This window comes from Lytechinus variegatus, chromosome 11 (genome assembly GCF_018143015.1).
Source record: "Lytechinus variegatus isolate NC3 chromosome 11, Lvar_3.0, whole genome shotgun sequence".
Classification (NCBI taxonomy): Eukaryota; Metazoa; Echinodermata; class Echinoidea; order Temnopleuroida; family Toxopneustidae; genus Lytechinus; species Lytechinus variegatus.
In genome coordinates this window covers 2,743,271-3,031,628 of record NC_054750.1, presented here as the reverse complement: position 1 = coordinate 3,031,628, position 288,358 = coordinate 2,743,271, and the positions used below count along the sequence as shown (strand labels likewise).

Sequence of the window (288,358 nt, the reverse complement as noted above, 5' to 3'; positions counted from 1 at the left end):
GATATGATCCAAGAAGGCGGAGTGTGTTGAACAGGTGAACAAAGCCAAACACTGGATATCTACATGTTTATCTCATCTGATTCCCTCCCACTTATCCCGCCCTTTACCTCGCTACATTTCTTCCTGAGCGAGCTTTTGCTCTGATTTCATTTAATAATCGCCCGAGAATCATTTTTTTTAATGACATTCGATAAATCTGGATGAAAGGTGAAACAGAAAAGAGGCCTGGCTATCAATTACAGGAGCTTCACAGCTCAGCTAATCTGCATTTACAGCCATCAGCTGAAGCGTACTCTAATTTGAACTAATATCACCTTTACTCACAAAACCACAACTATAATTTTTCCCCTCCATGATCAAACGGCACTGCCGCCGTCAATTGCGAACAGGGAACCTGTTAATTTTCTCCCCTATTCCATAAAGCTGGCTTTGAAATGATTTTTCTTTTCGTGCGATTGTGTCTGTGTGTGTGTATGTGAGGTGATGAATAGGAAAGTCACGGGCATCAAAGACAGCTCATCACGCTTTAGCTGGCGAAATAAAGCCATCTCCCTTTGTTAACCAATCAAATTAAGTCGCTCTTTGGACCAAAGCAAAAGGACCGCATTAGTTCCAGTTCCCTGGTCTCCCACTGTAGTCTATACAAGATCATCAAATATCCTGAAGGACTATGCCCTTTTCGCAATCCTAACACAATTTTTTTTTTCTGCCTCTTTCCTTTCTTTTCCTTCTTTCTTTCTTTTTTGATGAGACCTGGACAAGATATTCAGCAAATTGAAAGCAAAATTAGTTCTAATCGCAGTCACATGACCTGCTAATTTCCATATCTGGAGGGAAAGAAGATCATTCAAAGTCAGCCGCAGACTAAAAAGTACATTAAACTTCTTCCACAATTTCTAGCGAGATAGCTTCCAGAATATTTCAGATTAAAATGAAGGGAAGAGTGAGAAGGGGCAGAAATGGAATCAAATATTCCTTTAAATTCCATTAATTATATCAACCAAAATCAATATGGACACATGATATCAGTAATAAACCTCTTTTTTTGGGGGGGGGGGAATCAAGTCTTGATTCAGATTAGTTTGTGCATATATGTGAAAAAACAAACTTTGGTAAATTTGTAATTTTAATACAATATCACGGAATACTACATCTGTCCTTCCTAAAAACACATAACTGAATATGTTGCAGGGCTTGTGTCTGTAAAAAGTTTCCTAAATTCAGCTTAATATCTGACCAAATCTGTAAAAAGGGATCATGATTTACACTCTCCAAATATTTATAAGACAAGTAATACTAAAGTCATTTCAAAAGTCTTGTATTTATAGAAATGGGCATCATGAACTCCATAAACTAGTCTGATCTAAAATAATTTGATACGTATGAAAAGGAAATTCATAGCAATTTATTTCTGTATCAAGTATAATGTAACTGCACTGATGAATAGAATCCTTCGATCAAAATTAAATCAGAATTTGAAATGCCTATGTAACAATATTTCAGATCTTTTTTGGTTTTCTAACGAACAAAACAAATGGTGAAGTATCAATAAATCAATGCATTACCTTGAACGTCCATTTAATATAAAAAGTGCAGATTTAAAAGTTCTTCCACAAATATCAAAGAAAATGATAAAGACATAAAGGCGTTAATGGATTGAGAAAATGATAAAATCGCATCAGCTGCAAAGATTTTAACTTTCCATATATTGGCATTGTTGCTGGCCCAGATTTCTTAATAAAAGATAATGGACTATGCAACAAATATTTAATACATAGAGAATATGAATTGAATACTTAAAGAAATTATTGCAAGTTTATCAATAATCTAAGAAACCATAATCAGAATAAACGCATATATATTGTGATAAGAAAAGGGATGACCTTAAACTTCAAATATTGGACAATCTCTAAATGATATATAAACTTTATAGACTAATATTATTACTGATAAATATCTTTAATTTTTGAATGTGCTAACAATTACTATGATCCAAATTTCAATTGTCATTTTCTATAGAAGCAATTATAGTAATCCTCTCTTTACAATATGTAGGCCTACGAGAGATGAGTGACCAATTGCTAATCTCCAGTTCTGTAATAACACATATTTGTTCTTCTCAAAGGTGGTAAAGAGGTTAATGCTAATGGCTGCAGGATGAAACAGATGTAAAAGAGATACCAAAAACAAAATAAAAATGGTTTTGATCAGCAAACAAGTAAGAAGTAGTGGTGCTTAAAATAGAAAAATAAGTTCTGCTAATAGCACATCCGACAAGAATCTAGATATAAAGGACCTGAAGGAAAGAAATGAAAGATGATTACTTTTATCACCCGGGAACCATCTTCATCTTTAGAATACTGATGACACCCTAACGAGCATCGGGTATCAGCACAAGACATCTTATGACCCGTCAGCCACTCCTGCATTAACCTGAATGCTATCAGCGAGTGTTATCTACATACCCTGGCATCGATTACTGCGATGTAAAGCAACATGAATAGATCCTGAAGTCTATCATCCATTGTGTGTATTATTCAGTTGATCTCACTGTTCGAAACAGTTCATGGCGTATTAAGACGAGTTCGGTCGATTAATCCATGCCGTTGCCAAGCCCTTTTTAACGAATTAAAAAAAGAACTGAAAAATATATCCCTAATTACATTTGCACTGTTGTATTCTTTCAAGTAAAGTGTAGATATATATATTCCCAAATTCTATTCGTAAGGATGCGCAGGGAAGATTTGAACAGCTCGTTGGTGCAAGCACAGTCGGTCCATGGTACAAGGTAATGTGACTGATGGTAAAACCGTTTCTATAATTTATTCGATTCTTCAAACCGTAATGGAGGCGTGCCTGTTCCCTAAATTTTTGGGAGAATTATGCTAAGACACGTCTGGAAAATTATTGGGGTATCTAATTAGCTTCATGAATGGAAACAATAAGTAAACCATTTGTTGGAAATTCGTTTCCCGATTCAATCGTGCTGATCCACCTCTGTGTCGACGAAAATAATGGAAATTCCGCAACAGAACATGCACGGTGTTTTATCTCTTGCACGTTGTCCTCACTCCATTTTACAATAAACATTTGAAAATCGCATCTCACTTGACCTAAATGTAACGAACATCGATCGAAACCACACGCAAAGTTGTTATTTATTTGATTCACGTAAATATCTCATCAACCTGTATGTAACACACAAAACAAATGGGACAAAACACTCATACCTTTGACATGCATTTACATAGCTACCTCAGGCAAAAGCGTTGTCAATTTTTCAATCAAATTATCACTCGCAAATTCAAATAAATAATAGCAAAACTGTAAAAAAGAAGAAAATATTTAAAAAATAAAATTTGTAAAAGAGGAATGAATGGTCAGTTCACATAAACCCCATAGACTATCAGTTTGCATAAATTCACTCAAAAATTTGCACTGACTGGCATTTTTCCACACAATATTTTCATTTGGATCATTCAGACTGCAATAAATGTAGCTTATCTAAGCTAGTGAGAACCCTCCCCCTTGTCAGACGCCATTTTAACCATCAATTAGGCAATTACTCATCGTTTTCAACTCCTTCATTCGCTCAATGCAAGTCTATCCATCTCATCTGGGAATAGATAATGCTATGAATGAAACACCATTCATCACATTATTACATTTTTATCCGTTTTCAGGGCATTCCCCCTTGGGTCGACGAGGAACAATAGCATTGCATACTTTCATTCATAGGCGGATTAACAATTCTGTTTATCAACATTTCTCTTACACAAACCCTAGTCAAATAGCTACAATTTTGTTCAATGAGTCCTATCTATGTTACAGATCTACAATGCTGATTGAGTAGGCTGAGCCGGTGAAAAGTAACATTTGACTGAGACGATATTTAGCTTTAGGGAGAAAGATACAATATGCCAAAAGACAAGGTCCTGAATAACTCCTGTAGCATATTCTTGATACCGTATAGTCATAAAGATATGTATCAAACTCCAGTAATGGATGATTAGGATCAACATGTTAGCTTCTCCACGCAGTACCATCCTTTCTATAGAAGACGTCATAATACTCATAAAACCAAATCGTGACGTTGGATCATTTCAACAAAAGTACATTATGATTTACTCGTTTCCATGGTTTCTGTAGACATAATTATCACAAGTGCGTTTTCGACACCACTGAATCATGCTCATCCTTGCCATTTAATCTTGGAACAAAATGTTTCCCTCAACGGTTAAGGCCTGGGCTCCATCTTAAGGCATGGTCACACCGCCCGAGCATTGTTGGAGCGGAGAGAAGAAAATCATCACTGCTCGCTACCGTTCACCATTTTCGATTTTGGTTGTTTTTTGTTTTTTTTCGATTTTTTCCCCCAATTTTGTGAGCGAAAATTGACCCTCTTTCCCTACCGCTCCACGACCTAACAATGCTTGGGCGGTGTGACCTTGCCTTTACAAAGAGTTATGATTGATCTTATCACCCTCAACTATAAGGAAATCCACTATTGTGCTATAATTTTATTTCTACAGGAAAGGAAATTTGCGCAATATTTCTTTTATAAACAAAGGGAAGCACACTGACAATGAAAGTATGAGTATTCATCATCAACATCTAAGAAACATTTTGAACAGTCCTTTTATATGTTGCATTGCTGGCTTTCCATAGTTGTAGTTGATCCAAGGGGGAGGGGGGCCTGATATCAAATCAATCGGATATCAATAAACAGCTGGGACTTTTCTCTGGAACGATTTGATGTTCTCACCTACATGTAGTCTCCTGTGTGAACCTGTCAGTCGATATGGGTCTGAATGTGCAGCCTATAATCTGTTTTATACTCAAGGCCCTTGGTACTGAAACAGCAAGTTTAATAACTTAAGTGCTAGTCTTTGCATGAAGACCAAATTTTTTATCAAAGTTTCAATCAGGGTCTGTGCCTGCAGGCTAGTTCTCACCTGGAAGACATGCCACACCTTTTTTAACAAGAAAATTCAGCGATATTTTTGTAATATTTACCAGGATCTAACATGGCTGACTGTACCTTGGGATGTGCACCTCTCCATCAATCAAAGTCACATCAACACTGAGGCAACCAAGAACGCCTCAAGTTCAAGAAGAATGCAACCAAATTCCCTGAAAGGTTTCAGAGATAAGAACCCGATCTCTACGATTATCAAGAAAGATGCGAAACCTGCAAGGTCCCCATTTTGTGTTTCTTTTTTTTGTGGCTGGATTTTCATGTTCTGCCCCATTGCTGATGATTGATCCCTATTTTCGTCTCAATCAATCAACATCTTGACTCAAGGTTTGACTTCATTATGGATATTTCACAAAGTTTTGAAAAAAAATGGAGTACAATATCAATATTTTAAATTGATATGAATAATATTTGTGCAAGGAAAAAAAATATCATCATCATCTTTATTAATCAATTAATTTAACTCTATCATTTAATCGCTTCCAATGGAATTAGAGGTACATGTATACTCTATAATAATACTCAATCTTTTATAAAGGCAAAAGTAAAGTGAGGTTCGCCATTCACCATGCCAGACAGCACTCAACAGCCAGAACAGATGCCTAGAAATGTTTTCACAAGTTAAGGATTTAATTGTTAGTAATCTAGCTAATAGTGAAAATGTCTATTTTCAGTCATTTTGATGGATTCAGGGGGCACTCAGGTCAGAATGATGTGTCACATGACTCTATCATTAAAAACAATAAAAAATGGAAAAAAAAATTATGAATAAATACATGTAGCAAATACTTTCAAATATAGATTATTTTACATGTATTACATACAAAAAAGAAAGTCAATAAGCTGTAGAAAATGATAACAAAGTACATCAAGCTAACATGAGACAGTTGAAAAGATAACGAGAAACGGAAAGTTGAGAGAAATGACTGGCTGAAAAATGACCTTGAAATAAGGGATCGAAAAGGATTTCTGAAGATCAGAAGGAATGAAATTGGATATGTTCAAAAACTCCTCCAGTATTATATCGGCCCACACATCCTAAACCAACACCATCAGAGTAATGAAATTCATTCTTTGCACTACATTATTCAAATCATGGAGACATGAACATTTCTATATATTCAAATTAAATCACCAATAGTCAATACACAATAAGCAAAGATCTAAATTTTCTTCCAGTTCGTCAATTAATTTATAGCAGAATTACTTTTGAAACTAAACTGCCAACACAGTCAATTTAATTGCTCAATATCTTTACTGCTTTTAAATAATTTTCAAGATTAAAAAAAAAATTTGTTCAAAACATTTTTTATTGTTTTAGATACAATCTCATTTGCAAATATTTGAATTTATTTTCTTGTTGAACAAGTAAGATTTTCGCCAATTTGGCAGCCTCAAAAATAATTGTTCTGCAAACAGGTATCAAAACCACATACAAACTTTGAGGAGGGGGTTTCTCTTTTGCAATACTGATTTCTGTTAAAAAAATATATTAATTGACAAGTCAAGCAGAACCTGTTCTGATGGTAAAGAAGTGATAAAAGATGATTTATGTTGATTTATAATATTTCTGTTTAAAACAAGGAATAAAGCTATTTCATGGCTCGTGTATTGTTGGAAAACAAAACCTGAACCTGCTCTACACGATTCATCAGAAGACCAATGCATTTGTAACATGAAAGCAAAGATTCTGATTAAAATCAGGTACTGATTATCATCGTGATTATCGCAGACTTAATCAACTGAATATCTGCAGCATGATGTATGGATAGAATGCTAATCAATTTTCTTTTTGGTGAAAATCAATAAAGAAAACTTACAACAATAAACTTTAAAAAGAAATCCTTATTTATGGAAAATTAATCAATAATGACTGTGAAACAGAAAAACTACCATCGTTTCAACAACAAACAAATGGAAGGAAAGACAAAACTGAAAGTTAGCATTTTTAGGTTTTAAAGTTCGTAAAGGGAAGAAAAATCAATCCTTATCTCGTTTCATCTGTAGTGCATGAGTGAAAATACAAACACGTCTTTTTATAAATTTTAATAAATTCTAACAAAAAGCGACAAATAAGCAAATTTCAATACAATTTATGACTAATAATTTCTAACAAGCAACATGATGAATGTACTTTCAACTTCAAACTAAATCATTGTATTTCTTTATTGAAATTTCCTGGCTTTTTTATAAGCCACTCTTTGAATGATTTTTAGGCTAATCAAACAAAACATTAAACATTGTAGAATAAAAATGAAATGAAAATGAAACCATGATACAGGCAGTGTAAGAAATCCTCTCTATATCCTTTCTCCATCATCATTTAAGATACGCACACACGTGATTTATCTTTTTTACTCTGGTCATGGAGTTAGCAAGCAGAAAGAAAATCTTCCCAGTTTCTACAGAAAAAAAATCTCTGAAAAAGTTTTGATGACGTAGATGCGCAAAGAGTTGATTGTTTGCCGAGATTGTCGAGCAGACTGTGCCCTAGGGCATGACAGCGTTTGATTGATAGTATTCTACAATGTGTAGTCCCACTCAATACAAAATTCATTTGGTGAACGGGAACAATAGAGACAATAATGAATGAATATACAAAAAAAAAAACGGTGTTATTGCATTGAAGTTGGGTATCAATGACTTTAATGAAATACCCATCTTTTCGCAATGATGTGTTTGTGTTTGCTCATGCCTCGCGACGCTGCTCACAAATTGAAACTGGGCTGGAAGAATCGGCAAGCACTGTCCCAGTGAAGTACGCTGTAGATTTAAAAAAAAAAAGAAGATCCACCACAAAACAACCCATTGGGATCAACGAAGTGAGACGCAAACTCTTTGAATCTTTATGATTTCTCTTTATGCAATCAAACAATTTTCTTCTGCCTTCCATATAGAATGGCCCAGATAATGTCTGAGGCCCCCTTATCTGATCTTAGACTGCGGCGGTGCGAGACAAGACTTAAATCTAAAAGGCTTTTAGGAGGATGATGAGGGATTTCTAGCAACAAATTACCTGTTCTCCCAATCTTCCAAAGAATAATAGCGAACAAAGGGAAGAACTGGTGTTGTATTGAAAGTCGAGAATCTGCATTCTCTCCCCTGATTCTCTCCGAACACACATCCGCCCAAAGAGAAATGACAGATGAAAGGATTTCTTTAATGGCGGTAGATTTCACAACTTCAGATCCATGACCAGATAACCAAACGGTTCTTTCAAATCACCCCCAAACAATGGCAAGTGTGAATCTTATCTCCCCTGACATCAACAAATATTTATGTCAATTATCATAATTCCCAGTTATCCTTTTTTCGTGTGAAACCAGAGACAAAACGCCCAAACTATGGACACTCCGCAGTCCACCTGATCTGAATAAAACACTCCTAATGATACAGAAATTCTCAATTATTGATCAAGAGATAACAATGAGACAGAGGAGATTGCTAATTTAAAATCCAATCAGTAAACCGATGCCTTGACTGAATGGGAAAGAAAGCTCCCTGAAATTAGTCTCTGATCTCCTTTGGAAAAGTGCCGGGATAGTGCACCTCGATAGGGTTTCACCCTGTTAGCTTTAAATGAACAAGAGAATTCAAAATTGTTAATTTTGCTTCTTGCTTTTCTCTTTAATTTAAGGTCATAGTCATCTGTAACAGCAATATCAGGGGCAAATAAAAATTCAATTGAAAGAGGTGTACTATGTAATTTTCAGGCAAGGTCACAACAGTCCAAGGGCCTATATGAAACATATAGAGTTGCACTTTATTTTAGAACAGAATATTACCCTAATTTTTTCTGAAAGGTCAGAATTTTCCTTGATCTTCAGCTGGAAGAAATCAATCATTTTTAGTGATTAATAATAATAGTGGTTACTTACAGTGTTAAGGTTCACATTTCAGCTCCAAGAGTGCTTCAAGAAAGTAAACATCCTTAAAAACCCTGGAATAACTAACAGGTAGTAGACCATATTTCTACAGTATTTATTTCTGTTTATATTTCTAAGAAAGAACTCAATAAAATACAAAGTTGTAAGTAACGGCCTATAATTTTCAAATTCTGCAATTACTCTTTCCTTTTATAGTTACATCAATAGTTTCAAAGACTCCTATAAAACGAGTACCTTGACAAAAACAAATTTATTAGCTGCTCCAAAGTGGCAAGGTCTTGTTTCAAAGCACACCTCTGCAGAACAAAAGAGGATGGAATACATTATCTAAAGGTACTAAAGAGATAATAGGCAGAAGATACATGGGTGCCCATCGTGAAGGGTAGATTTATGGCCTCGCCCTCAGAGATCGACAGCAGCAATTGTTGGTCCAGGAGCCAATTCTGGGCCAAAATTTAAATGTAACTGACTGCCTTTTTTCACTCCCTCGAGATCAAAACTGGTGATAAGTATCTCTATGGGTGTCAGGATGGAAATTGGGTGAAGGGGGAGGGAGGGAGGGCAGACGTCAGGGCGCATTTACCAGGAGATAATATCATCAAATAAATATTGTGATATACTTCCATGGTGAATGGATGCAATTTTGATGAACTGCTAATGACTTGAACCTGTTAATCCTCTATGCTATTGTCAAGCACTGCCTTCTTTACAAATCTTCACAAAGCTTGACACATCAATTTCGAAACCCTGTGAGGGGTTTTTCCTAAATGTTACATCGTTGGCCCTACATTATGAAGCATTCTTTTCAGATTTTTCTTGATCATTTCTACTATAGCATTCATACCCACTGCCTGAGGAATGAAAAGTGGGGCCTCATTTTGAGAGGTGATCACTGGGATAACAGACAAGGGGATGGATAAAAATGCAAAATGTCTGCTCCTAATGTATTTCATGGCTTGACTCTGGTAATGAATGAGCAAGGATGGTAACCCCCCCCCCCCCAGATTCTGAGAAATACTCTTTTCTCTGTATTTCTCTATTTAAAGGCCCTTTTGACCCTTTTTCCAAATACTTTCCACTTTCTAAGCCTTTTCACCCCCCCCCCTCTCACATCGATTAAAATTGTTGGTGAGTAGTATGGAAATATATTTACTTGTGTGATATCATGACACGTGCACTTAATAGATATATTCAGCCTAAAGCCAGATATGAAGAAGAGCCATCATATTAGAAATTAATAATAACACACCAAGATGTACAGTACCCACACTCCCTCACCTTTGCTTTTTGTATGATTCTCCCCGCTGTAACCACCATCGTCATCGTTGCCCCCTTCCTGTCCCCCTGCCTTGAGGGTCTCCGGCGGCTTCCCGTTGTTGACTGCGCAGCTGTACGATGACAGGGCAGGCAGGACCTCCCTCTCGCTGTAGCCATTCTCCTGCTCGGTCCCGTTCTCCTGTTTGATGGCCCGCTGCGAGGCCGAGGGAACGGGCGTCTGGGCCGCCGACGGGGGGCACGGGGTCTCGCTCTGCACCCGGATAGGCGGAATGGGACGGTGCTGGGGCCCGTGTGTGATTTCGATGAAGCCGGGCGGGGAGCCATTTTGCGGACTGTTGTTGATCACATGGTGGCCATTGGTTAGCCTGCCCTCTTTGCTGCCTGGAGGAGAATGCGAGTCAATTTGTTGTGGTTGGTTGCTCATCTTTTCATGAAAATGTCTGAGAGAAAAAAGAAAAATTATATGATCAGTGTGTTTCCATATATACTGTATAAATTAAAAATAGATTATTTAATTTTGAAAAAAATTGGGGACAGACTTACCATATGCAAAATCCTCCTTTCAAACACAACAACAAATCTGTTATAGTTATTTGCTGCACTCAACCCAGGTGAGGTAAATGGGTACCGTAGGAAGTAATTCCAAAAAAAGCTGTGTGCGCTATGAATGCCTAGCTTAGCCGGGTAATATAGGAGCGCCTTGAGCACCTAAGAAGGTGGATATGTGCGCAATATAAATACCCTATATTATTATTATTATAGAATAAATGGTTCAACATTTTCAAAATCATATATCAAAATCAAAATTAAAGGAAATTAAATGAAACGTGAGGGCTTCCTTTTCATTTACAAGTGTAAAAAACTGAACTTTTTTAGTCCAATAGCCAGTACATCAATTAAAAAAAAAAATCTTCAGAAACAAGTACAGGCACATAATTTCTTCTGATTCTGATTCTTGTTCAACAGCAAAAGAAAAGAAACACTCGGGGCAATTTATTATGCACATTCTTACTCTCAAGGCGATTACATATTCCCATTTTGAAAAACATGAAAAAAATCATAATGATCACATGTTATGTATGCTACTTTTTTCAAGTAGATTTGATGCATCACATTCACAATCATATTTCATATCAGTTGAAGCAAGTATTTTGATCTTTGTGACCTCTGACCTCAATCCTAACCCAACAGGAGTGGTCAAAGGAATTCCCGCCTACATGTTGGATCCAACTCTACCTGCCATTACAAGTCAGTGTTGTGAGATGACTGCACCATATATTTTACACCAGCGCTAGATGCATGGACTTAGTTCTTAACCCATTGGTCTTAATCTGCTGGTGTTCAAATCAAAATTCCATGGTGCATTTTAACACCTAAGCAAGCAGTCATACTGTCTCAAGATACCAACGAGTGTATTTTTTTACATGTTTCTTACATTATTTAGTGTTATAAATAACGCTAAATAATAACATTTTGTTATAAACACTGCATACTGAGTTGTATTTAAAAACCTGAGTGTGCAGTGTCTTCGGATGCCAACAAGTGTATTTTTTTTAATTCAACAACATATCTCTTACAGTGTAGAGGCACATATTCATTTGGTGTTATAACATTCAAACTCCATGGTGTACATTTTAACACCCGGTTGAGCAGTCATACAGTCTCACAAACACCAACAAGTGTAGTTTTGACACCATATTTCTTACAGTTTAGAGGCATATTCTCAAAATGACCCAAATAATTGACCAATTCACACCTGTCAGGATCACAAAGTTCTTGTATTTATAAGCTAGTCTGCAGGCACAGACCCTGATTGATATTCTGATCAACAACTGGGTCTTCACTCAAGACTATCACATGTAAAAACTTGCTGTTTCAAATGGCCTTCCAGGTGGACACAAGTCAAGGTAGTCTGCATATTCAGACCACTTAACTCGAGTGAAGGGTTTGCACAGCAGACTAATTCTAAGCCTCCATTCAGACTTGCATTTTTTTATTAATTTCTTCTGCATTTATAAGTCACATTTTGCCTCATATTATAATACATATCGGTAACTTGAAAAAAATGTCATAACTTACATCCAATTTAGATGTTTTTAACATGCCATTTTGATTTTTTCTATCTTAATCTTCTCAACTTTAAGTTGAGGCGGACTCGAACTTCCAGTGATTTTCGTTCAGATAAAACAGGCTAAAACCACAAAAGCACTGATCAATGAATTCTAATTCGTGTGGAAAAAATACAATTTATCAAAAGACTAAAGTACTGTTCAACTAATGTTGTTTTCTTCCCTGATTGAGATTTAATACGGAACAACCTCAACTGAAAAAAAAAACACTAAAATTTGGAAAGGCATAATTAATTTTTATTACCAAAATTAATTTTACAGCTTCATAAAATTATTACTTCAAAATTAGTGTTTGAATAAAAGAGCATTTCATTTACGATAGATACAAGTTCAAAGATGCAAGTAATATATTTGTATAATCATGGTTGAGTTGTTTTTATTGACAGAATACAGAGGTTAAACATATGAACAATCAAAACTTGTGAATTCACAAGTCCATGCTTTTCAATACCTAGAGTGGCCATCAAGCACGTTCTTGAAAAGTTTCCAAAACTAGAACGACAAACCCTTTGACCATGAAACAACAGAATGGGTGAATCGATAGATGGCGAGAGGTGATAGCGACGGATGAAATCATCACCAAAAACAAGTGGAATGACCCTTGCAAAATAGTCCTAATAAAAAATAGAACAAAACATAAAAGGAAGCCTAAACGTATATTTTGCCAAATATATCAAAAGAAATGCAAACAGGGATTAATCCAGCAGGACTGTACTTGGATCAATCCAATTAACATGCAGCGGAAAATGGATGACCAGCCACTGCTGACTGCTCGGTTGATGACGTTTGATGACGTCATGGTCAAAACATTGGACCTGCGTCAATGGAGGGCTAACAATGGATCTATAAAGATGCATGGGCAGCGGGGAAAGGACAATAGGGGATTAGAAGAAGAAGAAACAAGTTTTAGGAAAGGTGCACTAGGTCTGCACTTTAAGAAGGACAATAATGACAACTGCGCAAAGTCCCCTGAAGTTTTAAAGAACTGGTCATGGTTTAAGAGAAAAAAAATTAAAACACACCCCAATCAATTGGCTTACTCTACTTCAAGTAGATATTGGAAGACACTGTAGCAGAATCATAAATGTATTGTATGAATTTTAATGTGCAAATCTATTTAATACAATTACTTCTTACAAGTCACTTCACACAAGTTAACCACTCAGTGTGGTAAAAGGGAAAAAATGTATAAAGCGATTCCAGTCACCATCAAAATATTTTCACTCAAATTTTTGTTAATCCTCATATTTTTCTTGAGAAAATGAACTGCTTCAATTTTTATCTTTTTATTTGGGGAGGGTGAAGCAAGAATGAAAACAGAAATGCACAATCCTTTATAAAATCGAATCAGTTGAGTCCCTTTAATGTGTAAAAGCACATCCAATTAAAAGTAGTACATTTCAATACAGACAATAAGGTATTGATTAAGTTTTCGGCATAAAACCCTGCTTTATTTCATTCGACATACTGTTGACGAAAAGTAAGGGCAGCTAATGAGCAACTATCTGCAGATAAATATCATTAGCGAGAATAAATGAACGAGACAATCTCTCCGTTTCTAGAGTAAAGAAATCAATGAATCATTTTCAAACATATTCTTGTCTTTAAAATTGTAATGTTTATGTCAACTAACAGATAGACTCCAAATGGGCATTTTACTGATGACATGTGAAAAATATAAACCCAAGAGCTGTATTCTGAATATTGTATTAAGACAAAATATATTCTACATGTATTCTGAAAATTCTTGTATCTTATCTTTCAAATTCCGCTGAGCACGCATGATGTCAATACTTTTTTTATGTCTAAGTTGCATGGTTTATAAAATCTCTTTTCCTGGGACCTAACCTTGCTCGGCCAGAATGTCTATTTTCCCTGATCTATTTTTCCAGATAGCACATTAGACTACAAATGCAATATTGATTATCTCCTCCTCTTTACATGTAAGGCATTGTATTGTTGTGATCTTGTGTTTTTGTAACCGCATAATAGTACCATATACATACAGAAGTCTGCTAACCGTATACACTGTACACATAGGCCTATAGACAAAATGTAGTGGTAGTGCACTAGGATTAGGAAGGCCATGCATGTCATGTATCATGTTGCAAGGTTTAGGGTTCCAATCCCTACCAAGACCCTATTTTTGAATAATGAATGTAGATGGAGTAGAGAGAACCAAATTGTATAAACTGTGTTTTGTAACATTGGTTTAAATTGATTGTAATCATTTCTTTATTTCAAAGAAAAGCAGAATACAAATAAACAAAGTCAAACAATGAAGAGTAACAATCGAAACCAGGTCCATGAACCTGTACTGGTTCAAGGCAGGTTAACATGTACATAAAAAGTAAATTACAAAGGCATAACATATTGATTGCGAACAAAAAGCAATCATAAAAGAATCAGAATCAGTAGCAGTAGTAGTAGTAGTAGTAGTAGTAGTAGTAGTAGTGGTGGTAGTAGTAGTATCACAATTATCATCATCATCATCATCTCTAATATGATGATGATGATCATCATCATTATTATTACTAACTGGAGTTGTTCATAACAATAGTAATGATATGCAAAGTTATAAGAATATATGGAGGCCTACCCTTGAGAAAAGTTTCCCTAACAATAAAATGCCATGAGAACTATAATTTTTCTTAATTCCTACACAAATTCAGTCTTTATCCATGAACAAAACAAAATTGAATTTTGAATGATAAGAAATATTTTTCCCAAGATTAAATAATGGACAAGATATTTCACTTCCCACAAAACTCACAAAAAGATAGATTCTTGGGTTAAAAATTGCTAAGCTCGGGTGGTTCGTAGTATGGGCATACATTCTTCTAAGCAGCGCTGAATTAAAGATCACACTTTGTTTATGATTATGGGAATTCCAGGCCGGTGGAGTTCACATCAAGAACGCAGAGAAGTCGTCGTCGTCGGGTCTGAAGCGTTGCATTTAATAATTCTTATCACAGCCCACGATCTTATATCTGACAGATTGTTTGAAAGATGGCAGGAGATAGCGGGTTGTCTCTGATCAATGGCATCCCTCCCATTAATGAATGCAGGATTTACCACAACCATGTAATCAGGAGATAGATCTTACAAAAGGGTCCAGGAAGATTGATTTTCGGCACCGAATTCTTTAAAAACCCAGTGGACGAGGATATATTTTGGAAAATTATGATCTCACCTCGTAGCAACTGAGCAGAGTTTACATTTTTCATCCAGATATATCTTTATTGCATCAGAAATAGAAAAATGTGTAACCCCAGACTTTGTACTATTGCACACTGTAGGCTTACTTTGTGGAGGCGCCTTAGTATTTGTTTCCTGCTCCCTTGTAATTTATTTCTACAGGTCGGCCCCTCAATTTTTGTATAATATCGGGGGCTAATTTTCACAACTTACTGCAAAATCTGCAATATTGGATGAGCTTTAAATATGTTTTATTTACCCAGGGTAGCCACTTCAGTTAGAAAACTGCTCTACCAGTGGGCCCTGCATAACATTATATGTTATTATTACCCTTCTCAAATCTAAATGCTGAGTGCCTAGCAAGAAGGCAAAAGGTACCATTTTTCTAATAAGTCTTTGGTATGACTCGGCCGGGGATCGAACCCACGACCTCCCGTTCATGAGGCGGACACTCTACCACTGAGCCACCATGTCCGGTTAACATTGCAATAGTTTCCAGTGTTCCTTTGAGTAATGGGGGGGGGGGGCAAAATCGGCAAAGCCCCCATTTATTTTTTACCTGGGCCATCTAATAGGCATAATTAGAATACACTTTTTATGAATTCAAGTTCCTACATTGTAGTTTATTTGGAAGTCAAGATAAAAATATCAAATGAATTATGATATATCGTCGCACGCACCACGAACCGTCCTCTATGCGCTCTTCGATGCGAAAGTTAGTTTGGCAGAAAACGCATTTAAAGAAAAGCTTTTCTAAAACCAGCAATAAGTGCACCTACAAGGAGAGCAAATTATTACCGGCATCTTCTTTTGACAGTGCAGATTCCAAAGTTTCATCCCGTATCTTTATATTTTCTTGAGGTGAATTATTTACGCCACAGTGGGCATCGTAACAGAGAGGACGGTTCGTGGAAAAGATACAGTGCGCTATCAAAGTGCGCAGAGAGGATGGTTCGTGGTGCGTGCGACGATATGCATATCCCCAAGTATGCATATAATATATATAATTTGATATATTTCATTGTAATCACTGCTGGGCATGAGTATGGCACTATTAGCACAGGCACATACCATATACAAAAACATTCTTTTGTTTTAATATTTATGACTGTGCCTCTATGGATCAAGGCTATGGGGGTGATACAAGAGAAACTTTACAATAAATTGCGAATCTACATTACAATTTACAATTGATGTATCAATTGTAACTTTAGTAAAATTGATTTTTATGTGTTGTCGCAAGAGCCAGATAAGCAATCAAGTGAGTATTTTCAAATAATTGCCACACTTATTGATTTAGGACACAAAATGACTTACAACTGATTAATCAAGTTTCTTGAAATGGCCCTTACATATTAAGTATGATATACATGTACATTCTGTCATACTTTGGAAAAAGGAAGCAAGTTACAATCTGAGTATCATTTGTTGTAAATGAGCAATGTGTGTTTGCAATTTACACAGGCATCAATGCAATTCAACAGCATATTTTCTTCAATATCTTTCCATGGAACGATAATTTCTTCCCCAAATTTTGCCTGAACACGCAACATACATGATTGAGTTAGGACACAAAACTGACTTACAAATGATTGCAAGTTTCTTGAAATGCCCCTTTCTGCCGTACTTTGGCAAAAGGAGGCAAGTTACGATTTCATATGTTATAAATGAGAAATGTGTGTTCGTCATTTACATAGGCATCAATGAAATTCAACAACATACTGTATTTTCTTCAATGTCTTTCCATGGAGCAATAATTTCTTCCCCAAATTTTACCTGAACGTGCAACATACGAAGATTGCTTCAGAAACAACAATAACTAGTTCAAATTCGAGTGATGTGTCACTTGCTTCATTTTGCCAAAGTTGGACAGCATTGTCCAATCATGTAAGATAAAGTCTCAGGGTCATTAAAATGCATGAAATTGACAGTAAAAATAAACAGACTGCACATACTTGTTGATGGTAAACCAACAAATTTTGCAAAATTCTTTTGAATATCGCATAATGAATGCCTTTTATAATTGGCTAGTTCACCAGTCAATTCAAAGCGCCACTTTTAAAGGTCAAGTCCACCCAAGAAAAATGTTGATTTGAATAAAAAGAGAAAAATCAAACAAGCATATGCTGAAAACTTCATCCAAATCAGATGTAAAATAAAAAAGTTATGGTATTTTCAATTTTTGCTTATTTTTTTGCAAAACAGTAATATGCACAATAATTTATAATAATAAGTAGGATCACGAAATCGGGGTAGACAGAAATCGAGATGGAGTGACGAGCTCACAAAATTCATTGGTATAAATTGGATTGCGTCAGCACAAGACAAGCACCTTTGGCACCAACTTGAGGAGGCCTTCGCCCTGCAGTGGGCTGACCATGGCTGATATGATGATGATGATGAATATGCACTACTCAGTGACATGCAAATAAGTCAGTTGATGATGTCCATCACTATTTGTTTTGTTTTTTGTTTTAATTATACAATATTTCATTTTTTACAAATTTGACAATAAGGTCCTACTTGACTGAACCATATAGTATTAAACAATGCTAATTCCAACTGTTCAGGGAGGAATTAATCATTGTTTCACTTGACATTGAGGAGAAAATTAGAATTCAGATTTCACATAATAAATTACAAAAGAAATAGTGAGTGGATGACGTCATCAGTCTCCTTATTTGCATACCAACCAGGGTGTGCATATAACTGTTCTCTTAAATTAAGCAAAACTTTAAAATGTCAAAACCTTCTTATTTTACATCCAATTTTGATGAAATTTTCAGGGTTATGCTTGTTGGATTTTTCTCTTTTAATTCAAATCAACTTTTTGTTTAGGTGGACTTGTCCTTTGAAAAGCATATGCAAGTATGTAAAAAAACAATCAATAGGCCTACACTCCTTTATGAATAGGTCTAATATCAAATGTACATATGCATTCCCAAGGGTACCGAGGGTTAGTACCAATGCATTATTCTTGAAGTCAATTGGTGGTATCAATGGTTCTCCAGAGACTAAATATATTTCTTCATCATGTCCCTTGTTACAAAACAATGGAAGGGAAGGGGAATAGGAAATCAATATACTGCATGAAGCACATCCCCATTATTGAAAACAAACACAGAACAAAGGAATATGAAGCCGTTTGTGACACAAGCCGACATTTTAGAATAACCTGTCCTTTAATGACATAGACATATCCACCTTCCTACATACATGGACAATAGTGTTAGTGTAGTTTACCTCCCTCCCTTAACCCCCCTTCCATAACACGTACATGTAGTCATGTGCATGCCTTATGTAGATCTCTGTGACTATATATTGGTGCACAGTACATGGCACAAGTTTGTCAAAATACCTGAAAGGACAAGTCCACCCCAACAAAAACTTGATTTGAATAATAAGAGAAAGATTCAACAAGCATAACACTGAAAATTTCATCAAAATCGGATGTAAAATAAGAAAGTTATGGCATTTTAAAGTTTCGCTTATTTTCAACAAAATAGTTATATGAACGAGCCAGTTACATCCAAATGAGAGAGTTGATGACATCACTCACTCACTATTTCTTTTGTATTTTATTATATGAAATATGAAATATTGTTATTTTCTCCTCATTGTCATGAGAAATGAAGTTTAATTCCTCCCTGAACATGTGGAATTCCATGATTTTAACATTTTGTGCTTCAGGCAAGGAGGTCCTAATCGTCAAATACGTAAAAATTGAAATATTGTATAATTCAAACAATAAAAAACAAAAGAAATAGTGAGTGAGTGACATCATCGACTCTCTCATTTGGATGTAACTGGCTCGTTCATATAACTATTTTTTTGAAAATAAGCGAAACTTTGAAATGTCATAACTTTCTTATTTAACATCCGATTTTAATGAAATTTTCAGCACTGTGCTTGTCTGATTTTTCTCTATTGATTCAAGTCAACATTTTTCTGAGGTGGACTTGACCTTTAATAAAGAACAAAACAACCATTTTCTCTCTGTCCCTCTTTTCTCTCTTCCACTCCATGTACCTTTTCCTCTAACGAAACTATACATAGGTACCAAGATAGGTGAATAAAAACATGTGTTGACAGTGAAAACCTTAACTCAACATGTGATATCATTGCATCTCCTTAAATGATTTGTCACCATGCAAAATAAATATCAAGTTACGAGATGCGGACCCAATACCTCAAAATAAACTCCTTCTTATAAAGGCTTCTACAGTCATTTCCATGATAATTTGGGCATTTTGTACAAAACAGAAGCACGGACTGGTGTCGCACTTGTACCCGCTTGTCACTTGATGTTTCCCCAACTCCTCCATAACACCACCGTTCTAGCATGTCTACCAAAGGGCCATTCACACTTTACAAAACTGACTTCGAAAATTTTGCTCAGTTTTCTAAACTTCTCACTTATAGTGTAGGCTTGTATGCTTAAAAACATTGGAAAGTTTTGAACTACCATTCATGAAGGGAAGGAACAAGGTTAATATATACAAGAATCTAAAGTGGAGTGTTGTGGCCCAGTGGATTAGTCAGTGGACTTTGAAAAAATGAGGGTTATGAGTTCAAATCCCAGCCATGGCGTAGTTTCTCCTTCAGCAAGAAATTGATCCACATTTGTGCTGCACCCAACTCAACCAAGGTGAGGTAAATGGGTATCTGGCGGAAGTTCATCCCTTGAAATACATGTTCCCTATAAATAATTACGGGCCACTGAGCTAAATCCAGGGTTTATAATCCAACAGGGAACGCTTTATCAAAGTGGGGGGGGGGCTGACCATGCAAAAATCACAATGGTCATTTTTGTTCTTTTTACACGATTAGGAGAAAAGTGGGAGGGCTGAAGCCCCCCCCCCCCCCCGATTCCCCGCTTCCAAGGCCTTTGGAATCGCATAGAGATTATATTCATAATGTGATATGCGCTGTACATGTACTAGAACTGTTTAATATAGTACTATTAAAGCAAGCCGACCTGCAGATTCAAAGCCAATTTGAAAAGCATCATTTCAAGACATAAATTAACTCTTTAGTTCTTGGAACCTTACCGTGCAGTTCCACGGTTTTATGTTCTATGTCCATGCCTATCCACTAGAATAATAAATGATCTCCTGTGACTCTTAATCACCTTGTAAACCTCAATATTTGCCCAGAAATGAAATGTTGAATGCATGCTTGGAAACATTTCTGTTTTGGCTTTTCAGTGGCTTATATTTTTTTAATTCATAATTTCATTTTGTTGAGTAAAGTTCCAACGATTTAAAAGTTTTTGATGGGTACACAACATTATCAATGGTAAAATTATACAATGAGGTTTGTTTTATAACTTTGGGAATAAACTTTGCACATCATCTTGCAGAAAACTCGGAATTGTCAGAAAACTATGGATTCAACTTCCAGTGTAAATGAACCTACCGTTGAACTCACAAACGGAAGTGTAAACGACCCACCAACGCAGAAAATGATGGGTTTCTGTTTGCAGTGTAAATGAAGCGACTGACTTTGGCATTCTTACAGGTGACCTCTCCTCATAGCTCTGACTTTGGAGGATCCATCATCGGTAGATACCGCTCATATACAGCCTGCATCTGTCTGCACCGCATACTATCATCAAAGAATCAGGAGGCCCTCACAACCACGGCAGAAAACAAATGAATGCCCTGATGAGAGCCGAGGCGATATAGGGGGAACGTTAGAGGGACCACGCTCCTCCGCCCGCCCGACCCATTTGATATCCAACCCCCAAACTCCATAAAGTTGTTTGTGACAAGGGGCATGTAATGGATTGGAACTGTCTCCGTCGCCACTCGGTGATCTTGAGCGTGAACCCAATTTCAATTTGCAAATAACATTGGTATGATATCATAAAATGTTGCTATATATGGGGGTTTGGGCGAAGAGGATAAAAACAGCTGAATTTGATCACAGATGGATGTCGTCAAGGGGCTGGGTTGACCTTGGACATGTAGGCCTACCATATAATGTTCAGCTTGGGACTATATGAATGTCTACATATGGAATGCAAATAAGAGATAACATGTATATATTCACATTCATATCCGATATATTCATAAATCTTGGGACATCAGTGTGGTATAGCCGGATGCATTTTTATAGCCTCTAATTGTAAGATGATGATTCAACAGCTGTATATAAACATATACTACTTGTTTTTATAAATGTAATTGATAATTAATAGAAATATTCCTACCTAAATACATTGTTAAAAGACAAAAATGTTAATGGTATTATAATCATGCATAATTGGCAAGACATCCACCCCCCCCCCCTCCCACCCCACACACACATACACATTTCCTATCAAATTTGACACAGATTAACTTGAGTGGTCAAATCAGGGCAAATTTCAAGATAAAACATCCCAAAATAGCAATCACTCAACTCAACATATCATATCTTCTTGCATATATATCGCAAAGAGGAGACCCATTAGCAATCTAATTGCATACCGAAAATAGATAGAGAATATATCACTCATGAACACTATTTGTATTTCTTCTTTTGAGTTGAGAAACACGTGTTTGAAGATAAGATTTGGAAAGAAATGCAAATACAGCATTGGTCATTGTCTGATCAATTAAACTGGTTATGTACATGTACATGCTATCCACAACAAATTGTAAAACTTTTCAAAAGATGTCCTCTTGCATTACTCCTGCAGATAACTCTCTCTTGGCAAATTTTACAACACTGAAATCAAGCATTTTCTAAACTGAACTCAAATTTTTAACAGCCCAGTAGCGATTAGACAGCTGAAATCTGTCTGTTTGGAGAAGTTTTAAACAATTCTTTTTCTTTTAATTTTTAGTTTCTCCTCCTACGGCCAGTGGAAAAAGATGTAGTCCAGTGCGACATCCGATGAACAGAGAATGAAGCTTTCGGTCTAAGCGGTGATATTTGCCTTGCACCGAGACTAGTTGTCTGTGATTCCCAAACCCATTCCATTTCTAAGGTTACATATCAAGAAGGGTGTGTCTACCAAGAATGATAAACATCTGGCATTCTTGTGGATCCTCTCAACTTTAACCTCTGTTCTTTTGAATCAAAGAATATCTCCCATCATCAAATTCAGATAAAACTGAAGAACACTCTTCCATGGAGTACATGTAACATCAATATTGCATCGATTCTTAGAAAGTTGTATTATCAAAGGAGGGAAATAGTACATTTCTATGATAAAAATAATTGCACATGTAGCAAAACACCTTCAGCATATATATAAAAGAAATTTATTGTCTTTAAATAATCTTCTAAATTATCATCATCATCATAAAATCTCCTGCATAATCTTGGCCTCCAAAGCTAATAACAAATTACATGTAGTTAGTACCATTTGATATCTTCTCTTCGTTCTTCCAGTCTAAAAGTGCAAAGAGGAATTTTCTGTGTGTCAATGGCTATCTGTGAAAGTTAAGTGTTCCATGCAATACAATGAATGGGCTTGAAATAATTCAATTTTGATTCTAAAGCATCAGGTTGCTATAACAATGTTGTGCAGGCAAAAGATATATATGGTAAGTGGACAAGTTGGCAGTAGACGAATTAGCAACTGAGCTTATGTATGCCCTACACTTTTAGAAGTCTGTTTGTCCTGCTTGAACTTGAAGGAGTACACATCATTGGATTGTCACTCACAAAAATAAATAGGGCCTACATGTAAGTAAGGTCATCAGGATGATTCTAAGGACATGGACCATTTTTAGACAAAACCCTTGAACATCACCACCCATCGATCAATAAGCCAGTTCGTAGTTCCTTTCTGCGCATGATCAAAATATTCTGTAAAAGATCAGAGGAAGGTCATTTGTACTAAAGTGACATGGTGGTTTAAAAAATCTAATGAGATAAGCACCTACTTTGATGTCTTGCTTTTTCATATATTCTTTTGAATTGTGGTTTTCATTTACATCCACAAAAAACAACAATGCGTCCACGAACGACTGGTATTCCACAGTTTGCCAAGTACATTGTACAACATGCTATGATATACATTCAAAGTAGGAATGCAACAAATACCTTCATAAAGTGTTCATTGGTGTGCACCTGGTCTATTCAATTTCTTCATCCTGCTATGTAAGGCAAGCTTACATAATATCTTGCTTTGAAATCTGCCTATCATAATGAAAGAAATGAAAGGTCATTTGACCAAAATTGTCCATGAAGTAACTACGAACTGGTCTATTGCTCCATCTACTGTAGATGTATAGGCTTCACCGGTAAACTAAAAAAAAGAATAAACTGCCCCAAGACAGTGCTATCACTCCTCCATTTGTCTCTCCAGAATCAGTAGACTCCTGAATTCCTGGCATTGTTTGGAAGTCACTAACTGTGTCACTGTGTCCCAGATTCACTTCCAAAGAAGTAAAAAAGAACCTCCACTGGCTGTGTGTTGTGATAATGTTGACTTTCTGATCTCTGTTTATCCCCAATTGGCCATATCCAAACTACTAGCAGGAGTTCGTCTTCTCCAGTCATCAAAAACTAAAAGGCAGCATGGACGAACCACCATGTGGAGTCAGGTATCTACAAATTCTTTAGAATGCTAACCTATGTACAAACCAGAGATATCACACAGTCTACATGTGACAAAATCACTTGTCTGATTTTTAAAGTCTGAAAATCATTATCATCATTACCTGCCGGTTTCGTCATCTTCAACCCCCGTTTCAAAAAAGATTATTCTCACAGGAACCGTGATCCAGGCGGTCAAGTCTAGATGAAAACTCAATTTCTTGAAATCGAATTGGAAATTATCAAATATTTTCTTTCCATTACTGTACAGTTTATTTACTACCTATTTCTTACATTCAAGCTTTGGACCCAATGCAGGAATAGATAGGGTGACACAAAGTCTAATACATTCATGTTTTAATTCATGTTTGATATATTTTGGTCTGGGTATCCAAACGGCCTTATTAGAATTTTACAGATAAAATAATTGTGTAAAAACTGGGTAAAATTCCTCTGTTTGGCAGTAACCAGGAAGAAAAATCTTAGACATCATTGAAATAAACATGAGGGTATTGTACTTCAGACAATACAAACAAATTTCATTGTATATAAACTGAATATATCCTGCTATTTGTAAGAGAAGAGAGCACATCCCTTGTACATGGTGCTGCAAACACCCCAAGAATACAAGCCACAAGAAAATCAAGATGTATTTATAGATAATTGTGCTCAAGTTACCCAGCCCGTCACTCAGGCAAACCAAAAAACAGCTCCGCGTTACACAAAAACAATGCAAATTCCTTGAAACTTGACTCACACCATGCACACAAATCCAATCCCTTCTCTCCTGAACAAACAGCGTAAAACAAGTTAACTTTTGTTCACCCATCTCGGTGTCTACTTAGTACCAGTTGCTCCTGGTAGTATATCGGCACTAGAATATATGATGTCATACGTTGCCATGGAGTTAAATATCAAATATGTTTGATTGCTTCAATGAAAAAGCAACAGTATTTGGTGGATCCAGGATTTTGTAACAGAGGGGGAGCAAAGAGCAAATTTGAAAAGAGAGGGGGCACAGAGATTGATACCCCTTTCATAAACCCAATTAAAATGAATTAGGCGGCTAATAGCAGCATAATTTGGTCGTAAAATTGGAGGAGGACAAGAGTTATCCGCATTACTCTGATGCTGCTATTTTCCGCATAATAGCGGCATCGGGATAAGATTTTGAGTTTTTGAACGCATTTCCAAATAATGTGGATAATTGCCATGGTGCGGTCACAAGGTCACCCTTTTCCAACACAACCGCATCGGAGGGGGCGTGTCCAGTTGTCATGGCGATTATCCGCCTTTTTCAGGACGGGCACTCGTAAAAATAATGCGGCTTATTTTCGGAGTTTATGAACGCAATTTTTATTGAATTATCCGCATTACTCTTAGGCGGCTAATTGGAGGATAGGTTTATGAAAAGGGTATTAGCTATGTCAGTATAAACGTGTTCAATGAGAGAATCACAAAATAGAGGGTTTATTTCCAACTTGTCTAATGCCCATTCGTCCAATTGCCAACTCATCTATTATTCCGTCTATCATCAGTTCGTCTACTCACCACATGGTCTACTTTTATTTAGTCTAATGCCATTCCATCTAATAACCAGTTGGTCCAATAGCCATTTCGTCAATATACCATTTGGTCTAACTGAATTAAAGTGTTAATTATGCAAAATGGATGAAAAGAAAATGGGTATAAGACCAACTGGTTATTAGACGAAATGGTAATAGACCAAATGGTGATTAGACAAAGTGATGATTGGACCAAATGGTAATTGGAACAAATGGTTGTTAGACAAAATGTTGATGGACAGAATGGCATTAGACTAAATGAAGGTGGACCATGTAGTGAGTGGACGAGTTAGCAGTGGACGAATTGGTGCACCCCTTGGTCCTTGATCCACTGCTGTATGATAGCTAGGACTTCTGCAGGATTACTGGTAATGAAACATTTTAAGTGATCCAGATTTATCACCTGCTATCAATTAAATTATAAAGTAATATAAAATACAGATATCACTGAAAAGTTAATTAGCAGAGATGAAGAAAGATTTAAGGATTGTCTATCAGGCCTGGGCCCCGTCTTACAAAGAGTTACGATTGATCCAATCATCTGGCACTACTCTAAACACCACGACTACATTTTATAAGAACTGCAAGACACTGTATCATCAAACATCACAAAGGGAAATGTAATGCTTCCCAGCATCATATACACATTGAATGTGTCAACATTACCAAGGGTTCACAAGTTAGGCATATGACTGAAATATCATACTGTGTGTTTACAAAGATTTTGATAAGATACATGTAAATGTAGCAAGCACATCATGAACTTTGTAGAATATGAAACTCAAAATAACTTTACGTAGGCTACAATCTAACTGTACATGTATGTCCTATACAAAATAACAACGTACATGTATAGGCCTACATTATACATGTATCTCCATTTTTAGGTAAACTTGCTAAATCTAAGTTTTTTCATTTTTTATTCTATGTTTTGTTTAATAATTCAAAGGCTGGAGCATTGCAAGAATATTTTGATAGGGGCATAATGACCAAATATATACATGTAATCCTTCAAAGTCCCAAAATAGAAGGTATCACCCATGTAAAATGTATGTAGGCCTATAGTTTCACAATAGAGTGATCACCTTTGCCATGTTCCCTTCCTGTCTTTTGTTTTATTCCTTTCACTTTTCTATCTTTTCTCTTTTTTTTTTTATTTTGATTCAAACATCCCCTTGGGTAACGCCCTTGCCTATTAATTTAGCCTGACCTCACTCATTCATTTCCTTTGCATCATAAACTTTCTCCACCCCGTTTTCTTACTTGTTTTAGCTGTCTTTCCTTATTTTATTTTACTTTGTTTTGTTTTGTTTTTGCTATATTTTGGTATGTTACCCCCCCCCCCATTCTCAGTTTCTCCCACTCCCTCTCCCCCTATCTCTCTTTCAAAAACACCCACACACAAAGGTATACGTACCATACATGTACACAGTATTTTGAAATAGAGTGGGCAAATAGCAAATTTGAAACATAGGGGTGCAGATGACAAAATTCTTAGATTCAGCTATATCAATATATGTTCAATGAGAAATTTTCATAACATACAATGTAGAGAATGTGTGCAGCCCTTAGACCCCTCCCCCCACCTGGATCTGTCACTGAAACCTCAAACCCATCATTACTCCTATAAGTTCCTCCATGCTCATACTCATACTCAAAAAGGTTTCTGAAGGGGCAGCAACCGAGGCTGGTATCGCGACGCTTGCCTCAGGATCATAAGATAGTCTCGATAACATGGGTTGGGTAGGGATACCGCAATCACAAATAGCAAAGACAAGAACGATGGAAAATAATACTTGTTGACTCCAGATTATGATCAGGGCAAAAATGTCCAGGCTCGTGCATACATGGACCTGATGGTTCAAGGGGATGCCATAAATAGATCTTGTCAACTGATTTCTGACCTTTTTCAAAGTCCTTCTAAGGGTCGCATTCCATGATCGGAAAGAAAACAATTTTTTTTTTAAATGAGATTGCTGCAATGGGAAGATCCCCAAAAGCCGTGTTTATGCTTCCACTTTTCAGGCCAGAATCAGTGTTTCCAAACGTGATTAGTCCAAAACACTGTTGCGTCCATGCTTACTTTCATTTAAACGCTGTTTCAAAACGCCGATCGTAAACTCACAAAAAGGTGCGTTTGTAAACGTCGTTTGACCAGAATCAGGCTTTCTGGGGAAGTATAAACAGAACCACGATCATAAACGTGTTTAAATGACGTCATTTGGTACATGCTTCCGGTGAGATGAAGATCCGAGGGCATATACCGTCGTATTGCTCCATGTTATCTCCACGTAATAACAACAATCAGAAAAAAAAACTTTCAAAAAAAGGTGCGCCCAATTTGACCTCGCTTTACGAATACGATGCGAAGCCAGCTGGAGATCATGATTTGCTCTGAAAAGTTAAGCATAAACAGCACTCCCAGAACCACGTTTACGATCGGCGTTTTGAATCAACGTTTGAAATCGCTGATTCTGTCCTCGCAATGGAAGCATAAACACACTCAAAGATTTTTCAAATACTAGCTTGTACATGAATAGATAAGATGCAGAGAGATTGTTGTACACTACATGTACTTGTCATTTACATTCATAATTAATTGGTCTAAACTTGGAGAAAATAAAGTTGAATATAGGTCTGAAGGATGAGGACCTGATTAACTGACCAAATAAATGAATTAAATCAATTAATAAATGAACACCAACAATGGGTTTAAATACACGAATCTATATGCCTACATGTAGATGCTTTTTTTCAGAAGGGATAATACTCATTATAATGCATTCATACATTTACATGTATATATTTCAGGACCTGCATACCCGCAATAAGACTACATGGTGTATCAAATTAAATAGTCTTCACATCGAGTCACTCTTTACCATGGAAACCTTCAGAAGTTCATTTTCCAAAATATACATTCTCCCCAAAACAACCACCCCCTCCACCCCACCTGAGACACACAAATCATATTGACAATGGAAGGAAAACAATATACATTCCTATTCTTAAATTTTGTAGACATGAACATTTTTATAAAATATTCATCTTCCTCATTCTCCACTGATTTGGAACAATGCAAGGCAAGATGGATGAATGGTATATATTATGTGCTCGATCAATCATGGGAGGGGGGGGTACTCAAATATACTGCTTAACATGCATAAGACAAAGATAGCGCATAAAGAGGGGACTTTTTGCCACATTTTTAAGGTTTTAAAACAGTCAAAATCAGGGAAAAGGGGTAGAACTGTGGAGTAAAAAAGGGCGTTTTAGATATATATCTTCTTTTCTCTCCAAATGTGTTTTCTGGACTTGTCTGGAGTTTCATGGGGATTGCAAGCCACTGTGATCCCTGTTTCTCTATTAGACCTTGCTTATGGTTAAGTAAGGTGGTTACATAATACTTCCAGCATTTTTAGAGGTTTAAATTGATTTTTTACAAAACTTGTTTAGGGGTAAGCCTATCTTTTAGGGGTTATATTCTTTCAGGGGTGATGAAACGGATAACAAGTTTTAGGGGTGGGTTTGCAAAACTTGTGTACGTGTACATCAACATCGAACCAGGGGATGGGGCACTTAAACTATTCCATAATTGAGTGCCCCCCCCCCTCACATCATGCATAGGCCCTACATGTAAAAGATGCATAGTATCATGCATTTGAAATCTTAAGAATCGATAGGTCTATATAATTTCCATATACATGTATTGACAAAAAATACATCATAAATAATCTTCAAAAAAAAGTTTGGTAAAAAGGAGAACCTGGGGAGCATTTCATCAATATTTTCATCTGACAAGTTGTCAGATGTGACATCTTTCCATGATTTTGATTGGCTGAGAGGCACTGTTCCTATGGTAACTGTCTGATAAAATGGGACTTGTCAGATAAAACGTCCGACAAGTCCTTTCATGAAACGCCCCCCTGAAATCATATGATGAATCCAACTATACATTCACTCTACAGCAAAATATTTTAGGCTTTAAACTTGATGGCACTAAAAGTTTGATCATAAATAGTTATTAATCAAAAGTTCAAAACATAATTTCAAAAACAATGTCAATTTCATTTTTAAAGGCTTAAGTTTGTTTCATTTTGAAGTTGTCAATGCAGGCCTATTAAAGTGAGATGTGTAGTATATTCACAAATTTTGTATCATTTTTAAACACTTTTTGAGAGAGAGAAAAAAACATTTTACTTCTTTATGATTCTAAAAACCATTACAACACATCTAGTTTTTACAATTTTTTTTTCAAAGATGACAGATTAATTTATTCTCCCTCCCACAACAGTTTCATTAAATTCAGCTTCAGTACCATGTAACAATGTAGCATTACCAAAATGCTATGATTTATGTATGTAAGAAAACAAATAGATCTTGACTAGAGGGCCTAATTACTTTTTGTAATAACCCAGTTAATGACAATGTCAATAGAATAGCCAACATTATTCCTTCAATTATGTAGTGAATCTATTTTGAAAAGACACATAGACTTAGTAGAGATCGGGCCACAGAGAAGAAAAGTAATGACAGGACAAGAAACAACTTGAAAAGGTCGGGTAACTTTTCATCCACTGGTATTGCCATCGAACACTTGTTGCACATTACCCCCACAGTTCAGGGGCCCACAGTGACAAACATACCGCTAAAATCCCCGAGAGAGGTAAGAACCATTTCCGTAAACTCGTTTTATTAGTTAAAATTTAGGAGAAATAAATTAAGCGTTACTTACTCTCAACACCTATTCCCTATCACAAGATTGCGTCGAACCATATCAGATGAACCTGGTTCAGACATTAATTCTTCTACTCGATGACGATGTCTTGTAAATTTCTTCAATATCAAAACTCATATATCCGTGAAATTTCCTCTTCGGAACCAAAAAAGTTTTTGAACGGCCGACACTGGACTGTCGGTGAATAAGATACACACACACAATTACACAGTACACGAAGCAAGTGCACACACACAAAGGCCACACGACAGTGCAGAAGAGAAATGTGCAATAGGCAGGTGCGCTGAGTTACTGGTAGGCAAAGAAAAAGGGGCCGACGCCAAATTTAGTTTCCATGGATATCTAGAGCGCGGGGAATTTTTAGACGTAGATCGTGACACGGAACTCTGTCGTGTCATGAATAGCGGGAAATCTTCTCGAGATATGATGCCTTACATATATTTCTTCCGACTCTTCGTTCTTTTTGAGAATATGACATTCGGTAGGCCTTTTGGCCTATCAATCCTCATTTTTTTATAAGGTGATACTGGTGAGTGAACCGAAAGATGAGAGGGGTAAGAGCTGATACCGAAATCATTCTTACTTGATTAAAAACAACAACAATAAAGTAACATATAGCCAGTGAGTCATTTCATTTTCTTCTGTTTAAACTTATTGTAATTATTATGAAATCACTGTCCTGGGGCCTGTTGCATAAAACTTTTAACCTGAGAAAACTCTGGTAAAAACCGAAAACTAAGGTTAGTCTGAATTTCTGACTTTAACACAAGGCAAAAAAGTTTTCTCAGGTAAAAAAAAAATTATGCAACGGGCCCAGATATGCCGAAATCAATGGTAAATTATTTCTCGGTATCTTTTTTATTCACTCCAAACCCCTCCAAACGAACAGTAGGCCTACTTATTCTGAAAAGTACCTGAACTTGCGGTGGCGGGACCAAAGACTCCTGAATTGGTAGATATTGGCTTCACGTAACCGTTAGGTGGCGCTCTACTCGCAGTTGACTTCATAGAACAGAGAAAATGTTCTCGATGTGCCTTACATTACAGACATTTTAGATAATTTTCATTCTTTGCATATAATAAATTCTTTACTAATTCTTGAAGGTTCTCCATTGATGAATCAAAGGGGAAGTTCACCCTGGATAAATGTTTTATCGTAAAAATAGCAAAAAAATAATAAAAACTCTTGGCGAAGGCTTCAGGAATGTCCCTCATAAAGTTATTGGAATTTTAATTATTTCATTTGTGACGTCTTGTGCGAGCTGTTTTCTGATATAACAAATTGAAAATGGTTTTTATTGTACTTTCAGTACATCAACACACGAATCATTTCACGCGCGCTCTTAAAAAGAAATGATATATGTCATCACGAATCATTAAAAAAATTATTTTTTAAATCTTATTTTTCATGGGGCAGCTGCTCGTTTATGACGTCATAAATAAAAAAAAAAAACCTTGAAAATTTTAAAATTTTTCTTCATATTTGATAAATTTTCCTTAAACCTTCACCCAGATTTTTTTAATCACTTTTCCTGCTATTTTTACAAACTTTTCGTCAGGGTGAACTATTCCCTTTTAAAGAGCGCTGGTATGGGATTGGTATAATATGTCTAGTCACATTTCTGACTTATGTTATAATCAGAAATATCTCAGTTTTATTAGATTACGACAAGAAAATATTTAAATATGAATAGAACAACAGTTGCACCCAGCTGACCCTATTAACTGCAAGTAGTAATTTTGACTGATTTGAAGCGCTCACTTGCAAAAGGGGTTAGGTCCCGATCTTCTTCACCAAATTTGATTTTAATGTCTTAACGTATAGATTTTTAGTAGCTCTATAAGATGATACCGAAGAAAAGTTGAAATTCCTATTTAAAAGTGAACTAAAATGGCAGAGAAAATCTTTTTTTTCAAAATGGGTTATGTCCATTTCAGTTTAGTTGCAAAAGGGGTTGGGTCCACACAGAATTTTTTTTTAAAAAGAATATCTTAAGAATTATGAAGACAGGTAGATTTCTCCATACCAAATTCTATGTTCTCATGGTAGGGTATCACAAAAAAATCAGTTTCGCATAAGAATGTTGCCTTATGGCTAACTCAACCGTATAACATATAATTTGCATCTTCTCTTTGACTCTCTTAAAATGCAAAAAGTTTCCTATTTCCTTTATATCATTGGTTTTTTATGTACTTAAACATCTATTAATATCTATTATTTAAGAATTTATGCTTGCTATTTATACTTTATAGTCTACGTGTGTAATGGTTGTTCAACTTAGTTATGTAAGTTAAGTTATCAAAGTTTTGTAACATAACGGATTTGTGGAAATAAAACCTAAATGAAATGAAAAAATATCATTGGAAAGAGAATTCCAATGTTTTATAGCATTGAAATAAAAGGAGTTACCAATACTACTTTCTGGTAAGCAAAAGTTGAAATGGCTGTTTCTTGTATTATAGTTATGTAATTCGGTAACTAGATAAAAGTTTGATCCAATATAATGATTCGATCTATTGTGATAGATTTTATGCACGTGGTGCAAAATAAGCTGTTTTGATCTTTTGTTGACTTCAAGAAAACCTGCTCCGGCCAGAGAGTTCGGTGTAGCCAACATGGGTTCTGGGACCAGAACAGTTAATGAATCTAACCATTTTATTCTGTATAATTTTCAACTTCTTTTTATCAAGTTCGCTTATAAACCAAGTAGGATTAGCATACTCAAATAAACTCTGAATAAGATAACAAAGATGATAGAAGGGGAAACGAAATGGAGACAAAACTTTCCTCAATTCAATTTTACTCACAATTTCAGCTGGTGCTATATACCTGTGTAGCATAGTGAAGATTAATGTAGAGTGTGAACACACCAAAATGCACTTGAATTCCAGAAAACATGGCAATTTGAGGGTAGAGGATTCCTAAGGGATATAGGACCGAAAAAAAATTCTTCACAGTTTTAAATCGTTTTGGAGAATGAATGGCAGAGCAAATGGAGAGATGGGTCGAGAATATTGTCCTGGACAGAGAATTTTTTGTCAATTTTTAGCTATATATTTGTTGATATTTTGAATAAGGGCAGGTGTCGATCTGTCACTAGTTAATTGACTCCGTAGAGCTTAAGCTGTCAGTAGGTTCTCGATAGCAGGGGATAGAGAGAGTCCAGTGTACCCACGCTGAATGGAGTAAGTCCTGCCCCTCTAATTGACCAATTAGGAGGTAAGAATGACTTTGGAATTTAAAATAAGAAATTTTGATATTTGAATTAAATATTTTGTCCAATGGAAATAAGTTTTGCCCTGTCCATCAAAAAGAGTGACAGTGGAGTTAGATTATGTGACCAAAAGATTATTATGGGATGGAAAACTAATAGCAAATAATACGATATTTTCTGGAATAGAGGTGTGAGCTAGGTAGATTGACTGAGTGTGAATACAGTATAAAACCCCATGCACGTTTTCCCTTTGCACTTGCACCCGCATAGATTTTATCCACGTCCCAGAACATTTGTCACCCCTCTTCTTCTTCTTCTTTCTTTTCTTTCTTCGTCTTCGTAACCAAATGGACTCCTGAAGAACCTGTTATTAAAGTTAAATCAAAGTTTTTCCTGCTACAGAAAGAAACTTTTAAAATTTTGTCGTCTGTGTCTTCGATTTGCCGAGTGTTGAGAGCAAGGAAGGACTGTGATTTGGCGAAACAAAAATCTTCAGTTCAGAAGGCTCCAATTTTGTTCTTGAAATTCAAACAACTGGACATGATTTATTTTCTTTACTAATAAGTTCAGCAACGAACTGCAACTAGCTAAAGTATTCCAAGTGATAGAGAGGAAAGAACACATTTTTGTTGATCCTGGTGGAAACCTGTGGGAAAGGAGCTAGTGAACCGACCATGGATTGATTGAGATGGAGGATACATCCGTCACGTCGTAGCGAGTAACGTCGATCCAGAAATCAGCTAAGTAGACAAGTTTCTTCATTATAAATGCCTATATAAATTAGAACTATAAACGTTTAATCATATAATACTACGAAGGACATTAAAAACTTAGGGCCCATGGACTATAAAAACTTTTTCTTTTCCCCTTATCCCTTTACCTTTCCCTTACTAACAGTTTGAGTGATGGTGTGAATGTACATGTATGTTGAGCTCATAATTATTTACAGTGTATTTTGAGTAATACTAGAAAGTAAACCATGGTAATAGGTTTTGGGGAAACCAACTATTGAGAGAACCAAGGATCGAAGTATAAGCATGAGATTAAGATATAATAAGTGAACAAGCGACCAAGTTAGACATTTAAATCTTTTATTTGTCTTTTGCGTTTATTTTACGGTGGTCTTTGTGTTAACATATCTCCTCCAGCTCGGCAGTGTTGAGGCGGTGTTCACTAATAGGTCCATGGCTAAACAGACCGTACCATTTCCCCGCCCGCCGGGATTAAGACGCTGTCGAGGAGGGGTGGGGGAGCGTTACACCTAAAAACTTTCATCATCATTATGGTTATAGCTCTGGAATCACAATTCTAGTCCCGGTAGTCCCGATTAACTCACTATTAATTCGATGTTTCGCCTGCATAATTTTTATCAACCATTTCGACTGATGTTTTTCGACGGGCAATTAAATTCTCGTTTTCATTCAAAGATGAAAGATAATAGATTTCTGCAAATTTCAATACAATAAACAAATATAGCTGAATTAAATGGTTATTGGAAATCAATTCAATATTGATAATTAACAGGAGCAACATAGAAAAAACAGCAATAAGCAACATGACTTTGATGTTGTTGTAACGCTATTGTTATCATATGGTTATATTGATTGTAAGACATTCTTCTCGATCTTTCCCTACTACCATTATTACTTTCCCTCCTTTTCTTTTTATTTTCTTCTCCTTTCCTTCTTCTTTTTATTATTTTTTCTTCTTTCTCCTTCTTCTTCAGATAGGAACAATTTGATGTGAGAGTGATCACATTCATTTGTTTTCTCAATTACATAACATAGATGAGTGATATCTTCTTTATACACTCTTTTTCCACCGGCCTTTCCTTTTACCTCTCGAAAAATCTAAGGGGGTGCTCGCCAGCTGCCCCCCCCCCCATGTGCACGGAGCCGCCCTGCATCTATTATACGATTAGCGACATGATCTGCCCTGTTTCCTCACTGAACTCTCCATTTGTGAACGGATCATTTCAGAAGATTACGAAGGCATGTTTTCGCAACCCAATTAAGATTAAAGTTGCACTGCAAAAGTACTGGTGTTGATTTAACACCAGCCCGGTATCTATATCGGTCCGCACCAGAGTGGTGTTGAAATAACACCAATTAAGAATCAAAATTGGTTTAACACTAATCTGTGCTGCTTAAATGCCAAATTGGTGTTAGCCTAACGCCAAACCGGTCTTGTTTCAACACCTCTCTGGTGTGGACCGATATCGATACCAGGCTGGTGTAAATCTAACACCGGCGTTTTTGCAGTGTGGTTCTATTTTATTTCGTGTTAAGGAGCGTGTATGTCGATAGGTATTTTTCCCTTCCCATTGTATGCCAATTGGTCTACAAATTATCAACTAAGTCCAATCATTATTAAACCAGATTGGTTGAATAAAGGAAGGATTACCAATAAAAACAAGTCCCTTGCTCATTTCTAAAGACGTGGAAGAGTATAAAGAATAGATGAATGAAGATCTTCGGTGGGGGGTATTTGGAATACGGACATAGAATAATATTTTGTTTATTTGTAACAATGGGTCGCTTTTGAATTTGATTTGGCCCGTTATGACACGAGAGACAAGAGCAGTGAAGAATGAAATTATTCTCCAGTCGTGTGCTAAAATACGAGTATTATATTCGCCAGTATTACAATAGTACATAAAAATATTTTGCTGATGTGGGATAAGTGTATTCATCCAGGGTAACCCTGTCATCAATCAAACAATTTTTTATCGATAGTTGCGATTTACATCATGTATTGTTTATAGTAGTCATGGTAACCATGTGTTTCTGCAAAACGAATCGAATAAAATTGACGGAGCACTTTGAGAAATTTTGGAACTTTTTTTCAGAACTGTATATTTGGAACCTTTGAACTGAGGTTCTTAAAAGAAACAGAAAGGGTTCTAAATTAATCCTTCAGAGCCACCTTTTCTTCCACAAGGAACATCATAATATTGTCAACATGACCTCTTTCTTTATTTGTTATGAATGTCGACCTTTTTCCTTGATCCTCAAGAAACTCACTTGCTAGCACTTTCATGCGATTTTTTTTTTGGGGGGGTTATATATATATATATATATATATATATATATATGTATATATATATATATATATATATATATATGTATATATATATATGTGTGTGTGTGTGGGGGGGGGTGTGTATGTATGTATATATATATATATATATATATATATATATATATATATATATATATATATATATATATATATATATAGATATATATATATATATATGTGTGTATGTGTGTGTGTGTGTGTATACTCCCAGGTAGCCCCCAATATTTATTTATTTTTTTAGATAAAAATTTCAGTGCTTGTGAATATTTTTCAAACTCTTCTTAAACAAGCATTGGTTATCAAGCATCAAAGTTCCGTGAGGGATTTTCTCTCTAAATTATCTTTTCAACGTTAAATATTAGAAGATTATGCCAATGATTCTACTCTGCGTGTTGCAAGTCCCGCTTGAGAATAAACCGCTCCATACATTCTTATCATTCAATCCTTACCAAGATTTAAAAAAGGTAATTAAAAAAGGAGAACAAATGGTTGATTGCTACTGTATCACGACTCATTTTAAAAGCATCAAGAACCGAAAAAGTTGAATGAACATCATGATCATTGTAAATTGATAAAAACACATTTGCTGATCATGAATACTGTCATCACACATAATAAGTAATATGGGTTAAACTTTTTTTTCATGTTTTATTGAAATAAATCAACATAATTACATATTTACAAGATTGGGATAATAATAATAATAATAACGTTTTATTTACCCAGGGTAGCCACTTCAATTATAAGACTGCTCTTCCAGCGGGCCCTGCATAACATAATATGTTATTATTACCCTTCTCCAGTCTAAATGCTGAGCGCCAAGCAAGAAGGCAGAAGGTCCCATTTTTAAAAGTCTTTGGTATGACTCGGCCAGGGATCGAACCCACGACCTCCCGTTCATGAGGCGGATGCTCTACCACTGAGCCAACATGACCTGAGTCAGATAATTCGAAATAAGTACATAATGTATAAGGTAATAAGAAAAAAGGGAAGGCAAGGCAAATTTATCGTGATTATTTTATTAAATGTAATCTCCCTTATTTTAATGTCCATTTATGCCCCATAGAGCGAGATTGCCCTAAACTTGTGATTGTTTAAAACATCGTGATTTTAACGCATGTCTCAATGTTATAGTCGATTTTGGAGGGAAAATTTGCACGTGAAAGATTTTAAATTCACTATGACAGTAGAACAAATCCTTTTTCGATGTTGTTAAAGTGCACGTACGCCACTACCTTTTCAATGTCAAGCATTGAACAGAATAGAAAATAAGAAAGAAAACTGCAAACTTCATTGGCTTTATCGGCTTTATTCGCACGGATGATGCACGTGCAAAGAGGGAATGACGCGATTGATAATTTGATGCGAAAAGAATGAGATGAATGAGTCAACGGGGAAGGTCATGAAAAATTAACGTGATCATTATGTCGTCATAATGTTCGGAATCACGCATCCATCGACATTCATCTTCCATTAAAAAGCTCAATTTTACGACTTCGAAACGCAATCACGTGGGCTTGACGTTACGAGCAAGGTATTGATTAGCATGAGCCGTGTCTTGCATGTGAGAATTATGTTGTTGTTTTTTGTTACAATAAGAAATTATAAGAAATAATAAACACGGAAAACATCGTAGTCATGCAAGGGAACATAATGTGATTGGTATGTTGCCAATCCGTTGCTTGGTATAATCGAACAAAAAAAACACAGTGATAATACCAACAACGATTGTAAAAAGTAAAAAGGAGTTGTCCCCCCCCCCCACAACAACCCCAATAAAGTTGGTATGGTTAATTAACTCATATATAAACTTTCAAATTTCAACAAATTGAAGTGTAATACCTCTATAGTGCTGTATCTTTCTGCCTCATTGCCCCCAGCAACACGTCCCCAGATCACCAAGAGCGCATGACAAATCTAGGGTAATATGGTGGTGTGGGGGTACACAAATTATACACACTTTTTTTCTAAACTTCGTTCGTTGCTCGTTTACCAGTCCTTTCCTAATATTTGGGCGCGAAATCATCCTCTTATCAGAAAAAAAATCATCCGTTTTCTTGTCGCATTGACATTGTCAAGTGCTCGGGAAAAGGGAAGATACAAATCTTGAGTTATATCCTTCGTGGATAATTTGACGTTATATCAAATCACTCTTCTTAGGCAACTTCCTTTTACTGCCTTTGCACTACCCACGAGCTTATACACGATTGCAGTGGTGTACCGTGGGTAGCGGCATTGGGTTACCAGCAAATATTTTGAGTCACTTAGTAGGCGTGCGAAGCGCGCTCAATAGCCGGGAATACTGGCCTGAATTTCGCCTCAAATTCGACTCTGGAAAAGGACATTTCAAGAACTGTGTTTTCTTTAGAAACTCACGAAGAGCAGAAATGTATCACCAATCCACTAATGCAAACTTAAGCAAGGACTGGAAATATTCAGACCTTAAAAGGGGACAACCACTTAAAGTAGTTATGAAAACGAAGCATATAACTACATACAAAACATTTTTTTTTAAATCGAAGTGCGAGGAAATGTATTTTGGGTATACTGACTTGAAAACGGGATGCTTTAGTACCATTTGACCCCCTTGAACAGAATTATTATTCTCCTTAAACAAGACATTGCGAGCACCAGGAGTGATGACGAAATAGACCCTATAAAGCAAATTATGTTTTTTAAAGTTATTCAAAAATGTTTCTTACGTAAAATATAACATATATATACAAAATAATATAATATTATATACAGTAATTTCTTCTTCCCCCACTATACATTCATCTCTACCTCTTTTTTTTTGCTGCCAGCCGATGGGGGAGGGGATACGTGCCCCCCCCCCGTATTTACGCCAGTGGACTATTGTTATACGATCTGTTTCCGAAATCACCTTAAAAGCTAACTCAAAAGAAAGTCGATTTGAAAACATGATGGGTTAAAGTACCACTTTGACCAAACTAATGAAAAAATTAAAAGATCATTGAGATTTAAACAAATATATTTTCCTCAAAAACCATTTAAAATAATACCTTACAAGTTGAAAACATGAAGATGAATTATCAACACAATCAGACTTTTCTCGCGCACACTTTGCAGTAGTGTTTGAACACTTATAATCATTACTTTGGGTACTCCAGCATAATAGAACGGTGATAATTTGTGGTCATTATAATGGCGTCTGTATTACGGTCGATATGGTTGAGTAGTCTCCCGAGATCCCAGCCTCAGATAAAATAGATAAAATGATGGGTATGAATCTTATCATCACTGATCATCTTGATAATCTTCCTTTAGATAACAATGTTCCAATATCCTGACGTATTATAGCTGCAAACGGCGCCAGAAAGTTTTCCTGGTCGCATCGATAACGACAAAATTGATGATGTACGAATAGGAGTTGTGATAATTGCTATGCCTGTAACGATTATGAAGTTATGGAACGGAACGAATAATGGCACCTGTTTTCCATCAGATTTTGAAAAGAATCCATAAGAGATTCTACAAATCAGATTTTATTTCACTTTAATGTAAAGGATCTTATATTAATATATTGGTCAAGGTCGAAGGAATACGACATCAATGAACAAAATGAGACTTTATTGTGGGTCTGTAGTTATCCTAGAGCAAATGATTTTCCTTTATTTATTTATTTATTTATTTATTTATTCATTTATTTATTTATTTATTTATTTATTCATTCATTCATTCACTTATTTATCCATCCATTCGCCATTCGTTTATTCATTCGTTCATTCATTCATTCATTTATTCATTTATTCATTCATTCATTTATTTATCTATCTATTTATTTATTCATTCATATATTCGTTCATTTATTCATTTAATCATTCACAACTCAAATTTATAAAAACTATTTCAATTATTTATACATCTTTTCATTCAATTATCATTTATTCATTTTTTAAAATTCATTTATCATTCTTTATTCAACTATTTGTTTATTTATTTGTTGATGAGTTCATGGAAATCAGTTCACTTAGTTATGTGCTAAAATTGTGTATATCTCTAGCACAACAACTAATTACAAGAGTATATATATATTTGGCAATATTGCATTTGATTATATCGAGAAATATCTCACACTACACGTTTCCTTCATGGTCGGGATTAATTCCATTATGCTGTGCAATTAAGCAATCCAAAATCAAATAGAAAACATGGAAACTGACCATTTCATTCTATAAGAATAAGATCATCTATATTATACTGGCCATTCGTTTCAACCTAAAGATATAGAGTATGTAATACTTGGAATAAAGAAAAAAAATAATTTTTTTCTTGAAACTCCAAAACTTCATTTAAACTGTAATTCCCCATATTATGCAAACGCAGTATACAAAATACATTTTTACTATCAAGATCATTTCATCAATTTCAAAGACCAAATGCATATAAGATGGGTTATTAGAAAGTGAAAGTTTATAAAACAACAGGTGATAGTGAGAGGGAACGTTCTCCGTTCCCTAAAATATTTGTGCCGAAGACGCAGTCGCAATAAAATTATGACACGATGATAATGGTGACTTTACTTATTTATGTTTTTATTATACTAGTAAATCTTAAAGAATCAATTGATTGACATGATCACAATATCGATACCGAATAAAGTGTGATCAATTATCAAATGAGGCTTCTTTCTTTCTATCTATCTTTCTTTCTATTTTTGATAACCAATGATAATTGTTTATATTGAGAGGAAAATGGACGGCGCCAATGTACTTATTAAAGTATCAGACAAAGATGCGTCTTGAAATGGAAAGGGTTATTGCAATGGCGCCATAATTTAATTTTCCCTGGTCTTCTTTTGTGTGCCTAATTTAAATAATTTATTGAAAAATAGAGAATTCATACAAAAACTGTGTTCATCATTCAAAGTAAAATAATTCTAAATTCATTTGTGGTTTACGAACATTGTGTGGTAACAAAATCTCCATATTACGGTCGAGTTATCAAACTGATCAAGTCAACATATATCTCGATGAATGTTATCGATATTCCAATCTAGATGATATCGTCCCGCTGTCGTCTGCAATATATTGTTAGAAAGACTCCCATGGTCAAAATATATTGGGGACGCCATAATGAACGCGTGTCCTTTTTTTTCTGAGGGGGGGGGGTGGGGTTGGGGTTGAAGGTCAGTTTGCTTCCATTTGTTTTGTTAGAGGGATTAGTTAATGAAAATGTTTAGATGAAGCTCCATTATAATGATATTTGCATTATCGCATGATGAAGTTTATTTATCACTATTTTGTTCTTTTTTATATGGTCTGTGATCAGGGTAAATATTTGCTCCATCGGCCAATTAGGATTTGTCTGTGTTAATTTATACTCTTTAGGAAAGGAGTTAAACCTGGCACCTTCAAATGATGCAACCCAAATGCCGCATTTTAAAAAGTGCAACTTTGGATCTTGTGCACCTCTAGTGCCGCGCACTTTCAATTCTTTCAGAAAACAAAAGTTTATTGAAGCTGGCTTCACATAGCAACAGGTGTGGCGTCTCTCCCGTTACAACATAACCAAATTATAGATATGCACATTTTGTTGAGGTTTATTGAAGCAGATTAATTCTGAAGTTAAGATTTTTACACATATAAGAAATAGTATATTATTTACTTGCCAGACGTAGCAACAAAAATGGAGACATAATTTCAAGTTCATGCGAAGTTAATGTAGTTCTTTGTCACCAGTCTTAGTGTAACAAGTGTCATGAATAGGCCTACTGGTAAAAGTTGCTACATGTAATACGTTGGGTAAAACTCGATCAAAGTGTTGGCAGATTTCAACAATTTTATTTTTATAATTTTTTACGTAATTTTCTTGGACACATAATACCAACACCTAACTAATTTTGGCCAAACATTTGTTAAAAATTGCAGGCTACAATAACATGAATAAAAAACGATTAGAAATATATTCATGTTTTTATTACAAATCATGAAGAACTTGATCATTTTCAGTAGATTGGCATAATAACAATGTAACAACAACAAAACCATAAAAAGAGTAAAATTAATGTTAAGAATAAAAAGGGGAAAATGTTTAGATGGGGTCTTCCACGAGGCCGATTTTCTCATCTTTTCAATGAACTATCCAGCTTCCTATATTTCACATGAAGTTCCCTACATCCCGTGCCGGGGGACACCTGCGATTATAGAGGAGCAGATATAACCCGAGGCCTCAGTGGAACATCCGGCCCGTGCCTCCCCCTTTTTGAGGAGCCATAAAAAATATGAAAGGGAAAACATCGTGAATAAATCCGCAAATGAATCTTGAATACCTCTATCTTTGTTTTTGCTTGCCAAAATTTTGAACAAAAATGCCCCCCCCCCTTTGGAGCAAATGGACGCATTTGCAAGTCGGCATGCAATCTTGATCAAAAAAACTTCTCGTCTCGTGTCTATTCTTCGCCCAAATCACAGCGAACCTCCATTAACTTTAACTCGGCACGTCCGCAGGCTTAACCCGCTACATGGTCCACAAGTCAAGCCTGATCGGCACATCGATAAAACGAAGATGTCATCAATGTTATCAGTCCAAAAGATCTTGATCAAATTGTGATAGCAATGACAATAGATATAACTTCCCCCGTTACGCCCAACTTCCACCGACCCTTTGCCTATAAATTCTGGGATGACTTCGAAGTGCGTCTATCTCTGTTTATGGCAATCTCTTATCATTTCCTTAATTGCAAAAGGACTTTAGTGTGTGGGTGACGATTGAAGTGTACTTTTGGTTTCATTTCTTTTAAAAGTTAAACTAGGATTACGAAATTATATGTGGATATATTTGTTAGCTTTTTTGTTTAATACAAGAATTGCTAAAATTTATCAAAAAAGAACCTTTCCTGTAATCGTTTTGTTTTCTTAACCATGGGAATCAATTAAGGTGACCTTTGTCGCAGGTTTCTTAACACTTATTCCTTTGAAATGTACAGGATACAATATTGGGCCATTAAATAGAGGATATGTGGCCGCTAAGACAGGTCTAGTTATTTTTCAGGGAACAGACCGAAGGGTATTTTTCTTCGTAATATTTTTCCCTCTCTTACAATTTCTATCACTTCATACTTTTCCTTCAAAATTCCAACTTACACTTGCAAATCTAGAAATACAAATGTTTCGCTCGATCTATTCGCTCCCTTACTTATACATGTTACCTCGCCTTGAACAGTTGATCCGCTCAAAGAATTGAAAATTAAAATTTCCCTTCTCGAACATCAATTATGATGATGGTGATGATGATGACGATTATGACGACAATGATGATGATGGTGGTGGTGGTGGTGGCGATGATGATGATGATGATGACGATGATTATGACAATGATGATGATAATGGCGGTGGTGGTGGTGATGATGACGACGACCATGATGATGATGATGATGTTGTTGACGATGATGATGTTGATGTAGATAATGATATAAATAATTACAAAGATACTATATAACTATTACAACATAAAAGAAATGAAAAAAGAACAGCAGTAATCATTATTATCATTGCAGCAACACTTATAATATAACAAAACAATAACATACACATAATAAATATTAACAGTATAATACAACTCCTCCGGGACGATGATGATAAAACATAATTCTTTAATATCATTATACAATAATTTTCAGGCAATAAATCAATCAACCCTGTTACCAGTACATGAGTTTACAACGAGAGAGTGATTTATCAGCCCTTCTGCAACTCACCCACTGTAAACTCGATGCCTTAGGCGCTAAAATGGCGCGTTCCAATACACAAGTAATCACGATATAAGAAAGGAAATGTTGACAGAGGACTAGATCTATATCTTCATGGTCATTGATCAGGGGTTAAAAAGACATGAATAAAACGACAAAAGAAAAATAAAAACGAAAGAGTAGACACGTTTTCATCGCGAGCTGAACACAGAGTACGTTTATTATATAGGGTAATGAAGATTTGAAAACTAAGCAAGTTTTTGTTGTTTTATTAGTTTCGATAGAAAAATAACAGGACATAAACTGTGGGAAAGGGTTGACTGATATGATACCATTAAGTGAACAAATCACCACCCCCCAAAAAAAACCCTTTTTTCGATGAGCATGGCCATATCGATATGGTCTTCATCCACTACCGGTAAAAATCCAGGGACCCTTTCATAAAATTTGTTATTTTTTGGTTATGATAACAAATTTGCAATAGCAGATGAAAGCTACTGAAATAATAAGATGATTTGCTATTATAACAAGTCTTAATGACATGAAACCCATCATTTTAAACTGATAACATGTTTTGCGATGAAGGGGGCTATCACCTTGCAATTATATTTGTGAGGGAATGAAGTGATCGAACACAAATATGTTGCGATATGAATAAAAATATATTTTATTTACACAACATGCATTAAAATTGTACTCATTATATTTATGATCGTTTATACTTCCACAAGCATGACAAGGGCGTCTTGTAATAAAAAAAAATTGTGCAGGCCTACCAGTGCATATTTTGTCACTCCTCTTTTCTTGCTGAAATGTGCATCATAATTAATGACATCCATAATTGCATATAATGCGCTGTATATGCTATAAAGATGTATGATTATTATCATAATCATCATTATCGCCATGATTCATATAAAAAAGAATTACGGATATAGATACCAGTACGAGAAGAGGCAAGAGGCAAGGCAGGGTGGATTAGCGAACCATTAGAAATGTACTGATACCTCTTCAAATATTAATTTATAATAGGAAAATATAAGCACTTGTCAATATCAACTTGCTTAATTTACTCTGCGGCATCGCCACAGAAATATTGAGTTCCGAGGGCATCACCACAGAAATCACATGCGCTCTTCAAATTTGACGGTTTTGTGACAAGAGATGGCAGTATTCACGAAGAGTTTGCAGAGCGAGCCCTAATATTCGTAAAGGGGAATACAGCCTTGGCCATAAAATATTCTGTTGGGAGGGAGAAAAATAAATTAAACAGAATGGTGAAAGTTTGAAAGAAATCGGACAAGTAATAAGTAAGTTAGAGCTGTTTTAAAATTGAGATCACTAATACCATGTAGATTTCAAATTGGCAATTGGGTGAGTAAATTATGACAAGGGGCAAGGACAACTTTCCCATAGGCCATGTACAGGGATTTGTGGTTTTCTCCTAAGTACCAATTCCCCTGGGGCAGTAATCTAAATATAACCCAGGTAGTATATTGTTTTATGTCCTCATGAAAGAAAAATATAATTTGAAATACTACTTTTGGGAAAAATGACATTTTAGCCATAATATGTATTGGAGTACATGGAAGAATAGTCCTTGCCTAACATCACTATGACATCACACATGCGGCCAATTTGACGTCTCCATGGGTATAGTGATTACCAATATTTACAACTTTAAAAAATTCATAACTTTCTTTTTGTTTATCCAATATTGTTCAAACTTTCACCTATCACTTTGTCTGATATTTCTTTTCATGACAAAAACAAGTTTTTATTTGGGTTGGATTCCCCTTTAATTCGATTCATGTATTGAATTTTATATCAAGATAAGTCTACAAATGTTCATTATCATGATTATCCAAACTGGTTGTTGAAATGCATTTACTTTTAGTTTTTCATTCAAACACAGAAGTAGCATGAGTGGCATATTAAACCAATAAAATATGGAGGGGGAGGAGGCCAGGGCCCTGGGAACGATTTTTAAGTGGGGGGGGGGAGGCTGATGTAAATTTGAAAAAAAAGGGTTTTCACTACAAAATGGAAGTCAAATTGGACCCCCAGCAAGGTTATTTAAAATACCGTTATATTGAGAACACATTATGACGTCACCTTCAGGCTGCCCCCCCCATCACCCCCAACACAATACCCTGGCTCCGCCCCCAGTGAGATATTATTTTTTTGTCGCTGATATAATGTGTGATCTCAAGTCCGGTGTTGGCGTTGGTGTTGGTGTTGAAATTGGATTGCTTCCCCTAGTTCCAAAACTTATTCAGAGTTTGTAAAACTGATCCAGATCACATCATTGACATCTCAACAACTAGTCAACCGCGTAGCCAGGATTTCATTTTGGAGGGGGCGGTAAATGCACGCGAAGCGTGCCAACACTTACAGAGCGTGCGAAGCGCGCTCCCTAGGGGGTGGGTGCAGGGAGGGGGAGTTTCCCCCTCCCGCGCGAAGCGCGAAGCTTTTGGTGTTTCATAAATTAAAATGAAAAGGAGCTGTCTCTCTTGTCTCTAGTGCCTATTTCAGCTCCAATTCAGTTGGCTCATTGTGATTTTGAACATTGTTTTCATGAACCTTAATTTGTTTTCAAAAAGTGATTGTGAACGCACAAAAAAGGAATACATTGGAGGAAATTAAAATAATAATACCCTCGCTCGAAGCGCGGAAGCTAAAGCGTTTTATCAGTTTTTTGCCATGAAAAAGGTCCCGACTAAAGGGTCTTCTCAAAGATATATTGAATACTTCGCTTGGAAAGATCAGATTTGATTACAAACAATTTAGCGACAGTGCATATCTTTAACTCGCAAAACAGAGGAGAAGAAGTGTATATATGCCGGGAGAAAGATATTCAGCCCCGCGCAGAGCAATGAAACTCTGAAATTTCAAAGGGCGGCCGTTTCATCAAAATAATGCAGATACGTCTAATACCACCATTGGCTCTAATTAAAATGATTTTCTAAGATTATTGAACTTCTTTATGGGGAAATAGTGCGCAAAAAGTTGAAACTTCTGTGATTTATTGAAATTAAATTTAAAAAAATAGGATTCCTAATTTCTTTGACTTATCCTGAAGTGCTTCATTTTGAATAATAAAGAAACTTAAGTGTCATTCAAAATTTCAAACTGAGGGCGCAAAACAGGGCAGGAGATGAATGTGAAGGGAAATGACATGAAGTTTAATAGAATTTGATAAAAAAAAATTGTACTTCTTTATTTAATACGACGCGAATTTTAGGAACCTGTTTGCCCCAGAATTATGGTTGTTTGGTAATGAGCTGAAAAGCAGGAGAAGTTGACTTTATGGAGGTGGCGGCAGAAATTGATATAAAATTTTACCCGCCCGGAGCCGACCCGACCAGAAGTTGCGCGATCAATTTAAAAAAAGATAACTTCATATACTTTGGCTAGCCTTACTCTAATTCCATGCCCTAATGGATATACATTTGAACTTTAACCGGTAAGAAACACATATACCGGAGGTGGAAAAACAGGGTTAGAGAAAGGGTGGGGGAAACAATGGAGAATTGCAATATTGTCATTTAACCGCGCACAGCGCGGAAGAAAAATTCATATATAAATTTAGAGCAAGAGTGATGGAGTTTCTCTTTTAAGAAAAAAAAAAGAAAAAGAAAAAAAAAACAAAGCTACCTTTCTTCCCTTTCCTCCCTTCCCTTTTTCTTTTCTCCTCTCTTTTTTCCCTTCTTTTTTTTTCTTTTTGGGGACGTTTTGGGGGGGGGGGCGACCGCCCCCCCCTGGCTACGCGCCTGGACTAGTGGGTGACTTTTCGGAACCATCTTCATTCTATGTTTGATGTTATGATAGTGTGAAAACTGACCTAACACCCACACCAAAAGGTCAACACTGAACTTGAAATCACCCAATGTTACATATAAGAATGCATTCAAAGATCCATATTTTGTCTAAAACAGGCTATCAATGATGAAAGGTATTCAAATAAATTATTTATAATTTTAATTTATATATCTTTATTTTATGTTATATCGGTAGTTTGGCCCAAATTTCTTTTTTTTTACAATTATGAAATTTTCAAATACATGTTTTCTTTTTTATAATAATTAATTTTTGTTCAGCATTATTCAACTTCAAATTCAATTTGTTTTATTTCATTTCAACAGAACAGAGTAAAGTGGGCGTATATAATTAAAATGACAATTGCAAATGAAACTGATACAAACAATATAAATTTTCCTTGCAACAAAATATGTTGAAATAATTATGATCTTTGATCCTTATAAACTTATAATTGGTCAATCTTATTTGTATTTGGAACATAAATTTGAAAGATTGTATCCTATAAAATCAGGAAAAGTGGCCATGACATTGATGACATCAGCTAAATCATTCATGACGTCGCGCGAGCAAAGAACTGTCTCGAGGGGCACTCTGATTTGGAAAGGTTGTGAGGGAGGGGGGGGGGGGTGACCCCACAAATCTGAAACGATAATGTTAAGAACTGAAGTTGCTTACAAAATGAGGGGATTAAACTAGATGGCCCTTTGCAAATGGGATGCTATGGGAACTGTCATTTAACATGAAACTGTGGTCTTGAGAACAGACGCCTGAAAGAGGGGCGTTAGAACTTATGAAATGAAATCGAGTGACCTTTCTAACCAAAGTTGGTCAATGAAAAGGAATAAAAATGATATGCTTGGAAATGGCTGGCAAGACATGAAATGGGGGGGGGGTGAATTAGGGCCGGGCAAAAGGTGATTGCCCCCCCCCGCCGGACGGACGGACCCCGGTTGTGCTATTACTTTGTTTTTTCCCACCTAATTTCGATGAACTTGCTAATTTTCTATTCATTAAACCATGGACCTAACCTTGTCTGACAGAGGTCAATGATTTAACCGAATAGCGATTCAGCCTAGGGTGTATCCTTTTAAAGGGATGGTCTAGGCTGGAAATATTTATATCTCAATAAATAGAGTAAAATTCACAAAGCAAAATGCTGAAAATTTGATCAAAATTGGATAAAAAATAACCAAGTTATTGAATTTTAAAGATTTGCATTATTCTGGTGAAACAGTGCTAGGCATATCTTTATGAATATTCATTAGGTTGGTTGATGATGTCATATCTCCACTTGTTCTTTTGTATTTTATTATATAAAATTAGGTTTATTCAAATTTTTTCTACCAAGAAATAAAACAATTAGATTGAAAACGGATAAAGTGCATTAGTTTTTTATTGCCGCAACTTATTTCATCATAATGGAGACACATCATTTACACATGTATGAAAAAATGAAACATTTATGATTTCATGTAATACCATGAAAAAAAAAGAAAGTGGGGATGTGACATCATCAGCCTACCTAATGAATATACATGACGATGTGCGTATAACTGTTTTTCACAAAATATTGAAAAACTTTAAAATTCAATAACTTTGTTATTTGTTATCTGATTTTGATGAAATTTTCTGCATTTTGCTCTGTGAATTTTATTCTTTTTATTTAGATATAAATATTTTCAGCCCGGACCATCCCTTTAACGCCTTCTGACTTTTTTTTTAATTACCCTGTTATGTGGACTTTTCTATCTACGGATTTGTATGTGTGCATGTGTGTATTTGAGTTTTGTCAGACGTGTATCGATCAAATATGATTATCATGCCGTGGCCGAATGGTCTAAGGCGCTTGGTTATACATGGAAAAGTCCGGGGTTCGATCCCCGGCGCGGCAGCCAATGCCCGTGAGCAGGGCGTTTAATCTACAATGCTCTTTTAGCTTGCTTTCAAATAAATGGAAATGCTATATGCATTATTGGTAACTAGGTGTGAACATGTTAAAAAAAAATACGTCTGGGATCGACCTTTAACGTCACCATCCGAAAGGGGTGACCAGGACTCGAACCTTGAACCTCTGCATCAATTTGCAACTTCCCCCACATAGCTTGGACGGATTACAGGCGCACGCTCAACGCCCAGTTGTATCATGCTGCTGTTTTATGGACGTAGAGGGAGTATGGAGTCTCGTTTCATTTTTTAGCTTGCGCGTGATTTATAATACAATTATCGCGAGATTCGATGCGAGAGCTTCAGTTTTCATGAAAAGTGACAGGAAACACTGCCGAAAATTGATAAAACGACCTGATATAAAAGGTCAGATATGTCAGAGCTAGAGCAGGATGGTAGTAAAGGTATTATGCTATATTTATCTTTATTAATTCAATGGATTTTGTCCTCCATATATTGTGTGTGAAGTTGGAAGTGTGATCGTGATGTGTCGGATTTGACAGTCTAATTTGTCCTTGTAGTAATAGTAATATGCATGTTAATTGTGTGTGCTCTGCTTCTGTGCTGCATCTGCATGCACTGACAAAGCCAGTGCCAGTGGACAGGTAGGATGTACTGTAGGCCTAGTCTTGAGAGTTGAGGAAAAAAGAACTAAAGAAGGAAAGGAAGGAAGGAATAATGAAGGAAGAAAGAAAGAAAGAAATGAAGCAGAGGAACATGAGGGCCTGTCCACCAAAGACAAAGGTGTTACTTTACAAGACTCTGATACTCCCTGTCTTGGAGTATGCTGCGGTAGTTTGGGACCCATCCACACAGGAGAACATCAGAAAGTTAGAAATGGTACATAGGCGTTCTGCCCGTTTTGTCCTAGATGACTACCGCCGCACAAGCAGCGTAACATCTATGCTTCATCAGCTTCAGTGGCCAAGTCTTCAAGAGAGGAGAGCTCAGCAGAAAGTTTATATGATATACAGCATACTCCATGGCTTGGTTGATCTTCCGTCCGCCAATCTCATTCCAGTAACAGCCCCACGCACTCGGGGAAACCCACAAAAACTCCTGGTTCCCTATGCAAGGACACGATTTCTCCAAACATCTTTTTATCCAGACGCTATCAGGCTGTGGAATTCATTACCACCTGTAGCTGTCAACTGCACTTCATTGGAGCCTTTCAAGCTGGAGGTGCAGTGTGTCAAGCTTCGTTAAGCTTCAGTCTGGTTTTTTAGCTGCACATAGAGTCCATTGTAGAAATTTTTTACTTGCACTGTACACTCAACACTTGACAAGCACAAGGTACGATAATACGCCAGTGGCGGACTGTACCAGCCTGGAAGAAGAAGAAGAAGAAGAAAGCAAGAAAGAAAGAAAGAACAAATCCAGAATTTAAAGTAGTAAAGGAAAGAAAGAAGAAGCAATAAAAAAGAAGGTAAAAGGAGACATGGAAAGAAGGATGAAAGAAAGAGGAAGGATTGAAAGAAGGAAGAAATAAAGGAAATGTAAAATGATAGATAGATAGAAAGAAATGAAGGAAGGAAAGATGCAAGCAATATAAAAAAGGTAAGATAAAAGAATAGATGAAAGGAAAACAAGACAGAAGAAAGGAATGAATGTAAGAAAGAGAGAAAGGGCTGAAAGAAGAAAAAAAGAAAGTAAATAAATGATGCATGGAAGGAAGAAAGTAACAAAGAATGAAGGAAAGAAAAGGGTAAAAAGAAGGAAGGAAAGAAAGGAAGGAAGAAGAGAAGAGATGAATATAGGATGGATGGACTCAAGAATTAAAGAAAGAAAAATATCAAAAAAAGAAAGGAAGAAAGAAAAAAGAAATAGAGAAAATATTTTTAAAAGGATAGAAAGAATGAAAGAACAAATTAAAGAAAAAGAGGGAAATTAAAAAAGAAAGACAGTACAAAAAAATGAAAGAAAAGAGGGAAGAAACAAAGAAATATTGAAAAGAAAGAAGGAAAGAAAAATAGGAAGAAAGCTTAAACTATCAAATAATTTATCAGTTTCTTTTTTGGCTCAATTAAAATAGCTACGAAAGAAAGTGAGAAACCAAGTGTATCAACACACACATAAATGCATATGTGGGGCTATTATGTATTCAAACGATATCACCCGAAACCCGATCTGTTTGAACCAAAACAGAAGTGAAAATTTCTCCTTTTACTGCTTACAAATGACAGAGTAACTCCAATTTTTAGGAAATATGGACATTATAAGAGCCTTTCATGAGTGAGAGCCGTGAATTTTGACAGTTCTGTGAGAGATTTCTGCCAGTTTAGCCAAGCTTCGTTCGCACAGCCAGTAGTGAATTTACCACGTGGGTTGTGTGGCTGGCTACATGTACACTGTATGCTAATCTAGTAACACTTACGTGCGATCCATTCCGTGTGTGAATGACAGAATTTAACGGGGGGAAATGGTTTGTAGTGAAATTGACTATTTCTGGAAAAGTTATTGGCCCAACAATGGTTTTATTACTGGTCATGTCGGACCCTTAAATCTTGCTATTTTTGGAAAAATTACTGGCCCGACAATGATATTTTTTACTGGTCATGTCGGACCAGTAAATCTTCCTATTTCTTAAAGGGGAAGTTCACCCTGATAAAAACTTTGTTGTAAAAATAGCAGAAAAAATAGTAAAAATTATTGGTGAAGGTTTGAGGAAAATCCGTTAAAGAATAAGAAAGTTATTAGAGTTCAAAGTTTTGGATTTGTGACGTCATAAACGAGCAGCTGCCCCATGTGTTATGTAATATAAAATGCATGAATTTCAATTTTTTATGGTTCCTGATGACTTAATTATGTTTTCTATTCATGATCGGGTGTGAAATGATTTGTCTATTGATATACAAAAGGTACAGTGAAAACCATTTTGAATTTTCTGAGAAAATGACATTTCATTGATTTTTTACCATTTGCTATGTAGGAATGCTGCTCGCATATGACGTCACAAATCAAATAATTGAAATTCTAATAACTTTTTAATTATTTGATGAATTTTTCTCAAACCTTCGTCAATATTTTTTATTATTTTTTCTGCTATTTTTACAATAAACTTTTTGTCAGGGTGAACTTCCCCTTTAAAATCTACTGGCCCGACAGCGATTTTTAACGGTCTGGGACCGTCGGACCGCTGCTAGTGTCGAGCCCTGTGTATGACGTAGTTCCAGAAAGCAATGCCGTCTTAACGAACAATTTAGAGAGAAAAATTATTATTTAACAAATATTAAAATTTATTTTGTTATAAATAATTAATAATAATATATATTAATTATTATTATTATTTTTTTAGGAGTGCGATTTTTTGCTCTCCCTCGGTCATAGACTGAGGCAGACTCATTTGCTTGATGTTAACAATCACATGTACATGTATGTCACCAGATTTTTTTATGGTATAGCAATTTCAAATGCCATAATAATCAACACTTTGACTGTGGGCATCCACGACAAGACAAGACAAAACTATGCCTATCAAATGAGTATATAGTGTGCTGAAAAAAGTCATGAAAATTGTTACCATTTATACATTACAAAGTTGATAAATTTTCCAGACCCTCTCCCGTGAAATGTCTGAATAAAGTATATAACTCAGGTCTAGTTGACCAAACATTTGATCTTTACTTGGATTATTATGGAGCCATGATGTGATATTCTGACAAAATCTCCTCTCTGGATGTGCATCTTGATATTAATTCCACATTTGATAAGTTTTATTGAGACCTTTTATACCCCTTTCATAAACCTATCCTCCAATTAGCTGCCTAATAGTAATGCGGATAATTCAATAAAAATTGCGTTCACAAACTCTGAAAATTATCCGCATTATTTTTACGAGCGCCCGTCCTGAAAAGGCGGATAATCGTCATGACAACTGGACACGCCCCCTCCGATGCGGTTGTGTTGGAAAAGGGTGACCTTGTGACCGCACCATGGCAATTATCCGTGTTATTTGGAAATGCATTCATAAACTCAAAATCTTGTCCCGATTCTGCTATTATGCGGATAATTGCAGCATCAAAATAATGCGGATAACTCTGGTCCTCCTCTGATTTTACAACCAAATTATGCTGCTATTAGCTGCATAATTGGGTTTATGAAAGGGGTATTAAATGATTAAACTTGATTTTCATCTCTGTCATGTTTACTAGGAGGCGAAGATGTAGTGAATGTTCTGACAGATATTATGGCACCGGTGGATGATGACTTTGATGAAGAAGTAAAGACCACTACACCTGCCAAGAAAGTTGGTAAGTTCCTCTTTGATACCCTGTCCTATAAAGGAGAAGTTCACCCCAACAAAAAGTTTGCTGTAAAAAAAAAAATAATCTTGGAGAAGGTTTGAGGAACATGCCTTAAAGGAAACCAAAAGCAAAGAAGAGAAGCAATCTTCTTGGAAAGAGTAAAATGAGAGGAACAATTTAAAAAAAAGTTTCATCAAAATCGGTTATGAAATAAGCAAGTTATGGACGTTTAAAAGTCTTGTTGTACTTTCTATGGGGATCCTCAAATTGGCAAACGTGCTTCAAAATGGCTGATTTTGTGGACAACTCTCCATTTGTTTTGTACACAAATTTTCAGATTTTCCCCATTATTTTACATATTTCACATTATCTCCTCCTGACCTTGACATATGTGGTGTGAATTATATGTCCCCATGACATATGTTGTGCTCAGAAGGAGGCAAGATGCAATTTGAAAGATAATGAGGAAAATCTGTGTACAAAACAAATGGAGAGTTGTCCACAAAATCAGCCATTTTGAAGCACGTTTGCAATTTGAGGATCCCCATAGAAAGTACAACAAGAGTTTTCAAACTCCCTCAACTTGCTTATTTCTTAACCAATTTTGATGAAACTTTTTTAAATTGTTCCCCTCATTTTCTCTTTCCAATAAGATTGCTTCTCGTCTTGGGTTTTGTTTTCCTTTAAAGATTAAAGTTATTTGAATTTTTTTTTAATTTGTGACGTCATATATGAGCAGCTGCCCCATGTGTTGCATATATGTAATTTAAAATGCATGTAGATGTAGATGCAATGAAACCCATTTTCAGTTTTCTGAGAACGTGACAGTTCACTGATATTCTTTATTTCATGGGAAGCTGCTTGCATATGACGTCAGAAATTAAAAATTGAAATTCTGGAGACTTTATCTTTGATGCATTTTCCTTGAACCTTCAATATTTTTCATTATTTTTCTGCTATTTTTACAACTTTTTGTCAGGGCGAACTTCCCCTTTAAAGGGCATACAAACCAGCAGCTGTACTGATATCCACATATCATGTTCTCAACTACATATACTCCAATCTGGCTAGGTTCATACTTCATTTCCCATAATGCAACATTCTTAGTAGTTTAGTCTTGTAAAATAGTCCCAGTGGAAAAATAGCAGATGAATTCGCTACCCAGTACATTCATGTCACAGGGAGTATGTTTCCAATTAGTAAACAGGTGCATTTCCTCTCAAAAACATTTTAGTTTCTCCACAGAAATAAAATCATAGGCCATTTTATTCTCTGTATTACTAATAGCTACATGTATCTCAAATGATATGTTTCAAGACTATCCATTTATAACACCATACAAATGTTGGTTAGTTCACTTCCCCTCTAAGATATCTGAATATGATTCAGATCGTTGACCCAACAATAACTTGCGTCTTCATTCTGTTGAGGCAAGGGTTTAAGGTCTTGATAGGGACAGGTCTGTTGAATAATTTGAGGGTAAGAATTAGATCTAGTGGTTTAGGTTTTGTTTTGGGCTTAAAAAGCAGGTGGTACCATTTTTTATGGAACAAAAGGTTCCAGTCATGATAAAGAGAATCCAAGCTGAGATCATATACAAAATTACCAGTAGTATTTATTTTTGATACTGCATATTTTTAGAAAATGAAAGATTTAGTAACTTTTCATTAAATTGAGCTAGACCAGGAGATTTATAGCCATTTATTGTATATATTTTTATCTTGTCATGGAAAACAGATTTGGGTCTTCAGTTTGGTAGCATGAAAACCAAAGTCCAAAATAACATAATATAGCAAAAAAAAAATCTTTGTTGGGCAAATTCTTGCAGGGCTGTGTTGTGTAGTTACTGTTATAATGTGCTTGGAATGAATACGTTTGTGTAGCTTCTAGTTTAATAATGAACTTTCCTGTTTATATGCTTTCTGTAAACCAAACATTTTCAGTTCATTGCTTGAACAGACCTCTGTCAATTACTAGACGCAATTCTCTCCATTTCTTCAGCAGTAAAGAAAGTCACCAAAACCACAAAATCCACAGCACAGACAAAGACTGTTAAAAAACCAGCAAGTCCAGCTACGGCCAAAGCCACAAAGCAGACCACCTCAACTCCTGCTGCCAGTGAGGAATCAACCCCAAAGACTGAAACCATAAGTGAACAACCTCCTAAAACCAAGCAACCCACCACAGCCTCCTCAACAGCTGCTTCTACAACTCCTGCAAAGGCAACATCAACTGGCACAACACCGGCCAACAAGACCAAGAAGGTTGTGAAGAAGACCCCCGTAGCTGCCAAGTCAGGAGCAGCAACAAAACAAACTACCGCCAAGCCTACGGCAGGAAAGACTCCTGCATCAGCGGCTAAAAAGAAGCCAGTGAAGGTGGTGAAGAAGACGACACCAGCCTCTGTGAAAGCCAAAACCGCTGCATCCGCCAAGGAGAGTGCTGGGGATTCGGGGGCTAAAGCTAAAGCAGATCCTGTTGAAAGTGCTAAAGTAGAGACAGAGACTGTTCTTGCAGAGACAGAAGAGACAAAGGTACCTGTAGTTTTGATAAGGGCGGAGGTGTAACACGCCAAGCCAGCTTACGATTTCTTTGAATATTGTTTGGAAATCAAACACAACAAAATAATTCATTAGTGTATCATATATTTAAAGACTGTTCCTCAACTGACTTTTACAGTGAGAATTAACAGAAAATTGCACATGTCGAAATAACAAAGAGGCAATATGAGTAAAGCAGAAAGGCCTTTGGTTTGGTATGTGATCAATCTGGATAATAGCTCCTTGGATGGGGGAACCCTGTGATGGGAAAATAATTCAGAGGGAATTACAAGCCACCTTTGCGATACATGTACCGCCTGGATACAAAAAAAAATATATAAATAAATTCTTTAGTTCTATTTGAAGTTTAATACTTTTAATATAACTAAAGAATTAAAATTGTTTAGAGCATTAAAATCATTGGCCCGTATTTTGAAGTCGGGTTTAACTTAAACTCAGGTTTAAAGTTGTGGTTTAAGTATGGCCAGCCAATCGTTACATAATCACTAAACAGTAGAGATATCATATTTCAGCTCATTCGGCTCTCAAATCATAATTGTGTAGGAAGTATAAATAGATGATTGTCTTCACCATCGATGAATCAGGAAAGAGCACAGTAAACATAAGAAACATACAACTTAATAAAAATTTTGATACTTTTGGCTTCTCATACTTAAACCACAACTTTAAACCTGACTTCAGAATACAGGCCAGTGACTTTTTGTTGTGTTAAAATTTTTGGCATCCATCTATCAAAATACCAGTTTTCTACCAATACAACAGAGTTGGAAATTGGAAATAAAAATTCTAACATTACTCAGCCCTAGCCTGAGGATTATAGGAATATTTGTAAATTCAAATTGTTCTATCAACTGCAATAGGAGTAAGTGGGTATTCACAGTCACATCATTCATGTGTCACATGTTAAGCTACAAATATTTGCATTTAAAGCACATCCTAATAGATTGAAAATCATTCAGTTAATTACATTTTTTTATTAAATGTAAACAAAATGAGCTTTTGTATAATCATATGTAATGACTACATGAATCACATATCCAAGTCACTTTGTATATTAACTTGGTGATAGTGAGGAATAATATGGGGGATTTTATTTTCATGAATATTGAGCAGGCTTTTTTGTGTGCAAAATTCTTATATGTATTTTCTTTGCTACATGTACTCCAGAACACATGAAAGTAAAACCCAAATATTTGATTTATGCATGATAAGAGTGGAGTGAGAGATGACCTGGGCCCCGTCTTACAAAGAGTTGCGATTGATCCGATCAATTGCAACCATGGACGGCCAGCAACATCATTATCTGTCATGCATATTTGTTCAAAATATTTTCTAGCTATGATATATATTCATGCATTCATCGTTTTCTTGAAAATTCACTGTGCTTCTCTTTGGTTACAAAGGACATTGTGCAGATTTCCTGTAGAAAAAAATTGTGACCTTGGTGGATTTCAATAGAGTCACGATTGATTGGATCAATCGTAACTCTTTGTAAGACGGGGCCCAGTAAATATCTTTACAAGGAAATATTGCTTTGATACTTGATTACATTCAGCAGATGTCCAGTTGTTACAGATCTAAATGTCCAATCTTTAGAGAATGTGCATTATGGCTCTCATGAATTTGTTCTATTTTTTTTTTACAAAGGCCCCAGAAGATTCTGAGACTCCTATGGAAGTAACTGAAGGTAAGTGAATCTCTTAAAGAACTCTATTACTAATTAAAAAAAAAATCGAAATGACAAAACAAGAGAAAACATGCCTATAATATTACATCACATTTCAAGGAGTATTAGTCATTTTTTCCATTTCTTAGTTTTTGACACTTTGTAAAGCTTTGTAAATTGCTTGCCGGATGCTTCTAGTACTCTTCATCCAAAATATTGCCCAGCCCCAACAAATGTTTGATTGGAGTTATGAAATGTGTAGTGGATTAAGGCATGCAAAGGGACAATAGGTGGATTAGAACTCCTCAGAGTTATGGTAAGGTAACAACAGCTGGATTTGTATGCAGGAAAGATCTAAGAGGGGATTATTTGGTTGTCTTGAAACTATGCATTTGTCATGTACATCCTGTTCATTATATGATAATTGATTTTTGCAAGAAGAAAAGATGTAAAAAGGCTGGAAAACCTTGTGTATACTGTACAGTTAGTCAAATTGCCATTCCTTAACAAGTGTAAAAAGAATCTAACCACTCCTCATCTTCTTTGATTCAGACGACCCAATAAAAGACGTTGACAATTCTGCAGAGATATCCACTGAAGCTATACCAGACGTCGAGATCAGCAAGGAAGGTGTTGACGGGCAGGACGAAGAACAAGAGGAAGAAGAGGAGAACGAAGAGGAAGCTATCGAAGAAGAGGACGAGAGCAACATTGTTGAAGGAGAGGCTAACGGAGACGGAGAAATGGAGCCACCCGATTTCAGCGACACCTTTGATGTCAGGAGCGAAGCAAGCTCTACTTCTTCAGGCAGTCAGATTGGTGAGTTGATGATAAGGGCCAGTATTTATTAGTGAGATAAGAGTATTGATGGAGAAAGTATTTTACTTAACTTAGCAAAATGCTTGAACTCATTTTCAAATCACTTCTAAGTATTTTATTTTATCAAGACAACTTAATTCAAAATAATTACTAAAAACCATCGTGACGTCATATCGTCTAAGCCAAATAATGCGTGTTGCGCAATTTATGTATCTACCAGTGCGCAGGATGTATGAATGCACGCTTGTATGTTTGTAAAGTACACACAAGCCAGTCTTAGGCCAGGTGCGGGACTGACCTAGATTTCAGCAAATTACTTATCAAAAAAAGACAATTGTATACCAAAGATGGATAAGTTTATTACTTATGCAGAATACTGAGTAAAATACTTAAAATAATGGCTTAAGTATTGAATTGAATACCAGCCCAGGTTCTTTATAATTTTTATAGGTTTGTTTGGTGATTTATTTCAAAGTTGCAGAGTGTGACTTTGATAAAAATTTCCCTAATTAAGTGAATTTTGCTTAATAATAATAATAGGCATTTATATAGGGCCATCTATCTAGAAACATTCTATTCCGAGGCGCGTTTTTTATTATTATTATTACCCCGGCTTTAGGTCGAGCTGCCTCTCAGCGCTCATGCATTCAAGGAATTAATCCTGCGGGTACCCATTCACCTCACCTGGGTCGAGTGCAGCACAGTGTGGATAAATTTCTTGCTGAAGGAAATTACGCCTTGGCTGGGATTCGAACCCACGACCCTCTGTTTCAAAGGCAGAAGACTTATCCACTGGGCCACAATTCAATGTTGATTCTTATCCAGAAAAGGGGTTTCTGATCCCTAATTACAATGTATGCTTGTTATTCTAGGCTGCATTGGTTATCAAGTCATACAGTAATTATGAATTTTTACATATTTATTCATGCTTTTTCAAGGGAATCACCTAAAAGGTGATTTTCGTTGGGATTGATTTTTCATGAGTCAAATCTTTCTTTGTTTCCAGATGACGTAGACAGTGACCATGACAACAGACAACAGTCTAGAAGGGACAGAAAACGACAGTTCTCTCCAATTGTGTATGAAGGACAGGAGGTTTCAGATTCTGATGGTAAGTCCATTTCTTCATGTGGAACATAACAAATGATCTGGAGAAGTTCTTATCAAATTGATAATAATACAAATCAATGGTCCATTTTGCTGTAATTTGAAACTGGTCTAAAATAGTGGTTCAATTTAGGATGCCATAATTTGGCACAATTTTCTTAGAGTAGAGGTTCGATGTATTAGCCTTTATGGTATTTTAACAAGTAATAAATGTTTTGGAATGATGACAGAAAAGGGTTTTTATCATTAATACAGAAAGCATAAGAAATATACAGTGTAAACCAAGATTTGTGAAGTCACAGAAGTACAGCTCTTCCCATTGTAACACTGAAAATATACCCCAAAACATCTTTTTTTCTTATTCTATAATAGTACAAACTCTTTGTCCATGATTCATTTTATTGAACATCTATTACATGTCCTTCCATGAACCCCCCCCCCCCCCCCGATCTGTAGATGAACATTAAAAAAGTGACAATTTAAGTAAAATATGTATAAAAGTAATTGATGAGTTGTACAAGTGACATACACATGTTTGTCTCATTGCCAATGGATAGATGTCTACATCATTAATGAACAAATCAACATTCAAATACGTGTTTCCTATCGTTTTGTTCAATTTTCTCAAATGTTCACTATTCTTTTCTTTGATTTTTTTCTGTTTTCACACAAGTTTAATCTTTTACCCTGAGTTTCATTCTCCTTTAATTACATTACATGTAAGACATTTTTAAAACATAGATGAGTATACAATTTCTAAAATGGTAAAATTTCATGCCAATATTCTGAAATAATTGAAAATACTTTTATGATCATGTGAAGCTGTTTAAATCAATCACCAAAGAATATATTTATCATCCAAACTATTATTAACAATACTTTAATTAACAGGTTGGTAATTCATCATTCTTTTCCTTTTTTTATGTTTAATATTTGTCAGTTTTGAATCTTATCACAAATGGTGAAAATTGAAAAGTAAAAACTTTAAAATTCTCTGTGGTCATGGCGTTTCACCAACTGCCGTTGACTCAGGGCTAATTAATAGTGTTCAAGATTACTGGATGTTGATATTCTTGGAATTTTTCCTTTGTTTTTTCCAGACGAGAACAGCAAGAAAGCCAAGCTGTCCTCATCCGTTAACGAAGTGAAACCAGGTAATATCATGTTTGATTTTGATATAGGAGTTGGGAGCTCTTGTTTGGGTCGGATTTCAAGTAATTGGAGTGTACTTCAGGCAAAAAATTATTTGTTTATTTTTGGGGGCTTCTGTTTACAACTTACTGCCTAAATCTGCAACATTGGATAAGATGTTGTTTGAAGGTTTGCATGGTGGCATGTACAATTGCTGATGTGGTTTACGGTACACCATGTGGAGTGTTATAGAAACAGTGGATAGAAGAAGAGAAGAAGTGGATAGGCGAGAAAGTGGAGATTTGAGAGTAGAGTATTCTTTCTTGAAAATAGTCCTGAAAAGGACTGTAAACCAGAAGGAATGTTGAGTGAGAACAGCTTGAGTAGTAGAGCTGATGAGGAGATGCTGGAGACGGACAGTCAACCTGTCCGAAACGTCGAGTCTCTCTACTACTCATCATCTCTACTCGCCGACTCAGCCAGCATCTCCTCATCAGCTCTACTACTCAAGCTGTTCTCACTCAACGTTCCTTCTGGGGCCTATTTCATAAAGAGTTGCTATCATAGCAAGTTGCTATGATAGCAACTCTGGTAGAATAGCAGCTTTTACTTGCTATACTAGCAACTTGCTATGCTAGCAACTTTGCATTTCATAAAAGCACATTCGCTGGAAAGTCAGCTTGACTTTCCAGCGAATTATTTGAATAGTCATGTACGAGGCTGATTAGGGGGAAATCCCCTTTCTCTCCAGTTTTTTGTTTTCAATTCAAGTCCCAAGTTAAGGTAGAAAGTACTGGCGGATCAGGGGGGGGGGGGGGTACAGCCGGGCTGTGCCACCCCCACCTTTGAGAAGCAAAATTAGAAGAAAAACATTTAAAAAGAATATATATATTTTGTTTGCTTGTTAACTTTTTCGGGAGCGACATTATTATTTAGCAACTGCAAACAGGGTCTGCAGCATAAGACTAACCATTGAAGCAGAGTGACGGTTCTATGGTGCATGGTGATGGCTTGCAATTCTAGTAGAGAGTAGAAGAAAATGCTAATTTTCCTTGTGATCACATAGCATAGTTTCTCCAGTGGGTATGTTTTATGAAAGAGCATTTATTTATATTAGCCCTGTGGCAGGGAAAAGATTATTTTGAAAAAGATGAGGTCTCATTATTACCCGTCGAAATTTCACCTTAAAAAGTTTCCTACCGTACAAATTTAATCCCAGTCCCACACTTGACTATTTGTGTTAGTAATGCAAGGTTGTATCAACATCAACTTGAAGGCAGGCGCAGGCCACTGCTGGTGCAGTGCCCAGTGCTGTTAAAAATCACCTGAAGCAAGTAAATTTGTACGCTCTAATTATGCATGAAACATCGAAAATGACCTTAAAAGATTATTTTTGTTCATAATGGAAATTATTTTTAAGTTATCAGTTTCAACGGCGAATAACCATTCACTTCAGTAAATCAATGGATTCAACAATCATGACAGTGCCAACACAACAGCCACAACTTTTTTTGAGAAAGTCACAAACGGGGAAAAAAAGCAATTTATCATTTTTTATGGCCATAGGGCTTTTTTTCAGGCCTTAAATTAAACACTTCCACATAATACATCCACCTTCCTCTATTTTCATGATTTTTTCCCACAAAAAAAAAATCCTCTCCATTTGTCATTTTCTTTTAAAGTCTGTCTATAGTCATGATAGTATAACCTTCCTTTTTTTACCTGCCCTGGGATAAACTGAAAGATATGCTGTCTCGGAGGAATTTCTCAGCATTTTATTTTTTTCGGTAGGCAGGACAAAAAAAAAGCATTTCTATTAGAAAGCATTACCTTAATATATTCTTTATTAGGCCTACTATTGGCATTATTATCATCAGACATTGCTCTAAATATTCGTTCTCTTGTAAGAGCCCTGTGGGCATGCCTGAGCACAACATACACCATTCTTAACAATGAAAAACCCGTTACAGTGTCAACTTGACGCTCCCCCATGACCAGCGTCAAATATTTAACCCTATTTGACGCTCCAGTAACCATACTTGACGCTCCAGTAAAAAGTTGACGCTCTTACTGGAGCGTCAACTTTTTATGAAATGCGCTGCAGCGTCAAATATTGAACTTGACGTTGCAAGTGAAAATTTGACGCTGTTTTGGGACTTGACGCTGACGCTCTACCTTTATGAAATGGGCCCCAGGTTTACAGTCCTTTTCAGGACTATTTTCACGAAAGAATACTCTACTCTCAAATCTCCACTTTCTCGCCTATCCACTTCTCTTCTATCCACTGTTTCTATAATACTCCACATGGTGTACCGTAAACCACATCAGCGACATTGGATAAGTTTGACATTGCGATGAATAGGGATTTCCCGGGCTCCTTTTTTTTTAGCATATCTGGGGATAAATCTCTCTGCTCAAGTTGACTACCAGTGCGGGCGTACTTATGTTGATTTTGTTTGACCAGCCATATGAACAAAAGAAATGAAGCTTATTTCAATGGTATTGAATATATTTGTTAAATCTACTCGATTGTTCATTTTTATAATGCATAGATATTGTTTCATAGCATAGATATCATTGTTTGAATTTTAAGATGCAGGGTTTTGACAGCCCAACAACAATCTAAAACTGGGTGCATTTATTAGTGTGTCAATAATTAATATATTTTTAAAAATATGCATATCCAGTTATCCATTTCTATATTCTGGTTGAGCAAATCATACATTGTAACACACCCAGGTACAGTCATTCTTGATGATCAATTTTCTCTCAAGGTATGCAATGGATTGCACAAATGTAAGGCCAAAAATGCAAAAGCTTCCTAACCTGGAAGGTGGAACCTCCCCCCCCCCCCTACCTCGCTCTGCTCCCTTACAATAATTGGGTCAGGTTTCTGCATTTTAAATGTTGGCAAGTCTGCAATTAATACCCATATGCTTGTGACTCATTGTAGGAGATCAGACAGCTAAGATGAAGTACCTGTTCCGGGATGCTCGATACTTCCTCATCAAGAGCAACAACCACGAGAACATTTCCCTTGCCAAAGCTAAGGTAAGGGTTTGTTGGTGTGTGCATCTGTTGATGCGATGGTGGTACAAGTGTACAGGAGGAAGCTGGATGTTGAAGGAGGGTAGGAGGGAGAAAGAGAGAGTAAACCAGAGAGAAGGGGGAGAGCTTGTAGAAAAAGAAACAGAGAGGCCAACAGAGACTGACATAGAAAGAGAGATGATCGGACAGAGAAAAAGAGGGAGAGACCTGCTACTGGTATGCAGATCGATGTATACAGGTTGAGCAAGAAATAAAAAATGGAGAAGCGATTATCAGGTGATTAGAAGTTCCTTGCAATGTAGTCAATTCTTCAGTTCTTGCATCATAATCGATATGACGCAAGAAATGAAGTACCCCAACACGTTTGTACCCCAACAATTCCCTTTGTCCCAAAGTTGTTGTTGTGGATCACTTGAAAAAATGGAAGAAAAGAATGTATCAAAAGGCAGAGTCTGTATTCTTTCAATGAAGTGCACTTGATTCTCCTATTCTAAAGAGTTCCATGACATTTGCTGCAGCTACAATTGCGCCGATGGAAATCCGTACGTTAAGCCAAAGATGTAGCCTAATCTTCAAAACTAAATGAATCCTAATCCTTATCATTACATTATTCTGAACCAAAAACTCTATTACATTCCTAACTCTATTAAATCCTGTGCCTCTGAGATATTAGGACCGGAGAAATTGTAGTAGGAGCAAATGTTGTGTTACCATTCTAAAGAGACCAATCATATTAAAAAAAAGGGGGGAAGAAAACCCAACAAAAGGTTACTTGCTCACATTCAATTTTTATATGGTCTACAGCTGCAATGATGCAGCCAAGGATTTGAAAGAAAATGTGACTTATGGAATTGCTTTAGAGTGGTTGAGTTTTGGGTTGAATGAAGGGAGGAGAGTGAAGGAGGAGGTGATATTCAGAGGTATGGTAAATTTGATTCATACTGTGACAATAAAACATCAGGAAAATTAGTGTAAATAGATGTATGTTATTAGTGAATGAAATTTGAATTGTAAATCATGTAAACTTGAAAATTGTGATATTTGATTTGTAAAGATTACCACACTTCTATCAATAATTTTGTAAACAAAATCCTTTGTCACGCTCTTAAAATGTCTATCGATAGTCATCATGCATGAATATATACATGTAATATGCCTGTGATATGCAAAATTTAAAGTTAGTACTGGACAGGTGAAATTTGTTGGAAGCCGATGACATTTGCCATATGGAAGTCAGATTTGGATATGGTGGAAATCCAGTGTTTGTGCATTGGATGAAGGGTCAGCCACTGCCGGCAATCTTCTGTACAAAAGTGTGCTGCTGGATATCGTCAATCATCAAAGTCTACAATGTCCTGGAGGACCATTGAAGTGCTTTATGATGCAGGTTATGCAATGGAGAGATGTATGATTAGCCATGTGAGTATCAGTGCTGTTGTGCTGATGTGGGAGCAACCTTCATATGTCTTCCAATGTGGAAGTGTACGCTGAGATCATCAATAAGTGCATCTGTAGGTGTGACAACATCCTTCTTGCTCTGAAATTGGATCCTGTGATTTCAGCCACACGGGAGGAACTCTGAAATTTGGAGATTGTGCCAAGGAAAGCCATTTATGGAAAGGACGTGAGTGTGACTAGCATTTAGTGGAAACCCATTTAAAGTGAACTTTTTGAGAAAAATGCTCTTGGTACCAACACAGATTATAAACTGTTTAAAGAACTGTATCAAAGAACATTCAAATCTTTCATACCCAAGAGCTCAAATGAACTATACTACCATTACCCTTGCAAATGTCTCATCATTTGCTTGCTTTGAACACTTAAAAAAAAGAATTAAAAGTGAATGTGAAATTGCCCTGGACTATTTTCAAATAGAAAATAAACAATTTGTTTTTGCACAATTCTTGCCATGGACCTGTGTAGTCTGGCCTTGGAATCAATCCACTTTCTGACGTTATGTTTTGTTGATGGAAGTGCATCATGGACTTGATTTATCAGAATGAAACTTTCTACCTGTACATTAATCCTCAGCATTTAGAATGGTTTCTTCTTCTTTTAATGTTATCTTCTGACAATTTGTAACTCTTCTCTCTGTCTTCTAACCAAAATGTTCATATGCATCTGCAGTACACAGGCTGAATGGGAGCTGGAATTTAACTTTCAGTTGCTTTTTCTTCAAAACTTTACTTGATTTTCTGAATTGGTTTATTGGGAAGGATTCGAATACATACATGTGCAATGTCCATTGTACATACTGTACATGTATCACCTAACCTTAAAAAAAGAAAATGTAATATGGAGTTTATGCAGGATCTTAAACCGGAATCTCCCAAGTTGAGGGTTTACAGAAGTCTTCTCTTCAGAACTGTATTCTATTTATTTTTAGAACTGTAGTATACTGCAAATATTTTCTCAACTTTATTGAAAATCTTTTCCAAACTACTATTTATTGAAGATCATTTCCAAACTTAATTCTTCTCTTGTATACTGGTATTCAAAATCTTTACCGAATTTCTGTTTACCGAAGAAAGATCTTTTCAAAATGTAATTGGAAATATTTTGCAAATCCTGGATACCTTAAATCTGTTTAGAGCTACCCTTAATCTTTCTCTTTGAACTGAAGTCTTTTTAGAATTGATTTGAAATATATATATATTTTTTCTCAGGATTCCAATTATTTGTTTTTGCATACCTTATATTTTAGAAAACTTAATTTTAAATATATTTTTTGCCTGGTTCTCAAGAGGAAGGATTAAGTTATAATTCACAAATAATTCTATTCAATTCAGTGATATTAATTATTGCAAAATCAAAATTCCAAAATAGATCAACCCAAGAAAATTAACAGATATTAGAATGATGGAGACGGGCCAAAGACGTTGAAGCTTGGCATGAATGAGGGGAAAAAAATCCTTATACTTTTTCAAAGATATAACAAATAAATCATGAAATTATCTTTAGATAAATTTGATTTCGTAAAAAAAAGAACCCTAGTGAATTTCGATCCCTGATCCTACACTTGACAGTTTACTTAAAGCACTAGTTTTTGTTTGGCTGGGAGAATTCTTGAAAAATAATTTTTATGTTTTGCTCTCAGGGAAAATTTATTCTCAATATATTCTAAATATTTATATTTTCATTCAAGTTTTTATAAGAAATGGCTGTAAGGATTACTTGCTCACATAATGTTAGCATGGGGTTGGTGGATTTGTTTTGGAATATTTTTCAAGGGGTAAATGCATATGTATGATGATTTTTGAAGAAACAAAGTAGAAATGATGGAATGAAGAAAAGAATATCTCGTCAGTACTGCATTCTAAATTCCTCACTCCTGCCTGTGTGCTGTACATGTAGTTTCTTCCCAATTTTTTTTTTCCTTAAAGTTTGCCTTAATCACCTTTATTAACATTTCCCTTTTCATCACTTTCACAGGGTTCTGGAAAGGCCCAGAATGGACACCCGGCATGCCTCCACAAACCCCAGGGGTTGGGATCATCTTCCAAGTGGGAAGGCCGCGTTTGTGTTTCTCAAGGTGCCCCGTTCCAGAGACCTTCCAAAAAGAAACGTAGTAACTCTTACTCTGCTGCTATTATGCATCCATCTAAAAGAAAACATTTTGTTGTATCAGCCACAGCAACCTCAGAAATGTCACCGGATTGTAGGACCACATTTTCTCTTGGTCGGGAGAGTGACCATACAGCCGATGAAGAAGTGCCTGTGCAGAATCACCTGCAGAGGAACAGTTCATCCAATGAAGGTGGTCCAAGTGTTCACCTTCAAGCTAAAAAGGCTGTTTGGGCACCTAGAAGTTGCGAGACTGTGCAGGGGAACTTACGTGATAAACATGAAAGAATACCACATAGATACATTTATCGGAGACAGAAAGCACGTTTTCATGATGGTAATAGGGATCCGTGTTTCTCTGACAAGGGGCATCCTGACATTTTTAACAATTCTATTGACTTGAATGGGCATGACTTTGATGATTTGAGTTTTGAATATGATGATGAGGAGGAAGAAGAGGAAGAGGAGGATGATACATTTTACCCATCTCAAAATCAAAACCAAAGATGGAGGAAGAGAGAAAGATTTTCCGATAATCGCTCAAACTTTGGATCCTTTGGTGGACATGACATTCCAACTTCCTTTGAACACCCAACAGAGAACACAATGAGAAGTGATACTGCTGATCTGGAAAGGTTGCTTCAGGATGCATCAGCTAAATTGCATGATCAGGTAATTGATGTCTTGGAATTTTTTTTTTCATTTTCATGCCCTTACCAAAAATAAAGGAACCCAAGCTAAGAATAGATCTGACTTTAACAGATTTGAAAGTTTATCACGGCAAAGTAAACGATCAGTATTTGGCAACCCTCCTGCCCCCCCCCCAGAAAAAAAAAGTTTGACTGTTAGAAGTCTATCACAACACAATGATAAAGATCAGTGTTTCGGGGGCAACAATTGAAAGAAACATCGATGTCAATCTCGATTGTACAAATTTAGCAAAGAGCCAGATTGTTTGCATGAGCGCCAGTATGAAACTTCACATTGTATTGCCAAACACGGGGGGGGGAGAACTGTGTCAGCAACAAATTTGACACAGAATGAGTTGTGCCACTTTCAAAATCAATAAGCCAGTTCGTAGTTCCTTTCTGCGCATGATCAAAAGATTCTACGCATGATCAGAAGAAGGTCATTTGTACTAAAGTGACATGGTGGTTTAAAATCTAATGAGATAAGCACCAACTTTGATATCTTGATTATTCATATATTCTTTTGAATTTTCATTTACATCCACAAAAAACAACAATGCTTCCACGAACGACTGGTATTTCACAGTTTGTCAAGTACATTGTGCAACATGCTAAGATATGCATTCAAAGTAGGAATGCAACAAATACCTTCATTAAGTGTTCATTGGTGTGCTATTCTAGTCACCTGGTCTATTCAATTTCTTCATCCTGCTATGTAAGGCAAGCTTACGTAATATCGTGCTTTGAAATCTGCCTATCATGATGAAAGAAATGAAAGGTCATTTGACCAAAATAGCCCATGAAGTAACTACGAACTGGTCTATTTCCAAGTTCTGTCTCAGTTTTTAAATTCCCTGCAGAGAAATAGAAGATGTATTTTTCCAAAGCAAGCGTAAACCCAGTACATGTAAAAACTGTAAAGACTAAAAACTCTGGGTCGCCAAAAAAACGTGCCAAAAAAAAATCTCAGGTTTCATTCCACTTCACTTCTCTCACTCATTATACTCATGATATCAGTGTGATCAGCGATCGTTAAAAAGCAATGAAATTGGTGCATTAACATGTTTTCTGGACTTTCTATTAGAGCAATTCTACATGTATATGAATGCAAGCAAGATAATTTACTATGGTTTGAACATAACTATTTAGTCTATTCTCTTTAGCTAAATGTAGGTCTACACATTTTTGAGCATGTGTAGTCTACCTTTTCTGTAGTTGTTGAAAGTTGCTATGGTGTCTATGCCAACTTTGGAATGTGCCTGTTTGTACTGGATAAAACTATAGAATTGCCATGGTGCCCTTCATTTTATAACAAATTCTGAGATTTCTACTCGTCTGTCAAAGATTGCCTTGTCCTCGAAATGGAAGACCTTTTTTTTCATGAGAGGGGGGGGGGGTGTTACAGGATTTTAGATGGAATCGTTGATATTAAGGTTGTTACAATTTTTCTGTATTTTTCCCCAGAGTTCTTTGCACCTCCGCATTCAGCAACTAGAAGGTTGTTTGGGAAATGTGATCACAGTTTTGCACAAAGTGGTCAAGATGTCCAGCTCATCCCTGCAAAAACCGACCCCTAGGCCCAGGAGGAAAAGAATTCAACCATTTGGAGGACCCTCTAGAATGGACCGTGACAGCTTCAGAAGATGGAAGAGCAACCAAGGAGACCCCAATGAAAGAAGGATTGAAGGAGAAAGTGAATTGGATGAAGGACTGATGGAGCGTCAAGGTCATCTGGATGGAACAAGTGATGGCCAACCGACACTTGATAACTGTGACACCAGAAGTGACCGCTGTCAAAGTCCAGAACAACCTGATAATGGTGAAAATCCAGAGGAGCGTCTTTCTGCTTCCGATTTTCAGCCGGATTCTAGGTGCCCAGACAGCGGTGCAGATAACTGTGGTGATCTCGGTGACCGTGATGTAATTTCCAGCCATGGCCATACTTCTGTGCAAAATGACAGAGTTGATAATGATGGTGAACAAAACAGTGATACTGCTAGTCCACCAACCAATTCAGAACAGGAACAAGAGTTAAAGCATGATGGGCAAGTTAGTTGTAATGTTGCAAATGGGGAAGAAGGTGATCTGTCTCCGTTAAAGACATCACCAGATTCATGTGAACTTGGGACAGCTGAGAAAGAGAATTCTGAGAGTATTGTGCAAGGAACAAGTAAGTTTGATGGATCTGATGTCATTCAAGAAGAGGCCAATGAATCTTCCGCTTTGGGTGAAAACTCTTCACCTGTAACCTTTCCTGGTGAGAATGAGAGGGATGGCCAGGTGGATCTTGTTGGGCCTGTCATCATTCGGATCAAATCTGAGTTCAGTTGCGACGATGGTATAGACACCTGGCCGGATAGTTCCCAACCCATCACTTCATACAATCATCCAGGAGTGGCTCCCCATGACCCAAACCTTGTTGTGCTCTCTGATGATTCGTGTGTAAATGATAATCCAGTTGCAGTGCATTCAAGCAAGGTTATGGACACTGCTCAAAGCTCGCTAAATGAACAGGCAGGAAATCATTTAGGTTATGAACATGATGCAGATATACAGTCTCTACAAGAAATACTCGCTACATCTGCTGGGTCTGATGATGAGGATGTCAAGTTTCTTTATGAAAATGTCCCTTTGGGTGATCAAAAGAGAGGGCTGAAAACAAAAAATTCACAAGACTTATTTCATGTAGATCAGAGTGAAAATGAGAGAGGAAACACTGAGCTTATCTGTGTAGAGGATAGTGATTCTAGGTGGCATGCCCAAAACTCTGGTCGTAGAACAGGGGCACAATCGGTCAGATCGGTTCCAGTAAGGCTGAGGCTGAATCGAACTGATGCCAGTTCACGTAGAGTTCAGAACAACATTCCTCAAGTTTTAAGCCAGAATGGCAATGCACAGTACATGGGCATACCCTGTCAGTCACAGCACTACAATATGAACCTTCCTGGACCTCACCAGGCTCATGCCCAAAAGCTGCAACAGAGTGGTAGTTCTCCAAGATTCCATTCTCAATCACAAACCATTAATTCTCAAAGTACTGTTGGAAGAAGAAATGCTGCCATGAGGAGCGCTTCAAGGATACATACAGCTTGTAGGCTGCCCGTAGCTCCCCCAAACCCTCGGAATAACAGTGCCATGAACTTTGGAAACGCAAATCAAAGGAGAGATATCTACATAGACAGAAACAACGTGCAATCAGTTTCCCAGAATAATGGTTCAAACATTGCTCAGTTTGGACACCATTACCGTGGTAGCTCTCAGGAACGGTCTCATTCCTTGAATCACAGTCCGTACACACAACCGAACATGGCACATCCTTATCAGGCTGGCAATGAGTCAAGTTCCTATGGTGGTAGAGAGGAAAGAGTAGGATCTGCACAAGCTGACGGTAAGTATTCGAATCTTGTCTTATTTTCAACCAGTTTTTTTTGCTAATACTTATGTTCTACATGTATATATATATATGTGTGTCTAGCTGCAACACTGCATCAAACAATGTGGAGTTGGTTGTCTCGGCTGCAGAGCCAGAATATAGGTGACAGCGGCTTGGTCAACATTTGAAATCTTTTATAGCCAAGGTTAAGTTTTTGAAATGTCTACAGAAGAGTATTTAAGTGATCACTGACAAAGGTCATTTGAGGTCATTGAACTTGGGGATTATACTGTTGAATACACTGTAAATGTCTTATTTTTTTACTCTCTCTCGTTTTGAAAAAAATATTCATTGTACTTGTACTTTTCAATGTTCGCTCTGTGGCTACATTGAACTGCCTAATGCAGGCAATACCCCCATGGCGTTTCAATATGTAACTTATTTCATAACCCAAGCCTTAGAAACGGATTCTAAATATATGAGCTATGGCATCTTGTTCTCTGAAGTCCTCTCAACACACCCCTATTGAGACAGAATGCATGTGCTTGCAATTAGAAATGGTAATGTGAAATCCAGTCTAAGTATTTCACTACTCTAAAGGAAAAAGAAATTAATGTAAACATTTCGTCTTTGTCTGTTAGGTATTATTGCGGATGTACTTGGCGAACGAGATTGGATTAATGCCTGCTCTGAGGTGGATGGTGCTACGTCCCTCACTAGGGCATTGGCCCAGGCCCTCTTTGGCGACAGTATCCTGATCAAAAGCACTCTTCGGACTTCGGGCAAATACAAAGACTATGAACTACTGGATCCAAACTTAGTCAAGAAAATTGAAGGTATGTATCACTCAATACCGTATACAATGTGTCCTAGAAAAAATGAAACTGAGAATTGTAAGTGATAATGCAATGTTCAACATAGAGCGCAGTGATACTACATGATGTCCTGAAGTAAGTCACACTTCTATGATCACACTGATTGTATGAAGTGAAGCCATAATAACTGATCGTGACAAGGGAAATGATTTGCTCAATCACTTATTTATTTATTTTTTTGGGGGGGTTAGATAATGATTGTATTGGATTTGTTGAAATACCAGAAATATTCTACACATCAGGGTCAATATTGCACTCATCCTTGATTCCTTATTCTAACTCTTGGAATATCTCTGTTATTCCATTCTGAACCACGCAATGTATCATGAACGCTTGATCATTCCCTTTCTCTCTTTATCAAAATACAGATACGGTGATGAAAATATTTTGCCATGGGAAGAACGAGAAGTACCAGAAACATGTCTGGTCCCTCTGCAAGCAGTCTATGGGCCAGAGAATGAAATACTTGCGCAATCGCTACAGTTTGTCCTGATACTCCTTGGATTGTAGACCATCCGGGGAGCATTTCATGAAAGGACTTGTCTGACGTTTTATCCGACAAGTCCTGTTTTATCCGACAGTTACTTTAGTAACAGTGCTTCTCAACCAATCGGAATCTAGGAAAAGTTGTCAGATCTGACAACTTGTCGGACGAAAATATTGATGAAACACCCCCCTGGTCCGACATTACATTGTATATTGTGCACATGTTGAAATCAAATACTGATTAGTCTTCGACCGTGTGGTTTCGTGATGCCATTGTGGTTTCTTGTTGCATGTTGCAAAAAAAAAGCACTAGGTTTATGGGAATTGTGACCTGCTTTCCTCCAACCAACGATAACTTGCCAGGGAAGGTTTCCTGTAAATATAATTCATAGACTAAAAGTCAAGGAATTAGCATATCTGAAAGAGGATAGTGATATTATTTAAAAGACAAGAGTTTGCTCACACTCATTGGGGACTGCTTGGAAGTGTGAACATCTCATGCTTGAATGAAACTCAGCACTTTGTTTTCTTTTTGAAGCTCTCGCTGAATTTCTACATTCAATCAAGTACTTGTGTGTGTGTTTATATCGTTGATCAATTTTGACAAATCATTTTATGCACAGGATGTTCTTTTTCAAGCTGTCAAAAAAACCCCTCAAAATTCATTTCTGGCAGTTTATTCTTGGTTTTGTACAGTATTGCAAGCACATTGATGGCATTGTGTGAAGCTGGCCAAGCTGGGTCCCCAAATTTTAAATCATATTCCAATTTTGAACAAGGTATGTATGTGTATCTCAAGCAGTGTTACAAAAAAGATATCTCACTCGTTCAGCATCAGCAGGAATCAAGCAGAATTGGCTGGAATTGGAAAAAAATTGGAAGGGAATTTGAATTCACCCAACTGGAGTTCAAATTGCCATGACGACGCTTCACACGAGAGCCAATATGATCCGCAATGAAAATGTCATTGAAAATGTGTGTATTCAGGCACATTCTATAGTGTACCAAAGTGTGACGTTATCAATTTTCACTTTTTGCATATCAGCATTTCTGACGCCATATTTTGGTAGAGAAATTATGAAAAACCACCACAACCCAAATTTGGTGGGAATCGGTCCATGGGAGCCTTAGATATGACCTCATTAATACATAATTAGTCCCATTGAAGTCAATTTATTATTGGCTATAATAATAATACTCTGACTGCAATGGAGCTAATTCTGTATTCATGAGGTCATATTTAAGGCCCCCATGGACCAATTCCCACCAAATTCTGGTAGTGGGGGTTTTTCATCGTTCTCTACTAAAATATGGTACCAAAAATGCTGAAATGCTAAAAAAGTTTTTTGTGACGTCATCACTTCGGTACTCCTTTAAAAATTCTAAATATTTTGGTCAATTCTTTTGGTCATCCTAAAAGTTTTGGTCATGTTCAAAACTTTCCAGGTGCAATTGAAGTTGAGAAAATATCAAACTGTGTTCTAAGTACATTCTAACTTCACTCTTTTTATTTTTATTATTTTATTTTTAGTATGAATGCATTTGAAGTATTTTTTACAATATTCCAGCATCATTCAAAATATATTGAATGCATTGAGAGATCAAAACTTGGGCAAGGTCTGCCTAGAATGCAAATTTACCTGTATATCTCATCTTATTTTCAAGTTTATTGCTGGTTAATTATTCAAAACAATGCTGTCTGAGATTATGTTGATGTATGTTATTTTGCAATGATATATAATTGATGTACAATGTATGTGGAGTGTGTGACCCGATAGAGCTCAAGACCTTAAAACATAGGGTCATGGGTTCAAATCCCATCCATGGTGTAATTTTTTTCAGTAAGAAACTGGTTATGATTGTGCTGCACTCAAGCCAGCCGAGGTGAATGGGTACCCGGCAGGGTTAATTTCTGAAAACGGTTGCCCAAACTAAAGCCATGGTAATGAGAATAGGTAATTTCTACATGTATACAAATTTTCATTTGACACACATTTCAAGGTACAATTAATTTGTACTACACATGACAACTTAACTGAAATTTCGACATGTGAAATTACAAAAACTGTATATCTCAAGTAATTTCATTCATATTAAAAGAAAAAGAGTATTTTGTTCTAGGATTTATCTCTACAGTTAAGATGTCAATTAAAATCTGCATGATTCGACTGGGCCCAATTAAATTGCAATAGAAATTTAGCTTGCCAATTTACTATTTTCGATCAGGAACACTCATCACTGATCAACTATGAAATCTGACAAGTCCGACAAATTCATCACATCATATTATGCCTTAATTTACTTGAAAATTGAATTTGTCTTAATTCTCCATTCTTATGTTTTCTTTTATCTCATTGATTGTGTACTTTCTTAAGGTGACAGGGTTTGCTTTTGCAGATTTGTGATACCCTCTCACAACAGTTTATCTCTTTTTCAGTTGATAGCTTCAATAAGATTTATTTACACTTATTTATTCAGCGCCTTGAGCATAAATTAATATGGAAAGTGCGCTCTACAAATTCTATGTATTAGTATTACCTTCAATAAACAATCATAATGATGTTATGTGGACTTTCATTATTTGAGTTTTGTACGAGTCTTTTTACTCGAGCCGTGCTGATGAAAATCCTTTTTGTATCATTCTTTGTTTCCTGTATTCAATTCCTCACATAAAAAATTCTGTGATAGAATGACAGGAAACATCCTCATGATTATAGCAGCTCTAGCTTATCCTACCACGTGTTACTTTGGTACATGTATTAGGAAATGATTAACATTTTCAATGATTGTTGGATACTAGAAAGAGAGAGAGAGTGAGAGAGAAGTGGGAGAGGGACTGTTGATAGAATGAGAGGGGGGGGGGGGGGGGTAAGAAAGGAGAGAAAGAAGTTGGATGGAAAGAGATAGAGAACATGAGTGGAGATGAGGAGCTTATGACCATGAAATAAATATTCATGTAAACTTGGAAGAACAAGTGAATGGTGTATAACATGGATAATGGACTCTTGCCGACATCAACCTCATCACATGATATATGTATATTATAAGTATCTTGCCTTATACATCATTATTTTGTATATGATGTGTTATGTTAACTTCTGTTATAGAATAGGCATCATCATGACCTAGCATAACGTTGTGCTTTCAGATTAAAAAAGTTGTTGCTATTAAATCACAAGGCATTCGGTATTTTTGCTAAATATTTTTCACTTAATTGTAATATTTGATTCAACCTTTTCCACGAGTTAAATAAGCCGATAAAAACAATAGAAAGAAAGCAATATAAATGTGTGTGATGTTTTATATTCTGCATTTTTTTAGGGTTAGGTTATGAATATTGTTTCCTCAATATTTATTGTAAATTGTCATTCTACTTAATTACCTTTTACAGATTTAATGCAGATATAATTTGAATCTAATTGCAGGGCGTATGGTCCACATTACCCTACAATGAGCAGCGTTTGAACCAGGCATTCCGAGAATCCAGGAACGTGCTTCTTATCTTCTCGGTTAAAGAAAGTGGCAAGTTCCAAGGTAAGACAGGGCCCCTAATTCAGAAAACTTGTTAAAATGAGAATTTTGTAATACCATGTAAAAGCTATTGAAATCCATCATTCTGATTGGCTGATGGTAATTTTGTTATAGAAATTGTGCATTGTTCTTCAACTCTTATGAAACCACACCTTGATCCAATTTTGAAGTGGAACAATCACACAATTGTGGTAACTACAGAATAATATCACTTTATCAGAACAAGCCGGGGCTTTAATCGTGGCTTGAGACATAACCGGCCCGTGTCATGGAGACCTACAACTAAGGTGTCGTGTCATTATTGGAAATACCATGGAGACTTCAATTACGATTGGCTGCTGAGCCATGTTATGATTGAATTTGACTCTTTATAAAACGAGCAAAAGAATTTCTCTACCTCGTAAATTGTGGTCCCATGTGAAATCTATTGATTCGAAGTTACTAGTACATTAAAAGGTGTGAATATAAGATCATTACTGATGTCCTGGTAGATGTTTCATAAAGCTGTTCTTAAGTTAAGAGCAACTTATAGAAAGACTGGTGATCTTTTCTTGTGGTAATTGGTAGATTCATTGGCGATGGTTTAGAGCGAAAAAAATGATCACCGGTCGTTCTTAAAGTCGCTCGTAACTTACGAACAGCTTTATGAAACGGCCCCCTGGTGTGTTTCTCGTGTAGGATTTGCGCGTATGCGGTGCGAGTCCCGTAGAGACGGCCAACCTATCAACTGGGTGCTTCCCAACGGGATGAACCGCTCCATCCTGGGTGGAGTCTTCAAGGTTGATTGGATTACCAGAAACGAGCTACCCTTCACCAAGACCACTCATCTATATAACCCATGGAATGATAGCAAACCAGTCAAGATCGGGAGAGACGGACAGGTAGGATACTCTAGTTTATAGGTAGTCCTTCAGTGGGTGATGTTAATCTTCATACAAGCTTCTGTATCATCCTGTCTTGCAAAGGGTTGCGATTAATGTTTTCTAGATATTATACATTCTTCTTTTCTTGACAATTTAGTATGCTCCTCTTTATTTGCAAAAGGACGTTGGATAAATTATGACATTGTTAGATAAACTTTTTTTTTTAAATTTATTTCGGTATAAAAAAACATTGCACATAGCAGCCTTACGGCTGAATTGTGTACAATTTACAAAGATACAAAACACAAACAATAGTTGATAAAAATATAAGATAATGAAATAAGACATACATAATTAAACTCTGATCTATAATCAATGAATCTATGATTTAAAAAATGAATTTACTAATGAATATTTTATGATATAATTCGTAATGGTTGCTTTGGGATGTCAAATAAATATGCCATCTTTGATATAATACATGTACCCATTATTGCAAACCAATCACATCTGTTGCAATAATTATATTATATGAAGCCAACTGGTCTGCGTGTGTTATACGGCCATTTTTCGGTGCAAGTATAGGATTTTGGGATACAAAGTTTAAGGTAATATAATTCATAATTTATAATTATGACATTGGTGGATTTCCTGAAAGTTAAGGTTGATCGAATCAATCACAACTCTTTGAAACTCTTGTAAGACAGGACCCAGGATAATCCAGTTCAGTGACATGATAGAAAAGCAGTCAAGGTTTGTAAAGACAGACTGGTAGGACACTCTAGTTATAGTAAACACTTCAATAGAAACTTTGAAAAAAAAGTTAAATGTATGTTTTTGTTCCAGAGTTATAAAGGTAGTACTTGTAGATGTTTGGTAGCTTTGTTAATATTGCAGATTAGAGTGATTAATATAAATTATGAATATTGACAAGTGAAATTTATGAAAATTTCAAGATATAATGACCAGATATAGACTATTCTCAGACCAGATTCTAGTTCAAGCATGATTCTTTACCCTACTACAGGAAATCGAGCCCAAGTGTGGTGAAAGTGTCTGTCGGCTTTTCCCGCGTGATGAAAACATAGATGTGGTGGAGATCCTCCGTGCTGCTCGCCGGCGGAGAGAGGAGGCCGGTCACCATCCTCGACCCGTGCCGAAAGTCAGAATGGAGTGAGTATCACATTGAAACTTGATGGGTCTCCATCGATGTATCATTTGGAATAATTTCTGAGTTTATTTCTAGTTCCTTCAGAATCTTAGTATTAGGTGTTCTGGGGTGTTTTACAAATAGTTAAGTGCGACTTATGGGGTGTTGCAAGAAACTTGCGATCAATTGGAAGTCTATATTTGGTCCCTAAATCAATCATACATGTATGTCTTGCAGTTGATTGCAAATTAGTGTGTGCTTGCTAATCTGCTCCTTGAAACAAGTTCAATCTGATGTGCTCTAACTAACGTTGATCTATCAGTTGTAAAATTGCAACAGAGTATTTGCAATTGATCACAAATATTTTCTTGCAACACCCCCACAAGAGTTTGGTTTCAAACTGTTCACCACATTGGTCTAATCATGCCAAGAGGACACATACTACTGCTTTTAAATCAATAAGATTGCGCGTGACATATGTGCATATCAGCATATCTGACTCTTGAATCACACTTCGTTCTTTGTGGAATACCTCCCTCCCCTGGTATATTATTATTTTGGTCATAAGGACCTTATTGTACTGAGTTTCCACTCCTGTCTATTCTAATAAATGGATGTACAATACCATGCATCTTAATGGAGAGTACCAGCTCAAAGCACCATGATAGTGTTTGGTATCTCAACAATTTCTAAACTTTAAAAGAGAACTTAACAGATCTGGGTCCGGTTGCAGAAAGAGTCGCAATCAATCGCAACTCTAAAAATTTATACGCAACTTGACTTTCAACCAACCAACAGCGCGCAATTTGGACTTGCGATTGATTTTTTGGCTTGCGATTGATTTTTTGGCCTGCGTTTAAACGCAACTCTTTCTGCAACGGGCTCCTGGGGTTTCACAAGGAATTACGTGTGAATGAAAGTTATGCTTAATATCATGCGCACAATATTCAGCTGGTGGATGTAAAGCAGTTGCACACATGATTGCAGTATGTGTTTCATATCATGCAAATCTAGGATTTTGTTTTATGAAGGTTTTAAGATTTGTGAGTTTCTAAGGTATCCTGGGATGGGGATTTATCTGTAGAACAAGGGCCCCATGACACAGCGATCAATCCTGGGTCTGGTGGGTGTTTCACAAAAACTGTAAGTTACAAGCGACTTTATGAATGATTGGTGACCCTTTCATGGGGATTAGATGAAATGAAAATCTGGTGTGTACCATTGACCACAAGAAAGGATAACGTTTGTTTGTGAAGCCGTTCATTACCTACGAACAGCTTTATGAAACACCTACCAGATTCCTACGATTGATTATTATGTATGATTGATCGTTTAGCTTTATGTTTTGAGGCCACGGAAGATTTTCTTCAGCATAGCAAGTGTTTGTACTTTACAGTTTAGAATTGCAGGGACTAATTTACATTTCAAATTTGTTTAACAGGTATATCTTTGGAGAAAAGATTACTTCAACCTTTTGAACAGTCCTGTATGAATATTTGATACACAAAATGATTGTTTTTAGGAATCATTAAAAAAAATGGAGAGCAATTTGCGATGAAATGAAATACAGGGAAAATTATTTTGTAGAATTGTAATTGAGGTCAATCTTTTAATCTTTTTTTTTCAGAAGGTCAAAAGGTCAATTAGGCAACCAATTGGTAATCTGTATTTGAGTTTGTTATAGATGATCAAACTATGGTGTTTGTTAGATAAAACTTTTCCATTGATAGCCAACGAGGTTGATCCAATAATGATGCAAATCAGGAGCTATATAATCACATTGGAGTTATCATCTGTGGAGTAACTGGCCCTTGATATGGACAAGCAATACCGACACGCAATGGTTGTCACTAAATTTAGTATTATGTAGAATCTATTTAATTTTGTGGCATTACATCACTCATTTCCTTCCTTCCTGTCATGGTGCTGAAAAATTACAACATTCAATACTTACAAAGTGTGTCTTGAAAATATCAAACATGTTTATGCCTTAGGTTTCCAACAGCATCCCTAATTTATGGTTTGTACCCATACCCTATCGCATATCGCATATCGCAAGGAGAATACTGAAATGAAACTTGCTTGGGAATATTTCTGAATAGTTTTGTTGTTGCTTTCCAGAGTGAAATTCATTCCTTGACAGTCAGAAGTAAAAAAAAAGGATTTTGGTAAATTAAAACAATTTGATTCTTTGACAAAGAGCTGCATAAAATGTTCCCACGTGTGATATTCATTTGACTTCTTCATGTGCCTCAACATCTTGCATAAATGTAATATAGAAGAAAATGTTTTTGAAATTTAAGCTTCTCTTTTGAGTGATCAGTAGGGTTATACACAAAAATATTGTCCTTGGAGATATCGATTTCTCTTTGTGATGTAGTGATATTCGATATCCCATCATATTCTCTATCTAAAATCCATCTTTAATTGTCTGCCTTCTTGATAAACTAGGGATTAAAATCTTCTTTATCTTTGTATTGTGTAGGCAATGTCTTTACTGAATGGTAGGAAGGGGAGTTGGCGTTTGTAAATTTTCACTGTAGATCAAAAGATATCCAGTTAAAAAACCCAACTACCGTAAGTCATTAAAACAATTTTTGGTGTTTCCATTGTTGACATAAATATGTTATTATTATATATTTTGTCACGGTGGAATATACATACATGTACATGTAGGGCTTTTTATACCATTGCAGTTTTCCTTGGAAAAAACATTTTTGAGCTTTTATCATGATGATTATATACACTAACCTCTCCCAACTCCCAATTTCTCTGTAAAAGTTTCAGCCTCCGACCAGTACTTTGTGGAGCTAGTAGCCGGGGTAGCTGATAGCATCTCAGTGTGCGGCTAGGCTTCAGTGCTCTAACCTAAATCTGGGACTTAACCCCCTCATAAACATTTTCTTCACCCTACCCTAGGACAATCCTTTAATGTTTACTTCTTTGAGAGAGTGCATGCTCTGTTTAGAAAGGGTAGCAGGAGAAAAGAGAAGGACTGTTACCACTTCTCTCCTAAGCATTTGGATGTTACCCGTGATTATGTGCCAGGAAAAAATGAGGACCAATCTCATAGGATCATGCAGGATCTTTACCTGATGCGATGCAAGGGAAATATTTGGAAATGCCTCTGTGCTGCGTTACGTGCCATCATATTCTCTCGTAGGACTGCTTGGAATTCAGATGTTAGTTAGTGGCGTGGCTTGCATTTTACCTTTGCCAACAAATCATTTGGACCATCTGTTCTTGTGGCGTGTGTAGCAAATGATGCTATGCAATGGAGAAATCAGAAAAATGGGTGGAGTGTAGCATATTGCATATTCATGAGATATGTTAATGAACTGTTTATTGTCATGTGACTGCAATGCATATTTACGGTGGAGCTTGTGCCCACCCCATATGCAAATGAACTGTATGGTATCATGCTTATAAGGACTGATCTTTTTTGTAATGTTTTTGTGTGATACCGTTGATACATGGACGTTATTGCATGTGTTACCAGAGGGATAATTGCGGCATAAATGATGTGCCCTCACCCCGGGGGCATTTTGGTGAAAAGCAGGTAGGGAAAATTTTAGTCGGTTGACGAAAGAAAAACATCTGAGTGAACATTCTAAAGATGAAAAGAGAATGAATTTACACTAATTGCATGGACTGTTGATAAGTGTAAATCAAAATGAAAGGACTAAAACCCTAGCCTGTGATCTTCATTAGTCAGCTGAATACCATGAGCAACTAAAATACTTCAAATGGGACTGATATTAAAGGTATTAGATGTTGGTGGTATTCCCTCCATGAACTCCACAACACAAGCACGTCATCTGGTATAGTATGTGACATATTTGCAGTGTGAGTGGGGACCTTTTTTATTCCAAGGTCTTGTTGGATTTATCTTACACAAGGAAACTCAATTTAAAAACAAAAATTCTGAACAACTTAATCATCTTAAAAATCGCTCATCTCAATTTTTTTATTTTTTTGAAGAGAAGAAAAAAAGAATGCCATTGGTAATAACCAACAGAAGTGAAATAGAAGGAGACCAATAGAGAATCCTTGTCACACACCTTTGAAATTCAAAGCAAATAATATGATTTATAAGGAAAAAACATGCTATTGGGCAGATACTCCTAAACCATTTTTGCAAAGTTTTTAAAAAAAATGCAAATTTATGAAAGAAGTCAGGTATCTACATGTATACTCACATGTAATTCTTTTTTTTTCCTCAGTGTTGAGCAGGGAAATTAGATATGTAGAAGTTACAAAAAACAAAGATTTTTAAAAAGAAATTACTTTGTCATGATTTAGACCAGTGGAATGTCAATATAGAGTGTCATCAGTTTTAGCAGCAAACTAGACTTCGATTGTGCCTATTGCAAAATTTGATTTGATATTCTATCGTGTGCATCAAATTTTATATCAAATTTCAGACTTTGTTCTTTTTAGTTTATTAGGCTACAGTTGTAAAAAATTTGAAGATTTCTCAATTAATTTGTCAAACCCCATTATGCTTCAACCATTTTTTTTTCTTGGGAGTCTCAATTCAATTGCAATCATATTAAAAAAAAAGTCTTTTATAGGTATGTCAAAAGGAAACCTTTGGATAAATTTCTATTAGGGTAGTCATGTGATTGCTAAAAACAGGACCTGAGTAGTTTTTTACAGGAATAGTCTATGGCAAGACATTTCCCTGATTAGAAGTCAAATTGTAGTCTCTTTTCTTGAGCTGCTCAAGAACGTTTTGTGGTATTGATGTTATTCAGTAGTAACACATCTCTTTTGAGTGGTCCTTCTCATTTTCCGAGGTTAAGTTAAAAAAAGTTTGAATTGACTAATAGATCTGTTTAAGAGTCTGTGGATGACAGTGTTCTGTGTTTGGTCTCTGTAATGAATGACAAATATAGTACAATAAAAAATTGAAATATCTCTATCTACAAACAGACACTAACCCATGTGTTTTACTTTGTTATCCCCTCCTCTTCTATGCGACAGTACCCGACGCAGACGCCCAGACAGTCACAGTCATCGTGATTACAGACCTCGAGGGGGAATGAAGCGACGTATGCAGTCCAGTAGGGATGGTAAGACATTTAAGCAAGATCAAATTGACCAGATGCGGATTGAGGTGGGGGCACATCTGGCCTATGCCCCCCCTCCCCCCCCCCCCCCCCCTTTGACAGGCAAAAAAAACCCAGACATTTTTAGTGGAAAATCCCTGCATAATCAAGTGAAGACTTAAATTTTTGCTTGTCAAATTTCTTGCTACATGAGCCACCTCATTTTTTTTCAGGTGTGAAGTCCTTGGATTTTGTTTTGCTTGTAAAAATTGTTTAGGACAAAAATCCCCCCCCCCCCTCTACTTTGGAAACTCCTGGATCTGCCCGTGAATTGAACAACTGTGTGGTCTATCATTGGCTGTAATAGAAACATACCATTTGAGTTAAGTATTCATTGTAAAGAGAATAAATTAAACTGATTTTTTTAATAATTATAAGGAATCTTAGAGATATTTCAGGGAAAAAGTACTTCTCTTTTGGTACATTGAATTATTACAGTATGTATATTTATATTCAGTAGGGAGTTGGTGTTGTAAGTGGATCACTGTTTAGCAAGCCATTGGCTTTTGTTGTGATTCCCATACACATTTTATTGTATATATCTGCTTTGCATTTTATGAATTATTAATAAATTGAATTGAAGTGTGTTCTCATTCGAGTGGGTGTACATGTATGTTCTAATACTACACTGCTGAGAATGTTGCATTGTGGGTAAGGATTCAGGAACTTGATATATGTATCACTGTCAAGTCGTGTTCATGTAGTACATGCTACTTTAAAGGGATGGTCCGGGCTGAAAATATTTATATCTTAATAGTAGAATTCACTGAGCAAAATGCCGAAAATTTCATCAAAATCGGATAACAAATAACAAAGTTATTGAAGTTTAAAGTTAAGCAATATTTCATGAAAACAGTCGTCATGAATATTCATCAGGTGGGCTGATGATGTCACATCTCCACTTTCCGCTTTCTTATGTTATTAAATAAAATCATTATTTCAGACTTGTGTGAATAATATGTCTCCCTTATAATGAAATAAGTTTCAGCAATAAATATCTAATACACTAAATCAGTTGTCCCAATTTTTCTAGTTCTTGGAGGAAAAAATCTGAATAAATCTTATTTCATATAATAAAATACAAAAGAACAAGTGGAGATGTGACATCATCGGCCCACCTAATGAATATTCATGATGACTGTTTTCACAAAATATTGCTTAACTTTAAAATTCAATAACTTTGTTATTTATTTATTTATTTATTTATTTATTGATATATTCATATTCCACAATCATCAAAGTACATTTCGTAATCATGTTTACAATGAAAAAAAATGCATAACATATGCAGGATTGAAACGTAGCAATGAAATTAAAAAAGTGGAGGGGCCTACTAAAAAGCAGAGCTTGTAAAATGTAGACCCCCTATCAAAACTTTATACAAGGGTAATATGATACAAATAGAGTAAAATAATCAGCAAAATTTTATAAAATTATATAGATATAAACACTGTAACACAAATGTATTTACACTATATACAAAATTAAATATTGACTTTAAAAAATAATCAATACTACCGTGGATAAGTATGACGTTCACAAATATTAGATTGAATCAATAAGAATTCAGGAGAAATTTTTTGATGAGTAATTTAAATCGTATAAGACTAGCTGCCTCTTTCATTTCTCTGTCCAGAGAATTCCAGAGTTTTGGTCCTGTGAAAAATACAGTTTTGCTAGAAAATACTGTTTTACTTTTAGGTAAGTGATAGTCATTTGATTGTCTCGTATTATATGAATGTAAAGTATTGTTTCTCATAAATTTCTTTTGTAGGACATTAGGTACACTATTTCTATCTAGCTGATACATGAATTGGAATAGTTGCAAGCGGTACAGGTCATTGATTTTAAGGATACGTTTTTGACGAAACAATTCATCCGTATGAGCTCTAAAGGACATATTGCATATTATTCTCAGTACTTTTTTCTGAAGTAGCAAGACTTTATTTAGTCTCGTTTGAGAGGCATTACCCCATGCCAGAATTCCATAATTAAGATATGGTAGAATTAATGCACAATACAACATGGATAGCGCCTGTGCTGGTAGAACGTATTTAAGCTTATTGATGACTCCAATATTTCTTGACACAGTTTTGCAAGTATTGTTGATATGAGCATTCCACGTAAGCTTGTTATCAATAGTAAGACCTAAAAATTTTGTTGTTTGCACTTCTTTGATTTCAGTATTATCTAAAAGTATTTGATGCGGTAGATGTTTCAATGAATGACTAAAAAGCATATAATTAGTTTTTTGCAGATTCAGTGACAATTTGTTGGCTTTAATCCAGTTTGTTACTTTTTTAAATTCTGTATTCATAGTGCTCACAAGTACATGTGGATCATGGTGTGTATAGAAAATATTGGAATCATCAGCAAAGAGAATAAATGAAAGAACATGAGATGAATTTTTCATATCATTAACATAAAGTATAAATAACAAGGGGCCAAGAATACTACCTTGTGGAATTCCACAGGAAACTGGCCTTGTTGGAGATTCTGATTCATTTACTGTAACAAACTGAATTCTATCAGTAAGATAACTCCTAAACCATTGTAAAGCTGTCCCTCTGATACCGTAATTTGATAGCTTACATAACAGTATTTCATGATCTATTGTGTCAAACGCTTTTGAGAAGTCAAGGAATAATCCTACAGTATGATCAGAATTATCAAAAGAAGTAGATATTTTATTTATTAATGTCAATATAGCATGAGTTGTATTATGTTTTTCTCTAAAACCAAATTGATTATCACATATAATACTATATTTCTTAAGGAAAGCAACTGTCCTTTTATAAATGATCCTTTCAAGAATTTTTGAGAACGAAGTTAACAAAGATATTGGGCGATAATTACTAGTAATTAATTGGTCCCCCTTCTTGAAAATGGTATAACTTTAGCTATTTTCATCTTCTTTGGGACCTGGCCAAGCTGCAATGATAAATTAAATATATGAAGCAGGGGATCAGCAAGAGAATGTATAATGTTTTTCAATAATTTATTTGTAATGCCATCATATCCGGGTGTCTTTCCTGCTTTCAAATTAAATACAATCTCAAGTAATTCTTCTCTATGAACTGGAGTAAGAAATATTGAATTATCATTTTGTTTGTCCAAAAAGTCCTTAAACAAATTTTCTACAGGGATAATATTTCCAGCTAACTTTGGTCCAATTTGAGAGAAATATGAATTAAATTCATTTGCTATAGAATGAGTATCTTCAACCATATTTGCATCTACACATAATTTATTAACAGCACTAGATTTGTTAATTTTGTTTAGAGCCCCATTTATTGTTTTCTATGTATTTTTAAGGTCGTTTTTATATGATTGTAATTTTTCTGAATAAAACCTCTTTTTTGCTATTCGGAGAGTAGTTGTTAAGGTATTTTTATAAGACGTGTATCTATTCCGTGAAACATCATTTGGATTTGATATATAAGAAACATACAGATTATTTTTCCGATTGATAGACCTTAATATCATTTTTGAAACCCATGTAGTTTTGGAACACGTTTATAGTCGTAATTTCGATATTTCTTTAAAGGAACACAAGAATCTAAGCAATCATTGAAATATTTCAAAAATATGTCAAATGAGTCATCGACATTCTCTTTCGAGTTATAAACGTCAGACCAATCAACAGAGCTTAAATCTTCTTGGAGGCGTTCAATATTTTTGTCACTAAAGTTGCGACAGATCCTATATTTCTTTTCCATTTTTGCGAGTGATTGCATTGTTTGGATATGGGTAAAAATAAGAAAATGATCGGATATGTCTGTCGTTACAATGCCAGCTTTCGGAAGAGGGTGAGAGTTACAGAATATATTATCTATAAGCGTAGCAGAATGATCAGTAATACGGTTGGTCTAGAAATAATCGGCAAAAAAGTAGAAGTTAACATTAATTCAAGGAAATCGTTTGTTGCAGAGTGATTACTGGTCAAGAGATTAATATTGAAATCACCAGTGATGATACAATTGTTATTTATCAATTCTCCGTTTTGCAAAAGTTCATTAGTAGCAAGTAAAAAATCTTCTATACAAGAAGTTTGAGGAGGTCTGTAGATGACACCTATTAGAGTTTTCTTATCTTTTTGAAGTTTTACTTCTACAAATAAGGATTCGATGATATCATTCATATGTTCAAATTCATGTCTAATTGCATAATCAAATGAAGACGGAATATATAATGCTAGTCCACCTCCAATTTTATTTTTCCTATTGTTTATAACAATATCATAATTCGGGATGGTGCATAAGGAATTCGGTGTTTCCGTGAACCAAGTTTCAGTAAGAGCAATGATTGGGGGATTGGCAAACTGTGTATTTTCTAATAATAATCGTAATTTCTCGAAGTTTTGGTTAGCGCTTCTTATATTCAAATGCAAAATAAAAACATCATCTTCTCCAATCAATTTAGCATAGTCTTTGAATGAATTTTCTGTATAATATGGAGAAGAGGAAAGATTGTATGCTTTATCATGAATATCGAATTCAACTTGAAGTTCATCAAAATTATTTGTAAGAATATCAGTAGAAAATCTATCAAATGGAGTATGATGATTTGAGATAGTGTTGCTTTTATCCTGACTTGGATGATTTAGTAATAAGAAATCATCATTATTCAGATGATAAAATGGGAAATCACGCATATTATCCACCATTATGAAATAGAATATATTGCCATTCTAAATCAAAATCTTTGTAAGCTGAGCATATAATGCATATTTTAGATTTGATACCGTCATGACCCCAAATTCGAGTTTGAAAAATACTGCAGTTGTAATAGTTAACAAAATAAAGATTATTTGATACAATTATTAACGGTCGATGGAGAATATTTGCACACAAAAATAAGTAAAATGACCTCCATGAAATGTCTGGTATTGAAACATTATTGAAAGGGCAGTGAAAGAATGCAAAATATACCACGGAAAATAACACAAATATTGATCGATGCGAAAAGTTTTGTGACGTGAATTTCATAAGAAATAAAAAAGAATACTGGAAAATGGAAAAACATGGATAGTCCTTCTACAGCTTAGAAAAGTCCTCTCTGGAATGAATGATGATGGGTTGACACTTCTCATCCTTCCTTACATAGATTCGGCCATTCTGGGTCCACAGGAACTTGTATCCGGCATCTCGGCGGGCCTTGTTGACATCTTTCATTAGCTCCTTAGTGGAAGCGATCAGGTTTTCATTGAGGTAGATCTTGCCATCGCTGTTGTATCCAAGATCCTTTGTGGAGAGAGTCTTCAGCTTCCTTCTCCCATCATACATGATGTTCCGAGCTCGTCTTGTGGTGAATCGCACGATGATTGGGCGGGCTTTGTTATCAGCTTGGCGTTTGGAACCCAGCCGATGAACCACATCGAAGTCGGATGCTGCAAGCTCAGGGCTGATGTGTTTCGCGATATTAAGTACGATCCTTTCAGGAACCTCGCCCTGTCGTTCTGGTACACCTGCCACCTCCAAGTTGACTCTTCTGTGGTACTGGTCAAGTTCGTTAAGCTGGAAGGTCAACTCACTGAATCTCTTCTGAAGACAGATGTTTTGTTCCTTCAGTTCTCTGTTTTCCTTTTCTATCTTCTCGGCCTTCAACTTCATTTCCTCAAATTTCTCGTTGAGGAACGACAGCGAGTTGACAATGCTACTTTGTCCCTCTCGTATACTGTCGATTGACTGCTCCAAGACGGTCAACTTAGCATTCAAGGAATTGGAAAGTTTCCCTAGCTCATTCTTGATCAGTGATAGAAGATAGTTTTCATTCGTCTCTTCATTATCACCAGAGTTGTTTTTCGACGACTTTCTCTTCCCAGACATCGTGACGTCACAATTACATGAAACAATCAGAATTAAGCGCACAAAGAATGGTTGCGCAAAGAGATACCAGTGATGCGTTCGATCCAAGCCAGTATGCGTTTAATGATGAGTTGCTAGGCAATGACGCGTAAATGATGCTAGTTTTAGAAGTCTATTGACACTTTCTTCTCCAAAATGATCAAAATTTCAAGTTAAAAATGTTTGATAGTATCCAAATAAATAATCCAAATGAAAAATGTTATCCGATTTTGATGAATTTTTTGGCATTTTGCTCAGTGAATTCTACTCTATGTATTTAACTATATATACTTCAGACCGGACCATCCCATTAATAATATGTTTGTATGATTAACCCTTCTCACCTCTTCTCTTTCTCTCACAGACCGACGTCGTATGAGACCCCCTCCACCACCCCCACCCCCGCCCCTGCTAGACCCTCCTAGGGATCTGTTACTTGGACCAGTAAGTACTGCCTGTCCCTGTGATTTCTTCCTCCCAAAATAATTGATAGAGGCTGTAAACTTTAACTACTTGGAGTGGTACTTTGAAAGCCATGGTTTAGTTAAAGGAGAATGAAACCATTAGAACAAGAAAGCTTGTGTGAAAACAGAAAAATCAAAGAAACAGATCATCAAAAGTTTGAGAAAAATCGGGACAAATAATGAGAAAGTTATGAGCATTTGAATATTGCGATCACTATTAATGCTATGGAGATAGCAAATTGGCAATGCGACAAAGATGTGTGATGTCACTTGTGAACAACTCTCCCCATTACTTTAGTATATATTTCACTTGAATTGCCTCTTTTATCACATCTATCCATAGATCATGTGTTCTTTCTACATGAGGGCAAGTAATACATATTTTTTAAGAATACATCATGGATAAAGAGTTTGTATCATCATAAGAAAAAGCAAAAAGAGACATTTTGAGGGTATTTTATAGTCCACCAAAGGGAAAGTTGTTCATCAGTGACATCACACATCCTTGTTGCATTGCCAATGGGAGGATCTCCATAGCATTAGTGATTGCAATATTCAAATGCTCATAACTTTCTCATTATTTGTCCGATTTTTCTCAAACTTTCTTTATTCTTATTCTATGAATTTTCTGTTTCTACACAAGCCTATTTGTTCCAAAGGTTTCATTCCCCTTTAAACCTGGGTTAACTTAGATCACTCTTTTATAGAATGCAACTTGTCCACTTATTTGCCAATTAAAACTTGATCTTATCCTGCTGCAAAAAGTTGTCAAAAATTTATTGAGTCTTGTAATACGTAGAAAAAGGAAATACAAAAGTATAATGACTTTTAATGAAGTAAGTAATTGCATTATAATTGCCAAGAATATGGAGGAAATATTTTTAAGCCAGCATTCCATAGGAGTGAGGTTTAAAATTCCTGTTTAGACGAGGGTTAAACAGAGGTTTTAATTTCAGAATACCCCCTTTAAGGTGTATCTGATTTGTCTGTTTTCTTTGTTCCAGTAGCCAAAATTTTTGAAAAAAATGTATCCTCTTTCATCAAACATGAATTGTGAATAGTATGGAATTGATTCCTTTAGTTAGAGCAAGCCTAAAAGATCTATAAAAAAAAAATCATGTCCATGGGTTTTGCTTTCATAAATGTCTGTCTTATTTTTTTTCAGCTATGATAACCGACACATGAAAATTTCCTAATATATTCTAATACTCCTAATTAGATACATCTTAGAATAACTCCATGCTCACAAACAGTGACCGGCAAATCATAATCTATATTTACTTACGGTGGTGGAAATAGGTGGAAGATCTTAAATTTCAGCTGTTGTTTTGTGATCTCTCCAACTAATATTTTCTACCCTCATTTATGAATGTAACTGGTACTTACACATACAATAAGTACAGTTTTCATGCAGTCCAATTAATTTCTACATTATATGATTTATCTTGCAGTCCTACTCTGACTACCTTCGTGATTACTCCAGTCGTTCCATGGGCATGCCGATGCCTCCCTACCCATCACAGGTAAACTACACTACTAGGTTACAGTCACACCATACAAGTGTAGTCCCAAACTGATAATAGCTTGTATATTATTTTGAATGACAACTAGTCTGTCAGTTTGGGTACGGTTTCTTGGTGTGACTGAGACGCCACCTTTATTTATAATACATTGACCTTGGTCCATAAGACAAAGGTTTTGATAAGTCGTGCACTTGATTTTCAGGATTAATTGTACATTGTAGTCAATGCAATCAAGCATAATAAAGAGTGATCTGCGCTGATTGCTAATCTTTGTGTTACGGGCGCAAGTGGACAGATTGATTCTTCAATTCGTGTGGGGGTTTGCCAGTGAAAGAATGGGTTCATGTATGCTAGGTATATGTCAAAGACTAGTCAAAGATCAGCGGTGTATGGTCATGAAATCATCTGTTTGGTTGCCATTATGGCATGGAAGAGCAAGTCTTATTCACAAATGTTAACTGCTAACATTGGAGTCCTCTTATTAATGCGTTCAAAAGTTTTGTGGGATCCATTGATTTCTCTGTTTCAGTTCATAGGAATAAGGTTGAACAAAAATGTGGATGACTCTATGTACAACTATTTATATGAATCTCTTGATATGTGGGGGTGTCGTGGTCTAGTGGTTATGACTATAGTCTTGCAATTTGAGGGGTGTGGGTTCAATTCCAAACCGTGGCAGGTTTTCCTTCAGAAAGAAATTTACCCTCATTGTGCACCACTCGACCCAGGTGAGGTGAAAAGGGTACGTGGTAAGAAAGTTATTCCCAGAAATGCAGTTTGCATAAAAGCTGCTCTCCTAAAGCTAGGGTAATTGTGCTGCATTGCTGTAGAGTGCTTAGAGATTTCTGATAAAGTAATGGTTAAGTGCTATGTAAGCAAGTATAATTATTATATTTACATATCAGGTAAGATTTTGCAGTGGTACCCAGAGTCAGTGGGTTGAACTAGTATTCATTTTAATTTTGAATTGGTTCCAGTTGGTAGCAGATAATTTCAAAATTTTCAGCAACAAATATATTAGGTGAAAGCAAAAATGTCAATGTAATTATCTTTGTGTAAACAATGCTATTTTGTTTCAGAATTATTACGACCCTTTGATGCCTTTTCCACCGTCGTACCCGCCCGCTCCGCCCCTCTCATCTCACCGTCTGGGTGACTACCCGCCACCTCTATCCCCGCCTTCCTCGCGACGTGACAAGGACCGGGATCATCGTGATCGAGATCGCGGGGACCGCGGAGACCGCAGGATGCGACGTAGTGATCACGGGAGAGAGCGGTCCAAAAGGGACCACAAGGATCGCAGGGGACGAACGGTGAGTTGATGATTTCACAAGGGGAGGGTTTCATGGAAAGTTTGGTAGTGGTTTTCACTGACTGATATGCCCTCAGCCAATCAGATGCAAGGATTAATAGTAGCTTGTAACATCTGTCTGGGAAAATCACTGGTTATCACTTTTCTTGAACCCCCCCCCATAGAAGTTATTAGCAAAGCTTTTTTTTGTTCTAAATAATTGTAATAATAATAATACCCTGTCCCATATGTACTTATCCTTGTTTGATGTCCTACAGTGTAATTGTATTTCAGCTTAGATTTCACAAAGTTTAGTTTTATTTGACTGTACCAGATTAATCGCTGATGTGGTTTATGGTACACCATGTGGAGTATTATAGAAACAGTGGATAGAAGAAGAAAAAGAAAAAATGGATAGGCGAGAAAGTGGAAATTTGAAAGATTACTCTCAAATTTCCACTTACTCGCCTATCAATTTTTTCTTTTTCCTTTTCTTCTATCCACTGTTTCTATAATACTCCACATGGTGTACTGTGAACCACATCTGCGATTGTACATGCCACCATGCAAACCTTCAAACAACATCTGTACCAGATTAAGGTCCATGATGATGTAGTGACAATTAATCTTGATTTTTTTCCTACGGATTTTCATGTGAACTGTGTTTAAAGCAAATACTTTCATTCTTCTTTTACTCTGTAAACATTCTTATTCCACAGTCATATGACCGTCATGCCGATGAGTGCGAGGAATTCCTACGTCGTGCTACGTCCCGGCCGAGCGCGAGTAGCGGCGGCTACGGATCAAGGCACAGTAGTAGAAGATAGACTCCAACAGTCAATCAAGTTCCTTTGGTTTGGCATTCTTGGAAGCGGTATGAAGTTCCGTCTAGAGTCTAGACATAGACCATTAATGGTGTAATGCACAGACTTGGTGGAGGGTTGTTTTTTAATTGAGTTTTTGCTGAAATCCACTCGCAGGAAAAGTGCTTTAATGAACTACAGCGTCTGGATTCTGAAGAATGGTCTTGTCTACTGTAATGAAGTTTTATATTAAAACTCAATAAGGTAGCTCCCTCTGTATGCTAGAAAGCTGTTGTATGAAGATTGGTTCAAGTAGCACAAGGTTTCATAGGATTTATAGTCAGGTTAGAAAAGACTTCTGTTTATGAAAGAAGGCATCTTTTTCTTGAAAAGACAACAAAAGAAAAAAAGTTGGAAAGGTAGAATCATTAAAAGGAACAGTTATAGTTGTATTTTGTTATATTATTTCTTTTCTTATGTATTAATGTTTTGAATGTTTGTTTTGTAAATCTAGCATTTGATGATTGAAAAAAAAATGATAATACACCTTTTTTTAAGATGCATTTTTTTATAGAGGTGATTGAGGATGAAAGTGCTCGCACCCTCTCTGCCTTGTATATACATGTAAACCTGTCTAGTTTATTTTTTTTAAGTTTCATTCCCTCTTATTCATTAATGTTTTATTTACCTTTCCACATCACTCTAAAATGTTGATATATCAACATTTCATCCATCATCACTTTTTATCCACCCCCCACCCCAGTTGCACCCAATCATATGACCTGACCTTTTCTAATTATGAGCTTACTGTATGATGCCATTCTGTTTGATTTTCTTCTTCACACTCCTGTTGTTTTCATCTCTTTTTTCATATGTAATTTGAAATTTCCATTTGTACTGTTAAGGAGAATCTAACAATCATTTCTTCTACAATCATATTATATCAGCTATCTGACTCTGAGATGAGATGTGTTTTTTTTCAGTTGTATTGTAAAGAGTGTAAAATAAACGATAGGTGTAGCAGTAGGATTTGAAGTATATGAATATGGTTTTTATCATTATCAAATTAGAAAAGGCTCTAGAAGTGTAACTGATATCAAGAATGTTTTTCAGGGCCCCGTCTTACAAAGAGTTGCGATTGATTAATGTTTGTTCAAAATATTTTCTATAAATGACGTATAATCATACATTTACTGTTTTCTTGACAATTCAGTATGCTTCTTTTTGTTTTCAAAGGACATTGAGCAAATTTCCAAAAGAAAAAATTATGACATCGATGGATTTCCATATACCGGTACTTGAGATTTACCGGATCAATCGTAACTCTATGTAAGACAGGGCCCAGGAGTATTCAAGTAACACTGAGGCCCCTTCTTACAAAGAGTTACAAATGATCCGATCAATGGCAACTATGGACGGCCTGCAAAGTCAACATCTATTATGCATGTTTGTTCATAATATTTTCTAACTATGATGTATATTCATGCATTCATTGTTTTCTGGATAATTCACTGTGCTTATCTTTGTTTACAAAGGACATTGTGCAAATTTCCTGGAGAAAAATTATGACACTGATGAATTTCCATAGAGTTATGATTGATTGGATAAATCGTATTTCTTTGTAAGATTGGGCCCAGATAAATGCTGGAACAATAAAAAACAAATGTATTGTTAAAAAAGTAATCAATTTGATTATCTTCATTTATACTAGTTTTTTAAATTCGTATGCGCACAAAATCATCTAATTACATGAATATCATGACAACTATATTTTTATATGTATCAAGAGCAGTTTCAGAGGATTTGTCTCATATTGTTGACTAAATCCAATTTAACACACATCAAACATTAGTTGTGATGGAATAAAGAAGTATCGGGCCCGTTTCATAGAACTTGTTATGTTAACGGAATGGCATTGACAGTTTTAAGCTACAGAAATCATTCATTTTGATTGGCTGATAGAAAACTTGTTATAGAAATTGTGTTTTTGTTATTATAACAAGTCATTATGGAACAGGACCAGTCTGTGATGGATGAACTATTAGAGATGTTATGCAATATATCAATGGAAATGTTTAGATCAACCCATTGTCTGAATGCATAATTCTCTAATTCCTACAGACTCTGTACAGGGACCATACAGTTCTTGTGGCCAATGGGCTGAAGAAGGGAGCTCATTAATTACCGGTATCTGCCTATTCAAAACAGACATTTACTTTGTATTGTTGATATATACAGCATTTTGCACTATTTCTTGGATTACTAGTACCGTTTACACTTATACCGTAAACATGTGCTTTTGTTTCATGCATAGCATATGCATGGTAGCCATGAAAAAAAACCTTCAAATCATATACGTATACTTCCTGTAGCATAGCAGTGATTATATTTGCAAAAGCCACAGGAAAAGATCACTTAAAATCAACACTTATCATGCTATCTGTATCTGTATTTGATAGTGATTTGTGCAACTATAGTTGTGAATAGGCCTGTATATCATGGGGAAAACACGCCATGGCTAGGAATCGAACCCACGTCCCTCTGATTCAAAGACGAGAGTCGTAACCACTAGACCACGACGCCTCCACAACATAATTCTTGTTTTAAATGATAGGATATAATCTGAGAGCAGTCTACCTAACATATCGCCCTCTCCTGGTGAACTTTGTATCCATGATGATTCAAACGTGAAACAGGAAACCGCATGGAAGTGTGGGTCATATCTCTCGAGCAGGAAACCCGATATGAATTTCACATTGATTTTATCTGATGGTGTAGATTCTAATGATCATGATTGATCCTAATGTTATAGACACAACAATGTAACTGACTCTAAAGTGACCAATGTTATGTCATTGGAAATAACATAATAGATTTGGGCCAGTATTCAATTTAAGCCATTATTTTAAGTATTTTGCTTAAGTAAAATACTTAAGAGAGTCAAAAGGGCCTAAGCTTTCGATCCTAGCAGAATCTTCTTCGGAGGCAAAATGACCAGTAAAATACTTGTTGTATTTGTATTCTGTTGTATTTTGGGGCTACTCATTTTGCTTAAATCTAAGTCGGCCGCCTCCCGGACTTAAGTCTGGCTTGCGTGCAGTTTACAAAATGTACATACGTGAAGTCAACCATACATAACATTGCGTATTATTTGGCTTTGTGACATCACAGTGGTTATAATTAAGTATTTTGCTTAAATGATGGCTTGATAAAGAAAAAAAATGAAGTGAATCGAGTATGAATATGAGCATTCTGCTTAGCCAAGTAAACTACTAAGTAAAGTACGTATTCAATCAATACTTAAAATTGAATATTAAAAGTGGAGAGGGAAAAGTTGCAATTACTATTCTTGCTCCTTATTACATGGTTCATTCTTCATGAAGGCAATGCGAGCCCAAGGTAAGACCTCATAAATATAGAAGTAGCCCCATTACATGTACAATCATGTAGTATTGATCTGGCAAGACTGGCATATAACATTTAGAGCCAGGTGGGTGTTTCATAAAGCTGTTTGTAAAGTTACGCACGACTGGATCATATTCTTGGGTCATAAATCAATTTTATAGGGCTATATCAGATAGCACAAGAAAGTATCACCAGTCGTTCGTAAAGTCATTCGTATCTTCCAAAAAGCTTTATGAAACGCCCACCAGGCTTATAATACATTGATTTCATTGGAGCTAATTGTGTATTTGTGAGGTCATATATTGGGCCCCCGTAGACCGATTCCCACCAACTTTGGGATGTGGAGGGATCCCATCATGATCTACCGAAATTATGGTTTAAAAAGTGATGGAATGCAAAAAAGGGAAAATTGTATTTCGTACTCTTATCATAGATGAAATATAGATAAAATGTAGCAGAATAGAGGGCCTTTCTTAAATGGACTTACACGTGTGTCATGTATAATTTCATTCTTTTGAAGAGTCAAACCGTACGAATATTTTTCTTGCGTATTTAAAAATTGATTCAACTTTGTATTAAGGGTAGGATTTAAGTAGTTGTCGACCATTATGTATTTTATTTGGTGCACGTGTACAGAAAATGTTGATAGTGAGATATTTTTGTTCTGTTTCCTGGTGCATAGTTTTAAGTTTGGATTTGTACAGATGTCAAGATATGTGACCAAACGTGGAATACATGTACCTAGTATGATGATTGTGTGTTTACAATTCCATATTGTTCATTATTAAATACCCAAGCAGAGACGAGGTTGCAATGTTTGGTTCAGATTTGTCTGTACTTGGAAAGACACCGGATTTGTGGTTGTCGAGTGGAAATGTACACTGTGAATGTGTTAACTCAAATGTGGTTAATTAAGGAGAGAGAGGGACAGAAAGTGAGAGAGGTGAAAGGTAGAAGAGAGAGAAGGAGATAAGAGAAGGGCGAAAAGTGAAAGAGAGATGAGAGGGGTGAAAACTGGAAGAGAGATAAGGGATAAGACGTACCAGTATGGAGAGATGAAAGGGTGGGGGGGGGGAGGAGGAGGTTAAAGAGAGAAAACAAAAATACAAGTTAATCAAATTTACCTTTCTATACACATAATTCAACAAAAAAAATGGGACTCTCGCACATAACTGATGATAAACTGAACATTAGTTTATTTCCGTAGTACATGTGGTTGTAAAGGTTATAAGTTGCGTTACTGACAATGCTAAACTTGCTTACGTTATTTCCGACTCATTAACGAAACAAAACTAGTCTTAAAACGGCGTTATATGCACGATTATTTTGTCTGAATTTCAAATAAAAAGAGTGGTTTTTGGCCTTTGGAGTGTAAATGTGCAATGCCCGTAAACCAAGTTTAAAATTCATTTTATTGATTCCACATCAAAACGTAAAGGATTACAATACAAGATAAATAACATTTAGTCATTTATTTATATTTACAAATGACCCAACAAAACGTTAAATTGATAAAAAAATTATCCTTTTTGCCAATGAACAAATAAAATAGCGAATTTAAAAAAAAAACGTAACAAAGAAAAAACAATTCAAAAAGAAGCAGCATAATTTATGCTGTAAAAAATCCAATACATGTTACTATGGACTACTTGCCATTTTACAATGCAAAATATTATTAATTTATTTGTGAGCGATTGGTAATCGCGTATCAGATTTAATTTTAGGCCAAGCTTCTGATCTAATAGCTTGGATCACAAAAATCATACGTTCTATTTATTCCAGTGACACATAATCCGTTTCTTAAGACGCCAGTAGGCTCTTAATTTTTTTCTACATCAATTTGCCCGTCACCAGTGAAAGCTCCTGGCAACCCTGGTAAAACCGGGGGGGGGGGGGGGGGGGGGGCATGGTGCGCATTGGACAATAATAGAAGGAAACCAGCTATAATATTCACTTTTTATCAATACCTTGGAATCTTTCTTGTGGTTCTAACCGCTTTTAAAAAGGACAGTTATAATTATTAGCTGCATTTCGTTTTATAACTGGCAAGTATATGCAGTATGTCACCACAGTGATATTGGTTTTACTGTTATGATCCGGTTAGAATGTATCGCAGCTTTTTTTCTTTTTTTCGGAGGGGGGGGAGTGGTTTAATTACACGAGTCTGAAAAGGAACGGACAGGGAGAGAGAGATAGTTAGATAATAGATAGATAGATAAACAGATAGATAAATAGATATATATATATATATATATATATATATGGATGGATATATAAATATATAGTTAGATAAGTAGGAAGATAAGAAAATGGATGAAAAAACCTTAAGAGATTAATGGAAAGAGAGCAGAGTAGGAGAAAAAGGATGACTAAAGAAAAGGAGGAGAAATGGAAAAAAAATAGAACGAGGGAAAAGGAAAATGATAAGACAATGGAGAATGAGAAAAGGAAGAAGAAAGAAAGCAAAATGAGAAGGGGATTACGAGCATGCAAGAACAGTTTATACAATATATATTCTGTGAAATGTAAATATGTATTTAAAGAAATAATTACGCTTAATATAGTAATACAGTTAGGACTTTTCATTTTAAAACCTGTTTCTTCGCAGATTCCACCCCCCCCCCAAAAAAAAAAAACATTTCGTACACGGGAAGTGATCAGGTTTGTATAAACTGACCTTTGTAGAATATGGTGCAATTTCTTTGAAACTGTGTACTTATCAATGAAGAAAGTCATCCCTCTCGCATATCATATCTCTTCCTGGTCAGTTCAGTTACCCTTTCCTTGTCCGAATTCTTAGTTTTCCGGAGTTCCGGAAATAAATGGGCGAAGGAAAACTATAATCCTGTATCAATTACGGTCACAGAAAATCTTAGGAATCTCCATGTTCGTACGAATTCGCCTCGAGATCGCGATATCGGACGTGCAGCCTTTTCATGAACACATTTTTGTTTCTCGGAAAAACCTTAAAGAGGGTGGATAGTTTTGGTAAATTCCTCGAAATCGGCCTGTCACCATTCTAATTAATTTGTATGTAATATGAATGTGTATGCCCTAAAACAGTCATGATGTAGATGATATGAAATGAAATGGTGTTTTTCATGATAAATTATGCTCTTTTTTGTGTGAATTTAACTCTGCGGGGATACCCGATAAAGTTTCAAAGATACCATAGGCCTAGGTCCTGCGGGCGGATCACCACTGCTGCCGTGCGTGTGCTACGCGAGAACGACAATGTAGTCCGCTACACAATTTAGTTGTCACTCAGCTCAGTTTACAATTACAAGGCTCGTTGATGTTGATACATTGCGTTTTCCTTTTTTTTCTTGCATCAGATTAGACTTTAGATCTAAAATCCTCGATCGCATATCGATATTACTTTACGTTACATGCAACATCACTCTGTTTTCCTACCTTCCTTGCTCTTGCCTCAGCTGGGGCTTGCATTCGATAAACAAACCCGATAGTCCTCATTTAAAAAAAAAAGAAGTGGAACCACGGTGTAATACGCTGTTGCACATAAATATGCTCTCCAACTGTTGATATAACACGGGAACAATTTGTAAAACTGAATATAGAATGAATACACAACTGGCACAGAACTGGAAAAAAACACTTTTTTCGGTTCTTCTCTGACTTCCCGCGTGTTAGTCTCGGCTCATATGTTGTTTCAGATCGTTAATAAAAAAAGTTTATTCTATGATTCTGATGAATAAAGAGAAAAAAGGGGAAATAAAACCAACAGAAAGAAACCCTTACAAACGAATTTCCAAGATTATGCATCCTGTTTTATTTTTTGAAATGCACCGATTTCTCAATAAAATTATATACAAACCGTCTTTGGTTACCAGTGTTTGAATTTATAGACTAGCTTCACTATGCACGTTGGCTATGTGTGTATGTATCGGCCTGGCCTATGGGAATTTCATTCACTTGCATGATACGTGTGTGTGTGCGAGGCCGGGATGTGTGTTTTTGTGTTGAAGAATCACTGCAGGTTACGTAAGGAGGTTTGCCCTGCACGCTGAATTTATACTGTACTCGTAGTAATAAAAGGTCATGGACAGTTCAGTCCACTGGTTGTACACGTACATGTAGTTAGAATCCATGCAGGATATGCAAATCCCTGGTCCATGCATGTTCACTTTTCTCAGTCACTGATGTTCTGTCAGGAGAACATATGAATTCATCTCCTGCCCAGAGATAATCGAGCTCTAACTAAAACTCAGTATGTCAGTGTCCAATTTTGGAAAACTGGCAATCCTATGGAAATAGTAATGAACTTGTACATAAAGTTATGGAATTTATTACAGAACGTCACCGGCAATTGCCAACATTTTGTTCAAAACAAGAATATATATATATAAACAGATAAACAAAAACAAAAGAGTATTTTTTGTCAAACAAAACATAAAATGACATTCAGTTTGAAAGTATATTTTTCCAAAATTTCACATGGTAAACCACTAACTAAATAGGCCTGCCAAAAAAATGAAATGTTGGTCGATCGTCATACTTTTCTCCATATTTCTATTTTCTCCTTTCTCTTTATAACTGCCATGGGGGGGGACACTGCATGACGCCATATTACTGTTATGAATATCTATCTCACTTTTCAGATCTCTATGCATATATTCAGTGATCGATGTGCGCAGATTTTACCTTCTTATAACTTTAGACTGAATGAATATATTATTTTTATAGCGTGTTTTTTTGTGGGGGCAGGTCATTTTCATATGGAAAAAATGGCAACGGTCACTTGATCTGCAACTAACTGTCCTATATCCACATGAGAAGCATAGCGATCAATTGAACGGAGTCCATCGCAACAAAAAAGTTTATTTGAATAAAAAGAAAAATCCAAGCACTGAACATTTCATCAAAATGGGATGCAAACCTTTTTATGATCATAATTTCACATAACAGTAATTTATATGCACATCCTGGTCTGTATATGACTGACGACGTGTATCAAATATGACTATCTAATTTCCTCCTCATTGAAATGTGTCAAAAAGTGTTATTTGTTCCTGAATATGTGGAATAACCGTTGTGGATTACATTTTGATGGTTGCATTCAAGTTGGTCCTTATTTTCAAATCTCTAAGACTATTCAAACAATTCATTTCTTTCATTTTACATCCGGTTTTCGTGAAATTTTCAAAATTATGCAGTGTTTGATTTTTTAAATTAATTGATTCAAATCAATACTTTCTGGGGTGGACATTGAACCATGTGCGCAATGCAAAAATAGCAGGGACAATGATTTAATTATAAGCACATTGTTCCAGTCATTATAAGCACAAGAAGAAGAAACTGAGAACGAGAAGGAAAAATTGCAAGAGAGAAATTAGTAGATAAAGAAAGAAAGAACTGAAGAAGGGGAGGGCTAAAATCGCGTCGTTGGGAATTTGTTCTGACAACGATGGCCTCAAAACTTTATTGCAACTTTCCGTTTCTAACTTACAAAAACAAGTCATGCACATACACATGTACGTCCCTCATTATAAAATGGATAAATATCAGGTTATTGTCAATCGGACTGTATTTATGAGAGAAAAGCTAAAAAAAAATATGGTGCGTTATCGGCCTAAATTTTTAATTGCAACATAATTCATAGTGCATTGAAATAATCATGGACCTGGCCACGGAGGATGATCTATATTGTTACTGGGGGTGCTGTGACAATGCTCAATGTTCATTTTACCCGTTCTAATAAATAAAAAAAAATCTTACTTGACATCTTATACACGAGTGACCATTTCAAACTTTCTTCAAAACGTAGAATTTTATAGAACCTTTTTACTGTAATTTTTGAGCTTGCCTGACACATTCATTCCAATTTGATATTGACTGAACATTATACTGATAAATCGTTCTTGTCCCAAGATTGCTAAGAAACAAACGTTGTTCATGCACCTATACCCTGGTCAAAATAATGGCAATGGGTACATGCTCAGTTTCAAGTTTCCAATTTGCACCTTCCTAATGAGTCTGAGCAGAAATACAATTTAGTAAAGAAGAACATAGCTCTTTTAGAGGCATCTTTACAACTAATATATCGGAGACAGACATGGTACCAGGGGCGTCGATCCATTTTTCAGATTGGGGGGGCAAAATCATTAATGTTCCAAAGGCGCTCGATCGTACAAAACACCCACCCACACACACACACATATAATATATATGACTCATGAGACCCAGACACGTATCTCACAAATTAATGCGAGCGCGAAGCGCGAGCTGATTTTTTTTAGTATACTGACAGGAAAAGCGTGCCTGTTTAGGACTGTTTGTAGTAACTCATGAGGAGGATACATATCTCACTACACAGATAGTACGAGTGCCGAGAGTGAGCTGAAATTTCCTTATATTCTGACCTGAAAACTTGATATTCTAAGCATTTTTGGTACCAATGATAAGATTTGTATCTAAAAGAACAATAGATGCGCTGAAAATTTTGATATTTCGATCTGAAAAACAGTTTAGTGGACATTTTTGATGAAGAACAAGATATATATCAAAGAAAGAATGATTGCAAATCGAAGCAGGAGTTCTTTTGAGGCTTAGAACTGAAAGTGGGACATTTACATTCACCTATTTAATCATGAAAAGTATGGGTTTTTGCTACAGAAATGATGCGAGCGCGAAGCGCGAGCTGAAAATTTGTATATTCCAATCTGAAAAGCGGACATTTTGAGCACGATTTTAAATAAAGAACGAGTGTGTGTATCACCATCTCGCATGCTGAACATTACAATCTTGTTTTTTTAATGCATATCCGGAATTATTGGGGGGGGGGGCAAAATGATATGTTTGCCCCCCCATATTTTCATTGGTGGGGCGATCGCCCCCCCTGCCCTCCCCCCAGGATCGACGCCTCTGCATGGTACCAGCCTTCGCTGATGGGGGTGGGGAGGCGGATTTGTTTCTGCCATATATTTTTCCCGATTGGCAGCTAGAAGCTTGATTTGTGTACTATTTGAAGGGGAGCACCACTATACCTTTATTCTTAAAAATTGGCATGAATATATGATAATCTCATAAGCTTTATCTAAATAGTTCGAGCGCGAAGAGCCAGCTAATTTTGTTTTTTAAATTTTATGTGTTTTGTCCTAAAATTTGATCAATCTAGGCAATTAATGTTTGTGGTCCTAAACAAATTGTGTATGCAACTAAATAATTATTGCGAAGAGTGAGTAGAAATCTGTAATATACGTTTTGATCTGATCGAAAGGGACCTTGTCAAGGACTTTTTGCATTTAACAATGAATGCGTTACATGTTTCACCAATCAAATAGCGCGAGCGCAATTTTTTTTTACCTAAAGAAGGGAACTCGAAGGCTTTTTTTTTGTAAACGCGAACAGGATAGGTATATCACTGAACAATGATGCGAGAGCAAAGCGTAATAGGTAGGCGTATAGGTATAGAAAATAATATAGGTATATAGGCCTATTACCTATAAACCAATCAAATTTTACACAGCGCGAGTAGAAGATACTAATATTCAGACCATAAAAGTGACATTTTTACAGAACACTTTCTAAAAATCAATTTGTAACTTTTTGAATTAAAGTTCGATTACTGAGCTGAAGTATGTTCTGTATACAGACTTTAAAAATTTGATACTTCAAACTCCATATTGTGCATGATATGTAAATCACCTAGCATGCAGGCTATGCGAGCACGAACAGTGAGCAAAAATTTTATAAAGTGACATGAAAGATTTGTTTATTTTCCAAGTCTTCCCTCATTTTATTTCATTCATTCGTCTTCCTTCTCTAATTTATTTCACTTATTTCTCCCCCCCCCCTTTTTTTGGTTTTTGCTCCGCCAAAAAGGGGGACGATCCGTCGACCCCTGTGAAAGTTTAAAGTGAAAATATTCTGTAATGATGACAGGATCATGTATAGGCAAGGCTTACAAATCCATGGGGGCGAATTAAGCGGCCACTTATAGCCCCCTCCCCCTCTATTGGCGGCGAAAAGGGAAGCTATAAGAAAAAGAGGGAATGAAAAGATGAGTTAGGGAAGAAAATTATAAAAGAAGGAAGAAAGTATTATAAAACTTAATTGGGAAGGGATAGATAATAAAAAAGAAATAGTTCATAATATAAACAGAAAATTTGCTCACGCTTCGTACTCGCATTGACTTGAGCGACATAACAATCTGTTCAACATGTTCAAGAGGATATCAACTGCCCTAAACTATTTTTCAAGTCTAGTCAATAAGTACAAATTATTCTGCTCACGATTCGAATATTAATTGTCTTTTTTATTCAGCAATACACATACTCTTCATGAAATACAAGAAAAGTTCTAAATTCATATTCCAAAATATCAGTTCGCGCTTTGCGTTCACAAATTGCGTTCAATATCCGCTTCACAATTCTCCCATAGTGCTTGAAGGTAGCTGAAGTAACATTTCTCTATCATTTTTCATAATACCATATTCGTGAATTTTCATATACACCAAAAAAATTAAGATATACCCTAAAATTACATTATACTGTACAAAAAACACCGAGAACGAAACATAAATAACCCACTACCATCGATTGATATCGAGGACATGACCTCTTCCCCCTTTCAAATAAATTGAGATCCATTTACGCGCATGCACATCTAATACTCCCCTCTCCCCATTTCTCTCCAAAATAATACGAGTCCGATACCCTCCAGGAATTGCCCGGAGTTCGGGGAGGGGGGGGGGGTGAGTGTCGATCCAGGGGGATAGGGAATACATTAACTTCCCTTAATTCGACAGTCATAAGTTTTTATGAATTATAATGACAAGTATGTTCATGATAAGGAGGGAGTACATTATTATGATCATTATTCTGGTACCATCGAAACTCCCGCTAGCATTGCTGATATAGTCCTTTTAGCACTTATTAGACTTGGTCTTCCCCCATCATGGTGCATTTGACCCCCCCCCCCCCCATTGAAGAGAAAAGAATAGTAAAAGAGAAGGGTGAAACATGAGTATCACGTCAAAATATAACACAAAGTTATATTTTTGTATTGAATTCAAATGGTAAAAAAAAGATTGCTCTCTCGTAGCTTTTCAATAGTAATAATTTTATCCTTTTATGCACTCGTGCCCCCCGTACAAATTTTGGACTGGTTATGGAACTGACCACCCCCCTCAAAAAATAATCATAATGTTAATAAAAAATTATAGGCCTTAGACTGGTTATGGAACTAACCACCCCCCCCCCCTTTAAAAAAGTAATCATAATGATAATAATAAATTATAGGCCTAAATGTAAAAAAAAATTAAATACTCCCATCAGGGACCAAACTTAATTGTGTCAGTTATCCAATCCCATGAAAACCGACACTGGACACCCATACATACATGGCGGTAAAAACGAAAATGGGGGGGGGGGGTGCATGGGGTATGCCCCCAAATTCTTTGGCTAGGATTTAGCATTTAATAACTAGGATAAAATGCTGGGTTGGTACCTCCGAAACCTCGCCGAAATTCAGCAATAACAAATTAGCAAGCTATTCCAGACATTATGGCACATACGTCATCACATTTTTTTTCCTCCCGTTCTTTTTTTTTATACTCCTCGATCGTCAATCCGGAGGTGTTTTTCTGGGCCTAATTCCACTTTCCACTTTTCCTTATCCCTTTTCTTTATTTTTAAATTCATCTTCATCGTTATCACATAGGCCGATCCAGGGGCGAAGTACCCTGGTCCCCCTATATAGTGGCGGAGCAAAATATCACGATACAAGTTTTTCGCTCGCGCTCGCACTTGCATGTTTGATGTCGAGATACAAATCTTCCTCAACAGGCCGATATGGTATGCTAGCTAGCATTATTTGTCAAGTACCCATTCTCTAGTACTCATAATCTCATATATTCCATAAATTCTCAAAATAATCCTATTCAGGTCTAATTGTCAAAACCTATATATATATATATATATATATATATATATATATATATATATATAATATATATATATATATATGATATACAAAATATATATATATATATGATATACAAAACCTATTTTAGCTCGGACATCGAGCTGTTATTTTGTTTGATTTACATTTTTTAATTGCAGCCGTAATCCGTTTTTTAGTGGTATCATTATCAATGCAGCTCACGCTACGCGCTACCTAGCATTTTTTGTCAAAAACCCATTCTCTAGTACTCATATATTCCAAAAATTCTCGAAACATTCCTATTCAGGTCTAATTGTCAAAACCTATCAGCTAGCGCTGCACGCTCGCAATTTGATTGGTGAGAAATTTAACTCTAAAACAAACTATTCAAAAATTCTTTATGACAATTTATCAAAATTTTCGGTTCGTGATTTGTGCTTTCTATTCATAAATACAAAAATGCTTAGAATATCCAATTTTCCGAACTTGATATCAACAAATTTCTCGCTCTCATCGAGCTTATGAGATAATTAACAATTTCATGAATTTCCAACAATTATATTGTCCTTTTTTCAGAATGTCGACAAGTTTCAGTCTCGCGATTAGGGAGACTAATAGGACGATAATTACCATTTTCATATGATGACAAAAAATAGAATATCAGCTCGCGCTTCGCGCTCGAATCTTAAGTGCGATCTAACTCCAATTTACAATTGTCATTGTCAGTGTTTGAATCTAGTGCTTATATATTGACGTTTTCATATCTAATATCAAAAATATTCTGCTCGCACTTCGCGCTCGCATTATAGATGTAGGAAGATACCTAGTTATACCCATCTTGTGTACCGTTTTTAGCTCTAAATCTCAATTTTTCCCATCGCACTTAGCGCTCGTATTGTATATACCCATCCAGTTCAGGATTAAAGAAAATGCATAGAACTGTAGAATGCCAATTTTCTTAGTTTGAATGTCAAAATGATCGGCTCTCACTTCGCGCTCACATTACTCGATTTTTGAAAATAGGCCTACATGAATGTATCGTCATGGCTATACTGCAATCAGAACAGGTCCCCTTCTATCAGGCTAGCGCTTCAGATTCATGTTCGCAGTAGTTATTAGTTAGATATACGAATCTTGCTCAGGATCAAAATCACTACTAAGAACGTTTTTTCAGGAAAAAAATATGACATTTCCAAAAAAACTTATAGCTCTCGCTTTACGCTCGCACTATTGAATAGGGGATTATAGAATTAAACATTTATGCTGTTGAGAATAAAGTTGACTATTACAGGGGCCGCGGAATGGTTTTCAAGGGGGGGGGGGCTGACCATTAAACAATCGCAATCATATGGTGATTTTTACGTTTTGTACACGGTTTTGGAAAAAATTGGGGGGGGGGGGGTAAATCCCCCAGCCCCCCTCCCCTCCCGCTTATAGCGATCGATCGTGGAAAATATGGGTGAACCCCCCCCCCCCATATTGGCGAAAGCTGGATACCCCTGCTATCATAATAGCTCGTTCCATTCTAATTTCCTGTTTCCTTATTCCTCATTTCCTTCCCCTTCACGAGACAATTTCCCGTTCCATTTTCCAATTTCTTATATATTATATATATTATATATTTTTTTTATCCCCATCATTTATTAGTATTTCGCGATTGTCTCACTTGCAGGCCTACATCCTTCATTTCCTCTTTCCTTCCCTTTCTTCTTCGCCTTTCTTCTCTCCATGTTCTTTCTTTTCCTTTTCTTATCAATTTCATTGTTTTCTTCTCTTCTTCTTCCTTTTGTTTACCTTTCATTTTCATTTTCTTTTCTCCCTTTTTCCCATTTCCCTTTCCCAATGCATGCGTTGAAATATGACGTGAAAATCATGAACACAATCATCGTACACCATGTACATACGTTGTACACGCAAAAATGTGTATGTGACTGTTTTGCTCAGCGAGCGTGCCAATGTCGATCGCAGTGTAGTTCAATGCATGGAGAAGATGTATCCCGTGGTTCAACCAATCTTGCACCTTTTCGTACGAGAAAAATTGTAGCCAAAATTTTCACAGAAACATCTCCAATACGTACGTTTTCATGAACATACGTTTACATGAACGTAACATGAAGGTAACATGTGAACTACAGGTTGGACGGACAGCATAAGGGTAAGAAGGTCCATATATTTTTTATTCTCTATGCTAACCAATCTATTTTCGATGTTACCGTTGCCTGTACTGTGCTCCTCGACGAACTCGCTGGGGGAGAAACTCGACGGATGCATTGCTGTAACAGCTGATTGACGAGCGTACACGGAATTAGCAGACGATACTCGCAGGGATATTTCGGGTTGGTAAAAGTGGAATGACCAGCGATCGACGAAATAATCAGTCGTGGACGGTAGTGGGCGCTATGTGAGTGCTCGTAAATTCAGCAAAATTCAGCGAGGAAAATGAAGTCATTTCTCAGCATTTATTTGAAATTTCGATATTTCCAAGAAGAAATATTGTCAATTTCTCATTGAACTATTATCAGCAATTGTTATTCAATGGAAAAGATCCATTCAAGCGCAATTTTTGTATCCTTTACCAACACTATCCACGAGCTTTAAAATTCCTGACCCCCTATAATTCTTTCTCGGCTTTACAAAATGGCGTTCGCTCCTTTTATACTTCTAACTGTACGAGGTTATCTCACGTTTCTTTCTTTATCGCAAGATGAGCGTACGAGCAATTCGGGCAAGTCTTAAGTCATTTTTAGGAAGAATTTATTTTCTTCAACAAGCCCGTTAAGTCGGTTGAATCCTTTGAGAGAATACCAAAACAAAACAAAAGAAAACAAACAAACAAATACACAAATACCAAATTGATATTAGGGGTCGGACATTGTATTATTTCTAGGTTTTGTTGTATTTCACTTACTGACCAACAATTATAGCTGAAAAGTTGAGGTATAAATTCTCAGGGGGAAGGAGTAAGAAGGACAATGACAAGGATGACTATGAAGAAGAGACTGAGGAGATGAGAAAGGAGGAGAAGAAGGAAGAGAGGGAGAGAAGATGAAAGGGAAAGAAGGGAAGGAAGGCAGAAGAAGAGCAAGGAGAAAGAAAAGAGAGAGAGAAAAAAGAAAGACGCTGTATATAAGTTTCCAGATCGTTAACGCCGCCCCAACCCCAACCCCATCATCTGGGGTACTAGGATTTGCCATGTTTCGTGTTCAGATAGAGAGCTGTGACGAAAATTATAAAAAAAAAACATTGGAAAAGACAATCGAGCCAAATTTCCACTTATCTTATTTTTTCAAATCTTCCGAAATAAAACGGCAGGGCTGTTTCACTGTAATTTTACTACTCTGTTAATTACCATGAAAAACTTGATTTTTATGGCTGTTGATCGCTGTTACCATGATAATTATTCAAATGGCACATTTACCTTATTCTGCCCTTAATATAAAACAGGCCGGCATCACAATTTGTAACAGAATATTTTGTGACCGAATAGCGAACGAAAGATGAAACTTTTTTATGGAGCAATTGAATATAATTGTGTTTCGATTAAATTATATTCTAATTCTCTTTTTGAAGGTGTTCGGAGGGCTAGAGCCGTGGTTTCCCATTCCTTTAAACATTGCTTTGGTAAAACCATATACCACCCCCCAAAAAAACAAAAATGAAATAAATAATAAAAAATAAATAAACAAAAATAAAAAAATAGAAATGGCGTGACAAACTACCAATTCTGATTGTTTTCTTGTCCAAGATAAAGCTCTCACCTTTACATGCACTCTTGACTCAGACAATCGAATAATTGCTGGAAAGGAAGAGAATATTTCTATTGATGACAACCATACTTCATTTCCTCATATTTAAACCCATGCAAAATCAATTATTTTGCATCAAATCTCTTTCGATTTCACCTCATATTGCAAATTGTTTCCGTTATAGGCCATCATAATGCAGCGCGCACGGTCAAAATGACATGAACTATTGTAGAAATAGTCCAAAATGAAACTAATCTAAAACGGTATGTATTTATAATTGGTATAAAATTAATGATTCTCGATGATAAGTAAACTATGTCCGGACAGTCGAAAGCGGCGGGGGCGATCGATTTGATTTAATTTGAATTGAGACAGTGCTGGAGTAAATCAGGTTCGAAAAGTGGGGTGGGAATGGTAACTTCAATGAGGCGTAGTCTACGTTTTTAATGGGGGGGGGGGAGGTGGGGGCATTTCGATGGGGACCTGTCCTTCTTTCCTACTGGAAAGAACACAGTGTGCCACAGATTGTTCACAGTGTGGGACGCACTTTGTGAAATCATCTCCACACTGTTTAATTTGAGTATTTCGTATATATATAATTTATATATATTTATTTATTTTATTTCCAGGCAAACGGCAACAAGAATTATATACAAGAGGAAGAAATTACCACCGACTAGTGCACGAGGATGACTAAAAGAAAAACTAGTTTCTGTTATGAAGCTCTCCTCACCAGTCGGGGAACAAAATAATATACAAAATCGGTATAAAATGGCAATAAATGTTAAGATGCATTACTTACTAAAACAAAGAACATAATAATAAAGGTGTTAATGATATTGTTTCCATGTGCAATTATAATATATATTCACATAGTCGACCTTGTGAACACGCTGTGAACAGTCACACTGTCAAGGTGTCCACAGTGTGAAAATATATTTACACTATTAAATTTGAGCATTTTATCAGTGTGAATAATATTTTCACATAGATACACTGTAAAAAAAGATATTGGGTTAAATACCACCACGAGGGTATGTCAAACCAATTTGGGGGGAGTATTTTACCCAATGCGGGAAGCATATTGTCCATGCAGTAAGGTTAAAAAATAAGCAGCAGCAATTACTTTAGAATGGGCAACATTTTCATCACACTGGATAAATTAAAATGCCCAAAAGAAATGCCCGATGTTGGTTGGACACAATAATTACCCTCATGGAGCATTTTTACCCCATATTTTTTGAAGTGTAATCCACCATGTGACACTGCTCTTTCCACCCCCCTCCGGCACCAAAAAATCTCACGTAATAGCCGCGCATCCGTTTACTGGCGGGGTATAATGATTCATTACATGTATATATCTTTCGCGATTGCAGTTGATACTCTTAGAATTCCATTGTTTGTCTGTATTGTTTGTATTTATTTCCATATAAAAAGATAAAATATATACATGGTCTATTTAAGATAACATACAGATGGAGGATGTCCCATTTCAGCGGTATCAATAAGATACCACCGTTCTTCCGTTGAAAATCAATGAAAAAAAATCAATCTAGAGATCGCTTGGAAATCAATCAATAAAATTGTGGTTCAGAGATACCCTCACCCTGGTAAGTTCTTGAATGGATATTTCTATCGAATTGGTATATAAAAGCAAAAAGTGTATAACAAACAATAATTTGACCTACTGCACCCTGTGTACTGTAGTAGGCCTATAATTATATAAACAAAGCTCCCTTAGAAATTAAGAATCAATAAAGTCAATGGAACTATATTATATTTAAAGTAATTGGAAACTAGAGGTCGAGCAAACCCGAATTTAGTATCGATTCCTGTTTACCATCAAAATTAGAGAAAAACAACCAAAATCGGCTGATTCCGCTACAGTCCGAAATTCCCAGGTCACTGTTTCCTTTGAAGAGAGGTTCTTTCTTTTTATTTACATCGTTTATAAATACTCTTACCGCATATCGGTATAGCCCACACACCGGAAAACCAGCTGGTTCGATTAGCAGAGGTCAAATTCATCTAAATGCCCCCAAAATTGTATCACATATTCCATTTTTTGTCTACAATCCTCTTTTTATCGTTTCATCAAACAGTGCTACATTTTGCTCATCAATAATCTTGTAGCAAGTTATCTCTTTTAAAGAAAATTGGAAAATGCAACAAAAAAAAGAAAGATAAAAAAATGCACCCAGTAGCAAGCAACAGCAGCAGCAAGGGCAACAGCAGGGGAAAAAAGAACACAAACAAAAACAGCAGCCCTGGAGAGCAGCAGCAACAAAATCGACCAGAAAAAAAATCCTTCCTTTACAACATACTGTAAAAACTATGATGATAAAACTGACACCAATTGGTGTTAATAGAGGACCACACCCTGAGGTGTTAACATTACACCCTAAAGATTGAACATAACACCAAAGAGTGTAAATGTAACAACCAAAGGTGTTGTAATAACACCTATAGGTGTAAAACTAACACCACCAATTTAACACCGGTGTAAAATAACTGGTGTGGTCCTCTACACCGGTTAACACCACAGTTTTTGCTGTGTGTCCACTGCGACGGATAATGCAACTTTGTTGATGATATATATATATATACATGTACATATATTCTGGTCAATTATTATCCAATTCAACAAATTTGTTTCCCAATTCTTAGTTTTAATTACCCAATTTGGACATATTTTAACCAATAGTTGTGTGGACAGTATGTTGCTCAATGATGGTTAAACATTGGGCCTTTTGGGCCAACTCTTTTAAGAGTATGAATCTTTAATAATTCTTCCAAACAAAGTTGTTTCGTTAGCCACATTTTGTTTTCCCACTATAGATGTAGCTCACTCTGATGGCTAGTCCTTCAAAAAATGAAGCACTTTCTATATCTCAAATAATGTATAGTTATTTCTCTCTTGTTATTGTCACTTTTTTGTTATTGATATGTTATCTTATCATTTCGTTACCATGTAATCCATGTTATCAATATTCAGGGAATTGCGCTTGTCCGAGACCTCTAAGCTTTATTTATGCAGTTCCTGATTTCATATTCCTATTTTAATGTTGTTTGTAAATAGTTTCTCATGTCTTGTGTATTTTAATCGAGAATAAAATAAATGCATATTAAATGGAATTGAATGAATGTTATCAGATGCTATTATCCTTTCTAATAAGAACTATGCACTTTATGCACTTAAAGTATTATTTATAAAGGCCCAAAGATTACCACATTTTGCATCTTAAAACATGTAACCAGGGCTCCGTAACACAAAGGTTTGCGATGAATTGCAAATATGGAAGAACCGCACTGATTAGTCGCTGGCCGGTATTTTAAACCTAATGCGCGTGTAACGTTTATATTGATTGGTCAATTCATTTAGCGATTGATCGCTAATCTTTGTGTTACGGAGCCCAGTTAACTTTTGGCGTATGTACTGCTAGAAAAATTATCCTTAAAATAAAAGAAGTTCCTGCATCAAAGTCTCAAGAACACCTGTAATCTTACCAGATTGCGTAATCTTACAAATTTCCTTAAATAAAACACCATTTTCCCCTTTGTAAACAGACCTGTTCTGTTAAATTGCAGAAAAAAATTCTGTTTTATGAATTTACATAATGATTCTGTTGTTTTCTGCAAAATCCTCCTTTTTTCTCTGTAAAATCAGTTTTTTAACGGTGTATATTAAACAGGTGTTTGTTTCGTTATGTTTGTTTTTAAACCACCCTTAGTCATTCTTTGATGGGCATCGAGCCCGAAAATTTTTGGCTGAACGCATGAACAGTACGTAAAACGAACCGACCCCAAATAGAAATAAACGACAAATAAGCTTGATAAACAAAAAAAAATGAGTAGTTAATGTTGCTTAAGATTCAGATACAAGAGTGAATTGTTACGCAGTTATGTTTATTTGCCTTTCATTTCGTCATTATTGGATGCGGATCGGAATAGATCTGGCCGGATATCAGGGGCCGCGGAACAGCTATCAAAGTGGGGGGGGGGGGCTTACCATGCAAAGAATCACAATCATATGGTAATTTTTACGTTTTTGTACACCGTTTTGGAAAATAGTAGGGGGGGCTAAATCCCCTAATATTATTATTATTATTATTATTTATTTTTTTTTTTTGGGGGGGGGGGGGCTTCAAGCCCGATTCCGTGGCCCCTGTAGATAGCTGAGGTGTTTTGTTATCTCCTGATTAATGTAAACAGTCATCACTGAAACGAAAATGTGGTGAATGGGTCATCATTTTTGTAGGTGACGTGTGCAAAATGAACCTTGTAACGAGGTGTGAAATAGTGAATGAATCGGCGGGAAAAGATTGTCTCAGCGTAAAGGAAACACCATGGTTCCGTTTCACAAAGGTTAGCGATTAATCGCACACTTGATTTATTACATGTACATAATTAAGTAAGCAGGGGCCGCGGAACCGGGGGGGGTTCAGCCCCCACTATTTTTCCAAAACCGTGTACAAAAACGTAAAAATGACCATATTATTATGATTGATTTTTAGCATGGTCAGTCCCCCACTTTTGCTCAGCCCCCCCCCACTTTGAAAACCGTTCCGCGGCCCCTGAGTAAGCTCTGTTGGTTTTACGGGGCGCTGTTCTCAAGACCAGCTGCATACAGATGAGGGGCCTTAGAACCAAGGGGGGGGGGTATATTTTATGCATGTTAAGCCCTTCCCAAACTTTCAAATTCGTTCAGTGGTTCCTTCATGTGAAGGGCGGGTGGCCGCTTTAGCCCCTCCCTATGTTAAACAAAAACATGTCGTGCTATTGTCAAAAATATCGTACCATAATTTGTATCATAATGGCCCGTATTCTGAAAGCAGGTTTAACTTAAACTCAGGTTTAAAGTTGTGATATGGCGAGCCAATTGTTACATAAATCACTAACGGTAGAGATATCATATTTCAGCTCATTTGGCTCTCAAATCATTTATAAATGTTTAGGAAGTAGTAATAGAACATTGTCTTCACCATCGATGAATCAGGAAAGAGCACAGTAAACATGAGAAACGTTCAACTTAATAAAAAAATCGATACTTTTGGCTTCCCATACTTAAACCACAACGTACCTGCAAAAGTTTAAGCATTTGCTGGTAGGTCCATGGTTTAAGTTAAACCTGACTTCAGAATACGGGCCAATTTTCCTTAACGTCACTGCTCACGACCATTAATAGGCCTGCATAGATCATGTAGATAAATGATGAATGACAAAATTATGATAACTAAAATTGATGATATTCTTCTCGAAAAAAGTCTTGACCAGTTTGTTCACCATCGTACATGTAAAGGCCGGTTGGAAAGTTTGCATACATTTTGGGCGCGTCGTGGTCTAGTGGTTCTGACTCTCGCCTCGCAAACAGAGGGTCGTGTGGTCGATTCCTAGCCATGGTGTGTTTTCTTTCAGCAAGAAATTTATCCACACTATGCTGCTCTCGACCCAGGTGAGGTGAATGGGTACCCGGCAGGACTAATTCCGACTTGAATGCATGAGCGCTAAAAGGCAGATCGAGCTAAAGCCGGGTTAATATTTATATTAACAATGCACCTCGGAATTGATTTTTCTAATATAGCGCTATACATTTTTTTAAATATAGTGTTTGCTTTTATTTTGGGAAACACATTTTTTTAAACGTCCGTTAGTAAATATTAATATCACAAAAGAAACAACATCAAGAATATCATTGCAAAGGAATATGATCTAATACAACGTTCACAATTTGCAGGACTCTGAGGATTGCCATCATACGACAGATTGCTGGAAAAAATGACAACTTTGACCAATGTCCGGATACTCTTATCTGAAAAGATATTCTGCCATTTTTGGGTGATTTGAAATGAAAAAAAAATAGCACTAAATTTTTTTATATCACTCCGACCTGAATTCTTATGAATAGCCCCCCCCCCCCCAAGCCGGGCCCCAACCACGGAAAATTTATTTCCGTGCCCCCAACAGTGCCAACTTAAATTTCTAACATTGGTCGTGAGCGGGCAGTATGTCATTCTATATAGGCACACACACATGGAATATGATTTGATTGTAATCATTTCTTTATTTCCAAGAAAAGCAGAATACAAATAAACAAAGTGAAACAATGAAGAGTAACAAGCGAAACCAGGTCCATGAACCTATACTGGTTCAAGTCAGGTTAAAATGTACATAAAAAGTAATTTACAAAGGCATAACATATTGATTGCGAACAAAAAGCAATCATAGAATAAAACTAAGTAGGTGAATTTGCATAAAAATAGCTTTAAATAGAGACTTGCTTGCATGAGCAAAGGCACAAAGAAAACAAAAATGGCATGAGCAATGGAGCATTCCATACATCCGTTATGGTAGCAATAATCATTGTAGATATTAACGCAGTATTTTACATTAAGGAAGACAGAAGAGAGAGAGAGAGAGAAACAGGTTCAATAAAAGAAAACAGATGGGTTGAATATTGGGGGGATTATAACTTAAGATTTTGTACCTTGTCCCAATGCTGATCCTACCTACTGTAAAAAATAACAAAAGACGATAAAAGGGCATTATTATCCGAAATGCAGTTCCGGTTTTTCTCATAGTGAACTATTCGTCCATCCATCATGTCATTTTTTTTTCATTTTTCATTTTTTTTTATAAGGAAATGCCATTTTAATCAACATTTGATAATGAGAGAAAAAAATCAACCGAAATTATGGTTAGTCTTATTTCAGGCCATTTAAATTTTGTTTGAGCTGGACACATATCCGATTAACGTATCGGGCTTTGTATGTCAGTGACAAAAGCGAAATCTATCGAGGGATTTATTTTTTATGATTATTTTAAATGAAATATGATCAGGGGTGGCGGAGAGCAGTTGAAAGTGGGGGGGGGGGGGATAGCGGCACAGGAAAAAAGGATCACTTTTTCTTTCGAAAAGGGCACTTTCTAATAACAAAGAACAACCACACTTATCTACCATGTCTACAGTGGCATAATGGGTCAAGGTTTTGAGGGGGGGGGCTAGATATGTCGTATCACGTGAATTTATAAGAAGTTGCGAGCGAGCAAAAGTTTTGACATTTTTATTACGAAAATTAAATTTTGTGATAGATTTTGACAACTATCATTCAGAAAATAATCATATCTCACCTTTCGCTCTTTCCTTTCCCTCTGCTTATATACTCCACTCACATGACTCGTGTAGCTTAAGGCACGTAAGGTTATCCTTACAAATTTTGTGGTAACATAAAACAAACGAGAATTTTTTTCTCGTTTCAAAGGGGGCACTCATTACCACAAAAATTGGTCCTTCTAAGGTGAAAGGGGGAAAACACGTTCGTGTGGGGCACTTTCCTTGCGTAAAAAGGGGGACTGATACGAGATGGGGCACTTAAAAGAAGGCAAGGGGGCAATTGCTCACACATAAAACGGACACTTATACGAGAAAGGGCACTTGCATAACAACTGTTACGGATCGTCCTCAGGTGAAAGTGGCACAGTACACGTTCGTGAGGGGACATTTTTCTTGTGTAAAAAAAAGGCACTTTTCAGTGCTTAAAAAATGGGGGGGGGGCACTGTGCCCCGCCCCCAGGATCGCCGCCCCTTGATACGATCTGAGTGAATGGGGTCTGAATTACTCATGTGTGGATATCGATGGTATATGACATGAAACGAAAAAAATGCAAGAACTTGCAGTGAATCTGGCAGTGAATACTCTGTTTAAAAGTATCAGAACCTCTCCCATGAGGAAAACTCGGCCGGAGGAAATTAGCCTAGTTCATGCTAGAAGAACTGCCCTCTAGTCATGATGTCATAAAAATAACCAATGCGCTGGTGATGACTAAAAATTGTTAAACTTAACCAATGTATTGGTTAGGCTTAAATAGTCTTAAAAAAAGACTGGAAAGCCTTTAAGCATAATATATATACAAAAAAAGGTTAGAATCTACCTGAATTGTTAATATTGACTATTTTATCTGTCGGAAATTTTCACAAACTTATTTGTTACATTGACCAATCCTTTTTTAAGAATGCAAGCAGTAGAACCTATATTATTCAGAATATTCTGATTCATCTTGCTAATTCAAAGAAAAAAAACCCCGCACTTTCTGTTTTGTTATTTCATCTGAACCATGTACGCTTCGCAATTTTCGACTCTCAATCGTTTGATCATCAATTATTTTCTGTCTGGTTATTTATCCAGGGAATTTTCTGGGTTATCATCAGCATGAGGGTGGACAATAGTTTCGAAGGAATGAGGATGGACAAAGTTTCGAAAGAATTTCCTTGATATAATACCATGAATACTGGGAATTTTCCAAGTCTCAGTTTCCTATCTGTAGGAAAGAAGCATCCGAAATTATTTAGAGAAATAAAAGATATAGGTATGATACACTAAAAAGCAACAATAACTTATTAGGCTAATAGATTTTGTTTTGTATTCTGAGGAAAGTGTTTAAAAATAAATTATGCATGCGTATTTTCTTACATCCAATCGAAGTCCCTTGTAACGCAATATTGTATCATAGAATCCGATCAGAAGATGATACGCTATGCCAGGGTCTTTTTAAGGGGGGGGGGGCGTAACACGCACCGAAAGTCCGTCCTGCAGCGTTTCTGAGGTCATTTCACTTTATGTAAAAAGTTATCGATTTCATTGGTAAAATGTGCGTTTTGATGCCCTAAAGTTGACGGTCGGGGCTTGACTGAAAAAGACAGGGGCGGCATCCCTCACGAACGTGTTCTGTGCCCCTTTCACCTGAGAAGGACCCGCCTGAGCCCGCCCCCCGAAATTTTGAAAATTCACATTGTTTTACTGCAGATTTTCACAAAATTCACCAAAAGTATGCACAAAATTCATCAATTTCACTTAACAAAATGCAAAGCTCCTCAATGATAAGCTCGGTCGCTTCGCTCCCTCACTTTCGGCCCCTGTATACAGCGAGTTTATAAAGCTGATTTCCTTGATTAGTTCTTGGAAATCTCTCCACTCTTCAATAATATTTTACGTTACATAATACTCTCCAGAAACTGGATTCCGTAATTCGAACACGTAATGAATATTCATCAGCCTATTTACTTATGACCAATCAAGATGAACCAACTGGCTCTCGAGCTAGTCTGCTTAAACAAACTTTTAAGCGGATCAATATAAATCGGGATGATTTACTGCTTAGACACAATAAAAAGCTGCAAATTTATTACGAATATTGAGATATTATTAGCAATTGAAAAAGCGATATACTTTTTATCTAGGTCAAGTTTTTAGGTGCTGTGGTATAATAGTAATGAGTTTGTATGTGCGAGACTAGGTTACGCATTAGATTGCCGAATAAGAAAAACATAGGGGGTTTCCCTGAATTTTGCACACGAACGCAGATCAAATTGCTTCCACCTGTAGTATAGTAGCATTGTTCCATTTCTTATCCCATGCAGATTTACCACATTGCAGAATGTTGCATGGATTGTTATCTCGGCAAGTCCTGTTTACGAAACCACAAATTGGTGACTTGGGGTGACTGGCGTTCCGTTGTCGTAACCCAAGTAAACCAGGATCTAATTTCATAGTGAACACACATTTGAACTGTGAAAACTTTCACTTTATAAAGTTCGAGGAGCAAGGAGGAGGAGGAGGGAAGAAATAGTCCTCGATCTTTTTCGCCACGCGCCTGTGACCTCCTGCTGATGATGCGGAGCGGTACTCGCGTGTGATGACAAGCGGGTACTGGCCGATTCTTGTGGAGTCATGCTTTGCTGATAGTTTGGGTTTGATGATAGGCCCAGTTTCATCGACACGCCACCACTCAGAACTTTCTCGTAATGTATTTTTACTTCAGAACTAACATGTGTAATTCATCAATTTTGTATGAATTTAGTATAGCCTTTGTTTGATTTTGGTTTCTGGGCAATATTTTGAGTTTTCTGCATGATTTGAGAAAGTACACAACGAGGCCGAGGAGCTAGGTGTCCACTCCAGAGTCAAGTCGAACATCGAATTCGAACTTCCGTTCCAAGTCCAACCAAGAATATAAAGTCTTAAAGAGCTATTTCTTAGGTAAGTGAACAAAGTCAAAGTCTCATGATGATAATTGAAAAAAAATATGTAGATCTACACATTTTCATTTTCATATTTTTTGTTTGAGAATATGCAATGTTAAAAGAACTATTAAAAGGTAATTTTTTTTTACTATCAAGCTAGTCTGGTACAGGGCAGGGGCCGCAGGGGGCTGACCATGCAAAAAATCACAATCATATGGTAATTTTTACATTTTTGTACACGGTTTTGGAAAAAAGTGGGGGGGGGGAGGCCGGAGGGCTGAAGCCCCCCACCCTGCTTCTGCGGGCCCTGCAGCGGGGGGGGGGGGGGGGGGGGGGCTGGGAGCTGGGGTTGAGAGGAAGGAGACCCAAACTTAAAGGTCACCATCCCCAATCCGCTTTGAGGTGTTGTTGAAGAATGAAGAGGTTATATGAGTGCATTGAAAAATCTCACACAAACCCAAAAGAAATAAAAGTAAAACATTCAGTATATACAATATGGATATGGAAGCTCTTGGTTCTATAAAATAGATTTGGAGGAGGGGGGGGGGGGGGGGGGGTTATCTCTCCTATTCCCTGGGATGGGCCTCGGCCCTCTCTGGACTTTGAATCCAAATCATGTGACAACTATTTTATCATGTTTATTGACCCTCCTTTCCCCATTTTTTTAGTACTTGTCTTATTCAATTTCCCTGTTTCTTTTCATTTTCTTCTCCTTCCCTCCTCCATTCTCTTCTTCTTTTCCTCCTCTCCCTCCTTCCCCCCTCCCTCTCCACTTATTCTTCTCCACCTCTGTATTTAAAGAGAAATGCCAGTAGTTGCAGTAAACACTGATTTCATGAGAAAGTCTGTAAATCCAGGCTTAATTGCCAGTATATCATCAAGGATCTAGATCTGGTACAGTTACATAAACTGAACTTTGTGAAATCTTGAAATCTACGCTGCAAAATGTTCACACTGAAAATCACCAACACAGATAGGTACACGTGGGACAGTGTATTATTATTGCTGGAATAAAGACCAAACGGTGACCGAATCCGCGCTTATTTTGCTTATTTCTCAGCAATTACACAATTTCTTCAAGAATCCTTTGGCACATATTTTTTTTTCATACAAACAGACACTTGGGTGGTCATTATATTAGATTCTGTAAAAAGTCATTTTGAGATCGTTACCAATACTGGAATTTATCTCTAATCTAGCTCTGGAGTAGCAAAATATCCTTTAACAGTTAATGATTCAATAATTGATTTCACTTTTGGAAAAGGGCGGTTGCGAACACTTTCACTATTACACCGGATTGTAAGATCCTGTTTTGAGTAGTTATAAATCCATTAGTTTCAGGGTGTGTTTAATTAAGTGACCTCCTTCAAGCTAGCCTTTAACAGACCCTTTTCAAACATGATTCTGCGGAATAGCCTTTCAAAATGACCCTTTTCCCATGTTTTTATATCTGTGATTTGAAACACCGTTTTGATCAAACCCAACTGTGATTCTGCCAAAATGTCTTCAAAACATGATTCTACGCTTGAAAAGTGAGGTGTAAACACACCCTTAGTGTACCCTCTTATATTTATGGCATAATGAGTCAAAAGTTTTTCAGAGTGCTGAAGTCAGCATGCAAAGCAAGCAAAGAAAATATAAAACCAAGGAGCTGTGTTGGAAGCTCCTTGATAAAACAGACATTTTTTAAAAATAGATTGATTGATTTTGCATTTAATAGATTTGGAAGTTCATTTGATTTTGATTTCGAAAAATTGTGTAGGCCTAGGGTATCTGTAAGAAAAAGAACATTTGATGGAGGTAAATCAGAACCACATTACTCAGCAGGTGCAGTGATCATTTTGAAATATCTTGTTCCAAGACTGGAGAACTGAAGCATATTGGTGTGGTCTCAGAGGATGAATTTCTTTTGCGAGATTGAGGAACCGGAATTACTTGATTTTACCATCAAACCTATTTACTTGGTTCATTTAGTTTCTTTTGTTTTCCTGGTGTACTTTTACTACTTTGTGTATCTCTGGTGACTGAAGTGATCTATTACCCACTACCAGGAGAAAATGATCATTTTGGTTTGTTTCAGGGCAATGGCGGGTCATATCCGTTCCATAAGGGGAAAATTAAGCGAAAATAGACATGTAGTAACAAAACAAATGTGTGTAGCTTCCCCCAAAATATTTTGTCTTTTCAATTCAAGTTTGTTTGTATTTATGTATTTCCTTATAAAACAATAAAATATATACATGATCAAGTTTGAAAAAAAATCATCAAATAAATATGGAGGATGGCCCATTTCAGCGGTATTAAACCACTGTTCTTCCATGGGGTCCTTTAAAAATTGCTTCTCTAAATTGACATTTTTCATTTGAATTCGTACAAATCATTATTGTATGAATTAGGGTGAATATTGTTGTTTATAAGGAGATTTCCATCCTGATGTCACATTGGTTCGATATAGCAACAAAGAAAAATTAAACATATGAGTGAAGGTTTATTAATAAATAACCAACTAAACAGAGCTTTGTTTTTCAAGTTTTGATTTAGTGATGATGCTCCTGCCCTGTTGATCATGTAAATTTCACAAATATATTATGTTTCTCATAAAATCGTTTTGGGCGGACAAAATAAATTAATGTGTCTGATGAAACGCATATAGACCCGAACAGGTAATTTCCAATATCCTTAAGATAATGGTATTTCATTAAAATAATGTAAAACACCTGTTCTTTGGAAGCCGGTTGCATATGAATGAACTAATAAGTCAAAATTTAAATCAGTCCAAAACTCTTACTCTCTGATGAATTTTTGCTGTAAAAAAAACTTCATTAATATTCTCTCGTTCTCTGCTTTTCTTTGTTTCAACTGTCTTCATGGATCAAATTTTAAAGCATTAATCATACATGTAAATATATCAAGAAGGCCATTTAACATCAGCATGAACGTCCTTTCTTTGTATAAAACCTGAAGATGTTGAATGATGTATAAATCAAATCAGTGCTTGAAAATTTTAAGAGCACATAATCACCGGAACAAAATCATCTGTTAAATTTGAAATAATTGTGTCACCAAGCAGGTTTAAGGTTTTAGTGTATTCCTTTGGTGTCCGAGATTCAACTGAATACAGCAGGGGAAAAAAATCAATATTTTTTTCCACCAGCCCAATTTTGTTACATTGTATTAAAATTTATATTTCACCCTATGTGAATTTCAAGGGATCTTTTATACCCCTTTCATAAACCTATCCTCCAATTAGCCGCCTAATAGTAATGCGAATAATTCAATGAAAATTGCGTTCACAAACTCCGAAAATAAGCCGCATTATTTTTACGAGCGCCCGTCCTGAAAAACGCGGATAAATGTTATGACAACTGGACACGCCCCCTCCGATGCAGTTGTGTTGGAAAAGGGTGACCTTGTGACCGCACCATGGCAATTATCCGCATTATTTGGAAATGCGTTCATAAACTCAAAATCTTTTCCCGATGCTGCTATTATGCGGATAATAGCAGCATCAAAATAATGCGGATAACTCTGGTCCTCCTCCAATTTTACGACCAAATTATGCTGCTATTAGCCGCATAATTGGGTTTATGAAAGGGGTATTAGTTTACCAGGGCTCTGTAGGGCATTTCAGGGGCAAATTCACCCAGAGCCCCATGTATTCTGATCCCTATCATGTGTATCCTTGTTTCACAGTTTTCACAAATTGTGCTTTAGGTTTTTGAGGTATTGCGCACCTCACCGCTTATTTGGGACACCGTATTTACTTCATACTTTGGCCAGGCAGGTTATCGTTCTCATATCTCATGTGTAGGAGATATTTATGACTAAAAAAACATTAATTTCAATTGAAAATGGCTGGATCCTTTATTTCAACCATTGAAAGCCATGATCAAAGCAGGGAATTCAATTTATGGCCTGCATCATTTTATGGAGATATCAACAGTTAACACAGACCTACCTTGGAAGTCCCATAGCTCACAATTCCCTCCTCCTTGTCATATATGTTCTCCTTTTTGGTATGTGTTCTTACTGGCTCATTGTCAACTTTTGAAGTTGATGTTGGGAAATGAATACAATAATATTGTCTGACTCTGTTTCCTTGATGCATTGTCATAGGGTATTGTACACAAGGGATTCTTTCATGAAAAGCCTGCCAACTAATGATAATACCTTTTCAAGATTTTGGCTTCCTTCCTTTTTGAGCTAAGTGATTTTATATTATTGATAGTATTGTTTTTCCTTGAAAATGTGAATAGGGAATAGTTCCATATTATTTTAAGAGCATGTAGGATACTAAGATAGTAATTAGCTTAGGCTTTTAATTGGGTATCATAAAATAAATCAGGTATCATCAAATGAATCAGAAATATATATATAATCCATTCCACCTGCTTAAATCCTGGAAAACTACATTCAAATTGGGGATTCACCTGAGGACACTTCGTTTGGGATCTATGATTATGTATATTATCTTCAATCCAAGTATTTGATGTTATGCTATGAATGAAATGTGTATGACTAGGCCCTATATTCCAGAGAAGCAGAAGTTATCTGTATGTATACATGCCTTTTCAGTTTCAGTTTTATTTTTTCTCATTTCCAACAAAACTGTAGACAAAATCCATGAAAAAATACAGTAATAACATTTGAAATGTAATAAAGAAACATTATATATATACATATAATATATTGAAGTATGCATTGAAAGAAGCACACCAAATAATGGAATATAATACACAAAGTAATTCATATTATTGTAGATTTTAGTATAATACCAAATTATATTTGTTTAAGTACATGTAGAATAGTCCTATATTAAACACCGTAAAAGCTGCATGTATTGTAACACAAATTAAGTCAACTACATTTGAAATTTGACATGCATATTATAGGCCTATTCTGAAATAAAGTATTAGACTTTGATCTGATGAGAGCAGTACAGGCCAGAGACAATGATTGGACAGCCATAGTTTATCAGCTTATGTGCATTTGATAAGATAATGAAAACAAATATACTAGGTGTAGCCTAAGTCCGTAAGCACAGAATAAAATTTGACTCTTTAACAAATAATGACAGGTCTAGGATGGAGACTATACCCCGAACCATGTCTGCTATGCAAAACCTTCACTCGAGTTAAGGTGTCTGAAAACTGCAGCCTATAATGCCTTGTGTACTGAAGGCGCTCTCGCTCATACATCAAGTTTAATGTGCTGGTCTTGTAGATCAAACATGCTATCAGCTAGTGTCTGTGCCTGCAGACTAATCCTTACATGTAGGTGTCAGAGAAGAAGCAGACATGTATGATCATTAGAGAATCTAGTCTCCTACTTCAGACTCTGCATTACACACATTTTAATTTTGCCCAGACTCATTGCTTGTTATTCTTGCCATAATGCTGATGAAAGTGCTTTTAAATTTAAAATCATTTTAGGCCTGGCCTGTTCACTAAAAATGTTTAGACAAAAACTTCAGATTTGGGTAGTTTATTCTAAGGTTTTGTTCTGTAAATAGGCCTATAAATTTGAAAGTGAAGTAGATGAGGAATTGACATCAATTAAATATGATTTTAATTAGGAATTTAATATTCATGCGCTTGTGCCTAAGTTCTTTAGCAGCTTATATTCTTGGGCTTTTTATATGGACATCAATGAAAAAATGACAGTAAACCAAATTTTAGAATGCCTCAAGTTTGTTGACAGACCAATCCTTGTTTTTTTTGTGTTTTGATATGATTTGTTTGACCTATACAGCAGCAACAATCGAAATATAGGGATCTTGCAGTCAAGTGGTTTTTCCATATATTGCTCAAGAGCATATGGAAGATAAATAACAGAATCAACGCTTGTACACTTGTGTTCTTATTAGAATGACCTTGAATAGAAATCCTGATTATTCCATCCATCAAAACAGGAGAAGTAGGCAAAACCAGTCTTGTGAGATTTGTTATCTCCTCATGCAGGAGTCAACCCTGACCTCCAAGGGGTATTGGGGCCACTTGTCAGTTTTACTCTTCATTCATTGTTCAGATTTACCCTATCCATTGGCCATTCATTCATACTAACTTGTAGTAGGTGATGTTCACACCAAGAGTCTCTGGAATCTCTTGAGGCTCATTTGTGTTCCTACCAGAGTTGCTACCACAGCTTTCCTCTGACAAATAATATGTATGATTCCATTATGATTATGAAGGAAAGTTGATGTAGAAATTGTTAGGTCTGCGTCCATATAGCATTTGAAAGTTTGTCCTTCTTCTTCATCTGTAATATAGAAACTGTTAGTATCGTTGAAATCGTTGTAGGTAGGCTACAACGTGAAAATCTGTGAAAATGATCAAATTAAGGAGAGTTGGTGGATGAAGATTTGAATAAAATCTGACAAAAGTTAAGTAATAATTTGATTTACTGGCTGGCATTTTTCCTTGGGATCTCTTGCTGATGTGAAATAATGAGATTGATTTGCTTTGTTACCATGGCAGTTACCATAATTTGGATGGCAAAGTTACTATCTAGTAACTTTTATGCAACCAGGCCCTGTTCCTTAAACTCTTGGCCTGTATGCCTCTAGCCTATTTAAATGCTCTTTTATACTTGGCATTTTGAAGCGTGATGTCTACAGATAGTATATTTTGCTCTATGCGTCAGCCAAAGGCTGAAGGAAGGACATTAGAAAGTCACGGGGGGGGGGGGGGGGGGGGGCTTCATGTAATTTTAGCACAATTACTAAATTTTTACAAACAAGATGGATCAAACAAGCTCTGCTGCAGAAAGTTGAAATAAATGTACACACATAACTCAAAGGATCAGTCCCAATTAAGCATGCTTCTGATTGTTTTTTGAGATCAACATTATGTTTGATTGTTGAATTGTATACTTAAATACAACTCTATTTGTAGGTGCAATCTCTCCCAGGTGAATAAATTTAAACGAAAACCAGTCGAACGAACGTCACATGGTAATTGCGAGTTATTGTTACCAAGGGATTCGATTTTGATAGGAATTCGTGAGCCGCCCACCTATGACGTCAGGGATGTGCGTTCATAGTCCATTCCTGGTACCAGAAGTTCATCATTGTATACGCTTCATATAGGACTACATGAACAATCAATAGCAATAAAAGGGCACAAATGTATTAAACATTTGATCTAGGGACTGTAAAATAGGTTAACTATTTTGGGTATTTGACTGCATTTTGGTTTAAATATCACTTCTTTCAACAAATAATGACCAAATTGTAGAGTAAAAAGTAAATGGAAAATTCACGTGACTGCCTAGAAATCAAATATCTTGGGGCCACATAAATCTGTTTCAATAGGGTGTGTTTAATATATTTCTTAAAGCTTGAATAACAGATCTAAAAGTAAACACAAAACATGGTTATTTCAGGAGTATAAAAAGGTTTTTCAAGATAAACCTAGGTAGTTTTCAAATTCATTGGAAAATGAGCATTTGCAATTGGATGATTGTTCTATAAATTTCTTTCAGAATATAAATCTTTTCATCTTATCATCTGAAGAGTAACATGTTAATAGCCAATGTGCCAAAAGATCAAAGCGGGGCAAACAAATTATTTCTGAATTTGATCACTGATGTAACTATAAGCCAGTTCGTAGTTCCTTTCTGCGCATGATCAGAGGAAGGTCATTTGTACTGAAGTGACATGGTGGTTTAAAATCTAATGAGATAAGCACCAACTTTGATGTCTTGATTATTCATATATTATTTTGAATTGTGGTTTTCATAATACATCCACAAAAAACAACAATGCGTCCATGAACGACTGGTATTTTACAGTTTGCCAAGTACATTGTGCAATGTGCTATGATACATGTATGCATTCAAAGTAGGAATGCAACAAATACTTTCATGAAGTGTTCATTTGTGTGCTATTCTAGTCACCTGGGGCCCGTTGCATAAAACTTTTTACCTGAGAAAACTCAGGTTGTTTTTACCAGAGATTTTGCCCTGTGTTAAAGTCAATGGCAGAAATCAGACTAACCTTAGTTTTCAGATTTTACCAGAGTTTTCTCAGGTAAAAATGTTTATGCAACAGGCCCCTGGTCTATTCAATTTCTTTATCCTGCTATGTAAGGCAAGCTTACGTAATATCTTGCTTTGAAATCTGCCTATCGTAATGAAAGAAATGAAAGGTCATTTGACCAAAATTTTCATGAAGTAACTACGAACTGGTCTATTCTAGATAGTTCCCTGATCAATGCCATGTCTTTCTTTCTTAGAATTTGAATACCACCGGATGCTATGTCGGGAGAGCTTATGCAACACCTTCTTTTGAGCTGCCTCTCACGTCACTGTTCTAATGAAAAATAGGAAAGGTCATTTGAAATAAGGTGATCCAAGGGCAGATCCAGGATTTTCCAAAAGGGGGGCAGACACATTTTCCCCAGGAAGAGGAAAACTTTGACAGGCAAGCAAGCAAAATAACAAAACTAAAAAAGTCTTCACTTGCAAAGGGGGAGGGGAGGGGCACATTTGAATTTTAATGACATTTTTACATAAAATTTTTTAATTATACATGTATCTCTAAATCCACCGATGAGTTGATCATTAGATAAAACTGTGAAGCACTTATTGGAGAGGTCAATCCCTGGGAAGAATATTTTGAATGGCATTGGGCTTAGGCCCCAGCTCTGGTCCCTACTCCCCAGACAGATTAATTTCTAAATGGCCTACACAATATTTTATTCATGTTTGTAATGGAAGAGAAAAAAAAAACTTCTTATTTTTGCCAGTATTTTGGAGAATTTGAGATGCATTTTTCTGGTGAATTGGACCAGCTGTTACATGTATCAATAAATCGAGGTAGGAAAGTAGATTTATGCAACAATATGTGGTTTCAGACCGCCTCGAAGTTCGTCAGTTCCAAGTATTCTCTGATCGGGAAATTTACCCCGAAAGAAAATACCCGCTAAATAGTAGGTACTTGGCGAAATTACGAGAACTTTCGCGGGGATTTTTCCAAGGTTGCAGGTATTTTGGCAATGTGAAAGCAATTTACGGGAACTATTAGTCTAGCGTGTCGTTGGGCGCGGGAGCTGTGGGTGACTGCTGGGCTAGTGATTTTGAATAGATCTCGCCTTGCCTGCTTATCAGACCATACTGCGCATGCTCGTAACTTCAGGAACTTATCCCAAAGGATATGTTTCGGGGCGGTGTGAATGCAGGAATAAGTAATGGGTATTTTTTAGCCTAAAATAGTTCTCGTAATTTAACGGGGATTCTTGTGATCGAGGCGGTTTGAAACCACCTATTGTAAATGGTTTGTTGATTGCCTGATATTTCATGAAAGTTCGTAGTTTGGGACCTTCGGTCGTTGAAGATGGAAATTGAACTCCTTTTTGCTCAGTAGAGCCTGCAATTTTACTATGTCTTGTTGATTGAACAATAGGCCTATATGTTTATTTACTTACATTGTCCAGAAATTAAGGAAGTATTTCTCATGTGCGTGGTATTGAAGACTGGTATGCAAAGGATTCAACAAATAATTTTCTGTTCATGAAGTTAATGGCACTATGAATAAGCACTATTATAAAACGGGTTCAAGGATGTAGCCAATGATGAGTGCGTATTCAAGTCACGTGTTCATGCTTTAATTATGCGCAACCTTCCAGTCGTGCATTTTTCGTGCAGCACTGTGCATTTTTTGTGCAGCACTATGCAATTTTTGTGCAGCATTAGTTCCAATAGCACGTAAGAACTGATACGCGTTCAGTAAAAGAGGCTGGCCGGGATTTTGATGCGCTTACTTAGGCGCGCATAGTAGATACGCGCCTGTGATGTCATAATTGACAGTCTTGTGATCTCTTCGTCTGTGCGATCGTACACAAGTTGGAGGGATTTGAACAAGATTTCCATGAAAAATTCATTTTGCCGACCCGTTTTATAAGACAATTAATGCACATTTTAAGATTCGTGATGTTAGTGACGATGCGAGCAACTCTCGGGTATTCACAATATTATGCAAAAGCACTCGGCGCAAGCGCCTCTTGCTTTCGCATAATTGTAAATACCCTCGAGTGTGCTGCATCGTCATAACATACTCATAAATGTGCATTAATTGTATAATATGAAAGTGATTTTTGAAGAGTACAAAAATTGCACATTCAATAAATTTAATCAATGTTTTGTGAAAAGAAAATGGATTCTTTGAACAGTCCGGCCTCTAAACTGCTTGCCTGTTTTAAATAAGTTCCCTACTTCACTCAATCTTATGAACCTCTTTAGATGAATGAATTCATTAATGAACTATTGTTGTTTGTCAGTATTGTAGTAGGATTTTGATATATGAATGAATAGGCCTTCTTGATAGCTCAGACTTCAGAAGTATCTTTTCCTGCCATTGTTTACTCTAGTGACATCCTTTGTTTTGGGTGCAGATGACCTATGGGTCAAGTAAGGTATCTTTAAAAGTAAACTTGTGATAAAAGATGACAAAAGAAATTTCTGCATAACAGGAAATGTTTTCTACCACCCACTTAGTCTCCTGTCCAGGTACTTGCTTGTCCACACCCCTGTAAATGACCCTTTTCTCACTTTCCAGAAAAAAAAGTTTTACAAATTATCTATAAGATCAAGTTCAATGTAAAAATGCTATTTAAGATTTTACACAACAATATTTACTATGTGAAATCTTAGAGTAGTTGTTTAACAGTTGTGTAAGATTTCAAACTCTTGTTTCAACTGCTTGAACACTTGTTAAAAGGGGAAGTTCTCCCTGACAAAAACCTTGTTGTCAAAAATTCAGAAAAAATAATGAAAAATATTGGTGATGGTTTGGGGAAAATCCATTAAAGATTAAGAAAATTATTAGAATGTCAAGTTTTTGATTTGTGACTTCATGAACGAGCAGCTGCCCCATACAATGTATGTTATGTAATATAAAATGAAAAATTTTCATATTTTTAATAAAATTTATTTTCTGTTTAGGAACGGATGTGAAATGATTTCTATATTGATATATAGAAGGCACAATAAAAACTATTTTCAATTTTCTGAGAAAATGAATTTTCATTGATTTTTCACAATTCAAGTATGTAGGAAAGCTGCTCCCATATGATGTCACAAATCAAATAATTGAAATTTTAATAACTTTTTATTCTTTGATGAATTTTCCTGAAACCTTTGCCAATATTTATTGTTTTTTGACTATATTTACAATAAACATTTTGTCAGGGTGAACTTCCCCTTTAAGCTGTTTAAACAACTACTTTAAGGTTCATGCAATATACAGTGTTGTATAAACTTTTTTAACAATATTTTTTCTGTGCAGTGCATCATTATTATATCAAAGTGTGTATTCCCATTTATCCATGAATATTTCCATTTTGAAAATTCAATGTTGAAACAAAAAGGTTATTTTTAAACTGGCAGATGTGGGTCCAGGAATTTGGAAGTGGGGGGGGGGGGGCAAAGCACAAAAACATCCCTTGCGTCATAGCATGGACCCACCACTGATAAAGTAATGTCGGTAGGCCCTAATACTTCATGGTAGAAATGAATGTAATATCGGCACTGAACCATTATACAACCAGAAAATGAACACAAACAGAAATGTAGAACTATACTTCTTGCCTTGGAAGTAACCCAATATTTGTCCCAAGGCTTTTTTTCCTCTCGAGACATACTTTTCCATGAAAAGTACATTGAAGCATTGAACTTCAAAGCACAGTTAGTTGACAGAAAGTCTGTTGAATGTTGACTAAACTCACAAGGGAGAAATGTTGTTTGCCAGCAAAACGTGAGGTCAGCTGCTTCTCCCCTTGGTTTTGTATGTGAATAGATGTTGTATGATAAATATGTTCCTTTTTATTCACCCACTTGGGGCCTTTATTATTGTATAATTCATTGATTTTTAAAGACAAATATTTTATGTTTAATGAATAGATTTTGCCCTGAAGTCTGTTTGATTTTCTTTTCATCCTGAAACGGATGTATAATAAGTTTTGTCTGACTCATCAAAGCATATTGTTTGCAACTGGATCAGCTTGAATTATAAGAATTTACATTTAGTATGAAAAATATTGAGCCCGACACTGGTATGACGTACTTTGCCTCCACAAAGTATTTCACCTTACAGAATAATTTTTTTTATTCAATTCAATTTATTCATTTAATTCCGATAAAACTTGATTTCCTTTAATGTTCAAAACACAGAAAAAACATAAAATTTCAATAAGTTTTAATGGAAATTCGCGCTCAATTTTTCTTCTGATAAATGGACCTTAAGGCCTGGTCATGGAACGGATAGAAAAAAAGCCATCCCCACTCGCTACCGTTCACCATTTTCGATTTCGATTTTTTTTTTTTTTTTATTTTTGTTTTCTCCCTACCGCTCCACGACCGCTCCAACAATGCTCGGGCCGTGTGACCAGGCCTTAACAGAAAATGTTGAACGAAACCAATTTGCCGGTTCTGAATTGTAAAGAATTATATTGATATTCATGATAATTCACTATTTTTTTTTTGCCACTGAATTCTAACATTGAAAGGGGAGTTCGCTCTGAATGATGTTTGGTTGATTTATTTCAATAAAAGTAGAGAAAATGAGAGAAGAATATTAACGTGGAAATTTCTTATTTTCTCTGTGATATTACTGAAGGCCTTCATTTAAGAGAATGTCGACTTGTCAGACGTTAAGGATATCGCATCAAACAGCAATATATTCTGTATAATTTCATATTCTCACAATTAGAAGTTGAAAATAATTTCTAGAGCATAGGTCCTTTTCTATATATTATTATTTTGTTTGAAAAACACATCCAGAAAAGGGCTGAATTTTGTCCCCATATGATCCAGAGCTGCCAAGTAGTACTGATTTTCAGTATTTAGTACTGAAAAGTGAGAATACTGATAGTTTCATGTAAAATACTGATTTCTAAAGTTTCAGTTGTATGTGTGGTCCTTTGGTAGTTTTTGAACATACTGATTCCCTCACCGAAATACTGATTTTCAGCTTCAAAAATACTGAAATGTTCCTTTTCAGGTTGGCAGCTCTGCATGTCAGTTTGTTATGAAATCCAATAAATGAAATCAATCCAATGCCCCGATTCCAGAAGACAATGGAAGGTTGTATAATCAGGGGATTGTTCAAACCCCTTAGCTCTCACAGTGCCTAATCAGTCACATTTGCTTTATGGCGGGCGTACGGCAAGTCGAAAACAGCCGTTTTATTAAGTTTTATTTTCAAACCACCTATATGTACAGTAGCTATTACAAAAAGAATGTTAAAACGGCTGTTTTTGACTTGCTTAACTGCCGTAGAGCAAATGTATCTGAGGTAGTAATATGTGAAATAAAAAGAATTAGTACCATAAAATTCTGATACAATTCATGTTCACCCCTCCCCCCAAGAAACAAACAACCAAACTTCAAACTTCTTTTGAGTATACCTAGGGTTATGTACTTTCCTTGATGATATCTCTTTCCTATCATATGCTGGTCATGTGTACATTTACCATCAAAAGTCTTTGTCCCATTTATCATGATCATCATATTTCTGTCAAGGACTAATAGCAAGACAACTTGTGAAGTTTATTTGCAATAGCTAACAGCACCAGGCTTCAGATATCACAGGCATAAACAAGGGGAATAGAACACCCTGAGGAAATTAGATCCTTATCTTCCACAACCATCTGTTACTCTACTCCAATGTATTTTTTCTTTTCCATTTTTTTTTCTGTTTTCAGAAAAAAGGTAGTAGCCACCTACCACCCAAGGCCACTGGTGAATGTGTGGACAGGGAAAGGAATGAGGAAGTGTATGGCAGGAAATCGGGCAGTGTGCCAAGACTGCCACTGACCAATCAGCTGCGAGGAAGTGAGGCTTGTGTGGGGCTTTTGACCAATCAGAGGAGAGGGATGCCACTCAGTGAGGGAAGGAATGCTGACCAGCTGGTGGTTGGGGGCGGAGCTTGCCTAACTTCCAGTCACAGTGTTGTAAGGAGGAGGAAAGCAACAATGGTGGACCAATGCCCTGGATTTTGGACTTACCTGGGATTGACCTTTGCTCTCATGACCTTTATCTCATGTCAACCAGTAATGGGAATTGATGGTAATTATTTTATTAAAAAGCTGTGGATTGCATTAGTGCATACAAACAGATGTTTAAACAAACTGTTTTTGCCTCCATAAATGGCTATATCCATGCTTTTCATGCTGAGGTATTTTGGAAGTGACCATTAGGAGCACATCCCTTGTGTAATTAAAGGTACTGTTTTTTTTAAGAGAGATAATCTACTTTCCAGATTCATACATAATGAAAGCAACAAACAAAATTGGTTGTTTTTCAAGCTAGGCTAAAATTAGATTAACACAACTTGGACAACTTGGAATATGACAGTTAGGTATGTCTGCCACATGATATGTATCACCTGGAAATTTATTTTACTTGAGAAGTCTAATAATGTTCGATTCCCATAGGTCGAAAAATGCATGAATCATTTTCATACTCATAAAAACTTGTGATAGAATATGGGACATTATGATCCTGTTTATTGATATTGCTGTAATTGAAAATGTCTTTTTATATTTAAGTTAACAAAGGCTTACATTAGTTTTAGCAAAAACAAACACTGTAAGTATAATAATAAGAGCATAACCTCGAATAAATAATTCCACTGTACTTACTCAAAGCCTGATATATTTGTTTCTTATATCACATACATTCCCAAAATACACCACCCATATTATTTTTGTCATTTAATCTTATTTTGACATTGTAGTGTTTTGTTGACTGAAGGCAACATAAGGCGGTTTCAAACCGCCTCGATCACAAGAATCCCCGTTAAATTACGAGAACTTTTTAAGGCTAAAAAATACCCGTTAATTATTCCTGCATTCACACCGCCCCGAAACACATCCTTCGGGATAAGTTCCCGAAGTTACGAGCATGCGCAGTGTGGTCTGATAAGCAGGCAAGGCGGGAGATTCAAAATCACTTGCCCAGCAGCCACCCACGCCGCCGCGCCCAACGACACGCTGGGATAAAAGTTCCCGTAATTTGCTTTCACATCGCCAAAATACCTGCGACCTTGGAAAAATCCCCACGAAAGTTCTCGTAATTTCGCCAAGTACCTACTATTTAGCGGGTATTTTCTTTCGGGGAAATTACGCGTAGTTTGCTTTCACATTACCAAAATACCTGGTATTTTCTGATCGGGGTAAATTTCCCGATCAGAGAATACCTGGAACTGGCGAACTTCGAGGCGGTCTGAAACCACCTATAGAGTGTTACTCCTCTTGTAAAGCTGACATTTTCGGTGCCAATTTGGGAAATTCCCTGCTCTCTGACATGAAACTTATTAGGTAGCAAAATTCAGTTTTGTTAGTGTTATTAAAGTTTCACTTTTTGCCTGAAGTGGTTTAAAATTGCAATCCAAACTTCAAATAACTTTACTGGACGTTGGAATGGAGTAACAAAATTGTGACTGTTTTGGGAAATTTCGGATGAGTGATAATAAATATTTTGAATATTTTTTTTAATGTAAGATTGTCAAAACTAGACCTTTTTTTCATTTTGCAATTTGGTTGAAGTATTTGGCCAAGTCAATATGTAACATTCGTTTGCAATTTACAACAGACTATCATCAATTATTTAGCCATTGAAATAAAAACTTCTCAAAAATAAATAATGTACAGAACCAACAATTTTATCAATGATATTTAATCTGATCCAATCAGATCCTAAATGCTAACAAAGCAAGAAACACTCCAATCAATAAACATTTATTTAGAAATAACTTGAAAAAGTGTGATGGAATATCTTCAAGTATGACAATGGTTACAATAATTAAATCAATATAAGTATAACAGTAAGTTTTTTTTTTCTTTTTCTTTTCTTGGTACCTTACACTTCATCAGGCATATACTAGTAAACTGTTTTCTCTGCTTTTAAACTTCTTCTTGTGAATTTTTGATGCTTCGTAATAATATTGAAAGTGAAATTTGTGTGAAGTTTTGTTGTGGAAATATCTCTTGTATACTGGAAGGAAGTGCTTTATGAGACTTAAAGTTCATAAACACAAAATTAATGATTGTATTCGAAAATGGATTTTTTAAATGATTTCCTGTTATCAAAGTCGATTCAAGAATAGATTTATAGTTAAAGTATCTGGGAAATACCACAATTCTTTTAATATCCATCCATTTTAAAGAAGGAAAAGCAATAATGTGTCAGTTTCACAGATTTAATGAAATATGATTGAAAAATGGGTTTATATATTTTTTTCAATTTTACCATTTTCCCATAAATTCTAGAGCGTTAAAAACTCACCTATTCAAATACTACTATAATACCCCTTTCATAAACCCAATTATGCAGATAATATCCGCATAATTTGGTTGTAAAATTGGAGCAGGACCAGAGTTATCCTGATGGTGCAATTATCCGCATAATAGCAGCGTCGGGACCAGATTTTGACTTTATGAACAAATTTCGAAAGTAATGTGGATAATTGCCATGGTGCAGTCACAAGGTCACCTTTTTCCAACACAACTGCATCGGAGGGGGCGTGTGCAGTTGTCATGACAATTATCCGCCTTTTTCAGGTCGGGCGCTTGTAAAAAAATAATGCAGATTATTTTCAGAGTTTGTGAATGCAATCTTTATTGAATTATCCGCATTACTCTTAGGCGGATAATTGGAGGATGGGTTTATGAAAGGGGTATAAAACTTTACTAGCGAGTGTATTGAGAAGCCATATCGAGTTGGTTTTCCTCTTTAGGCGATTCAATTCAATTAAATAATAGATCGATTAAAATCAGGGCCCCGTCTTACAAAGAGTTGCGATTGATCCATCGACCACAACTAGGGACGGCCAGTAGTGTCAACAACTAATATGCAAATTTGTTTAGAATATTTTCAAGGTATGTGAATTCATGCATTCATTGTTCTCTTGAAGATTCAGTGTGATTATTCTTGTTTACCAAGGAGATTGTGCAAATTTCCTGTAGAAATTGTTTTGGTATAGATGGATTTTCATACAGTTGAGATTGATTGGGTCAGTCATAACTCTTTGTAAGACAGGGGCCCAGTTCTCTATTCAAGACAAGACAGGAATATGGTAAAAAACTTACAAATGGTGAATGGCAGTTAATACACAATGTTTTGATAAGGACAAAACCCTGAAGTTACGCAACATATACAACTTGGTGAATGAAACCAGCTGTTTTTATTAGTCGTTGAAAGTAATGCAAACAGCAAAAAGACAAAGAAATTGATCAGCTTTGATTATAAAAGAAATTACAAAACTTCTTTAATTTAATCTTTCAGGTTAAGATGTTTAGAGAACAATATGTTTTGAAAATTTATAGGGATTAGACTTTTCTATTTTCTCACTTTTTACTTTTCAAGTAACAAAATTTGTGATTTTGAAATTTTCAGACAGATTTAGCTTTCACTGAATTATTGTTGTTGTTAAGTTTACGCTTTTGAAGTTGATTAGATCAAGTACATTGAAATTGTGGTCCATATTTTTTTCTGATAGGACTTCATCCTAGAAAAATGCAAAGTGTGTAATAGATGTTCTGCTTAAGATAGGGTAACTGCTGCATTGTTATAGAATGAATAAAGTCTTCTGATATTTATTGTTAACTGTTATGTAAACAAGTATAATTATCAATATTATTTTGATTATTATGTTTTTTCTTTACAGTTTATATTTTCCCTGAAAGTGGTGTCATAGAAGTAGGGACAGACTTGAACATCTCTTGTGTCTTGAGGAATGAGACTAGAGCCGAGGGAGCAATACTAACATCAGATAATATCACCTGGTATAAAGACCAAGAATTGATTCCACCGGAGAATTATCATATAGTAAACGATACTGTAAGTAAATATTACTTTATTTATGACTTCAATAACACTTTCGCACATATTCTGAAATCAGGTTTAATTTAGACCAAGGACTAACTCTTTGCTATAATTAGGCCTGAGTCATGTCAATTTTTTTTTTAAACAAGCATTCGTTTAAAAAAATGAGAAAAATATTAGAAGACAGGATAAAACTCGCAGATGCTTACATGGCCATTTAGTTCTCTTTGTTAGTAGCTAAGCTACGAGATGCATATAGAGTCTGCCGCCCTCTATATGTTTCTCGAAGCTTAGCTACTAACAAAGAGAACTAAATGGCCACGTAAACATTGGCAAGTTTTTTTCTCCATCTTCTCAACATATTTTTCTCAGTGTTCACCTGAAATGTAACAAAGAAACCTGAGTTATTATTGGTAAGACTGAATGAAACATACTCTAAAACTATGTTGAGATATTCAGGAGAAGAAAATGTTAAACTATTTGTTATGTATTCCATTATTTTATTGGAATACAGGAACGGAAAAAAAGAAAACTGGAACCTGCACACATCAGACGGATTCCGTTATTCCGTGTGTTCCGAGCCAGGCATAGCTAAATTACAATTTTTATTAAAAATTTACATGTATCTTTCTTATGATCACTGTGATTTGATAATAATAATAATGATAATGATAATATTAATAATAATATAAAGTTTGCTTGAGTTTAACATGTATTGTTGTTTTTGTCAATAATTGCTCAAAAAGTGCTCTAACATATTCAGAAGGAAAGTACACTACTTCATCATTAGAAAGCATATATAGTTTAATGTATTTGCATGTTAGAATTAGTACTACATATGCACACTACTTATTTCAATTTAACCCTGTGGTTGCTATTTCTTAGTATCTCCTCTCTCTCTCTCCTCCAAAGTTCAAATAGTGGACATTCCATTATTACAATTCGTTCTTTTATATCCTTTCGAATTTCTGCTCTCTCCACTCTCACTCATCATTATCATATGTACATGTATAGTAGCTTGTTATAAAGAAAGTACTCTGATTGTTCAATGTTGTGGAATAAACACTTCTAGTTTAGACATCAACTAGTGAAGTCACACCTTTTTCTCTGTGCAGTCTGAAGTTCTAATATTCAACCCCAAAATGTAACATATGGCTATTTCATATGTTAATGTGAATACAAATATAATACTAAAAATACAGACAGATAGCCATTGATAGTCATTGATATGCATCACCGGAGGAGTAAAATCAATTAAAAAAAATATCTAAAATGTAACACTTTAGCTTACCTGTCAACTTATTTTTTTTCTTTCTTAAATTAATGTCTGATTTCTGCCCTCTTATATTTTTAGACCTCACTTCTTGCCATTGTAAATGGTAGCTTGGCGGATACAGCTACTTATCACTGTGTTCTGCCCCCAGACGCTGACGACGTTGGTGAAGCCAGGAGTTCCTTCGTTCAGGTTGGATGTAAGTATGAGATAGTTTATGCCAGTTCATGTCAGTATTATTCCTTATTTTACAGGTTTTGTTATCGTTATTGTTGCAGTTGTTCTGTTTTTGCTGATATTTTCACTACTACTCCTATGACTACTACTACTACTACTACTACCACCACCACCACCACCACCACCACCACCACCACCACCACCACCACCACCACCACCACCACCACCACCACCACCACCACTACCACAACTACTTCTCCTACTACTACTACTACTTTTTGCCACTGCTACTACTGCTTCTAGTATACTGTTACTTCTATTTCTAATATTACTTCAACTTCTTTTTCATGTACTTTTATTACTGAAATTATTTTTTAAATCATATTAATTGATTAAAGAATTGATAAAGATCCGTAGGAAATCAGAAAAACAAAGAAACTGATGTAACTTGAATTTGTTTAAACAGACAAGTTATAAAGTCCAATTCAGTAATGAAATTTCCCAAATGGCTGAATGTATCATAGCCTTAACAGTATCCAATCGTTGCAGTGCTCTGATAAAAAATAGGTTAAAGAAAACCCTAGTTGCAAAAATGTTTTGACAAAATTTATGACTAACATGACATTGGGGAAAAAATACAATTTGCCCACCCTCTCTCCCTCCCTCTATCTGTCTGTCTGTCTTTCTCTCTCTTTCCCCTTTGTGTTTTACCATCTATGGCACGCCATTTGCCTGCTAATTCCAATAAGCACTGTTTATCGCCGATAGACACTGTTTATATATATAGATAAATTTTCACCCGATAAACATAATTTTTCTCCATAAACTGTGTTTTTTACTTGATAAACATAGTTTATCTCGATAAACTGTGTTTATCAGTGATAAACTGTTTTTATTGGAATTACTGGGCTCGCCATACCCATCTCCCCTCTTCCTCTCTCTTATATCTTATCTATTCCATCTACTTTCTCTGTTTCACTTCTGTCTACTCACAAGCACTCTTTCTCTCTTTCTTTTCTGTCCTTGTCTTTTTTTCTATCTTTGTAAATCTTTGTTAAATTATTTTTCTGTAAATGGTGTAATTTTCTTACTCTGACTTTTTCAGATTACCCCCAGCCCGCCAAATCACTGACATGCTTCAGCCATAATTCAATGGACTTTCAATGTGAATGGGAACCCGTACCTACACATATCGCCGACGAGACTCATGTATTTCAATACTAGTAAGTGGTTTTTCTCATATTGCAAATATCAAGAGCAAATATTGAAAATTTGCTCAGTATCTCATGCTTTAGGGCTAACATTCCAAGCCACTTCAAACATCCCCAAAGAATTCAATTTTTTTTCATTACATGTTAAACTTAGAAATGAGAACAGGGTCTGAATGTATGACTTGGTCCGATATGAGATTCATAACTATGCATGTTCTATTCAAGAGTTGTTTGGGTAAATAAATGTACTTTTTATAGACTTGTTTGTCTCTTCATTGAATGAGGGTGTGTTCAATGTTGATTTTCAGATTTAAACAGCAACATGAATCATGATTGAAAATGCAGTTACAAAACACATAATACACGCACAAATACGTTTAAAAACTCAATGGTGTTTACTGTCGCATTCACGATGCTGAAGGTTGTTAAATCAGAGCTGATCTTATGACCAAAAGTAGCTTTTTCAGCGTTTAAATTTTCCTTTGAATTGTGAACTGAAGGATGTTTACTTTGACGACCGGGAATGGGGAATATCGAGCACAGGCTTTTTTATCATTATATCTATGTTTTTTCATTGCATTTTCAATCATGATTCATGTTACTGTTTAGATTTAAAAATTGACATTCGGAATGCATCCATAGTCTCACAATGATAAAAAATCAATAATCTATATACATGTAGATAATGATAGAATTTGGAATAGTGGAAAATTGTGATGATTTTTTTTCAACAATATTTTTTTAAACAATATAGCATACGTGATAACTGTTGATATAATACAAAATTATCTGTTAGAAAGGAAGGCTTCTTAAGGTACATGAACAATAATCATGCTTTTTATTAACACTAGAAGCTCTCATTTTGCATAATGATAGAGCATAAAATGAATAAACAGTCCCTCAAGTCAGCAAGTCAGCAAACTATGGGACATTGGTTGTGAAGTAGGCCATTCATGCACTTATAGCACTTTCCTGTTTGCCAGAGGAATTCCTTTTTTCAAAGGAATACAGGAAGCGTTAAGTTGACTTTCTGTGTTATAGAGATCAATCCCAAACATGGATATTATTTGGCATGTACAGACCTACACTTCCTAGGTTAGGCCAGGCAGGAAGAGCACTCTTGAAGTCACATCGATATCCGGGTCAAAGAAGGCATATATGTATATATGCTCCCCCATTTTATTGTGAATGATCGTATGCATTCAAATATCATAAAACACATGAGATATGAATGAATATTTGTGTTCTATTATGGCCCTGGATAAAAAAAACAACCCAAAACACCACCTATAAAAATGTGTACCACATTGAGCTTGGGTGTGGATAAATGCTCTCAATATGTTTGTTCTTTTAGAGAAACGTCATGTGCAATCAATGATTCAAATGTCATAAAACACTTGAGATATGAATAGAAGTTTGCATTCTATCATGGCCCAGTTGCTAAAAATCACCACCTCTAAAAGTGTCCACCACTCTTGAGCTCTCAATGTTTGTTTTTATTGAGAAACATCATGTATTCAAGTATCTTCGCGATTAATCTTGAGATTCAAGAAACCCTGTCTCCACCATCGCAAGAACAGCGATTCCTGCTCGAGTCAAGCAAGGCATCAATGCATTATGGTCTGACGCTGTGAATAAATAATCTTGAGTGCGTCTGCACCTAAGAATTAGCGTGATAATTCGTGAAATAGCGCGCTATTTTGCAAATAATCCTAAGTTGACTTGGGATTGCAATCTCGAGATTAATCCTACGAACTAGCGCGATAATTGCGTCTCCATCGCAAATAATCTCGAGATTGTTCAGATCGGGATAATTTACTGAATCAGAAATAGCACTCTAATTTGAAAACTCAGGATGGTGCAGATGGCCCTAAATGTATTGTTTTTATTGAGAACCAATATGAATTCAAGTATCATAATACACATGAGATATGAATCGAAATTTCTGTTTCTTCATGGACTAAGATCTAAATAAAAACCATCAACCTCTGCAACTGAGTGCCATCTTGAGCTTAAGTGTAGATTAATGCTGTCAGGAGGCAGCAGGTCAACTTTTCTAGATCTACATTATGCATCACTGAAAGAGTCACATTAAAAGAATGATAAACAGTAACATTTACAGGTTATTGCAGATTTCAATCTAGCTCTTCAATTGTCCTTGAAAAGCCACTTCTTTTTTGGTGTGTTTTCTTAATCAAGGAAAGGATAGGGAGTTTGAGATTTACAAGTGGACATTGGGGGCTGATTACATCATCTCAAGGCATTGCGAAGGTGCTACGCCCTCTTTCTTGTCCACTTTCAAACTAGAGAACATGAAAAACTGTAAATCCCATGTCCAGGATCTATTAACTTCTTTGCAAGCCGCCCTTCATGTGCCTGTATGCATTCAGTATAGTCTGAAAGATTTTTATCTGCAGCAATGTCCACGCAGGCACTCAAGTGCATTGAGACATATGATAAGTGGAATAGGATGCTAGTCTTGTTTACACTATTTAAAACTGCCTTGATGAGCTGTGTGGCTAATTTTTTAAATCCAGACCCTCCTCGGCCCCATCCCCCCACCTCAATTAAACAAGTAACCTGGCCCGTAAGTAAATGTTGAGTAACTGGTGGTTCAGTAGATGTATGTTACGTTTCAATATTTTTGTTACCTTTGTAGTTTCCGTGGAGAATATAAAGAATGTCCAGAACTGATTTCATCCACCGAGTGTTTCATAGGGTACGAGCATCACACCGGGTCAACCCAAGAGATCCGTGTCAGGTCATCGAATGCTCTTTTACCCGATGGAGTCTATTCCTCAGTAAGGTTCAATCCAGACACAGAAAGTGAGTCATTATTTTGATTTTGATTTTAATTTATTTTTCTTCTACATAACAATATAATATAACATAGATATAACAAACATATAAAGCATAAAATTAATAGCAGAAGATGGATTGCCATAGTAAGCAAAAAAATGCTTGAAAAATATGACAAACCGAAACATATTTTAACCATATAATCATATTATGAGCAGAAGGGACAGTAACAAATTATTAAAGTATCAATTAAGTATAATATAATTTAAGAGAACAAAATCTAACAACCCAAAACTTGCTATAATTTATATAATCAAGTAAAAAAAAAAAACAATGATAATGATAAATGAAGATGATGAAGATGATGATGATGTGGCGATGGAAATAATGATAATGATGATGGAAACGGAATATTAGAACATGATTATGACACAAGAAAGTTTATTTTACATATTCCGATAGTAACATGACCTTAACTTTAGTTTTGAATGAGTGTAGGGAGCAAGAGGATTTAATTCATATGAAACAATTATTTTTTAATCCTTTTCAAAGATGTAAAGAAAATTTCAATTCTGAGTTGAGTCTGTAATGGTATGCTCATGCAGTTTGAATTATCAAAGTGCATGAAGTCACCATCGTGGCCATGGCAGAGGAGGAGTAGTTGAAGTAGAATAATGATAATGATTAAGTTTGTCGATAAAGTGGTTGCGGTAGTTGTACTCGGATTATGATCATTATCATTATGATAATAATATAGGGTATATATATTGCGCACATATCAACCTTGTTAGGTGCTCAAGGCACTCCTATATTACCCGGCTAAGCTAGGCGTTCATAGCGCACACAGCTTTTTAAGGAATTACTTCCTACCGTTACCCTTTACCTCACCTGGGTTGAGTGCAGCACACTGTGGATCAGTTTCTTGCTGAAGGAAATTACGCCATGGCTGGAATTCGAACCCACGACCCTCTGTTTCAAAGTCCGAAGACTAATCCACTGGGCCACAACGCTCTATTATAGTTATTTTTATTATCATCAGTTGTCGTTTTTGGATAGTTGTGATTATTATTATTGATCTGTTTCTTGGAAGATGTGTGCATGTCAATTTCCGTAATATGTATATGTATGATACCTGTTTATATTTGTTATGTTTATGATCTAAATGATACCAACCTGAATGACTAATTAAGTCCAAATCATTTTGTTCATGTCAGCCTATTAGTGATGGAATAACATACATGTACCTCCTACGCGGTTGTACGAATCATGTCATATAAATTTTGTTTCCAATTTGTCGTCAGCCATTCCTCTACCTCCTCGAAATCTAAGCCTGACATCAAGGAGTGCAACAGTTCTCCATGCATCCTGGGAGTTGCCGGCCACTTGGGATCCAGATTTTAAGTTTATGTTGGAATATCGTCTCCGATGGGCTGCCGAGTCCGACCCACAAAATTGGCTCGGGGAGGTTAGTGCTTGATGGAGCTAGATCATACTGTTGTGTCTAAATTCTATTGAAGAATGATATGACTAAGATAGTTGGATAAAAGGTGGATTTATATAGCGCCTTTTTGCTGGAGGATACATAGTGCCACTATTATTACCTCAGCTTTAGCTTTAGCAGCCGCTTCAGCTGTGCCCAGCAAATGAAAAGAATTAATCCCTTTCACCTCACCTGGGTCAAGTGCAGCTCAATATGGATGAATTTCTTGCAGAGAGGAAAGCATGTCATGGCTTGAATTCAAACCCAATGACCATGTTATTTGACAGATTAGAATCAGCCAGGCATACTACATACTTGGTTGAAATGATATTAATATTTGAAAACTTTAAATTGCTACTTGCTATTATCTTTTGAGAAATACTTATGCTGATGAGGTACTAAGATTATTTAATGCTACTTTGTTGTAATAAAAGAATATTTCAATTCTATAATAAACAACAAAAAATTAATTTTTAAACCACAAAGACATTTGTCATTAAAGTGCTCAAAGTTTATTTTAGGAATACATTAGCTGTACAAACATCAACTAGAATAATGAATCAAAAATATTTCGAAAATGTGTGATAAAATTTATATTTTTATGTTTGTATGTAAAAGACAAGATATAGAGCATATTCGCACCAGAACATGTTACCAAAATATTAATGGCATTGCCAATTTAAGGGTATAAGAGTCAGATCTAAGTTATTTAGTAGGCCTTAAAAATATTTGTTTTGTTATCCGACCGTCTGTGAAATGAAAAAAAAACCCAACCTAACAACCCCCAGGTAATTCTTAATTTCTTTGCAGATCCAAAATATTTAACTGAAATCTTTTTGTGATAAATGTCACATTTGAGTGAAGAATTTACTCGATATTCTATTCAATGGCTTCAAAAACACTTTAATATACGTTTTGAATGCATTCATAAATAAGTCATCTCGTGTGATTTTCCAAATTGACTAACTGCATGACCCAACATTTTTATTTTGGACTTATGAGGGCAATATTATATTTATTCTTAGGGCATTATTTTTTCATGCAGTCTTTTAAAAAAATGTGTGATGTAATTTTTTTTGTTTTCAGTTACATGTTCCTACTGGTTCATCATATGATATTCATCAATTAGAGCCTTACACTAATTATTTTGTTGAAGTGGCCGGCCGACATAAATACAACTTTGATCAAGAGTGGTCAGATTGGACCAACCCCGAACAGTGCAGAACTGAAGAGTCTGGTAAGCAAAATTATTCACTAAAATGATATAGCTTATATCTTCTTCTTCTTCTCCTCCTCCTTAACCCTTTCTAAAAGCTTAACTTTAAAAATAGCAGGGCTTTAATCTGCTTTAGTTTTAGAAAACAGCTTTCAGGACCCTTTGCATTTAAAGGAAACCAAAACCCAAGAAGAGAAGCAATCTTATTGGAAAAAGTAAAATAAGAGGAACTATTAAAAAAAATTTCATCAAAATCGGTTATGAAATAAGCAAGTTATGGAAGTTTGAAAACTCTTGTTGTACTTTCTATGTGGATCCTCAAATTGGCAAACGTGCTTCAAAATGGCTGATTTTGTGGACACATATTGTACACATATTTTCAGATTTTCCCCTTTATTTTACATATTTCATATTATCTCCTCCTGACCTTGACATATATGATTTGGATTATATTTTCCCATGACATATGTTGTGCTCAGAAGGAGGCAAGATGCAATTTGAAAGATGAGGAAAATCTGAAAATTTGTGTACAAAACACATGGAGAGTTGTCCACAAAATCAGCCATTTTGAAGCACGTTTGCAATTTGAGGATGCCCATAGAAAGTACAACAAGAGTTTTCAAACCCCCATAACTTGCTTACTTCATAACCAATTTTGATGAACCTTTTTTTTAAATTGTTCCTCTCATTTTACTCTTTCCAATAAGATTGCTTCTCTTCTTGGGTTTTGGTTTCCTTTAAGTTGTTCACCTGTTTTACCATTTCCTTCACAGCACCTGTTGGAGTTGTCCAGAACCTTCGAACCACCGACTCAAATGGGACTAATGACTACGAGAGAAATGTTTTCATCTCATGGGAGGTAATATTTTGTTTAATACTGAATTATTTTTATTTGGGTTTAATTTCAATTTTATTTGATTTGAAAATTCATTTAATTCTATGTTGATTATGGCTTTATTTCAATTTGATTTCAGTTTCATTTGACTTTGATTTACATTTTAAATTGATTTTGTTTTTAATTTTAATTTGATTTGATTTTGTTTTTATCTGATTTTGATTTCTATTTTTTTATTGTGGATTCCAGCTTTGAACTTGAATTACATTTTGGATTATAATACCAAGTTAGACATCTAATCATTCTGATTTTTTTCCTACTCCATGGGTAGCGATAGAGAGTGGCAATATTAATGAAATGTAGCAATTTAAATCATTTTATATATTTCCTCCCATTTCAGGCTGTAGAAGAGGGTAAAGCGAATGGTCTGATTCTTGGATACTTTATTAAAATCATCCCTCATCCTTTGTACTGTGCAGAACAACAGATCTTCAGCGACACCCTCAATGATACTCAGATCATGGTGGAAGGTATGTGCTGGGACTTAATAGTAAAAGAAAGTATTTGCAGCAAACGATTTGTTCATGAGAAAGTAAAAAAAAACAAGGTTAAATGCCAACGTATTATCACATATCCCATTCTGAGACATTGGAATAAACTTATCTTAGCTAAAAACAAATAATTCTGATGGTCACTAACACAAAGAAGCAAATGCTGGACAGTGTATCAATATCGTTTTGAAAAATACCTAAAATTTGATGAAATACCTTGCTTATTTTGCTCATTTGTCAGCAGTTACACATTTTCTCCAGAGCCATTTGGCAAATATTTTTTTACAAACACTTGGGTGGTCATTTTATTGGAGTCCCTTCAAAGTTATTTTGAGATCATTGCACTCTTAGAAAATAGTTCATCTGATATGTTATTTGTTTGTTGTTATTATTACTTTTTTGTTGAATTTTATGGTAGGGACACAAATTGATTTAATCTAATGATGATGATGATGATGGATTTGTTAATTAGGGCAAACTTGTATCACATCAGGTCTCTACATTTTGTACAACAGATAAAGAAAAAAATAGATAAAATAGTACCTTAAGAAAAACGTGCTTCCTCTCTTTCATAAAAAATATATACAAATGAATGTTATTTTCTAACACTATTTTCCACAGTTAATTATTCTATTTTTTTGTCATGAACAGTATTCTAAGCACCAGTATTTAAAGAGAAACTCCAGTAGTTGCAGTAAACACTGTTTTCATGAGAAAGTCTGTAAAACAAGGCTTAATTGTCAGTATATCATCGAGGATCTAGATCTGGTAGTTACATTAACTGAACTTTGTGAAATCTTAAAATCTGAAAAACGTTCACGCCGAAGATCCCCAACACAGATAAGTGCATGTGGGACAATGTCGGGCCTGACGCTCTACCCGAATCCTGTGCTTATTTGCTGATTTCTCAGCAATTACACAATTTCTTCCAGAATCCTTTGGCACATGCGTTTTATTTATACAAACAGACACTTTGGTGGTCATTTCATTGGATTCTGTACGAACTCATTTTGATATCGTTACCAAAACTGGCATTTACCTTTAATTGATAGGACTAGAGAAGTTCTGTTCCTATACTGTGGAGATAACTGCATTCAACGCCATCGGACCTGGGCCTGTCAAACAGAAAGATATCCCTGATGCGACAACAAGTAAGTTATCATCAGTGAAGCTATTTCTTTTTAAACATTTCATTGGACAAGTTTTTTTTTAAAGGGGAATGGGAAATCCTTTTGATGAAATATTCAGATCAGGTAGTATTTTTTTGTATGATTTAAGATATGAAAAATTTAATGCTTTGTGTATTTTTTTAAGAATAGAGTTACAGATCCTGAACAAAACAAAGTAGAGCTTTAGCAGACATGCCAACCTTTCCTGTACAAGTTGGAAAGCTTCTAATTTGTTACATAAATCAATCGTTAAAATACCAGACTCCTCAATTTTCCAAAATGTTTGGAGACATTATCCAAATTAAAAATCCCTTTTCTTATTTCATTTGAATTAAGATATATATTCAGATATGATTCATTCAGATCTACATTACACAACTATATACTATGTATTTATAAAGTTTGCGTTGCAAAGAATGATAACAAAGTTCTGGTGTTGATATACTGTGATTGCATTTAAGATTCAGAATGCTTAATATCCAACCTTTGCATACCTCTGGCAATTTTATAGCCTTTTGTGTTAATGTGAAGAGAAAACAATAATTTTTCTGTTACACTTCCTCTTATGAGGATGTATCTTGAAATTTTAGAACATTATTTCCTCAATTTTCAGGGCACCATCATTTTTTTTTTATTTGAATGAAAGTCTACTGTGAATGGACTTTCTTATTAATTTCTCATTATTATCTCAACTTATAATATAAATATGTTGAATGAATCACCGCAAATTACCATACTTTCTTATTAGTGTGTTGCATGTTTACGTAGAACCAATTACCAGTGCCAGTATTGGTTATTTTGAGAGAGAAAATTATGCAAATATTTGACAAAAGCAGCAAATTATTCTGTAAATCTATGATTCATGTTTTCTCCATTAAGGAAATGAAGAAAAATGGTTTTTGGGAAGAGTATTACATCAGATAAAAAGTCAACCAAATAAAAATCAGTGTCACTGTAAAATGTCTCCATTTCAGCTTCCCCCCCCCCTTTTCTTCCAAAGAGTTCACCTGTTTGAACTTCTTTTTTATGTAAATGAACATGTATGCTGTACTGTGCAAATGAAAGCGGATGATTGCTATTTTTTTAGTAGTGATGTGCGTGACAAATTCACAGTTATAACAGATAATTGTAGGGAATTATCAAGGTTCAAGATGTTAAGTGTTTGTTCTGCGTACAATAAACGTCATCATCATGCCATACCCAGGGTCGTAATGTACCACAGGTGCTGTCAGTGTTTGAACAAGAAGATCTTTAGGCTTGAGACAAGTATTTCATGTTTGTAGTATATGATGCTGCTTTGATGTTTTTGGAGTTTTGAAACATATCAAGGCTTTAAATCTCTGATTTTTTTATGAGATGGAAAGATGAGATTTACAGAATGAAATTTAGAGATGGAAATTTGCTTATTCTTCAATAATTCATTTGTAAAATATTAAGTGGTCTTAATACTCAGCCTGCCAGGCCTAAATGGAACTGCACAAAACCTTCACAAATCTCTTGATTGGTTGTTGGAGTATGTGCTAGACTTCTCTCAAGGCCCTATTATTAATTGAAGTGTCAGACAAGGTCTGTGTATGTAGACTAAGATGATGTGACATTGTGTCAGTCAGATAATGATAATGATGACATAGTACACTTGGCTTAAATAGTGTGCACAATTAATGTAGATGAGGAAATAGATCCAGAAGGGCTGTTAAAGGAAAATTAAACCTTTAAAACAGGAAAGATTGTGTGAAAACAGAAATCAAAGAAACAGCTCAACGAAAATTTGAGAAAAATCGGACCTATAATGAGAGAGTTGAATGTTGCGATCACTATTGCTATGGAGATCCTCATATTGGCAATGTGACAAAATTGAGTGATGTCACTTGAGAACTACTCTCCAAATTATTTTCTTTTTTTTTATATATTTCACTTAAATTGCCTCCGTCTTTCATCACATCTACATGTATCAGTAGATCATATATTCCCTATAGGAGGGCATGTACTACAGATTTTCATAGAATATGTTTTGGATAAACAGATTCTATTATCATAAGAAAAAGCAAAAAGAGACTTTTGGGGGTATTTTATAGTCCATCAAAAGGAAAGTTATTCACATATGTATATGGAATATATGATCCACTGATAGATGTGATGAAAGAGGCCATTTAAGTGAAATATATACTAAAGTAATTGGGAGAGTTCTCAAGTGACATCACACATCTTTGATGCATTGCCAATGGGAGGATCTCCATAGCAATAGTGATCACAATATTCAAATGCTCATAACTTTCTCATTATTTGTCTGATTTTTCTCAAAACTTTCTCTGTTCTTCTTCTTTGATTTTTCTGTTTCCACACAAGCCCACTTGTTCCAAAGCTTTCATTCCCCTTTAAAGTGTTTACCCTTCATTTTTGTTTGATGAAAGATGATATCATAAAATCTTGATAGGGAGATCTTTGTTCCTTTGTATCATTAAATACCATAAACCTTTTTGCTGCAACTCGATACTATATTGAAAATACATGCAAGATTTATCATTATAATATGCCATTATAGATTGGTAGAGTCCCATAGTGACCCTATATATACAGAGTTTGGGTGCACTTTCCGTGATCAGAGAGCTTTCAAGTTTTATTTTATAATTTGTTTTATTATTTATTTATTAAAGCCGGATTGCCTTTTTTGATAAAAACTATTATTTAATGACCCTCTTAGAATTTTTCCTTCTTATGGATTTTGACAAGTGGCATTTCAGTAAAAAAAGTTTGATTAAACTAAGATGTTGAAACTCCAGTCCACATGTATTATTTGTTGCTATGTCTTGCCTGCTCTTTTATTTATTACGCTTTAATTATGATACCACATTGTTTGGATTTCATCACCAATTTCTTCATTGTTCCCCATACTTTGTTGATATAGCTCAATATGATATGATATTGAAGGGGGGGGTTAAGAATGAGGACAAAGGAACGATTTTGTGATCTCTGTTACCCCTTGCATTACTCAAACATGAACTGAGTCCATTGTCGTCACATGACAACACATCATTATTTTTATGTGATATAGGTTATGATATTGTGTACAGATCGATGTGTAGTTATCAAATAATTTTGTTCAATGTCCAAAGGTTATAAAGTATAGGCTTCTCTACAATCGCTACAAAGCCAATTTTAAAAGTGAATAGATTAAAACAGTGAAATTGTATATTAAGTAAGACCGATCATGCTATATCGTATAACACAAGAATCAGGTTGTTGTCTGTTAATTCTGTTTTGAGTCACATGATCTGTTTGTGTTCTGGAATAATAGCCCACTGATAAGAATGCTGATGTTGCAAGGAAAATGTTAGCATGTTGACAGTTGTTTTAGGTTTCACAGCTTAATTCATTCCCCATAGACTCATGTGTTAAATTGGCACTTTAAAAAATTCATAAAAAATAAGGATGAAATTCGGGGTCGAATGTTTACTACCAGTGGATAGGATTTATATCTGGCAATCCATATCTGACCAGAAAAGGGTCCTCGACCGGCTCATTTTAAAAATAAATTGGCGTGTTTGAAGACACCTTCGGGGGGAGCAGATTCATCACCTCAAACAGCAAAATAGCCCTAATCCTTCCGCCAGTGAAAATATAGTCCAAAATTGGTGATATTTCTTCCCAATTTGGGAAAAGGAAGTTCAGTAATTACCAAAAATAGAATCAGTGTTAGATGGACAATCATATGCATACACTTTGTCTATCAGCCATATCAAAATAAAAAAATAGCAATGGGTTGGCTCGAATGAATATTTATGGCCTGCCACTAGTGATTAGGCCGTGAAACCTTTAATGATCAGCTCGAGATAAAGTTTTTGATTTCTTGCCATTGTTTTTAAGGTTAGATGAGTTGTAATCTACAACAAAACTAAAGAATATCAGAACAGGAAGACAGTGGATAGTCTGGTTTTGTAGGGCTTCTGTAGGGTAATTCCCTTAAAACAATCACTTCATTGACCCAATATGAGTGTAAAATACACAGAATATGGTCACCATGGTAGATTGACTGAGTACGTTCGCATACAAAGACCCTCTAAAGAACATGGCTTTGCATGATCATGACCAAAGTCCAAACGTCTCGGTTACCAAGAGGTGCTACATGGTTGTAGCATGGTACTTTGCTATTTTAGGAAGTTTTACGACTTGGCAAGTACTTCTTGTATCATAATGAACCAAATCCAGGTAAATAAAAGTTTCAATTAGGTGTTTTATTTTTTTTATTTTTATTTTTTCCCCATAACAACGTTGTTGGAAGTATGGGAACATCAAGAGCAAAATAATACTGGTTCTGTTGTCATGTTATGCAACCCTTTTAATGATACTGTTTCTAGCTATGAATATGTTTACTACATCTTGGTTTTAATAACCCATTAGAATATTTTTGTTATTGGTGGTTATAGTTCCTCTCTTTTGCTCTTGCCATGTTCTGATGGAGAAGAAAAAGAATTTTAATGATCTTTTGGTTGTAGACAACAAGTTGCAGATAAATTTATCATCTAATGCAGACTTGCCTACCAGTACGTTTTAGGCGTATTTAGTACGTTTTTGTAACCAAAATATGGCAGTACGTTTTTTTTTTTTAATTTTTTTTTTTTTTTAGCGTAATTTATTGAGAAAAATCATCTCTATATGTCTCTATTTCATAAAACATACACAATGCTTATTAGATCAATGTAATTTCAGGTAACTTTTTTTTCTGATCATTTTGTTAAAACCAGGGTGAAGAATGAAGATATACACATGTTTCAATGTTTTTTTTCATCTGCAAGAGCAGTGCGCATTTTAGCTTGCATGCAGCTTGAGCCCCGCAATGAGCGAGAGCATTATATTATGAAATACACTTTTTTGGGGGAAAATACATTTTTTTTATCACAGAATTCAGTTTTTCATTCTCAGAGGTTGGCAGGTCTGTTAATGGGACCCTGTTAAAGATTATCATCACATATTGGCTTCCTGTAGATAAGATGACCTAATAATTCAAACCCAAAAGCAGACTATTGGTCATTGAATCAGATTATTCAGTGATATGTTAACAACCTATAACTTATTAAGTGTTTGTTTGCGTGGACTGTCTTATCTTGAAATGGACAAACATCGAGCAGTTGGCAATTGCTGTCTTTTTCTCTACTTATTCTAAGAAAGATAAGATGACATGAGAGGCTCTTAATATGTGTCATCAGTTAGGTATTTCATAAAGCTGAGCTGTAAGTTACGAGTGACTTTACGAACGACCGGTGATCCTTTCTTAGGAACCATACATCAGCACCAATTAAAATCTGGTATGTGTTATTTACCACAATAAAGGATCACTAGTCATTCGTAAAAAGTCACTCGTAATTTACAAACAGCTTTATGAAACGCCCACCAGGACCTTGATGATATAAAGTCCATTCAAGAACTTTTCTGGAAGATGATTATTTTAAAGATCTGCATTCCGTGTATATCTTAGAGAATTAGAATCGTTTTCTTCAATGTTTATTTTGAATGATTGTGAACGCTCCAGATAAACATCTTCTGCAGCGTGTCCAAATCCTTTTTTGTTCCTGGGATTAATTTTTGTTTTTGGTCCATGCTTCAGAGATAATTGCAATGATGGAAAATCTGCATGTTAAGCCAAACATACATCTAAGCTCCTAAACTAAATAAACCCTAATTTTTATTTTTACATTATTCTTAAAGGGGAATGAAACCTTTGGAACAAATAGACTTGTGTAGAAACAGAAAAATCAAAGAATAAGAATAAAGAAAGTTTGAGAAAAATCAGACAAATAATGAGAAAGTTATGAGCATTTGAATATTGCAATCACTAATGCTATGGAGATCTTCCCATTGGCAATGCGACAAGGATGTGTGATGTCACTGATGAACAACTTTCCCTTTGGTGGACTATAAAATACCCTCAAAATGTCTCTTTTTGCTTTTTCTAATATACAAACTTTTTATCCATGATGTATTCTTGAAAAATATGTAATACATGCCCTCATGTAGAAAGAACACATGATCTATGGATAGATGTGATAAAAGAGGCAATTCAAGTGAAATATATACTCAAGTAATGGGGAGAGTTGTTCACAAGTGACATCACACATCTTTGTCGCATTGCCAATTTGCTATCTCCATAGCATTTGTGATCGCGATATTCAAATGCTCATAACTTTCTCATTATTTGTCCGATTTTTCTCCAACTTTTGTTGATCTGTTTCTTTGATTTTTCTGTTTTCACACAAGCTATTTTGTTCCAATGGTTTCATTCTCCTTTAACCAAAAACTTTATTACAATCCTACCTATTTCCTCTGAGATATTAAGACTGGAGTAAATGTTGCAGGAGCAAATGTTGTATGACTTGTGTCACCTTTTTTAATGAATTCACCAAAAAAGACATTGTAAAATGATCAGACATGAGATTTACTGATTTGCATGTTATGAATTCACTTTTAAACCTTTTAAGTAAAAAGTTGATATCAAGTTCGTAGTTTCTGGAGATGGGTTATTCAAATAGACTAGAAAAGTGAAAAGCAGAACAAAAGAGTTTTGAATTCATTTCATTCCTCTTTTCCAGGTACTTGTTCTTACATATTTGAATTATTAAACTTCATTTAACATGTAATCTGCGTACCCATGATACCATGTGTGCGCAATGTATAAAAGAAATGATTGTTGTAACTATTCAGGTGTCAAATTAAATTTCTCTTGTGCAGATCCATTGCCACCTAGTGTTGTGACGGCAGAGACGTTATCTTACCAATCTGTGTTGGTTAGCTGGGATGAACCAAAACCTGCCAAGGGTTACATCAATAATTACACTGTCTCCTGGATACAGTCTAGAGGGCAAGACACAGGGTGAGACTATAGGGATTTGAACCTCTTAACCTGTAATCATGTATTGTTATATTATGACTGCATGTCGTGTTATTTAGAATTATGGATGGAAAAATACAATTTTTCACTGTTTTTTAGTGATTTCTTTGTTTGGCTCTAATTGGACCTAATTTTCTATGTCAGGAAAAGTTGTTATACATAATCTGAATGCAGACAGAATCGGAAATCTGCATCAAGTAAACGGGAAATAAAGTATGGCAAACTCTAGTCCAAAGCTGTAGATTCCATTCCAAGTTTGCAGCAAAGGATATTTGTGATATCTCCACGTTATAGAAGTGAGGAAAATAAAACGCATAATCTGACAAGCAGAAAACAATGTTTCTAACAAAATACGACGTCACGGTATTGTGGCTGGTGAAAAGCACAAGAAATCATGTTTTTAAAGTTTGATAATTGGAGCTATTCTGAAGCAAATATTCAGCTGGTAAGCGGTGAAATAAATATAGCTTGCTTTGCTTCATTTAGTAGTATATATTATTAAAAGCTTTCAATTGGTATGTCAATGTCACTTTTTGGTCCAGTCTGGGTCTTCATTCTTCTCATAAAAAATGCCGAGAAATATCAAGATAACTTCAATTCCTGATTAAATTAAGCTAGGTTGTGGAAATGACAGGGTCACATCCTACCTCTGCCACCATATATGTCATATCCTTTTTATAGTATATTCCACAATTTCAGTCGAAAATAACCAATGTGAGTTAAAATAGCCGACTAGTTGAACACCATTCACTGGTCAGAATAGTTTACAAAATAAATTCTTAGCATATTACTACACATATCAAATCTTGGTTCATAAACGGTGTGTTGGCTCAATTGGTAGTGCGGCTGCCTCACAACCGGGAGGTCGAGAGTTCAAACCCCGGCCACGTCAGACCAAAAGTTGTTAAAGAGGGGAGTGGCTGCTACCCTGTTTGGCGTTCAACAATTCAAGGGATTGGGCCCACGATCAACTGGGCAAAATTTTCAGGGTATATCTGTTTCAGATTCCTATTTCAAACAATAAGCTATGGATTTTACAGTTTAAAATTATGAATAATGCTCCATACATCATGTCCTCATGTCAACAGGCAATCCAGGGATGTTCCTGCATCCAGTCTTTCTACTGTCATTGATGATCTAGAAGGCTACACCCTCTACAGTTTCAAAGTGTCTGTCACCAATAAGATAGGAGTCAGTGGTTGGTCTACAGACGTACAGGCTAAAACAGAAGAATATAGTGAGTTGATAAAATATTTGCCATTCCTGTGAATGTGATCATTTTTCAGCTTTTACTATATAATTTCACAAAGTACAGTTTATGTTAGTGACCAGATCTGGATCTATGATGATACTTTATATTAACCTTGGTTTAATACAGGGGCCGCGGAATAGGGTGGGGGGGGCTGGGGAGTTTTCAGCCCCCCCCACTTTTTTCCAAAACCGTGTACAAAAACGTAAAAATGACCATTTGATTGTGATTTTTAGCATGGTCAGCCCCCCACTTTGAAAACTGTTCCGCGGCCCCTGTTATATACCTTCCCATGAATTCCATGAAATTACCTTTGAATGCATCTGTATTTTAGTTATCTTCTTGTGTCCAAAAGAAAACAATTGTAAAGAAAAGGTGTGTAATAGAGGAGATGTTTAAAAAATCAATTATTATAAATCATGATTAACCTCACCAACCAATGTCAAGCTTCCTATCATGAAAGCTCATGTTTGGTTTGAAAAATTGTCTACTTGTTCCAAAAGTTAAATGAACTGTTTTTTAAAATATAGGTTTTATCAACATGTGGACAAATGATATGATTATATTTGCTGATCTGGTTGATGGAAATAGAATAAAATTCTTGAATCCTGACAAGACCTTTGTTGAGAAGAATTACTTTCAACCAGCTATTGCAGCTAAAAACTGAATAATTGGTGATTTCAAGTTCGGTGTTGGTGTTAATGTTGAAATTTTGATTGCTTTCCCCTAGCTCGAAAACTCATTCAGAGTTTGTAAAACTGATCCAGATCACATTGCGATTGTGAGTGACTTTTCGGGACCATCCTCATTTTACGTTTGATGTTGTAATCGTGTAAAAATTGACCCAACACCAACACCAAAACGTCAATACTGAACTTGAAATCACCCAATGTAATGCTTTGTGCTGATGTAAACAAATATACCATCCTTTCTTGACATGAATGCAGTCCCAGAGGCATCTCCGACCAACGTTACCGTCGAGCCAATCATCGACAACCCCACCAGTCTCCAAGTAAACTGGATAGATGTACCTGAAGAGTTGGCTCATGGCCAAATACGGGGCCACCACCTTTACTATTGCCATGTCGCCGATGATAGTCTCTCGGATCCATCATGTCAGCTGAAATGTCTTGGTAAGTTTACAGAAGAAGGTCTTTGGATTACTAGATGTGTCAAATGTGTGGTAGGAGGTTGCATTTAAGGGATGAATTTACTTTTTCAATGTAGAGAAAATTTAGGCTGATTGAACAAGAGGTATATGTGAGTTAGCATCATTAGCTGCTTAACTGGTCATGTTAGAGGACAAACAATGACCTTGCCAATGCACCTTTTACCTGTGCTTACTTACGTTATGGGTAATGCCCCATTATTTGCTACAATTCTGTATCACGGGCTTGCATACGTTTATCGCTTTTCCTTCAGCTCTTCTCAGAGAGTAAATGCGAGTGTTCCCCATATTGCTAAAAAACTGTCGGGATGCAGTACAAGGACTATTCCTTGTCTTAATTATTTCGTACCAAATACATATAAACTGAATGGTATTGAATGCAGGGCTCCACACTAACCCTTTTTTCTGCTGGTCCGACCTGATCATGTCGGACCAGTAGATACCCGGTTTTTCCATCTTTTACTGGTCCGAACATATAATTAACCAGTCCCCCAAGAAGGAAAACATTAGTAAAAAAAGTTTATTTTACCGTCTTTTATTGCTTTTTTACCCGCTCCCCCCCCAAAAAAAAAACAGTACAACACACACAACATAATGAGAGTCATTTCTATAATTTACAAAAGAGAAGAAAATATAATTTAGATATCAGCTTGATATATTTTTTACTGGTCATGTTGGACCAGTAAATCCGGCTTTTTCTGAAAAATTACTGGCCTGACAGCAATTTCTACCTGTCTGGGCCCGTCGAACCGGTGCCAGTGTTACTGTTGAATGGAAGTATTCTTTACTCATCTGTCTGTTTCTATCCATAATAGACAAGCAAGAGTGGCAGACTTTCTTGGAGACTGTTCCCAAGCCAGTGACGTTGACTGGTTTAGATCCCTTCTCACACTATCTCATCTGGGTTTCTGCATACACCAGTGTTGGAGGAGGGCCAACGACGGGATGTCCTTCGACTGGACGAACAAGTGAAGGATGTGAGTGATTCAAAGTCTGTCCGCAGTAAAAAAATTTGCTCATTCTCCTGAAGGTGACAAGAAGACACTTGTCGAAACGTCTGGTTGAGGTGGTCCTTTTCAGGACCAACACTTGCCCATGAAAGTATACTTGGTGTACCATGAAACCACTACACTCTGTCCATCCATAGTTTTAATAGCTAATGATAAGGACCAGGGGGCTGTTTCATAAAGCTGTTCGTAAGTTAAGAGTGACTTTAAGAACGACTGGTGAACCTTTCTTACGTGCTAAACCATCGCCAATGGTGTATACCATTTACTAAAAGAAAGGATCACCAGTCGTTCTTAAAGTCGCTCTTATCTTACGAACAGCTTTATGAAACACCCACCAGGGGCCCGTTGCATAAAACTTTTTACCTGAGAAAACTCAGGTTGTTTTTACCAGAGTTTTTGCCCTGTGTTAAAGTCAATGGGAGAAATCAGACTAACCTTAGTTTTCAGTTTTTACCAGAGTTTTCTCCGGTAAAAAGTTTTATGCAACGGGCCCCAGGTGGGTGTTTCATAAAGCTTTTCGTAAAGTTACGCACAACTTTACGCACTACTGGAACATGATCTTAGGTCCTAACTCAATTACGTAGGGATATATCACTTGGCATGAGAAAGGGTTACCAGTCTTGCATAAAGTCATTCGTATCTTATGAACAGCTTTATGACATGGCCCTCAGTTTTCTGTATTATACTCAACCCTAATCTGTAATTCTTACAAATTATTGTGACCATTGAATCTCTTCAGCTGTTCGGTCCCTGAAAACTTTTTTTTATTTTAACATATCTATATAGTGCCCACTCTTGGCAATAAGTTTTTTTTCTTACAGAGAACTCTTTTTATCCTACAGAATTGTTAATCGAATATGGTAAAGCTACACATCATTAATAGTTCAGGACTTAATATTGATTTTATTGCAAAAGTAATACAAATTACATGTAAGTTAAATCAAGTACAGATGGTTAGATAATATCCAGGAGTTTTAGCCCATTCTATAGTTTACATTTGGTTTTGTATCAAAAAGAAAAAAAAAATTATGTGCAGATATTTGAATTTCAATCAGGTATATAGTCAGAATACATGTTCCTGTAAGATCGTTAAGTAATTTCCCTAAACTAAAACAAAGGTTTTTATTACATAGCACCCATAGTATATTTAGTTTTAGGGCTTAGCTGTTGATATAATGGAATAATGAATTAAGACAGAGTTACCTCTACAGGTTTTGTAAAAACTTGAGGGGCTTCAAAATAAATGCAATGCTAATATTTTTTTCATATTTTTCTCCAATGTAGTACCCAGTGAACCTGTGAATGTAACCATCATAGGGTCAAACGCTACATCGATAGGTCTGACATGGTCACCCCCTCTGGAACAAAATGGAATCATCCGCAATTACTCAATTTTGGTGAAGAGCAATTCTTCCTCAGATCAACAGGAATTCTTTTCTGGGGGAGCACAGACCTATTTTGTGGAGGGACTTTATGGATATGTCCACTATTCCCTTCAGGTGCGAGCCTGTACGACCAAGTGTGGAGCTCCCTCTGATGCAGTATACCAAAAAACAGAAATAGGAGGTATGTTATTCCTTATACCATCATTGAGATTTTACTCATCTCCTCTTCAAGAAAGGATGACAGGTCATCAGTATATTAAATTGAGTATTTTACAAAAGATTGTTTAAAAGGTTTGCATGGTATTATATGAATAATCAAATATATTATTTACGGAAGAAAAAGAGAGGATCAATGGCTGATCCTTGTGGTACAGTAATTTGGATAGAAAGAACTTAATTTAACAGGTGGGTCAGTGTTAAGTATATTTTAACAATACATTTGTATATCTAGCAAAAATAATGTAATAATGATGAGAAATACTGTCACTTTCTCCTGTAATCAATGTTGTTTTGTTTTTACATTGAACAAAAGACTGCTCTCCTGTCAAAGAGCAAACAGAGTTTACATGCTCGAAACGTTGAGAACAACAGTTCATCTGAGATCTATTTCCCGGAAGATTACCCAACAGTCCTTTTTCAGGACTTCTTTACGTGGTGAAACAGAATACTTAATAATCTAGTCTTACCCCCATTTTGTTTTTTTCAATAGTTCCACAACAGCCAGGAAGCCTGATGGTCCAACCACTATCTCACAACAAAGTTCAGTTGAGCTGGGAGCCACCTGCTCATCCCAACGGACCAATAGACCACTATCTGGTGTCCTACCACCACATAGAACCATCAACTCCCAGACCCAATGTCCATCGACGGTCCGCACCACTGGTCACCACCACCCTGGCCAACAGCATCAATGACTGGCATGAGACAACAGACTTAACAATGGACATGGAAGTTGACTGTAACCAGGCTCCCTTCTTGTTCCAAGTTGTGGCAGTGAATGTCATCGATGGATCTACACTAGTTGGAGGAGCAGCAGAGTTTGAGCTTTCTGAATGTATTGCACTTGAAAGTAAGTACACAAAGGCTTTCCATGATTTGCCGGAGGGCTTCTCAAATTTGTCACTATATTTGTCTGTTTGAGAAATTGCAGTCACCAAATATCTTGTGAGCTAACAACTCTCTTCACAAATCTAGGCCTTCTTGGCATTACGATGATAGTCAAGATTTTCTTCTGTTAATTTTGTATTAATTTACATGTTGGAAAGTACACACTATCCCACAGTATGTTCAAAGTATGGAACACAATGTTAAAACATCTACACACTGATATGCTTAAGCATTCAAAAAGGTGAATCTCATTCTAACTTAATCTGATATATGAACTCACTGTAAACACACGCACTGGATACATGGATGTATCCACAGTGTGAAAGCATTATCACATTAAATTTGTGCTCTTTAGCAGTATGAATCTCATCACATGGTCCACTATGTGAACAAACAGAACACACTGAACAAAGTGTGAACACACTGAAAAGTCTGTGAACACTCTGTCAACACTTTGAATATACTGTGAACGCTGAAAAATGAACACACAATGAATACACTTTTAACACACTGTACACACTGAAGAGACTGTGAACCTACTGTGAACACACTTTTAACACACTGAACATACTCTGACCCTCTATGAACAAGGTGTGAACACTCAGAACATTGTGTGAACTCTGAACACACTTTGAACACTTTGAATACACTGTGAACACACTGCACACACTGAAATCTCTGTGAATGCACTGTGGACACTAAACACCCTTTTTACAGACTGAACACACTGTGAACATACTGTGAACATACTGTGAACACTCTGTCAATGCACTCCAAACATTCTATGAACACACATTGTTAAATTGATCTTTCCAGCATTTTTGTTTTGTGACGTAACAAACAAAATTTTTATTTGCTTCTAAACGATTTCTCTGTCTCCACAGCAACTTTGTCACCACTAATCTGGCTGATTCTGCCTGGGGGTGCCATTCTTCTCTTTTCGCTGTTGACCAGTTTGTACTATGTCCAGAGTAAGCTAGGCAAGTCTTGGCCAGACCCAGTTTACACAGACATGGTCAAAAATAAAAAGGTAAATGAATTATCAAATCTGTATTTAAAAATCTGCATATTTAAAGTTGTATGAAATCATGTTTTTTTGTTGAAGATTCATGTAATTACTAGCAGAGCCCATGGAAATTCCATGGGGTTTTGGGGTGTGATTAAGTTAAATAGAATTTATTGTAGATTGACAGGTGTATTCAAGATAGGGAAAGAAGTAAACATTTGAATTGTTTAAGAGAATATTTTAGAAGATTGTGGTTTGAAAGGAATGTGAAACTTAGGTTTTTATTTGAAGTCGTAATTTGTTTGAAAAATATATGATTGATAAAAGGTAATAGTGAGAAAGTATTATGGTTGAAAAAGTGCTCTCCAGATGTGAGGTATGTTTTATTTCTTGAATTATATATATTTGCCATCAATTTGCTTAAAGCTCATCTTCTGATTAGCCTCATACAAATCAGCAAATTTTCACTGGAGGGACACATCCTATGTCATGAGCCGTAAATTGGTCTACTGTTTATTGGAATAATTTCAGCATATCTATGGCACACATAAATGCATGCATTTTTATTTAATTTGGGGTCTATAAACTCCAGATTTGGCCATGATAAGAATTGATTAAACTAGGGTGCCTTCAGTGACACAAATGCACCCATTTTCCTTTGAGTCTTTCCCCGCATGCAGAAAAGTTGCACTCTTGTAACTTAAGGTACTATAGTTTCCACTTTTTCTTTTTCTAAGACATATTTATTTGCATACATTAATGGTAGTTAATGATAGAAGACCCTCTCTTTTTTCCTTTCCAGGACATACAGTCGTTCCCTCGACCAAAAACAGCTGAAGGGGAAGATTTTGACACAATCCGTACTAGCTGTCCAGCAGACCTAGACGTAGTTGTAGTGGCTGAGGAATATCCGTCCCAACCGTATCAGTGTCCCATCCAGAGATCCCTGACGGACCAACTAACGGACTCACTGGACATCAAAGGTGGTGGGGGTAAGGAAGCATATTCGAGAACTCTAAGCACTGATAGCGGAGTCCCACCCTCCCCACAGGATCACATGGACTTCTCCAGCTCGGATGATGTCTTTCATGCTGATGACTACGATGATGTCATTCAGGACACCTACACATTTAGCAACCCCAAGGTGATCATTTGCCAAACAGGCTTGGGACCAAAAGGAGGGCATTTTCCCAGGAGGTCCATGTCTCTGAGCAGCTGTGATGGAGGTCTTCCAGCGATTGAAGAAGACAAACACTTGAACCCAATCTTGGAGAAGCTTCCGGGTAAAGAGACTGCTGTCATCGGTGAAGCTTCTGGAACTACTCTAGAAGAATGGTCAGATGCTGATGAGGAAGAAGAGGCAACAGACTACATGCGCATCTCAATGCTGTCTTCCCCTCATAAGAAGCCTCAAGTTCAAGTTGAAGACAAGTCTTTGCCGTTCAGCCATAGCAAACTTGATGGCACTGCAGAAGCACCTATGGATTGTAAGTTCGGACGAGTGGGATCTGACAGTGGTTATCACAGCATGGCTTCAGACTCGGGGTATGTCAGAAATGACATGGCATATATGACATTTGGAGTAAATAAATTAACCCAGGAGACATCATTCAAGTCAACACCTAATGATGACTATGTCCCTAGTCCCATTAACTACTCAGTTCTGGCAATTTCGCAAGCAGGACAGCGGCACGATAATTCTTTTGAGCAGTCTTTGACAAGTGACCATGTGAGCGAGGAGAATCTTGCATATTCAAAATTGGGTATGGCTTCAAATAATGTTGGCAAAGGGAGTGACTTGAGCACTCTAACTTTAGATGAGCAACCCTCTTCTCCACCAGGTGATCAGAAAGACATCATAGGTTACGTCAAGCTAGGAGAAACCTCACCTGATGACAAACACCACATTGATGCAGGAACAGACATGGGTTTGCAGTCTACCTGGACTGACTTCACCTCACCAGCTCCATCCTCATTTTTGTCTGATTATGTAAAAGGAGTCGATTTGCATAAAGTGTTACAAAACACTGGTGAATTGTCTAAATCTTCTGTATCGCCTGAACCACCTAACAGCAACCTTGGAGGTCTATGTAAAGATTTGCCAGAAATTACATTGGAAGAGACAAAAGCTAAACAAAAAAGAGCAGTCAGATCCAGGACAGACTCATCATCTTCGTCTTCGGGTTATGGAAGCGACCACAAAGGCCAGGTTTCTGGTTACGTTGTTGTCTCGACTCTGCCTGAGAAACAGTCTGACAATTACGCTAATCTTGCTTTCACTTCCTCCGAGTCGGACACAGATTCTGATGATGTTACAACTAAATCACCAAAATCAACCCATCCTCAGGATGGGCATAAACTTGATAGCCCTTCCCAATCTGCAGGTGACGATGAAGAAAGTGGAGAATGTGATAAGTCCTTTGTCGAGTACATCAGGAACGACAGCTTTGGGATTGGGTTTGTGAATGATTACCCAAGTCATTCAAAGGGCAACGATAATCTTGGTTTTTCATACTGCAGTACAACTCCAAGTTCATCCTCGAAAGGACAGCATTCATGTCTACTAGAACACCAGTCAAGGAGCAGCAAAGACATTCCTGGATATGTTTCCCACAGTGCAGTTCTTGGAGAAGAAGCCAAAGGCATCTCAACCAGGGCTGAAGGATTATCTACAGCAAAGACATGTGATATCTATCAAATCCCCAACAGGGAATCTCGCAAACTAGAAAGTACTGGGGCTGAATTGGTTGATGGGGATGATGGGTATGTCCAGTTTGGTGGAGACTCTGGATATGTTCTTCAGGTATTTGATGAAAATAGGACAAAAGAAAAATACATGCCTATGTCTCCCATTTCAAAATCTCAAAGTGGTATCCAAGAAGATTGCTTATAACCTCATGTTGGCATTTACCATTTGATCATGGGGTGATGCAGTTTTTCATCAATCTTTGTCATCAAATGAGCTTTCAGATCTTTGTGACATCATTGACAACTCGTATAGACCTTATAAGTATGACATCATAATATGATAGCGTCCTCCCTTAGAGGATATAGGAATACATGTAAATGTAGTTGTCAGAGATGCGGCAGCTGCCGATGACCAACGCATGTAAGACAATGGCTTCATCCTCTAGGATGGTGGCATGATAACTTCAATGCATAAATTCTGTTTCTGTGACAACCAACAGACAGTGTTGACAGGGCTGACAAGCTTCATGAAGGGATGCCCTGAGTTCGCAAGAGTACTGTACTTTCCAGTTTATCTGAGCACATATAATTTGATTGACTGTAAATATTTTTACCATCTGTCTTTTGTCTACAATAATGGAAAATTAATGTATGTTATTATCCTTTCTACAGATATTATATTGTCTAATGTTTACATCTGTACAGTTTGACATCATAGATGTTGTGTGTATATATGCAGTAAATGAAAAATGATTTCTTTGTACTTTTGTGGAAGCCTTGAAGTATTTTCATCATTAATATTTGCAGATAAATCCGTTTCTAAATTTAATAATCAAGTAATAATTTTAAGATGAGTAGCAATGTGAACATGGCTATTAAATTGTGGCTAATGGTATCTGTAGCACAGCGGGAGAAGGCCAAGGCGAAAGGTGCAGCCCAGAAGGAGATGAAGCAGAAGGCAGCTGCCGCTAAGAAGGCAAAGGCAGCACCTAAGAAAGTGAAGAAGCCAGTAAAGAAGACTACTAAAAAGACACCAGAGACACCATATTGTGCTGCTGCTGGCTTGAACTTAAGACACCAAAATAGATTTCAAAAATAGTGAGCTATCACAAAAAGAGTAAATAATGTAGAATGTGTTTTAAGGGTTTTGGGGGACTTTAATTAAGGATAACATGACAAGATTGAGTTTGAATCATGCGAATAAAGTCAGTGGTTTCAGTACTAACAAAAAGCCAGTACTAGTACATGTACATCAAAAACGTCCATTGTAGTACTGGTCTGTCAGTTGTCTATGTTATTTTTTTTTATTAGGGCCCTTTTGATTAAACATTTTATCAATAATTGAGAAACAGTATTTGCTTTGAACTACTGAAAACCTTGAATTTTAATTGGTTATAGCAGATTAGTCATAAGGTTAAGACAAGTAACTGTTTGCCACAGTTAATTTTTAAAACAAGTCCTAGATTTATTTGTATATAGATATATATATGGATATATTTTCAGGATTTTTTTACTGCAAAGTTTCTGATTATATTATTAAATTTTTATGTTTACTTTTTATTAATCACTGGAATTATCATTGCAATTTTGATTTTCTTTTAAATTGTTTTTCGTCAAATTGCCCGTCGCACTTCATAGCAACGAATTTCATGAATAATATGAGCTTGATCGCTAGGACTTTTACATTGAAGAAAATAAAAATTGTTGTATATATTTTGTACATATTTTCACATCATGTTTAGGGTGACTCGGGGTAGAAAATATTTTTTTATCAAAATATGACCTTTTGATATTTGGCCAGTTAGGTGTTTTGTTGGAGTTGTGATTTCTTTGAGGTACTTAAAAATCATTCTGGACAGTACTATCATCTTTGTTCCAATCATAAGAAAAAAGAGGAAAAATGTAAGTTAATTAAATGACAAGTCCACCCCAACAAAAACTTGATTTGAATAAAAAGAGAAAAATTTAACAAGCATAACACTGAAAATTTTATCAAAATGGGATGTAAAATAAGAAAGTTATGATATTTCAAAGTTTCGCTTATTTTTAACAAAATAGTTATATGAACGAGCCAGTTACATCCAAATGAGAGAGGCGATGATGTCACTCACTCACTATTTCTTTTGTATTTTATTAAATGAAATGTGAAATATTTTTATTTTCTCGTCATTGTCATGTGAAATGAAGTTTCATTCCTCCCTGAACACGTGGAATTCCATTATTTTAACATTTTGTGCTTCAGGCAAGGAGGTCCTAATCGTCAAATTCGTAAAAATTGAAATATTGAATAATTCAAACAATGAAAAACAAAAGAAACAGTGAATGAGTGACATCATCGATTCTCTCATTTGGATGTAACTGGCTCGTTTATATAACTACTTTGTTGTAAATAAGCGAAACTTTGGAATGTCATAACTTTCTTATTTTACATCCGATTTTGATGAAATTTTCAGCATTGTGCTTGTCTGATTATTCTCTATTAAATCAAATCAACATTTTTCTGAGGTGGACTTGACCTTTAAGAAAAGTATGGTGCGCCTGTGCTATGTTATGCATAGATGTGTACATAAGTTTCATTTTATTACATTAGTGCACAGATTGTATACATGTATGTTCATGTGGTCATAGATATATATCTTTGAATTGGATGGTGATTTGTACTATTTCATCAGTCACTGCGATTTTATTATGCAATCTCATTGTATATATGACATGTTATAAGCTACCCAAATCCTTGCTTTTTATTGGCTGAGGGGAAGTTTGTCTGTGAAAGCCGCCAATAATCATAACACTCCATGTAGGGTGGATAGAACAACTCACCCAAACTTCATTTCAATAGGAATATTTTGAAGAATGATTGATTACGTTATTTAAGCATAGATGAAAGTTTTTATTTCAAAAAAATGTACATTAAAAATAGAATGTTTTTTACATTAGACTGTTATTTTTGTATATGAATGTTGTAGGACTAGTACTTTTTGTGCCTTTGAATGTTCAAATACATTTTTAAAGATTTGATGTAAATATATATCTTTTACCATGAATGTCTTTAAGGGTATGAGATTATATATCATGTCACTATGAAAATTTGGAAAGTACCTCGTCTAGCTGGCACTAAGGACTTTTCTAGTAGTCATTTTAATAGGTTTATGAAACAGAGAATTTTTTTTTTGATACATGTATTTAGTACACAGTTCAACAAACTGTTGGATATAGTTAGTACACAGTTCACTATACTAGTTTGTTAATCAATTCACTACTGGATCCAGAAAATATTAAACACCATGTAATTCATTTACCTCGTTCATGTATGCCTACATTTAGGTCTTTAAAGAAGTGGAAATTTCATGGCCTACTCAAACAAAAATACCCTTTTGTTAGTGCCTGTATCTTCAATTTTTCCCTGTTTGCCCTGTATCTGTTTAGTTCCCTTTCTGATGTCATGCATATTCTATCTTATGCATACACCTTGACTTTGATGGTAGTGGAATTAAAAAAAATAACTCGCAAATATATTGGATTGTTTCTGCAATTTCAAATCACTACGGAAAGGGGTATATATCTTTAAATTATTGTTCCTGGTATAAAGTGCAATTGATAATTACAGATGTATTTCTGTTTAGATGATACATGTTTATGAATGGCAATACTTTATCATAATATTTTAAGATAATGTGATTTTCCCCATTTGATTGGCACTAATAGTTAAAACTGGATATTTTCTACCCTACATGTATCTTATACCTAAGATATGTGTTATGATTAAAGGACAAGTCCACCCCAACAAAAAGTTGATTTGAATAAAAAGAGAAAAATTCAACAAGCATAACACTGAAAATTTAATCAAAATCGGATGTAAAATGAGAAAGTTATGACATTTTTAAGTTTCGCTTCATTTCACAAAACAGGTATATGCACATCTCGGTCGGTATGCAAATGAGGGAACTGATGACATCACTCACTCACTATTTCTTTTGTATATTATATGAAATATTTTGATTTTCTCGTCATTGTCATGTGAAATGAAGTTTCATTCTTTCCTGAACACTTGGAATTCCATTATTTTAACATTTTGTGCTTAAGGCAAATAGGTCCTAATCGTCAAATTCGTAAAAATTGAAATGTTGTATAATTCAAACAATAAAAAACAAAAGAAATAGTGAGTGGGTGACATCATCAACTCTCATTTGGATGTAACTGGCTCATTCATATAACTATTTCGTTAAAAATAAGTGAAACTTTGAAATGTCATAACTTTCTTATTATACATCCGATTTTGATGAAATTTTCAGCATTGTGCTTGTCTGATTTTTCTCTATTGATTCAAATCAAAATTTTTTCTTCGGTGGACTTGACCTTTAACTGTATTTATGAATTCCATGAAGGAAATATTGACCTTTTTTGTGAAATTTTATGAAGAATATGGTTGATTTGTAATCATTGAATGGAATGAAGTAATTATTGAACAATATCAATGTGAGATTTTATACCAAAGTTCACCTTGAATCTGATCAACAAGTAACCTGGGGCCCAGGGCAGTGCTATATGTACATTTATGTGATGGCAATATTTGAGAATGCTTATGAGCCCTTCAGGAAAAAGAGGCCATACATTTTTTTAATGTTGAGTAAGTGTCATTAAAAATCTTTAAAAAAATAGAGTGTTTACTCTTAATTTATGCCTTTTCAATGTATCAGTACTTTTAGTAAACTGTTGAAAGAAAGGAGAGGAAAAACTTGTATGCTTTGCATATATTTAATCCATCTTAAATCAGTTGTTACTCCTTATTAAGTCAACCTTTAAACCTTCTACAATTCATTTAATGTTAAAAGATTGGCTAAAATATATTTAAATCATAAGTAAACTTCCCAAAATCGGAGGCTTAACCTCAAATTCGCCTATTGTTGACTTCTAAAGACATTCTATAAAAATATACCAATACATATTTTATTATCTAAAGAGAGAGAGAGTACGCAGCTGCACTTATTTTGCCCCTCTCTTTAACCCCCCCCCCCCGCACTGCCCCTGTATTTACCCTTTGCCAAATACAGTATATTTAATCTTGTATCCTCACATAAAATGTCCAGAAATTATTTTGTAAGAAATAAATGTGAACAAGATATCAAAGATGATGGCATATTGTGCATTTGTTCTGTTTTCAAAAGTTTACCTGGTGGGAGTTTCATAAAGCTGTTTGTGAGCTATGAGTGACTTTACGAACGACTAGTGATCCTTTCTTGGGAAGTTCATCAACACCTAGGAAAGTATAGGGTTTGTCGTTTGCAATGAGAAAGGGTTACCAGTCATTCTTAAAGTCATTCGTAACGGAATGTTTTGTGAAACACTCACCTGGTAGTACTTCAGTATGCGTTATGGTATTATTATCGTATGGTTGGTATGTCAGATATCTTATAAATCAAATCTTGTTATGTAATACATTATAAAGACACACAACCAACCCAGTGCCTTGTAATTTACAAGAAGGTATTGCCCACTATTCATACTCTGTCATATTTGATGAAAACTCAATATCACAATATTTCTAACATGACGATGTAGTACACATACACTTGTTGCAACTCTTCAAAATGTAGTTATTACGGCAGGATAAAAATATATTTTTCTTAACCCATTTTATTATTTCATTTATTTATTGTTATTTTATTTATTTTTCTTCTGCATATCATTATGATATGGTAACACAAATATTGTAAAGAGGGTTTGACAGTAAATCAGAAATATACATCATTGAACGTAAAAGCACTTGCGGAATACGGATTGTCATATTATGCTTGAGAATATGACCAACCAAAACATATATACAAAAAATATAATCATATTTTAAGAGCAGAATGGGAGGCAAAGAAAGATTGAAATACTTGAAAGAGAGAGAGAGAGTGAAAATCGATGATGATGGTGACATTAATGATGAGATGATGACGACAATGAGGATGATGATGATGATGGTTGATGATAATGGAGATGATGATGATGGTAGTGTTGATGGTGATGATGGTGACAATGACGACGATAATGGTGAAAAAATGATTTGAGAATGTGAAAGAATTTGTTATGACAAGTTTGTAGTCTGTAAGTCTGCAAGCACAGACTCGTATTTGACACTTTAACCAATAACAGGTCTAGTGTAAAGACTAGACGCCAGAGGCTCTTTCAGGTAGAGTCAGCAACAGTAAATAGTGAATCTAGTCTGACTAGCTTCAGACCGCATTATGCACTATGCGAGTTGCGAAAATCCAATGTCTGTGCCTGCAGACCATGGAAAATGAGTGGGTGATTTCAAGTTCAGTGTTGACCTTTTGGTGTTGGTGTTGGGTCAATTTTTACACGATTATAACACCAAACATAAAATGAAGATGGTCATGAAAAGTCACTCACTAGTTGTTGAGATGTCAATAATGTGATCTGGATCAGTTTTACAAACTCTGAATAAGTTTTGGAGCTAGGGGAAGCAATCAAAATTTCAACACTAACACCAACACCAAGGCCAACACCGAACTTGAAATCACCCATTGTCGTGAGAGGAAGAGAGACAGGGGATGGAGGTCTAGTAGGAAAACGAAGGGACAATTAGAAAGGAAAACTAAAGGCCTGGGGAGTGTTTCATCAACACTTTCACCCGCATTTTCATCCGACAAGTTGTCAGATCTGACATATTTCTCTGATGTTGATTGGCTGAGAGGTACTGTTACTATGGTAACTGTCAGATAAAACGGGACTTGTCGGATAAAACGTCCGACAAGTCCTTTCATGAAACGCCCCTACTGTTCACACCACCTGTGCGTTGTTGGAGCGGTCGTGGAGCGGAGAGAGAAGAAAATAATCACCGCTCGCTACCTTTCACCATTTTCGATTTCGATTGTTTTTTTTTTTTCGATTTTTCCCCCAATTTTAAGAGCAGAAATTAAGTGACCTAGCTCCAAATAGAAACAATTCTCGAACAAACTGTAAACAAGGTACGGGGTTCAAATCCCACCGCAGCACTCGCGTCCTTTGCCAAGGCATTTATATACATTTGCCACTCTCGACCCAGGTGTAGTAAATGGGTACCCGGTAGGAAGGAATTCCTTGAATGCTCGAGCGCCCGATCAGGGAAGCCACGCTCAAGCCGGGGTAAAATTATGCAGCGCTTAGAAACATTTGTATTAAGCGCTGTATAAATGTCGCATATTATTATTATTTTTATTATTTAACCAAATATTTGATAGTTCTTTCACCCATTTTATCACTCTGTTCCAAATTTTTAACATTTCACACTGAGCAATGAGATATACATTTTCAAACATCGTGACTAAAAAAAAACAGGATAAGGAAATTTATATGCATGGCTGTATGCAGCGGGGGGGGGGGGAGATTATTTGGACCCAGAAATTTGGAAAACCTAAAATTCACCATAAAAACTTAGAAATGCACAAAATCCTTCAATTTCACTTTAGCAAATGCAAAAGCGTCCCAACACGATTGCTTTGCTCTCTCGCTTTCGAGTTTCTTCGAATTTTTTACGGATGCCCCCCCCCCGATTTATTATTTTTTTTGCGTACGCCCATGTTTCTATGGCACTATATACATGTATACAAGGTGTTTTCGTCATTCTAAATTTACGTTCACAAATACAATTAATTATCAAAACGAAGTAACTGATTCTTTTCGAAGTTTTGTCCTCGCAACACTCACTCGCAAAATGCAGTCACTTTTATTCTAAAACTAGCTACCGATTATCATTAGAATTGGATAGCGATGAGTCTACTCCTGTTGGGGTTCATGTAAATGTAACGGCAGGTATAAATGACACATGACACAGTCATTTAAAAGTTCATGTGATGTGGTATTTATTTTGAGGGTAGATCAACCCTTGAAAGAAAAAAAGAATAATATGATGAGTACATGTATATCATTTTTTTTACATCATCATCACACACAATAATGAATCATTGTATTCTTAAAGAATTCAAACCTCAGTGTGCTTAAGATGATAAAAATGTCAACCAATTATTAAATGTTATGATTATTCTTCAAATAAACTGGCATGATACATTAGATTAGTCACCTAGTTTTTACCATGTTCAATTGAAATATAGCATTAACATAATTAGTGACATTTTCATGACCTGCAATTTGGGTCATCTTATATTCCTAATAATCCTTCAACATACATTGTCCAACGATATAAAAAAATTATGTATACAGTATGATTTTATACATTACATAAACAAGAAAGTAAACACGATCAATTATCACACTAATATCAATACAATATATTTTGTAATAATTTGTCTTTGATCATATAACATTAACTCATCCCTCTTGAGTTCTCAAGGACAAATCTACATGCAGATTGAAAGTCACATACATAGCATTGTCGACGAATCCAAGGTTCAACCACTGTAAATAGGCATCTTTGATAAAAGTCTTGAATTATACTAATGAAATAAATCATTTTCTATTTATGTGTACTTTACACACAATCATTCTGTTTACAGTACATTATCTAAAAAAAAAAACCTGACAGGTGCAAAACATATTCAATATACAAACAAATAGTACATAAATGCCACCAAATAATTCCAAATACTTATCCATCCGATTCATAAAACAGAGAGGATTCATTTATAAATTCTTCTTGCTACATTCATAGCATATATACATATCACAGCAATCAATATCAAATAATTTATGCAATCAAGTACTTTCTATTTATAAATCTCACAAAAATGCATCAAAATAAATGTTTAAAAGAATCATTAACATAATTATGAAAAACTCACCCCATATACAGCTTTTTGACAGTGTGAAGACCAATCAAACCACCTTCAATTTGATCATCAAAATGTAACTCAAATCTTGAACTCCCCAAAGCAAGAGGGTGGTCAGTCTCTTTTCCTCTCATTTGGTCATGTGTCAAGCAAGCTATCAAGAAAGCTATCCCAAGATCACCCTCACTGACCCAAGGTCAAGGAGAACTTCCCTGAAGGGATCTCCTCAGAAGTATTTCTGATTGAAGGGATGACTTCAATACAATGCTTCCGGGGACAATATGCTTCAATGCATTCAGGGACCTTCTCAACAGATCAGTTTTACTTACACATAGAAAATCTCTCTCTTTTGTACATATATTTTCAGACCTGTTACATAAATAATATATTCTTTAAATTTATTTGATCGGTAAAAATATGTGACTAATACCCCCAAGTTTTTGAAAGCCTCTACCATTCACGGAAATTATTAACAAACTATTATACAGTAAAATGCAGAACAAAACATACACTTTTAGCATATTAGAAAAAATTTGCAAGTAAGTCTGTGTACTATGTACATGTAGAATGAAACCCTTGGATTAAGTCAGCTTGCAAGAAAACAAGAAATTCAAAGAAGATCGACGCAAGTTTCAGTAAACATCAATTTTTCTAAAAATTTCATTGATTTTTTTAATTTTCTTTTTCTTTTTCTAGTGTTTCATCCTCCTTTAAAAAAGGTATATTAGATTATGATCAACCGTATTGGATTATGATCAACCGTATTGGATTATGATCAACCGTATTGGATTATGATCAACCGTATTGGATTATGATCAACCGTAATACGCCAAAATAAAGGTGCACGCACCAGCCAGCACTACGCCATTCACCAAGGCAAAGAAAGCCCATTTTGGGTTCTCATAGGCAGAGGTCTTGTGGCGGACACCATCGGCCTCCTTGCCCTTGTCCACACTGTCTTGGTCAATAACCGGTTCTTCGTCGTCGTCGATGTTGGCTGGAGAAGTGGTGATGCAACATATCAAGTACCACAATTTCCATTTCAGCCCTGTCCTCGTCTGAGCATCTTGATATGATAATGAATAATTATAATGAGAGTTTTTAGGCATTTGTATAGGAGAGGCTGTAATGTTTTCAAACACACTGTAAAAACTGCGATGTTAAAACTGACACCAATTGGTTGGTGTTAATAGAGGACCACACCCTGAGGTGTTAAAATTACACCCTAGTGATTAAACATAACACCAAAGAGTGTAAATGTAACAACAAAAGGTGTTGTAATAACACCTATAGGTTTAAAACTAACACCACCAATTTAAAACCGGTGTAAAATAACTGGTGTGGTCCTCTATGTACACCGGTTAACACCACAAGTTAAACTATATAAGCAGTCTCTAGCTTTCTCCGACCGCCACGACTGTCTGACTATGAGTGGGGTGGGGTTTCTTCGTATTTGAAAAAAAAGGATGATCGTTTGCTTCGATACAGTGTCAACATCGAGTTTTAGACAATGACACGGGACGGATTCTACGACGTAGTAAATCTATTGAAAATATCCGTCGAATCACAATGAAAAGCTATTAGAGGTCTTTGTCGAAAACTGATGAACCGGGACAGCAGATCGTCCTAAGATTCGGAGTTGACGAAAAATTGCAAATATGTCATTTGTCAAGAGTCCACGACCAGGACCAAACTATTTTGATTCATCACGTTTTTCGACAAAGTCTTCTTTGTCATGAAGGGTTTATGGCAATCCTCGTATAATATACCTTTTCTTCCAGTGATGCCAAGACTGAACCGTTTTCCTTTTTGTTACTCGCCACTTCACTTAACATAAATTATCATCGACCCCAATACCCCCTCTTTCCTCAAACGATGCCCTCGAAAATCAAGACATTATATACCCAAGCACAACATTGTATACACGAAAAATACGTGTAGACATCGGTTATAAATATGCTAGAGAAAGTTCAGGGGAGTGAGTGAGAGCTGGCCAAATTGTATGTTAGTATAGTCATATCATAAGGTTGATTTTTTTTGTTTTTAAGAAAAATTGTTTTCAGTATTTTTCAATCATTTAAAATATAGCAACCATAATTTAAACAAGTGGAATGCCTCTGGCCGTCCCACCTACATCACGCGGTTCAATATAGCAGCAGTGCTGACTTTGAATACTACTCTAATTCGCACAAGATGTTCAGTGATACATGGTTACTCTTATGTCCACTTTTTATGAACTAGACCAATAAACTTACAGAGATATGATGGTTATTCAACAAAAATCCCCAACATGGCCAAAGTTCATTGACCTTACATGACCTTTGACCTTGATCATGTTACCTGAAACCTGCACAGGATCTCCAGTGATACTTGATTACTCTTATGTACAAGTTTCATGAATCAGATCCATAAACTTTCAAAGTTATGATGGTAATTCAACAGATACACCCAATTCGGCCAAAGTTCATTGACCTTGGTCATGTGGAGCGTTGTGGCCCAGTGGATTAGTCTTCGGACTTTGAAACAGAGGGTCGTGGGTTCGAATCCCAGCCATGGCGTAATTTCCTTCAGCAAGAAATTTATCCACATTGTGCTGCACTCGACCCAGGTGAGGTGAATGGGTACCCGGTAGGATTTTTCCTTGAACGCTTTAGCGCCTATTAATATGGCGGCTCAGCTACAGCCGGGGTAATAATATGATACCAATTATCAAAGCGCAGTAGAGTATATGCACATAGTAGCTGCGCTATATAAATGGACCTATTATTATTATTATGTGACCTGAAACGCGCACAGGATGTTCAGTGATATTTGATTACTCTAATGTCCAAGTTTAATGAACTAGACCAATAAACTTTCAAAGTTATGATGGTAATTCAACAGATACCCCCGATTCGGCCAAAGTTCATTGACTCTAAATGACCTTTGACCTTAATCATGAGACCTGAAACTTGCACAAAATGTTCAGTGATGCTTGATTACTATCATGTCCAAGTTTCATAAATCAGATCCATAAACTTTCAAAGTTATGATGGGAATTCAACAGATATCCCCAATTCGGCCAAAGTTCATTGACCCTAAATGACCTTTGACCTTGGTCATGTGACGTGAAACTCATGCAGGATGTTCAGTGATACTTGATTAACCTTATGTCCAAGTTTCATGAACTAGGTCCATATATTTTCTAAGTTATGATGACATTTCAAAAACTTAACCTCAGGTTAAGATTTCGATGTTGATTCCTCCAACATGGTCTAAGTTCATTGACCCTAAATGACCTTTGACCTTGGTCATGTGACATGAAACTCTAATAGAATGTTCAGTAATACTTGATTAACCTTATGGCCAAGTTTTATTAACTAGGTCCATATACTTTCTAAGAATATGACATTTCAAAAACTTAACCTCAGGTTAAGATTTGATGTTGACGCCGCCGCCGCCGCCGTCGGAAAAGCGGCGCCTATAGTCTCACTCTGCTTCGCAGGTGAGACAAAAATCAACGAAGAACGCATGACAGAAAGATTCATATGGGTGTAAAGCAAAAAAAAAAATACATACATACAATACCGGTTACTATGACAACATCATCAACAGAACAATCAGAATGTGACAGGAAGAGTTAAAGATTCGCTTCATTCTATTGATAATAAAAATGTTAAGGTAATATCCTGTACTTCTTTTGTGTATACCTAGAGCTGCTTGCTTCTGTTTCTCTTTCCGAATGGCTTCGTTATGGAGTCGTTTTTCTTCCTCTTCTGAAGATATTGGTTCCCTTGGTATATCGGAGTGTCGCGTCCACCACGTCAAACGTACCAACTGGGAACAAAATGAAAAAATCCATATTGTAAAAATTTTAAGGTAGTATCCTGTACTTCTTTTGTGTATACCTAGAGCTGCTTGCCTTTGTTTCTCTTTCCGAATGGCTTGGTTATGGAGTCTTTTTTCTTCCTCTTCTGACGATATCGAAATCAAATCTGAGATAGAAATACTCAGAAAATTATATTTGCCCAATTGGTCGTGGGGCGGTAGCCACTGTGCAGCGCCAGATCGAGGTAGCAACAGGGTAGCAGCAACTCCCAGCTTTTAACGTCTTTAAATTTGGTCTGACGCGGCTTGGGGCTTGAACTCCCGACCTCCCAGTTATGAGACGGACGCTCTACAAACATACTGAACAAACAATCTGGGGTCTCTCTGCCTGCAACAAATCTTACAGATATACATTATAAAATCCAATGTACGGACAAAATACGTAAATACTTCGATCATCTTCACGGGATTTTCGATACCCTGTAGGCCTAGAACAAAGATTAAGATTTCTGCCCTTAAAAGAAGGAATGTATCTACCTACACTTTTCTCGATATTAGAATGCCTTGTAAGAACACATAATATATTTAGGAATGTTCTATCAGCTTAATTAGGGTTAAGCCCTCAATACCATAAATGCCATCATCAGCTTTATCATCAAACATAAATGATGAAATAAAAGAAGACATCAAAACACATTTCATCGGTATGTTCCCCAGGTTCCATTATCACTTACCTTATAAGGGGGAAGAGGGTCCTTGAGATAACTGAAAAGAACAATGAGGATGAGAGTGAGACCGTAGACGAAGGCTGCGAAGTGTAGGAAGTGGAAATTCTTGAGCATTGCTGGTCGATCGTCCACCTGACCGCATGAGGGGACGCCGAAGACGAAATCAAGGATGGCCCTGGTCAGACCGATCAGAAAACCGCACACCAATCCCCAGAAAGCTCCCTGAAGGAGGATTATATCATGAAAAAGGAAATTTCAGTTTCTTCCTATCTTCATCGGTAACCCCTGTGTGATTCCGGCCATCGGGAATTTCTGTGAGCACTGTTAAGACCCTAAACGGTGACCGAACACACTTTGATCACACTGTGAACACCATATGTGAATGAACTCGCTTTGAACACACTGTTAACACGCTGAGAACATCCTATGAACACACACTGTGAACACCTTATGTGACTGAACGCTCTTTGAACACACTGTGGACACTCGCAATGTTATGTACACAAACTGTAAGATTATCATCATGACAATGTTAGTGTTTAGCATTTTGACACTATGAATATCTCCACATAGCCTACTATATCATGTGAACACACTCTATTAACACCCTACTAGTAAATGACTAAGCACAATTTGAACACAATATGAAAACGCACCTTGAACACACTATGTACACACTAAGAGCACCTTATGTGATTGAAAGCACTTTGCTGAGCACACTTTTAACACACTGTGAACAGCCTATGTGACTGCAACAATTTTTTTAACACGCCATGAACACCCTATGTGACTGACAACACTTTGAACACCCTATGTGATTAAACACACTTGAACACCTATTATGACTGAACACACTTCGAACACACCGTGAACACCCTATGTGACTGAACACACTTTGAACACACCGTGAGCACCCTATGTGACTGAACACACTTGAACACCTATTATGACTGAAATCACTTCGAACACACCGTGAACACCCTATGTGACTGAACACTTCGAATACACCGTGAACACCCTAGGTGACTGAACACACTTTGAACACACCGTGAACACCCTATGTGACTGAACACTTCGAATACACCGTGAACACCCTATGTGACTGAACACACTTTGAATACACTGTAAACACCCTATGTGACTGAACACTTCGAATACACCGTGAACACCCTAGGTGACTGAACACACTTTGAACACACCGTGAACACCCTATGTGACTGAACACTTCGAATACACCGTGAACACCCTAGGTGACTGAACACACTTTGAACACACCGTGAACACCCTATATGACTGAAAACACTTTGAATACACTGTAAGCACCCTGTATGGCAGTGTGATCTTTCTAGCAGGGATCATTATATTCTTACCGTCTCATTAACACGTTGAAGCAAGATGGCAGCAGTAAAGACTGAGAAGACGGCCGGTGTGAGGTATGAGTTGATGGCTTGCATGTAGGTGAAGAGTTCTCCAGAGCCATAGGCCTGAAGGATCGGGATCCATAGCACTCCAACAACTACCATGATCACTGTAGATAGTCTGCACGAAGATATCACACAGGCATATAAGAATCAAACACATAAGCTTCTAGAATTTTTCAGCACCAAAATTGCCACTCACAGGAAAGAAATGAATAGGCATACAGTTGAAATGACCCTGTCCTTAGGAGGGCGTGGTCCATCGTGTGCATATTATGTTATTTTTCCGTTGTTCGGATAGTGCTTGTCAATTTGTGCAGTTAGGGTAATCACTTTGATTCAAAGCCGGAGTCCTGAAAATGATAATTTTAAATTTTCAAGTGATTAAAAGAAATTTAAAAAAGCACAAATTGAAAAAAGAGTATGAATCACTTCCGGTAAATACTGTTTTACATGTCATGAATATGCGATGAGTGAGCTGATGATGATAATGGAGTCGTCAATGACCATGGTCAGAAATCTATCAATTTTGTACTTCTTTCCGGGAGTTTACTTGATACTTACTTTCCAACAATTACAAGCTCGAGTTCGGTCGACCTCGGCCTGATCTTATACCAGATATCAAGTACGAACATGGAACTGGCTGCATTGAAGATGGAGGTCAACGAACTTATCATGGCGGCAAGCATGGTGGCGAGCATCAAACCTCGCAGACCTATTCGTTAGAAAATACAGATAGATATACTGGCCCAATTTTCAGACGAAGTATCAAAACGATTTACCCTCAACTACATATTGATTTGAACCAAAAGAGAAAAATCGGACAAACACTAAATATTTCCATCACAACGTAGAAAAATAGGGAGTTTTCGGTGCGCGATGCACGACGGATTCACACTGTAAAAACTGTGGTGTTAAAACTGACACCAGTTGGTGTTAATAGAGGACCACACCGTGAGGTGTTTAAACTACACCCTAGAGATTGAACATAACACCAAAGAGTGTAAATATAACAACCATAGGTGTTTTAATAACACCTACGGGCATGACGGGTGTAAAACTAACACCACCAATTTAACACCGGTGTAAAACAACTGGTGTGGTCCTCTATGTACACCGGTTAACACCACAGTTTTTGCTGTGAAAGAACACAGTAAATGTATTGAAAATGCCTGTCAATTGACCAAGTACAGCTGGGAGGTCTTTGTCAATAATTATTGGTGAACACGAACAGCAGTTTCGTCCTGAGTATCAGAGCTGACGAAAATATTGCAATTATGTATTTTGTCCAGATTCCGGGACGGAACTGTTTGTTTGATTCTCAAATTTCGACAAAGACTTATTGGTTGTTTTTCGTCATGGATGGCATTGTTCAATACATTTTCTATGTTCTTAAACCCGTCGTGCGAAACCGACTCCAAACCGAGCCATTGGCAATAAGGTAGTGCCTTTCGTTGTTCTGGAGTCAAGTTGACCGGTGTGAGTATGGCAAAAAAAGTTATGGCATTTTAAAAACTACACAAAAGTGGTCAGATATGCAAAGTGCTGGACTGTATATTGTCCTGTACTATTAGGAGATTCTGATAATAATTGTATTCAGAGTTGTTGATGTTGATTTGCTTTCTGCCCATTTTGGAAAATGTCCGGCTTTAACATGCATAACGAAATCCTCTTTTCAAATCTTGATAACATAAGCTGAATGACCGGTAGATCATGAACATAATTATCATAAAGGTCAATGACAAGATTAAGAAATCATTTGAACACGGAAAATAATCCTTGATTTTTACATCAAACCTATACATTTCTCGTATCTTCATTTTGATATGCTGTAGGACCTAACACCTAAGGAGGACGAAGTTCACGACCGGACCCAAATGTGAGATTGGCAGATCATATATCAATCGAAAGCTTATAAACACAATTTTACAAGTTTTAAGCATTTTCACCGGTTCTCAATTGAGTCTTTCGCTTAAGAAAAGCTGCAATAGCTGCTGTATTGTGCTTTTCACCGGCCTCAGAACTAGTGTCCATTCTTTAAAGAATCTTATAGTGTGAGAACTTGAGATCTTGAATTGCTGATTGGTTGTTAGTCAGTTTATAATGTCTTAGGACTACTCATCTCCAAACCTGTTGGCATTAGCTGAACGACAAGTCTCGGGTAGGCAATGTCGGAGCACCCAGCGGGATTCCCGCAAACATCCTCGCAGGTATCGGGATCAACACAGGCTACAAGATCTGAAATAAAAATGGAAAGATCAGGAAGATTTATTTCCTACAAAAGACTTCTAATCAGGAAGAATTCTTTAAATTAAATTTACTAAATGTAAGGAGGTTCGGCAGTCAGTATAAAGACAATTTTCAATTGTCAGTAAACTTTACATAGAGTAACGTTGGTACATACGTGGTTCAAGTATGCCCCCAAATGATATAGGTAAATTTTTTCTAAGGAACCAAATTAAAAGTCATGTAGTTTTGTAAGATCTTAAAAGATACTTACCAGGCTACAAGCTCCGGCTGATCATACCGAGGATGATCATTACTAAGATCGTGAAAGATACTTAGCTGGCGACAAGCTTTGACTAAACATACCGGTGATGGTCATGAGAAACATTGGCAAGATCTTGAAAGATACCAATCAGGCTACAAGCTCGGCTAATCAAACCGGGATGATCATAAGGAACATTCGTAAGATCTTGAAAGATACTTACCTGGCCACAAGCTTCTGCTGATCAAACCGGGGATGATCATAAGGAACATTGGTAAGATCTTGAAAGATACTTACCTGGCCACAAGCTTCGGCTGATCATACCGGGGATGATCATAAGGAACATTGGTAAGATCTTGAAGTAACCAGTCATGATGCATGCTCCCTTGCTATGTGTCACGTTTCTTGCTGCCAGTGTCCGTTGTACAATCACCTTAACACAACAAAGAACGAATGAGACAAAAACAAGGGCTGAAGTAGCAATGATACTACATCATTTTGTAGAGTAATCCATACTTAATAGAAAGGGGAGACTGAATAAAATGTTTTAGATATGATGTTAAAAGTGCATTCCTCATTCTAAGAATCTATAGCTTAGTGTTGGTCAAAATAACGTTTATATATTTATTCATGAATTTTATACAGGGTGGCATATATCACGTAATGAACTGTAATTTCCCAATCGATCATCATTCTTGGGGATCAAACTTTTATTCAGCAACATAATATAATCCTTAAAAAATGATACATTCTGGATTATAACGTGATATTCAAGCTCAAATCATGCTCCCTAATGGGGATCTATTAATATGAGTGTGTGCGTGTCCTTAAATGCCTGGGTGAGGGTGTGTGTGTGTGTGTGGGGGGGGGGGACATAATGTACATCTGCGTCTTGACTGAGACTTATTGAGCTCAAAGGCCTCCTGACTGCAATATACAAACGTTGGTGGTTTCTTTCGCTTCATATATCATATGTATTTTGCATGTATGTCAGATGAATTGTACAAAAGGTCATTATTTCACAATCCATAATCCGTCATATTTTTTATGATTTTTAATCAACGAAGAAAAAGAAAGAAGAAAATAAAGTAACAATTCCGTCTACGTACCTGATTAGTACACCAGAAGTAACATCCAAGGACCAAGGCCCCGAAGACCGAACCTGTCCAAGGGAGACCGGGGTCATCGGCGGGATGGAAGATGTGCCACGTCCCCTCTTGCGGGATACCACACGATGTGTTCCCCCACAACTGGGTGGTGTTGGGTATGGCTGACATGTAATTCAACCGGAGCGTCTCCATTGACCAATCGACTTCCGAGAAGGCTTGGATAATGATGGGAAGAAAACGGGTAAAGTAGAATCATGAGACATTATGGAGTTTTTGCCCCGCTACGTAGAACGCTTTCAAGAACATAGAAAATATATTGTCGAATGCCCTTCATCACAATGAACAACCAAGAAGATCTTTTGTATTCGTGTACTCGTGTATTAGTGCATGAGGTTTGTCAACCACGATGCATAGTGAGTATACTTAATATCCAGTCAAATGACAATTAACAGCTGCTGGGAGGTCTTTGTCGAAAAATGGGGAATCAAAACCGCAGTTTTGTCTTTTGGGCCGTTTCATAAAGATGTTCGTAAGTTAAGAGCGACTTTAAGAACGACTGGTGAAACCATCGCCAATGAATATACCATTTGCCACTAGAAAGTCGTCCTTAAGGTCGCTCTTAATTTACGAACAGCTTTATGAAACACCAACAAGGATTCTGGACAGACAACAATTTCAATGAAACGCCCTGTAATTGTTGTATTATAATGAATATCTGTCTTACGTCAGGGGCCTGTTGCATAACACTTTTTACCTGAGAAAACTGAAGTATTTTTTTACCTGAGTTTTTGCCCTGTGTTAAAGTCAATGGCAGAAATCAGACTAACCTTAGTTTTCAGTTTTTGCGGAGTTTTCTCAGGTAAAAAGTTTTATGCAACAGGCTGTAGAAGTATAAATGAAACTCACTGACAGGCTGTAGAAGTATGATTGAAGATAAATTTTTAAAAGTTTTTTGTACTGTAAAGCCGTTTTCACCGGGAATGAAAATATGGGTTAAAAAGTTTCATAATGAATAAAAAAGAACAATAGCACAAAAACTTCCTTCAAATAATTATCAAAAACAAAAAATATCACTAATTGAACATGACGTTCCTTCTAATGAACAAATGACGATGCGATTTAGGACCAAATTACAAAAACAATATGAAAAGTACCGATTCCCATGAGAGCAAATGCGCCGACCATCATGATGACAGCCTGGATGGCATCGGTGTATATGACAGCTTTGAGTCCTCCTGCTACGGTATATACGGCCGTCATTAGAAGAAGAACAATGATTGATGTATATAGATCCCATCCGAGGGATTGCTGGATCACCAGGGAAGAAGCGTACATCTCACTCTGTGAATGTCGATTTGAAAAAAAATCATTTATGAATAAAAGGAGAAAAAGTATTAAAAATATCCAAGAAATCAAGTTTATAGAGACAAAATGTGTTATATATAATTATGTATATAGCCAATTATAATATAGGAAACGGGTTTACAAGCATCGTTCGGCTAGATCAACTAATTTCCTGAAGTTTCTTAGATGCATTTCTCTCATAGCAACATTTATTTTTTTTACCTTTTTGGAATAGCTTTGTTGTAAAGCAAGAAGGGAAATTATCCCTTGAGAAAAATATATGATTTTTCATTCCACTTTATTCTATTTCATATTATGATTTATTTGAAAAGATTATATATATTATTTCCACCATCATTAATAAAGAGGCCATAAAGAATCCACATAAAATTGATGATAAAAAACGCTGAATTGATCGTTACTTGCATCAATGCAAACTGACAAGAAAACTAAATTGCTTGGCTGTTGATCAGCGTTACCATGCCAATTCCCATTGATTCAAGAGTTGATCATGTTGATTAATAATCTGGTCATTTAATTCACTTTTTATCAATTAAACTTGTTCATGTTTAAATAAGGGCCGCGGTACTGTGTTAATTTTGTTCAACGTTTTTATACACGATTTTGGAAAAAGTGGGGGCTTGAGGAAGGACATCATACCGCTAACATGATGACGACCGCTGTGATGAGGTTGATGATGGCGATGGCCATCTGAAGACGATCACCGCCAAATCGATGCTTGAGATATTCGGGTACGGTCGAAACCTTTCGTGGACAGAATAAAATTTAAACCATTGTTGAATAGACTTCTTAGCAGAAGGATGTAATCACGATTTACTTTGAACAAATTGTAACAATCTTAGTTTTAATAAATGTCAGTTAAAGTAAAACTATTTGTATTCTTATGATAAAAAATCCTGTATTTTGGGGTCTTTTTTTTACTTGGCTCATGACTGTTATCAAACTGCATGTTGATGTTGAGTATTGATATTGTGATCATGAGGGAAAGAAAATTGTTTTGAGGGGATTCAACATGGCGTACGGAGCAACAGATCTAAGGTGTCGCGGAAAATCTGTAATATTTTTTAATGAAAAAATCAAACTGTTTGATGAATTTAGTTATTTGCTTTCATATTTTTTCCCTTGTTTTTCTTCGCCGTGTGACTTTTCTGGAGGGGGCAGGGTGGGCAAGGGCGGAAATCTCTCCCCAAAGGTAAGGGGCTCATGACCAGATTAAAATTGACAGGCAAAAAAAAAGTTATCACCAAAAAAGTGATGGCATTTCGATTTTGAATGATGCATTTCTTTCCATCATAAGAAACCAAAAATAGTATGGGGCATCTGATATTGTGTCCCCCTACTATTTTAGGTAGGGGCGGGGGGGGGGGCGTCCCCCTGTGCCCCTAGGAATTCCGCCCATAGGGGAGGGGTCCAGTTCCCGCAGTGCTGTCGTAGGTGGTTCATTGAAGAATTTATTTTAAACCTACCTGGCTATTAAGATTCAATCGTTTCTGTCAATGAAAGTCACAACTGCCTGGACCAGGCAGTTTTGAAATATATACCAGGTATATATTTATATATATTATATATTCATATAATGAAAATTAATATTAATGTGATCATTGAATGGTTTTTATATACCTCAGATGCGAAATATATAGGAATGAAGATAAATCCTAGCAGAAGTAAACAGTTCAACGCCTGCATAAGAAAAAAAGGGAATTAAAAAGAATTCGTAGTGAGGATGTCTATTTCCTGGCAATGTATATGTACAAGAGAAATTAACATCTTAAAACAAATATAAGTTTCAAAATGAATGATTTTTTTATTGTTTTTAGTGAGCTCATGTGTTTCATCAATCATGCGAGGAAAATGCCACTAGCTGTGCTTTATACCCATTGCGTATAGGTATGCCTAATGTAGCATACAGTGCCACGAAATTTTATGTATCATATTACATAGTGGAACGCACTTTTAGGAATGAATAATGAAATGTAAAAATACCATCATTTTTCACATAGCCCACCTATAACATGCCTTACGTTCGCTGAATATCCATCCATTGATCAAAGCTCTTAATACTGCGTTTGTTTAGGAAATTTGAAAAGAAGAACTATTTTGATCTGTCCAAAAATGAAATATCGAAGTTTGTGGAATATCATAAACACTATTATTGGTATTCTACAAAGATGATAGTTAAAATAAAGCTCAAACGTACTGCAAATTTACCTGAAATTCATAAATCGCTACTCCATATCCTCCTACGGAAGCGGAACCTGCTATGCCGATAAAAGATCGACTACCAATGTTAGTCATCCACAGTGATAAACCCACCTATGGTTGAAAATGACAAAATTACAAGAAATAAGAGGATAAATTATACAAGGTCTTAAAAAACCCAGAGCGGTGGATTTTAAAGACTTTTTCTTGAAAATGTTTGGTTAAAGCATCTTCTGACTCAGAATGATGACTTGATCATTAAAGAAGTGAAGTATCATTTCAAGAAAATCAAATATTTGTTGGTAAAGAATTGATATCCACTGTTCTTCTTTTTTCTGGGACACCATGTATTGTGCTGTCCATTGTCATCTGACGGGCATTTCATTAGATTTACTATGTAGAAGAATTCGGCCCAATTGCAAGTTAATTTTTTATTAAAATATTGGCGGTTATGAAAATGTTTTCTTTTGAGAAACTTTTGACGAATGGAATGCGTTTGTTTAATGTCACCTTTACATGAACAATCCATCACCAATACGACATTAAAAATGAAGCTTTTATACTCCCACCTGAAAGGGTTTTGTAAACATAATTTATAGAGCATATTTACCAGATACCAAGGCATTTGTCGACCTGCTAAGAAATACCCACTGGTGCTCTCTTTACCGCTTCCACATGATGCCTGAAATATAATAGGATAAACAAAAGATACATATAGATATACATAATACTCTCCAGGAAGTAGAAGATGTGCATACGTTGCGAATACATTGTGGGAATAACTGATTGAATTCGAGGACCAGGGTAATGATAAATAATAAAGCGCTTAGATACATGCAATGTATATGCTTAGCGGTTCGGACTATCGCCTTGAAATCAGAGAGTTGTGCCCTCTTAAAATAATTGGGCTTAAAATGCCCAACTTTTTACCAACCCTTGGCAACATACTGTCCACACAACAGTTGGTTACAATATGTCCAAATTGTTTAATAAAAATTAATACTTTGGTAATACATTTGCTCGATTGGATAATAATTGCCCAGAATATATATATATATATATATATCTTACTAACCTACGTTACCCAATACAGTGGACAGTATGCTGCCTAACATTTTAAGTGTGTGTTTAAATTCCGTCTGACGTCCTTTGGCAAGGCGTCAATCCACACTTTGCCATTCTCCACCCAGGTGCTAAATGGGTACCCGGTATATATGAAAGCCCATATAGTATACCTTGCAATTGAGTCTTGGAACTCTTGTTGGAAGGGTAAACAAATATATCATATTCTGGGAAATTACCATCCAATTGAGCAAATTCATTACCCAATACTTAGTTTTTGATACCCAATTCTTAGTTTTTATTACCCAATTTGGACAGATTTCAACCAATAGTTGTGTGGACAGTATGTTGCGGGCAGTGCCGGCTGATTAAAATTGTAACTTTTTTTTTGCCCAACTATTTTAAGAGTGTATAGAGACACAATGTAATAAGCGCTGTATAAATGTTGCTACTATTACAATGATAATGATAATAATAATAATAGTAATAATAATAATAATAATAACTATGTCCATTTATATAGCGCAGTTACTATGTGCATATACTCAACTGTGCTTTGATACTTGGTATCATTATTACCCCGGCTGTAGCTTAAGCCCCCATATTATAAAAGCGCTAAAGCATTCAAGGAATAAATCCTACCGGGTACCCATTCACCTCACCTGGGTCGAGTGCAGCACAATGTTGGATAAATAATAATGATAATAATAATAATAATAATAAAAATAATAAAAATTATAATTATAATGATGATAATAATAATAACAATTATAATAATGACAATGATAATAATTATTATTATTATTAGTAGTAGTAGTATAGTAGTAGGAATATTATATTATAATCATCATGTTTTAAGCGCATCTTAACCAGATTATCGCTATTATATCATGTATGTGGGTTAGAGAATTAGTTCATCTACTGTAAATGCTTACTAATCTCTATTTATGTATATTCATTAATATACACGTAGATAGATAGATAGAAAGATAGATAGATAGATGGCTTATTAATAAAAAATCAAGACATCATCGCGGCTAAGGCCGAATTGCGATGTATTCCCAAGGTAATAAAGACACAAAAAATATTCAAACAATAACACAGATAATTACAAAAGAAATTATACGGATAAAGTATGGTATTGAAACTACTTGTGTTGTGGAATTCTAGAAAGGTAAGAGAGAGATGGGGATGGAAAGGGAGATAGAGAGAAAGAAAGGGGGAGTGAAGGGAAGGAGTGGAGCAGAAGGTCAGAAGAAAAGAAGGTACAAACATTATGAAAGAGGTAAAAAATGAAGTTGTAAGCCTGCAAAACTTTACGTTAGAATAAACAAAGTTATAAGAATTTGAAAGTAAAATAAATGATAATCTGGACCACTATATATAGTGGTCCAGATTATCATTTACCAGTATATACTTCTTGGACATTAAGAACACGTGTCATAAGTGAAAAAAGTAGTAGTATTTATGATTCAAAGAAAGAGAGGAAGAGAGATGGATAAAGAAAGAGAGGGAGAAATATGGATAGAGAAAGACAAACAACAGGAAGAGAGAAGTACAACACAGAGATCATACGAGTTCATCAATAAGTAAGTACATTGAAATAAAAGTGTCAAACAGTTATGGATTTATATCCGCACATGTATATATGCGCAAGACAGATTTCCTTTCAAAAATCAAAAATCAAGAAATAAAAAAATCCGAAATCTATTAGTTCTACATTTAACTGTTCTCTTGTGTTTGATTTGCGCAAAGTTCTGGTGTTCTTAGGAGGGGGTATAAGATAAAATACCCTCTCATTTGAAATCAGTCTTTCGGCATAAGTTTGCCAGAGAGGGGAGGTCCAATACATTTATCAATGTGGTTATGATGATGTAATGTTCAAATAGCATAATGCTGTTATTATTATACAATGAAACAAAATTTGTTTAGATCATACGATTAGTGAATACCATGATTTGACTGATGACTCTGCAAAAATGTGACAAAGAGATAGGTTGTTTGAACATTAAGCAAAGTGATAAATCTACTTGCATACGAAACTAATGACTTTCCAGCATGCATGTTGTTTGCACATGTACTTGTATATTTTATTTTAACGACGTTTAATTTGAGTATTCTAAGGGTGTCATTATATTTAAACAATGCTTAAACATTTCTCTGGTTCTGTATATTACTCTATGCTCAATTAGAACATTGCAAAACATTTACGAAATAAAACAAAATTGCCTCAAATTAAACCTATATAACACGACAAAATTAGAACCGTTTACTGCCGATCAAAGTTTTTATTATACCAATAAACTTTGACCGGGACCATTTCTTTCTACTTAGACACAATTGAATTATCATCATTGTTTGTTTGATAAAGAATGAACACATTGCAAACATGTTATTATCAGCTGTATATGGTATACAACGAATTCGCTTTATTACGTGCACTTTGTTTTCTTTGTAAAAAAAAAATCAAAGATAAGAAAGATAAAGTTGTGTTATGTCAGACTTTTGTATTTTAGAATTCGTGATAAACGTTATGCAAAATGTTGTCTGAAGTTGAAATTGACTATGTTTGGTCTTGGGATATAAATAGAAGGAACGAGAGGCCAGTCAAACTGAACGAATATCAACAAGCTTGACTGTTGATCAATGTAAGATATTGCTTTTATTTTCTGATCATGGGCGGCACTTGGGTTTGAAGGGGTACAAACTGAACTTTCCTCTGTTCAATATTATATGGCGGTCTTTAACTGGAGTGCACGAGGGGCGTGTACTGTAAACATACGCAGGACCATGAGAAATAGTTGTTGTATCTCTAAATATTGAAATTCGGTCCCGTCATTTTGATTCACTGTTGTATTTTTCTAGGGTATAATATAAGTTTATGGTTTATCTATTTGGTTTATTTTGTATTTATGTATTCTTATCCCATTGTCGACGAAAATGAATTGTGTTAAAACCACGAAAAAACATGTAGAGTATCTACATTAGATACAATATACAGGTTAATAATGAAGAAAACGAGGAGAGAGAAAGAGAGACGGGGGGGGGGGGTGATGGGAGAATAAAGATTATTGGAATTATATTTCTCAGTAATCAACAAACACCAATTTCTTAACATTTAATAGTAACTTATCATTCCAATTCCATTTGTATCTCCAATCCATGTTAATTTGTTATTGTTCTTAATTCGGTATTTTCAATTAGGTATGTGAATTCATTTGATATCAAATGAATACCTCGGCTGATGATATTCATTTATCTTTAGATAATGAAAGTAAAACAAAATTACCGAACTAAACACTGAAAATTTCATCAAAATCTGAAATCAATGAAGTTATCGAATTTTAATGTTTATTGAAAACAGTTATATGCACGCTCTCATGAATATGCAACAGATGGGCTGATGATGTCATGTCCCCACTTTCCCTTTTCTTATATATGTTATCACATGAATGACATGAGATCATTATTATTTCATATTTTTAGACATGTATGTATGATATGTCTCCATTGCATCAAAAGTTGCAGCAATGATTATCTTATAAAATAAATCAGTAGTTAATCCACTTTTTTCATTCTCGGATGACAACAAAATAGTGGGGATGTGACACCATAAGCTTGCTCGTTGCATATTCATGAAGATGTGCACAAAACTGTTTCACAAATTGTTAAACATCTGGACATTTTTTCTCAGGTGAAATGATGAAGAACTTTTTTAAAAGTTTCTTCATAACTTTACTTCTGAAAATAAAATCCTGTATATTTTTACTTTCATTTCAAAGGGAAGGGTAATTCCTGATTCCCAATAAATCAAATGACAACCATAATTTCCATGCTATTGTCATAAAGTTATTCATCATGTTCGAAAATTAATTTTTTTGAAACAGCATTAAAAAATATCCTTAAGTGCACTATTTTAGGTTCCGCGAGGGCATTTTTTAAATTGGGGGCGAGGACCTACGTTCAGGGGTACAGCTATATACTTCAAGATTCCTGGAGTAACACTTTATCTTGCTCCATGTATGTTACAATAGTAACTTCCACATAGATATCTCGGACCAGTGTGTCTATCTGAGTATCATGAAATATTCTTACCCATATGCCGAAAGCGAAGACGCCGACGAAGTTGAGCACAATGATGACGACGTCCCAGGTCTCGAGGTTACCGTTTGTAACGGTGTTGCCCATCTTTACGAACGTCGATTACAGGATGATCCAATGATGATAATTTTTCTTCAGATATTTCGAGCGAAACACACCAAAATACCAAAACTAATGACCTAAAGGCAACGGCTGAAATGGTTGGTTTCTGAAGTTTTTTTTCTGCTATACCCCGTCTTTGGGTTCTACACCTTAAACGTTGAACGAAAGTGGTTCCACGCGCGACATCGTCACAAATGTTTTAGCCCTTCCAAATTGTTGTTGCGGTAGCACTGCTTTCTCAAACAGCCTTGCTTTAAAACTTTAGTTTAAGCTGGATAGGAAAATAACAACTTTTGGTGATTCGGAAAGCTATGAAGAAAAAAAAAGAGTCTAGTGATTAGAAATATCTACGAAGAGATATAAACGCAGCTACGAATCATTAGATATTTTGAATTTGAGATCGAAAGACTAATGACAGTGATTAGTGCCGATGTTTCAAAGCCAGATTATTTCTGTTTAGAAAATCTTCCAGGAGCTGCTCACATCCGTCCAAGATGCATACTGACACACTTCGCATTACCCTATGAATATTCCTTTCACATGTATCCGAGCTATAAGACCCTATGCTGATAGACGATGTTATTATGAAAAGATGTCACACCCGCATTTCGCATGATAATAATTTGAGAACGATCACACAGAAGGGGAAAGTTCATTCGATTTATGAACTTCGATCGAATGATACAAGGAGGTAAACGAGTACTATCAACAGATCTTTCAAACAAATCTCCCCGCCCCTCTTATCTCTCCGTCTCCCCCTCTCTGTCTTTCTCTCCCTCTCTCACATTCTCTCTCTCTCTCACCCTCCACTCATTGCCATTGTCCTCTATTTTCTCTTACTTCAAATGTTTATTTTTATCGCTACTTGTATACTTTTTTTGTTGTATATTTTTATCATGCAGCATCGTGTCTACCAATCCGTTTTGCAATTTTCCTGTTTACTTTTCTTCCATCTTCCCCCTGGTGAGATTTTAAAGTATATAATTCCATGGTGATTTCTTATCATAGTTCTATAAAAGATACAATTATGAAAAAGATGATGGTAGTATAGTAATAAGACTGATAAGGGATATTGATGATGATATTATTAGTAATGAAAAAGATGATGATGATAATGAAAATGGGAATAATAATAATGTTAATGGATTGAATAACAATATTAATGATAATTCTGATAACAAAATAATATTCATAGAGATGATAGATTTTTTTTTATTAAAAGGGTCAAAAATCTTTACTCGCTCGCTTCATGAGCTCGCAGATTTTGTTGTTGTAGTTGTCCAGTCACATATGCAGAATTAAAGCATTCCATGCGAAATCCTATATGTATGATCAAAGGATCTTTATCCGAGTATATCTAAAATCAACTCTTTATGAATATTAAACATTCATTTGTATACCAAGGACATTTGAATCAAAATTAACTGCAATTAATTTGCAGCTCTAATCTGCATAACATTACACTGTCAAAAATAATTCAAACAAAGTTTGAGTTCAAATATTTAATCATCAATAATTTTAGCATGATTGTTTAAGATTTTAAACACCTGTTTAAACGGTTTAAACAACTACTGTGCGATTCACATAGTAAACAGCTTTGTTTAAATTATTTTTTTAACAGTGTATGATTATCACCGTAAGTCAATTAGCTACTATTCAGTTGCTTGAATGTAGGCCTATACAACTGATTAATGAAACCAAATGATATCGAATTTCTATAATGGATGAAATGATTAGTAAAATCCCTTCTGGTGAAGTTTACGCGTTCCATAACATATCAATAAGGCATTTTTGCTCCAAGATACACGGCAAATTTAAGAACATAGGAACTGTATTGTCATTTATGACAAAGAACAACCAATAAGTCATTGTTCTCCGACCTGCACCATGCCATCAATCGTATGATGATAACAAATATCGATATGTACATCGCTTTTAAAATAAATTATGTAGAATAGTTTGAATCATGAAATGCACAATCAAGACAATTGTTTAAAGCACAAAATGTACATTGATGTTTTCATGGGGCATGACTAGTAGCATGCAGTTCAATGCCTTTATACTTGCGAGTTGTTTAATACTTGTAAATATTGTGAAGAAGTATAAAGTTCAGAATCAAACTGATTTGTATTTCAAATATACTTATAACTTCATTTCATATTATTGTTTGGATTATTTATCTTCTCTTGCTAGTTGAGTGACTTTTCGGTTTGACGTGTCTCTGATACCACTACATGATACTTGGAGAAACGGGTCAATATTCTCTAGTAGTGTCAACAAAATCAGACGGATCAAGGTATAACAATGCCTCATCTCAGCGGCAAGATGTATTTTTGATAGTTATAAAGGACGCATACATTTGTAATTCCGAAACTTCGTTATTCCAAAGGTTCGGATATTCCGAATGTTCGTTATTCCGAAGGTTCGTATTTCCGAAGGTTCGTAATTCAGAAGGCTCATAAGTCCGAAAACGAAATGAGGTTCGTAATTTCGAAGGATCGTTAGTACGAAAATAAAGTGAGGTTCGTAATTCCGAAGGTTCGTTAATCCGAAAACGAAATGAGGTTCGTAATTCCGAAGGTTCGTTAGTCCGAAAACGTAATGATTAACGAACCTTATTTCGTTTTCGGACTAACGAACCTTCGGAACAACGAACCTTATTTCGTTTTCGGACTTAAGAACCTTCGGAACATCGAACCTTATTTCGTTTTCGGATTATCGAACCTTCGGAATAACGCCACAAATGTTCGGATCAACGAATCCTTTTACGTTTTCGGATTAACAAACATCGAGGTATAGGCAATATACGTGTTTCGGAATTACGAACCTTCGGAATTACGAAGTGTAACCATAAAGGAAACATATTACGCCATTTTACCGGTGTGAAAAGAAGTCATTTTTCTTTTGGTCTCGCCTGAAAGAAGTTCCAGTAATCATTTTTTTCTGTAGGTCTGTAAGTCTCATAGGCGGCGTTGCAAGAAAATATTTGCGATCAATTGCAAATATTCTGTTGCAATTTTACAACTGATAGATCAACGCTAGTTATAGCAAATCAGATTAAACTTCTTGTTTCAAGGATGAGATTAGCAGTTAATCACTAATTTGCAATTAACTGCAAGACATATGATTGATTTAGGGACCAAAAATTGACTTGAAATTGATCGCAAGTTTCTTGCAACACTCCTTAGTCTGTTACAAAAATGTTAAAGTTTATGTTGAGCTTGCCCTCATTTATGTCTTTCTGCAGCAATCATGCTCATGCTTGGTACACATAATCCTTGGGTAATACCACATGTGAACCAAGAGTACGATGGTCAGAGGTCATTTAGGGGTCAAAAGGTCAATTGATATGAGGTCATGTCCAGCCTTTTTGAAGTTTTGGTTCAACTTGCTCTTATATCTTTATTTCTGCATCAATTTTGATCACTATTGGTTCAAATGATTCTAGGGTAGTTCCACGAGTGGGGGTCAAAGGTCGTCTATATAGAGGGGCTAAAGGTTGAGTTTTGTTCAACTGGCTCTCATTTCTTTATTTCTGCATCAATTATGTTTACGATTGGTACATTGGTTCCTCGGGGAATACCAAGTGTGACCATAAGGATGAGGGGTCAAAGGTTATCTAGGGGACTAAAGGTCAGATGATTATGAGGCCATTTCTATCAATTTTCAAAGGTTTTGTTCAACTTGCTCTCTTTTCTATATTTTTGCGTCAATTTTGATCACACTAAATTCTAATGACACTTGGGTAATACTACATGTGTGATGCTGAGGATGATAGGTGAAAGGTCATCTAAGGGTCAAAAGGTCGAGTTTTTGTTCAAAATACAAGCTTAACTGTGCACGATGGCGGTCTTGATCCTGCGTTCACTTATATTAATGTTTTTTTTTCATTATCAAAATTGTGCTCACACAATTTTTGTTCTAATTACTTCTTATTTACAATTGATTCACGACGATAAAATGATGATTAACTTCCTATAACATGTCCATTGATGGCAGTTAACCTATTAGATTCACAAAGGTAATGTGATTATTCTAAATGAAGTATGTTTGATTAATATGAACATTATGTTTTGATTTATTTACATTCGTTTCATCGTTGTTTGTTTTGATGACTTGCAGCAGGCACAGTATTTGTCTATGATTAGGACGAAGGTGGGGGTATATACAGTATATTTGGGCGGTCCTATTTACATGCTTTAAATAAACTTGGCATCTTTTTATTTCCACGCAAAATATCATTCAATTTGACTTCATTCAATTACATATTCCGATATTATTCATTACTAATTTTCATCTATTCATTTTCATTTACCATTATCGTTTTTCTTTTTTTTTCTTTTTCAGGGGGAAGGGGTTAAAAATCAACGCTCACAAAACTGAACGTCACGATTCAGATGTATAGTTTATAGTGTATATCTTGCAAGAAATATATTGAAGCTGCACATAGAATCAGATTTTATACAATTCAAATAATCAATGAAGTATATGAATCATGAATGGAATCAATCATGCTTGCGATATCAAGCATTCCATACATGAGCCTTATAAATATTGCAAATTTTGGTGATGATTTATCAGAAAATTGACAGTTTATTATTAATAGAACACTACAGAGTAGAATTTCATGTTCTACTTTCTAACATAAAAAAATGACTTCGAATTTCGATTATTTAGGACTGGTTGTTTCCGTTCTAGTGAGGGAAATGTGGGGCAAGGCATGATTTAAGGTGAAGAGATTCACCTGGGGAGTTTTTAAAAGGCAGTTGAGTTGCGCAAGCACGTACATGACTGTAAACTGTAAATATGAATTCGAAATATCCAAGCTTTTTTTTACGAGGTATCGTGTTTACTTGATCAATATTTGCATTTTTGATATAAGAGGGCTGACCCCCGATTTTGAGATCAGGGGGTGTTTCACCAAACATCTTGTCCATAATTTTCAATGACTGATTCGCTCTGAGCCAATCAGATGCTGGGGTTTCAGTAGTTTATGACAGTTGTCAGTGAAAATCAGTATCGTGGATAGCTATCCAGAATTAGAGGATGACACGCGTTCTTGCCGTGACAGAGATGTGAACTTGCTCATTGTCGGTACTGCAGGAGGGGGAGGGGTGAGTGGGGATGATGGGGCGAGGCGTGTACTCCCCTCCTAGGAAATCGGATTTTTCTTTTGCATCCATTGGCAGTTATACCTTGTCAAGAGTCTGTGCCGTGGATTTTAGAAGAAATCCCGCTGTAATAGTAATACTATATTGTGTCTTTCCATAGCAGCTTCCCTGCAGTCCCCATGTTATGTGCATGAAGAAATGTTGGAATTGGTTAATAAAAATCCGCATGTGGGCGATTCCATGCTAGAAAAATGAAATTTTTTCGCAACATTTTTAAACCTACTGCCCAAACAAACGAAGAACTTCAGTTTGTTTTGTGGTAATAATAAAGTATTACTGGAAAGTCATATGAAAAAAGGACAAACGACAAAATATGTTGTCCATGGGTGAATTAGGAGTGAAAATGTTGCGTGTCGTCAGGACATTTTTGAGTGCCGTTCGACACACAACATTTTTACCTTTAATTCATCCATGCATAATCCAACATGTTTTGTTGGTAATCAGTTTTTCAGATGACTACTATAACTCCATTATTGACAGAAAATAATTTTCTTTTCCTCAAGCGATCAGCTAAGAGACTAGAAATAGTTTTCAAAATGTTCCGTACGACACGTATGGAACCGCCCTTGTGGTAATCCGATTGTGGGATTCCCGCGTGAAAGACACGACTCTGAATTTCATAGTTGTCCCAACCTGACCCCTCCTCAACATGACAAGACAGCTTTGCAAATAAATACTAGTAATGGTTTGTTCTTACAGGAGTTTTCAAGAAGGTGAGGGAGTAAAAATTACATACGCGTATGAAGTGAAACCATGATTTGCATTATATACACCAAAAATATTGGGTAAAAATGCTCCATGAGGGTGGTTGTGTGTCCAACTAATATTAGGCATTTCTTTTTGGCCTTTTTATTTATCCAATGTGACGAAAATTTTGACCATTCTAAAGAAATTGCTGCTTATTTTTTAACCTATACTGGACAATATGCTTCGGCATTGGGTAAAATATTGCCCCAATTGGTTGGACACATAATTACCCTCGTGCTGGTTAAAATTTTACCCAATAGTTTTAACAGTGTAGCGCTATTATGTTAAATTAGTACTTTAATCCGTTGTTCCTATGCTTTATAATAATATTCGGTATGCGTATTTTTGTCAAGGGTACATTAAATCTATAATATTTTCTTGCAAATGCTAAAACATTAAGATATAAAAATACAAAATGTACAATACAATTCCCTCCCCTGATTTTTCCTGTTAACAATGTATTTTTTTTTATTATTGTTATTCCAGGTACCCAACTGACAAAAAATATCATTTTAAGTCGTTCTGCCCCAAAACTATCCTGATTAAGATTGATTTACAATTGTGGGAATATATATTTATAAGATACAAAAAACGCCAGTTGCAAACTATAGACAAAACAACAAAAAATGTACATTAATTAAGAGAGTAATTTATTATTTTTTTCCCAAGACCCGCTTAACGGGATTTTTATACAACATCCTATAAAAAGCTTATTTATAAAAGCGGTGGTTCTCTGACCAGCAAATGTCTTGAACAATGTACCGTCATTAACTTATTAAGCACATTCCTTGTTATTTAATGAGGATATGAGCAACTTATAACCCTGAGCTCGTTCAGAGGTTAAATAAAAATTTAAATAAACAATAAATTTGGCAGTTTAAAAAAACCCCGGCATTTCTGACGTAAACCTGATCGAAATGGTTCAACTAAATTTCCGTTATGAAAAACTTACTTTTAAAAGCAATGTACTAAAAGTTGAAGGCTTCTAACATGATTTCTATCAAATCACGATTTTGACAGATTCTTGACCACATAGGCCTTGTCTTTTGACAGGAAACTCATCATTTCTAATAAAAAAATATTATTAAGGATAAATACCAGTTGCGTTAGCGATTTCAAATTGAGTTCGTACAAATGAAATATAATGACCTCCAAAGCAATAGTAATACACTGTCTCAGATGTGCTTATCTGTATTGGCGATCTTCAGTCTGATCGTTTTGGGCCAAGATTTCATTATGTCACGAAATTTAATAAATGGTTAAAGTCACTATACCAGACCTAAATCTGTGATAAAGTGATAATAGCAACCTAATTTTACAGTATTTCTCATGAAACTTGTGTTTATTGGAACCTCTCTTATCATTAAGTGCCAATCTGAAAGGTATCTCAATTAAAATTTGAGTAGATTGTTTTAAGAGTTATAGTATTAGTCTCATTCACTCAAAATGTCACAATAGAAATGAACACAGATCGGTTGTAATTTCAGCCTATTTGACAAACATACTACCAGAGGGCAGGGAGGGGGCTGCTGCAATTAAATCATTATTTTTTTTTCAATGTTGCGAATTTCATCAATTTCCCTCAGATATCTCTAAATCGCAAAATTCCGACAGCGCCCGGAATCAAGGGAACGTATACCTTAAAGCGCTTTTCACGAGAGCGCATATCGTGGATTTTTTCAAAGAACACTGATACCCCTCTGACTCTACAGACTTAACGATCTATTCCTATTACCAGAAGGGCACTTAATAGAATATTTCTATCAAGACTTATTTCTGTTTTAATATAAATTATAGCTAAGACATCCTCATCTTAATTTCAAGTACATGTAGATTGTTTGAAAGTGTATTTTTTTAATCGTGCACTAGTTTTACAAACTCTACAAGAAAAATTCACTAAAAGCTTTAACCTACGGTCTGATAATTTAAATACAAATTTAAATAACATGTAAAATATAACTTTTTATCATTTAGCATTCATAATATACTTGCATATCATTCATTTTCCGCTTTTGATTATTAGACATCAAAATTTACAAAAAAAATCACGAGGGACTTTTACATACATTTCTTTTATGTACAAAATATATATTATCTACGTTATTAGCTGCATTTCATTAATTGCACTGTTTTATTGGTTTCCTGCAAGTGTATAGGTAAACATTTGCATAAAAATAATCATGCATATACACATTATGTAATAGTTAATAAATGTGATCTTCATCCCGGATAGGGAATGAATGAAGAGGGAAAAATACAATAAAACATAATACTGCATTCATGCTTCACAATCGCCATTGTCCCTTTACCCATAAAAGTATATAGTATGAAATGAAATACATTTAATATTATGATGTACTTCATTCTTGAAGTATCGGTGACAATAAGTATGAGCAATCCTAAAAGTTCAGCTAACTCTCAAATATGAAAATAGATGATTAGAAAATAAAGTTTCGAAAACATCACACGATAGATCTTATAGTTTTTAAGAGGAGTCATTTAAAGAAAACAGATGCGATGATTATTGTGCGAATTGTGGCTGTTAATATGCTTTGGCTTTGGAAAAGTTGAATGTCATTTTTGATAAGTCCAGAATTTCGTTATTTATGATGAATAATTAAAGGATTCTTGGGTGATTACGTCATTAAAAGTTACATAGACAATGATCAGTATTATTCTCCTCACTTTTACTATATGGAATGTAGATGATTGCTGGTGCCAAGGTTTGAATTAAATAATCTGTATTGACATTGAATATCAGTGGAAAATTAGTGAAAAGAGACAAATATCATTAGAAAATACAAACATTATTAATGATATTCCTATTACACGGACATTTGAATTTTGAAGTTGTTTTTTCTATTTTACATTCTTGAGGGATTTTTTCGCAGGCTCCACAGCGCACGCCGGATTAAAAAACATAAAAAATATATTGTCAAATCCCCTTAATGACAATGACATTGTCGAAAATTGGCGAATCAAAACAGCAGTTCGTCCTGGACTCTGGACAAACTACATATTTACATTTGTTGTCAGCTCCGAAACTTTGGACGTAACTGCTGTTCCGATTCACCAATTTTGACGGAAACCTTCCAGCTTTTCATTGTCATTTGACGGGCATTTTACTGTTCCAGTTTTGAATCCGCCATGTGGCGAGACCTATTCTAAATTTCAAAGCACTCCTTAAAGTTCGTGGAAGACTTGGAAATGCATGAATTATAATTAAAATCTAGGAGAATATATGTCTCAGTCACACGAAGGAAGCCGAGTCCTGTCCGACCAAAGCTTTTACGTTATTACCAATGACATACCATTGGTCGGTTTGGAGTTGGTTTATTCTTTGTGACCTGGTGATCCTTTCTTGTGGTAAACGATAGATTCATTGGCGATGGGTCAACTCGTAAGAAAGGATCACCAGTCGTTCTTAAAGTCGCTCTTAACTTACGAACATCTTACTTATACATCCCTGGTAATCGAAATGATTCTATTGTGAGAATTTATATAGTGATTGTTATCATTCATACAGAAGTTTGCTTTTTATGAAATTTTTCAAGATTATCCTCCTGAATAACTGGATTACTAATTCCTGCTCAGCAAACAATCGATTTGTGAATAAGCTGCGACACGTTTGAAAGGATTGTGTTGGTTTCCAACGTTCCTGTGAAAAGACGAGGAAACATTAACAAAAATGAAAAAATTCAGGTGTCAAAAATAGTCCATGATCTTTGATGACAAAAGTTTAAAATTCATATCATATCATTTTGATATATATCGCATGACGTTTATAGAGCAAATAAATTGTAAATAGTAGAATATCATCAGGTACACGATATTATTCAATGACATGATCATACCAATGTGCAAAGAAGAGCCTTTAGGATAACAATAATCCTCACAATAATAATATTTCGTAAATATAATCCTGTTCGTCAGGAAAATCTCCCGCCATCACCTCTTTAATACTCCAAATATCCCCATGTTTGTCTTTCCAAAAAGCATGAAATCCTTCTCTTCTAAAGGATCGGGTTCTCGCTCTTTCCATCTATTTCCATCGTCGCTAGAGGGCATCCTTTTGCTCGGTGAATCTTTTGGTCCTGCGCGGTCGCCACCGTTCTCGCCTTCACTGTTCTCATCGTGGCGGTCCGCCGCGGAAAGTTTCTTCGCTTTCACGCGTTTCTCGCGGTAAAGTTTCATGAACGGCGTGTCGAGACTGGTCTCGTTGTAAACCTTCGGTTTCCAGACGGGATAGTGGAACGAGATGTGGTGCTTCTGGGCCCATCGTCCGAAGATGTATTTCTCGGTCACGAAGAGATGCCCGCTGTTCAGGCGTTCCTCGCTTCGTCTGTAATAGTCACATTCGGACCTTGTCTTATTTTCTTCTTGTAGGTAGTAGTGGTAGGGAGTTGTGTCGTTAGGGTGGTCTCTGAAAGCAACGTAAGAAAAACAGACGAAAAAATAAGCCAAAGATGAAGATACAAACCACATAAAGAATATAATAATTGGGAAAAATGAAAAAAGTGTGAGTGGCGATTAATTCGTCAAGTCAAATAATCTGTAATATCAATCTAGTGAATGTTTTTCCAAAACTACGAAAGACAGTATTCATAGATACTGCGTGGATAGAATGAAACGGTGTTATGCTTCTAGCGCCTACTTGAACCTTCAAAATCCTGAACGCTGATACAACGTTGTTGACCAAACTGACTGACGAGATAGTTATTGGTGTCGTCGTTATATTCCGAAAGTTCACTATGAATGCTATAGGGTGAAAATGAATGAAGGCTCGAAATTCTTATTATGTAAAACCCAAAGAGCATAGTCTTGTTAATCAGAATATCCTATAGTCAGAGAATTTAGTAGGTTTGCTTAGTTAATAAGTTATTTTCGTAGTTTCGCAGAATGCGGACTATGGGACCTCCGAAATAACGAAACTTCAGTCAATTTGGACCAACGAATCTTGGCAATTTGTGTGTTTGTAGGAATAAGGAACTCTCGGAATAACGAGCGCATGGCATATGGGTTGGGTAGTACATTAATCGTTAAACGGAAGACCTGTGAAGTACTTACTGGCAGTATTCATCGTAGACCATGCCGTATACATTGATTTCATCACATGTATCTAGGGCAAGGAGCATCGCGTGCCATCCTGTCGTCAGCCATGTCTTTGCCTGAGTTCTGTTGAGGAAGAAAAAAAACAGGCAGATACTTGAATTTCCCATAATGCACCGCCACATTCGGTTTAGAGCAGCCAACATATTTTGTGTTCGTCTTAATTTATGGATGTCTTGAAGACCATTGAGATGGATTGCGCTAATACTTCTGCAGGCTGGTGAGTAATGAGGTCTTCAATATTCTCCCTTAATCTTCAGGAAGGCTCAGAAGTCATTAGAGAGTTAACGGTTCCACTGCACAAGACAAAGTTAATAACAGAGAAAACATATTGTCGAATGCCCTTCATGGCAAAGCAGAACCAAGAAGTCTTTGACGAAAATGAGTGAATCAAACAGTAGTTTCGTCCTGGAGTCTGGACAAACGAAATATTTGCAATTTTTCGTCAGCTCCACAACTTGGAATGAAACTGCTGTTCCGATATGACATAGACCTCCCAGCTTTGCTTTGTCATTTCACGAGCATTTTCAATATAATTTGCTGTGCTCTTGAATCTGCCCTCATTGCAATTGCAAACACTCCCTATCATTCGTCAATTCCTTTTTGAAATGGGTTCTAATTGGTCAGTCGTGCAACCATTTGATTACGATAGACTCTGCATACTATTGCAACGCTCAAAAGTGACTGATGGGGTGTTGCAAGAAACCTGCGATCAATTGCAAGTCAATTTTCTGATTCTAAAACAATCACAAAGTCTTGCAATTATTTGCAAATTAGTGATTGATTCCTAATCTGCTCCTTGAAACAAGAAGTTAAATCTGATTTTTCTCCAGCTAACGTGGAACTATCAGTTGTAAGATTGCAACAGAATATTTGCAATTGATCTCAAATATTTTCTCGCAACACCCCATAAGTTATATGATTAAATGATACTTGCCTTGTTATACCCGTTTCATTGTGAAAAACCTCGTTGTTATGCTGCATCATGGCTAGCGTATGCATAAAGAAAGTTACGTTCCTGTACATCTGTGAGTAGTTCAGAGTCAGCCGGTAGGCTGGGTTTTTATAAATGTTCGTGGCATACAACCAAGCAATCACGACATTTTCTGCCCTTGTCAGAGGATCCCTGAAATGCACATACTGACTACGCAGCTTGTTCTGGAAGATGGTCCGGAAGTTGGAGTGTCCAACGACTCGGACGGTTGTTCGTCTGCCGACGTCTCTCTCGAAGCCTCGTATGGGGGCGTCGTTCATCCTGATCACACATTCTGCGGAATCGATGTCCTTGCCTGCGGATTTGCCCAAGAGCTGCCCGGAGCTGGTTACCAGAGAGCACGTGTCACAGTGTAGAAGAAATGGCTGGAGAGAAGTAATGTGAAGAGTTAATATCGAATTGTTCTGCCCTTTTCGGATGATGACAAGTCCTGTGCCCCGTAACACAAAGGTTAGCGATTAATTGCTAAATGAAATGACCAATCAAGATCATTGTTGCATGCGCATTTTGCTCATTAGACTGACTAGGAACCAATCAGATTTTCTCTTTCAAATTACCAAAAAATTGCTAACCATTTAATGGTTCAGGGCCCAGAAGGACGTGGAATCATCACTTTCCTTAGAACGATAGGAAACATTGTAAATAGGATATTTTAAGTTTGATTTTCTGTAAATAAAGAAAATGTGATGAACATTTTTTTCCAGATACCGGAAATTAATGGAACGATCATACTTTTTCAATTCTTGCATTTGTGATAAAATCGGTAATGGTTGAAAAATGCTAATATAAATTACGATTATAGCCATCTTTTGAAAGATAAAACACTTTACATTCCACGGGTGTAAAACAAAGGTAACTATTTTTGGTCAACTTTCTTTGGGGACAGCGTTAAACTCCGTCTTTAGAAGATATTTTCGTCCGTTATTCATGAAAGGGAATTTTTGATCCTAGACGCAAGGCGGATTCAAGAACAAGGAAATGTATTGAAAAATATCCGTCAAATGACAAAGATCGGCTGGGAGGTCTTTGCCGAATATTGGTGAAACGGAACAGCAGTATCGTCCTATGTTTCGGAGCTAACGAAAGTTTGCAAATATGTCGTTTGTCTAGAGTCGAGGGCGAAACCGCTGTTTTGATTCACCAATTTTCGACAAAGACTTCTTGGTTTTTTATTTGTTCATGAAGGCCAATTGACAATACATTTCTATGTTCTTGAATCAGTCGTATGTCGTGGCGTGAAAATCCCAAGTATCTCTTGTCAGAGTGAAATAAATCTTCTATAGTAAGTTATAAAACCACACTTACCCTGTGATCAGGTACAGAGACAGGAACCAGTAGCTTTTGTCTGCTTTTCTCCAACGTCTCGTTCCTCTCTCGATGCGATCGCCGGACGAGGGTGGGGTTGTATACGTAGCACCGGGGATGATTGCATTGTGGGATACGTGAATTGAGCATGAAACTTCCGCGTGAGAGAGCTCCCTGCTTCTCAGCGTAGTAGAAGTAGGCGAAGCAGATGATGAAGGAGTAGAACGTGGCGAGTATCAACATCCCACATGGCCCCTGTGTAAATGGAGAGACAAACAAGAAGTTGGTTTAATAACTGATTTTTCGAAAATTTTGTAGGGCTCAATAACTGCTCATTAACTCGGCCCCTTGTTTTAATTAAATTAAATTTGTTGGCTTATTTTCTTTCTTTATCAATTTTTAACATCAAAATCGGCAGACAGAAATTTTGGACGAGTGTTTTAGGTTTCACATGTAACCTTCCAAGGGTTTTTGTTTTCTTTCATTTCACCCCAAAACCACCAATGATTCGCCAGGTAAGGTTCTCTGTAAATATCTAAAATAGTAATTTAGTCTCCAAAAACCAAAAATTAAAAAAAAAGCTAATCTGAAAGACCCATTCTTCTTCACACTGAAAATTTGAATTCATAAAGTTGAATAGAAGAAAAGATACAAGAGTTTCTTGACACTACTTTTTCGGACTACTTGGAAGCTGCACTCAGAATAGAGTATGCACATTGTTTTCTCCTTATTTTTTAAGCTCTAACTGAATTACCTCTGTATTCAATCAAGTACTTGTAATGATTATTGTTGGTCAATTTCAACACATTATATATCGTTTTTAAGCTTAGGAAATGTTTTTTAAGCTCAATAAAAAAATCTAATTATTCCTTTTGGTCGACCTAGAAGAAGAAGAATACCTGTTGTTGGTTTGGGGGTAGCAGGTCACATATGCAGTCAAATGCGTAAGTTTGCTTAGTGTTAACTCTTCGGGACAAAAATAACTTGAAATGATGAGTAAACAAGGTAAATAGAATTAGAAAGAGACAAACATATAGAATGAAGATGGAAAGCAAAAGGATACAAATCCCATTACATAATTCATGGGTAAGAGGACGTCATTAGAAGAAAAAACGATAGAGGGAAAGACAGCGGAGAGATAGATTGAAAGACAGGGAGAGAGAGAGAGGAGCAGAGAGGGAATGGGGAAAAGGGGCATAGATAAAAAGATTACATTGAGGGAGAGAGTAAAAGATCAAATCGAAAATGGGACATATAAATAAAACAACTTGTCGATGATATTCCCCGCTTCTCTTTCTCTTTTTTATAATTTCGTCGACGACTGACCGTCTATGGTCTTTTGAAACTGAAATGAGGCATCGGGCGCCATCTAGAGATAATCGAACTACATTTACATGCGTCACTGGAAAAAAAAAGAGTCCTGGTTTAACTAGATTTCAATTAGGCTGCAAAGATTATCTTTGATGGAAATAAGGGTGGCTCCCCTCAATCGACACTAAAATCAGAATCTCTTTCAGTACATGTGTCATGGCCCACCACGCTACTGTTTCCTAAATAGACCATAATTTTCTTTATAAAGTAATAAAGTGATATCCCCTGATACACTATAAAAACTGTTGTGGTAAAACTGACACCAATTGGTGTTAATAGAGGACCACACACTGAGGTGTTAAAATAACACACTAGAGATTGAATATAACACCGAAGAGTGTAAATGTAACAACCATAGGTGTTGTAATAACACCTATAGGTGTAAAACTACACCACCAATTTAACACCGGTGTAAAATAACTGGTGTGGTCCTCTTTGTACACCGGTTAACACCACAGTTTTTGCTATGTGTACTTACCAGATATGCCTTAAAGTCTCCTCTACTTATTCCAAAACCCAAAACTGAAATCATGAAAAAGTCCTTTTAATATTATAATCCGGTCCTCTGGAATAAGCTTTCACTCTAATCTTAGAAATTCAACATCCCTTCCAATATTTAAAACTAAATGTAAAATTCTTTCCGCTGAATCTTTAGTTTAGCCCCCATTCTTTTTTCTGTGTGTATAGATAAATAAATAAATGAATAAGTAAATGTATATATATATACGTATCCTAATGTTATTTTCATTGTATGATTGCATCTTATTTATATGTCCATTGTAAAATATGTGTATTGTCTTTTTATTGTTACCTCTTTGTAAATCAGCTCTTCAACTGGATGGGCTACCCTGAAATAAATAAATAGAAATGATTACTTACAAAGCTTCTTCCTGTGATTGGATTCCGCAGACACATGGTGCGTTTGATGCGCGCAACACGTTTACGCTTACGAATTCCTTTCATTCATAGACATGACGTCACTAGAATGCCCCACCTAGCAGTAAAATGAATTAAGTCGACATCGTTGCTGATTATGCACAGGTGGTCAACAAGGGAGGCGGTGGTCGATCACCTCATTTTCGTAATCGTAGATGGAAAGGATGACTTATGATCTAAGTGGTGACGAAATCTGTATCAAAAGATAAACACATAAAGGATATGATAATGATGATAACAGGTTGAGTTTTGTAGTAGTAGTAGCAGTAGTAGTAGTAAAATTAATAATAGTAATAATAATGTTTTACGTTTATTTAGGGTTGAATACATCGGGATGATTTAAAGGTATAGATCCGTTTGGAATATGTGTAAAAAATGATTGGCCAGTTTCGACCATTTTCTTTCTTTCGGTTGGGCACGAATTATGTTATTTTGATTTTGACCATCCTCCTTGAGAGTTTAAAGCCTATTATAACTTATTAAATATAAATTTCAGCACTAAAATGGGAAAAACCTCTGTTTTGCGTATCCAGGGGTAAGTATAGGTAGTGGAAAAATATGATAATTAAAAAGAAAATGAGTAAAGAAAATACTGTATACGTTTTAATTCGAAGACACGAATAATGCTTCCATAAAAATTTATCATTTTAAATTACGATATCTAACAAAAATAATAAAGCACATCATCGGTAAGACGACTTCAAAATCCGAAATTCATTCGGGAAATTATGAAAATCGAAAGGACAGAAGACAATGAGCAAGTTGAGAATTTGATAAGACAGAAGTAATTGTGACCAGAGGCAAATAATTATCAAATGATTCAAGTTTTCCCCGAAGGTGCACTTTGAGAAAACAAAGAATAGATTTCAGTGCAATGCAAGCAAAGTCAGTGATGTAGAATATGCTTCCTTAGCCTCTAATGCTGAAGTCACGCCAACGAAAATAACCTCAGAACGATCACAGCAATTACGCTATTTCGCATACTTGATCATCGATCGGTTTGGAGTCGGTTTCGATGGTGTGACTGAAGCCTAGTAGCGTAAGGCACGTCACAAATGAATCGATGACAGGGCTCGTATCATTTTTCATTCAAACCTTATGTGGGTGGACATTGATATGAAATCAGAAATTGTCATTCCATCACTGTTATTTTGTTTCAGCAGTGCAAATAAATGAAATTGTGGTTAAATTTAATTCAGTGTAAACGTGTACTAACTCTACTTGAATGAACACAGTGTCACACAGTGTGATCACGGTGTGTTCACAGTGTGAGCTATGTGATGATATTTTTCACACTGTAAAAATGCTCAAATTGTGAGGATATTTTCACAATGTGGAAACCTCGACACTGAGAGTGTTCACAGCGCGTTCACATGGTCGACTATATGAATATGTGATTCACACTGTTGAAATGCTTAAATATAAGAGTGTGAGGATATTTTCACACTGTGGAAACCTCGACACTGAGAGTGTTCACAGCGCGTTCACATGGTCGACTATGTGAATATGTGATTCACACTGTTGAAATGCTTAAACCAATAGTGTGAACACTGTGGATACGGTGACACACACTGCGGTATACTGTCTTCATTCCAGCATTAGTATTGTGGAGCGTTGTGGCCCAGTGGATTAGTCCCCGGACTTTGAAACAGAGGGTCGTGGGTTCGAATCCCAACCATGGCATCACTTTCTTCAGCAAGAAATTAATCCACAATGTGCTGCACTCGACCCAGGTGAGGTAAATGGGTACCTGGCAGGAATTTATTCCTTGAAACGCAGCCCGCGTAACAGCTGCACTGCTAAAGCCAGGGTAATTAGAGAGTTCTGACAAAGTAAGCATTAAGCGCTATATAAGCAAGTATAATTATAATTAGATCATTATTGGATCAGAGTCAGACACTGAGGACACCTCGACAGTGTGACTGGCCACAGCGTGTTCACATGGTCGAATCTTAACACTGTGAAGGTGATATCACATTGCACTTTAAAAAATGAAGTGCTAATTTAGCACTAACAGTGCTTGCATAGTGACTGCACTACGAGTGCTGATACTTTAGTTCAAATTTAAACTAGTAAATCAGCACTAGGATAGGCCCAATAGAAAATTGACCAAACCTTGTTTTTTATATATACAATATTTTTTGATGGTTTCTTGTCATTTCGAGGGTGCTGATTACGATGTCACTAGTGTAACCTTGAGCATTTTTTCGCGAACTGGCAAAATCCAATATGGCCGCCAAAATATGCAAATTACCCATGAAAATCATAAAATTGTCCGCACATTGGCAGTGAAATGCATAAAATTGTGTGGCAGGAGTGAAATACAAACTTCAAAAATATTTTTTGACAAAATATTGATTTATCTGATATTCAAAATGGCCGCCATATGCCGTTGTATACACTATTATAGACAATATGAATAGGGAAAAATATTTTGCACAGAAATGAGCACTAAGATGCAAAAATCGCAGAAAAAAAGCAGAAAAAAAAACAGCAGAGGAAAGATCTTGGTATGCCGAAGATATGATATGATCTTGCTGTAGCGGGCGTCAATGTGAAACTATTGATTAAGTATCAAGAAACATCCGTCACGCGTTGATGTATCAATGATTAAAATGGTAAAGTCTCAAAACTTGAAAATCTCATTCTCGATTCTTTCCCTGCATCTCCCACTCAAATTCTGTATTTAAGTGCATATTGAGCTCTCATCTTTATCTCCTAAATCCCAAGCACGATCGATTGAGCACGTAGCGCCAATATTACCCGCCTGGGAAAAATCAAATAGAGGATGCCACTGGAAGCAAGCAAAATGTGCTTCTTTACCATCCAGGGGCGTACCCGTAGAAAAAAAAACGTTGAGGGCCTTAGTATTTTGGATAGTTTGGGGAAGGGATGGAAATAACACGAGCGTACAGCCTATCGGGGGGGGGGGGGGCAGAGTACACCTGACAAATCTTTGAAGACCCTATTTGGGTTGTACAAATTGTTTTAGGAAAGTGTTGCCGTGTTGTATTTAAGATAGCCATTTGAGCACTTAATTAACATATTGAGTAATTAGATATTACGAAGCTACTTACAAAAATTATTTGCTGAAATTGCCAGCCATTCCATGACTAAGAAGCTGATTTATAAAACAAGGCAATAAATTCTTTTGTTTTTCATAGGGCACTATAATGGGTTTTTTTTTTTGGGGGGGGGGGAGGTGTACAACACCCGCATTTTTGCCAGGACTTGAGCTCATGTATTATAATGTCACCATGGACGTAAGTGCGGAGGCAAGCTGACTGAAAGGGGGATTTTCTCTGATCTCATTTAGGCGTTTACATTGTGACGTCATTTCCAAAATCATCCCTCGTCATGATTATTCTCCCCGAAATGTCACCTTTAGTTCTTTATGAAGAGACTGATCTTTTCAACAGAGGTACGCCATACAGGACTGAATGAAAAACACCTTTCAAGTTCAGGAAGATATATACATGTACGTATGTATGTATGGGTGGGTGTATGGGTGTATGTGTGTATGTATGTGTGTATGGGTGTATGTATGTATGTATGTATGTATGTGTGTGTGTGTGTATGTATGTATGGGTATTTTTTCACATTTAGCTGTATATGGAAACAATTAGTTTTGGAGTAATTTAAAAAGTTTATCAAATGTGATAAATGTCGTATTTAATAGAGGCATGCAGGATAGACATATCAGAGAGTCGGATTTAAGCTGTCATGCATGTTTAGAGATATTTATAATGTGTTAGATTATCAGCATGTTATGCTCAGTTGAGGAATACTGTCGGTTGTATACATTGTAGGGGAAGGCGGGGTAAGTTGTGACAGTTTTTGCTTTTTGCATGTTAGAATTGATATGATTAATAATCTTGTCGAAATAAGTACCTTGCCTTGAAATTTCATTCTTCTGAAATATTTTCCACCTATATATAACTTTCTACCCCAACACTGAAAGTCATCGTGACCTTTGAAAAAAACGATGTCAAATGGCTCAACTTGCCCCATATATGGGGTAAGTTTGAGCCACCTTCTGGGGTAAGTTGAGCCACAAAACTATGTACAAAATGTATGGGGGAGAACCAGCATGTCAATTTTTTGTTTAAAGTCTTTTCACTTGCTAATTCTCTATAAATACTAACATCCTGTAAAAGGAAAAGAGCAGTCATGTAAATTTGCTCCTTTCAGCCTGCATTTCAATCTATTTTTATGGTTTGTTTGTTTTTTAAGATACATTACCATAGGAATTACCATGGCTCAACTTGCCCCATGCTATTTGGCTCAACTTACCCCAGTCCGAACTTAGTGCGATAATTTTGTATCCACACATTTATTATGCATTCATCATATAAAAGACTATGACAAGAATGAAGATCCATACCTGGACTAATAATATTGTTATCATGTCTTTATTATATTCAAAGACGTGTGTGTTTATAAAGCACTTATCTATTTCACACTCTTTTTTACTTTTTTGGCTGAAATTCATATTTTTCCCTCTAAAAAACTATGTGGTGGGGTTAGGGGTTATGCTATGGGTCATCAATACATGACACCACCACAATGTCTGACTCATTCATTATTGGCCTGGGACTGGTGGCTCAACTTGCCCCTATGCTCAACTTACCCCGCCTTCCCCTATACAATTGAACACTCGTAATGCTAACTCCCTTAATGTCGTACTACCAAAACCTAACATTCAACTCTTTTGTCAATCCTTTAAGTCTCTATACAAAAAATCTAAATCTAACACATGTATGTCATGATAATTCCCATCCCTGAACTTATATATTTTCAGTTATTTACATCACAATTTTATTCTGTCTATTCATAATTCACTTTTAGCCCCTGCTTTCTTTTTTGCAATTGTTTATATACTGTAGTTGATAAGGTTATACGTATACCTACCCTTGTTATTCATATAAGCCTATCTATTTTTTTACCATTAATAATAAGATGATCAGTAATGTTTTCATGTTGAATTTGTATTACGCTGATATTTTTATGTCTTACCCTGTTCTTTGATATATGCCTATCTTTGTAATTACTATTTTATCATGTCTTTTTATACACCAGGACCAAGATGCAAAACAGTAATTTTATCTCTGATCTTGTGAACCTGTTTAAATATGTGTGGATAAATAAATAAATAAATAAAATTAATTGATATTATGGATAAATCTAAAAGCGACTTTACTAGGCATGCTATGCCTACGAGATTGGACAAATTGTATTTTGAGAGAAGTAAAAATACGCGAATAGAAAAAAAGATTAGCTTTTGATGCATCAAATCATATTTTCCTTGTTATGCTCAGTTGAGGGATACTGTTGGTTGTATAGAGTAACTATCAACATGATCAATAAATCTAAAAGTGACTTTACTAGGCATACGAGATCGGACAAATTGTATTTTGAGGGAAGTAAAAATACGCAAATGAAACAAAAGTGATATGATAAGCTTTAGGCACATAGTATTAAACTCAGATTTTTTCCTAAAACGTTCTCACAATACAAAATATTGTTCAAAATGTATATTGATATGGATTATTCTACATCTTAACCAGGGACGTCTCCCTCTCACTTCCCTGTCTTAACCAAGTCAATTCTTTTTTGTTTAAATAGTTAAAATTTTACCCATATTGATGGTGTTTTTTGCGTTTTTTGTTTATCTCATGCATGGTCAATTATTTCATTTCCTCTTTTCCCTATTTACTTTGAAACTTCATCTTTTTCTTAAAACTGTGCAGAAAATGCTGCCCGAAGACAGTGCAAAGTCGGGATATGTTGGTATGGGACTGGGGAGGGGGTCAAATGACTTGAAGGTGATATGTGTAAAATAATCAATTTGGAGGTTTAGGGGTTTAGTAAAGAGCGACACAGCCCAGACCCGTTCTTTCTACAATTTCCTTCTTTCATCACCATCTCTCTTCCCTTTTCCCATGTTTTCTCTTGTGTTTTTTTTTCTTTAACCCCAACCTATTTAAATACATAAGAAATACATGAGAAATAAAAGGTGGCCGCCCCGAAGCGGCAGGAGGGATGACCCGCCTCTTCCGGCAAACCCAAAACTACTTCATGTCAATAATATGTTGACTTCCACGATTCATTCGTGTTATTGAGCTTCCTATCCGCCACATCCTGGGGGGCTCCAAGCTCGTTTCCTGCCTTGTGTCGTGGCTCCCAACTCTGTTTTCATTCCGTCTGGCACTCTGTGTCCTTTCCCTTCTTCATCAGATATATGGCTCCCATTCCCATTCAACTTGAGTATAATTATACCCGTACATATACCGCCACAAAGACCAGCATGAACTGCGAACGGCTACCTCAATCCATATCAAACATGTTAATCGAAAAGCTGTGATGGTGATATGGGGGGGGGGGGAATTTAAGATTGGAATCTTAAAATCTTGAGAATCATAGAAGTCTTTGAAAATATGAGCTAAATTGTAGCCTCTCAAATTATCCTGGATCAATTTTACTGTATTTTCTATCCTCTTTTGATTCATCTCTTACTTATCATTCATGAAATAGAGAGAGAGAGAGAAAAAAGTAATATTATATTCTTTCAAATAGACGATGGACTGGGACGCATTGTTTTTGGTATTACTCAATCAGCTTATGTTTGTTTCATTTCTATAGTTACCAAAGCACTTTCCAAAGTTCTAATTCCCTTTTCACCAACAGTGCATGTGTGACATCAGCACAAAAGTAATCTTTGGTGAAGCTTTCACCCATTAAATCAATAAACCAACCAACCAACCACCAACCACCTGAATCAACGCCACTTTTCTTTAATTTTCCAAATTAAATCATGGCACACTCATACATAAATCCTCAACGCCACATTTCCCCCCGCCCCCAAAATAGATCACGCAAGATTTGGCAAATGAATCGAGCAGGCGTCATTCGCGGGAATCAACTAACCGCTCATTTTTTCCTCATACACAGCAGGATGTGCGTAGAGAGGTAGTGAGGTTGCAGTCTTGAATGGAGGCGCCATTTCCAAATTATGCTCCCGCTCTTTTTGTTGTTGCACCATCCTATCACAAAGCAACAGTAAGAGCATGTCCTACCCAATTCTTTAATAGGGAGTTTTGGCTCTGCGTCGCACGACGGATTCAAGGACACTGTAAATATGACCGTCACATGACAAGGAACAGCTAGGTGGTCTTTGTCGAGGCTGACGAGAAATTGAAAACATATCGTTTGTCTCAAATCCCGGACGAAACTGCCGTTTTAATTTACCAATTTTCGACAAAGCCTCCTTGGTTTTACTTTGTCATGAAGGGTATTCAACAATACATTTTCTATGATCTTTGAAGGTTCAATGGTGGAGAGAATAATCCAAGTTTTTACGGTAAACACCATGTACGTATGAAAAGGACTGATTGTATGTTTGCTCTGAAATGAAGTGTTAACGGCGTTTCAACCAGCGCGTTCTGGTCGTCATCAGGAATGATGATCTACTCGAAAACTCGGGTATATCACCAGTTCTTTTCAGAGCTAACACACAATCAAGAAAGAATAACAAACAGTCCTTTTCAGGACTACATACATGGTGTTTACCATAAAAACTTCCATTAATACATTTTCCATGTTCTTGAATCCGTCGTGCGCCGAAAAACGAAAATATGATGCTGTCATTAAAAAATACCATGTCAATACCTTCTTCCAAATACTCTCCGAGAGTGCACTGGCTTATATAAAGAACGAAAATGTATTCAATTTATACAATAGCGGATACGTGTATCACTGTTGGGTTAGGCCAAATGAAACCAATTTCCTTTGGATACCAGAAGAACAAGATTACATTGAACCGGAGTGGGTATTTCATTACATGAACATGAAGATTTATTTGTACTGGGATTGGAAGTGTATTATGTGTTTAAGAGTGAGAGAAAGAGAGTGAGAGCGAGATGGAGAAAAGGAAAGAGAATAAGGGGGAGAGTGTGAGAAAAGGGGAAAGAATGGGAGTGTGGGTGGGTGAGTGTGTGTGTATGTGAGAGAGAGAGATATATAGAGAGGGAGAGAATGTGGGGATTAAAACGAAATATTGATACGAATCACGTTTACAAACTTAGCTACATTTTCATGTTCTTAATAATAATACTTTGTAATATAATCAATTTGAAGTTTCCACTGTGTTTTAAATCTTAACTTAGTTCCTATTATGATTCTTTACCAAATACATTTTCTCACTAGTTCTTTTCCTCAATTCTAAAATAGTAAAAACTTACATGCGCGTGCTAATCTATACTTAGGTTTAGGCGTTCAGGCGTTCAAAGCAAAACACGCTTTGAATAGGGGTGGGTTCAATGTGTGTGTGTGCGTTTACAAGATGAGCAAGTGCGAGTGTGTGTTAATTTACCGCCGGTGTGTGTGTGTGCTGAGGGTGGTAATCGGGCAGTTTGTGACGCGTGAATGTGACTTTTGCGCATATTTTGCCCAAATCACATGCAGAAATAAAATGGTAAAAGCTAAAAAAAAAAAAAAAATCTGAATGAGATTTTTGGTACTTGAAAATCGCTTGTCCAAAGGGGAAATATATTTAGCAAAAAGTACACTTATTGTTGTATATGGCGCTTGTGGGTTATTACATAAATTTCAATGGTTTACATTTTGTAAATATTCAGCAAATTGAGGTTCAAGAATCCGATAGATATGGGAGGATGATGACCAGTCTTTCTTCATTAAGGGGGTGTTGCAAGAAAATATTTACGATCAATTGCAAATATTCTGTTGCAATTTAACAACTGATAGATCAACGTTAGCTGTAGCAAATCAGATTAAACTTCTTCTTTCAAGGGACAGATTAGCAATCAATCACTAATTTGCAATTAACTACAAGACATAAGATTGATTTAGGGACCAAAATAGACTTGCTATTGATCGCAAGTTTCTTGCAACACCCCATTAGTATGGCAGACCATTTCCATATCTTTCAAGCAAACTGGTGGAAAGGCAAGAAAAATCACCCGAAGGTATGAATAATGATCTGTAAATAACCTAGTTGGTTGAGTCAAATAAAAGAATAAAATCAGTTGAAAAGGAATATACCCCGAAGCAAATAACGGTGGTATTGACATTTTCATAAGGGATAAAGAATGCCGGAAAAGATTGACGCGAATATCACAAGGGTAGACGAGCGTGAGGCCAACAGTATGAGCGGGGAAGATGGATTGTAGTTCAGGAAGAAGAAAGAATTTGATTTTCTTTGATAACTTGATGCGACCGAAATGAGAATTAGTGCCATTTCAAATTCAATTTTATACAAAATAAAGTTTCACATTTTTGTGTATTACGAAAGCAGAAAGGAGCTTTTTTCAATTTTTGCCCTCCTCCCCTACTGTGCAATTTCTCTTTCTTTCACTCTTTGATAATTCTGTTATGGGCATTATATACATATTATAAAATTTTCACTAAATATTATTATTATTAAGTAATATTTATAATAATACATTAAGAAAATGTATCTTGTAATTCGGTGCTCAAGCTGTCACGCATATCATTGTGTCAGATAGCGAACGTGCAGGCAGTCCTCTCATGTACCTACTAGAGAAACTACTGTTTCGTGATCAAGAAACATGTGGGTTTGTTTCCTGCAGTAATCCGGTGTGAGGATAACCCTCCAGGAGGGCCAGACTAAGATAGATCAGGGATGGTGGGGTGATCGATGGTGAGATGGCCGTGGTCATGATGCTAGTCCGTCTGAATTTCGAACCCAAGGGGGAAAAGCATCAAAATAAAACCTCCGTCACACCACGACGACGCAGTCCCTAACCGATATCAACCCCATGCATTCTTGTACTCATTTCCGGTATTGGTGTGAGCCCAATCCGACTAGTGTGACAGAATACGGCATCGAATGTTCAGCTGGTATTAACGTGAGCCTTGCAAGCTCATTACGTTCATGGTTAATATATTGAGCCCTTTTTCCCATCTGATTAGTACTCCGTCTATGACATGGTGATTCTTGTATCCCCTCCTGTCTAATAGGAATAGCTCACTTTCTGAATGCTACCTTTACCAGGGACTTAATGGGGCAACTTGGTAGAATATTGCAGTTATGTTTGAGAACACATAAGAAGGGCGCGATGACATAGGGAATTTTCAAACTTAAGCAAAAATCTTTTCATGCGACATCAATATTCGCCTCTATGATATTTAAATTTTAAGATTTGATTATGAAATAACAACAATTTTCCCATAGCTTCGTGGTATGATAAAAGGTGTAAACCACTTACCGTAGATGTAATCAGATTCTATCCGAATTGACCCAGGTTGACTTGCTATACCCCTCAGGAACTTATCACTTCCGGTATCTGGCCCATTTTGATTTCTGAAAATAAAAAAAGCAAAACAAATATTCATACTATACTCACTTTTCATTTCATATAAAAGTAACCCCACATTGGATTAAGTAGTGGGTTTGAATTAGATTGGGATGATAATGAACAATATCCGCTACACCGCAACACTCCAAAATGTATTTTAAAAGTTAAAAAACATACGCGGGGAGAAATAGATTCACAAGGGGCCAAGTAATTTTCATTATGCATTCCATTACGCTATTCAGAAGGAATTAGAGAAGACTCTTAGAACCCCTTTGTTAAAATTACTCCGCGTGCAAGTCATAATCATGTTAATATTAATACTTTCAATATCTGAAATGCATTAGTTTCGACGGACTTTCCACGTGATGTGTAATAATTCTTTTCTTTGTATTCATTTCATTGCATTCGATTTCATGATATGCACATTTTGATTCCACGATGGTGTGTGCCAGGCGTCCCTCGCCGAATCTAGACCTTGGGATGGTAAAATGTTGCTTATTGGCAGATTTGCATTGGCAGCCAGGGTTGGCCTGCAGACCCTATAAAAAGATTCATTAGAACATCCCATCGTAGAGCATCATTAGACGTAAATGGCCTACAATTAGGCCTTGATCATGTCTGCAACGAGCGAGTCAGGGTTCACAGAACTGCGGCTCGTGTCCTCTTTAGGCGTTGTACTTTTTTCTTCTCCCATTCGCCATGCTAGGATAACTGGAAATTTTGCTATGCTGTTTGCTACAAGGATCAGGTGGCGGTATTGCAGTTTCGAACGACACAAATATGTTTTTGCACAAGACGCGCCAACTTGATGGCGTTATGTGCTAATTAAGTTTATGCATGAGGATAATATAATGCTTCTGTTCCTTACATCGCCATCATATACCGTTCTCCTTTAGTCGGGAAGATTATTCATGAAATAACGCTAAATTTCAGATAAGACAAATCTGATGACTTGCCTACACGGCTTCAATGCATGTGTACTAAATTCATTGAAGTTTTTCATTTAATGACATTAGCATTATTTCTCGCATTTTTAGTCAGAGCTTTCACAAAAAAAAGTGTTTGTGGACGTTGTTCTAACAGCTAGAACTAATGCACACCAACAGCTGTTAGCATCGTCATTAGATATCTTGCTCACAAATTGCGTATCATCCTCCAAACAAATTCATGAATGAACTGTCTGCTTATAGCTTACTAATGTTTTCATGTAATTGTTGCAGAAGATAACGTAAAAGGTAAAATCTGAAATTGTTTCGAAAAGAACCATAAAGACTTATTGCACTTCAAACATGGACTGTAAGGTCAAAACTGAAAGGCAATGATGACTTACGATGATCAGACCTTCCTTCGATTAGTCTTGTTTCAGCTATTCTGGGAATTTCTTCTTTATAAAGATATAATGATACAATACGTATACAACTATATCATAGCGTTAAGACAGTAGAAATAAACACTCAATAAATTAGCAACACTAAACGATTGCATCTACGTTGGATACAGGTAAGTTTCCAACTTAAATCTATCAAAAGGATAATGGAGAAAGTTCGTACACAGAACTCGAATTGACGAAAACGCACCATTTATGTAAATTTAGTTCAAAGTTTCTGGGATACAGGCTTATATGGTACCCTCTATAAACACTGAAATATTCTGCGTCTTTTTGTTATTCATGAAAATACATTTCTTCCACAGCTTCCTGGTGTTGACTTAAGGCCTGCACTTAAGAGTAGGTAATGTTAGCTGGTTCTCCTCCTGAGTGCTTCCCTTTTGGGGATCTGAATGAAGTCTCATCTCATGTTTCACTTAATGCATTTCAAATTCTCCGTATTGTATGGTCACACATCATGCCTGTTCAAATTTCCCAACCCCCTTCTCTCTATCAACCTCTGTTCCCCTCATCGCCCTTTCCTTTTTAAAGGTCAAGTCCACCTCAGAAAAATGTTGATTTGAATCAATAGAGAAAAATCAGACAAGCACAATGCTGAAAATTTCATCAAAATCGGATGTAAAATAAGATAGTTATGACATTTCAAAGTTTCTCTTATTTTTAACAAAATAGTTATATGAACGAGCCAGTTACATCCAAATGAGAGAGTCGATGATGTCACTCACTCACTATTTCTTTTGTTTTTTATTGTTTGAATTAAACAATATTTCAATTGTTACGAATTTGATGATTAGGACCTCCTTGCCTGAAGCACAAAAGGTTAAAATAATGGAATTCCACGTGCTCAGGGAGGACAATGGCAATGACGAGAAAATCAAAATATTTCATATAATAAAATACAAAAGAAATAGTGAGTGAGTGATGTCGTTCCCTCATTTGCATACCGCCCGAGATGTGCATATAACTGTTTTGTGAAATGAAGCGAAACTTTAAAATGTCATAACTTTCTTATTTTACATCCGATTTTGATGAAATTTTCAGTGTTATGCTTGTTGAATTTTTCTCTTTTTACTCAAAACAAGTTTTTGTTGGGGTGGACTTGTCCTTTAAAGCGCCCTCTTTTTCTCCTTGAACCGTTTCAGTCTCTAAATTCTCACCCCGTCCAACTTCCTGTATCCTTTTACTACTTCAAAACCCCTCACATACACCTTTCCCTCTATTATCTTCTCTCACTCTCCTTTTTTTTATCTTTGTATATCTTTCTCTATCTATTTCCTAGAACACCCTCCTTTTATTCTCCTCGGCTCGCCTCTCGCCGCTCTCTCCTCGACTGACTTTCTATCATTAACACGACATCGTCCTACTTTATCTTTCTTACTCCATTCCTTTTATTCGTCTCGTATCGAATTCAACATTCGATCTTGCATTTGCTTTCCAATCTCCCCTATGCCTAGCTGCTTGCCATACATGTACAGCCTAAAAAACATTCAGATGAGCCAGAATACATCGCATTACATCAAGATGCGAACTCATGTTAACGGTTTCACGTAAAGCAACCTTGAGTAACAGAAAATGCTCGTCGAAAACAAAATGATAATTCTAATGAGAGACAAATCAGCGCTGGCATTGTAATGAAATACTTCACAGCCAGTCAGCAACACTGTAAAACGTTGTTTAAAATTTTAAGCAAGTTGTTTAAGCCCGTCACTATCAACTACTGTTTGAACTTTACAAAAAAGTTGTTTCAAAAGTTGCATGCTGAATTACTTTTTGGGGAATGATAATGACAACTGCTTCCATGTTATTTTCTTTGAATCAAGGTTTCCATTTTGAACAATTGATACTGATGATTGTTATATAGATGTTGTCCAAGAACTTTTGCCATTTATTAGCTTCTCTAATATAAAGTTAGTGTAGAAAACTAAATATTAAGATTGTTGACATTTAATTGTACGAATGTGCAAACTTGCAACATCAGCGTGCAAACAATTTAAACTTCGAATTTCCGTAATATCAGGTCAAATTATTTCTGTATCTTTGTATACAACGCCACTATTCAGTAGACCTATCATCTAAAATAGTCGTCCTTTATGAATTTTGAATTATGATTACATTCCGCAATTTTCAGTAGTGCCTCAGGAAAAAACTTAGAGATTAACAATTCCAATAAAGACATGTTCATGTTCTTTCTTTGATCTATCAGATGAAGTGTTTTCATCTGTAGAAAAACACCGAGCGCGAGTCTATTGATTGAACGCATGCATTTGATTTGCGTTAAATCAATAGGAATTCAGCTTCCATACAACGCCCTCTGACCCTTGACTTACGCAAGATTTGCACTTGAACGAAGTTCCTAGACAAATTTCAGCAATGATTGCTCAAGGAACTTGAAGAAAAGAGCATTGTAGATTAAATGCCTTCCTCAAGCACGGGCATAGGTGCCGCGACCGGGGATCGAACCCCGGAGTTTCTATGTAAAGTCAGGCGCCTTAGACCACTCGCCCATGGCACCTCCACCTTTTTCTGGGCAGTATTCGATCATTTATTCAAGCACTTACAATGGATTGTGACAATACTGAAATCTTATTGAAGTCTGTTTCAAGTATGCTGTTGTCTTGACAAGCTGAAGAAATTACAGGCGGTGATTTTTTTTTTCTAGATACGCTCCATTTGTGATCAAGTATCCATGCAAAATCACCTTGTCCCATCTCATTACTATTTCAAGCACGTCAAGAACTAAGGTATGAATGAAATACATTTAGTAGCTTATAATGAGTATGATTATACTGTTATACAGCACCTGCTTCATATTTTACTTTTTAGAGAAATACTTTGAATTATCAAGAAGTCTCTTGGCGTGATGTCACTATGAGTCGAAACATTCTCCTACTGCTGCCATCTATTAAACCGGGGGGGCCACTTCCATTCACGAGTGGATACCATGCGCGACCATGGGGTCTCGAAAAGCACCCTAAACACGTAATTTCCATATTCTGAAAATGCACCCCTTAACAAGTATTGGCGTGTGAAACCCTACCCTTAACAAGTATTGGAAACAAAACGATACTCTTGGCAAATATCCCTGAAATGAACCCCTAAACAAGTAAAGCCTTGTTTTATTGTTACGGGTTCTGTCGGCTTTACGTTATTTGGTTTAGTACGACCCACCTTCTACACCTCGCGCAAATAGGACTCTAAACACGTAGTGTTGGGGCAAAAAGGACATCCTTTATAAAACATTTTAATTTTGTTTTATCATCCCGCAAATTCGACCCTAAACACGTAATTTTACTAGCGAAATAGATACCCTTTTTTCATTATTTTTGTGTTTTTGACACCCTTTTCACGTTACGTACGTAACGTGCCCTATCGTGAAAAGGACATCCTTTTTACGTGTTTTTTTGGTCGCGCATGGTATCCACTCGTCAATGTAAGTTGAAACATTCACCTACTGCTGGCATCTATTAAACCGAAACACAGAAAACACAAAATTTGAAAATCTACCACTCTTCGTGACAAATGAAAATCGATGTAATGTCTACTTGTGAGTTGACAGATGATGGTAGATTGATTTTCTCTGAATTCTCTCGTTAGCCTGGATTCGCTGTGTCTCTTTTACGTTGGGAAACATCAATCAGTGACACTGCGACAGATATGGTAGATTCAGGTTTCAAAGATTACTATTGAAGAAGAACCTCGTATGAATGGGAAGAATACCGCTAATGTGAATCAAACGTAAAGACAAGAATTAACCACTTTATTCGAATCACAGAAATGAACCATGCATGGTTAGCTCAAAATTTGACATTAGCGAGTTGTAGAAGTGTAAAAACGAAACATGTCGAAACGGTTTCTGGTGTAAATTTCCTTCTCACTGCCAAAATGTTCAATGTTTGGTAGTTCCGAGCGACGTATTATTTTCCGGACAGTTGCCAGCGATACAGAATCGTATGTAATTACCAGATAACGAACACCATTCAGGCCTGGAGGGATATGATTTATTCTTTAACGAGTTGTGTCGTGCTTCACAATCCAGGCGCCATTCCTTCATGAATATGGATAAGTTGAAATAAAATATTTTCAAAATTCATATCATCCCATTCATCCTGTCATTCTGTTTTCCATCACACATTCTCACTTTATATATATATATATATATATATACAGATGACAAGTTTAAAGGAATTCTATATTGACCATTACGGTGTTTAAAGCCCAGTCACACCAACCAAACCGACCCCAATCCAACCTATGGTATGCCATTTAGGACCAATGCAATAACCTGTGTCGATTTTGTCCATTGTGACTGCGGGTAGGGAGCTGTTCTGTTTTTATCTCTGTGCAGAGAGCCATTTGTAAATATAGTCAACCTTAATTTGGATATGGGAATTGCCCAGGGTTCACACTCATCATTCATCTTCTCTGTCGAATTGGCTTCGGGAGAACTGTTACCTCTTTGGAATTCTTTCGTGGTGAGATATAATTGTTGAACCTCTCTTAGATCACAGAAAGACTATACAGGAGCAATCGTGGATGGTAATAAAGGAAAATCACCCGATTTAGCAGCTGGGTTCAAAGCAATGGTTTTTTTCCTTTGCCACAAAAATAAGAAGGGAAATAGAAATGTCGTCCATGTCTTTCACAATACATTTGCATTTATATTACGTTTAATAGGGATAGTGGAAGAATTTGCAATGTTGGATGAGAATAGAAATGCTCGTGGAGATTCTTTCAAAACACGCAAATAACTAGGTCTTCATCAAAACACACTCGATACACCATTGTCACGATCAATGACATTACAACAGAATGTGAGCTTAATTTTTACCTGGTGACGAAAAAGTTATACTGAATTATCTTTCCACTCTGCTATCACTTTAAAGCAATATAATACAATCTTCTTGTTTTATGAAAGTCATCCTATCCATGATGAACAGTAGCTAATGATACATTGTATAGTTCATCACCAGAAATTGTGGAGCTATATTTCTGGGGCGGATGTGTGCGGAGAAAAACACAGTAATAGACACTTTTTCATGTGAGCCAGTTGACAGCTAAATGGCAAGATGGTTGACTATAAGACATTTCTTCCAAATATTGATCAAAGAAAATCATCCAGAATCTTTCACGAAACTATGACATAAAAATTGGAAGATCATGTTTTTCATCTCTATCAGTACATCACTGTCCTTTAGAAGACAAGCTGCCAAAGCACCTCACAAGGGAATAGTTGGGGGAAAAAATCTGTGGTCAACGACACACACAAAATCCACAATTATTGCGAATCTGTCAATTTGCTTCTATTTTCACCTTTTGTTGGTGTTCCTTAAAAAAGCTGGATTAAAGAAGATTACGTTTCATCAGGGTACCTGGACGCTAGGCTCGTTACCAAATTCATCTATTCATATTCCCAAGCGATAAACAAAAATGACAAGCGATGGAATGGGTATAGATTTCATCCCATGAGTATCTATCACTTTGCCTATCAAGAATATCATTGCATCATATATTCTTTGTACGAAAAGGTAATTCATCCAGCGTTCGACATACCCTGATGTACTTCAAGTACTCCAAGGCAACGTTTGGACTCTCCTCTATTATCAAATGTAACATAGTAATCAACAAGCCTATGCGGTTTTTTTTTGGTCGTGACAGGTTAAGTAAAAGATGAATTCAGCGACTCAATAAAGAGTATGATACAATAAAGCAGCACAAAGAAAAAAGCGAGAGAAAGAGGGGGGGGGGGGGGGGTAAAGAGAGAGTAAGAAGGGGGAAGAAAAGGATAATTTGGGCTGAATGCGAGGCGGGTAATGTACTGCCGGTTGTAAGATTAATACAGTGGCGTAGATATGGGTCTTGGAGATGTTTTTTTTTTACAGAAAAAAAATTAAGACCAAGAAAAAAGAAAGAAAGGAAAGAGGGAAGGGTGAAATAAAATACTGTAATATTATGTAAAAATCTCTCACAAAGTTTGATGTTTATAAGAATGTCGAAATTTTTGCTCGTTCGCAACTTTATATAAATGTTACGCGATACCATACCTAGCCCCCTTCAATTGTTTTGGCTCATAACGCCACTATTTGAATATATATAACTAAAGGAAAAATGAAACGAACAAAGTCTTGGAGGTGACAACACAACATAAGCAGTATAGACTCTCTTTCGCCATGATACAAAATCGCACAAAACAAGCGGAAATTAGAATCTGTGAACAAATTATGTGTTCTAGATTTTCAAGAAAACGCTCCCCCTTGACAATACCTATCTGTCCACAAAGCCGTCCGAATTTTCTGTGAACTTTCTTGCGTCTCCAAACATCGAATTATCCGAGAAACCTTCAGGTGATGACGCAAGAGAACTCTAAGGAATTGTGGAAAAGCATTTTCAGAAATAACATAAACTTTTGTGTATTTTATGCCGACACACGAAACTCACAAGGAGGGGGGGGGGGGGGTGGGTGCAGGAAACAGAGAGAGGATAGAGAAAGAGATTGGGGGTGGGGGCAATGCACGCACACTGTTTGCTACGTAATGACTGGAATGTTGCGACGAAAATTTCTTACCACTAGACATATTTTTAACCTCAGATCTGCTTCGAAAAGATAGCTACATCTTACCAATTCGCCTAGAAAATTTCACCCATGGCAATTATTTGTTCACTATTCATGTATTATAACATACTTTTAGTTAGCTTTCTACATGTATTTACTGTTTTGGTTAAATTTTTAAAATATCTTTTTGTATAAGGGGGAGGAAGGATTACATTTACGGACATCCAGCACTATGAATAATTTTTATTTAATTAAAAAGTCTAATATTTGAAAGAAAGAGCCGGGCTAGCTATGGTCTCGATCGGTATTCTTGGTTGGGGGGAGGGGGGGATGATTGACACAAATTTTCTTGTGGATGGGGATCTTTCAACATTACCCCCACTAAAATCACAAGTTAGGACATTTGGGAGTGGGTGATATGCATGGTGTTCTTGGAAATTCCTTCATTGTTGTAGTGTACTTTACTTATATAATTTTTTGAAAATTAATTTGTGTTACAAGTAAGCCTATTCTAAACTCATGCGAAAGAAAAAAATGACAAAAATTGTCTGGACCATGTACAATTGTACATAGTGATCTGTTTATTGAGCATGATGTATACACAGGGGCGTCGATCCATTTTTCAGATGGGGGGGGGCAAAATCATGAATCAACGTTCCAAAGGCGCTCTATCACACAAAACAAACAAACTCACCCACACACATATAGGCCTATATATGTAAATATATATATGACTCATGAGAAAGAGACACATATCTCCCCCTCACCAACAATGCGAGCGCGAAGCGCGAGCTGAAATTTTTTAGTATGACATGAAAACAGGAAAAATGTACCTGTTTAGGTTTGTTTGTAACTCATGAGGAGGATAGATACATGTATCTGACTAGAGAACGAGCTGAAATTTCTTTATATTCTGACCTGAAAGCTTGATATTTTATGCATTTTTGGTACCAATGATTAAGATGTTTGTCTAGAAGAACAATAGATGCGAGCGCAAAGCGCGAGCTGAAAATTTTGATATTTCGATCTGGAAAAAAATGACAGATTATTGGACGCTTTTAATAAAGAAGAAGATATATATCCAACAAAAGATTATTACAAATCGAAGCAGGAGTTCTTTTGAGGTTTAGAACTGAAAACGGGACATTCTACTCACTTATTTCATCAGGAAAAGTATGGGTTTCTGGTACAGAAATGATGCGAGCGCGAAGCGCGAGCTGAAAATTTTTATATTCCAATCTGAAAAGCAGACATTTTGAGCACAATTTTATGAATCAAAATCGAGTTGGTATCTCAATCTCGCTTTCTGATTTCAGTGTTACATTACAATCTTATTAATTTTTTTAGTGGCACATGCAGAATTATTGAGGATCAACGCCTTTGTGTATACAACCCGACTGGCAGTATCTTTTTTCTTAATGCGCGATGATAAAATGCAGATTCGGACCAATTAAGACTAGCACAAATTTCAAACTGTATGGCTTCTCGTGCACCATCGGGCTTACCGCTTAGACGATTTATCTTGCCACCCTTTTACTCCTGTTTATTTTTCCACCCTTTTGAATTAATTGATTTATCAAAATTAATTTATTCGCCACTGGTGGGATGGAACACCCTATCAACAAAAGTTGTTTTTCGTTGGGGTCCTTTTATGCCATGTGTTAAAAAATATCATATACATAAACATTTCATTCTTTTTCATCTTGAACCTCCACTCATCTGTTTAATAGTCCCCGAATAGTCCTAATAAAGAATGTTTTTATTTGATAACAATATACACAAATTGCGAGGGAAACAAACTGATTGATGGCATACTATAATCATCATGATCAAACTTTACATTTTTTCATCATCATTATTATAATTTTTCTACCCTAAATTATTGGGGGGGATGATAATATAGGCCATCCCCACTTGAAATATTGGGGGGATATATCCCCCCATCCCCCCGTGATCGACACCCATGGGGCTAGCTATTATATCGATTGGAAAATGTTAAGAGGATAAAGATTGTAATTTATGTAGAGAGAATTTTGAGGACTGAGAGAAAAGACAATCTAGATTACAATTCGGGAATCTCTCTAATCTGTTAACTGGTGAGAAAGGACCATGAAATCTACTCTCAATAAAGTTCATCGCGCGGGCAACGGATTGAACATGATCAAGATTGCTTCTCCTAACATACAATGAAGAAATTTAAGCTGTTTTTTTTTATGAAATCACTCTTCTTTCCACGCGCATTCAATACGTAGGTATCAGACGGTTATGGCGGTGAGAAAGAAAGAAAAAACTCTAATACCCCCCCCCCCCTACAAACGAAAAGAGAAAAACCATTCGATAATGATAAAAATCTTATCGTACCCTTGGTCCTATAGGACCTTTTCCTCATCATCACTGAAAAAATATGATATCGGGTTGAGAGTGGGAGCTCTCTAAGGTGGTAAGACGATACAGGCCAAATTTGTGCTTCCAGCGCTCTGCCTTTTTATCATCGTGCAAAGGGACACTTGAGGGTGGTATACGAGCTTTTCAAGAATGGTGGCATTAACCCTTCAGCTACCGGGATTACAACTCCTCGCGCTTGTCACTGCGATTTCGAGAAAAAAATTATACTCGCACTTCCTCCAGGAGCAATGCCGATATTTATTTTGTCTATTTTGCTGCAGACGTCATAGCTGCCTGATGGAGCAGTCCCTGGTCTTCTTCGGGCTTTAACAGGGCGCAGCGTGTTCCAGATTCGGATGAATCCCTTGGTGAAATGAGCAGCGACAGGACGCTTCATTTGCATTCTATTTGCGCCACCAGAGACCTGTTAGGCGACAGATTATAAATCAAGTGAACGCGGACTCAATACGTGTTTCACGGATTCACTCATCTAGTTCAAAATGCTGGAGAGGGGATAACGTTGCATTAGTCCTTTGAGGGGCCAGTTGTGTGCGCGAGGGTGCTTATGTATGTGAGCGTGTGTGTGACTACGTGGGTGTGTACGTAGTACATCTGTGTGTTTGATAGAGAGGGGTAGAAATAGGGGAATGCGTACGCATGAAGTGTATTCGTGCGATCAAATGTGTGTGTGCGCGCTTGGTATATAATGCTCACATCTTTGTTAGTATATAAAATAAATAAAAAGATTACAATTTCTCATAAAATATCTTAAAACTCCCTCCCTTATATGCCAGTGCCTGGAACATCCTTCTGTCCACGCAAAAAGGCTTTTAAATTCTACTTTCTACTTTCTATGTCACGATTGCTGGAGGGAAGCAAAATGATAAAGAAAAAAGAGCAAAAGGGGGAAAGGGGGTGGAATCTGGTACTAAATACATCCTTAAAAGCTTCCTTCCTTGTCATTTCATGTAGCAAATTTATATTGACATCGAGTAGTCCCAGAAAGGCACTTCACTCTCCGACGCCACTCCTTGAAATCTGGCTTAAATTTACTTCGTAAAGGATCCATGCAAGGGGAAGATTAATGTACTGCAATTCTGGAAAATTACTTAAAAGCCACCATCCATCATTATCCTGCAGATAGTTTCCTGAAGCAACGGGTTCCTTATGACCTGGTTATATAGGGGTATTGGATCACTCTAGTATTATGTCTTCGTATTTTCTAACCCAAGGAGGACGAATTGAGTTAATAACCTTCACTAACTTGGTCATCACGATAATCCGTCCTTGCTTTTCAGACATTGTCTAAAATATTGTGACAATATCTTTGTTTCTAGGTTAGTGGGTTTTCTTTTAGTTTACGTATTTATTTATTTGTATGTTTATTTTTGAACAGATACCTTTGAGACGGTGGCACTTCCATTACGGTGTGTTTATTATGCTTAACTCTAGGGTATGTTTAAACTAGGGACGGGGATAATTATGGTCTCCTCGAATTGCATGCACCCCTTTCTTTTACCCCATTTCCTTCATGTCCTTAAGATTAAGACCTCTGAAATCATTTATGGTAAAGGAAACCTGACGGGTCGTTTCACAGCATCATCTGATCGTCGTTAAATGCATCAGTTAGCTTTAAAACAAATGTCAGTGGTTGACGTGATAGAGAGCGACGGAAAGCTCTGTTGTAATTGCCTATTCATCTTTGCCATGTTAGCATTTGCGCCAGGGAAGCCCACCTACGTTTGACTAATCCCTGATCCATTTTGCTTCCAATTTGTTACAATCTGACTTTCAAGACACAGTTAGTTCCCTTAAAAAGGGAAAACTTTCAAATGAATAGTTACTAGCCAGGTAGCGTAGTAAAAATGTCCCTAATTCGACTAACTTCTGTCATGTTTTTTAGTCTGAGTAAAAAGGGAATAGCGCCGGTAGGTTATTTATGAGTTAGCACAAAAGGAAGATTTTTCACTTTTCAGACACAGTTTTTCATGATGTACGTAGTCACAACGTCTTATCATAGTACTATAATCATTCTTCATTCATCTGGAGACATAATTACCCCTTAAGATTCTCTATCAATTTATTCCATTCGACAATTCGTAACATTATTTAGAGTCGACAATATAGTGACGTCGGGAATCTCTGTTGAAATAATTACAAACACATGTTATTGATAATGAATACTGTTATTTCAATAATGAATTTTGCTTGAGTGATGCATGGATTGCACAATATTATTTCTCCGGAAATATCAAGCAACATTAAGCACGTCACCTGATGCCGCAACTGAGACATGGGCTTCCAAATATTGCAGAATGATAGGAGCTGCTCAATCAGGCGGCAGCATCTGAGGGACTAATTATAAATTAAACATATTTATTTTAGGAAGCAATTCTTCACTCCTCAGGCGGTTAGGAAAACTCTCGCTTTAAGTGGTGTTCCTGAGGTATGGATCTAGCTATCCGGGAGTTTGGAGTAGACTAACTGGCACGTATTCTGAAGTCAGGTTTAACTTAGACCATGGTCTAATTCTGTGCTAAAATTATGGGAAGCCAAAAAGTGTCAAAATTGTTATTAAAGTTGTATGTTTCTTATATTTACTGTGGTCTTACCTGATTCTTCAGTGATGAAGGCAATCATTCATTTATACTTCCTCGACAATTATGAATGATTTGAGAGCCAAATATGATATATCTACTGTTAGTGAATTATGTAACAATTGGCTATCCATACTTAAACCACAACTTTAAACCTGATATTAAGTTAAACCCGACTTCAGAATACGGGCCACTGGTACTACATAATCAAGGGAGGAAATATGGTGGGATCGCAACATTTTCCCATGTGCTTTTAAGGGAAAGGGAGCTGCAGTGCAATGGCATATTCTAAGGTAATTGCCTATTCATCTTTCAATCGAGATGGAGACAAAACAAACAAGGCTTACTAATGCCTAACCTTCTCTCGCAAATAATGACCTTCAATCTTAAGGACAATTGCCCTGGGATAGAAAGACAGATGAACATGAGAAAGAAAGAAGGGGAAGAACATGAGAGAAAAGGAAGAAAGCACATGCACGCATGCATGGCAAAGGTGAAGGATGATCAAACTTAGGAAGAAAAAGGAGTGAGATTAGAGGGAGAATATTAAATACTGGAAAGGGGACCAAAGAAAAGTTGGAAGGGTGCTTCTAGGAGGATGGCAAGTATAATATATATTTTATTTAGGGACAATTCTTATTGAAACAATACAGTTCAGGCTTTGGAATCATAAAAAATACACAAAATACAGTTTATAGATTACATGATTGTAAAATAACTTCCCAGACAATACTATCCGTGTTTTACAGGAATTGAGAATTAAAATAAACTAGATATCTATAGAAGTTGGGATGTTGAGATGTATGTTATGACTGTTTCCAAACAGACTAATGTAAGGAGAGACGAATTCTTTCATCTAATGAAATTGAAAGATGTCATTCCACCCACATAGCTTGAGATCAGGAATGGCGATGATATTTTCTTCATATATCTTTACAATTTTGGTTTTGTTTCTACGAGAAAGAAGCACTTAACATTAGGGTCTTAAATTACTAAATACAAGGGCTACTCACTAGGATGTCACTTAATTAATAGGCCGTTGTTTAGGAAACATGAATAAAATCACCATTGTCTGCACTTAGCCATGTTGGCGGCAAGCTTTATCTTGATCAAACATAATTTTCCATGAAGAGGTACGATGTACTTTCTCCCAAGTTTCACTTGTTTACTTCATACCGGCTAACTGTATTACCAAGTCAAAATTCTTACGGGAGCAGAACAACACAAACTGAACAAGTGAATAAATAGCTAAACTAAACCTTCAGCCCTTGTATGTTCAGATGCCAAAAAATATGTCCAAAAACGCATAAAGTTTCATTATTATTTCTTTTTTATATGCAATCATATCAGTTTTCTTAGATTAGTTATTGCTTTAGAAAAAAGAAGAGTTAAAGACAGTTATTTTCTAACAGATGACTAGTGTATTTCCTCGATGGAATATGCGGCATCTTCTTAAAAGAGATCTGATCTTTTTTTCAAATGGACAGAAAATTGTTCGATTTCTTGCCAAAAGTGTAATTGGCTATCGTGGTTATTCCCAAGGATAAGTGCTTGCAATTACATCTTTGACGGATGTTGATTTTTCATCCCAAAATCGACATCATGATATCGGGGTGAAAATAATATCTACCTACAGCTTCTACGATGATCATTTTACGGTTAAAATGCTATCAGATTTCCGTCATTATCACTATCTTTAGGCCTTGTTGACATTCCGTTCAACCAATCGATACGAAAGGGGAAAGAAACTGAGCCTCGAAGGATGACCTTCTTGTGGGTCCACGGAATATGTAAGACACATACATGTAATATTCCTGAACATACACACTGCAAAAACTCCGGTGTTGATTTAACACCAGACCGGAATTTATAAATTATGTCCACACCAGAGAAGTACTGAACAACATCAGTTTGGAATCAAACCGATGCTGTTTTAATTATAATAATTGGTGTTGTATAAACACCTATCTAGTGTTAGACCAAAACCAAACTAATGTTGTTTATTACTTCTCTTGTGTGAACATATATAGATTCCAGGATGGTGTTAATTCAACACCAGAGGTTTTGCAGTGCAGTCACTTGAGCGGGTTTGATTAATTGCGTCCCATCATCATCATCCATTCATTTGCGGCGATTAATCATGGCTCATCTACGTCCGGAGATAATCGAGTTCTTCTTAACTCTTAGCTGTGGAGATTTTCTTATTTACGAATTAGACTTCATGAAAGTGATCTCTGAGATAAATACGAAATACTTTGATGGGGGTGATTTAGATAAGGTGGAATTTTAACAAAACAGTTCACTGATTTCAATTGCATCCACAAACTGCTTTATAATTTTTTTGCAACATTACGATCTAATTTATCGATAACTAAATTAATTACAGATTATTAGCGTACGTCACCGACCACCAGCGATGTTATTTCTCCGTTATTAAAATAAATACCATGCATGTTGCAATAGCTTTCTGTAGAAATAAATCATAATGGCAATTGCGTATCGCGTTATACTAACAACCCATCAAAATTGTAAAATCATTTTGGAGAAAGAGAAGGAACAAGACGCATGTACATTATAACATGGCACCATGTACCATGCGCCCAGCAACAATTCCGCTTCCCTCTTTCACTAAATTACAACCTGTCTTGTTTATTTTGTCTGCGGCTGATTCTCTTGTCCATTAGCCTGATTAGTGGTCACTTTGCAGATGAGAAAAAGATGTTCCATGGGTTATCCTCAACCCACATCCTCACACCAAGAGCATTAACATTTTCCCTGCCACGGTTACATGGGCCTACATTTCCTACGCGCAGCATCTGTATTTCTTATTAATCACTATTCGGAAGATATATTCTACGTCATGCCTTTCTTCAGCATGCCAAAGCACCTCCTTCGCGCCATCTTTAGCTTCTTCGTACGTGTGTGTGAAGTCTCTTAAACACCCTTATCATGTACTTGGCTCTATTGATCTGTACAGTCTGTGTTTGCAAAGGATACTCGACCTTCCTCGTGCACTATTCCAGGTTCTAGCCTCTATCGCCCCATCTCTCCCTCCCCATACCCCCCCCCCCCCCCACCATGCCCACTCTCCCACATAACGCGGTCTTTATACTGACTTGAACTGTGCCTGGGGCGAGGTTATGCGCCCCCTAACAAAGTCGGCAACCAAAATAACGAAGTAGATCTAATGATGGCAATCCTTCGTTTATCCGTAACATCGTCACGGAAATGTCATCTCACCAGAAGGCAAACCGGGTACTTTAAGGACACAGACAATACTAACAACCTCCCTCACGCAGGAGTACACATTCTCTCACAAAGACATGAACTCTGGTGGACTCTGTTTATGAGTTAAAGCAATCGAATAGGTTTCCAGTAGATTTTAGAGCGTTGTATATTACAAAAGGGAAATCAACTTGAAAGAAATCGAGTGAGTTATGTTGACTTGGTTAGAAAAGACGATGAAGGGGTAATCTCCAAGGCTATGAATAGGAGAGAAGTCCGTTCGTTTATGCCCGAGTTCCTCCATTAATCCATAATAAATGTAAAGCTATATCGCCTCAAGGTCTGAATGGAAAGTATCTCCCCGCTAAAGATTCTTTTGGGGCCTGATGATAGGTTGCCGTCATGGTTGATTTTCCTGATGTGTTGTTTACCTGACTCGGCTATACTTTTAAGTCACATCCCTTGGCGATATCTCTATGTCCTGAGAGTTGGCTAAGTGTCCATACTTGGTGGACAAATTATGACGGCGTGATCTTGAATTGGTTCCACTTTGTAATGATTAAAACAACCAATAACGTGAATGACACCAACAACATGAATATTGTCATATTCATAGTTTTTTTCCCCGACTAGCAGTTTACCGCTTTTGTACCAGCTAAGATCGAATTTCTCCATGAATATGAGCTTCGATGATATATATATTTTTTTTAATTTCCTCATCAGCTCTCCCGTGTCCCTGAAACGTGAACTGAGAATGATTTTATGTTTACTGCGCCTGTGGTCTATTATACCCCCTTTCCAACTGAAAGTTGGTTCAGCTATATCTTTGAGAGCTTCTATACAAATTGGATAGCTGTACTACCGAAAGGGTTTCCCCATCGAGCCGTAATGTATATCGATGTTAACCATTTTAGCATGTAAATTAAGGAGAAGGACAACCTGCCTATCAAACTTTACCCGTCAAAAATAATATTTTTAGTATATTACCAGAAAGAGTGGAAGCTATCATTGTGGATGTTAATTCCCCATTATCTGAACCCTTCTTCACTGAATATTTTTAAATCTAAATTATAATCATATTGAGAGTGTGCTTTGTAGAAATTACAGTTTAGAGTTTAGAGCCAGTCCAGGTAAAGATACCTGTTTAAAACTGCGCTTTACAAGTTTATCAATATGATTAATATTGTTCATTATCATTATGATAAACATTATTATAAATATTATTATGATCATCATTATCATGACCATCTATCATTAGTAGTATTTTCGCTATTATTGTAACAATGAGTATTATCATTATTATCATCATCACTTAACATCAGTAAGTTCATATCTAACTCTGATAACAACTTAAAAATATTGATAAAATATGATAACTGTCTCTTCTCATATATACTTAAAGCTTGGGATGCAATGTTCATTAAAAAGCAGTAGAATCTATAGGAAACTTATTGCTCTGATGTAGGTTTACATTTATGTAACTAGAACATTATTCAATAAAATGTCATTCTTAATGTCTCATCCACATTGCGCTATCTAACGCTGATGTGAATCTAGTATTAGCAGTACCTTCGATGCCTTGATATGAATTTACTGTATATTCTATTAGAAACACTCAACACTCACTTCATAAAATCTGCATATAGGGGTACTGCATGGGTACTGTTGACAGGAGCATGCAAGGATCGAGTTTTAATGATGACGTCATTTCCGGCAAAACTGATAATACCATGATTATCGGGACTTGAACATCCACTACTGATTAAATATTCATTCTACGCTCATTCATTTCTCTATATTCAAATTATTTTTTTTGTCGGAGTGGACTTTGCCTAAATTGTTCATTTTGTTTGTACATGTAGTGACATACGCTATCTAACGCTGATGTGAACCTAGTGCTATAAGAAAACTTTTATTCTTTGTTGTAAATTTAAACTTACTACTGAGTTTGCATTTCCTATTGGAGAGTCGACAAAATTTGATAATTAGTAACTTAGATATGTTGTTAAAAATTCAGTTTGTACGTTAAAAATCGAATTCACGAATGCAATGGGACTGATTTTACTCATAAGGAATCGATTTTCACTGACTCATTTTACAGCGGTCTGCTATATCTATCGCAAATTTACGTTGTGCTAAACTGAAAGTTATTACTTTGAATTCAACATGATCTGTACAAGTCTTTACACGATTATAGAATAATCCCATCTTAATGTTTGATTTATATCTATATCGACAGTATGCAATGGTATTATCTAAGCCTGATATGAGTGTACTGTATTAGAATCTACTCTAGAGTGGTTGTAATATTCCACTCGGTCACGAAATAAAGGGACCGCAACGATTTCGAAAGGGGGAACGGGGGGGGGGGGGTGTACATGTAAAGTCGCAAATTGATGGAAATCAATTTCATTATTTGCATATGGTTACTAAATAAAGTAGGGGAAGGGGGCTCAGGTTCCCAAGCCTACCTTCCTCACTGGCTCCGCTGTCCCTGGAATAGTAACCTCTGTAATCATCATCTCGTTCATTTACCCAAACACCATATTAAAAAAATCCATGCACTGAGAAAAAAAAACACATCAGTTACCGTTTATGCCATCTCCCTCACAAAGGTAAACATTTTACATGGTTGCAATTTTCGTTACATTTCCAACGTGCAATCACGACTGTACCAATTCATTGCTTGTACCTTCTTAAGTAAAGGTGTGCTTAGTGAAGCTTTTTTTTTCATCGACAATCTCCTTTTAATTCTTTTCTGTTTAATAATTCAATATTCGGCTTCATGCTATTACCACCTTGTGCTTATCGGCAATTCAGGAGTGCCACTTCGCGCATTTATCAACGTAGTATGCTTGCCAAGCCTCATCTAAACCGGGGTTTAATCAATCGTTATGATGCTTGCATTTTTTCAGTCAACAGAGGCTAATTCGTCTAATGATGCGGCACCATGTGCTCGCGACCACACTCCCCTCGTCTACTCCATTTCAAGGCAAGATGGCGGCACTCTGTTGGATGATAGGTCTTTCTTGCTTCAGACTGAGGAAAATAATTTCTTAGGCGCCGCCATCGGGGAGGGAGTGACACCCCTATGATTTTTCAGGTAGTCAAAAAAGAAGGGGGGGGGGGGGAGGACGAGAAAAAAATGACCAGAAAAGAGGAGAGTATAAGAGAATTCTTATGACTGTAATACCCCCATTTAATTGAGAGGGACAAATGACGTCATGTTTAGACCATTCTGCCTCTCATCACAATAGCGAGTTTCGGCACCGCGACGCACAATGGATTCAAGAACGCCGAAAATGTATTGAAAATACTCGTCATGTGACAATGAACAGCTAGGAGGATTTTGTCGAAAATTGATGTTCGTCCTAAGTGTCGGCGTTGACGAAATCTGCAAACTAGGTTGTTTGTCCAGAGTCCAGGATTGGATTTACTAAATTTCGACAAAGCCTTCTTTGTCGCCAAGGGTCACGAAGGGAATTTGACAATACATTTTCCATGTTCTTAAAATCGTCCTGCATCAAGGTGCTTTAACTCCCCATATTTTTCTTTGATTAATACTCTCACAAGCCTTAATGGGAATAGACACTATTAAACCAAGCGGAAATGACGTAATTCAATCAGCTGTGGATATTTTGCTCACAATCAGAATATTTGATGTTCTGTCACATGTCTAGTAAGTCGGTTATTATTCAAATATCGTTACCTGTTCAATCATGGTGGTAATATACCTTGACCGAATTTTGAACATGGGTGTGTTGCCGAAAACCGGTAAACGTCACATGAATTATCTCGATGATTTACGTTTTATGTACGGTTATCCAAAAATATCTCGGTCTACATAAACTTATCGCACCAATGTAAGTCAATTTGTGATACAAACGTGAAACTGAATAAACTGAATCCTTAGCTGCTTCGTATGATCTTAGAACCAAAATGGCATTTATCACTTGGATTTAAATAAATAAAAAAGAGATGCTATTACATATTTTTTCGCGGAGAGACTTATTACAAATGCTTATTTTGTCATCAGTTACTGTAATCAATCTACATGATTTTTTTTTATTTCATATAAACATTCATCTTCTTCTATTTCACAAAGTTCTTCATATTTTGTAAACATAAATTCATGCAAAGTCAGTCTGTCAAAAAGAATATAGATATTTTTTACTGCAGCAAAATAGGAAAAATCCCTCTTGTGATGGCAGGAAAATCCTATTTTCATCAAAATTAGTTGTCTGAAAATAAAACCGATTTGATCAAGATGTATACGATCCCTTCAAATTTCATCTATAAGATCGACTCTCGATATAGGTTACCCTACGCACTTTTAGATCTTGACACAATAATAGGTAATATTAGAACAAAATGCCGCCGAAAAATTTATCCATCCATCAATGGGAAATTGGGCTGCCATGCAGTTCAATCCAAGAGAAAGAATTGAAGGGGCCCCAAGGAGCGTAGGAAGGAGCACAGATTAATGTATGTCGGGAAAACCAACTTGATTTCCCCTCTACAATCTAAATTGCGGGAATTTGAAAAAATAAATCTAGTTATACTGTTGTTCGGGACCAATCAAATTCTGGATTTAGTTTTATTCCTAAAAATATTTTTAAATCTCAAAGAATTTGAATTCAAATCCTTCGAGATTTTTCTTTTTTATTTTTTAAATCTCAAATGATTTGAATTCAAATCCTTCGAGATTTGAAAATTAATCTTTAGGAATAAAACTAAATCCAGAATTCGATTGGTCCTTAACTATACAGTCCATCTAGATTTATTATAAATTCATGTCATTTAAATAACAAAACGTGAAGCCATGAACTGATTACGAGAAAAAAATCAATATATAGAAATGGTACTATTTTAATACATTCTAGCATTTCTAGAAAATATTTGCTTGCATAATTATTGTCCGATAAAACTAATATTTTTCTATCAATTTGAATCCGTGCATTTTATGAAATAAATCCACATCGGTGTGAATAGAGACCAATAAATCCTAAACAAGTTTTCTTTTGGATAAAGAGTTAAATCCCAACGAACGATTTAAAAAAAAATCTAAAACGATCTAAAAATTATCAGCTGTGGGTTCAAACACATCAGATTCAAATCTATATTGAGCAGAGTTCGGTCTAGTTGATCACTTTTATTTTTCTAGTTTAATCCAGAATAACATGTGCTAAGTCTTGTAATAAAAATAATTGGCATTTGGGTATATACTCGTTTGAGCAGCAGACATTTTAAACATCTTTCAATCAAATGAAGTTGTCAGCATCAGTTGAGTATCTGATTACCAGATGTATATCTGTCTCCACTAGGCATATCCCACTCATCAAATTACAAATGATTTGATATACATAACACAATCCTCGTACATTTCTTTATTGAATAATGATCAATGTTAACGACGAAAATAGATAAAACGAGGAATGCAAATTATGACTTTATATGCGAAAATATCGTTTTCTAATTCAATAATAGAGAAGTGGATCTCACTTTATGAAAGTAAAATTAAATTTCAATTGTGGCTTGAAAATAGAAGCGGCAGTTTGATAATAGGAACGGTATGACATCGGGGGTGCGTCTTAAAGAGTTACGATTGATCGAATCAATCGTAACTCTATGGAAATCCACCAGTGTCATTATTCTTTCTACTGGAAATTTGCAAAATGTCCTTTGTAAACAAAATAGATCACACCAAATTGTCAAGAAATCAATGAATTTATGGATATTCATTCACAGCTAGATTTTTTTTAAATAAACATTTTATATGTTATATGTTGACTTTGCATAATTGCGTTTGATTGGATCAATCGCAACTGTTTCTAAGACGGGGCCCAGAACTTAAACAATAATCGTACTCGGTGCTTGCGTAATGTCTTCTGTTATAGAAATGCGGGGATAGTTGTTTCATTTGTGAGATGAATGATTATTACTAATATTTTTCTTGAGACGGATTTTTGATGTTTTTTTAAGAACTCTTAACTATGTAAAGTAAATTAAGCCAACATTATCGTCTAACCATGCTGAACACTCGAGAATCGGAACACACATCATTTACGTAGCGGCTATACGGTCACACCAACGGATCCGACTCAAAACCGATACCCAGTAACATGCCATCGGTCAGTAAGGAGGTTTTATTAAGGCCACCTCACCTTTCGACTGTTCGCGATCCAATTTTAGAATAAATCGCATTTTGCTCATTTTCTGAAAATGTGATTGGAACATATCATTTTATTTCATGTTAAAATAAATTGAAAGAATACTAATGTAACCATTTTGAAAGATTACAAGCGTTTATTTTGGAGTAAAGGCCAAATTTGTTTTAAATCGTAGCCAGTCGTACGACGTCATCACGACTAGATATTTAATTTGCTTTTATTCTAAGAAGGATGATAGCATAGTCACAGATTTGAACAGAGGTATTCGTACGATGATTTAGAACATTACACAGTAAAATATTCCAAGTCTCAATACTAGCACCAAATTCTACTACATTTGAAATCGGGTCGCAGACCAATCGTAAGGTGTGCGGTCGCCTCAACATGCCATCGGTCAGTAAGGAGTAGGTTTTTATGCCACCGCACACCTTTACGACTGGTTTACGATCCGATTTTGAAACAAATCGCATTTAGCTCATTTCATAACAAAAAATGTAAATGAAAAGTAACCATCTATTTGAGGTTCAAATCAACTGAAAAAAATACTAATATAACAATTTGGATGATTGCAAGCCTAATTCACTTTGTAGTGAGGACCAAATTAGTTTCAAATCGTAGCCAGTCGTACGACGGCTATGACGTCATTTCGAATATATATCAAATTTGCTTTATTCAATTAAGGATGATAGCATAGTCATAGATTTGAATATTGGTATTCTTACGACGATTTAGAACATTGGACAGTAAAATAGTCCATGTTTCAATTTATCAGCATTGAATTCTACTACGTTTTATTCCAAATTTGGGTCGCAGACCGTTCGATTTGGGTCGCAGACCATTCGTAAAGTGTGCGATGGCCTTCATTGTGACTAGTGCGATCAGAGTAAAAAACAATATAGAGCTATGATATTTACATGACCGAATGTAGGCCCCGTGACACAACGTTTGGTTTTTATGAGTGATTTGTAAATTGCAATCAGTTGTAAAGATATTCTACGATGTTTGCTAAGCTTCGCGTTACCGGCCCTAGGTGTGCCACCTTTGGGAATACCTTAGAAAGAAACCGAGAGCATAATAAGAGTCTCATTATGACAAATAGTCCTTGAGGATATGTGAAGCTTACAACAATGAAAAAACAAAAATGGTAACCGCAAACGGGAGAACGTTAGACTTTTTAAATCTAAACTTAATCTAACAATTATTTCTTTTTATCCTTTGGGTGAATTTGTAAGCCACTGTCTTTATTTCACCCGACGTGTTCTAAGAAATATTCTTCAAAAGCAACTCATCAAAATGGAAATCGGAAATGTGTCTGTCTGCAGTATCGAATAGTTGAATTATAAATTGCTTTAGCGCGTTCCTTTTAAGAATATCATTATAATTATAATAAGGGGACACATGTTATTCATTGAGTAACACCTTTTATGTCTAAAGGTTAACATGAATGCACCCTAAATGGACACGCGTGCTCACATACGAGCTCGCACTTCAAGTCATTGGCGGTACTGAAAGAGAATAGCCATGATGTCTCTTAAGGAATATATTAGGGGCAAGGAAATGAAGTTTAAATACAGAAGTGGCGTAGGCCTACCGAAGGGGTTGTAGGAAAAGGGTTAAGTGAATGCCATCAAGATGATTTATACGCTTCTCAAGAGATTGCTCGACGGGACTTAGGAATACAATGAAACTATACCAGCGAAATGGGTTAATGCAGGCTGCAGAATAACATTCCATCTTCTCGCCCGGGTCAACCACTTTACAAAGTTCCTCAACGATCCCTTCTTCATCTCACGCCATCATCGCCTTGCCTGGTTTGTTTTTAGACGGGATGAAAAGATAAGCTTTCGATCGGCTCTCACGGAGATTGTTATTTCTTCATTGGCGATTTAATCAGGGGTAGTGTGTGATCAATAGAAGTGCTTGGGGACACGGGCACGGTTTGGTGTCTGCATAGGATTACACGTTATCACAGGTGCAGAGGAACGTATGTCGTTGGGTTTCCGCCAAACCACCAGGGGTATATATCTGCAACCATTAAAGCTTATCCCTGGTATAGACTCCTTCATGGAAGAAGCAGTATTAGTCTTACCATGGATATACGAACACTCACAATTCCCTGATTAGACCGCCGCCTGGCAGCATTTGCTACAGTCATTACCAACCACATACGAGAAATTAATTTCTACAGTATAGAACATTATCATTTTCAGGTCACTTTATTCGGTTCACATTTTATATCATTTTGCCCCTTCTGTCTGGAAAAGTCGGAATACTAAAAACTAAATCAAATCATTTTCTTTTATCGATTATTTTTTGCTTGTTTTTAATTGTTTTCAATAGGTTGGCATTCAAGAAAGCAATCCTATTAAGAATACACCACACTCTAAAAATTCGAATGTTAAATCAACATTTGAAAGGTTGGAGGAGTGACAACCTTTTCCAAATGTTAAATCCAACCTTGTATAAAGCTGAATCCAACATTTTAAATGTTGGGTAGAACCACTTAAAGTGGTAAATACAACATTTAGAAAATGTTGTCACTCCTCCAACCTTTCAAACGTTAAGTTAACATTTCTTGTTTTTAGAGTGCATGTATTTTGTTCTAGATATAACCTTCAGATTTGCTGAGATAGTGTCACCCAATGTGACTGTTCTGCCTGTCTTTCTTATTTTCAGAGTCCAAGCCACAATTAGAAAAATGTTGTGACCAAGTGAAGTGTAAGTCCGCAGTTCATTATCATACTCGCTATATTCCTGTTATTCCAGTGAATGCAACTATCTAAATAGAGAAGTTTCTAAGACCTGAATTTTACTAATTTTTTACAAGACTTTTTTGTTTTATAAAGTGAAATCTTAAAATGTAAAATATTTTACCTTAGTCCGATTTCTTAAAAATAAATTTAGCTTTAGATATGTTTAATGTTTAATTATTTTGTCATTTGTCATTTCATTCAACTAAAGTTTTTGTTGGATGGTCTTTGTCTTTGATGCCTTTGATATAAAGAATATTTTTTTATTGGAGCGAGACATGCTTGAATACTTATTGGATAAGTGGGGCTTTTCATGAAACACTCTGTCAGTGATTTTAATTAACCAATTTAATCTCGACCAATCAGACGCAATGATTTCCAGAAGTTTATAACAGTTGTCAATGAAAATTAATAATAATAATAATAGGCATTTATATAGCGCCATCTATCTAGAAATATTCTACTCCGAGGCGCGTTGTTATTATCATTATTACCCCGGCTTTAGCTCGAGCTGCTAATGACTTTTTACATATAAAATGAACCCAAGATGCATTAAAACTGGGGTTTTTTTTACAATGGCGAAGGACTCTATCGCACAGGCATCAGGACGAGCTTTCCAATGCTTTTTAATTACTCTTATTATGTACCTTTTCTTTCATTATAATTCAATAATTATTTGAAGGAATGAAAATGTTATAACCGAATGGGTCGGTACTTCAAAGGCCTATTTGTCCATCGACATTTGAGGAAAAAGAGTGGTAAGCACGTAGCCCCTGCATGGCTATGATGATCATGCGTTTAAGAAAAATAGTTTAGCAAGTATATTCCAAGAAATTTAGGCATTTTATAACATTGGTGCATAACAGATTATCATTTTCAAGGTCATTTTAAAAATCACTTAATGGGATTTACATCGACAACGGATACTAATCGGCAGATAAGACCTGAAGTATTAAAAAAAAAATCTATATTCAGAAATTAGGAATATAAACGAAAAGAAACGTTGTCTTACCTTCCTCAATAATTATACAAAGACAGTCTTCTGTAAGTGTGTCTCTGGAAGGTATATGAATGCTTCTGTGTGGGTGGAATGTCCAAAACCAAAGAAAGTCACGACCTAATTTGCAAGCTCACCGAAATAGATGTGAACCTCTGAAAACATTTATAAAATCCATCTTGACTGCTGGTGACGACGTATAGAATGGAAAGGGGTGTATCTCTGTAGGAATTCACACTTAAAAGGCAACATGTGCAATGGAGAGGACAAGAGAAAATGCGGTTGAAGAGCACATTAAAAAGTAGACATCCGAAAGTCGAGGAAATCTAAGCCCACATTATGCGCCGGTGCAGAAGAGCGTTTGGTGCGTGCTGCTTGCTAGCCAACCACCCTTGAAAATGAACACCGCGGGGAGTCAGCTCTAGCAGTAACTGATGATTGAACGGCGTCGCGCACTTCAATACACTTTCCGACTCCAACACGATGAGATATTGGCAGGCGCTTGATCCCTATACTTCACGCCAAATCCAGAGTAGATTGCGACTTCCTTCTTATTGATGCCTCGTTGCTACGATCCAGGCCCCATTTTAATCTTTTTATTATCCGGTGCTTTTATTCTAACCACAAGCAACTGGATTTTAATAAGGTTATTTGAATAAACTATTTTGCAACCCGTAGGCCTATTATGCATAATGTTTTGAAGGTTAATTACCTGAGGTAGAGAGGTAATTCGGACAATACCACGATCTCGTGCTTTAAACTAATAATTTCATAAATTGTATTGTCAGTGAGCAAGACTACTCTTTTCCATATCACGTCAAGGCGAGCAATCCATTTCACTATCATGTTACAGTATGTTGCTGTAGAGAAAACACAATGAATGACAAGGGTAAATGCGTCAATGAACACACAAAGATCATAATTCCTAAAGGGAAAAAGTTTCAACTTAGCTCCTTTGGCAATATTACGCTCGAAGTACCTTTTGAAGGTGCAATTTTGCATCTTTCGTACCTGAATGGTACACAGTTTCGTATCATGCAGGTAAGGTGCTCGTAGAACAGAAAAAAATGATTGTGAATTTGATTGCGGTTACATTTCGTAATTCCGAAGATTCGTAATTCCACGTAAATTGTCTATACCTCGATGTTCGTTAATCCGAAAACGTAGAAGGGTTCGTTAATCTGAACACTTGTGGCGTTATTCCGAAGGTTCGTTAATCCGAGAACGAAATTAAGTTCGTTAATCATTTCGTTTTCGGACTAACGAATCTTCGGAATTACGAACCTCATTTCGTTTTCGGATTAACGAACCTTCGGAACTACGAATCTTAATATCGTTTTCGGACTAACGAAGCTTCGGAATTACGAACCTTCGGAATATCCGAACCTTCGGAATAACGAAGTTTCGGAATTACGAATGTATGCGCCAATGGCTTATATCACTGACTTGATTTGAATAGAATAATGATTACCATGGAGGAGGAAATAAAAGGTTGAATAATCCGGAAGTAGTTCCATATCTACTATAGATATTCTCTAAATGCAAAGCGATTACTCTGGTGGGTGTTTCATATAGCCGTTTGTAAGTTAAGAGCGTCTTCAAGAATGACTGGTGATCCTTTCTTGTCGTAAATGGTATATATTGAATTTGCGATGGTTTAGCATGTAAGGAAGGTTCACCGGTCGTTCCTATAAAGTCGCTCTTGATGAATTTACGAACAGCTTTATGAAACGGCTCCCTGGTCCCTAATTACACTCCTCTCAGATTGAGATGAGAGACCAGTCCTGATGGAATGAGATTTCAATCTTTTATAAGTGATTTTACTACCTCCTTTTGAGTGAAAACCAGATAAGCTCCTTTGCATTTAGAGAGTATAGACAGTACTGATGTAAAAGAAGGAATAACGCGCAGTTTAAGGGCTTTGTAATGCGGTGATGAATATCTGAGCTTCCCCTCGCGTATATATTGTCTTTTCCCTTCATTATCATATTTGTACTTGAAATAATAATTTGTAGCTTCTTGTTCTACCTTGTCAATAAAATACCTTAATCACTGAATAAATTTTGGAGCCTCTTAAAACAGATTCAGACGAGAACATGAGACATATTAGAATATTAGAATTACCTATGGAATGCATAATGTTGATCCATAAATTCGTATTTGTACATGAAAAATACCGATGTTATGAGAGTGGTTGCGTTAACACGGCCTTACATCGAACTGTTTTGAGGCCTGTTGAAAGTCGAGCTCTTTAAAGTGTGTCAGAGCTCGCAATCTGTGTGCATCACGACTATAGAGCCACGCCGCAGGCTGTATGCGCGGTAATAATGAAAAGCAAAATAAACCGATTTTCCTTCTGGCATTAATCATGACTAAATGGTGTGATGTTTACTTGAATCATCGGTGATTATGGAAAATAAATTCCTAGCGAAAAAAAAGGAAAGGAGCTTTTGTGTATTGGCTTTTTATATATAATACAGAAGATGTAAGAATTGCTTGTTTTCGTATACAGGGGTGGTGTGATCAATGCGCTAAACACCGACGTATAATGCGACGCCCTTTGTTTTGGGCGTGATCATCGAAACGAGTTCTATTCCTTTAAATTTGTTTATTGGTCATGTTGGTGCCATATTTCGTGTTTATATGAACTTAATAAAGAGCAGCAGACTGTAACTGTGATTAAGTAGAACATAAGTTAACTCGATCAAGGGAGCGTTTAATGAAAGGACATGTCAGACGTTTTATCCGACAAGTCCCATTTCATCCGACAGTTACCATAGTAACAGTCCTGCTGAGCCAATCAGAATCAAGGATAGGTGTCAGATCTCACAACATGCGGACAAAAATGTTGATGAAGCTGTCCCCAGCATGTCGCATAGTTGGTAAGGATTCCGAGGGTAGTCGAGTGGTACATGGTAATTTGCGTGCGTGTGTGTGTGCGTGTGTATGCTTTTATAAAAATTGATATCTAGGGTATGCTAATTTCAATAGAAAGAAAGGAAACTTTCTTAAGAGAGAGGGCAATACCGTTATACATAGGCGTGAATCTTTGCGATTGTTATGAACTAATTCACCTTCAAAACAGTGAATGATACATAAATACATAGGTTTATACAACCACAGTCAGGAAAGCATAATTTTCATTAGTCATAATATGGAAGTTTCCTCTTACCTTTAGTGACGTATCTTGACGTGTGTCCAAGCGTTTTTATCTGTAAGAACAATAAAAATGAACATTACGGAAATCATCCCGAGAAGAAAGATGAATGAAGGAAATAATTCTTCGTATGTTTTTAAAGACTACGAAACTTTCAATTGGTACAAGTTACAACCAGTTTGGAGTGTAAGGATACATACTTTCTTAAACAAGGGAGGGGAGAGGTATAGATGCAGTCGCATAAAAAGGCTTTAAAATCTTTAGAAAATACAAATGTTACTTCGTAAGTCGCATCTTCCTAATATAGGACGAGAGGGTTATTCAAAGAAAAAAATAAAAATTTATATCAACAAGAATTAAAGTACTATTACAACCAAAACTAATATCTACTCGTGATAATTATACTGATAGTAAGGAATATTGATAAAATCAATACATATAAAAGTATGTTTAAAGAAGATTATTATTATTATAGCATAAAACTATAGCAACATTGCACGAAAAGTCCAAAGATGTTCATGTTATTAAGATGATGAACTTGGAAAAATGGCTTTGATATAACTTTCACCTTTTTTTTATTGCAACTGTGTACTACTTAAAAAAACAGCAGACGATGATAAAGAGTCTAATCTAAACCGCGTTTTCCTCTCAACCTGCTCAAGCTTCAGACTTGTTTGGATAACGATTTCCAAACTTGCTTCTCATTGCGGTAGAGGAAGATTTACTATAGATAAACTTCCAGCGGTTTTTTGAGAAGTATATGTGCAATATTGAAGAATAGTCGTGGCTGAAATCATAAGCTAAGTATTCATACTTCAGATGAGTTATGAGAACGGTGAAATGTAGTTGGTTATGCTGAATGAGTGCGAGACTTTGAATTTCATTTAAAATGATGGTATAAGCGGTCGAAAACACCATCGACCACCAACACTTACGTGCATTGTCTAGATTCGACAATAATTATGGTAATGAAAACTCTTTTGCTTTTGATGGTTATAGATGCAAGTACTTATCTAAGTCTATGAAATAAAATATCAAAGTACTCTCACTGAAAAAAAAATGTAGTTTTAAGGAAACATGTTTTAGTTGATAGTGAGATATCTTTTGGAGCTTTAGTAAACCCACCTTTATTTAAGGTAGAAGCACGCTCTTTTACTCCTTTTCGTTCAATGCGAATTTCAAAATCATGTCCCTTTCTATTATCAGCCCTATAGCCTATTTCTTTCACCCCTCAAAGTACATGAAGAAAATTAAATATTCTGCTTCATAAGAGTTTTCTTTACCCTTTAAATGTCTCCATTCATAACCAGATACCAATGTTTAATTTTTACTCAAAACATGAAGGACCTGCCCCACAGCGCCTTTCGCGATTTAAATAGAAGGAATATAGTTCCTTAAGTGAAACATCTTTTCTTTTTGTTTTCTATTTTCGGGAGTAAACACACGATCGCTACTATAATTTTAATATCTACTGTGTATAATTCAAATGGGAAATCAGTAAAATAATGTGAGCAAGGCAAGACTTCACAAATGTATTGTTAAAAAAAATTGAAATCCATCATAATCGAGACATTGTTACAGAAAAAATTGGAAAAATGTTAAGAAACGCATGCAACTTCATTTTTGTTTTCTTTTTGGTCATTTTCAAAATATCATTCTGAAAGTACTAGCATTCCATTCTACAACGATTTCTCTGGTGCATTTCGCTCGCTTAAACAATAAGACAGATCCGTATATTCAAAAGTAGATAAGAAATTGATAAGAAAATGATTAAAAAAAATATCGCGGTATTTCATCATGATCATGAAGGAGTTATAATAGGATATAATGTTTGCCATAAATGTGAGACATCATGTCATCTCCCGTTTCGAATCAAGCTACAGTCAAATGTACAGTAATAATAAATATTATAAAATTTATCATTGGTTGTATCTGAAATTGTTTTATCATAATTTGTTCCAGCTTTATGTCTGCCAAAAGAAATGTCCTACACACTCTGCACTACAACTTGTAAAAACATTTCTTCGAAAATTAAACATCTTAAATGTTTCAGCTTCTCTACAACACATTTTGTTTTGCGATGTTATTCATTCTTTGCGGTACGTTATGTCGCAGTGTAGCTTGGCAAATTGAAGAAATCGAATTATTTCTAGGCTTCTAAAAAAAATCATCAAATAAAAGAATCATGGGTATACTATTGATTGCTTCTCCTCGATGGTCTCAAAAATTAGGTAAACAAGTTTAGAGCATAAAATATCTAATCAATGATGTCTCTCCGCTTTCACGAAGAAATTCAATGTCACCAAAAAGAAAAGAGAAGACGCAATCAAAATGCCTCGGGGAAATTTATTTTTCGTCTAATGGTTACCAATCCAATAGAGAGTTTGTTTATCTTTTTTTTTGGAGCTACTTAGGGCAAAAAGAAATGCGTGGAAGATAAGGATGTTTTAAAAGCATTTCGCGGAAAAGGGGAGTGAAGTGTTTTGTAAAATGAAACAGTTAAAAAAATCGAAGTTACTTGAAATATATTCCGCTAGCAGCAAAACACGATAAAATTGTCTATTTGCAAAAAAAAAAAACTACGACAGATGGAGAAGCAGTCGACTTATTGAGGCATATCAGAGGTGTATACTAGGCATAAAAATAAAGAACTTTCATTTATGCCATTATTGCTCATTTAGATTCAATTTAAGGAAAATTAAATATCTTTTAATTGCCTTTATTTTTTCATAGAAATGCATAAAAATAAAGTATAGTACAAAACATAATGAATATTGTCGACACGTTGGAAGATACAATTCATGTTAAGACAATTTTTTTTCATATAAAGTATTTCTTTCTTTTTTACTACTTTGGGGTATAGTTTTCTTCACATGACGGAGTGCCGGCGCAAACGATGCTAAATTTTAGATTTTTAACATTTTAATTTGTAATCAACATTGCGTGTACAATGGTCACATCTCCAAACATTAGAGGAAAGTCAATGAAACCTATGTTGCGTATAACAATACATGGCTGCAGTCTATACAGAGCGGGAAACATTTCAAGGAAACAATTCCTGCCAGATATCCATTTACCATATTCGGGTTGAAAGCAACACATTTTGGATCATTTACTTTTCAGACTGAATGAAATCCGCATGCGTCCTCCCCTGTAACCCCCCCCCCCTCTCCTCCAAACGGAAATGTACTTACTTGAAATTCAAAATGATGGAGACGGCGCGCCGTGTTGGGACAAAACTGGTCATTCAAGAATAGTACTACACATGCTCAAATTACAAACTCTTGGCGGGCTGAAGTGGATTCCTCAGTATCACGTGACAGTGTACATTTGTTGCCTCCTTCACACTCTAACTATCAAGAAGAATGGAGGACTCCTGTATGATTGGATGCAAAGTGAAGTTGAATGACCCAGTCAATATGGCCGTTATGAAACCATTATTCATATCCCCAATTTGAAAAAAAGGAAAGAAAACGAAAGTGCGATGAGAGAGAGGGTTGCTATTTGTTTATTTCTTTTTTCTCTTTTAGCTCCTTGTTCTTCTTATTTCTTTTTACTTCTTTAATATATAAGTTTTCTTTCATTTAATCAATTTATATTTTCACATGATAGTAAATGTTTTGATTGTCTTTTGCGATACATTTCTCTTTCTAGAGTATCCCATTTTAGAATAAGATTTTTTGCTTTCGTTGGTGTATCCTGTGAAGTTATTTGAACTGGCATACCTTATGCATTTGTATGTATTTGTATATAAACTTGGCAAAATAAAGAAACATCACTTTAATAGCCTGAATCATTATTTGATTTATTTTAAATCTTAAACCTCTGGCTCTAGTTTCAAAAACGTTAAATAGTTGGCGCACTATTCGTGCAAGAAACCGACACGTTGCGACGATAAAGCCTCACGAGCAATTTCCGAGGTAACAAACGATGCCGACTTAAGAAATGGAAATTCCTTTGGGTTGTTTCCATATAGGGATGTTGTATTAATTGGATGGGTGAAATCCCTTTATCATGCTTGTCCACAATTCTCTAAATGCAATAGAGCTAATCTGGTCCTTAATCATACTTTTCTCCGCGTTAGACGAACTCGCTCATTTTCGAGTAAGATTTGCATCTTTCTACAGTGGATTTAACCTCTTTTTAAAGTGAAAGTGTCCAAAAAAAAGATGCAGAGTTCACTCCAGAAGAAGCCACGATTTACTCTATAAGGACGTACAGCTCACTCCAAAGGGATTGGTTCCTACTTCCACTCTGAGAGAAGTGTGATTAGGGACTAGATAAGCTCTTTTTGCATTTAGAGAGAACGATTAAGATTATTAAAAAGATGTGAGATTTGAAATCCACGCTTGAGCGGCCCCATCTGGGCCATGATCAATGTGATTATATAGGATCTCAGAAGATTGCATTTAGAATGATATTGGACGTTCAGAAGAAGAAAAAAACCCATCATGCTGAGTGATATAAGGTTTGAGGACGAGAATGCAGATGGAAAAGGCGAGAGGGGGGGGGAGATCCGATATTAAAAAAAGAAAGAGAGAGTGAGATGTAGAGGAAAGATATTGAGAGAGAGTATCTCTTTGATTATTGTGAGATCGCATGCAGAATATAAAGTCGACAGTTTTTACAGTGGAATAGGATAAAGTCTCGCTCACTATACCCCGATAAGCCAATGTCCTCTCCAACCCATTCCTCTTTTTTTAGAATTCACTATTTCCATTATTCGAAATTCCAAATGCAGTCTCCTAAAAATATGCTCGAATGTTCCCCTTCGGAGGCCTTATTCGGTAACACAGTGATGAATGAGATCCATCCTTACAGATGCGGTAACTCAATTTCTCTGCCCTTTCCCACATCCTTATACTTTTTTCTATCTCTCCCTTTCTCTCTCTCTCTTAATATCACCCCCCCCCCCTCTCTCTCTTTCTCTCTCTCTTCTCTTACAAAAAACGAATAAGTTCTATTTAAGATGCGACAACTCACTTACTACAATGCAATGACCTTTGGCTAGCCATATAAAAGTCGATAATGTTCCAAGCCGAATACATAATGTGAACATTTCCCTCGGTCATTATCCCGAACTCTCTATTTATTTTATGCCCTTCCTGTGTCTCTCATCGTATTACAGTAATAAAAGTTGGATAGGTTATCTTTTTTAATTTTACATTACTTGATTTCCCCCTTTTTAAAGAAAAATATACATGTACTTAAAGCTGAAAAGCCACCAAAGATTGTAAACCAATGGTTTAGAAAAGATGCAAATCCTTTTAGATAGAACTCGCCTTGAAAACGTGGTAAATTGCAGGTTTCGTGGAGTGGGGCAAGATTGGATTTATAACATGAATCAGATTGAATTGAACTTAGTGGCACATCATTTGCATCTGCTAATAATTCTCTTAAAACAATTTCAGAAATTAATGCAAAACATGTGAGGAACATTTGAGGATGAATTAAATAATGCACAATTAAAAAAGGTAAAACACTTTATGTACAAGTGATGAGAAAAGATAAGAATTGTTTAAAAAGACAAAGAAAGAGGAAGAGAGAGGGGGAGAGATTGCATGAAAGATGAATAGAAGGATGTTGAATCTCAATATCATGAACCACATTGAAAGACTACAGAAATGAAGATGTACCATGTGCTGTTAGAAGCCTTCAATAATATTCCGTCTAACCTTTACTCGACAGCTCTTTAAAAGGTGAAGTTGAGGAGTCCCGTTTTATTCAATCACATTGCTCCACTTGTCTTGCTACAAATGCGGTGGTCGGTGGTGATGTGATTTTCATGGGTAATCAACTCCATTATCTGTTATAAATCTCACGAATGCGATGCCGCATTTCCGGAATGCACCGTGGATAAGTAACGACGTTTGCATCAAGATGTTTGATTTTTGTTCTGTTTCCAGTACAGATAGAGCAGGCATAATCTTACTTAATTCTCTCTTTACCATGTTCACTCCTTTTATAAATCTCATAATTTTTTTTATAAAATAGTAATATCTAATTGATTTGATATTCAACATATTTTGCAAAATTTAATCTGTTTTGTGACAGTATAAATTGCACATGCATAACCCAAAATATTGAGAACCCCTCAGATGTCAACACCGTATGTCGTGGAAAAGACACGCAACGAATTCCTGTTTACATTAATTCGCACTCTTGCCATATTATAAACAAACGAAATACAAATATCTGCGGTTATGAATATTCTGGAGTACTTCTTCGGGCACATAATTATTTAAATCATGATTAACGAGCTTAAATAATGAAAAGGATTAGAGAGAAAAAAAATGAATACTGAAAAAATGATACACTTGTAGTGTCGTTGCCGTTTAAAACTGGCAACGCAGTACAAAAAAAAATGATTTTTAAAAACAGTTGAGAACTTTTCAGTATATTAATAATTTATCATTTGTTAATGTTGACTCATGTTATGTTCATCTTTTATTAATTTCTTAATATATGAAAATCAATAGGAAATTAATGATAATTGCCAATTTTGGGATAAAAAGAGATTTTTACTTGATGAAAGCTTGCACTTTATGGGTTCAAGTATTGCATTCTGAGAAGAGAATCGTCAAAAGCCTAAGTACTTCAGGCTGGTATAGTATTTAATGTGACTGTATAGAAATGTGGCTTTAAAACCACTATGTCCACATCTACCGTAGATTGTACTACGTATTCATAATAGCGTATAATTATGTGTCTATATGTAATCGAGTAGGATTTTTATTTAAAGGATTCGAATTCTTACATCATTTGTATATCTTTTTTATCACAATGGGGCAGAAGAGAGAATAAGAGAGAGAGAGAGAGGTATAATATCAACGATTTATAACAGCGATGGTCATGGAAGTCATAATGACAATGCGAATGAAAACACTACGATGATGATGGTGATGTTCATAGGTGTAATGATGATGATGACGGTGATGATGATGATGATGATGATGATGGTGATGATGATGATGATGGTGATGATGGTGATGATGATGATGATGATGATGATGGCGTTGATGATGATGGCGTTGATGATGATAATGGTGGTGATGATGATGATGGTGATGATGATGATGGTGATGATGACGGTGATGATGGTGATGATGATGATGATGATGGTGATGATGATGGCGTTGATGATGATAATGGTGATGATGATAACGGTGATGATGATAACGGTGATGATGATGATGATGATGATGACGGTGATGATGATGATAATGGTGGTGATGATGATAATGGTGATGATGATGATGATATGATGATGTTAATACTCATAACAGTGGTGATAATGAAAATATAGTGATAACAATGTAACGAATAGGCTAATATAAAAATAGCTTGTACTGCTAAGAATAGCAATAATGATAATAGTCTTGAGAAAACTGAAATATGAAAACAAGAATCACCATTATCATTTGAATATTAATGTTGATCCGACAGAATAATTTTTATTCAATTCATAGTAATAAAATAACATACATTTAAGAAGCGGGGTACATCCGTCTGCGCTATCGAATATTTTTTTAATCGTTAAAATTAACCCCTTATCTAAAGACTGCAATGTTTTAAAAAAAATGAAACCTTATTTACCTCATGCCTGTAAGAAATTACCAAATACCTTTGATTCAGTGCAAACATCTCTAAGCTCGAAGTAAAGGTCGGTACCTCAGGAAAACAGAGAGAGAAAAAAATGTTTTGAATTCTCGATCGCCATCCATCAAAGTGGGCTTAGCAAACAAACAAAATAATGCCTTAGGGCTAGAGTCATGTTTCTTCATTATAGACAAAATTAATCTTCAAAGCATTCTCGTCGGCTCTATCCCCCTCTCTACTCCCGGTCTCTCTCTCTCCCTCCCTCTCTCTCCATCTCCTTCTCACTCTATATCGTTGCCTTTTCTCTCCTTCTCGCTTCTATCACTCTTTCTCATTTCCTTGTTCTTTGTCTATTACTCTCCCTCTCTCTTTCTGTTTCCCTCTACCCTTCTAACCGATTGTGATTTTTTTTTCCATTCGTAAACACCTCCAAACCCCCCTTCTTTTCTAAGCGTTCACTGTTCTCTATTCTACTACTTGTGTCACAATTAATATACAGTAGCATTTACATGATTTATAACATAATTTAACCACTTAAATTTGCATCTGAGTCGATGAGAAAAGTATATTTTTGTTGACAGAGTAAAGATTGGTAAGGGATGGGTGCTGAAGTGGGATATGTACTAAACAATTCATTTTACTCCGTGCTTCTTTCACACGTTCAGAGCTTTTGAAATTAAAATTACTGGACGTCATATCTTATTTAAATACAGTAGCACATAGTGATTTCAAAATCATCTTTATTTCGTGATTCATAATCCGTAATATTATCATGTTAGGCAGGGCCCTCAGTGATAACAGTTTTCGGAACTGAAGTGGCTATATATCCTGGACGAAATTGCCCACATTGCTTTACGAAGACTAGCAGGTAGAAGTCGAAACGTCTTGTTTGCTTCATCATGCCCCATCAAGTGACAACATTTTAATTTTTTTTTAGATATTTCTCCTACCACGATGATCAACATATTCCGGACTATGTCGTTATCATCATTGTTATCCTTTTTAAAAGTTTTGTTCCTCGACATCTAGTCAGAAAAACCGGTTGACATCGAAATTTGTCCAATGACGACTTTTTATAGAAGCACAACAGGGTCAGCCTACTTAACTACAGTTTCAAACGCAAAAGCGAGATGAGTGATGTTCGGTCACACCGGTAAACCTGACGCCAGCCCGACCGAATATATCACGTCATATCCAACGACATACCATCGCTCGGTTTGGAGTCTGTCGCATTGGTCTGACTAGAGCATAAAAGGAGAACATTCAGTGACGCATCTGCGGATAGCAGGTGCGCCATTTTGTACTGTAATTCAATTTTCGGGGATAGTTTGGAGGTTGGCCGGTTACCCTGAGTGCAGACAGTGTTACATGATGATGTGATGTACACAGTATGTGACGGGGGATCCGCACATACACTGTTAACCTAATGATGGGCAATGGATGAGACGAGATTAGATTAGCAGTAAGGCGAGTATGACATTTTGAGGAAAATGGAGACTCGCTATATAGTTAGTCTAAGGATAACCATTGCTAGTCACTAACCCGGGGAGCATGGAGTTACAATTTCCGAGATTAAAAAAATCCTGCACATTGTATAGGAATTACTGTTACAGCGTATGACCGTGATTTTGAAGTATATCTTAAAATGGCACGTAACAATCTTTATTCCTCTTTGAGTTTTGCTCTTTTTTGCAGATTCACCCGAGTATACATACAGGGGCCACATGACTATATTAACAGTTCACATGGGGGAGCCGTGGTGTAGTGGTTCTGACTCTCGCCTTGTAAACAGAGGGTCGTGTGTTCGAATCCCACCGCGGTCTGGCGTCCTTTGGCAAGGCGTTAATCTACACTTTGCCACTCTCGACCCAGGTGCTAAATGGGTATCCGGTAGGATGTGAAAGTCATTGTAGCTTGTCCCGTACTGCGTGCGCTTCACCGGCGACTGACTGGAATACTCCCCAGAGAGTGGAGGATGTGCACACATTGTGTGCGGGAATGACTGATTGAATCCGACGACCGGGGTAATAATATATCTGTAAAGCGCTTAGACATGTCGTTCCGATGGATTAAGCGCTATATAAAAGCGGATTATTATTATTACATTGGACACTGAGAGGACAGATGACACATGCACCAAAGAGCCAATGGAGGCGCACCATGGTAATTCGGTAGGGGGAGCTGAGTCCCGCCCTAATATTATCTCGTTTTAAGTCAAAGCGGGTAGTATACACTACACACAACCCAGCGGAGGGTGGGATGCCTCCAAGACATTTTGACATATTTTAATGAAAGTTTTTACAAATTTCACCAAAGTGTGCACGAAACCCTCCAATTGCACTTAACGAAATGCAAAAACGCCACAATGACAAGCTCCGTCGCTTAGCTCTCTCGCTTTTGGGTTTCTTCGAGAAAATGTTAACCCCCCCTGAAAATAATTCTGTGTTCTGCCTTAAGACACCATGTGCAGGCAACGGATTACAGCCATTTGGGTCAAGCCCACGAAACTTTTAAAGAACTATTTTCGTGGACGAACAAATATATACATGTAATATTGATGGTTATACGTATACACAACTTTGATCTTCCACCACGCTCATTTTGGCGAGTTTCGTCATATTCCATAATAACAAAGATATCGGTTCGCCAGCTAATCCGAACAAAGGACAGAAATACTATCGTCAATATTGATTGAGGAATATAGCGAATGAATTGATGTAACTAGATAATATCTGATAGAATAGATCGATAGCAACGTCCTACTTTAAAAAAAGGTAGATTTTTGCCAGGATATTCCAATTGAAAATATACCTTTCACCGCGTTTGACATGGAAGAGGATATACCCTAGCAAGTGTGGACTAAAGAAGGGCTGCAAATATATATATATATATAAAGTGTACAACAAAGTGTACTACCCGCTATGACTTAAAATGAGAAAAAAATTATCTTTAGGTCGTCCGCTCCCCTACTGACTTACCGTGTTGCGACTCTATTGGCTTTATGTGCATGTGCCATCTTTCTATCTCACTGTATATAGGCCAAATGGTTTAAATTAAAATGTTATATAGAGCGAAAGTGGCCTCTGTACGTATACTCGAATGTATCTGCAAACAAAGAGCAAAACCGACAGAGGAATAAAAGATTGTTACCCGCCATTTTAAGATATCCTTCGATATATATATATATATATATATATACAAGGATAGCATTCATATATTCGCATTCATATATTCGTATATATATATATATACAAGGATAGCATTCATATATATATATATATATATATATATATATATATATATATATATATATATATATACGACATTTTTTACAAACAAAAATTATATGAATCATTATCCCTTTGTAGCATGGTATAGTTGTAGTACATCGAGTAAAAATTGGAGCTTGGAATCTTAAGAATTAGAATTTCAAAACTATAAGTCCGATCACACGAGCCAATACTATATATTGGAAGTACACTTTTAAGTAGAGAAACAGTGAGCCAATTTTTTTGTTCGACACATGTTTTCATGTATGCGAACCGGCGATTAGCTGAGGCATTTTCCTCTTGTAATCGTACGTAAATTGTTTAAACGTGTTGAAGAATACGATGCCTTTATTAACCAGCATCAGGGGCGGATCCAGGATTTTCGAAGGGGGGGTACCTTTTCCCAAGTAAAAATTTAACTAGCCCCCCCCCTAAAAGAAAAAAAAACAGGGCGTCACTTGTGTATGAACGATATATATTCCCAGTAAAAATATTTCCTGTGACTCTCAAAAGGGAGGGGGGAGGGTCACATTTGTGTATGAACGACATATTCACATTAAAAATATTGACTATGATTCTCAAAAGGGGGCATCCACGGGCCGGAAATGCCCCCTGGATTCGCCACTGACCAGTATATCTCATTAACAAGCTTATATGGAAAGGTCAATTTAATTTGAATATACTAATTGGATTCTCAAATAAATGTATAATAAAGAATGAAAAGAAACAGTTGGCATTAGAATGAGAAGACATAAAGTTGCATTTACCTTACATGCAAGCTGAAATTGAGATACACGCAAACTCACAACGAAACAATAAAGCCGTTGAAAATAAAAGAGGATTGCGATACAATGCACGTGTTGCCCGAAACCATCCTACATGCCAAACTGATCAGGAGAATCCGAAGCGCTATAATTCCACAGTCGAGATGTTGAAATTGTAAATTTTCGAATGTTTCTCGAAGTTCTTAAAGTTTTGACATTCACGTGTGTATACTACGCGATACATGCATCACACATAAGAGGCACTAGCTAATTCCACAACAAACGTTCTTTTTCACAAAAAAAAGAATCCTGCACATGATAAAAAACAGCCTCCATGATTGACTCTAAATATGGTGTCAACCAATTACCGCTCATTATTTAATTTTGGGATTAACGAGTCCAAAGATAACTCTAATGGGACAATGATGATCTTGATGACGAAATCAAAGTCTTAATGGTTTTATCATTAGTTTGCCACAAAGCCAATGGGGAAGAGATTAAATTGTATCTATATACGTAACTAGATCTAGCGTTAACCATATAGTTCTGGGAAATCAATAAAAGAATTTAAATGTAATTTGCCACTCGGTCTACACCTGTTTGGTCCACTTTCCGTTTGGTCAATTCCCACAAGGTCTATTCTCATTTCGTCGATGACTAGATCATCTACCAACACCTTGGCTCATTTAGCATTTTGGCTAAATTTCAGCTACATGTGTACCCAGTGTCACACTGTGTGTGCCACAGTGTGGACAACAATGTGAAATCACCTTCACACTGTTATATTTGAACATTTCAACAGTGTGAATCACATATTCATATAGTCGACCATGTGAACACGCTATGAACAGTCACACTGTCGAGGTGTCCACAGTGTGAAAGTATCTTCATTTTAGCAGTGTAAATAATATCACATAGTCCACTATGAGAACACACTGTGATCACACTGTGACACTGTGTTCTTATCAGCAGGGACGGGCTTTTTATAAATATTTTAAAAAAATCATATGTTATTTATACAAAAATAGATTTCTAGTAGACTTCGGACAGGAAAGTATTAATGCGCGTGATGTGCTGTTTGTATTTTCTACCTGAAAGTTTTTCACATAGTCATGATAGTCCTAAATATTATCTGACAAAACAACAGGTATATTGTGTAGTATACAATTTTTATTGATGATTTCCCGCACGCTGAGGTCTAGAATAAATATCCATACTATTTTTTTTTTTAAACTGACATTATTGTCACACTCTATGCCTTATGTTAGTGACTACATATTGATGAATCTTGCTCGATTTCCTAATGGCTTGTTTTACCACGGGGTACAACTCCTACCGATAATGAAAAAAAATTGATAGAATTACTCTCGAGGCGAGGAATACCATATTTGATTTTTCTTTAAATTCAGGGAGTTTACTTTAGGGAACCAAAAAATCTAATAATTGACAGAGAAGAAGGACCATGCACTTAACATCAAGACAACTCGTTCATATACAGCAAATTTCTCCTCGGGTTATTTGCATGAAGATGAGGTAAATAATTTGTAAATGGAATGATTTTTTAGGGGTAAAGGGATATTTTTCAGCAGTTGGCTTATTTCTTCGTTAAAGTATATAGTCTTGGAGAGGGTCGATGAGGGAATCTTTGTATTCCTTATATATTTGATGTACGACTGGCCGTACACAGAATTGGGGCTAGGGGGCAGTTGCCTCCCCCAGAAAGTATGAAAACTTACATTTCTTTACTGAAAACTTTCACAACAATCACCAAAAGTGGACACAGAATCCTCAAATTTCATTTTAGACAAGTCAAAAAGCCCACGTGACAAAGTCGGTCGCTTCGCCCCCTCGCTTACGAGTTTCTTCGATTTTTTTTGCGTCCTTCCCCTTCCCTGTCCCCAAGAAATTCCTGCGTACTGCTATAGAGTACGGACATAACAAAGATTATCAACATCGATGCTGTAATTTCTATGAAATCGATAGGACGAAGAATCGTCACGATTGACACATACCATGCTGAAGTACGTTCGTATATATATACTCTAAAAAAATTAGCCTTAACCAATAAGGGAAAACTAAAGCGAACATATAAAAAAAATCACCAAATGAAGCGTACAATTGAAGTTCTTTTCATATCTACATGCTTTTAACCTTCACCGTAATACCCGACATAACATGTTCCCTAATCGCACAGGTGCAAGATGCATTTTTACTCAACGTTTTAGTGCATTTTTTTGTATTATCACAGCGACAATAAAACAAAAACATTACTCGATCTACAAGAGCATTTTTTTAGACAAAAATGTTTCAGACAAAATGTAAAATCTCGTTTTTTTTCTTAATCAAGTTACAAGCTGACAGCTTCTTGCTCTGTTCATGCAGCTGGTGTGTAAATAAATTGTGCAACTGATGCCATCAATTAAGAGTGATCCTAAAGGCATTGCCAGTCTCTTGCCAAATGATTGAACCTCCCATTTAATAGAACATTCTTTACATGCATAAGTGTTTGAAAAAGTGTCAGAAAGAAGAATGTAAAAACAACACTGCGTCTTGCAAAGTTGAAACTCAAACCTTTAAGAAAGAACAAAGTTGTGACACTAATTCTAAGACAAACAATGTCACTTTGATTAGGAAAGTTCTTTCACGTGGTACTGGGGAGTTTTCGCAATTGCAACGGGGACAGATTCAAGGACACAGTAAAAATATTGAAGAAGTTCGCCATATGACAAAGAAAAGTCAGTCTGTGTCGAAAACTGGTGAACCGACACAGCAGTTTCGTGCTTAGTTTCGGACCTGACGAAAAATAAAAATAATAGTAAGTCGTTTTTCCAGAGTCCAATTAGTCGAAGTTGCTGATCTTATTCACCAATTATCGACCTAGACTTCTTGGTCAACCCAGGTGAGGTAACTGGGTACCCGGTAGGAAGAAATTCCTTGAATGATTGAGCGCCTTGGCAGCTCAGCTAAAGCCGGGGTAATAATAATAGCAGGGCCCGCTGGTAGAAAAGTTTTCGAAACTGAAGTGGCTACCCTGGGTAAATATACCTATATTATTTTTATTATTGGTTATATACTTTGTCATGAAGTGAGTTTGATAATACATTTTCTATATTCTTAAATCTGTCCTGCGCCGTGGAGAGAAAATTCCCGAATTACAATAAAGTTCGAAAGTGAAGTGAGAATCCAAGGAGAGCAAATAAGTCATCACTCAAATTTTAATTCGCACACCATTCTTCGATTTCATGATGAATTCGTCATCTTCATGATCAGGGGAGCGTTTCATCAACATTTCTGTCCGACAAGTTGCCAGACCTGACAACTTTCCTTGATTTTGATTGGCTGATAAGCATTGTTACTATGGTAACTGTCGGATAAAACAGGACTTGTCGGATAAAACGCCCGACAAGTCCTCTCATGAAACGCTCCCCAGCACGCTATTCTTGAAGACACAAGGAATGTGATACGATGGGACGGGGTTGAGCTCTATTATGTGAACAGTATAGTCGACTTTCAAAATATCATAGCTGTATCATGAAAATATCATTCAGCCAAAGTTCTACACTTTAGCAAGTGATTGACCTTCCGATGCTTTGGGGAACCACTATAGTGTTCATCAACACGTGAATGACCTGAGCCCCCGTATTACAAGGATTACAATAGATTCAAATTAAACTCATAATCATATTGCGGTCACTGGCGAACAGGTGGGGGATGCTTGGGGGTACTTGCCCCCCCCCCGAAAAAAAACCCACGACCAAGGAAAAGAGAGAGAGAGAGAATGGGAAAGAAAGGGAAAGAGAGAAAGTGAAATATGATATCATTTTCTGAATGTTATTTCAAAATTTATCACAAAATTTGATTTGTAGTAAAAATGTAGACATTCGCTTCGCTCGCTCGCAACTTTGTTTTTATCAATTTTACTCGATTACGTCATATCTCATAGTTTTTGGCTCGTTACTCCACTGATTGCGATAATTCTAAAAGCCCTATATCTTAACCACTTAATTTAGATCTTTCTCGATTTGAGTTTGGTTTTAATATTTATCGAAACTCTTTAAGTTTGGCCAAGGATACTCCAAGTCAATTAAAACACCTACCAAGGGCTTATTCAATTGGAGCTAAAATGACTTAAATAATAATAAGTCACACTATTTTTTTGTTCACTTTGTGTTATATGATAAAAATGCAACTCATTGCATATACTTGTTACATATTTTGTGACCAGTCATTTTGGGACGCTGTTGTATTCCCAGTTTAGTGGCCTAGTTCTTTATATGATCAGCGTTCTTTTAATTTCCCAAAGGTAAGAAATAGTTACAAGTTATATGTAAGGTATACGCATGCAGCTTGTACTGGCCCTTCTGTGTTGAAAATGTCATCGGTATACTCTTATAATCTTATTGATATTGTTACTTTATTGCATTTTCCCTTTTTAAACCTCAATATCTGAAACCTAAATTGGATAAAAAAGGAGAATCCGCTTCCTTTCTTTTTGCTCTATTCCCATCTAGATAATGGTTATGAAGTATATTTTCGTATAAAGGTAAAACAAAACAATTGAAAATGAAGATCTTCCCCGGTAGAAAAAAATATCTCTCGCCATGTTCAAGCGCGTATAGCTTTGAGACATGATTATACAAATAGCCATTATCGAGCATTATTTGTGCTGGTGAAATTCTCCCTCGGGGGCACGAAGGAAAAATAAAGTGGATCGCATATTGTCGACCGCTCTATTTCTCCGAGCAAAACTAAATATAATACATATCTTGTCATCACCATGCCATCAAGATATATGCAGGGATCAGAACAAATAGGGACGATAACTCACCAGGTAAAGTCTGTTTTCACCTCACACCCGTTGCTTATTTTTACAAGAATCATCAATTTCATTATTTTTTAATGGGGTAGGAAAAGAACCTTGTTTACAATGTTTATACACTGTAAAAAATGAAGTGCTAATTTAGCACTTACAGTGCTAGAGTGACTGCACTAATGCTGATTTTCTAGTTCAAATTTAAACTAGAAACTCAGCACTCGTAATGCAGTCACTATACAAGCATGTAAGTGCTAAATTAGTACATCATTTTTTGCAGTGTACTTCTTTCACGTTGGTTATTTTCCTAGATATTATAATTTTCTTTTTCTTTGGGGAGTGGACATTGTTTATAATGTGAAGTGGTCTTTGTCTCTTTTCACTCCATTCAGTTAGGTATTAATATTTCCAAGATGCTATTTCTTTTGGGGGAAGGGGGTGGGGGAAAGGAAAAAGAACATACAGGAAGAAAAGTGTTCTTTGTCTCATGGATTGAAGTTTAGGATGGCGATTGACAAAATTTTTAATCAATTTGTTAAAAATATATAATAATAAGGCGACATACAATATCAGGAAATGTATTTCTCAATAGAGTGGAGGAATACCAGTCCTGGCAATCACTCGACAATGTAATTCTTATATTGAGGTAATTCTTACGTATCGATCAACATTTTCAATATCTTGCCAAGGTTAATTTACGGCAAACGAAGAGGCCAATGGGGGATCAGCCCCACCCACCTACCCCTGGAAAAATTAAAAATGTAGAAAACAATTGAAAAGGGTGCCTAAAAATCAAGATTTTCTATATTTTGTTTTCACATTTTTAATAATATATTTGCCATTTACTTAATTGATTTTGTACTCACAATTTTGCATTATCAACTTATAAATCATCAATCCCTGTGCAGGCCTATATCAATCTAGAAATATCACATATAATTGAAATATAGTCCTATTTATCTCTCACGTTTCAAAAAGCACAAATGAGTTAACACATATATTGTCATTATAAGCAGTAAATTAAGAGATTGTCATTGTCAATTACAATTATCTGTCAAAAAAATACATGCATGTTAAACCAATACGAATCTTTCTTCGAAATCAGTTGAACAGCATCATAAAAACAAGAGGACAAGTATTGGCTCAGTGGTCAAGCAATGGTGTTGAAGTCGGTTAACTAGGGTTCAAACACTTTTAACGCGATCGGAAGCTCTGGCGGTTGGTGTGATATCATTTTATAATTTTACCAGTATAAGTACTTTTTTTGCCAAAACGAACATTTATAACCACTCATGGAGGAGGGGGTTGCACCAATATTATCAATGCAAGGTGGGCTACATGATATATACTTGAAGTAGGTACATGCAAATGGATACAAACCATTTTGAACTTTGCAAAAAGAAAGGAAAACCGAAATTAAAACATAAAAAGAGCATCTGTGACTTACCAAAGGTGCACAAATTAACCAATATTATGAAGTAATGAAGATAAAGCGGTGGTATTCCTTGGAACGGAGACAGCCTATGGCCTCTTTCGTCGTGAATGAATGTAATGATGAATGAACTGAACGTGAATATACCAATCGAACTCTCGCGCGCCCAACTATAAAGAGTTAATAAGTCACAATATAAATGACACCTGCGCTTTCACATTCGTACCCCCATGCCAGTTCCTTTATTGATCATTATTGCCCATCCCCTGCCTTCCCCCCCCCCTCCATCCCAATCGTTCAGCACCTATTAATCTCGATGAACTTTTAGAGTTGCCTGGGAAGCTAATGTTTCTGTTAACCTTCAATTGTTGATTAGTTTCTATTGTTTAAGGCTTTACTTTCTTAACACCTTGCCTTCAGATCCCGGGGGGCCACTTACATTGACGAGTGGATACCAAGCGCGACCAAAAAAATAACACGTAAAAAGGATGTCTTTTTCACGATAGGGCACGTTACGTACGTAACGTGATAAGGGTGTCAAAACACAAAAGTAATGAAAATAGGGTATCTATTTTGCTAGGAAAATTACGTGTTTAGGGTCGAATTTGCGGGGATGATGAAACAAAATTAAAATGTTTTATAAAGGATGTCATTTTTGCCTCAACACTTCGTGTTTAGAGTCCGATTTTCGCGAGGTGTAGAAGGTGGGATAGTACTAAACCAACTACGGTACTGTAAAGCCGACGACCGAAGGATTCATTTCAGGGAATATTTGTCAAGAGTATCGTTTTGTTTCCAATACTTGTTAAGGATAGGGTTTTACACGCCAATACTTGTTAAGGGGTGCATTTTCAGAATATGGAAATTACGTGTTTAGGGTGCTTTTCGAGACCCATGGTCGCGCATGGTATCCACTCGTGAATGGAAGTGCCCCCCCCCCAGGGCTTCAGATGTCCTGAAATATATATCCAATAATAGTTAATAGAGCCACAAAGAGTAAATTAGGTTGAAACTTATATGAAGCATTATGTTTTCAAATTAAGTATAACTACACGTTAGGGTATGCCGGAGGAAAAGTCTAGGCAACACCCCCTCCTCCGAAAAATACAATATTAAATGAATGAATGAACAAATAAATAAGTAAATAAATAAATAAATAACAAAAACAACGTATGAATGTTATAGCTTCCTCCCTATTCCGTTAATAATAGATAATAATGTGCTAAAGAAATAAAGTAAAATAAAATAAATAAAATATATATCGTCACAAAATTGTATTTTCGTCTTTTTTCGATCCCCAAATCAATATGTTATTACGTTTTATTTTATAGGATTAAGATGATTACAGGGAATGAGTTGGCTACATAAAATGAAATGAATACTAACAAATAGGCTTAGTTCAACACTGCTATGAAAATGCCAACCGATAAAGTCAACAATTAATAATATAACATTGAATCAATGTAATGTACTGTATTGGTAACACTTGGTACCAGAGTTCTCATTCCCATAACACTTAAAGTAGATCACATGTGAGGCACTCAATTATAAAATCAAACATACCAACACGAACAGCTTTTGTAGAGTATTTGTAAATCGATATAGAAAAGGCATTTTATTGTGAAGACATCTTATTATAGTCTTAAAAGGTGTGAAGTAGAGGCCTACTAAGAGAACATTAATGTTACGAACATATTTTGGTATCTTGTCTATTAATATGAAAATGACATCATAACATGAAAATGGCGTGTTCGAAAAATGATGCAGATGTACAAGAAAAATGCCAAATTGTATTTCGACCAGGGCAGCATATTTCCAGCCACGAACTCCCGCTGGCTCCTGTCTATCCTCTGTTATTGTTTGTTTCCTTTATCCTTACGAATAATTCCATTGATCCTTTGTGCGCTAACAATAGATTGTCTCCCCCACGAAGGTTGTAGATGTCGTGTCAAGATGTACTATGTACAATCAATATGATAATACAAAGCTGGGATGTCCTGTGGTTTCTGTGTGTATAAATAATCCTCGAATTAGAATAGTGTCCCAACCTCCTTTATTCTTTGAATAAAGATTTCATTCAACGGCGCACATCGCACACCGTGAGAGAATTGTTATTAACCTATTGAAGATACAATGTAACAATAGCATGGTATTCCTTTGAAAGTATTCTATTTGAGGTTTTAAGAGGCTTTGGAGATGAAAGAAAATACAATTAGACATGTAGATTGTCAGAGTATTGTTTGTTTTTGCTATTTTACGCAAGCAAATTATTTCAACAATTTCATTCCTAAATTCATCTTTAACAAATTATGAATTTCACAAGATATTACAAATATTGCAATGATGATAATGATCAAAAGTCCATATTTTGTTGCTCGAAATAGAAATCATCCGAAAATTATATTACCCAATTGATTGTGGGGCCCGGCAGCCACGTCACTGAGCAGCACCAGATCGACGTTAAATCGTTGAACGCCAATCAGGGAAGCAGCTGACTCCCATCTTTTGGTCTGACACGGTCGGGGCTTGAACTCCCGACTTCCCAATTTTAAGAACGCTCTAGCAACTGAGCCAACACGCCAATCTTCTCCTTCTTCTGCTGATGATGATGATGGTGATGATGATGGTGATGATGGTGATGATTGTGATGATGATGATGATGGTGATGATGATGATGATGATGATGATGATGGTGATGATGATGATGATGACGGTGATGATGATGATTATGATGGTGATGGTGATGATGATGGTGATAATGATGATGGTGATGATGATGGTGATGATGATGATGATAATGATGATTGTGTCGATGGCAAAAAAAAAATTAGTGGGATCTGGCGATGCATGGTGTCGTTGCAAAGCATGGTGGTGTCAGTTAAAGATGGATGAATAGATGGTTGATGACGATGACAATGATAGTGATGATGGTGATAGTGATGGTACTGGTGGTGGTGATGATTGTAATTTTAAAGATGTAGATGATGAAAGTGGGGATGATGATTACCATAATGATGTTGATGATGATGCTGATAATGATGACGACGACGTTAAGGAAATGATGACGATGGTCACAATTTTGATGATTCAAATAATGATTACTTACTTATTAACTGTAATTTCCTAAACACGACGATCTTATTTTTATTCACTTTCGGTTTGTAAGAACCCAAGGAGGATCCACACTTTACAAGCTTTGCTTTTTATTGGATCCCCCTCATTTCCATTTATGCTCTATACTGGTTTTTCTGTTTTACGAAGTAAGAATGCCCTATAAAATTGTACTTGATTTGTATTGCTTTATATTACTTTGTATTATGTTTGGAATGGAAATGAAATAAAAGAATTGAAAAAAATTGAAAAGGACAAGAACAGCACGGAATTATATCTTGCAAGAGGCTTGTCTTACATAGCAACATTTAGTGCAGTTGTTTTTTTTTTGTTGATAATATAAAGGGATGATGGAGTACTACTTCACTGGGACATTGCCCATCATAGGAACATTTCCATTGCTTTAGAAAAACATTTATGTATATTTATGTATTTTTGGTTTTGGGGCAATCAATCATTGTGGCTATAGACCCAAATTAGCGACGAAGCAGTCGTATCTATAAGTATACTATTCAGAGCTCCGTGCTCATAGGAACGATAGTCGAGTTTGTGTTGGGGTTTGTGTGTGTGTGTGTGTCGGATTAAAGTGGTTTTCATTCAAAGTATATTGATATTATTAAAGGACAAGTGCACTCCAACAAAAACTTGATTTGAATAAAAAGAGAAAAATTCACCAAGCATAACACTGAAAATTTCATCAAAATCGGATGTAAAATAAGAAAGTTATGGCATTTAAAAGTTTCGCTTCATTTCACAAAACAGTTAAATGCACATCTCGCTCGGTATGCAAATGAGGAACTGATGACATCACTCACTCACTATTTCTTTTATATTTAATTATATGAAATATGAAATATTTTTATTTTCTCGTCATTGTCATGTGAAATGAAGTTTTATTCCTCCCTGAACACGTGGAATTCCATTATTTTAACATTTTGTGCTTCAGGCAAGGAGGTCCTAATCGTCAAATTCGTAAAAATTGGAATATTGTATAATTCAAACAATGAAAAACAAAAGAAATAGTGAGTGAGTGACATCATCGACTCTCTCATTTGGATGTAACTGACTCGTTCATATAACTATTTTGTTAAAAATAATCGAAACTTTGAAATGTCATAACTTTCTTATTTTACAACCGATTTTTATGAAAATTTTCAGCATTGTGCTCGTCCGTGATTTTTCTCTATTGATTCAAATCAACATTTTTCTGAGGTGGACTTGACCTTTAGGAAATGTAAAAATCTTCAACAATTAGGCATTTTGTAGTCACATTCCCCTAATGCTACTTACAACTGGCATACTTTCTAAAAATAAGAGTGATAGCTGCATAAAGCCATCCCGAACATAGATTATTCGTGCAAACCTAGCGATTAAGTGAGAGAAAAATCAAAGGGGACACGCATGTTCTTCTGCCCTCTCGAATCATTTGACCCAAAATTACACAATAATTGCGTGATTATTAGTTTTATTTTCGTCTCACTTTTTTTTATATAGGGGGCATCAGGTACTCAACCAACCCCATTCATTACAAGTGGAAGTATACCGATCAGATATGATTTCTTTACGTCGGACGACTGACCCGACATTCTTTGCGATACGTATTATACAAATATTGTTAATGATTATTGTTATTATTATCTGAATATACTGAAACATAGCCATAAGAATAAACATGGACTTTGTAATAGATTATAACCCTCGCATGCAACTGAATATCATACGCCACTCATATGGGTCTATTCACGGAATTGCGAATGCCTGACTCAAAATGATGGCGCTCTTAAATGATCCATTGTTGCAGCATTGGGACAGCTCATTGATTGGGCAACAGGCTTACAATATTCATCGAGTTCGGGTATAATATAATACATACGTATAAATGTTTTAAGTTATACATGTACAACAGCTTTGGCAACTCTTTCATTTAAATATTGTGTGAAAGAAATGGATGAAGAGGTAGGTGTAGCTTAAATCAAGACCTTTATTTAAGATACGCCCACCATTATTCTTTTCATATAGAAATTATGATTATTTTCGGAATATCATGTCAAAATCTCACAAAATTTGACCGCTATTATAAGAAAAGGTCATAAGTTTTTGCTCGCTCGCTTCTCTCGATCACACCCGATGCGCCAAGTCTGGGCCTCTCAAAATGTTTGGTTATACTTTTGCATTGAACCATATTGCGTTGCTATGGCAATTATCCACAAATACTAATAATGTTCCAACCTTGCCAATTGAAAAAAATCAATGACTATGACAGAAAGATTTAGTGTATAGGCCTGAAATATATCAGTGACGATCCAGAGCCCATCAGTACCTATCTTTATGTTCAAAGTTCTTCTTATTTTTTTACACTTTAAACTTGAACATTTCTACAGTCAGAATCGACCCGAGTTGTGCATCGGACTGTGATACCGAATTCTGAATGTATTGCAGCCAATGGTAGAGGTTAGCCCCCCCCCCAAATAAAAAAAAAATAATAATAATTAAAAAAAATAAAATAAAATAAAAAAATATATAAAAAATCCGGGAATGGAGAGCACATGGACTTGCCGTGGATAACAGTAAGTCTTAAGTTTAGATTAAGATTAATTTGTTTTTGTTTAAAAAATCCTACGTGTACAAAACCCGAATATTTATCGATACACATACTTTATAACACTATACAGTGCACATTTATGTAAGTAATAAAGATTGAACACATTTTGAATACCGAGGAAGACATTGGAGCATAAAGGCAAAGAAATACTCCGTGTTACTTGGTATCTAATTGCTTTATGCTGATTGCTCTTATAAAGTTGTACGAAATCCAACATTATGATTATATTGTAATAGTTAAAATTGGAAATGAAATGAACTTTGCAAAATGTAAATATAATAAGAGTGGCGGGCGCTCGGCTATAAGCCATAACAGAATCCAATCTCCAAACATACTGGATTAAACACAATGCACATGAATTTAGTAAAAATATCGCAAATCCAAAGAAAGAGAGAGGGTTCCATAACTGCTCCGGCGACAATAATTGCTCCGCTGCAAATTCCACACGAAAAGTAAATGTCCAAGTTCCACCATGTATTTAACATAATTATAATACCCTATCTTAAACCAAAACCCTATTGCAACCTTACCCTACATCTTTAGACGAAATGAAGTAGTCCAGAACAAATGTTGTGCCACCAGAGAGAGGGGGAGAGAAGGGGGAGGGAGGGGAGCACGATCGTACCTACGGGGGGGGGGCAGTCTGCCCCTCCTGGGTCACAACCCATGCAAGGGACGTATCCCCCCCCTGACGAACTTGAAGACTCTTTTTTTTTTGCTTGTCAAATTTTATGGCGGACGAATTTGCCCCCCCCCCCCCTCTGTGGAAAATCCAAGGTACGCCACTGAGGGGAGGGAGGGGGGTAGAGAATAATCAATTCTATACTCAAAGCAGCCTGTGCTAATAATTCACGGATAATTCTCCGTTAAGAAAAAAACTATAATTATGTTGATCCTTTTACCCGAAGCCATTATGAATAATTTTGCGTGATAAAACTATGACAACACGTAGCAGGTCTTAAAATTGAAACTTATTACGAGAGCAGATAAAAGCATGCGGAGATTGTCGATTCACACTTTTGAAGAAACCCGAGTAATTAACGCGGGGTAATTTAATTCCTGAGGCATTCACTTTTCCTTCTGTTCGAGTGAAAACTGAAGAGCTTTGAATTATTGACAGTGGCAGCGCAAGGATACTAAATATTGCCCTGGGGGAGGGGAGGGGAGAAAAGCAAAGTATTGTTTATCGGCCTGCCTTTAAAAAAGGGAAGAAGGAGGGGCCTTTTTTTTTTTAGAAATGGTCGACCAACCGATACAAAAAAAAAATCCCTGCAGGAATGGGTTATTTCCTTTTTTTTAAACGTTCCTCGGCGGCCGGGGGTGCATTAGTTTGTAAAGTGCGGGGAGGGGGGCTTCCCCCATGTACTTAACGGAAGTGCAAAAAAATAAAATTTATGCCACTGTACTGCTGACGACACCATAAATACTGGTAAGTTGTACGTACCCGCGTGTTTGTACTTTATGCGCCGCGCCCGCGGGTTTGATAGCGGCGCAGCGCCAACGAATTTTCTTGCTGTTTTACGTTACTTAAGTCTTAATGCCTAGCTCCTGCCTGGTGGATCAGACAGACAAATACGGAATATATGGAATTGTGTGTTAACTGTTAACAATAATTGTCATGGCGGGAGATTTCCATTCTTTCAAGCAAAGGATTTGTCAAAGAATTCTGAAGGTAAGTACCGTACCGTACTCCGTATCGTAATTCGTATCGGACATCCATCATCACCGGTCCATCGGTGTTGACATGTCATGGTGCGGTGTGTGTTAGACGTGAGGGGGGAGGGGATTCCGTCAAATTAAAGATTTAAAAGTACCGTACATTCGCGCTCATTGATCCGAAAGGTTAATTGAATTGAATTTAATAACTTTATTTTCCATAAAGTAATTTTTTCACTGGTTTACACACATGTAAATCATGTTAGATTATAGATAGAATGTCGATCTAGATCTAGGCTAGATATAGACATGAAGTCATAATATTGATACCGTACGTGGTACCGTACGGTACTCTCTCCGCTAGATCTAATCTAGTAGGGCCTACAGGCCTAACGTTAGAAGAAGGATAAAAACATGTCAACATGTGGAAACGTACCCCTGAACGTAACGGTTACTAGTACTACCGCACAAAGTAAAGTAGATCTAACGTTAGGCATAAACATTATATCAGGCCTAGTACATGTAGATGATAGATCTAGACCCTATTCAACTTTCAAACTAACCGTTCAACTTCAATTTTAGACCCAAGCAACAACTGAACAAGCGTTAAATTTTGCTCAGCTTGATTGGATCTAACAATTGGAAAGTCTAAGTTACTCTAGGCCTAGAACAAAATCTTCAGTTTCTGTTGACTGTTGAACAACTTCCGCTGCAACGTTAGACCTGGCTACATACATTGGCTCCACTCACAATGACAGTAAAATGTCAGACATTATTGAATAAATCCCCAGTCTGACCAGAAACGACGGGCGACGGTTATTCCAAGTAAGACTAGGCCTAGATCTAGGCCTAGTAGTAGGGGCCTACGGTATAGGCTACCCAGTTGTTGTGTATCCGGACGGGTTGTGTGTCCGGACGATCAATTTTAGAATGTCATTTGGAAAAATTTACAAGCGAAGTTTCATCAGTTTTTAGTACAAAATGTGAGGAAATATTATACAGAACAAAATACTAGTAGATAATTATTAGGGCCTACAACTAATGAATTCCTATTTTTAATGTAATCCACAGACAAAAAAGAAGGCTCCAAAAAAATAAAGTGTCCGGACACCCGACCCCCCATCCTACTAGACTCTATGTCTATTTCTAGAGCTTGATATTTTTTAATCATTAATATTTTGAAGTGTTAGCTTTTCGTGATGTGTGATGATATTGCTAGTTCAGGCAAGTCTCAAGTCAAGACAAAAAAAATGTGCCCAGTTTGAACTTATATGAGTTCAGGCGTCGTTTCTTATCACCGCCACGACACTAGACCGACAAGGCCCTTATAATATGAATTAGGAATAATAACTACATTATAAAACAATATCCTTTGATGTTTCTTTTGGGGAATGTTTCGAAGGTACTACAAAGTTTGTGTATTTTTACAAATGCCTGAATAAAATAGAGTGTACAGACAGTATTTTTATTTTTTTTCACAAGATAGATACTGTATGTGTAGATTACTTGTTTTATTTTTTATTCTATCTGTCGAACTTTACTAAAAACAAATAAGATTGTTTTAATTGATTACTAGTAATCATGCCTCACAAACATTTTGTGAATATTTGTATTTTTAATTGTGGAACATAATAATGATTTGTTTCCTGTCTATTTGTAGTCATTAGCTATTAAAATGTGACAGTGTTTTATATGTGTTTTGTATGGGCGATTCCGAGCAAAAGTTTACATTTTCCAAAATCTTCTATGACTCTATTTCAAATTTATAAAATTTTGGATTGAAACTCATATAGAAGTTTATAAATGCAAATCAACACCATAATCAGCCTTTAAATAATGTGTTTTCATTTGAAACATGGATCCTACTAATAGGATCTATGTTTGAAAGAATCATAAAAAATAATAAGTCACATTTTCCATGCCTTTTTTTTTAATGCGAATGGCCGCCGATTATTAGGAAATCGTGGTGTTTGAGATGTACATTGTGTAAACTGTGTCTATGCTGTTTGAACGTTTTGATTATCAAGTTAAAGGGGGAGTTCACCCTGAAAAAAACTTTGTTGTAAAAATAGCAGAAAAAATAGTAAAAAATATTGGTGAAGGTTTGAGGAAAATCCGTTAAAGAATAAGAAAGTTATTAGAGTTCAAAGTTTTGGATTTGTGACGTCATAAACGAGCAGCTGCCCCATGTGTTATGTAATATAAAATGCATGAATTTCAAATTTTATATGGTTGCTGATGACTTAATTTTGTTTTCTATTCATGATCGGGTGTGAAATGATTTGTCTATTGATATACAAAAGGTACAGTAAACATCATTTTCAATTTTCTGAGAAAATGACATTTCATTGATTTTTTACCATTCGCCATGTAGGAATGCTGCTCGCATATGACGTCACAAATCAAATAATTGAAATTCTAATAACTTTTTAATTATTTGATTAATTTTTCTCAAACCTTCGTCAATATTTTTTATTATTTTTTCTGCTATTTTTACAATAAACTTTTTGCCAGGGTGAACTTCCCCTTTAAAGTCCAAGTTACTTGACAGAGAAACTCACCACTGTCAAACTGACAGTCCCAAGTAATAATAGACAAGACACACATAAAGTAATTCGACTGACCGTGGAATAACCCAGGTGGGTGTTTCATAAAGCTGTAAATTAAGAGCGACTTTGAGAACGACTGGTGATTCTTTTGGTAAATGGTATACACCATAGGTGATGGTTTAGCGCGTAAGAAAGGATCACCAGTCGTTCTTAAAGTCGCTCTTAACTTACGAACAACTTTATGAAACGGCTCCCAGGATATAAAATGATTGAGATGGTAATGGGTTTATAGCCAAGATAGCCCCCTTTTCAGTGGGGTCCTCACGTACAAAATTCTTGAACATTAGACTGTCGTGATGATCATTGTTATCTTATAAATTGTCTTGTCTCAAAACTGTGATCGGTCATAATAATGACCGCCTATCACCGGTCAGAAGTAAGACTGCGTTTAATATGCAAAAATAATGCCTAGTCGAGTTTACGCGCAACCAACCATTTAATGAACTTCGAGTTTAGGTGGTCCTTTTCAGGACCAACATTTGCCCACGAAAGGTACATGGAATGCATGGTGAAACCTACTACAAATTGTTGTACAATTCATTTTGATATCATAAATGATATGATTATTATTGGAAATAGTTATTTTTTATAGATATTTACCACTTCTACATTTTTCCTCTTCAAATTCGCCTTTTTCTTGCAGATGAGGGACTGTGCGCTTGTGATAACATCGCTATATTCGGTGTTTATGTTCATTGTTGTGTGCTACCTTCTCCATCGATCGCCTCTCAAAGTACAGACCGTAAATGGCAGATACCAACGATTTCGGTTAGGAAGTCCCACAGAGGACATCAGCGATATAGTATCGCCTACCCGAAGTCCGAACACTGGATACTTCATTCTGGATACAAATGAAGTGAGATACTAATAAAAATTGGTTCTTGGAAAGGCTAATGACTTTTATGGCACTTTTAATGTAATCATTTTTTTTAATGGGAATGATGAAAAGAGAAGAGATGATATGTGAGTTAATACATTGTAGGCCTACATGTATAGAGTCCTAATCACCAGAGTAGAGAACGTGAAAGTTCATTGACAGAATGAAACTGCAATGTGACTAATTTTATCAAGGTGCTCAAAGCTTCTTATTTTCTTTATGTTGGTCATCTTTAGGAATAAGGTAGAACTGGAGAGATCCGTATGAACTTTCTGTTTAAATAATCAATAAAGAAATCTAATAGCATTTAACAAGCTTCATGTATAATTTTTTGGAAAAAAATAATTTTATGTGTTTGATATAAATTATTTTTCACTTGTTCCCCTAACTCTTCTTTCCTGTAGACATTCACTAAAAGATGCTCACGGTGTTCGTTAGTCTCGAGTAGCGGTCACCTCTATGAATCAGGAGCTGGTGCCGACATCGACAGCGCCGACTGTGTGATCAGAATGAACACTGCCCCCGTCACCGGCTGGACGGAGGACGTCGGGGCTCGAACCGACATCCGTATCATCGGACACGTCAACCTCCCGCGGGGCCTTGTGAGAAAGGGTATCCTGCGACAAGAGATTCTGGTGGATGAACAAACCAGAGCCAGCTATATCATCGTTCCATGGCTCTACGACGAGAAGATCAACATGGCTACTCATAGTATTTTCAAGATTGCGCGGGACTTCAAAAGGCGGTTTCCCCAAGTGAAGTTTGTTTTCTTGACTAGGGAAAAGTACGAAGAGTCAGAGAGAAGGTTCAAGCTTGAGACGGGATTTTCCAGGTAAATCTGCAGTCTTCCCCTTTTTGTTTGTTCGGTCAGCTTTTACCAGGTCGGATATCAATTGTATTCGACCTATTTGCACCAACAAAACCGACTTCAGACTGGACGAAGCTACAACCATTATAACGTTACTTCGAATGGCATATTATTGGTTGGTTTGGAGCCTGGTTTTGTTGGTTTGACAACAACATCTCTCTCTGTTTTTTTTTAGAATCTCCTTGATTCTCCATCGTAATAGAAGCCTTGGTACATGTATGCATTTAGCTTTAATAAAATCAAAATAGTATGCTCATGAAAATTTTGACAGTCATACTTCAAATTTGTTCACATAATTCTTTATCGTTTTTGAAGTTATTATTATGGAATATGTTTTTTTTTTCAATCAACCAACATTTACCCCAGGACCCAAATCAAAACATGGTTTAGTACCGGTTTCGTGTCCATGATGTTCGCCCTCGATGTATGCGACAAAGTAGAGGTTTATGGACTATCAACATCACAATATTGCATGTAAGTCAATTATGATTTTCATATCTTTATAATCTTATACTAGTATTCTTTTCTTTTTTTTTCAAGGGCACAAAAATGTTATAGACGGGCCCTTTCCATAATCACAGAAACATTTTGCATTTATTGGAATGGTAGTTATTTAATCTCTTTAACTGTAATGGTCGTTGTGTTTATATATTATCTTTACACTTTAGTATATTTTACGAAAAGCGTGCTGACTTATTCGACCTTGTTCCACCAGACAGGCAGTTCCAACTAACAAATCTACTTGTAGTTCCTGAAGAAAACATCTCCGTTTTCGTGATAATTTATCAACATTTGCGACCCAAGAAGTGCATCACTTCGTCGTCCTCTCATTTTTCCTCCTGTTCAACTCTTTCCCCTTATCTTTCTTTTAATCAGTGTCCATCCCAAATCCAAGGTCCCATATCACTACTATGAACCTGACGGAGCAAGGGAATGTTCCTTCCAGCGAACCAATGAGCTTGGACTGGGCGACGGCCACAAATTCATGACGGAACGTGCCATGTTTGCCCGCTGGTCCCTCATCTACGACATCACGTTCCACTATCCATCTTGGAAGGCCACTATCAAGAACGCCACCGGTAATTTGGATACGCCGTTCCTACGGAAGTACAAGGAAGCGCTGAAGACGGGAAAGCTGGATGATATTCCGCAGTACGTCTACAAGAACGGGAAGCGGTACCGCGTCATTTACCGGCGCGTTCCAAGAAAGGTTGCTAGAGCAAAAAAGAACGAGACAAAAGAGATTGTCAACAAGCCTCCAGGAAATCAAACATCAGAGGACATGGCTTTGCAAAGTAACGCCCAGAACCAGAATGGTAAGATTAATGATACCCTGATAAAGAAAAACATTATCGAGAAAGATGTTGAAAAAGAACTTCCAGGTTCACCTAAAAACGATACGAATGGGATCGAGAAAAAGGCTCCTATGGATGGAAATTCAAAATCAGAAGTGGCCATCAAAGGCCAGGATCGGACATCCAATAAGGCCAATTTGCCTATAATAAAGAGAACGATTGTCAAGAGAGTCGTTAGGAATAAGGGCAATCAAAGCAACTAATGTTTGTCCGTACACTGTGAAAAATATTGGGCAAAATTTTAACCAGCACGAGGGTAATTATGTATCCAACCAATTTGGGGCAGTATTTTACCAATGCGGGAAGCATATTGTCCAGTAAGGTTAAAAAATAAGCAGAAATTACTTCAGAATGAGCAAAATTTTCATCACACTGGATAAATAAAAATGCCCAAAAGAAATGCCCAATATTGGTTGGATACATAATTACCCTCATGGAACATTTTTACCCAATATTTTTAAGAGTGTACAGGTACAGTGTTTTTTAAAAACATTTTTTTTTAACATTGTTATGAAGTTGATGGAGCGGTGTTTCAACATGTACAGTAAAGTTATGTTCTATGGGGATCTATGATTCACCTCTGTGTGAGGTTTAATAACATTTTGATCACTCGTGCTCATTACGTCAAGGGAAAGATGTCTTTCCTGTGAGTTCTTTTGCTTTCCAAAGGACAAGGAGGTAATAACCGTCCATTTGACTCCCAGTGAATCTAACAATGTTCATACAAATACTTCTCCGGAGAGATAGCTCGCCTTGATTTTATCTATCATGTTCATTTACCATGCACCTGGGATAGTACCCCCGCCTCCTGCTCCCGTGATTCAGATATCGATTAACTTCACGGGAAAGATATCTAGCCGGGATTCCACATCCCATGTTGATTTACCACTAGGATGGATATCTTTCCCGAACGAAATATTACCATGATTACGGAGAGTCCGTATCCCATTTTCACGTACATCCGGGGGAAAATATCACATGGATATGAGTTATCAGAATCTCGGGAAAGATATATTACTGAGATTCCATCTTTTGCTTTCATTATCGGCCCGTGAAAGGATGTTTTGTCGGGATTCTGAAAGCTCACATCCACGTACATCCCGGGAAAGATATCTGGTCTAGATTCCTTCTCTCGTGTTCATTCACCAACCGGGATATATTTTTCTCCCGAGATTCTAATAACTCAATGGGATGGTCCGGGCTGAAAATATTAATATCTAAATAAATAGTGTAAAGTTAACAAAGCAAAAATGCTGGAAATTTCATCAAAATCGGATAGCAAATAATGAAGTTATTAAGATTTAAAGTTGTTCAATATTTTGTGAAAACAGTTTAGCACATCGTCATGAATATTCATTAGGTGGGCTGATGATGTCACATCCCCACTTTCCTTTTTCTTATGTTATTATAAAAACATAAATGTTTCATTTTTTTCATACATGAGTAAATGATGTGTCTCCATTATGATGAAATAAGTTGCAGCAGTAAATACCTAATGCCCTTTCATCAGTTGTCAATCCAATTGTTTTAGTTCTTGGTAGAAAATTTTTGAATAAACCTAATTTCGTATAATAAAATACAAAAGAACAAGTGGGGATTTGACATCATCAGCCTATCTAACATCTAATGAATATACATAAAAACATGCCTAGAACTGTTTCACAATTTCGTTGTTATCCGATTTTGATCAAATTTTCAGCAGTTTGGTTTGTGAATTTTATTCTATTCATTGAAATATAAATATCTCCAGCCTAGACCATCCCTTAGAATCCATGTGCATCCCGGGAAAAATATCTAGCAGGGATTCTCTCCCGTCTTTGTTCGCCAACCGGGATAGATTTCTTTCTCCCGCTCTGACCCACATCCAAATCTCTCCCGGAAGATAATCTTTTGGATGATTCTACCTGTGCACACTTTTGTTATGACATAGGATTAATCTGCAGGTGAATGATTGAAAAGAATGGAAAAAATAATGAAATCGATCCATCGGACGACTTCACATTATCTGTCCGAAAAAATAGCATTCATTATCTAGAATCACAACGGTAAAGTATTCCGATCTCGTAATTGACTTATCCCGTGTGGGACCTATAGATAGTTTTCAAATTTTGATTGTTACGGCAATTGATTGTATAAAAGTTCACATAATTTTATTGGACATTCAACTATTGAACTTGTGTTAAAGATGATAAATAGCATGATTTGGTGGTGCACTGATCTGAATGTGACAGTAACTTCCGATCACTAATTGTGGGCATTAGTAGTCATATATACAGCATAATATCATGCACTACATGAGTGCATATTTTTATTACTGTCTTTCATGCGGTATTGGATGTTGTTTAAAACTACAAGGATTTTCTTGAATTTTGAGACAGTCATGATGGTATCTATTTCTGTTTTGTTACCAATGTACATATTTTAACGTTGGAATATTGCGATATATACATGCAGCAAAAATTGGTTGATACAAAATGCTCTTCTTGTGCTATTTGTGTGACATAATTTTTATATGAGGGCACCTAAATTATTGTAATTTTTCCGGTATACAGCAATATTAAAAAATTATATTAAAACATTAAAAATGTATTTCTGCTCTTTACACTCATCGTCATATTTATTTTACCATGTAAAACATAATGTAGTTGGATATTAGAAGATAATACTTACTTTGATCGTAAGTCCACCTCTGCAAAAACGTTTGGATAAAAAAGAGCAAAATGAAACAAGTAATGCGTGGAAAATTAGATGTAAAATAAGATAGGTATGACTTTTTTACAATATTGAAATTTTCGCTTTAAAACACAAACCAAAACAAAACGAGAAACATTTCTATGGACTTCACAGAAATATGCATTTGAGAGGATTGATGATGCCACTCACTATTTCCTTTGTATATATTTAATATTTTAGAGTTGGAATTATTAAAAAAAAATACAAATTTGACAATCGAGGAGGCTCTTCATCAAATCACAATAAATTATAATAGTGGAATTTCGGCATATTCAGGGAAGAATCAGACTTTGTTTCACATTATATTGAAGAAAAACAAATAAACAATATCAGTTTAATAAAATGCCAAAGAAATTGTGAGTGTGTGAGGTTAACGGTCCCCTCATTTGCATACGGAACCAGGATAAATATATCACAAATGCTATATCTCATTTTAATAAGATTCTCATCGTTATGATTTTTATTCAAAGTTTTATGAAAATCAACATTACATAGGGGTGGACTTGCCCTTTAGCACGGCGATGGAATTCGAAGTTAACCGTATTTTATGAAATTTTAGACAAAACTGATGTAAGTAGTGAGCGATGATGGCATATGTTAATATCTTCTGATTTTGTTTTATGAGATTGAAATAATTATTATTCAAGAACACTACAGCTCCCCCGTGTAGAGTGTGTGCGTGTATTTATTTCTTTTTTGATACTGTGTGCGTGTGTGCTCGTGTATATGAGGATGTGTGTGAGTATGTAGCGTTCTGTCTTTTTGTGTATTATCAAAATAAGTTTTGAAAAATTTACATTTGATTTTCATTTCATTCTGTTTTACGTACATGGATGTGTGTGCTGGAGAGGGGAGGGGGGCGCTGAGCGCCAAATAATCTTTGCTCTGTCATTTCACTAGTGCTAGTGTCAATGATTCGAGTCTGAGTTGGACTTTATTTTGAGAATAGATGAAACTAGAAAATAGTTTCCTAAATTCATATAGAATCTGAGTTATAGAAGTATTGTAATGATTTTCTCATGTATCCTAATACAAGCATCTAGAATGAAAGATTCCAGACAGATTGGGAAATATGGGCCGTTATGAAGCGAACTTGACCCATGGCAAATATTTGATATTAAACGACCAATCATTATTTAAATACATAGGCACCACGCAAAAAATTCCTTTCTTTGTCCTTGGTGTTTGGGAAAACTTGGAATCGTTGGAGGAAAGAAAAACGCAGACAATCGGTTTTGAATATCTCTCTTCCATGCATTTTCTATGTAAACATTTTGCGGTTGATTTTTATCGAATTGTAAATAGAAAAAAAATATGTTTGATCGAATATGTTTGTTTATAATTGCTGGTCACTGGTTGGCGTGTCACGGGGCGTGTCAACTACAAAACGAAAGACCGAAAATTGATTCGTCACCTCAGAGTGTCTTGTAATGATTGAAAATGGAAAAAATTGATAACTATATGTCAAATGGAATATATGATGTTAATTGACAAGATGGACATTTGCTTGTCTATGAATTTTCCTATCTCAATGTATTATGATGTAACTTGCCATATTTTGAATTTGCAGATTTTTAATTTTCCTTTTTCTATACCCCTCTCTATCTTGTTCAATATTTCATTGAATAAATTGTTGAATTAAAAAACAATCATCCATGTAGTTCCTATCTTTTATTTCTTTGTAAATCGCTCATAATGATAATAATAACTGATTTACCCAGGGTAGCCACTTCGACCAAGCGGGTCCTGCATAACATCTTATTATTACCCTTCTTTATTCTGAAAAGTCGAGCGGCGGACAAAAGGCAAAAGGTCCCACGTTTAAAAAGTCTGACTCAGCCAGGGATCTCGAACTCGCGACTTTCCGTTCATGGGGCGGTCGCCCAACCACTAAGCAACCATCTCCGGTATGTGAAATCGGTAGGTCCCATTGTGAAATATAAAAGAGGAACAAGTGGGGGATTTCCCCTTGGGGGTAAAAAGAAGGGTTATTTTCTTCAAAATTTCTAACAAGCAATTCGGATCCCCATTGGGCCCCAAATGTTTTCGTTTATACTGTCCTTTATTGTTTTTTTTTTCGTCAAATGGCCTCCTGATCAGCCACTGAGAGGAACCGCGAAAAGTGTCAACATTTTTATTAAGTTTTTTATTTCTTGTTTACTGTGCTCTTTCCTGATTCATCGATGGTGAAGACAATCATCTATTTATACACAATTATCAATGAGGAGAAATATTATATCTCTATTGTTAGTGATTTATGTAACAATTGGCTATCCATACTTAAACCACAACTTTAAAGCGACTTCAGAGTACGGGCCAAAGTGTTTTGAATTCAGAACAAACATAACGTTGAAAGAATCATCAAATCGGATGTTAGAAATATGTGACAGTATTAAAAGTTTCGCTTTTTTCACAAAACGGTTGTTTGCACAACTCAGTGACATGCAAATCGGAGAGTCGGTGAGTCACTGATTTTTTGTGTGTGTTTATTACAATATTCCACTTAATTTTACAGATTTGACACAAAGGAACCTTCTTGGTTTAAACCACAGAATGTTGAATCAATGGTAATCCCCTTTGTTCAGGGAGGGATAAAACTTTGTTTCACATGGCAATGAGGAGGAAATGAGAAAATAATTTGTATTTCCTAAAATTGTACATCAACTCAACAAAGTAAACCTATCAACACATCTTTTCCTTTATTTCCTGAAGCGTTTTGAGACATAATTATCATGTGTTATACGCTGTATAAAAACTGATTAGGCCCTATTATTATCATTGTTATTTTCATTTTTATTATTATAAAATGCATTGAAGAAAATTTAGTGAGTGACTGAGTACGTCGTCGGTCCCCTACATACTGATCACGATGCGGATAATACCTCTTTTGTGAAATCAAGCTAAACTTTAGAGTGTCATATTATTTTACATCCACTTTTGATGAAACTTACAATGCTTATTGGATTTTTTTCTCTTTTTTTCAAATTAATGTTTTGTTGGGGTGGACCTGCCCTTTAATACAGTCATGATGAATTTACCAGTGTATGGCGCATGGGTTATGACTCGTCATGGATACTGCCCCCTCCCCCGTAGGTACGCTATAGTTTTCTCGTGTCATAAATCAATTACATAGGGATATCACATAGCACAAGAAAGGATCGCAAGTCGTGCGTAAAGTCATTTGTATCTTACGAACAGCTTTATGAAACACCCACCTGGTTTACATAGTAGACGCCGAGTAGACGATCCACTATAGGACAGCTGCTCGGTTATGACTTCACAAATAAAATACTCGAAATTCGAATAACTTTGAATTATTGATTTCTATGGATTTTCCTCAAACCTTCACCAATACTTTTTATATATTATTATTTTTCTGTTATTTTTATAAGAAATATTTCGTCAGGGTGAACTTCCCATTCAAGCAGGCGCGGATCCGGGGGGGGGGGGCACGTGTCCCCCCCCCCCTTGGAGAAACTAAAAAAAATCGGGTACGAAATATCCTTAATTTGTTTGTTGTTGAAAACCCTTTTTTGGCTTGTCAAAATTATCCTCCGAAATATTTGCCCCCCCCCCCTTTTGGAAAATCCTGGATCCGCTCCTGCATCTTAAGCAGCCTATGTATGAAATGGGAATCCAATTTTGGTCCTAAAAAATATGTGAGAGGAGAAATCAAAATAGTGCAATAAACTGGGTATAAGTAAAATATAACAAGAAGGGACAACTTCCCTATGATTATCCGTGTAGTTAATTATCAAGGATTTGTGATTTTCTCATGAGTGCCCATTTCTCTGGGGCGTGTAATTGAAATAATTATAACCAAGGTAATAACGTTTTTTATGTCCTCATGAAAGAAAATAGAATTTGAAGTAAAACTAAAAAAAAAAGAAGAAATTTTTAGCTATTTTAAGTATTTGAGGAAATGTATAGTCCTAGCCTTTCATCTTACCATTGCGACCAATTTAAGTCTCCGTCGGTATAGTGATGACTATTTTTTTTACAATAAAAAAAAACAAAAACAACAAAAAAAAATCTTATCATTTTTCTTATACTTATAGTTTTCTTTTTCTTTTTAGTCTAATAGTAACTTTTTATTTAAAGTGAGGAAAGGAACCGGGAACTTTAAAAGGGCAATTGATATTAAAACTTAAAAAATATATATGATGAATGACCGAGGCCAAAATAGAAGTCACTCATTCATTCTACTCATCGATATAGAAAGGGTCATGCTCAATTTCACAGACAAGTTTCAAGTGTTGCGAAAAAAACAATCCTCTCTCTGTCTCTCGCGCTGGTCGAAAGGTGGCGCTATAGCACCTTCGACAACTGCGATTTCAAAACATTCGGAACAAATTGCACAACCCTTAACTATACAGTAATCCCCCGCCCTCCGCCCCCACCATGTACGGTTCGATTTAAGATTTAAATATTTGAATTTCGAGTAATCTATATTCAGTGTTCGGTTTGTCACTATTCATAGCCGCCGATTGTGATTTCTTCAAAATCCGTATAAAGTCTATAGGTCTACTTAGTAGGTACAAATATAATTCGAAAAAAAACTCAGGATTTTTTATTTGCACCTTCGTCAAAGGTGTGCACCAGGCAAAAGGCGAAGACGAATGAAAGACAAAAAAATAAAGTGAAATTTAAAAAAAAGAAAGGAAAAATCGAATTATTAGTACATTATTTTGATGCAGGCCGAAAGGGAAATCTGGTAAAAGTGCTTTATCGGATGCCTTCTCGCGGCATCTTATGGTAACCACTTTCGGTTACATTAATCATTCAATATTCAGTGGCAGATCCAGGGGAGGGGGGGGGGCATCCAGCCTGTGCCCCCCCCCCCCTTGAGAGTCAGAGTCAATATGTGTAATGTAATTATGCTATTCATATATTTTTAACTGTGGGAATGTGTCGTTCATACATACACAAGTTTGCTTGTTAAAATTTACGTGGGACTAAAATTAGCCTTCAAACCTTTTGGCTTCTCAAATTTTCCCTGGAATATATGCCCCACCCCCTTTGATCCGCCATGTTATTATTTATGTTCTTATTTTGTATATTGTCCTTTAATGCAGGCCTATTGTCATCAGGGGAAAATACAGAAGGGAAAGGACAGACCGGCCACTGCCCCCCCCCCCTTCTTGAACTTGAAAAAAGAAGGAAAAAAAGAATAAGGCTGAGTGGAAAAAAGAGGTCTGAGTCGTGTAATCGTATAGGCCTGGCACTGTTAATTACCCCTCCCCAAATAGGGTTCCATGTCCCTCAAGTACCCTAGCGCCGACCCTGATAGACAAGTCGCAATGTTCATTTTAGTTAAGTATGAGCCTTCCGAAGAGTGAAAGAAGAAGTTCACCCTGACGAAAAGTTTGTTGTAATGACAAAGAAAAAAAAATCAATATTGGTGGATTTGAGGAAAATCCATTAACGATTAAGACTGACGTCTTAAGACTGACGTCATATACGACCAGCTGTCTCATATATAATATGTTTAATTAAATATGCATAAATTTCATTTTAATGGTTCACAATGACTATAAAGCATGTTTCCTTTCAGGAGCGGGTGTGAAATAGTTTGTCTATTGATATAACAATAAAGCCCATTATAATTTTTTTCAGACTGGCATTAATTTCATTTATTTATTTTTTTACTTCACGATAAATTGGAAGCTATACTCACATCTCAAATAAAATAGAATTTACAATAACTTTTAAAATCTTTGATGGATTTTTCTCAACCCTTCGCCGATAGTTTTTCTGCTGTTTAATTAGTAAGGGTGATGCGGCCTGATCGGTATCCCGCTAGCTAGCCAAATCCTCGAGAGAGGAGGGAGGGGGGAAGAGGGGGAGGTTTTTTTTTAACTTCATGTCCCCTCCTATATCTTCTCTCTTTGATCTTTTTTTTCATCTTATTTCTCTGCCCCTGTTTTCCTCTCCTCCCTCGGACTTACTTTCACCATTGTCTTGTACAAGTGTTATGTATACAATTATATTATTCGTATTTTAC

At 36.2% G+C, this 288,358-nt stretch overlaps 6 protein-coding genes and 1 long non-coding RNA gene across 8 annotated transcripts; 4 read left to right on the top strand and 3 right to left on the bottom strand.

Annotated features, from left to right (window-relative positions):
• The first annotated feature begins 50,329 nt into the window (after positions 1–50,329).
• LOC121423900 lies at positions 50,330–73,723 on the top strand. Of its 2 annotated transcripts, none has more exons than XM_041619434.1 (12): positions 50,330–50,485; positions 54,233–54,331; positions 56,330–56,859; positions 58,534–58,573; positions 59,105–59,371; positions 60,378–60,482; positions 61,579–61,632; positions 64,563–64,660; positions 68,090–68,893; positions 70,375–72,298; positions 72,925–73,119; positions 73,527–73,723. In XM_041619434.1, exons 1-12 carry the CDS (start codon positions 50,455–50,457, stop codon positions 73,649–73,651), a joined length of 4,272 nt encoding a protein of 1,423 aa, XP_041475368.1. In that variant the 5' UTR covers positions 50,330–50,454; the 3' UTR covers positions 73,652–73,723. The 2 variants fall into 2 exon arrangements, with proteins under 2 accessions (XP_041475368.1, XP_041475367.1); XM_041619433.1 differs by having other exon boundaries at positions 56,327–56,859.
• An 8,291-nt stretch (positions 73,724–82,014) lies between these two features.
• LOC121423901 (pre-mRNA 3'-end-processing factor FIP1-like) lies at positions 82,015–95,653 on the top strand. The gene is made up of 6 exons (XM_041619435.1): positions 82,015–83,014; positions 84,175–84,263; positions 90,510–90,589; positions 92,061–92,132; positions 93,212–93,445; positions 94,143–95,653. The coding sequence occupies exons 1-6, from the start codon at positions 82,935–82,937 to the stop codon at positions 94,248–94,250; spliced, it is 663 nt and encodes a 220-aa protein (XP_041475369.1). The 5' UTR covers positions 82,015–82,934; the 3' UTR covers positions 94,251–95,653.
• Positions 95,654–135,012: 39,359 nt separating this feature from the next.
• LOC121423714 lies at positions 135,013–168,285 on the top strand. Its single transcript, XM_041619146.1, has 18 exons — positions 135,013–135,362; positions 138,964–139,136; positions 140,476–140,593; positions 141,677–141,794; positions 144,442–144,608; positions 145,883–146,046; positions 147,148–147,298; positions 148,051–148,136; positions 148,513–148,642; positions 149,716–149,814; positions 156,556–156,697; positions 157,804–157,952; positions 158,912–159,097; positions 159,948–160,109; positions 161,427–161,708; positions 162,237–162,596; positions 163,519–163,664; positions 164,443–168,285. Exons 1-18 carry the CDS (start codon positions 135,170–135,172, stop codon positions 166,531–166,533), a joined length of 4,917 nt encoding a protein of 1,638 aa, XP_041475080.1. The 5' UTR covers positions 135,013–135,169; the 3' UTR covers positions 166,534–168,285.
• Positions 168,286–174,172: 5,887 nt separating this feature from the next.
• LOC121423436 (sodium/glucose cotransporter 4-like) lies at positions 174,173–193,825 on the bottom strand. Its single transcript, XM_041618773.1, has 14 exons — positions 193,371–193,825; positions 188,824–188,895; positions 188,223–188,327; positions 187,635–187,694; positions 186,654–186,758; positions 185,804–185,990; positions 184,650–184,864; positions 183,838–183,973; positions 183,183–183,290; positions 181,617–181,767; positions 181,005–181,173; positions 179,641–179,856; positions 178,789–178,915; positions 174,173–176,165 (listed from the first exon to the last, which is right to left on the bottom strand). Exons 1-14 carry the CDS (start codon positions 193,461–193,463, stop codon positions 175,915–175,917), a joined length of 1,995 nt encoding a protein of 664 aa, XP_041474707.1. The 5' UTR covers positions 193,464–193,825; the 3' UTR covers positions 174,173–175,914.
• An 8,462-nt stretch (positions 193,826–202,287) lies between these two features.
• On the bottom strand, positions 202,288–246,059 carry LOC121424293 (alpha-N-acetyl-neuraminyl-2,3-beta-galactosyl-1,3-N-acetyl-galactosaminide alpha-2,6-sialyltransferase-like). Its single transcript, XM_041619922.1, has 7 exons — positions 245,525–246,059; positions 219,359–219,453; positions 209,055–209,304; positions 206,805–207,059; positions 205,443–205,864; positions 204,464–204,571; positions 202,288–203,819 (listed from the first exon to the last, which is right to left on the bottom strand). Exons 3-7 carry the CDS (start codon positions 209,136–209,138, stop codon positions 203,345–203,347), a joined length of 1,344 nt encoding a protein of 447 aa, XP_041475856.1. The 5' UTR covers positions 209,139–209,304; positions 219,359–219,453; positions 245,525–246,059; the 3' UTR covers positions 202,288–203,344.
• Positions 246,060–248,661: 2,602 nt separating this feature from the next.
• On the bottom strand, positions 248,662–266,741 carry LOC121424509. The gene is made up of 3 exons (XR_005971394.1): positions 266,559–266,741; positions 251,861–252,042; positions 248,662–248,721 (listed from the first exon to the last, which is right to left on the bottom strand). It is a non-coding gene; the product is annotated as an uncharacterized LOC121424509 (long non-coding RNA).
• A 10,429-nt stretch (positions 266,742–277,170) lies between these two features.
• LOC121424162 (alpha-N-acetylgalactosaminide alpha-2,6-sialyltransferase 6-like) lies at positions 277,171–279,824 on the top strand. The gene is made up of 4 exons (XM_041619771.1): positions 277,171–277,377; positions 277,803–278,230; positions 278,633–278,740; positions 279,143–279,824. Exons 1-4 carry the CDS (start codon positions 277,210–277,212, stop codon positions 279,822–279,824), a joined length of 1,386 nt encoding a protein of 461 aa, XP_041475705.1. The 5' UTR covers positions 277,171–277,209.
• Positions 279,825–288,358: the final 8,534 nt, after the last annotated feature.

Coding starts and splice junctions, on each gene's coding strand:
- LOC121423714 (XM_041619146.1), top strand. CDS start 135,170: ATGCCACTCAGTGAGGGAAGGAATGCTGACCAGCTGGTGGTTGGGGGC. Junction 140,594..141,676: donor TTCCTTCGTTCAGGTTGGAT/GTAAGTATGAGA, acceptor TGACTTTTTCAG/ATTACCCCCAGCCCGCCAAA. Junction 147,299..148,050: donor GTGCAGAACTGAAGAGTCTG/GTAAGCAAAATT, acceptor TTTCCTTCACAG/CACCTGTTGGAGTTGTCCAG.
- LOC121423436 (XM_041618773.1), bottom strand. CDS start 193,463: ATGGGCAACACCGTTACAAACGGTAACCTCGAGACCTGGGACGTCGTC. Junction 184,865..185,803: donor ATTTGCTCTCATGGGAATCG/GTACTTTTCATA, acceptor TCATTATCCAAG/CCTTCTCGGAAGTCGATTGG. Junction 179,857..181,004: donor TTCAACGTGTTAATGAGACG/GTAAGAATATAA, acceptor ATCCTCCTTCAG/GGAGCTTTCTGGGGATTGGT.
- LOC121423901 (XM_041619435.1), top strand. CDS start 82,935: ATGGGACTGATATTAAAGGTATTAGATGTTGGTGGTATTCCCTCCATG. Junction 83,015..84,174: donor CAAGCACGTCATCTGGTATA/GTATGTGACATA, acceptor TCTATGCGACAG/TACCCGACGCAGACGCCCAG. Junction 84,264..90,509: donor TATGCAGTCCAGTAGGGATG/GTAAGACATTTA, acceptor TTTCTCTCACAG/ACCGACGTCGTATGAGACCC.
- LOC121423900 (XM_041619433.1), top strand. CDS start 50,455: ATGTCAGAGCTAGAGCAGGATGGTAGTAAAG. Junction 56,860..58,533: donor CAGAGACAGAAGAGACAAAG/GTACCTGTAGTT, acceptor TTTTTTACAAAG/GCCCCAGAAGATTCTGAGAC. Junction 59,372..60,377: donor TTCTTCAGGCAGTCAGATTG/GTGAGTTGATGA, acceptor CTTTGTTTCCAG/ATGACGTAGACAGTGACCAT.
- LOC121424162 (XM_041619771.1), top strand. CDS start 277,210: ATGTTCATTGTTGTGTGCTACCTTCTCCATCGATCGCCTCTCAAAGTA. Junction 278,231..278,632: donor CTTGAGACGGGATTTTCCAG/GTAAATCTGCAG, acceptor CATTTACCCCAG/GACCCAAATCAAAACATGGT. Junction 278,741..279,142: donor TCAACATCACAATATTGCAT/GTAAGTCAATTA, acceptor TCTTTTAATCAG/TGTCCATCCCAAATCCAAGG.
- LOC121424293 (XM_041619922.1), bottom strand. CDS start 209,138: ATGAAAGGAATTCGTAAGCGTAAACGTGTTGCGCGCATCAAACGCACC. Junction 205,865..206,804: donor TCTCTGTACCTGATCACAGG/GTAAGTGTGGTT, acceptor ACTTCTCTCCAG/CCATTTCTTCTACACTGTGA. Junction 203,820..204,463: donor GTCTACGATGAATACTGCCA/GTAAGTACTTCA, acceptor CGTTGCTTTCAG/AGACCACCCTAACGACACAA.